Source organism: Nycticebus coucang, chromosome 17 (assembly GCF_027406575.1).
Source record: "Nycticebus coucang isolate mNycCou1 chromosome 17, mNycCou1.pri, whole genome shotgun sequence".
In the NCBI taxonomy this organism is placed as follows: domain Eukaryota; kingdom Metazoa; phylum Chordata; class Mammalia; order Primates; family Lorisidae; genus Nycticebus; species Nycticebus coucang.
This window is the reverse complement of record NC_069796.1, coordinates 9,391,867-9,680,224: the sequence shown is the minus strand read 5'-3', so window position 1 is coordinate 9,680,224 and position 288,358 is coordinate 9,391,867. Positions and strand designations below refer to the sequence as shown.

The window sequence follows — 288,358 nt, the reverse complement described above, 5'->3', positions numbered from 1 at the left end:
TGATTGAATTCCATTTTTGGCTGCTAAATTTCACTGTAAATTCAATGCCTGCTTTCCCCTTCAGTAAATAAAGCTAAAGATATTAAGCAACAGTTTTGAACATGAAAATGACTACAGAGCACATCCCAAGTTTCACAGCTTTCTTTAAGATGAACGTGGTGTAATGATTGTTTCAGTTCCTTGAGAACCATCTTGTCCCCAACTACACTGACTAGAAATAAGCTTCAATCAACCCCTCATCCCCCCTCTGTGGGGACAGAGCTGGAGAGGAGAATCTATATCTATATGTGTGTGTGAATTGAGCCTGGCGTTTGGTGGAATACAGTCTTGGGAGGCACAGGTTGGAAACATCATGACTTTTGTGGAAATGGAAGATGCTGTCAAGGAAACGCAATACAGGCCTCCCTCCCATGCTGACGGTATCGTATTAACACTAGGAGATGACAAGTGAGGTACATTTCCTGGGAATCCTTTTCTCTCTGAACACTTCCTAGGGTTTTCTTTACATCTGCTCAAAGATTTTCTTTTCTTTTCTTTTAGAGGTTACAAAAGGATTTTATTTCACTTTTTTTTTTTGAGACAAAGTCTCACTATGTCACCCTCAGTAGAGTGCTGTAGCATCACAGCTCACAGCAACCTCAAACTCTTGGGCTCAAATAATCCTCTTGCCTCAGCCTCCCTAGTAGCTGGGCCTACAGGTATCCGCCACAACACCCAGCTATTTTTTTGTTGTAGTTGTCATTATGTTTGGTAGGCCGGGGCCTGGTTTGAACCCACCAGCCCCCGTATATGTGGCTGGCACCCTTGTCCCTGAGCTACAGGTGCCGAGCTGATTTTATTTCACTTACTATTTTTCTGTGTGTGTCACCCACGTAGAGCACTGTAGTGTCATAGTTCACAACAACCTCCAGCTCTTGGGCTCAAGCAATCCTCTTGCCTCAGGCTCCTGAGTAGCTGGGACTACAGGTGCCCTCTACCATGCCTGGCTAATTTTTCTATTTTTAGTAGAGACAAGGTCTCACTCTTGCTCAGCCTGGTCTTGAACTCCTGAGTGCAAGCAATCCACCCATCTCGGTCTCTCAGAGTGCTAGGATTATAGACGTGAACCACCATGCCCAGCCTGGATTTTATTTTTAAAGACCTCAGTTCCAATGCGAGAAGTCCAGTGATGTTTTCTTTCACACACTTTTCTTTAAAGCAAAGAGCAATTGGAGGCCATTCTGTGCATCTTCCAGCCACTTTAGGTGGTATGACAGGTGTCACAAAGCCTTCAGAAGAACTTTTAACAAGAGATCACACGTTACTTCCCTGAAATTGTGAGGTGAGGGGCTGGATTCCCATGTAATTGTGTTTTTCTCGTCCTCACAGTTCTCACAGTTCACCCTGATTTCTTCATCACGGCCAAGTTTCAACACTGAAGCTTCTTTTCCAATAAGGCTGAATGCTTGGGGCAGTGCTTTCACCATTCTGCTGCAGACAGTGTGAAGGTATTGGTCAGTATTTGAGATAAGCTTTTCTTAGAGTGTTTCCATTAAGATGCTTCAAGGTCATTACGTCAAGGAATGAGACACATCCATCTTGCTCTGGTTTAATTGCAGAGAGGAAGGTTGGTTTATATGCTATAAAGCTGCTTTCAGGGATCTTAGAGCTTCATATCTATAGTTACAGGGTTTCATTTTGTTGAAACCTTCAATTTCTCTTAACACAGCTGAAATTATAATGCATTTTCACTTTATGAGGCTCCTGAAATCGTGACTATCACTGCCTGGCTTACCACACTGACAATGCACATACAATATGAAGTGGTAGGAGCCAGCCCAGCCAGCTTCGCAGGGGCTCTTCACAGGATTTGCACACACACTGCCTGGTGAGTTCCCACCTGGTCCTCAACCATGTTCCTTTTCCCCTCAACAGTAGCTCCCTGGAGGCTGGGGGCCATGGCTCACACCTATAATCCCAGCATTCTTGGAGGCAGAGGCAGGTGGATTGCCCTGAGCTCATGGGTTCGAGACCAGGCTGAGCAAAAGCAAGACCCTGTCTCTAAAAATAGCCAAGCATTGTGGTGGGTGACTATAGTCTCAGCTTCTTGAGAGGCTGAGGTAAGAGAATCGCTTGAGCCCAAGAGTTTGAGGTTGCTGTGAGCTGTAACACCATGGCACTCTACCAAGGGCAACAAAGTGAGACTCTGTCTCAGAACAAAAACAAAAAAAACGATAGCTCTCTGGAGCCCACCCTCACCCCCTTACCATATCAGTCTTAAGTACTTGACCAAGGGCCACGTCACCTCCATTTTTTTTCTTTTGTTTTCCCTTACTCTCCTTGTCCAGACCAGCTTAGCATCGGCCACATGTTAACAGATAAACCCAGAAGTCTGCGTTCTCACCTCCCAGCGCTTTCATCTGGCATTTCTGCCTCTAGTTCTCCCCAAGCTCCTGTGGGCTTCTGGAGAGAGTCTGAGCAGGGGCAGCTCCCATTGCTTTGCTGGAAAGGACCTTGGGCACCATCTTGTTCCTCGACTCCACTGACTGAAATGAGGATCATTCAATGAGGTCATTGGTTCACAGGATTCCCATATTTTTGTTTTTCCAGAAGGAATTTTTCCCTTCTAAACCAAGCAAAGAGCCAATAAGTATAGAGGCATAAAAACTGACAAATTTAAGACCATTGGCCTGGTCTGCTTCAGAATCAGTGTTTCCTATCAGACTGGTGCTAGAGTTCTTTGGATTATGAATTTCTTCAGATTATGAGAAGAGATAGACAGTTGATGTACTTCAAGGTCATTGGTTCCATCCATTTCCCAAGATTCCCTTAGACAGTCCATTCCTAGGGTGTACCAAGAACAGCTCTTTCCAAGTCTATCATTAACCATAAAATGGCAAAATTGATATACACTACAAATATATCAGATGTTATTTCAATCTAGGTTTTAAGAAAGGGGTCCTTCTCTTCCATTCCCCCAGACATGAACCTACTAGTCATCAGCACTAACTTACAAGGCCAGAAGCCCAGTTGATTGTACTTTGAAGTTTGCTCTATTCCACCATTTGCATTAACCCAAACCCTAACTTTGAGATTTTCCTTGGGGTCCAGTCTAGTTCTGGTTCTGTCTTCCCTCTCTATACTCCGGGTAATTAATTGTCATTATGGCAGAGGGTCCGAAGATGTCTATGTCAGTTCTTACTTCATTTCTATAAATAGCCAGGGACTCATCAATTCCATGCATATGTGTGTTCATGTATGTTTGATGCCCTACTGAGATTTTCCACATCTTAAAGGCAGAGGCTATGTCTGTTTAACTGCCTTGCCTAGAGCTATCTTACATGTATTTGGCTGCTGAGCAAACATTTAACAATTATGTAGAATGCAAGAATCGAGGGTTACTTTGGTCAAAACTTGCAGTTAATACTTCAGCATCATGAGTTATTCCCTCTTATGCTTCATAAATTGACTCTAGGAAGTTAAGACATTTAGGAATAATGTCATTTTGAAAAGGAAACATCAAAAGGGCTAACTAAATTAGAAATCAGAGTAAGCGAGAATCTATTCCTCTTATAAAATTCCATGATAGCTGTACCTTTTTGTCAATAAAACTGCAAGGAGCAGGTGTGTGTTGTCATTTTCTACCAAAACAATGAAGAACGTCTAGGAAGAGAGGTAATTTATTGTAGAGGACACATCAACCAGGAGGTGAGAGGAATGAACTATCTCAAATCCACCTCTCCAACCAACAAGGTCCAGGGTTTTTCTAGAGGTAAAAGGAATGTGAAAATACCTGAAGTGAGCAGGTGCCATTACACATTTGGTGTGGAGTGCAGGCACACAGGGCGTTGCATGATGAACAATGGAAGCTCAATCCCCGCCAGGGCAGGGACTTCAGTAGATGACTGGGCATTAGTGTGGTTATTCTTTCAGCCTTGTGCACAGGCTACTAGGCAAGTCTTCAGGCACAATCTGCGATGAGGTGTCTGTGACCTTCTTTCTCTGGACAAACAGGCAGTGTAAGGCTTTGTAGTTACCTCATGGCTACAAGGAGGTTCCACCATTTCTGGGAAAAAATACTCATAGGAATGCATCTGTGCAACAGATAGTTACAAAGTTCTGGTGAGCAGATCTCACTGGCCTGAGAACTTGGTAAAAAACCTACTTTTAAAAAAGCGTTTTTGCTTATAGTCAGTCACATTTTTATGCCAAAAATTAATTTCTATTTTAAAGTATAGATGAAGGTATAGACATAAATCCCTGAGGTCAGCGTTCATCACTATATATTCCTTATATTCACATAATATAGTGTCATGTCTTGCATATAAATGCTCAGTGAACTGGGTTCATGGGAGGGGCTGTGCAGCCACAATAGAAGGTTGCTGGGGCCCTGGCTTGGTGACGTACCATGTACGGGGCTGGCTGGACACTCTTTCTAGGTCAAGGCTCCTGTCCTACAGGCTCTTGTGTAGCTCCTCCTAGATGTCTCTGTGAAGTGTCAATTCCTACAGAGAAATCTCAGGAATGTTATTTTCAACATTTTTTAACCAAGAAAGTCATATGGTAGAACTCATATTTACTGTGAACTCTTGTTTCTCACTCTCTTCTTTTGCTCTTTCTCCCCATCCCATCTCTCCTTCCATCCCCGTCTTTTTCTCTTTCTGAAACCATTCTTCCCACGTAGATTCCATTTCTTTCTACAGAGGTGAGCATTGAAGAGATAAAACAGATCGATGCCTACATGAGGAAGGAGGGGGTGAGCAGCACGGGCCCGGTCCTGCTCGCCTATACTTTAATGCCCATTTCATGGTATATTTACTTAGGTGATTTCTTTTTTAAAAAGAGCACTTCATTTTCATAATAGGTTTTCCAGTTGTGTAATTAAATGCAGTATAATATGACAAAATAGTTATGGGATGGTCAATATATTCGTGAGTAATTGAAACAATCTTAAACTTAATTTCTTCTTTCCTTTCACAAACACTTATTAAATACCAACAATATGCCCGGCAACATGTGGGACACTGAGCATACAAAGCAGGAAAGAGATAATCCTTTTCCTTAATGAGCTCTGCCAAGGGGGAGAGAGAAGAAATTACAAAAAGCCCAGCACAGTATTAGTACTGCAGTCAAGTTTGCTAAGAACTGGATCTTGATCTGTAGGAAAGCAATGAATGAATCTTCTTTCCAACCCTACCCTCAACATTCAATGTCATTTCAAACCTATACATGTTAGTGAAACATCTATTTCTCATCAGCATCATCATCATTATTATTCTTAATTACAGAGTGGAAATAAGGATGTCATTGGGCAGTTTCTACTCTACTGTTGCAATCTTACCTAATTGTTTGGTTAGTTTGCTGGTCCCTAATCCTCATGCAACATCTGTTAAATATTCCATTTGATGAGAAATGCTCATTGAATTGATTGGTCATTAATTAGCTGGATCGCCCCTTCCCAAAAGTCAATTTGTCAAAAGTAGCAATAACAATAATAAAAGGACTTTAAGTAGAAGGGGGTGGTGCAGTGGTAGAATTCACACTTTCATTCTTTCCTCCTTCTAGGGAGAAAGAAACTGGTGTTTTAGGAATTAGTTTTTTTCCATCACAAGTCTGAGAAAAATTCTCATGTTTGCTGATAAAAGGCAGATTTTAAGGTGACTATGCTTTTTGTGTGTAGTTTGGAGTTTTCAGGTGTCACCAAGACAGAAGTTGGAGTATGACACTAGAGGAGAGGACAGGTGGCATTGTCCCTATACCTCATCTACTTGGAAGACGTGGCTTCCAAACAGCTCTCACGAGTCCAGCACAGAGATTCTACTCTCCAAAGAGAGCATGGAAATGAAATGATCCTGTTATGCCTAATTCACTGACCTTGAAAATCAAGTAGATGAATCAGGGCTACATACTTAATGATGAAAATAAGGCATATTCTCCTAGATATGGAAAAGCAGGGGTATTTGAAATCTAAGCAAGATATTTTGTAGGAAACCATTCTTCATTTTTACACCACTTATGACCTCATTTCCATACGAGAGAGTAACCTAAAATACATTTAGGTATCAAAAATATCTAGGCCCACAGTAAGAAAAGTGTAAAAAAACTATTTGCCATATCTATCATCTCTCTCTTAATATATATATATAAAGATTTGTTTCTAATTAATTTTAAAAAGTCAAAACACAATAGAAATTGAATCAGACATTAAAGGGCATACAAATTAATAGCTCTTTAAAAGTGAGCTATTAGATAAAATACTTAGCTATAAGATAAAATACTTATCTTTTTTATCTATTAGATTGGTAAAGATGCAAAAGTTATCGAGACTGTGGGGAAATATGCACTCCTACATCATTACTGATGAGAGTCTAAATTGATATAACCTCTGTACCATTCGATCCAGAAATTCACCTTCTAGAAATTTAACCTACAGAGATATACAAGGTTACTGCTGCAGGACTATTTGTAAGATCAAAAAGTACTGCTATATGCTGTATCCATAAAATACATGTAGAACAATATGAAACATTAAAAAATAGGGGACTGTTTAACCTGGTGGTTTTGGATAATCTTCAAGATATATTGTTCAGGAAGTAAAGTAGGATTCATATAAGGTGTTCTCCTTTGCCTAATTTTATTTTTTCATTGTTGGGGATTCATTAAGGGTACAAAGAACCAGGTTACATTGATTGCATTTGTTAGGTAAAGTCCCTCTTATAATTGTGTCCCACCCCTAAAAGGTGTGTCACACACCATGACCCCCTCTTCCCTTTCTTCATTTTTAATTTTTAAATGATATGAATGTATATCATTTATTTAAAAATAAATTAAAAATTAATGTTCCTGGTTATTGTTGCCAGTTGTTGAAAACCGTCATAGGAATATTTGTGCATGAAATCCCTTCCCAGGACAAAATGACCCCCTAGTGTTCCTGCCTCCTGGGTGCACATGCAGTACCAAGTCCTTCTGCATGTTCTGTGTGAATAATAATTATTGATCATTCCAAAAACGTGTGAAAAGATGATGATTGGAGCTTGGCTGCTCTAGGTAATGGAAACCCACTCTTCCTCCACTGCTCATCACTCAAGGACTGAACTACTGACTTCCTGAAAAGCTCCCCACACTCCTCAACTTTCCGCTTCTTGCCTAACTCCTGATCTTTCCCATCTTTCTGGTCTTAGCCTACACATGTATTCTTCCAGAGAGTATTCTCTTTCTGTTTGTTTGCTTGTTGGAGACATGGTTTCTCTCTGTCACCTGGGTGGAGTACAGTGGCATCATCATAGCTCACTGCAACCTCAACCTCCTGAGCTCAACTGGTCCTCCTGCCTCAGCCTCCTGAGTAGGTAGGACTACAGGTGCCACCACACCCAGATACTTTTTCTAGTTTTTGTAGAGACAGGGGTCTTTCTCAAGCCCAGGCTGGTCTTGAATTTCTGGCCTCAAGCAATCCTCCTGCCTCAGCCTCCCAAAGTGCAAGGATTACAGTTGTGAGCTGCTGTGCCCTGTTGGAGAGTATTCTCCAACCCCTTCCCCATAAAAGATGGGATTGGATTTCCGTCCCACTCCCAAGAATCCCTTATTACTGACAGAGTAACCCTTACCATTTCCCATTACAGTCACTTGTTATGCTATTGCTCTCTCACACACGACTCTAAGTTCCCTAAGGGGAAAGCACTGGTCTATACTCACTGCTGTACACGTAACATCTGTTACAGAACCTGCCTAGTAATTTTTACTAAATAAATATTTGTTAAATAAAATAATTTAGAATCATGTTGTCATCAAGAATTACTACTAAATCAGGACAAAAAAGTCATGCTGTCAAACATCTTACTTTTAAAAAAAATATTAATAGCCTTTGGATTTTTAGAGAAGTTTTAGGTTCATACAAAAATAGAAGAGGCTAAGAGATTTCCCATATACCCCCCATTCCCACACAAGCAGAGCCTCCCCCACTTTAACATTCACCACCAGAAGAGTATGTTTGTTACAAGTGATAAACCTACATGGACACATCATAATTGTCCAAAATCCATAGTCTACATTAAGGTTCACTCTTTGGCCTGTACACTCTATGGGTTTGGGAAAAAGCATAATGACATGGATGCATCATTACAGTCATGGCATATGCAGTAATTTCGTTGCCCTACAAGTTTTTTGTGCCACCAACTTATCACTCCTACCCTGCCAACCTCTGGGAACTACTGATGATTTTATGCTTTAAAAAGTTGTTGCCACTTGCCTCGATTTGTGCACTTGTATTTCTGTTTCTGGGAGGATGGACATTGACAATGACTTCTGCTTATACGCTTCCTCCTTCCCAGGATAACCTAGACAGGGGACCCCGAGTCCTCCGTCTCTGAGAATTAGAATATTGAGCTCACCATTTTTGCATCCCTCCTATTCAAACACATGGACTATTAATTTGAAGCATGATATTTTCAAAAGTTAAATAAATCTATGGGAGAGCACTTAAAATTAACGTTCAGAATTGTCAGAGGACCTATTTTCCTCCATCAAAATTTTATGCATCAACAGAGCAATTGCAAGGCATGACAGGGCATGGAGCCAGTTTCTAATCCTTTCAAACTTTAGTGCTAACAATAATACTTAAATTTTATGTTTACATACACATGCACTATGCCCAATTTGGCTGCTGTCCCCTGAAAAGCTGATGAATATACGCCTGATCAATGTCGCCAGGCCTGGTCAGAAGAGGGACCTGGGCAGATAGAAGCCTTAGCATCCAGAACAAAAATTAACACTCAGAAACCCTTTCTGACATATACTTTAATGATTAAACCAAATGTATAAGGGAGAAAAGAAGATTTTGTGGATGACTCTTTTTGCTAGATTGAGAACATCTTGCCTTCCTGAAGACAGAAATTAGCAAAAGCCTTAAGTTTTGTGTTTCCATTTGAGCATAAGGTTTATTGAACCCTCACTATCTTTGGAAGTTTTTTCTTTAAAAGAAAACTTTTCAAAATCACTTAAATTTCAAAATCCTTTCCTGGTCGAATCTTCTCTTTGCAATGGGAAGGCAATAGAAACGATTTAGGAAGACTTTAACCACATAATCAAAACTACCCCTCTCCCTTCTCAACCAACTTTTGGTATTGACTTTAGCTACTGCCAGAGGGTAGACAAGGGAAAAATGAGGGAAACGCCCAACCCCTCCAGACCTCAGCAGGGAGGACCGGTCCTTCTTTCATCACAACTCCCTGCAGGAGTTTATATATTCCCTGGGAGCTGAATAAGTGCTTTTAAACAGGCAGCATATGATGGTTGAAGCTTGGAATAGAGCACATTATGAGTTGAAAAGAATTCCCAGCTGCATTTCACTAGTCGCTAATCCCAGCTGCAGCAAAGCTCAGGGGACTTTATTTCCTAAACCCTATATGTATGTATACATAGTCACATTGATGCATATGAGTATACGACTTTGAAACAGCTGGGAAGCCTTGAGCCTGAGAGATGAATTAATTTCCTTTTTGAGACAGACCTGGATATCTATAGGTAGAAGTTAAGTACATTATACTTCTCCATTTATTAAATTGTAAAGATTCTCAGCATGATTTCAAATATTTGGGGCATTAAAACAATCACAAGCATGGGTCTCCATGCCAAATTAGATAGGGGCATGGAAGCAAAGAATAGTAATTTGAAGTAGATTGAGAGTTATCAGCACATTAGGAAAAAAAAAAAAGCCATGAGGTATAAAGTAGATTCAGGATTATGTAGAAAGGGACTTCTCTTTAGTCTGGGATATCATAGAGTAAGCCTAAATTTCCTCCCGATTCTAATAAATACATGCTGAGTTTCCCACTAAGATTACACTTAAGCAAGGAGAGACATCTATATTGAAATGGAAAGAAAATTTGGAAGCAAGGTGTAGAAAGAAGGCAATAGTCTCCTAAAGAAACAAGAAAATTTAAACTTTGGTTATCCAACATTTTTCATTGGATTAACCGTCCATAAAGCTTAGGAGCCTGATCCAAAGATAGTGTCACAGTGAAAGGGACACCATCTCCAACTTTCTTAGTACTTATCTGATAACCAATAAAGCCCATCATTGCCTGCTTTGATCACAAAGTATAACTGGTCAGAATGAAAGCGTCCGGCCCCACATCCTCCATCATCATTCACACACGGTTCCTTTTGTATCTTGACCTATATCCCCTCATCATTTGGCACTGACTATAACTCATGCAGGAGTTTTGACTGCCCGAGCTAATGGCCTCCAACTTCTGTACCAACCTTTGAATGCAATTTCCCCAGACCCTAGGCTTAATTTTTGCTCTTTCTGTTTACTAATTTACCTGAAGTCAGTTTAGGAGCTTTTGAAACATTGTCCTCCACGAGATCATTCACATCCTCCCTGAAAATCCCCATGCATAAAAAGACCCAATACTAAACAAGCGAATAGACTCCTCAATGAGTAACAGTAAAAAAATATGCAAGCTAAAATAACCAAATGTCTAAATATCCTCAAAAGCTCTGAACTGGATGAAGAAGAAAAGAGTCTGGGAAAGGCATTGCTGTGCCTTGAAAGACAGGGGTGATATTTCAGCCTTAATTGCCCACGAGTTTCTCTGTGTTCATCATGCTCATTCACAAGTCTAGGGCTATTCCGAGGTCATTATTCTGCAGATAGCCTTGTTTTCATTTTTTAAAATTCAAGAAAGAAATGACAAAACACCACAAATCCTCCCAAGCCTATCAGGCAAGCTGTCCTCTTCTCAAAGGAGGAAGGTGGGTGACTCTGTGTCAGCAGAAATACTCATTACACACGACTTCCCAGAGCTAGAAAACCAGTGTCCAGGTGGGACTCGCAGCTCCTTTGTTCTCGGTATTGACAGAGGGGTCAGATTTGTGGTTTGATCCCTGAGTTTGTTTAGGACCACGACTCCTCAGCACCAGCATTTTTATGAGGAAAGGAAAACACACAGCTGAGCAGTATTTAGAGCTTTGCTCAAGGTCAAAAGAGGCACCTCCGCACAACACGCGTCCAGTGAAAAGCCCACAGCAACATCAAAGCTATTTTTAAGGTGAATCAGGCAGCCCAGAGCCGCCCATTAGGCTCTGTTTGTAGAGAATTTAGAGAATTAAAATGGAATTGAAGATATGGCCCCTTCCTTTAAGGAATGTGAAGTCTAATGGAGGGAATAAAATACACAGCCTAGAAAATGGGACAGTTACAAATTTAAAAAGATAGAAACACTTACAGGAGAGCAGCAGAAGCATGCAGAGACATTTGCTGCTAATTGGACATGTACAGAGATGTATACTCCCGGCTAAAGCAGCCTGAAGAAAGTCTGTGAAGGTGTATCTTTCCTAGCGTGAAAATATGATTTTTAGAAAGATATTTCAGGCTCAGGTCAGACCCCCTGATGCCCTGATCCTCCCCTGTCTCTGCTGTGTGTTCTCCCTCCTCTGTCTGGTGTTGGGGGGAAGTACAAAGAATGTAATAGGAGAGCAGACACTTGGGACAGGGGCAGGAAGGGGTTAAAAGAATTTGAAGGAGAGGATCCTTGGGGAATCTGTCAGCAACCAACAGGGTAGACGGGTATAGCTCCCCAAAAGGCTGGAAGTGCGTCTCCACACTGGCAGAACAAGCTAGCCAGACTATAGACACCTCTAACACTTCGGATTGTAGCTAGTAGATTGTATTACTTGAATGTAGAAGAACTGATGAAATAATCTTAGGAATTCTTTGTGACATTTGCCTGGCAGAGGGAGGGGATACACTGCTCTGCCCACCCCCTGCCCTTGCTCTACAGACAAACTCAGAGTGGGAGATGGAGAAACATCCAAGTAAGCCAGGGAGCATCAGCCAATCCCCCGCTCAGGTAAAGACCATCTGGCTACCCCACCTGCTCCCCTCCTTGGTACGAGGCATGAGGACACATGGAAATGTGAGGTATGTAGCCGAGAGAGAGGTGACCTGGATATGTAAAGCTTGCCGAGTGCACAGTGTGTGACTCAGCAAATGTAACTTTGGTTACCTTTTCTAAGGTATTACCCATAGATCTTTCTGTACAGTGTGTGCAGTAGGCTGGCTTGCAGGGAACAAACACACAATTTTGCATTTGCATTAGAATTGTATCCTACACATGATGCTTCATCCAGGGCACAGCACCCCAGGTATAACTTGCAAAGTAGAAGAGACCCAGATTCCTCAGATGAGAAGCCTTCCCCTTCCTGAGTTTCAGTGGGAAATGACGTTCTTTGTTCTAAATTCTAAGTACAAAAATGGCATAAGGTATCCCACGCACCCATTCCTACAAGCTTGGATAAGTTCTGCCCAATAAAGCTTCACTGGTTTATGTCAGACCAGTTAAAAATTCTGATTATGGCATAAAAGTATACATTAAATGCTTGCTAAAAGTATAATCTAATTTATCTCCAAATAAATGCCCCAGAGAGACTTCAGGGACAGAGTTATTCTTCTCCCATTGCCTTTTTATACAAAATCAATTCTTCTAAACTACACAGATAGACAAAATTAATATCAAATGCAACCAGAAAAGGGCATGCTACAAGGAAAATAATTGTACCTCCTTGAAAAGATGCATCTTTCAATACTCCTTTTTAAAAGTCACTACTTAAAAAGTTATTTCTGTATTTTTTTCATGTTGTTTGCATTTGAGAAAGCAATTTTTAATTGGTAATATTTTCTTCACTAGGGACATCATGGACAAAAGAATTTGTGCTAATGATGAATGAGTGTTCTGCAAGTTGTGCTTTTGCAAAAATGAACATTACATGTGACACCAGGAATAATGGACGCAGTTCAGCAAGGGGAGAAATTCCAGAGATCTTTCACAAAAGGGCTGGAATTAGCACAGCTTCTGTCCTTACCACCAGGAGCCTTCAGCCCACTGTGCGGGTGGGATGGCCTTGAGCCTGGCGCAGGGACTGTGCCATTACGTGGAGAACTCATCTCCAGAGCAAATATCAGAAACAGTCCAGAATCCTCATAATTTCCCTCACAATTAAAATTTCTTGCCCACAGTTCATAAGTGGGTACATTAGAGGTTAATGCTATAGACAGCCAGGAGGAAAAGAACTATTAAAAACAGGACAATCGCAATTCACCGCAGGAACATTTGCCAACATAAACTTTTGGCCCAAGGTTCTAATGTTGAGCTGCGGATGACAGCCTTTAGTGTGACTATGACCATCTGCAATTAATTTAAAGGAAATGATTTCCTAATTAGGATTGCCACCCATCTAGAGCCTGTAGTTAAAATGTAGGGAAGGGAAAAAGAAAACATAATCACCTCTACACATTCATTTCGCCATCTTTTCTATTTTTAATGTTCAGCTGGATTAAAGTAGCTCTAAGAAAATGAGATGTACAGCCTTAAAATTTAAGTATGGCGTTAAATCTCTTTTTAAAATTAGATTATTGATTCTCTAAACATTGGTCGCTAATCAGCACTTGTCACTGGGATAGAATTTTATTACCTGATACTGACGCAGTATTAAAATTAGGAAGGACTAGACTTCATTCCAGGCTTTAAAAGGACCCAATATGGAGCAGTCACCCTTTGGGACTGCAGCTGTTCCTGTTTCCAGCAAGAGAGGTAAAGGGTATGGTGCAAAGAACAAAGGCTGAGATGTCAGAGGGTCGAGCGTTCAAATCCACCCCTGACTAGCTCTAAAACTAGGGCTAGTGTAGGCAGAAATCACTTAATCCTTCGAAGCTTTGGCTTCCACACTCACACGGAGGGATAATTACTATCACTGACATCTATCTTAAAAGGCCATCATGAGGATAAAATGTAGAGCATACGCGGATCTGACTGACAGAGAGGCAGATATTTGTGCCAGCACGTAATATGCACTCAAAAAGTTGTTTGTTCCTTTGTCACCAAAGAATAGTGAGGCAGTGAGGACTTTTCACTCCAGATATTAGCAAATACAGTTCAAAGCAGCTTGCACAGAAAGGAATCCATGAGCTCACAGTCCGGAAAATCTGGGGATGGTGTTGGCTTCAGGCGTGGCTTCATCCAGAGATTCAAATCATGTCCTTGGTTTCATTGTCTCCATCCCAGGCTGTTTTCCTCTGTGCTGGGCTCACCACAGGGTGGATTCCCTTGGGTGGCAAGGTTGCCACAGCAGTCCAGGCCTCACACTTGTGCACTGCTGTGGCCTGTGGAATTATGATGACAGTGGCAACAACAGCTAATCCGCAGCGGCCTGTGGGTGAAACGCCTTTCTAAGTGCATTGTATGTATGCTCCCCTGTGAAGACACTGAGACCTAGAGAGGTTAAGTCACATCTCCAAAGTCCTCCAGCTGGATGGCAAACACGTAGACTAGAGCCCAGTCTGGGGCTGAAACTGTGCTCACACTTTCCATGCTGAGTCCTCCTCTCAGAGCCCCAGCGGGAGCTGCAGGCGGCTCCTGGGCTGTTCTGGGGGAGTGTGTTCAGCCCACCCATGATGCATCACGGAGGGGGGTGTGCACTTGCCAAGAGTGACTGTTAAGAGGAATGGCCCCCAGGCAGCAAGCAGGGAACATCAGCTATAAACGGTACCTGGAGTCTCCAATAGACTTGCAATTTAGAAGGAGAGCAAAACAGGTATGGAAGGGCCACGATGCATGGGGTCACTATGAAAATCTCGAGACAGACTGTGGTATGGTCCATTATTTTATTTCCAAGAAACAGAGTCCACCGCACCCGTTAGGATTCACCTGTACAAGTTTCAACTCGCTCAGCTTATCAGTGTTGCTGGGAGGGCTTCATTGGTTTCCATCTGTGCAGATTTTATGTTTCCTGAATTTTGTGTATCTCAAAACTTTGATAATGACCCATGTTTATGGTGCTCTGCCACAGGCCGCATAGCACTACAGCAAATGTCTCACTTGCCGCCAGGAGGCTGCAGGTGGATTCTAGCAGGGAAAGCCCATTCCTCGCCTTCTCCTGCCTTCATCTATTTTCATCCATCCAATTGAGTCCCACTTCGTCCGTCTATTCATTGAACATACAACAGAACATCTGCCCCGGGCCATGCGCCCTTGGCACCGGGAGTCCTAGGCTGAACAACATGGGCTCCACCTCCGCTTTTGTGGAGCTCACAGGACAGTGGCAAAGCCCCTGGTACAATTACAGGGGCACCGGCGGCAATAATGGGGAGCTGTGTCTGGTATCGTGTGGGGTGATGTATAGACCCCTAACAGAGGGATCTAACCCAGGACTCAGAGTGATTTCCAGGAAGAAATGAAATTAGATTAGAACTCTAATTTGAGACTCAAAGGAAAGGAAAGCTAAACAAAGGTGGCTCCAAATAGCAACTTGGAAGCTCTGTCTTCTGAATACTCTGGCTCACTCTTTTCTGTGGACCCTGTAGCAATGGCCTCTCATGGTCCTCGCTATCTTCCAAGCCTCCATTAGAGCTCCTCTAAAGAAGAAAACACTTGTGATTAATTTAATTGATTTATGCATGCTTTGCGTGGGGTAGGGTTGTGTTTATTGACCCCAGACCCTAGGGTTCTATGAGGTACTCCAGATGAAGGGTGAGAATGAGGGTAGAGGTGGGAGAGCTAACGTTCAGGAAAGGCAAAGAAGTGGAACGGGGGAAATGCCTGTGTCTTCTTCACCTGATTCAACCAGACCCGCTCTGCTTCTGTGCTTTATATAGTGGAAAATATAGTTGTATGTTACTGGGGAGGAGCAAGGTCCCATAGCTTAAAAATAAAGATTGAATAGCTCTGTCGTAGAATATAGATGTATTAGACAGAGCTTCTTAAATTTATTGTTTCTGAATATTCATCCATACACACTGATCATGAGATTCTTTGCTGAGAGTGTGACCATCAGGGTGACACAGTTGCCATGAGAAAGTTCCGATTTGGCTTATGGATGTCAAATTCAAATGTGTTTTCCAGGAACACAGACCTCCTAAAAGTGGACATGGCGTGAGGAGCACCAGTGTGTGCTTTCCGACTTCAGTGAGGAAAGGGCAGACCTTCTGGGAGTCATCAGTGATGCTTTGACACAAGAGGTGGCCTGTGAACTGCACTTTGCTGGTTTTCAATTGTCACAGGTGGAGAAGGGGAGGGTTTCCACATAAAAGGAAGAAACTGAGAAAATGTGAGGGCAGAAATGCAAAGCCGTATTTGAAGAACAGCAAGCACAATGGTTTGGCTGGAACTGGGCGCTGGGGGAGGAGCTGCATGAGACTGCAGTGAAGCGCAGGCCAGGCAGGCCCGGCACACGGCACCTGGGACGAGGAGTGGCGACCCCTTCTCAGGGCACTGGCACCTGCTCTACACTCTCCTTGGAAAGCTCTGCCTGGGTCTCCGCGTGGTCTTCTCACCATTCAGGTCTCTGAAGTTGTTTCTTGTGTGAGTTCCACCTGGGCCAGTCGGCTGAACCTCGCCACCTCTTCTGAGCTCCTTACTCGCTCGCCCAACACTACGTGTCATTTCCTTCACGGCATGGAATCGTCTGTTCATTTGTTTACTTGTTCACTATCTTCTCCCAAGGAGGCAAATGCCATGACAATGGGAATCTTTTCTGTCTGGTTCCCTGCTGAATCCCCAGCACTGAGGGAACGCATGGCCTGTAGTAGGTGTTCAATTAATACTTGTTCAGTGAATGAGCGTATGTGTTGTTCTTTAGTCAACAAATGATGAAGAGACGTGAGGGTTTGAGTAAGGGAATGGCACAATTCCCACAATACTCAAGAAAGTTCATTTGACAGAGGATCTTAGGATAAAAGGATTAAAGGCGGGGAGATCAATTAGGAGGCTTTCTCCAGAGTCCAGAGGAAGGGTAATAAGAGCATGAGTTCAGGCGGTGGCAGCATGCAAAGAAATAGGGGACGGATGAGGGAACTGGGAGGGCCAGAGGCACATTCTAACCGGAAGGCTGATTAGATACTGAGGGGGAGAAACTGCTGAGATTTGAGAGAACAGTGGTGCTTGTCTAGAAAATAGACTTTCAAAAAAAGAACTAGTTCGGACAGAGTTCAACTTGAAGCATCCTGAGCCTTAAGTGACACAACATGTGGAAATGAAACAGGAACGCGAGTAGGCTGTGTGTGCCCTTGCCCAGAAAGACAGATTAGGCGAGGAAATAAATGTGGACTTGAGAGTTAGCAGCTCAGAGTGGTAGTTGACCTCTTGGTAGTGAACGAGGCGTTTGAGGAAAGGTGTAGAATGAAAAGAACAAAGGAACAGAAGGCCGAGAACGGAAGCACAAAGAACAGCTGTATTTCAAGGACGGGAGTAAGGAATGGGGCCAGAGAACTGTGATTGAAGGAGGGGCACGGTTCAGAAAGGACAAAGTGGGTCGGGAAGACGGAACCCTTCACGGCAGTTAGAGGATGCCCAGAGATGAAGAACCATGTGGGTTGAAGCCATGAGCCTCCCATTTCGGTCCCTGCCATGGGAAGGCATGTTCAGAGCACTCTGCAGTTGGTCCTCACCAAGACCTTTGGCACGTTGTCACCGTCCTGGTTCTGCACGCGCAGGTGGATCCCATACAGTTCCTCAGCACGCACACCTGCGCCAGGGCCCACAGTTTTAAAACCTAGTTGCTCCTCCCTGCTTTCCTGTATGGGATTTTTTTCTTAGTACCCAATACTGTCCATTTGAGATCTGTTTTGAATCTTGTAATTGCTAGACATTACTTAACACACGAAGAGCAGAACCAGGTAAATCACAATTTCCGCACTAACGACCCATAGTCATCATCATCTACACCTGATCTCACTGGCGCCGCTAAAGCTGCCGTAGGATGTAAGAGGGGAAAAAGGGTAATGAAAAAAGGTAACTTCTCCTTCCTTAGACGCAGTCAGGGACAGTTTCCAGGCTGCTCTGGAATGTGTCTCTGTATCTCTCGAGCCTGTTTTGGTTTGTTTTTTTACTTAGGTCTCACTGAATTTAAATCAAAGTGGAATTTCTGGTTCAGAAGAAAACTGGATAGCACAAAAATTATGCGGCGGCACAACTGAGGAACATCAGAGCTTTCGCCTCTGCTGCAGGATCCCTGGCTAGAGGCAAGTTACCTGGAAACAACTGCCCCCCTGCAGGGCGTTTAAGATTAGAGTGATCACACTTCTCCTTGGTCAGCCACTTATTAAAAAATTTCCTATTATATGAGGGTACACACAATAGGCCACGTCGCTTGCATTCGTGAGGCAAAGTCTGAGTGGCAGCTGTGCCCCTCACACGGATGTGTGCTGTACACGTCACACTGTCCCCACTGGGGAGGAACCCCCGGCCTCCCTCCCCACTCCATCTTAGGTTCGATTGAGTTTCTCCTTTATGTGAGCCCGTTGTTATTACTCTACAAGTTTCAGATTAGCATTGAGTACACCTAATGCCTGTCTTTCCATTCTGTGGCACTTTACTCAAATCTATCCAAGTTGCCACAAAGGATGAAAAATCTCCGTGTTTTCTGACATACACGTACCATAGTTTATTAGTCCGTTTATGTGTCAAAGGGCATTCTTTGAAGGGTATTGTACTTCTCTGCAAGTGTAAATATGCACATTTAGTGAGCACACCCGCTTGCACGGGAGGCATGAAGGGCATGGGAGGGGAGCACCAGCCGTAGGTGGCTCTGAGGCCTGGAAAAAGGCTTGATACAGCCGTGTTGACGGCATGAGATGAAGGGGGTGAGCGGAGACCTACAGCCTGTGCCCCTGAACCCGTGGGGTACTCTATAATACCAGTCCGTGCACAGCAAGAACCTGGGCCAATGGGCCATCAGGCAGGCAGGGTAGGGCCAGGGAAAAGCCAGAGAAGAATAGAGGCTCCTCATTTTAATCCTGACTTCTTTGGGCTCAAAATATCCTGGATCACTAGGGACAAAATGAATGAGAGTACAAGAGTTAGACAAAAACTGGGCCAAACTAGCAGTCTGGAGAATGGCCAGTGGGGCACAGGAAGGCTGAAGTCTAGAGGCTGTGAGGAAATCTAATCCAGCCTCCATTCTGACTGGTGCTCCTTCCAGTGAGCATCGCAGGGAGGGACGTGGGTTGTGTTCAGGAGACAGGAAGAAGGTGTTTGTTCCCCAGAGCACTGATCACCTGGGGATTTCCTGCCCTCTGAGAGTGAGATAAACTTTCTCACATCCTCGAGCACACAAGTAGGGGCTACTGAAGACGTAAACGGAGTCAGAACACATTTCCAGGTGTGTTAGGGTTCTCTCTGTCTCTAACTGGGCATCCTGGTCTGTAAGACACAGCTGACCTGGGTGCAATGCCCCATCTCTCATCAGCTGAGAAACTCAGTCACACAGAGCATATCATAACTTCTGGAGTGCTATTGAATGTTTGTGTGGTTAAGGAACCAGAGTCAGCCACAGTTATTCCTTTAGCACACACCTCCCAGGTTGCAGCTACTGCTCTCATGCTATGGGTGTAGCCGTGCACCAGACAGACACAACCACTGTCCTACTGGCACTTCCAATACAGGGGGTGAAATGGTGATAAACTCCAGGGGTCTGTGGCCACCTGCCACCCCTCCTCTCCCACCAGAGCTGCTCCGTCCTGCTCTGCAGCTTTCTGAATCCTGTGCTCTGACATGTGACCTTACAGCCCCACCATGTTGCTCTGTCTTTCCCAAACCTCGGAATTCTGGCCCACTAAAACACTTCCATCTTGTTACACAAGATTCTTCAACTCGGTAGAGCCATACTGACAAGAAATGGCAGGTCACTGGCCACCCAGCTGCCAGCAGGTATGTGGGACGGTGGAGTAAAGACAGACATTTGGCATCAGAGAGCTCTGAGGTCACATCTCTGCCTCTTTCTGACTGAACAACATTGAGTATGTTACTTAATCTTTCTAGACCTTGATTTTCTTCTCTGTAAACAACCTTCTCTTGGTGTGATGGTGAAGCTAAATATGATTACAAATCAAAGGCCTTAACACAGAACAGGTGCTCACATAGGATGACTTCATTTCCCCTGGGTTCTAGAAAGATCCTCAGGTAGAGTAGGAAGATGAAGTCATCAGAGCTCAGTACTGGAGGCCAGAGCTGTCCCGTGGCATAATGTGAGAGGAGGAAGGTCAGCCCAGGCTGCACTCGGGGGGCAACACCTGTATTCACATGTCTCCCGAGGTCCATAATGATCAGTAGGGTGGTCCCTTCCTGTATCATGAACTAGGCAGGGACCCACCTAACCCCCTGCACCTGCTGCGGCACGAGGGTGTGTCTCACCCTGCTCCAACAGGCGTCAGGTGGACAGGAGGCAGAAGCAAAGCTTAAAGGAACCCGTCCGTGGACCCGGGTGTGGGAAGCTGGCAAAGATGGAGAGGCAGGAAAGATGCTCTGCGTGCTGGGAGGAAAGTAGAGGCTGGAATGCCGCGGAGATGAGGGTCAAAGCCAAGAAATGTGTCCCAAAGTGGTAGGTGCCCTGGCCGCCAGGCTGGGAGAAGTCTAACATCTGTGGTGCCAGGAGCCAGTGACTGACTGCACGGTGAATGGCTCACCGTGGGGCAGGGGGCAATCTCAGAACGTCCAGCTTGTAAGGGCTCTGGAAGATCACCCTGCCTGGGAGCCCCAAACCTACCTCTGACCTAGCACTAATAAACAAGAAGCCCCAGGTTTGAGTCGGGCCAAATACTTACATGCTCCTCATGTGATTCTTGTGGCCAGACATCGGCTATCTCCAACAAGCTCCAAGGAGATAGCTGTGCTGCCAGGTCATGGACCACATTTGAGGAGCAGGGCCCCCAACTGACTCCCCAGCAGAGGCCTCCCATCTTCTCCACTGTCTCCTCTTCAAGAGGTCGTTGACCTCTGCTTGATTATCTCCTGTTAAAGGAACCTCATCACCTCTGACGGGGCCCATTCAAACTTTATCCCTCCTGGTACAACAGCTCATGTGTATGAGCATTACCTCAGTCCTATTATTAAATTCTGTAGCCTGCTCAGTCCTTTGGCAGCTGTCACAGAAAATTATTACTTATATTTTTCTGCCATTTATCACTTTAAAGGTTGGAACATTAACTATAGGTTTTCAGTGGAAAATCAAGATGAATAAAGGCAAAAATCCGTAAGAAGCATAATACCACCAACTCGAGATCCCTGCTGCTGAAATATGGGAGGGCTGCCTTCTAGCTCTTCTTTATTTTGATCTGAAATCTTGTTCCTATGTCTTTCCCTCTCAAAGTGGCACAGAACAAGACTCAGCTGGGCCCTTGGCTCCGACAGCTCAGGGCAGTGGCAGCAATCCTCCCCTGGCTAATGCTGGCCTGCTCATCTTCCCCACCAACTGTGCGGCTCAGCAGCAAATTTCGGACAGAAATGAGAGGAATGAAAACTCAGAGCCTCTGGGTGAAGATGACTCTGCTGACATCTGGGGGCTGTTTTCCTAGTCATCAGGATGGTTTTACAGTGAGCCATTCTTGTTCTTTCACTTGATACTGCTTGTCACTAATAAGCAAACATTTTAAAGACTCTGAAACCACAAAAGAGAATGTTTTTCACTGAGAAAAGTGGCTTGGCTCATGACCAATCATAGCTTCATCCTTTCTCTGTTTCTTTAGTATTAGGATCAGCTGAATGTGGACTCCAGTTGGAAGGCCTGCATTTGTACACCAGCCCCCTCATTTATTACTAACTCCAAACAACTGGACCAGTTATTTAACCTCTGGTATGCCTTAGTTCCTTATCTTTAAATGAGCATAATAATACAGGGTTCTTATGCCGGTTAAATTTGTTAATATATATCCATTTCTTAGAACAGTGTCTGACTCATGGGAAAAACTAAGCAGATAAGCAGATGACATCTGAAATATACACAGAGACTTACAACATCAAGCCGAAGGGGTGAGATATATTGGGATGAGGACATGAGCTTGGTGCTTATTTACATATTTTAACCTTGAGACATACCTGAATAAAAAAAAGCCACCAAAGTGCTCAAAGCCAGCAGAAGTCAGAACCAGGACTGTGGTCTGTGGCTCCGAGCCTCCGTGGAAGGGGCTGTCCTCTAAGTTATCGGCATGAGTTATCAGCACAGCAGTGGGAGCAGAGCAGGTCTCAGTCAATATGCAGCAGCAGGTACTATAGTTACCATCCGTCTCACACGGCTGCCTCTGCCTAGTAGGCCAGTTCAGAGATGGCCCAGGGTACAGAGTAGGAACCTGAAAAACCCACCACATTTTGAGTTAGGACTAGTTCTCTATGCCATTGAGAAATCCACGTCTCTCCCTTTGTACACTACTCAGACCTCTGGTGGGGCATCAGATGCTCTCAGTCTTGAGAGAGCTGTACTGAGTCCCTAGGAAGCCACTGGCTCCACTCTGGGCAATTAGTGCATTCTGACAATTATAGTAGTTCTCTAGAAAGCCACTCAATGGCACCCTGATGACAAGAGAAAGATAATGTTCAACCCTACACACCTAACTTCCTATTAGAAAATTACTTAGACACTGGGGACAATCTGGCTTATTAATAAATAACTTCATGTCTGTGTTCTAATCCAGACTGAGTAGATTTCCCCATACACTGATCCTTGGATGTATAACTCTTCCTCTTTTTTTCCCTCATTGTCCATCCCTTTATGTTTTAACAGAGTGATTGAGGTATAATCGAGACACAATAAACTACATGTATTTTAAGCATATAATCTATCAAATTTTGATACGCAGATACCTCTTGGTGTCATTGGGTACAGATTTTCGTATCTGTGCACATTCACTCCCCACAGCCAACCTGCATATAGGAAAATCTCCCCTCCATATATATAAGGGTTTCAAATTCTGCAAATATTGTCTTTTTGATCTGTATTTAGTTGGAAAAAAATCTGCATATAAGTGGGCCCTGGTAGTTCAAACTCATGTTCAAGGGTCAAGTGTGCTTTAAACCTTGTCTACATTACTTACAATATATAATACATAATATAATATGCAAATTGTGGTTTTATGTGTATTATTTTTTATTTATATCATTTTTGTTGTTATTTTTTTCTGAATATTTTCCATCTCTGGTTGGATGAATCCACAGTTGTGAACCTGTGGATACAACTGACCAGCTGTACATAAACATCTGTGAAGTCGATGCCAAAATCAAGCTGATGAGCCTCTCATGTCCGTCACAAGGTTTCCTTGTGACCCTTCCTGCATCTCATGGTCCCAGGCAGAATCCTGGGCTATCACTGATATGCTCTCTGTCACTATTGATTACTTTGCATTTTCCAGAACTTTCTACAACTGGAAACCTATCACAGGCACCCTTTTTCCCTTCATACACCAGCTGGGACTTGCAGTATGATACAGAGTAGGAACAGGAATGGCCAGAGCAGAGGCCCTGGCCTTGCTTCTGCTCTTGGGAGTGAAGAATTCAGTCTTTCACTCTTAGCTGTGTGTTTTTTCTGGAAAGTTCAAGGAGATTTCTTGTTACTTCCTGTTTGTTAAGAGTTTTTATTGGCAATAGTTGTTTGACTTTGTCAAATATTTTTTTCTGCAGCTACTGAGATGATGCAGAGTATGTTCATTAAAAAGGCACGTTATGTTGACTTTCAAATGCTTTACCAGGCTTGCATTCCTGGGATAAATTTCACTAGATCATGACATGTTATTCTTGTTATCTATTGCTGGATTGGATTTGCTAAACTTATGCTTAGAATTTCTGCATCGATACTTGTGTACTACTGAGGCAAGATTTTTGTGTGTTTTGCTCCGTTCCTCACGAATCCTGAGACTTTCGGTTGTGGCTGGTGGGAGCAGACACGATTCCCAGCCCTGTGTGTGCCGGGCACCGTTACGGCTCACTCTTCCTTAGAGGTTTCTTTCCTTTGTTTGTAGGGGGCGGTCTCCTGAGCTGCACAGGCTGCTCTGCACACACTGAAGCAGACGTCACAGATCTCTGGAGTTTTCACTCTGCAGCTATGTCCCCTCTGGTCTTTTGCCCTGTGCCCCCTAGCTACCTTTGCGTCCCTAGACCCCCAGCTTCATCTCTTCAACTCCAGAATACCAGTAGGATCAACTGGGTTCCCTCTCCCTGTCTCTAACCCAAGGCAGTAAGCTGGGGCAATTAAAGGGCTTGCTTTGTTTCCCCTCTCTCGAGGATTGCTGCCTTTCCTTGCCTTTTGTCCAGTGTCTTGCAAACCATCATTTCATATATTTTGTCTTGGTTTTGTTTTTATTTTATGTGAGAGGATAAATCTGATCCTTGCTATTACATATTGGATAAAAAGGGAAGCCTCTACCATTTCACTCCTTTTTAAAATTTCAGACTATTACACAGGTATGCATGTTTTCATTACATAATTTGCTTTTGCACATTTTAAATCAAAGTTATTAAGAGTGCCTGTGACCTATACCCTGATTATTTCTACTTGGTTAACAGGTTATCTGGCCTCTCCCCTTTAAGTATCATCTGTGGAGTGTTTGAGATGGTGTTTTGCATCCAGCTTTCGTGTGAATCTCTGGGAGTTATTTTTGAAATCAACAGTATCATCTGAAATGTGTTTTATTTCCCACTGGTCCTTGTTCCCTTCCTATACCACTGAGCTAACGCTTCTCTTCTAATGGCTTCCTCCCTAGCATTTGTTACAGACGTGTCAGCTGCACTAATTGTTCGTGGCACCAGAGCTTTTAAGTTGTTATTGATCTTTTTATCATTTAACTAACAAATACATTATGAAACGCATTTATTTGATTGTTTAATAGCTGATGTCCTTGTCTAGTAGACAAGGGCAGCTGGTGGAGTAAGAAACAAAAAAATTTTTTTTGAGACAGAGCCTCAAGCTGTTGCCCTGGGTAGAGTACCCTGGCATCACAGCTCACAGCAACCGTCAACTCCTGGGCTCAAGCAATTCTCCTGCCTCTGCCTCCCAAGTAGCTAGGATCACAGGCACCTGCCACAATGCCCAGCCATTTTTTTTTTTTTTTTTTTTGGTTGTAGCCATCATTGTTGTTTGGTGGGCCCGGGCTGGATTCAAACCTGCCAGCTCAGGTGTACGTGGCTGGTGCCTTAGCCGCTTGAGCCACAGGTGCCGAGCCAGAAACAAAAAATTTTTCATCATATGCAATAAAACAATAAACTGGATAAACACAGCCAAACTGATATTTATTGAAGACTTGTTATTGGCCAAGTACTGAGCTGAGGGTTACCCCCATATTATCTTAATTAATCTTTACCTTATAAAGTAGACATTTCTCCCCCTCCTATTGCTGTAGATAAATTAAATTTCATAAAAATTCAGTAATCACTATCGGTCATTTGGCTGCTAAGTGGAGGAGCCAAGATTTGAACTCGAGTTGTCTGATTCCTAAATTCCAAATTCTTTCTCCTCTAACCTATTGACTCAAGAAGAAATAAACCTTTTTTTGATCACTGGACTTTTCAACATGTACTCCCTAGCATGCCCAAGTGGAGAAAGGCATAGTAAAATCCTCTCAAAAGCAACAGAAATGTCAAAATCCTTTGAAGTAGACTTTTAATCCATGAATTTCTTTCTCCATTCTTCTCAGACTGAAATCCTAGTGGACAAATAAATGCCGTATGAATCTCTCTCTACCCACAGTTTTTCAGATCACGAGGAGAGTCAAACAAGCCCAGGATGAAGTCCTGGCGCTGCCATTTATAAGCAGCAAATAACAACTACAAATAATAAAGGCAGTGAGTGAGGTGGACTGGTTTCTGCTTAGAAAAGGGCCTATCTTGCTTATCTGAAGTTAAAGTCAGTTCCAAATAAATGCCGTGTGAATTCCATATCTAGGCATCAGAAATCAAAGTCATAAAGTATTAAAATAAAATATTCAGTAATTTTTTGTAATCCGGATTTGGAAGATGTCTAAGTAAATGAAATCCAGAAACCACACAGGAAAATATTTGGCAGATACAACAACAAAATTTTTAAATTTACGTCTGTACCAAACTTAGCATTGCAAAAACTCCCAAGGAAGCTCAAGCAATAGAATTGAGAGGAAATATCCGTGACACAGGTAGCAAAGAGTCAGATGTCTTAGTTGTACTATCCTCCTAATGAGTCTCGTAATTAACTTCACCAGAGGCACTTGGTGCAGGGAACTTTGTCTCCTAGGCCACCCTTCTTCTGGGTAAGATCTGGAGTCTCTCCACCCACAGTTGTTCAGATCATGAGGAGCGTTAAACAAGCCTCGGATGAAGTTCTGGTTCTGCCATTTGTGTGCTCTGTGATATTAGGCAAGTTCTCAAATCTCAGTTTAATGACCCTCGGGGAATAGGAACAGCACTCAGCTCCTAGCATGTTTTGTTTATTTGTTTTATTCTGTGAGATCACTTAGCATTGTCTCTGGTTTATTCTAAGTATTCAATAAACGAAGGCCATTGATTACTGTCACATCCTCATTGCAAAGGCAACATCTGGCATGTACATTCAGTAAGTATTTGTGGAATAAATAAATAACTTTTATGATTCAGTAAGAAAAAGACATAGAAAACGCATAGAAAAATAAGTAAAGGATAGGATAGGTAACTTACAGGAAAATGCAAATGTTTGCAAAGACAAGGGGAGAGGCTCACTTGTGTGCATAATAATAATAATAGAAATGCTAATTACAACAATAACAAATTTACTTCCTTTTATCCTTCCAGATTGGAGGAACAATTGATCAAGTCCCTTTAGTTCTGCCCTGTAAAGAAAGGGCAAGTTTGAGTTGTGAACGTGTGTAGGGTAATATGGGAATACAGGAAAGTGAGTAGTGAACTCAAGATGTGGACTCTGTTCTCACGTTTCAGGAAAAATTTTATTCATATCTTTTGTGGAAACTTAGCAAAAATATTATTCTTAGAACTGTCCTAATTTTGAACTTTGTTCTTTTTTTAGTAGCCAATGTATATTCTATCACTGGATTTATCTGACAAAAACAATGTGTTTATCAGTGGTACAGATCCAAAGCACTAAATAGGCTTTGATCTTTGCCTATTTAATAAAAGATCTTTGTTAAATAAAAAAAAGTATTGCGTCATCATGTCCTAGATACTATATCTCCATTTGTGCAACCTACTAGAATTTTTTTGGATGTCGTGAGTAGGACGGGCATGTAAAATGGCCATCAGAGAGACTGGAAGATTGGGAATTACCTATCCCAATCAAGGGTGAAAGCCCACGTCCAGCATGCCAGGTGACTGGAGTGTCAATTTGGAAGTTGATGACTGCCCCCAACACCAGCAGAGAAGCACACACTCCAACATCAGCCTCAGTCAACCCGCCCCAAACTGGTGCCAGGCAATTGAAAGAAAGAAGAGGGGGCAAGAGGGAGAACGTAATCCTGTTTCACTCGCCCAGAAAACTTTAACTGCATTGTATTCAGAGAATTTCTACCAACCCCAACTCTCACAGTAGTATTAACATGCAGTTGTTGTATGGTCACAAATAATGAAGTTTCAACATTGTGCTCAAAGCTGATTGTTGTCTTTTGAGCCAAAGTTTGAATAAAGCCAATAAAATCACAAATAAACTCACACTCTTCCTGGTATGTTTATTTCCAAAGGTAACAGAGCATAACAGGAATCTGTAATGGACTATCTAGGCCTGAAGCTCACCTACCCTCCCGCAAGATACTGGCTTTGAGAACTGCAGAGTGCAGATTAAACAGTCGTCTAACTTGCTACCTGTCTGCTGGCAGCAAACTGACCGTCAGATAAGTGACAGATGCCCAGCTCTGACATGAGACAGAGGCTCTCTGGGCCTCCTCTACACCTCACACTGGCCGTAAGGACCTTTGGCCATTGCAAAGACCTAGTTTGTTGCTAATTTGAATTATTTATGGTCAATCCTCCATTTCATTCTTCACTATCCCCAACATCAGCTTTCCTGAAGAGGATAAAACAGACCACATTCCTGTGTCCCTCTGTTATGTGGGCCACAGGCAGGGCTACTCCCTGGGGCTTCTTGTCCTTGACTTTAGGAACAAATCTGAAGAAAAGAAAGGAGTGGGGATGGGGTTGGAAAGGCCAGGGGACGAGCCAGGGAGTGCACATACACTATTGTACACAAAATCTTCTTCGGTGGTGATGTGCCTGCCTCAACTCTGACTCCTTTAGGCTGCATTCCTTCCCACGAAGCCGCTTCTCTGTCTTTTGTCTATTCCCAGTGAAGTCATTCCCCTGAAGCCCCATTCCCCTCACCGACCTCTTGGACATATCTGAATCCCCCAAGTAAATCTGGCCTAGACTTTCCCAACACTGGCATGTCAGACAAACAGTAAGCACCAGCTCCTGCACTTGAATTAGAACAGGAGGATAATTGAGGGAATACTGACTACTTGTGCTTTTTTGAAAAAACTTGAAAAATTAGTGTCCCTGCTGGCCACCTTGCCTACGTATTCTGGGTCTATATTTATGCCTGCTCCAGATAGAAGGTTTCATTTCTCTTTTATTTTCCCAGTTCCATTTCAAACAGAGTGCATCTTCTAAGAGTGCTCAGTAGACTGACCGCTGAAGTTTCCCAAATCTCTCAGCAGCGGCTCCAGTTCAGAGAGAAAGAGAAAGAGATAGCAGCCATCCTTTTGTCAGAAGGAGATGTAGAAGAGCGGGGAAAATGCTGTTTTCTTTTTTTTTTTTTCCAAAGTCTCAATGTTTATGTTTGATGTAACGGGTTATCTTGGATCTGTGTAGAAAATCTATATGTCAGGATACTGAACTTATATGTTCAATATAGTGCTCATACAGTTTTTTTTTTAATTTCTTGGTCTTGTTTACTTGGTTTTGTTGCTTGCTTTGTTTTGTTAGTTCCTAAGTCTTCGTATCACACTCTTTCATCACTGTCCAGTAGTTAGAATTGACAGCAGAGTTTTACATTGTGTTTTGGTGGGTGTGGGTTCAAAATCAGGTCATCTGGTATGAACTTGATTTGAAAAAACTTTTTCTTAGACTCCTAGAAGCCTAAGTTTAATAGATGTGACTCAGGCAAGCTTCCAGACCAATGCTTTCTTATGGGAGGAAGTATTCAAGTGCTAGCTCTATTTGGGGCGGAGGGGGTGAGCTGTATCTCAGAAATATCTAACATTATAGAACTTTCAAAAAAAAGTTTACTTTTTTGTCATTGAAGCTTTATGCTGTTTTCTAAACTTAAGCTTTTACTTATTTCTGTTGCATCACCAGATGATTTAAATTGGGGGAAGCATTTTAATACGGAGAAAACTTAAAACATCAGTATATTTGGCATTTAAAGTTATGCTGATTGGCTGGCATATTTTAAAACATATCAGATAAGGCAGACATCAGTGTTTGACAAATTTTTACACAAAACATGTTGTAAAGAAACAAGTGAAAGAAAAAAGTCAACAAAATTTTTAATACAATTTAAAAGACAAATGCACAGAATTGCAGTAGGTGTGTTAACTCCATGTAGAATTTAAAATGACTTTTGTGGTTTATAATCCTTTTAAGATTCAATCTGGAAAATTGCTTTGGAACAATGAAAACCTAAAATCAAATCATAAAACAGACTAACGGATAAAGACTGTAATACAAATGGGCATATTTTATCCTGCCTGTTCAAAGCGAGAGCATATTTCCATTCTTTTTATAAGCACCAAGGAGGGTCTACATTAACTTGCCTTATAATAGTCATTTCCTTTGCAAAATTTTAAGTTATTTATAAAACTAATTTGATTATGATTTTTTTTCTTTTCACTGTTACTTGCTAAATCTATTTTTGGATATGTACCACTAAAAGAGTCAAAATCACACAGGTATTGATGGACACAAAACCATGGTGTTCTAAAATAGCTGTTGCAAGGACCAGATTGTATGCAGAATTTTTAGGGCACAGGTTTTTTTATTTTTTCTGAGACAGAATCTTGCTCCATCAGTCAGCCTGGAGTGCAGAGACACAATCATAACCCACAGCAACCTCAAACTCCTGGGCGCAAGGGATCCTTCTGCCTCAGCCTCCTGCATAGAAGTACAGGTGTCTACCACACCTGCCCAATTTTTTTCTTTTCTTTTTTTTTTTTTTTTAGTTTTTATAGAGATGGGTCTCACTAGGGTGCCCAGGCTGGTCTCAAACTCCCTCCCACAGCGATACTCCCACCTCTACCTCCAAAGTGCTAGAATTACAGGTGTGAGACATCAAGTCCAGCCCTAGATTTCACTTTGAAATGATCACCTTTGTATTTGAATTCTGCTTATAATCCAGTGTCTGCCAGGCAGAGACTAGATGGAACAAGATCAAAACATGTATCTTCCTGGTATGCTTTATTCCTCCAGTTTCTGCACAACTTCAGAGCACATTGGCACTCCCTGCTGCAGTCTCCATGTGACTGGGTTTTAATGTATCGCAGCATGTCCCAAGGGCAGAGCAAATTATGCTACCTGAACCCTTTCTCTGTAAGCAGCAATACAACAGGGCAATGTAAAATAGAAGACAGATTTATTTAGACATAAACAATGTAAAAAAATATTATTCGATACAGGAAACATAAAATCCAATATCCCAATAAATCTAGCTGGCAAGCCTTACCTTATTGCTAAATGATTGCACAAAAGAAGAAACTTTCTTTAATGTTTCCAGGTTGACAAATGCAATCTGTCCTGTCTACAGCCTTCTAACTTTGTCAGGGCCTATAAAGTCCTTCTCTCTTGGGTGTCAATGTTTCGAGGAGGTTTACAGGATTTCAGTCTAGCCTGTTGCAGTTTACTGGGGCCCTGCCCTTGCTTTTCGTCCCCTGACATGAAATGTAAATCATAAAGTATATGAAATGTAATATCATAAAGTCCTCATATTTTGTCTTAAAATTATTAACCAGTTATAAATATGATCGAGTCCAGCGTATCTCAAACATTAATGTGCGTGCAAATCACCTGGGGATCTTGTAGAAGCAGATTCACATTATTTTGGGCGAGGCCTGAGGTTCTTCCTTTTGAAAAAGTTCCCAAGTGTAATCAGTGCTGTGTGGCTGTGGTCCACATTTTACATTGCAAGAATTTATATGACCTCATTTTCAAAAGAAAAATGTGACCCAAATAGTTTTAGAAACTTAAGTTTCCATGGATATTTAGGACCATTATATTGGAACATTTATTAAACTCTTTGTACATGTTGGGCCTGAGTCAAGGAACAGGCATATGCAGATGAGGGTCCCGTGATCCTGTCCTCACAGAGCTCGCTGGGTAGTGGGGAGTCAGGGTGGGGGAGGGGGTCCGGGTGGAGAAGAGGACCATCTACTTGTTGCTCACAGTTGGAGCCAGAATCTGAGCTTCCCTGATTTCCAGACCATGGTCCTGCCTGGCTTTCAGCCTCCTATCCTCTTTACAGCTGTCTCACTACCTTCTCCCACCCCTCCAGGCCTCTATTTTCAGCACCTTCTCCAAACTATATGGTAAACACCTCTATTTCAACGGCCCAGGGAAGAAATGACTGATCATTCCCTGTTAAGGGGCATGAATATTATCCTGGGAATCCCTGAAGGGTTTTAGCAGGAAAATGGCCTAGTAAGCTAGAGCTTCCTCTGTGTTGTTGACTAATTGCAGCAGCGGCACCCAGGGTGGTGTCTGGAAGTAAGAATTCAGGAAGTATTTATTGAACACATGAATGCATTTTGGACAGGCTCACTCTTCCAAATGAGGAATGGTTTGGTGAGAATAATTCTTCTCTATGAGGTTTAGGGAGAAGGAGTTGACCATCTTTTCTACACCTCTACCCCAAGCCATGAAGCTGGCATTTGTCAATTAATCTCGTGAGAAATCCTTCCAAAAATTAGAGAGAGTAGCAGCTGCAAACTGGTCCTGTCAGAGTGTAAGCCCAAGTTTTCTATTCCCCAGTACTCCTCCCACCCCGCTTTTCCTAGCCCACTACTACTTCAAAAGCATGTTACAAGTGTGATACGCATCCCAGTACTATGCACAACAAATGCATATTGGATACAAATATAAAAAGGTAAAATAGTAAGTGTGGCAAAATGATTAAGCACTCAGGGTTAGGAGTCAAATAGATCTGGTTTCAAATTCTGTTTCTGCCACTTATTAGTGAGCTTGGGCAAGTTATTAATCTCCCTGAGTCAGGTTCCTCTTTCGTAAGTGGCAGTAACAGCACCTACTTCATAGAACTGTTGTGAGAGAAAAAGGAATACACTGCCTGCGAAGAGTCTAGAAGAGTACTTAGCACGTGTCCGGGGTTCAATACGTAGAAATCTTATTACGTATTGCTATAGTTGTTAATAAATGTTCTTAAATTTTATTTGGATAGATATAGGCTAATAATAAAGGAAAATTTCCTCTTTACCATTGGAAGGTTGCAAATAAACTGAAGATTTTTCAGAATAGAATGTAGAACACTTTTTTCCTGATGAGTTAATTATAATCTTGCTTAAAGACCATGCCCTGAAAATGCTTTCTAGGCCCACAATCCTTTGTTTTCTCAGCTAAATAAAGAGGGCAATCAGAATACTGGCCTACTTCATAAATTTTGTAAAGAATGCCAAACTCAAATGTTGACAATAGTTTGGAAAATGCGACAACATATATATTTTAACTAATAATTATCTTTTCCTCTGAAGTCCAATCAAAAACTATGATGCCAGGAAAGCTATGTTAACCAGTGTGATGAAAATATTTCAAATTGTATATAAAACCAGTGCATGGTACCCCATGATTGCATTAATGTACATAGCTATGATTTAATTAAAAAAAAAACTATGCTGGTAAGCCACCAACTGAACAGTCTTTCTCTTCCAGCTGCTCGTCAATGGTGCAGTGAAAATGTCCCGAAATGTGTACAAATACATTTTGGGAGTTGCCATGGTGACCTATAGACCACTTTAGAATGCCTTAAGTCTGCAAGACTCAGTTCTATTACAGTCAAGATAATCAATCACAATATTAGACCAACTTGAAGTATAATTCAAATCAATGTCCATTTTTATTGAGTACATCATACCTTATATAGTAATTTTTCCTCGTAGCATGCCTTTCACCTTGTGTAAAAACACAAATAACCTGCTCAGACAACTACGACTACACTGTTGGTATCTAGTCATATCTCACAAATAAATATTTATCTTTTAAATATCTCTTTTCCAGGGAAGAATCAATATTGTTAAAATGTCTATACTACCCAAAACAGTATATAATTTCCATGCAATCCCTATTAAAGCTCCACTGTAATACTTTAAAGATCTGGAAAAAACAATACTTCGTTTTATATGGAATCAGAAAAAACCTCAAATAGCCAAGACATTACTCAGAAATAAAAACAAAGCAGGAGGAATCACACTACCAGACTTCAGACTATACTACAAATCAATAGTGATCAAAACAGCATGGTATTGTCACAAAAACAGAGAGGTAGATGTCTGGAATAGAATAGAGAATCAAGAGATGAATCCAGCTACTTACCATTATTTAATCTTTGACAAGCCAATTAAAAACATTCAGTGGGGAAAAGATTCCCTATTTAACAAATGGTGCTGGGTGAACTGGCTGGCAACCTATAGAAGACTGAAACTGGACCCACACCTTTCACCATTAACTAAGATAGACTCTCACTGGATCAAAGATTTAAACTTAAGACATGAAACTATAAAAATACTAGAGGAGAGTACAGGGAAAACCCTTGAAGAAATCTGGATGGGCAAGTATTTTATGAGGAGGACCCCCCCGGGCAATTGATGCAGCTTCAAAAATACACTACTGGGACTTGATCAAACTAAAAAGCTTCTGCACAGCCAAGAACACAGTAAGTAAAGCAAGCAAACAGCCCTCAGAATGGGAGAAGATATTTGCAGGTTATGTCTCCAACAAAGGTTCAATAACCAGAATCCACAGAGAACTCAAAAGCATTAGCAAGAATAGAACAAGGGATCCCATCACAGGCAGGGCAAGGGATTCGAAGAGAAACTTCTCTGAAGAAGACAGGCTTGCGGCCTTCAGACATATGAAAAAATGCTCATCATCTTTAATCATCAGAGAAATGCAAATCAAAACTACTTTGAGATACCATCTAACTCCAGTGAGACTAGCCTATATCACAAAATCCCAAGACCAGAGATGTTGGCGTGGATGTGGAGAAAAGGGAACACTTTTACACTGCTGATGGGAATGCAAATTAATACATTCCTTTTGGAAAGAGATATGGAGAACACTTAGAGATGTAAAAATAGATCTGCCATTCAATCCTGTAATTCCTCTACTGGGCATATACCCAGAAGACCAAAAATCACATCATAACAAAGATATTTGTACCAGAATGTTTATTGCAGCCCAATTCATAATTGCTAAGTCATGGAAGAAGCCCAGGTGCCCATCGATCCACGAATGGATTAATAAATTGTGGTATATGTACACCATGGAATATTATGCAGCCTTAAAGAAAGATGGAGACTTTACCTCTTTCATGTTTCCATGGATGGAGCTGGAACATATTCTTCTTAGTAAAGTATCTCAAGAATGGAAGAAAAAGTACCCAATGTACTCAGCCCTACTATGAGACTAATTTAGGGTTTTCACATGAAAGCTATAACCCAGTTACAACCTAAGAATTGGGGGAAGGGGGAAAGGGAGGGGAGGGAGGGGGGGAGGTGGGTAGAGGGAAGGGGATTGGTGGGATTACACCAGTGGTGCATCTTACAAGGGTATATGTGAAACTTGGTAAACGGTCTGTGAAGCTAGTGAATGATGCCCCATGATCATATCAATGTACATAGCTATGATTTAATAAAAAAAAAATAAAATCTACTGATTAAACTATTAAAAAAAAATAAAAAAATAAATATATCTTTTCCTTGGAAATATTTCCTTGAAGACACATGCCAGACTGAAATTTTGGAAAACTGTTATATTTCTCTCTGTATTTTTATACAAGACCAAATGAAAATACAGCTTACCATTACCACTTTGTGAGAAACCTTGGTTAATCATTTAATGAATGCTTTTGGGCTGGGTGTGGTAGCTCACGCCTGTAATCCCAGCACTCTGGGAGACTGAGGCAGGTGGGTTGCCTGAATTCATGAGTTTGAGATCAGCCTGAGCTAGAGCAAAACCCTGTCTCTAAAAAATAGTTGAGCATTGTGTTGGGTGCCTATAGTCCCAGCTGTGTGGGAGGCTGAGGCAAGAGGATTGCTTGAGCCCAAGAGTTTGAGGTTTCTGTGAGCTAAGACATCATGGCACTCTACTGAGGATGACCAACTAAGACTCTGTCTCAAAAAAAAAAAAGAAATCATTTAATGAGAGGTTCATATTTTCTTTGAACTCAATTTGTAGTTAACCTAATTGATCATTTCAATTCACAGATCTAGTTGTGTGTAGAAAAAACCAAGATAATAAAATATCTGACATATTAATGGTGTGTTTTCCTGCCTAAGAAGAAGGTATAACTAAGTAGTTCTGATTAACCACATGACAAAAACAAAGAGTATGGCTGCTGTCAATCTTAGTCCTCATACATAAGAGGAAAAATTAATTTAAAACCACTATTTAATTTCCAGGAAAAAATTTCCATTCTTCAGTAAATTATGCCATTAGAAGACATATCAGTTGTAAATGTCAGCCCACCTTGGACAAATACTAAAGCCTTCATGGGCAGCTTCAAGCATATTTACGTATATTTTATTTACTTGCGAACTTTAGACTCCTTTCTTCTCCCTTGGACAGGGAGATGGTGGTTCAGGATGATGATGACTGTTCAAGAATTTTTTTTCTCCTCCTCTAATTCTTAAAAAACAATCCAAGCCATGAATCACCAACCAGTATTCTCTGGTGAGTTTTTAAAAGCCCAAGTAAATAGCACATAAAGATGGCCAGATTTGGAAGAGAGTTCACCTCTTCTTATATCAAATATATTCAGCTTAGCATGACCTCTAATTTGATTCTTAGTTTAGTCAGGAAACAAAAATCTTGGACAAAGGCCAGACCAAATTATATGCTACAGCAAATAGACTAATAATTTGGCACCCCTCCAAGCCCATGTTTCTTAAATATGTTTTCAATATTTATTTAAAGGACAGGGAGGCCAATCCTACCACTCTGGGAGGCCGAGGCAGATGGATTGCTTAAGCTCAGGAGTTTGAGACCAGCCTGAGTAAGAGCAAGACCTTATCTCTACTAAAAATAGAAAAAATAGCCAGGCATCGTGGTGGGTGCCTGTAGTCCCAGATACTCTGGAGACTAAGGCAGAAGGATCACTTGAGCCCAAGAGTTTGAGGTTGCTGTGAACTATGATGCCATGGCTCTCTACCCAGGGTGACAGAGTGAGACTCTAGCTCAAAAAAAAATAAAATAATATAAAGATGGAGAAGGGAGGAAGGTGGAAAATTGGGTGGTCGGAGAGACTTAGTCCTTCCTCAGTCTCCCTAGGGAATTCCCCTCCAACCCAGATGCGCATACCCCACTCAGCAAAAGGAAACCCAGCCTTTGTGAAGCCAGCTTCTCACCATCTGCTACTTAGGCACATTCCATGATGCAGCCTCAATATTACAGCAGTGGAACGCCCCAGGAAACAAGGAGAAAACGATGCTATTGTTTTCCTTGGTGTCCCTTACCTCCTTTCCACAGGCTAGTTCTTCCCCTGACAATGAACAAAATCTTTACTTTTCTGATCACATGTGGATAATGTTTTAAAAGTGCTCCAGCAACATCTGGTTAAAACTCAGTTTCAGTAGTTTAAGCGTTCATTGCAATGTGATTGTCAAAAGTGCAAACTCCAATCTAACATAAATCTCCTCTCTTCTTTCATACTGAGCGACTTCCAGTTGAAAACGTACCATGGCAGAAAGGGTGCTTGATCATCTTCTTCGTTTTTCTCGGATTTGTATTCTTTTAGAGCTCTCCATTCTCATTAGACAGGCTGTGACTACTGCTCTGGAGGGGTGGTTAGACAGGAAAGGTGGGCTGCAGGCAAGGTTGTGATACGGCCTTAACACTCTCTGGGCTTGGGGAATGTTCAAGGTGACTGCTTCCCTTTTGGGGGCTTCTGAGGGTTTTTCTGATTTCCCAACTGGGAACCTAATGACTTGGGATGTTTCCCCAGAGGCCACATAGGCGAGTCTTCACCGAAAGCCCTCCGACTCCCCCCCAACAAGGGGGAGACTGCCGCCACAGCCCGTTTCTCATCTGCCCTTCCATCTGCTGAGGCAGCCCGGACTGTTTCTCACACGTCTCCCTCATTCCACTTGAACACAGGGCCTTCCACCACTTCTCCCCTCCCCGCCTCTCAGGCTGTGGTGTTCAAATCTGTAAAACTGCTCAGCTGCAATTTCGAATTGGCACTTCAACGGCAAAATGGTGCCAACACTCCTCTCGTATTCAGTGTCACCCCCAGCCTTGTCCTCTGGCCTCAGAGAGCTGGGGAAACTGACACCACAGCGAACTTGCTTTTTGCTGTGTGGCAGGAATCTGCTTGAAACTACTCTGTCTCCTTACCGTTGTCAGGTGCTTGTGGTCACGTTTCCAGCCAAATCTCAAAGCGTGCTCAGACAATAAGTGGTTTCCCAGTGGCCTTTGTCATCCCCCTTACTCACCGTGCTGCTATGTAGAGGTGGCCCATCACTGGACAGCAGCCAGCCAGCCAGTCTCTCCTCTATACTTGTCTGGGCACTGTGCCCTACAAACTTCACAGACAAAGGACAAACTCCATACCTGGTTTTCCTTATGCTCTTCTTTAAGGCACAGGGACACACTCTCTGCCACTCTAATGTGGCCATAGTACTCCAACAACTTTCTCTAAAAATCAACACTCCCCCTTGACATCTTCAACCCAACACTGCATGGGTGTTTGGATGTTTGCCTAGACCTGCAACCCTGGTGAACCTGATTTGCATGGTGGATTAGCACTTTATTTTAGGAATTTAAGTATAACTTGACAATTATACCTACTGTGTTGTTCTCAGCTTTGAAGACTCACTTACATGCAGATAGAGTTCTATGCAAACTCTTCAGCATATCCTCAACCCTGTATATCATCTAGCATGTTCAAATTATTCCTTCCAAAGAGCAATGTTCCTGAAAGAAATTCATTGGTTATAGACCGGGTTTATCTTTACCCATTTTGTTCCATTGTTGGAGATGCTTTATCATTCTTCATGGATTGCGACTCCAGGTTCACATCCTAACTGGCCACCCCTTACTCTAGCTCTGCTGCCAATCATGGAAAGGTTACCTTCCAGGAGCCGTGTTTTGTTTTAGGCCACCAAGCAGGCAGATTTAATTTAGAGGATTTTGAATGTCTAATGTTCTCAGTTGCCTATGAAGGCAAGAGTTAACTTCTGAGCACATTAATCTCAATCACAAGCTTGTTGAATTTATACCCTCTTGCTTGCCTTGATTAAATAACTGCAAAGGCTGGAAATTGCACTGAGCTTTTTAAAAGCTTGAAGCTCTGGGAGCTTTCAGACTCCTTTTTTGTCTCTAGCTGAATGTGGCTGACCTTGTGTGGAGGGAATCTGATAAACAGCCGCTTTCATCGCACCACCTCTAGTGCCCCCTTCCCTGTCTTCTCTCCCTTTGGGAGCACCTGCTGCTTCACGCCCTTCACCAAGACTTGCCCTGTCAGGGCCAAGCCCTGGCTCTGAGCCACACCCCCCACTTCCTTCTAGAACCCACCTGTTACCATTCTTGGTGTTCAGATAAGTGCCTGCTCTGAGCTCATATGGTGGGTTCTGGCTTTCCTTGCTTACTTGTCTCTCTTCTCCCACCCAACTCAAGATTTCTTGTTTCTCCATATATTCAGGGAAGGAGGAGGAAGACTGGAATAAATTAATAAATTGTTCATAAAAGAGTAATAGCCATAGTAGTAATAGTAATAGTAGTAATGTATCATTCACTCCCAGCATATCCGAGGAAGTTAGACTCTAATGGTATCACAACAACTGCTACGTTTGATACAACTGATGAACCTACATGGACACATCGTTATCACCTTAAGTCCATAGTTTATATTGGGATTGACTCCTGGTGTTGTACATGTGTGGATTTGGACAAGTGAATGATGACATGTCGACACCATTGCAGTATCATACGGAGTATTTTCACCACTCTGAAGATCCTCTCTGCTCCACCTCTTCACTCTTCCAATCCCACCAGGACCCCTGGCAACCATGCATGTCCATAATTTTGCCTTTTCTAGAATGCCGTATAGCTGGAATCATACAACATGTACCCTTTCAGATGGGCTTCTTCTACTCTGCAATATAAATGTAAGGTTCCTCCACTTCTTTTCATTGCTTGCTAGTCCATTGCTCTTTTGCACTGAATAACGTTGGATGCACCATAGTCTATCCATTCACCTCTGAAGGACATCTTAGTTGCCTCCACGTTCTGGAGATTATGACTAAAGCTACGATAAGCATCCATCTGCAGGTTTTTGTGCAAACAAAAGTTTTCAACTCTGTTGAGAAGATACCGAAGAGCATGATTGCTGGTTCATATGATAAATGTTTACTTTTATAAGAAACTGTCAAATATGTTGACAACTGGGGAGGCTATCCATGGGGGGGGGCAAAGAGTACATTAGAAATATTTGTTTTTTCTGCTAAATGTTGCTGAGAACCTAAAATTTCTCTAAATAAAATAAAGTCTGTAAAATTTACCTGTACCTTCTTAGATTTTCAGCTGGGCCTGAGGATGAAATCGACATGAACGTATCGTCAGAAGAAAAAAGCAAATAAATTTATTTAATACAAGTTCTTTGTGACACAGAAGCCCTCAGAAGGAAATGAAGATCCAAAGAAGTAGCAAAACCTAAATGCTTTTATATTAGGTTGAACAAAGAGAGACAACGTAGAAAAGTGACTAAACTATGAGTGGAGACTAAAGGAAGATAAAAATTATTTTAAGTCTGTTTGTACAGAATTCTCTCAGCCTAAACTTCCCATCCTGGATGATAAGGGCGTTACTTTCCTTCTAGTATAGGAAGGATGTCTACCACCTGGGGTTTTTATCTCCTGCTTGGGTCAGAGGGCCCTTCCAGCACCTACTGATCGTGTTGTTTTTAAGTACCTTAAACTTAAAATAATGCTACCCAAAGTGGCATATTTTGTGGTGACATGTATATATTCTAGTTTCACACAGATATGTGGTTGAGAAAGAAAGAAATATTTTAATACTTTTTACATAATTGTGGATACTCCTCTTAATACCACATCAAAAGTCAACAAGTAGTAGCTGCTTTGGCTTGGTGCCCATAGCACACCCATTACGGTGCCAGCCACATACACCAAGGTGGTAGGTTTGAACCTGGCCTGGGCTAGCAAAACAACAATGACAACTGTAACAAAAAATAGCTGGGCATTGTGGCAGGCACCTGTAATCCCAGCTACTTGGGAGGCTGAGGCAAGAGAATCTCCTGAACCCAAGAGTTTGAAGTTTCTGTGAATTGTGACACCACAGCACTCTCCCAAGGGCAACATAGTGAGACTCTGTCTCAACAACAACAACAACAAAAAAGTAGTAGCTTCTTAGAGGTGAGCAGCAATGTGGCATCTGAAACAATTGTATCAGAGGGTTCTTGGTCCTCTGTTATGTCATGATCGATTAGTCTGTCTTGCACTAGGATGAGATCTTTAACCCAGGCATGATTTCATGACAGCATGCCTTGATGGTTTGGATGCTGACACATTTCATTACACAATACAAAAACGTCACATTTTTAATATCGCCACCAATCTCATCAGAAAGGCCTTTAAGTACTGGGAAGCTGTCAAGCTCATGGTTTAAATACAAGTTTTCCAAAATGCTAATTCTTACTTAAAAGCTTAGATCTTGGGCAGCACCTGTGGCTCAGTGAGTAGGGCGCCAGCTCCATATGCCGAGGGTGGCGGGTTCAAACCCAGCCCCGGCCAAACTGCAACAACAACAAAAAAAAATAGCCGGGCATTGTGGCGGGCGCCTGTAGTCCCAGCTGCTCGGGAGGCTGAGGCAAGAGAATCGCATAAGCCCAAGAGTTAGAGGTTGCTGTGAGCCGTGTGACGCCACGGCACTCTACCCGAGGGCGGTACAGTGAGACTCTGTCTCTACAAAAATAAAATAAAAAAAAAAGCTTAGATCTTATCATTGGCACCATATTGTATAAGTGATTTTCCTTCAAGTGATAGGCTTATTTTGTTCATTTTAGAGATCACAAATGCTCAAGTCTGAATACTGATAGTTTGCCCATCAACTGTTATCTCAGGTAAAAATGGTGTCCCATAAAAACACTGACTATTCCAGCTCAGAGTCCAGCCACAGGACTACTTTTTCTCCGACACCTGTCATAGGCTGGTGTCCAGCAGGAGTGCTTTACCTATGCACTTCCCATTTTGTCACACATGGTATAAAAATTATTATACTCGGTGCCTGTGGCTCAAGGAGTAGGGCGCCGGTCCCATATGCCAGAGGTGGCGGGTTCAAACCCAGCCCCGGCCAAAAATCACAAAAAAAAAAAAAAAAAAAAAATTATTATACTCAAGGATTGAGTCAGTAAACTAATTTACACTACTTCATCCAGGACAGCAAGTGAAACTTAATTTACTTTATTTTTATAAGCAAGTACATGGTGGTGAAGAGCCTACTGCCTTAGACTGGGACAACTTGCACCATTGCTTTGATTCTTGCTCAATTGCCAGCCATTTTACCCACCACTATTTTTGCACATCAGTAGAAAATTGATCATAGTGAAAAGACATCCTATGTGTTCATGTTATTACAAAAATAATGTTGACTCCATAGAACCTGAAAGTTAATCTGGGACCTATAGGGATCTCTGGACTGTACTTGGAGAATCTGTGCTGGAAACAAATACACAAACAAAATGCAGCCACCACAAGTTATTTCAAAACAACTAAAATCCTTTGTTTCTTAAGTGCTGCAAAGAAGCATATGGATCACAATGTTTCTAGAAGTCATCCTCCCCTTCCATCCAAAGCTCTCAGAGTATATATAACTCAGTGATTTTTAATCCATGGGCTGTGAGAGGATCTTAGATGTGCCGTGAAAATTTTTAAAGATCATTAATTTTTGAGAGAAGTTCAAAGCACGGTAAATGTATTCTTTTCTTTTACTCTTTTTTTCAATCAACATAATTCAAGTGTGCCACCGAAGTTTAATTGTAGGTTCAAGTATGCTATGAAACAGAAAAGGTTAAAAAACACTGGTATAACTACTCTTTTGCCTATCTCTCAATCCCTCCCTAATCAGTGCACAGAACCATTAAATCCTTCTCTACCTATTATCTACTTAGTCTTATCTTAAAGACTTAAAATCACTGATTCAGAAACGAGAGGGGGAAAAAACAGAAGATCTTGAAGAACGCTACAACCCTCTACTTACTAGACAGGCAACAGGGAAAAGTTGAATGGTGCTAGCATTATTTTTTGTTGCCACATTTTAAATATTTCTCAGAAGCTGATGGTTGTATACTGTGCCAAATGTTGACTGCCCAGATGTTTGACATTCAAATGTATGTCAATTTGAATATCCATAAATCTTCTCTACACTACAGGGTCTGGAAGCCTGGGAAACACATTGCTTAAATTCCCTCACTGCCTTATTTAGAGTCTGCCCATGCAAAACATCTTGTATATATTTGGAAGGCAGAAGAGAAAACAGCCATTATTCTTCCCCAGAAGTGGCTGGTAGACGTCTGGTTGATAGCAAACACAAAGTTTACAGCTCCTCCTGGGTGAGCTTTGTGAATTATCTACTTTGGCTATTCAGGCAGCTGTATTCACCACTTACCACAGTTTCCTCAAAGCCAGCAACATGTTCCCGTGAACCTTAATTGCCCCCATCCTCCTAATAGTTTTGTAAGTTTGTAATTCCCTTTGTATTTAGTCACCTCTTCCTGCTCTAACCTAGAGAAGCAAGTGCTTTCTTGGGAAAACCCTGAGTAATAACAGAGTGTGCTTCTAGAAATGGTTCAAGGACACAGAAACTCAAAGACAGGAATCTGGGATTTAGTACCCAACCTTGTGAGGTTGGAAAGCAATTACTACCTGATTGCCAGTGAAAAATGGGGCACCAGTGGCAAAATAATTGCCGATGGCTTTCTGGAATGATACGTTTATTGAAGAAAAGCCTTTAAAAGACTACGAACTATTACAGTGAGATTTTAAGAAGAAATAAAGACGGTACTAAGTATAAAATGGGCTGGCTACATTTAAATAAAAGGTTAAGATTTCAAATTCTCAGCTTGAGGCACCATCAGAGAGAGAACCAGAGAGCTTCTAGGACTGCCCTAAAAATATCTGTTATAGCCATATGGCTAATGTATAAAAAAATTTTTTTTCATCCTGTAGGTTGGATAATTATAACTGAAATGAAATTCACAGACTTGCCAGGTCTCTTATGTAAAAGTTAGGGCATTGATTGGCAAAGAGCAAAATTTGAAATGAGGACATTTGGGTATAGTCCAAAGACTCTGAGAATCATGAACTTCCAATCCAACTGAGGTTTCTATCTCATCCCTAGGTTTCTATCTCACCCCAGCCCTGTTGCTTGAAGACCATAACCTTACACGGGGCTATAGCTGTGATCCACCCTCTGCACATCTTATTGCCCCAGACTTATAACTAGAGTGACAGACCGGGAGACACTGGGGGGATAGATGCAGACTCTGGCCAAGAAGGATAAACTTACACACTGAAGAAGTACAAGATTTATAGCACCAGAAACCTTGAAACAACTGTGGGGATGCAATCTAATGGTTTTAGACAAAAGAGGAAGAATCCTAATTTTAGATATGGCCAATTTTGTTAATGTGGGTGCAGTTACCATAGATTCTAGATTCAATATTTAGTTTGAGTAGCTGGGAATAACTCTATAAAGACTTTTCTCATGGGTTGACTAAACTAGGAACCAAAAGTGGCTTTCCTTAAATGAAATGTATATAGAAAAAAAGAAACACAAAGGATTAAGAAGATAAAATTGTTGGTGTGGATCCATCATTTGTGAGATGCTCATCCACCTTTTACTATGGCCCCAGTGGGAGCTCAGAAGACACTCCCATCTTGAAGGCATTGATAAATATTTTAGTGAAAGGAGTGCCAGTATCCCTGACGATCTCAGTGGTATCTGTCCTGTTGCAGATTAGGGATGACAATGTAACATAACTCCATTCAGATAGGCTATCAGGACAGAGGACAATTGACACCACTTAGCCACCAGAGATAAGATGGTCAAGATTCTATTACTGGATAACAGGACAGAGTCCTGAGCCAAATGGTTTTATGCTCAGAGATTTTTGGAAGTGACTTTTTTTTTTTTTTATCATAGTGCTCCTGGGATTGAAATGGATTGTTAGCCTAATAACATCTTAGTTCACTTGCAAATAAAAGAAAATTAAGTCTACTGAACAGATACCTGCTTTAAATCATCATCATGGAGAGTCATAGACTCCCATCAGTTTTCAGAAATGAGCCAGTTTGTAGGGTCTTTTAAAAAGAAGGGAGGCTGCGACCTCTTGAGGCTTAAGAACTCCATGATGTTACGACGAGAATATACTATACATTTTTTCTTAGATCTCCTGGAAGGAAGTGTACCTATTTGTTATGGTTATTATACTACAGAGAAAGGAAAATTTAGGTTTCTGGACACCATCTCTGAAATGACTAATCTTTAGAGAATCTCCAAATTTTAGGATCTACCATTTAGAGTGGAGACATAGGCAGTCAGGTAATAAATGGAGTTTGGGCCCAACCGCATCTCTTGGTGGGCTAAGTGCATCTGTAAATCTAGCTTCATGGTTGTTTCTCCTAGTTTCTGAAACACACACTCCCTTGAAGTGAGGAATACTGTGAGTAGGAATAGCCCAAGAGAAGCCCCTAGAACTGCCCCCCGTTTAATAAATTAATAGTTCTGTGACCCCACGGGGCTTTCAGAGATTACCACCATCACCAGTAATTTGAAAGTTACAGCAGTGGTGAGTTTTATCACTTTCTCATAAATCTCCCCTATTTGTCTATGCAGAAAAAAAAAGAATTTTAGAGAACAGTAAATTATTATAAATTTAATCAAGGTATGACATCAATTACAACTACTCACTCAAATGTGGTATCTTTTTGGCATAAATTAATGCATCCTCTGGCATCAGGTATACCACTATTGATTTGGCAAATCTTTCTTCTCTCTACCAATTCTTAAAGACCACCTGTTGCAAACAGAAACACTGCATTGGCTGGTGCAGTGGCCCATGCCTATAATTTTAGCACTCTGGGAGACCTAAGGTGGTGGATTGCCTGAGCTCAGAAGTTTGAGACCAGCCTGAACAAAGACCCCATCTCTAAAAAAATAGCCAGATGTTGTGGTGGGCACCTGTAGTTCCAGCTACTAGGGAAGGTGAGGCAAGAGGATCATTTGAGCCAGTGTTTGAGGTTGCTGTGAGCTATGATGCCACAGCGCTCTACTGAGGGTGACAAAGTAAGGCTCTGTCTCAATAAAAAAAAAATAAGAACACTGTATTAAGCCTCTGATATATCTAGATAAGAGAAATATAATCCATATCCCGCCTCTTTTTTGAGAAAAACCAGGTTCTTTTTCACAGATAATTCTCTTTCTTTTGAAGACTAACTTCTGGGGTCCTACTGCACCACAGAGAGACTGAATGTCTGAACACGGTACATCAAGCAGTCCTGCAGCTGAGCTGCCCTTCATGATCTGGGAGCTATCTGATGCCACAGAACTGAGCATGGGCATCAGCATTGCGTCAGGTGCAAGCACAGTTGCCTCTTGAAATATGTGGCTTGAGCTGCCTGGGTCCACTTACATGCAAGGTATTTTTTCCACTGTATTTCTCTTCCCTTCCCTTCCACCTCCTCCACTTCTCCTACCTCTGCCGCCCTGAGACAAGACCAGGTTGCTCCTCCTCTTCCTCGTCCTCAGGCTACTCAACATGAAGACGGCGAGGACGTAGATGCTTATGATGATTCACTTGCACTCAATGCACAAGAACACATTTTCTCTTCTATGGTTTCCTTAACAATATTTTCTTTTCTCTAGCTTACTTTATTGTAAGAATGCAGGATATAATATGTACAGCATATGAAATACGTAGTAATTGACTATTTATGTTATTGGTAAGGCCTCCAGTCAACAGTAGAGTATCAGTAGTTACGTTTTGGAGGAACCAAAACTCACACATGGATTTTTGACGGTGCAGGGGTTGGCCCCCCACCCCCACCCCCTCGTTGTTCAAGGGCCAACTTTAGTATAGACAAGATGGTGCCCACGCAGGACTTAAAGACAAAGGTAAGCTACATGAGCAGTCGGCCCAGATTCTGGGGCAGCCGCTCCTGCTGCTTTGTCACTTCTCCCCGTCCCACTCCTGCAGCCCGATGATTAGCTGGCTGAGAAAGAAACAACTTGGGCCTGATTTAGAAATAATTCTGCATGGTGCACCGGCACTACCCCACACAAAGTGGTTCTGCATTGCCGCCTTGTCATGGTCCTCAAGGCATAAGGAAAGGGGTCTATGATGGCTGTAGGAAGGAGCCAACAAAAGGATGGCAAGAAATACTTACATTAGTCTCTCTGAGGCCCACGTGCAACATTATGGTTAATATGTCAGAATGCAAGACTTCTCTGTCATCGTATCACCCACTCACCACGACTCCCTTCCATGGCACCTCACTCTGGCTACTATTTGTTCATTAATGTTCACCAAATGCCCTCCCCACCCACCTTCAAGACTTTTGTCAAGATGGTGCCTCTCTCTGAGTCACTTTCCCCCCCAGCCCACAATGCCATAGCCTGATTAAATCCTTTCTGGATTTCTCACTAATTCTCACTCTCTTCATTTTTCATATCTATACAATTTCTTCTGTCTCTTCCCCCATCTTGTGCTTATATCTCCCTGAAATTCACATGTTTATAGAGGTGAATCAGGTGACCTGGATGGGTGACCAGGGCCTAGTAGTTACACATTACATACATTGGATTATTTCTACTTCTTTAAAGAAATAGTCTCTCCTCCATTTTTCTTAAAACACATGGCCCTTTGAACTATTCATTTCCCACCTCTGATAAAGACCTGTGCACAAAAATACTAATTTTTCAGAACTCGTTGATAAATGGTCATCGGCACACAATCGACCTCGGTGTTGGGAAGAAAGAGGGACCAGTAAGGAAAGTGGCAAACTGAGGAATGAGGAGGTACACTCAGGGCCGTGTGAGTGTGCCAGGAATGTGGCATTAAAGGGGCTAGATCTGGAGTTTTTCTGTAGAAACTGGAAAGTCAAATTTTTATGTGAAATTTTGTAAGTTTAGTCTCAAATTTGCTAAAGCACTGTGCCAGGCAGAAACTGAAGCAAGCTACGGCTGAAGTGGGTGCCAGGCAACAATCAGCACCTCTGCCTGTGGACCCAGGGGTCCCTCGAGGATAAGAAGTGGGTCTTTCGCACCTGTGTGCAAGAGCTCAGGACAATGGAACGAGATACTTTCTCATTAAATATTGGTTACCTTTAGTCGAGTTTTTAAAAACTCTAATAAAATTATGTGTTGTCCAATTCTATAGCTAAAAATCCTTAACAAAATGATTTTTCTCACTCTCCTTTTGACTTCATCTTCTTACTCCTTCCACGTCCAGCCCGGGACCTAGCATGTCTCTCACACACAGGAGATGCCCCTACACACGTTGAGTTGTTGAAGGGAAACGCTTCAAGGGTTCATTTACACCTTAGTTTGATTTTGCTTATAAGATGAGGATCCAGACACGTCCTAAGGGCTGAGCGTGGGGAACATAGACAGATGATTTTGATAAGGAGAATTGGGTCAGAGATATTAAATGCTGCCCTCAGGAGGTAGGATGGGGTTAAGATTATCTGAGCAAGAATAGGCATATGTGAGAACCATGGGGCTTTGGGGGCCTTGGTGACATGATCAGCCCTGTTTACTTGACATCTGTGACCAGGGCTCACAATGAAGGGGAAGGTTCTGCTTCTGTAGCACCAAGCAGTTCTACGGCTGCCACGGCTGGGTGTGACTTATGGGGAAGGCTGCTGATTTCGGACAGCCACTTAGACACAACTGTAAATGGCCACTCTCAGCAGAACCATAACATATGAAAAAAATTGCAGAAAAGACTAAAGAAAATTGACTTGCTTTTTGAATTTTGCAAGTTTAAAAAATTGCCCAGAGTTATAAATGTTTGAAAAGGTTAATAACTAAAAAAAAGGGAGGTTTTAAAACACAATTAGTAAGCAGTGCACTTATAAGGAAAACCAAATAAGAGCTAAATATCTATTCATCTACACCAGTGCTATAAAATGTGACTTTGAAAGTAAAGCAAGAACTATTTTATAGAAAGTACAAAAAAAAAAGACTGATAACGTGCTGAGTCAATATTGAGTTGTACCCGATTTATTAAAAAGAAAAGATCAATTGCAAATATTTCTTGTCAAATTATCATTCCAGATATCAACCGATGCATTTGCCTTGTCTGATACATAATGAAAACATTTTTGGCAAATTTTTGCCATATGTTAAATGATGCATTTCAAATTCATAATAATGACAATATTTTATTATGCATATACAGAGCTCATATGAATTTGAAGAGCATTTAAAATATGGAAAATTTAGCAAGCAAAACTTTATTCCAAAACTAAAGTTCTTATTTAGCTCTCATTTCTCTGCAATAACCAGCCCGCCCCACAGCTCAACACACATTTCTAGTTTTATACCAGATAAGCAAGAAAATATTAAGTTGTATACAGAATTAGGCAATAGTTCTTAGTCACTTAAGAGCTCTGATGAAGCTAGACAAGGATATTAATGTTGTTTTCACACATACTAGCAAAATATCCACTCTGCCACTCATGGATTAAGGAGTAATTTTGACTTTTAAGTCTTATTATTTAAGAAATACTTTTCCTAAGGCTATAGCTGCCATAGATAGTGATTTTCCTGATGGATCTGGGCAAAGTAAATTGAAAACCTTCTGGAGAGGATTCACCATTCTAGACACTATTAAGAACTTAACATGATTCATGGGAGGAGGCCAAAATATCAACATTTCAAAAGTTTGAAAGAACTTGGTTCCAGTCCTCATGGATGACTTTGAGCAGCTCAAGTCTCAGAAGGAACAGCAGATGTGGGAGAAACGGAAAGACAACTAGAATTGGAAGCGGAGCCTGAAGGTGGGACTGAATTGCTGCAGTCTCATGATAGTACGGGAACAAACGAGGAGCTGCTTCTTATGGGTGAGCAAAGGCAGTGTTTTCTTGAGATGAAATCTACTCCTGGTGAAGATGCTGTGCACATTGTTGAAATACAGCAAAAGGTTTAGAATATTGCATGAATGTTATTGATAAAGCAGCAGCAGAGAAGAATGACTCCAGTTCTGAAAACATTCTACTTTGTGGCAAACCCCACTGTTACCCCAACCTTCAGCAATACCACCCTGATCAGTCAGCAGCCATCAACATCAAGACGAGACCTTCCAAGACCTTCTCCTGGCAACAGGATTCCAACTTGCTGAAGACTGAGATGATTGTTAGCATTTTTTAGCAATGACATATTTTTACTTAAGGTATGTTTATGGTTTCTTTTGACATAATACTTTTTCACACTGAATAGACTTGTTCTATATTGTAAACATAAATGTATATGCCTTGGGAAACCAAAAAAACTGTATGACTTGCTTTATTGTAACATTATTTTATTGTGGTGGTTTGGAACCACACCCACTCATCTGTGAGGTACGCCTGTATGTTCTCAATCAATTTTCACATTATCCTGGCCTTGAAGTAAGCTTGGCATATATTTCTAACTTAATATTACAGACGAGGAAGCTGTATATGACATATCCCACAATCGCTGTCTTAGGACCAGTCTCATCTCTCTCTAATCTATGCAACTGTGAGGTACTAGAAAGAGGCAGAGGCTAAATAAGGAAAGGTTCAGGCTGGGCCTGGTGGCTCACACTTGTAATCCAAGCACTTTGGGAGACTGAGGCAGGAGGATTATTGAGCCCAAGGGTTTAAGATAAGCCTAGGCAACATAATTCAACACCTTATCCAAAACAAATAAAAATAATGAGATGGCTCTGGTGGCACATACTTGTAGTCCTGGCCTTAGGAGGCTGAGGCAGGAGAATCATTTCCACTCAGGGGATCAAGGCTGCAGAGAGCTTTGAGTATACCATTGTATTCCACACTGTGCGACAGAGAAAGACCCTGTCCCTAAAAGTAAAAATTAAATTAAAAAGCTTAAAATAATTGTCATGGAGAAAGAGGAGAAAGTGCCATTTGGAGAAACATTAAGAATTTGGTTCGGGAGGGAACCATAATTCCAAAAGACAAAATCCTGGATGCCATACTCCCAAATAGTGAAAATAGAGCAATACCTGAAAATATTCTAGAAAAAATCTTTAAAAGATATTTATTTACATTTTTTTTGTGTGTGTGTGATTTTTTTTTTTGGCCGGGGCTGGGTTTGAACCCGCCACCTCCGGCATATGGGACCAGCGCCCTACTCCTTGAGCCACAGGCGCCGCCCTTTATTTACATTTTTTAAAGGGGATGTATTTAATAAACATATAGAGACGAGACAGAACACTTCATAGGCCACGTTATGTAATAACATAGGTGATAATGAATTCATATTTTTACAAGCACAAATACTCAGGCATACTAACAACAGTTACATGGGTACTATGTGTAAGAGTTATGAACTGTTTTCAAAAAGAAATAAATCAAAAAGGGAAATTTCTAAATGCATATCCCTGTGGTTGGTAATTGTGTGCATCCAGCTTTGTAACTGTGGTCATCTGTCAATCCTTTGCGAGATTGATCAAAACCCACGGTGGGTCACCCCACACAGGCTAATGCCCAAAGAGGGATTTTATTTTTAATAAACACAGATATACAAAAGGGACATGTCTTCATTAACTAAGTAAGTTTCCATGTTGTTACATACACGAATAATGCTTACACACAAAGTCAACGTTCCAATTATGTGCTTCTATGCAGGTAAATTTCTGATGTTCAAGGCAGCAGAAGAAAAATCTGTTCAGAGAGATTTTTCTCAGAGAGAAACTAGTTTGCCTTCCGTCTCTGTTCTCTCTGAGCCCTTCAATGATTCAATTTTTCCCACCGACATTAAGGGCCAATCTTCCCCATCTATTCTGTGCAGACTTACACAATAGTCTCCTCTGCAAACACCCTCACAGACATGCCCAAAATCATGCTATAGGAGGTTACTAAGTATTCTTAATCCAGTCAGGTTGACACCTACATTAAATCCACAAGTCTATCCTTTGTCAATGTAGCACTCATGGGCATCTCCTTCAACCACATGTAATTTCCAGAAAGGACAATTACTTACAAGGAAATAGTTGGGATAACATGGTGCAACTACCTAGTGATTGTGATTATGGGGGTTTTGGGAATTTTAGACTTTAGAGATTTTGATCTTTTTGGATTAAAATCCTAAATGTCGTAATCCTGAATGTCTTTTTGAATGTCAAAAAGACATTCAGGATTGTGACATTAGGGATTGCATCTTTGGGGATTATGATTAGAATCCATTTGGTTCTTCTCATGGTACCACCTAAGATGGCACCTCTCTACCCCTTGAATTTAGGTAAATCTACCTGAATGTATTTAGCCAATGAAAGGTGAAAAGGAGCCTTTCCCCTGCTTCAGCATTCTGGCCAGTGAGCTGAGATGGAGTCTCCGTCATTCTGAGTCCATCAATAGTCAAGATAGACAGACCTGCTGCCTGCCCACTCTGGATTTACAGAGGAAGCAAGAAATAAAGTTACTAAGTCAAGCCCTTGAGATTTGAGATTTGTTATTTTATGTTTTGTTTTATTTTGCTTCTTACTGAAGCATAACCAGTCCATCCTAATAGATAGAAATGATGGATTTATGCTGATTTGTTTGGTTGTGTGATTTATTTTCCTACAGCTGTGTTCATCAGCTCATGGACAGGCGCAGAAAGCAGATAGTGAATTCACCTGGGGCTGGGAGTTTATCAGGTGATTGCAAGCAAAGAGTTTTGACAAGAGTGATTGAACTACTAAATCTAAGCTTGCTTGGGAGGGAGGTAAAGTGGGGGAGAAACCAGTGAGTAAAGAGAAAGTGGCTAAGTCACGGAAGTGGCTATTTTGGTAAGGTGGATGATTATTTATAAAGTAAATAAATAGTAAAGCTTAGAAAATATGGAGTCATGATTGAACCACAGGGTGGTTTAATTCAAAATTTCTGAAGGTTCTGAGGTTCCAGGAAAGCTTCAGGTCATGACAAGGTACAAGATAAGAAAATGAAACTGAGTGTCTCAGCTGGAGAGAAGATGTTTGGACAAACGGAGGTCACGGGTCCCAGAAGTGGCATGCTGAGTGGGCCAGCCACGTGCACATTTGAATTCCTTAGAACAGTGGCAGGAATGGGGGGAGAGAGGAGGACAGTGAACTAATCCACAAGGCCATCAGTTAAGGAGAGGAGAAGAGCTCTAGACCAGTGGTCTCAACCTTCCTAATGCCGTGGCCCTTCGATACAGTTCCTGTGGGTCTCGACCACAGGTTGAGAACCGCTGCTCTAGATGAAGACTGTATCTGGTTGTTAGAGGCATCACAGAGCTCGGAGTTGTCCTTTACAAGAGCCCATAAGTGGGTGGCAGACTCCACCTTCCCATCCCCCAGCTTCACAGCATATGGGAGAGAAAAAGTTGCCTCCGTTCAAGAAGGCTGTTTAATAAGGTTACGGGCAAGTTTCTGTGGAGGTGAAAAGACTGAGATTGGAGGAATGTTGCTTGAAGAAGTTAAGGATGGAAGGTATGATTGGGGGCCATGGAAGAGGAGATTATAGGGCTGAAGGAAAGAGTTTGATGGATGGGGGGACTTTAGGCTAGGAATAAGAAGGGCAAGGCATTATTAGGATGAATGATAGGGAAGTGAAGTGTGACCAGAAAAATTGTCCTTGGATGGTGACCAAGAAAAATAGGCAACTGAGGCAGGAAGGGTCTCAGAGGTGGAGATTGGAGACAGGACAGCATGTTCTGTGTTCCTTGTGCTCCATTGCAGGCTGGCAGGACTAGTCGCTGTGCTCTGCAAGCTCACATTTCTTTTCTGCAAATGTGGATTGCATACAGGTTTGAAGTTTGTACCTGTCAAGGGATACTCCCTGGAAACTGATCTTCATTTCATTCAGTAAACTGTTGAGCTCATTTGTGCAATGGTTGCCAGAAGCCAGAGTCTCTAGAACAGTCAGGCAGCAAATAATTTGTCTAAACCTCTCATTTATTAGATGAGAAAACCCAGCCCTGAGAACAGATGAGACCGCATCTAGTTTATCACAGAGCTGAGTCTACAGCCCGGGGTCCACCTCCCTTGCATTCTCTCCAATAAATAGTCTCCTAGAAGGCCGATAACGCCTGGTCACTGTCACACAGTAATAGCTAATAGTCACAGCTAATGCTTATTGGGAATCTACCAACAGACAACCCTGAACACCACATCTAATTCTGCTAACACCCTATGGGATGCAGGCACTATCATCATCCTCATTCTATATATGTGGACACCCAGGATTAGGGATGTTAAGTAACCAAGATCACAAAGATTCAAAGTAGCAGATCTGGGATTTAAACGTGGATCCTTAATGCAATCAGATAGAAAAATAGTGAGCTTTTCCCCCTTGCTAAGTGTATTAATATAAGTCCATGTCCAGTGCATGCTCTGCTTTGACATCTGTCAAGATTGGATGTGTAAACACCTGTTTGGGGACTTGTTCTTCCCGATCATCCCTTGGCTATCAGTTTCTGGAGCTACCTACCTCTGGGGAACAAAAGGAGAATGGTAAGAATACAAATATGAAGCAGTACATCTCTAAAATTGGTTTTGATTCCTCAAATTACCAATATTACCTGCCCATGGCACCTGCTTCCTCTCTTTCATCGTAAGAAAGCAGCAGAGTGATGGCAAAGCTGCTTGCACTTGTGGGATTCTTAGGTGGTCACCCCCATCTGCGATGGTTTGGGAAAAGTGGCACCAAAGTCAGCTTTAGGATAACACTTGGAGATAGTGGAGTAGGTGGGCACACATCCAAAAGGTCACGTGTTTCCTAAAGTCTCTTCAGAAAGAGAGAACTTCTGACTAGCAGGAGAGAAGGGCTCTCACTGCAGACTTGGCCTGCATTCCGCAAACTTCAGTGAATTCCTTCTGTGTTCAGACATGTGCCAGGTGCCCTTTAGGAAATCCTATAGCACTGTGCAGACCAAATGGGTGGACACAAACTCACAACACCATGCGGTGATTTCCACACGGCAGCACTGTCCAGGAGCTAGGAAAACCCGGAGAAGGGGCTTGGGAAACCTCAGAGCTTCCCTGCAAAGGATACAGAACCATGACGCCAAGCAACTATTGTCCTTCAGAGAAACAGAATAGGTACCATTAGGCAATTTGTTTGTTTTTATTCTTTGGGATAGGCAAGGTCACGTTTTGATCATGAAATGATGTTTGCCTGCCGATCTGGGGCCCTGTGGAGATCACCAGAGGAAAATCAGCAAGGCAAGGTACTAAATCCACTCCCAGGCCCTGTCACAATTAATAAAATCACTCTCTTTTGTTCCCCTGCCACTCTGAAGCAGTGCAGGATTGCCTCTGAATTGTTTCACTGATGTGCTGTTTTGTTCCTCTGAGTGCTCCATACTTTAGATGCCAGTTTCCCTTTTTCTCTCAGAAAGAAGAGTCAGGGAAAAGAACAAGAGGAATGACCGAGCAACCCAAAACCCAGAATATCGAAGAGGTCGTGGTCCCACTGCACACTCTTTTAATTTCTCGGTGTTTTAGGCATTGTAAGTCCTTTTCAACACTCCATTCTACTGACGAATACTTAAAAGGGGGGAGTGGGAAAGACACACATTATTTCACCTGCTTGTAAAACATAATGATAAAGGTCGGAAACGGTGCCCAATCAGTCCACTCTTTATGTAGCATTTTCATTTGGAGGCCTGTTTTGGAATCGTCTTTCTGTGAGTAAAGGTAGCAGTTATGATCTTGTGGTGTTCACCACAGTGATACAGAAACTAGGCATCCTGCCAAGTAAGCTAACATTTGAACCTTCTTTTTTTCCTTTTCCTTATATGTATTACTAGTTCTAATCCAGAATGAGCTTAGTAGTGATTTGCTTCCAGGAAACTTTCAACTAGCACACTGGTAATTAACATTGGCCCAGCGTTGTCACAGTGCAAAATGGTCGCGGCAGACTGTTCCTTAGCTGATCCAGTCCCTTCTCTTCCTGTTCTCTGCCACTATAGAGGCTGAGAAGTCAAATCCTTTTCAACCACCCTGCCCGGGGTCTGGGGGTGGTCACGCCCTCCAGTCCTGCACTGTAGCATGCACAGGATGGTCTGCCGAGAGAGTTCTGAGAAGAGGGAACAGAAAAAGCCCGTGCACCCATGTCCTTTCTTCTGTCATGGGACTTGGGAATGACATCCAGACATTCAGCAGCTATGTTGTGACCATGAAGTGATTAGTGACTGGAATAAGTCACTATGATGTCAGGAAGCTCTACCCCTACCTCTGAGAAAAGGATGAACTCTTGTTTGTTTGAGGTATTGGGATTTTGATTTTCTGCTACTTGTAGCTGAAAGAATTCCTAACCAATGTTTTATAAATGATATCTTCTTTGATCCTCACCAGGAGCCTAGGTAATAGATTTTTAATCTTTCTATTTTACTGACAGAGAAAGGAAATGAAAGGGGTTTCAGTTAAAAGCACACACCTCGGAAAAGATGGGCTAGGGCTTCCGTCCTAGAAATCTCAAATTCTCTGTGCTTCTCCACCGTTCCCTTTCCCTAGAAACTTGAACTTACATTGGAAAGGAAGACAAACGGCCCATCAGTTAACACATGATCTAAGTGTCATTGCAGGCTCTCCGTCTTCTTCAATTACTAAAGTTTTGGCTGGTGTATCACGCCCGTGTTTCTTCTATTTGGATGCTGTGTTTACATACTATTTTTTCTGAAAAGTTAAAGAACTTGGGTTAAACTAGGAATATCAAAAATGTCTCTGAATATAGGAAACACCAATGAACCTTCCTCATAATCAGAAATACTGTCAGTTTTATGAAGATATTTTATTGATGGAGTCAAAATAAGTAGTTTATCTTTCTATAGTAGATGCTGTCAGTGGCCCATGCAAGGTCCTTCTCCCTTTCCCCTGCCAGCTAAGCAAGGTGTCTGTCTATCCTCCATCCATGTGACTGAGGAGAGGGATCCCTTCGCATCCCTGCCATGGCCTCAAAGCTGAGCACAATACCTCCATCCCCTCTGCCAATGACTGGCCTTAAGGACAGACATGTGACCTAGTCCTGCCTAATAAGACATCAGAAAAGGTCTCCTAGGGAAAATGATTTCCTCTTCCTCTGGATATTATCCAATCAGGCTGTAATTCCTATCCTGTGACCAGACAAAGCCAGCTCACTATGGCCAGCAGAGTGAAAAAGGGGAAAGAACCTGCCTCTTTAAGCCACTGGATCTAACTCTGAAGCATCCTTGACTCTGGACTTCTTGTTGTACCAAATACTACACTTTTTTGTTGTTGTTGTTCAAGCAAAACTGAGTCAGTTGAAGGCTTCCTATCTGACTATGTGGTGTCCTAGTCTCCAACTGGAGGTTTGGCCCAATTAGAACGCACAGCAGGCTGGCTGCTTTCTGGAACCACCCAGGTTCAGGCCGCAGGGGGAAGCTCCTTTCAGGCAAGACCAGAAGATTTCCCTGCATACTGGCTCTTCCAGGTGGTCTGAACATTCATTACTGCTCCGCGCAATAGTCACGGCATGACCCCTGGCTGCAGAAATCCAGCAAGGACAAATTGAAAAACTGAACCTAATTAATGTGAAGTAGAGTTTCTTAAAATAGAATAGTTACTGCTGTTAATGGAACTGAGTATGTTATGGAGCATGCCTCATGTTGTGCACCAGAATAATCTAAACGATTTGTCTTTTCAAGAATTAACACAGTATTTTGGTATTTTACCTTCTGGAAAACATAGTGTAGAATATGAGTCTTGTTTAGAGTGCAGGCTGCCAGGACTCGGATCCCATCTCCATCAGGAAGCAGATGGATGATAATATGCAATTTATAGTATGTCTTGGTGCCTCAGTTTCTCCATCTGTAAAATGAGCATAATAATAGCACTTCATAAGAGGGATAAAAATAACAGCCTCAGAGGGTTGTCATGAGGCTTTAATAATTTTTAGTATTCAGTAGTAGGAGCTGTGTAATTTTTAGCTATTATTATTACGCACAAGCAGGCTTGCAAGCCACCCGGCTCTTTCTCCACTATCACCTTGGAAGACAAGTAGTCTTATATAAATGCTACTTCAATTTGGGTTTTCTACACCTCTATCTGGAAAATTTTGACCATAATATGATTATCTTATAATTAACTACTTCATGACAGGAGAAAATAATGCCTTGAAAATGAATCATGCTAAATTATTTTTATAATTAATACTTGGTTATGTTATTATGTAGTAATAGGCTATTATTTTTAGTTATTATTACTAATAACATCAGTAAAAAATGCTTTAGCTCATAGAATCCCTAGTTTTGTGACCTGGTAAATAAATCCATTTTAAATGATTAAAAATAATCATAATTTTTAAGATTATGTAAGCGATAATTAATGTTAGTAAATGAAGATAGTAAATTCCTCACTTGAGCTCGTATTTCTCAGGGACTCACTATTCTTAGGCTAGCAAGCAGTCACCTGTGCACTGTAATTTAAAATTTTCCCTCCCAAGTGTAGCCATGAGTCTGACAAATGCTTTGTCAATGGGATGCCTTTCCTTAACAGTCTCACATTTTATTCTTCTTTGCATAGAATTTACTTTTACTTTTTTAAGAAAATTATCTCTAAATATACTGTAAGCAAAAGATCTGGAAGGAATATTATGGTACCTGGGTTTTGGTTCTTAGCAGAACTACAGAATTCTACAGCAGAATAAATACTCTTGTTTGCCACAGGCATCTTATCTGTCGGAAATAGCACTCACACGTTCAGATAAGGCCAGTGGATGTTTTGGTGTTGAAGCCATAATTACACTGTAAAGATTCATCTCTAACTCTCTCGCATACATTTTTTCTTTGATGTGGCTGCAGTGTATTTTTTCTATAAATTTCTAATTATAAATACACTTACAAGTACTGACATTTTTGTATAAAAATCCTTTATTTGTTCATTGAAAATTATACTTCTTAGTCTGTTAGACCAGGTGCTACACTAAGCACTAGGGACGTGAAAGTGACGTGAACGTAGACTCTTATTTCCTGTGAGTTTTGTAATTAATAATATTAGCAATGTTAATATGCATAATCACCCTTAAATACAATATTAGAGTACAAGAGGATGTCAGAGATAAATATTGCTTAAACATGCAAATACTTATTTAAAGAGCAAGCTTCTATAAGAAATGACTTTTCTAAATGTTCTGTTGTATTTAAATGTTCCTAAAGAAAAATCACCAGGGCCACTTTAAGAATGATCCTGCCCAAATCGAGAAGATCTAGGGTGGTTCCAACATTTTGCAAAAGGTGGAAATTCTATTCGTGATAAAATAGCAAGACTGAAAAGGTGGAACAGCACTAAAATCATGGAACAGGCACACGATAACTTGTTCATGTAGGGGACACGGGGCATAAACATTGGAAAGATAACAGTTTGACTTCTTTAATTGAAGGGAAAGAGAAAATAGCAACTATATGGCAGGGTAAAAGGCTGAGAGGGCCCAAGAGACCCTACGGATAACAAATAACGTGAGCTTATCACTGAGTGATTTAGAACATTAATTAGAAGTCATCATCCTGGCAGCAAGAAAAACTAGCTACAAGTACAGCCTTAATGCTGGAGTTCTGGAAAGAGGGTAGCCCCAGAGCATCTGATTCTAGAGGAAGAAAGAGAGAATTAGTTGACAGTGATGATGATGAATAGCTTAGCTCACAGGGCATCTGCTACGTGGCAGGCACTGTGCTCAGTGCTTACCCATCACTTCATTTACACACTCCTCTTATTAATCCTCACCCATCAGTATTGCTCATTCTTTACCATTGAGAAAACCAGGGAGCAGAGAGGGAGGGAGACTTATGCAAAGTCACTGTTGGATCTTCAAGTGCAGCTTAGAAACTCTGAGAGCCTGTCTGTCTTGGGACATCCCTCCAGCGTCTCGTTCAGAGATTCCCCGTCCTGTCTTCCTACCTCACTTATGGATCTGCAGCCTGCGAATACCCTCACAGGCGCAACCAGAGCTACTAAAGGGGCTTCAGCACATACACTAACCCTTTCTGGCTATAAAAGTGTATCTCTGCAGACAGATCTGGGCTTCTGCTAAAGCAATATTCATGCAAAATAATTGCATCTCTTGAAGACAGCCAATATTATTCAGGGACTGATCACCTCGTCTGTGGATTGAGAGTTGACAATGAAACCTTGTCAATATCATTACTTTGAATTAACAGAGAACCTTTCATCCAAAAGGGCTTTGTAGTTAAGAAGTGAGTGATTGCCCAAATTTTTAGCAAGTTTTATGGCAGAGATGAGAAAATCAAGTTATGGATTTTTCATATTGTATTTTACGTGTAATCTATTTACAATAATGTCTACTTTCCATCCTGTAACTATTCAATAAGGTTGAAAGTATTACAGTCATTATTTTATTTTATTATTATTTTTTTTTTTTGTAGAGACAGAGTCTCACTGTACTGCCCTCGGGTAGAGCGCCGTGGCATCACACAGCTCACAGCAACCTCTAACTCTTGGGCTTATGCGATTCTCTTGCCTCAGCCTCCCAAGCAGCTGGGACTACAGGCGCCTGCCACAACGCCCGGCTATACAGTCATTATTTTAGTTGAGAGTTCAGCAACATGGTTTTATACATCTTACGTTCCTATAAATTAACAAAAATGATAATAACTAATCTCTTTCACAGGCAGAGGAGAATATTGTTTCATTCTTTAGATGGGAAAGTAAACATGAGAGAGTTAAACCAGCTTATAGGAGTTGAGCCCAGTCCTTCCACCCAACTGCACATCATCAGGTCCCTGCTGCCTCCCTCTGCTCTCAGTTCCCAGGGTGAGACACGCTCCTTACATAGTGAGTTGGCTCCTCAAGTCAGAGATGACTAAACGCCTTACCTATTGATTGCCCAGCAATAGACAGGTGTTCAAAACTCTGCATTTGTTACCTATGTAAATCAATAGGAAAGCATTTTTACCTAAATTATTTCCATATTTCATATCACATGCACTTTCTTGTCATAAGTAGAGGCCTACTTGCATAGAAAGCGAGAGCCAAAGAGGTGAATTAAGTGTCTGGAGCCCTGTAAGTGATGTTGTTACAGAATGAGTCATCTGGGTCAAACTCTGCCTTTTTTGATGTAAAGTTCCAGTCTCCCTCCAGCCTGCTCTGCTCTTCAGGGCATGGGCTCTCCTGGCCATAGATTACTGGGAAATGGTTTCTATCCAGCATGCTTAGCAAAAAAACATTTAATGGGTGAGCAAGACATATACCGTATTAAAAAGACAGTATTCATTGTTTAAGGTCTCACATCTGGATCTCAACATCTCACTTTAAGTGGATGTCATTAATAAGGATTGTCAGTGATCAAGTTTCAGGCAAACAACTCCATTTTAAACATCACTCACACTCAAAAAGATTGACTTGGGGAAAAGAATTAGCTATAGATATTTTAAATAAATGTAGACAATTTTGCATATAAATAAATAGTGCCCTCATACATTTAAGTGTAAGACATTATTAGGCTTGGTATAAAAATTAAAAGAAAAATGGGGTAATAAGGCTTCCCAGTTTTTAAAAAATCTCCAGCTCTAGGAGACATATTAGTAACAATAGAAAATAATGTATCTTTCTCATAAAAAGGTAGCAAATCCTCATTTTAGTAGTAGAATATGTAGACATTGAGATAATCCAAATTAATTTTCTGAAAAAACAAAAAGACGTTCCTTTGGATGTATACTCAGTAGTGAGATTGATGGATAATACATTTATGGATAATAAAAAATGGCTCTTTTTAATTTTTTGAGGACCATTCATATTGTTTTTCATAATGGTTGTACTAATCTGTATCACCACCAACAGGGTACAAGGGTTCACTTTTCTCCACATCCTTGCCAACACCAGTTATCTTTCGCATTTTTGATAATAGCTATTCTAATAGGGTGATGTGCTATCTAATTAGGTATCTGTAATCCCATGTTCATTGCAACATTATTCACAATGACCAAAATGTGTAATCGACTTAAGTGTTCATCAACAGATGAATGGTTTTTTAAAATAAAATGTGGTGTGTGTGTGTATATATATATGTATACGGTGGAATACTATTCAGCCTGAAGAAAGAAGTGACATTTGCAGTGACATGGATGAACCTAGAGGTCTTTATGTTCTGTGAAATAAGCGAGGTGTAGAAAAACAAATACAGCACTGCATGATCTCACATGTGCAATCTGGAAAAGCTGAGCTCATAAAAGTAGAGAGTAGACTGTAATCACCGGGGCTGGACAGTGGTGGTGGCAGTGGGAATTGGAAAGATGTTGGTCAAAGGAAACAAAATTGCAGGTAAACAGGAGGAATGCATGCAAGAGTTCTATTCAACAACGTGGTGATTGTAGTTAAAAACAATATTTTATTTGGTTGAGAATTGCTAGAGGAGATTTTAAAAAGATCAGTATGTGAGGCAATGCTTATGTTAGTAAGCCTGCTTTAGTCATCCCGCGAGGTATTCATATTTCAAAACGTCGTGTATACCACAAACACAATTTAAAATAATAATAACGAAAAAGAGAATTTGGAGACATGCTAAAACCACACTTGAAATAACACCTCACTTACATAATGATGAAATATAATAAATCCCACGTTCTTCTCATGGTCTTTTTTTTTCTTTTATTGGTGAATTCCAATCTACAAATAGAATTAAAATGACAACAATCTCCCATGCTCATTCATTCCTTTTGTGCCAGTCACTTTCATTTTCCTCCTCCTGACATTTCCGTTATAAATGGTGTCCTGTTCAAATGGGATTTTACTTTTTTATCAAACGAAGGCAATTTTATTTTCTACCTCGGAGAGAATCCAATGCAAAATGGAGCGAGCATAATTACATACGTACCATTATAACTTCAATATCATAATATTTTGATTTTGCTTTACATCACACACTTCCCCAGCTGGTGGGCAGCTTCTGTTTTAGCTTCATGGATTAGATTAGTAACGGGGAGGGAGAGATCGTACACATCGTGAAGCTAATGAGACCAACATTCTGGAGGCATTTGAGGATGCAATAATACATCTGTTTGATAGTCTTTGACTTGCTTTGTTATTATCAGTCCTGCACTCCAGATGCAGCACCACTTATAATTATTTATAGCCTGCTGGGCTTTAGGCAGCAACAATAGCATCTAAGTGCAAAGTGGGTAGCCTGGAAAAAAGAAAAACTTGGGCAGGACCAGGAGGGAGGCTGATACCAAGAGCTGAGTCAAGATAGATGATGCAAATGTGGGACCAGAGAAGACAAGCCGGGGGAACAGGTGACATGAAACCCCCGAAGCAGCAGCACCTGGAGAGGCAGGTGTCTATCCTCAGGGACAGATAAGGTTTAAGAGGAGAGGCCATTTCCAATGTCAGCTATAGGAACAGGCTGATGTCATGGGAGCGAATTCTTCAATCCAGTGTTTCTAAAACCAAATGAGATATCACCTCACCCCAGTTAGAATGGCTATTACCAACAAAACAACAAAATAAACACTGGCCAAGATACAGAGAAAAGGGAATTCTTACATGTCGCCAGTGGGAATGTAAATCAGTACAGCCATTATGGAAAGCAGTGTGGAGGCTTCCCAAAAAACTAAAAATAGAACTACCATACCATCCAGCAATTTCACTACTGAAAGGAATTTATCTAAAGGAATGGGAATGAGTATGTCCGAGGGATTCCTGCACCCCTGTGTTTACTGCAGCGCGATATGGACTCACGAATGGATAAAAATATGTGGTATATACCTGTGCACAACAGAATATTATGCAACCACAAAAAGGAATGAAATCCTGTCATTCTTAACAGCGTGGATAAGCCTGGAGGTCTCTGTGTTAATTAAGCAAAAGAAGCCAGGCACAGAAAGATAAATACCACAGGCTCTCACTCCTATGCGGGAACTGAAAACCATTTCAGCCCATGGAGTAGAGAATGGAATTATGGGTGTTAAAGGCTGGGAAGGGCATGTGGGAGGGGAGAGGGGAAAGGGTGGTTAACAGATACAAAATTACAGCCTGATGGGAGGGCTGAGTTCTGCGTCCTGCAGCTCTTTAGAGTGAATACAGTTAACCATAATTTAGGGCAAAAAGCTAAAAAGGAGGTTTTCAAATGTTTCCTTACAACATAAGGAAACAATAAATGTTTGAGGCGGCGGATGTGATAATGACCCTGACTTTATCATTATACATTGTATGCATGTATCAAAATATCACTCTGTATCCTGTGAATATGCACAATATATTATGCATTAATTAAAAATAAAAGGAAAAAAACTTAAGTTCCATAAGAACCTCTTATAGATCTTTGAAAATGCGGATTCTGATTCCCAAGGCCCAGCAAAGGGCCTGTGACTCTCCATTTCTAACAAGCTTCTGCTGACAGCGATGCTGCTGCAGGGATGGAGACCAGCCTGAGGGAGGCAGAGACCCCGAGAGTGAGAGGTAGGGCAGTGGCGGAAGGACTGCCATTCCTGACAGAGGTAGAGTTTGCAGATTCGACATACTGAACTTTGCTGAGACAACTGCCTGCTATGGGTTGAATTGTATTCCCCCTGAAACATGTTAAAATGTTAAAATCTTAACCCCCTTGGAATGTGACTCTATTGAGGTCATCAAGTTAAAATGAGGTCGTGAAGGTGCGCTTCAATCCAATATGACTCTGTCCTTATGAAACAGGGACCTCTGGACATGCCTTCCACAGATATCTGGACAGGCATGCACAGAGGGGGACGACATGAAGACACAGGGAGAGGGCAGCCGGGGCACTGGAGCGACACAGCTGCAGGCCAGTGGACGCCAAGGAGTGCTGAAGAGCCTCAGAGCCAGGAGGGACAAGGATACTTCTCCCTGACAGCCATCCCCGCTGACCCCTGCCTTGTGGACTTCCAGCCTCCAGAACACTGAGACAAGAAATTTCTATTGTTTTAAGCCACCTCATTTTTTGCTACTTTGTTATGGGCACCCTAAGAAATTAATATGCTGCCGAATGAGAATACTGACTTGCCACTCTTCGAACAAATATTCAACAAAGAATATCAGGCCTAGAAAAATGTATATACTTTCCCCCAGGATGTAACTACTTAATAGATAGGAGGCCTGGAAACTGGGTCTCCTAGTTGCAGTCACAACATTCCACTTGAGGACCTTGCTTCTCAAGGACAAACATAAATGGACTCATCAATAAAACAACTTTCCAAACCAGTGTGCTGCAGAATCACTTAGGATTTTATTAACAGGTGCCCCAAAGGGTTCATCATTATAAAACGCTCCAAATTCACAATACCTGTTAACCTAATTAAAGATCTGGTTAAAACCTACCAAGAAAACCAAGCCATTGAAAAAAAAATACAAAACCTATTAAATGTGTTGAGCCAGGAGTTCCCTAATTTTCACAGCATTGAACACATTTTCCACCATACTCCTTTTAACATCCTACAAAATACCACTGTAGGAAATGCTAGATGAGAAGATAAAATTCACAGCAACTGAGAAAATGCATGCTAATAAAATGGCTACTTTACAATCTGATTGCATTTTAGTCTAAGTTCTCCAGAAGGCTATCTGGGTTATTTGTTGTTTCCTTAAGGCCAGAGAGATGATGCCCTCTGGGATGAACTTAAATGTCTATCATAAAAGGGAAGTAAGAGATCAGTCAAAGTGACATGGCCCAAATGGAATCAGGCAAAACTGATGGGGTTGGAAAAGAAGAAATAACAGGGAAATCTAATATTGAAGTCCTGTGTGTGGCTACAGTCTTTCTTCAGAAAAATCCCACTGAGCCCAAAGAAAGGGTTTTGACATTTACTGGGCTTTGTATCACTAGTGAGAAAAACTGCCACCGAAGTGTGATGGATGACACATGTCCAGTGTTCTATTCCATGTCTGGTGCACTTTGCAGGGTGCACCCCTGTGGACATGGGTGGATGGTACCACTCAGGGGGTGCTGTTCACATTGCGACTATTATCGATTTGTGTAGCAATTAGGACAATCTTGGCAGTAAGATTCTAGAAAAAACCTATAGTATATTACAACAACTTGCGAGCAGATAGAAGTAAAGTATCTGTGCGAGGGCTGTCCCCAGTGGTATTCCCTGAGTTAGCAGGAGCTTTGGAGTCCTTTGTCACTATCTAGAAAGTTCCAAGCCCCATTTTAACTGGGAAAATCGCCTGATACCACCATCCGACAAAAGAAGGCAATAAGAAAAATAATGCTGCCGTCTACCAACTTCCACTTTCTGCAGGGCCTCGTCCTTACTCTGAGGAGCTAAGAATCTAACCAGACATGAAGAATGCATTTCCCGTTATGGGACATTCATGAGTTCTTCAAAAATGTTTATTCCGGGTTCTATTAATAAGAGTTGCTGTGCTAGGAAAATAGAAGCAGTTCCTACATGGACTTGGGTTTTAAACTCCATTTCCTCATACTGAAATGTTAAAGATAAGAATTTAAAGCACGGTGGCCATAGGACTGATCACAAGAGAAACACTGAGATTAATCAGTGGACGCCAATCATCATTTACCTGTGGGAGACACAGCAGGAACAAAATCGGCACAGCCTTGCCTCTGTGGAACTTACCATCTAAAGGCAGGTTTTAAACAATTTGTCACACCAATAATGGTAGAAATATAATTATCTGCGGTGCATCTTACAAGGATACATGTGAAACTTAGTAAATGTAGAATAGAATTGCCTTAACACAATAACTAAGAAGATGCCAGGAAGGCTTTGTCAACCAGTGTGGTGAAAAGTGTCAAACGGTGTATAAAACCAGCGTATGGTGTCCCATGAGCGCATGAATGTACACAGCCATGATTTAATATTAATGAAAAAAAGAAGTATAATTACAAAAATCTTAAGAAATCAAATGGCACGATTCTCTAACAGCTAATGAGAGAAGGTTCCCATGAAGACAGGGGGGTCAGGGAAGCCTTTCCTAGAGGTGGCGTCTTTAAACCAAGATGTGCACAGGGAGCAGAAGGTAGGTGGCAGGTGTGAGGAATGAGGGTCACATGCTTCCGAGGCAGCAGGAGTAGATGATGAGGCAGGAAAGGGCCTGAGTGGGAAACAGGTTAGGCCTCGGGGGCCATGGCAGGTTCATTTCAGTGAAAGAAAAGGGGTTCCAGGAGGCAGGTGGATGCAATTATGCCGGTCCCTCCAGGTTCTGCTGAAGATGTGAACTTCCTTCATGAGACCAAAAGAAAGCCTTGGAAGCTTTTTAAGCAGAGAAGAAATATCAAATTTTTCAATGCCTGCACTGGCTGCCGTGTGAGGAAAGATTGGAAGAGGCCAGGAACAGAGCAGGGAGACAGAGCTGTTAATGGTTGTCAAGGTGGGAAGGGGCGGCTTAGCCTTGGGTGGTGTCAGTAGAGATGGAGAGAAATGGACAAGTTAGAGATGTCTGTGTAAGGGAGCATCTACAGGAAGTCTAATTAGATATAAAATGAGTTATTTGTGTTAATAAAGGGGCATGAGCAGAAACAGAGGATATTTCAAAAATGTGTGTGTATCCACCAGTGTCATAGTGGTGTTTTACGTGTCTGTGGTACATGGCAGTTTATTGAGAATTCTTGCAAAGACGAACGATATGGAGCACCTACGAGCCAGACACTGTTCTAGGCACTGAAAATACAGGTGCACATGATGTACTCCAAGTTCACATCCTCATGAAGCTTATTTCTGATGATGGAGACAGTTGGAGAAATAAGCCAAGAAGGGTTAGCGAATAAAGCGTGGGAGGAGGTTGGGGAGATTGGATAGGGCTCTTCTGGGTTCTGCACGGGTCGGGGAAGACCTCTCTGAGGAGGTACCATTTAGACAAAGATCTGCCAGAAGAAAAGCTACGAGATATGTGAAGATGTGAGAGAGAATGTGAGGAGGCGAGGTTGGAGAGTGAGGTGGGGCCAAATCCTGTTGTCAGGGAATTTATTTCCTAGCGTCCTCCCCGTGCAGCCTCCACAGTCTGGTACCCCCACCAAAGGTCTCAGGGTGGTCTAGTCCATACAGCAAATGCCCCCTTCTTCCAGGACTGGCGAGGGAGGCAGCCCACCTATGCCCTCCTGTTCCCCTACTACCCGACCCACACCTTTGTGATGAGTTCTTTGTAAATGCACCTCCCTTGAATTACTCTGATACCACCTGTTTCTTGTTGGAACACCAGCTGATGCAGTGTTCAATAAAGGTTTAATAATTATGTTATGGGTAATCCAGAAAGTGCATTTATAGGTGTTGATCCACAGTGAAATTTAATAGAAACATGCAAAAGCTACCCATTTTTCCTTGAGTGGTTTCATTTTTTAAGATTTAATTAAAAACAAAAACATTTAAGGTAACTCTAAATGTCATAATAAAAACTCTTCAAATTTAGCTTCAGTTCTGGGCTTGGAACATTGTATATTAAGTCTGTTTCATTTTTCCCTTAAAGTGTTAGGCTTTTCCTCAATTCTTATTCCATATGAAAGCAATTTCTCTGATAGAAACAGGCAATTCGCTGATGAAAAATTGTTCAACCTAACTGGTAATCAAAGAAATGCATATATCAAAATAATAAAATTGGCCCAAATTGGTTTTGCAATAATAAAATATTTGGGGATGGGATAAGAAAATAGGAAGTCTCATTCTATGCTTATGCCAGCATACTCTGACAAAACATTTTTAGAAGATAACTTTCCAGTCAAAAGCCTTCATTTAAACTGAACCAGCAATTTCACTCCTCAGAATTTAATCTTAGGAAACAGTCAAAAATGCACCCACAAATGAATGCTTGCTACAGCTATATCATCTCCTCCCCCAAAAGGGAACAACATAAATGTCCAATAATTAGAGAACAAATTGAGCGTATTATGGTACAAGCTGTAGGATAGAATCCTTTGCGTCTATTAACAGTGTTACTGTGGAGAAGTTTCAGCCCTGATGGTGCATTGAGATCAGCTGTGAAACGTAAAGTTAGCTGCAGATACCTGGATCTAAAGAGAGTCTTACCAGTAGGCCTGGAGCAAGGTCCAGGTTTCTGTATTTACAAAAATCCGCACAGGTGACTTTATGAAGAATTGAAAACTATTAACTACAGGACAATACACAACAGCATGAGAAAACGTTCCTGAATAATGGTAAGAGTGGAAAGCTGGTTATGATATAACGAAGTCTTCTTAGATATAGTCCCAGAAAATAAACCGTTAAGTATAGACTCACACTGCAAAGTTTTTATCTCTCTGATTGTAGCATCATGGATGATTTTTATTTTCTTTTTTTAAATCCTTCTCTGTACTTTAAAAATTTTCTATAATGAAATGTATTCTTTGTAATTAGAAAGAGGCGGGGTGTAGGGGCTCACACCTGTAATCCTAGTACTCTGGGAGGCTGAGGCACGAGGATCGCTTGAGCTCAGGAGTTTGAGAGCAAGTGAGACCCCGTCTCTACTAAAAATACAAAACTTAGCTGGGCATTGTGACGGGTGCCTATAGTACCAGCCATTCGGGAGGCAGGAGGGTTGCTTGAACCCTGGAGTTTGAGGTTGCTGTGACCTAGGCTGACGCCACAGTCCTCTAGTCTGGACAACAGTGTGAGACTCAGTCTAGAACAGCGTTTCTCAACCTTCCTAATGCCGTGACCCTTTAATATAGTTCCTTATGTCGTGGTAACCCCCAACCATAAAATTATTGTCGTTGCTACTTCATAACTATAATTTTGCTACTGTGTTGAATCGTAATGTAAATATCTGATATGCAGGTGTATTTAGGCGACCCCTGTGAAAAGGTTGTTCCACCCCCAAAGGGGTCGTGACCCACAGGTTGAGAACCGCTGGTCTAAAAGGAGAGGGAGAGAGAGTCAGCCCTTCTTAGTTCCTTTTGTATTCTCTGCTTCTTGAAGGCCTTCCTCTCACTAGCCTCGTTTCTCTCTCTAGGGTACATTCTATCTCTGTATCCAATTCTACTTACAGAATTTTAAGTAGTTAGAGACTATTCCTACTAATTGTAAAGACATTGAAAGCCTAATTCTAAAATCTGACATTGCATCTTTTTTGCTTTGAAACAAATCAAACCCTCTTATCTACATGGGATACTGTTTTTCTGCTGGTCTGTCTTCAGTAGCAGCACAATACGACTGAACGGGAAACACTTCAGCTTTCTTCTGTTTTTTAGAACATAGTGTTCACAAGGAAATAGTCACTTCCCTAAATACGCATTTCAGAGACTCAATAAAGAGCAAAGGAGATGCTCAGATTCAATGTTAAAAAGTACTGTACTATAATGTGATAATTAGCGTACAACCTGTCTTTCTTATGAGAAACAGAAGCTACAGTATGAGACTGTCTCTGTCTGGAGCATTTCTGTCTAAATGATGCTACCCGTCATTGTGGAGACCAGAGTATTTCCCATTTTTACTCAGCTGCTCCTTTAACTGGGAATTTCTCCTACTTAATTTTCTCCATTAATTTTATTAACAAATATTTATTGAAGTAATATACACATATAAGCACATGTAAAAATCATACATGTACAGTTTGGTTCATTCCTATGACATCAACACACATTTGTAATTGCTACACAAATCTAGAAGCACAACCTTCACAGCACAGCCCAAACCACCTTTGTTCTCTCTTTCACTGGCCGGGCCCCAATTCCAAAGGTACCCACTATTCACTTCAAAGACTATGGATCAGTTTTAACTGTCTTTAACTTTGTAAGTGGAACTATACAGTATTTATTGCGTCTGTCTTATCCCCATAGCATTATGCATCTGAGATTAATATACATTATTATGCATAACAATTGCTTATTCTTTTTAGTGCTGTATAGCATTTCATTATATAAATTTACTACCATGTATTTACCGACTTTACTCTTGGTAGACATTTGGATTTTCTCAAGGTTTGAGACATTATAAATAATGTTACTATTAATTTTTTATGTATTTCTCTTAGGCATATCCTTAGAAGTTGATTTCTGAATCAGAGGACACATAATTGTTTAACTTTAGTATATGCTGTGAAACAGTTTTCCAAAGTGGTTATACTAGAAAAATAAGAAAGTTTTAGATGCTCTATATCCTCCAACTCACCATATTGTCAGTCCCTTAAAAATGAGTGCATTGTGTGGGTATACAGTGGTGTGTCACTTTTGTTGAGTGCACTGTGTGGGTATACAGTGGTGTGTCACTTGTTGAGTGCACTGTGTGGGTATACAGTGGTGTGTCACTTTTGTTGAGTGCACTGTGTGGGTATACAGTGGTGTGTCACTTGTTGAGTGCACTGTGTGGGTATACAGTGGTGTGTCACTTTTGTTCAGTGCACTGTGTGGGTATACAGTGGTGTGTCACCTTTGTTGAGTGCACTGTGAGGGTATACAGTGGTGTGTCACTTTTGTTGAGTGCACTGTGAGGGTATACAGTGGTGTGTCACTTGTTGAGTGCACTGTGAGGGTACACAGTGGTGTGTCACTTTTGTTGAGTGCACTGTGAGGGTATACAGTGGTGTGTCACTTTTGTTGAGTGCACTGTGAGGGTATACAGTGGTGTGTCACTTTTGTTGAGTGCATTGTGTGGGTATACAGTGGTGTGTCACTTTTGTTGAATGTACTGTGAGGGAACACAGTGGTGTATCACTTTTGTTTAGTGCATTGTGAGGGTATACAGTGGTGTATCACTTTTGTTTTTTGCCCTGTGAGGATATACAGTGGTGTGTCACTTTTGTTGAGCGCACTTTGAGGGTATACAGTGGTGTCTCACTTTTGTTCAGTGCACTGTGTGGGTATACAGTGGTGTGTCACTTTTGTTGAGTGCACTTTGAGGGTATACAAGTGTATCATTTTTGTTTCTATTTGCAGTTTTCTTTTGAAGCCAGTTGCCTGCCTTCTTGCGCGTTATTATTCATTCAGATATCCTCTCTTATAAATTGCCAGTTTTAGGTTTTTCCCATTTTTTTTCTATTGATTTGTCTATATTTTTATTTTGATTTGCAGGACTTTTAAAAGCTTCTATAATATCATCTTGAAACTTTATTATCTTACCTTTTCCTTTTAAACCAAGAATCCATATTGAGTTTATTACTATAAGTTGTAAGGTTGACATAAAGGCTCATTTTTTTTTTCAGAGTTATCCATTGAATCACTACCATTTATCAAAAAGAATATTTCCAGGCAGCACCTGTGGCTCAGGGAGTAGGGTGCCACTCCCTACATACCAAAGGTAGTTCAAACCTGGCCCTGGCCAAAACTACAACAGCAACAACAAAAAGAATATTTCCCCTCTGTTCTGCACTGACAACGTCATGATAAATTAAATGCCCCTACATGTGGGGGGTTTCTGAACTTTATCTGTTGTATGTACCTACTTGTCCATCTTAGCACTGATACCATGCTGTCCTAATTACTGTCCTGATTGTCCTTGTCCTGTGTCAGCCTTCCTCAAGATAGTCTTGGCCACCTTAGGCCTTCTTTTATATTCCCACCTAGATTTCAAAATAGTCTTGTCAATGTTCACTGAAAAATATATAAAATCAGATTTGGGTTGAGACAGCATTGAATCCGTAGATAAGATGAAGAATATTTATACCTTTATGATATTATATCTTCTACTGCTTGTATACAACATATCCCTTTATTTACACCATATTGATCTTCTCTAAATAATGTTTTATAGTGTTTGTGTGTGTGTGTAAAGGTCTTGTATATTATTCATTAGATTTATTTTTAGGAATTTGAATTTTATGCTATGTGGGCTGGGTGCTTATAGGTCAGTGGTTAGGGCGCCAGCCACATGCTCTGGGACTGGTAGGTTTGAACCCTGCCCAGGCCTGTTAAACAAACAAACAACAACAGCAACAAAAAAATAGCTGAGCATTGTAGTGGGCACCTGTAGTCTCAACTACTTAGGAGGCTGAGGCAAGAGAATAGCTTGAGCCATGGGCGGCACCTGTGGCTCAGTCTGTAAGGCGCCGGCCCCATATACCGAGGGTGGCGGGTTCAAACCCGGCCCCAGCCGAACTGCAACCAAAAAATGGCTGGGCGTTGTGGTGGGCGCCTGTAGTCCCAGCTACTCGGGAGGCTGAGGCAAGAGACTCGCTTAAGCCCAGGAGTTGGAGGTTGCTGTGAGCTGTGTGAGGCCACGGCACTCTACCGAGGGCCATAAAGTGAGACTCTGTCTCTACAAAAAAAAAAAAAGAGAATAGCTTGAGCCCAAGAGTTTGAGGTTGCTGTGAGCTATCATGGCACAGCACTCTACCAAGGGTAACAAAGTGAGATTACCTCAGTTAAAAAAAAAAAATGAATTTTATGCTACTCTAAATGATATTAAAGTTTTTTTTTTTTTAATTTTTTCCTGCTTATCTATAGAAACAAATAGTTTGGATGCAAATTACCTACTATCAAGTAACTGCTATCTTCACTAATTAATTCTGCTGGATAAGTATATTAATCAGCTCCTGCTGAGAATTTATCTGTAGGTTTTGTTAGATTTTCATTGTATACCACCACGTTGGCTATGAATGACAATTCTTTTCTAATCATAACCTCTTTTGTTTATTTCTCTTGATTTGTTGCGCAAGCTAGAATCTCCATGACAAGGCAAATATGTCCTTGTTTTGTTCTCAACATTGGGGAATATTGTTACTATTTACTATTTACTTACTATTTACAACGGTACGTAAGCTTTTGGTAGATCAACTTTATCTGATTAAGGAAGTTTTCTTCCTATTCCCATTTTTTCTAAGTATTTTTTTTCTGCCACGAATGAGTATTAAATTTTATTGAATGCTTTAAATTCATTTATTGAAATATTTTATCATTTTTCTCCTTCATTCTGTTAATGTAGTGAGTTATACTAATTGATTCTTATATGTCTAAACCAAACTTCTTTTCTTAGTCATCTTGTATGGCTACTTTTATATATCACTAGATTTGGTTTATTAGCATTTTGTTCAGGATTTTTTTCCATCTATGTTCATTAATGAAATTGGCTGTAATTTTTCTTTTTTATAGTATTCTTATATAATTTTGCCTCAAAATTATGCTGGCCTCAAAAAACAACCTACCTGCCATTTTCTGCTCTCTGGTAGTAGTTGTGTAAGATTGACATTATTTCGTCTTTAAATGTTTAGAAGAATTCATTAGTGGAGCCATCTGGACCTGGACTTATCTTAGAAGATTAATTTTAAGTAAATATTTAATTTCTTAAATTAATGCGATGGGTAAGTTTATGCATCAACTTGATCAGGCCACAGGGTGCCCAGATGTTTGGTCAAACATTTTTCTTGATGTTTCTGAAAAGATATTTTTGGATATAATTAACATTTAAATCTATAGAATAAGAAAAACAGATTGCTCTCCCTAATGTGAGCAATTGGATGAGCCTTATCCAATTAATTAAAGACTTGAATAGAACAGAAAGTCTGGAGCCTTCTAATATTCAGGGATGAAGCTAACTGTAGCATCTGAGATGCACAATGATGAAATTACAACTAGATTGTGTCTGTATTTCTTTGGAAAACAAGCCTTGAATGCAAAGGCAGCACCAAACAAATTAGAATGAGGAGTCTCTACAAGTATATCCCTCCTTAGAAGTTTCTCTGTATTGTTATGCTGAGACTGCATCATTGTATTCAGCCAGTTGGAGCATGTACGTTTGATTTTGCTGCCTGCCTTTGGCCAATAGAATAATCTATTCTTCCAACACCTCACTCACGTGAAAGTTCAGGAATTTGCCAGAATCCTAATAGAAGTATCTCAAGAATGAAAAAACAAGTATCACATGTACTCACACATACCTGAAAGATAGGCAATTGGGTAATACATGCTTATACAGAGTGGCATGATGTACTTTGGAGACTTAGAAGCAGGAGGATGGGAGAGGGGCGAGGGATCAAAAATCACCTACAAAGTACACTGTATTCTATTGGGAAGTACATAAAAATCCCTGACTTCACCACTATGCAATTCATCTATGTATCAAAAACTATTTCTACATCCTAAGTCAAAAATAATGATTAAATTAAAAAAAAAAAAAAAAAGAACAGAAAATCTAACTCACCCTAAGAGAGAGTGAGTAAGAGTCCAGCTTGACTATCTTCATGCTAGGACATCAGCTTTTTCCCATCTTCAGACTTGACCTGCAACATTGGACCTTACCAGGTCTCAAGCCTGCCTACCTTCAAATTGGAACTACATCACTAACTATACATTATGTCCTGGGATTCCAACTTGCCCACTCATAGCGCAAGTATTGAGACTTGCCAGCCTCCATAATATATAAATATATTTGTCTTATTAGTTCTTTCTCAGGTGAACCTGGACCAATACAACTTGAGATAGAAATATTCAGATATTCTATTTCTTTTTTCATTATTTTTTGACAAGTTCAGTTTTTTATATCGACTTGCCCATTTTATTTGATTTTTTTAACTCATTGGCAAAAAGTTAATAATAGTCTCTTATAGGTTTGTATCAAATGAAGAATCTGTAGTGATTTCCCCATCTTACAAATGGTATTAGAAACCCGTCTCTGCCTCATCTCTATCATCTCATCACTCTTGCCATGGGATTATCCCACTTATTAACCTTTTTAAAGAGCCAAATTTCACATTTGTTATTTTAATTTTTGTGCTTTTGTTACCATTTTATTATCTTCTTTTTGCACTTTGTATATTATTTACTTCCTTCTATATTGTTTCTTTACAGTTTGAGGTAAATACTTAGATCACCAATTTTTCAGCCTTGCTTTCTTTGCATATGCACTACAAGCTATAATCATAGCTATATATAAACTATATTTCCCTTTAAACATAATTCTAGCTGTATGCCATGAGTTTTTATGTTTTATTTATTTTTTTCTTTTTTTTTATTAAATCATAGCTGTGTACATTGATATAATCGTGGAGCATCATTCACTAGCTTCACAGACCGTTTACCAAGTTTCACATTTACCCTTGTATTACGTTTTATTTTTATACTTTAGTTGAAGATATTTTCTAATTATTGTGATATACTCTTTGACTGGTGGATTATATATAAATATACTTTTAAATTTCTGGGAATTGGTGATTTTCTATTTTTTGGACAGATTTTTTTGCTTCATTTCGCTATGGTCAAGAAGATGTTATTTCAGTCTTTTGAAATTTGTAGAAAGTTTTATGGCCCAGTGTAGTTCAATTTGTAAATAATCCAAAAGCACTTGAAAATAATGTATATTCTGCAGTTTTGGTAGTTTTCCACATACATCTATAAATCCAATTTTGTAAACCACATTGTTCAAATTACCTATATTCTTGCTAACTTTTTTATGCTTCTTCAACCTGTAACTGAGACAGGTATGATAAAATCGCCCTCTGTGGTCATCACTTGTCTATTTCTCCTTTCACTACTGTTAATTTTTGCTTTATAAATTTTAAAGATATGACAATGGGCACATTATAAATTAATAGTTGTATATGGGATATTAAAATCTTCAGCTACAATTGAAGTGTTTATTTTGTCTTTCAGTTTTATTTTGAATGTATTTTTCACATGTTCTGGGCCTCTGTTGTTAGCCGTGCTACATTTATAATTGCTATATCTTCCTGAAATATTGCTCTTTTACCATTATAAAATGCCTTGTATGTCTTTTGTAACAGTTCTTGTCTTGCAGCCCATCTGTATGATGTTAATACAGTCACCTCAGCTTTCACATGGTTACTTTTTCATGGCTCTCTGCTGTTTGATGATGTTATTCCATGGTCTTTTGGTTTCCATTGTTTCTGTTGCAAAGTCAGATTAGGGTTTTTGTGGTCCCCTTGATAGTGTCATTTTTTTCTCTGGCTGATTCTAAAATTCCTTTTCTGTCTTTGGTTTTAAACAATATTGCAATGATGTGCCTAGGTGTGCTTTTCTTTGCATTTATCCTGTTTTTTGGTAGCACCTGCTGTATCTGTCACTTCACATCTTTCTTGAGTTTTAGAAAATTTATGGCCATTCTCTTTTCAATTATTGCTTTTGTTTTATTCTCTCTCTGCCAAACTCTTTTCTAGGGTGATTTTATTTACCATTTGACATTTCCAGTGAAAATAAAAATGTCATCATAATTTTTTAGTCCTTACAATAACTGTCTAACAATATCTCCTTATGGATTTTAATTTGCATTTCCCTAATGACTAATGATGTTGGGCATTGTTTTATATGCTTATTTGCCATTTGTATATCCTCTTTAGTAAAAGATCTTTTCATATCATTTTCCCATGTTCTATTAAATTAGGTTTTTGATTTTTTTCTATTGATCTTTGAGAGTTCTTTATGTATTGTACATACTAGTCCTCTATTACATAGTTTGCAAATATTTCCTCCCAATCTGTAGCTTGCTTTTTACATCCTCTCAAAAATGTCTTTCACAGAAGAAACATTTTTTACTTTAATGAAGTTCAATTTATCAATTTTCACTCCTATATATTATGCTTTTTTATTTATTTTATTTTTTATTAAGTCTTTTGTACATAGATCATAAATACATTTATGCCCATTTCAGCGTGTTGATTATTTGTACAAATTGGAGTGCTTACATCATACTAACCAGCATAGCTTTCATCTCATTTATCCAATTATAGCATTAGGACATTTGTGTTCTAGACATGATAGATCCAACTTGTACTTGCCATGTGCTCCATAGTTGTGGTCCCCCTACTATCCCTCCCACCCCTTCACCATCCCTCGCCCTCCCCTTCATCATAACTGAAGTTGTGTTTCATTTTTCATATGCAAGTATGAGTTATTATAAATATTCTTCTTAGTAAAGTATCTCAGGAATGGAAAAAAAAGTATCCAATGTACTCAGTACTACTGTGAAACCAATTTATATTATGCTTTTTGTTTCAAATCTATGAACTCTTTGCTTAGCCCTAGATCCTAAAGATTTTCTTCTCTACTTTTTCCTTAAAATTTTACAGTTTTACTATTTGCTATTTACATTTAGCCAGTTACCTATTTTGAGTTTATTTTTTGTATAAAGTGTGAGAATTAGAGCAAATTTTATTATTATTTTCTTCTTTTTTGCCTATGGATACCCAGTTGCTTGAGCACCATTCACTGAGAAGGCTAACCTTTCTCCACAAAATTGGTATGGCACTTCTGTCAAAAATTAGTTGGGCATAAAGTGATACATCACTTAATGATGAGGATATATTCTGAGAAATGTATCATTAGGCAATATTGTCATTGTGCCAACAACAGCTTGTGTGTACAGAAACCTAGAGCCTACTGCACACCTGGCCTAGAGCCTGTTGCTCCAGGCTACACCCCTGAACAGCATGTTACTGTACTGAATACAATAGACAATTATAACACACAAATAAATATTTGTGTATCTAAACATAGAAAAGGTACAATAAAAACATGGTATAAAAGACAAAAACTAATCCACCTGTAGAGGACTCTTAAAAAGCTTGCAGACGGGTGGCGCCCGTGGCTCAGTGAGTAGGGCGCCAGCCCCATATGCCGAGGGTGGCGGGTTCAAACCCAGCCCCGGCCAAACTGCAACCAAAAAATAGCCGGGCGTTGTGGCGGGCGCCTGTAGTCCCAGCTGCTCGGGAGGCTGAGGCAAGAGAATCGCGTAAGCCCAAGAGTTAAGAGGTTGCTGTGAGCCGTGTGATGCCATGGCACTCTACCCGAGGGCGGTACAGTGAGACTCTGTCTCTACAAAAAAAAAAAAAAAAAAAAAGCTTGCAGACCTGGAAGTTGCTCTGGGTGAGTCAGTGAAGAGGTGAGTGATTATGAAGGCCTAACAGGGGTGTCCAATCTTCTTACTGCTGCACATTGGAAAAATAGTTACTGTGGGCCACATATTAAATACATAAACACTAATGAAAGCCAATGAACAAAAATAAAGGTCCATGCATAAGTTTCACCATATCCAACAGCACAGATAAGCAACACAGTCTTCACATGATCTTCATGTGACCCAAAGGCCACAAGTTGGACAAACCTGGTAGACATTACTATATACTACTGTAGACTTTATAAATACTCTACACTTGGGCTGCACTAAACTTATTTTAAAATATTTTTCTTTCTTCAATAATGAATTAACCTTCATTTACTATATGTTTATTTTATAAACTTTTCATCTTTTAACTTTCATAATAACACAACTTAAAACACAAACACATTGTATAGCTGTACAAAATTATTTCTATATGTTCTTATTCTATACGCTTTTTCCTATTAACAACATTTTTAATTTTTGCATCTGGGTACAATGGCTCATGCCTATAATCCTTGCACTTTGGAAGTGCAACGTAGGAGGACTGCTTGAGTTGGAGATTAGGGTGAGCCACGTAGCAAAGCTCTATCTCTACAGAAAAATACAAAACAAGCTGGATGCGTTAAGGTGCACCTGCAGTTCCAGCTACGTGGGAGGCTAAGGCAGAAGGATCATTTGAGCCCAGGGGTTTGAGGTTGCAGTGAGCTCTGTTGATGCCACTGCACTCTAGTCTGGGCAACAGAGCAAGACACTGTCTTCCCAAAAAAGAAAACGGAAAAGCAAAAAATAAAAAATTTTGATTTTTTTACCTTTTTAAATAATTTTGTTAAAAGTGAAGACACAAACATTTACATTAGTCTCCCTGGGATCAGTATCAAGATGTCAATTGGTGATAGGAATTTTTCAGCTCCATTATGATCTTATGGGACCACCGTCATATGCGTGGTCTATTGTTAAGCAAAACATTCTTAGACAGAGTATGACTGTATTTGTGTGGGTCTCATTCTTCTTTACCTACTCTGGTTCATTGATCTCTCTCCCCCCACAAGTAACAGTCTTGATTACCATACCTGCATCATAAGTCTTGAAATTGGGTATACTCATTCCTCCCATTTTCTTCATTATTTTAAAAATATTTTGACTAGTTTCTTTGCCCTTCCGCATAATTTTAAAATACTTTCATTTATGTCTAAAAAAATCTTGCTGGGATTTTGATAGGAATTATGCTAAAATTATATCATTTTAGGGAACATTGACATTTCTACTATATTTTAATATAATAATTGACACATTTACTACATATTACTGTATTATTGGTATGTAACTCATTCTAATCAATAAGTGTACTATGTCTTTCCTTCTATTTAGAACTTTGATTTATTTAATAAATATTTTGTATTTGTCAACTTGCAAATATTATACATGTTTTGCTAGATTCACACCTATTTATTTCATTTTCTTTGAACAGTTTTAAACGGTATAGCATCTTTAATCTGGATGTCTACATGTTCATTGTTCACAAATATAATTTGTATTTGTGATTTCTGAAAATGTTTACCTTGTATCTTGCAAACTGGCTGAACTCACTTATTAGTTGTAGAATATGTTTTTTCAGATTCCTTGGGATATTCTACATAGACAATTGTGTCATCTGCAAACAGGGACAGTTTTATTTCTTCCTTTCCAGTCTGCATGCCTATTATTGCCTATTATTTCCTTTTCTTGCCATAGTACATCAAGTGCTAAGTTAAGTGAGAGTGGTAAGAGCGATACCCTTGCCTTCTTTCTGTACTTATGGGGAAAGCATTCACTTTTTCACTATAAAAATAATTTTAGGTGTAGGTTTTGGTAGATGCTTTTTATCAAGAGGAGGATATGGGTGCAGAGGTAATCAGCTGAGCTGGGGGCATTTCTGCCAGGGCCTGGATGCCCACAGGATCGTTCATCAAGTCTAGGGTGCAGTCACAGGCTGCCCAGCCAGCTCATGGGTAGGCCTGCTGGGGGCAACACACAGGTCCCAGATGTTACCTTTTAGCTGCTTTGCCCACCAGGAGCAGCCTGTATGACTGATTCTCAGAATTCATTACCACAGAGAGGGCCCCGAGACATTTAAGAGAGATCCTCTCTCATGACCCAAATACCTCCCACCAGGCCCCACCTCCAACATAGGGAATCAGATTTCCACATGCGATCTGGAGGGGCAAAGACATCCAAACCATATCACTGAGCATTGTGGTTGGTTAGCTGTCATCTGTATATTGTCTGTACATTGTCTGTGATGAAGTATACTTTCAAACCTTTACCCATTCTAAAAATTGAATTGTCTGATTTCTTATTATTGAATTTGGGGAGTTCTTTACCCATTCTGGATATAAGAGAAATGGGATATGCAAATATTTTCTTTCATACTGTAGCTGTCTTTTCATTCTCTTAACAATGTCTTTCTAAGAACAAAATAAGTCTAATTTTAAGAAAGTCCAATGTATCCATTTGTTCTTTGATGATTTATGTTTTTGGTATCCTGTTTATCTTTGCTTCATCCAAGCTGATAAAGACTTTTTCTGTTTTTTTTTTTTAACTTCTTTACTTTTAGTCCCCCCCCCCCCAGCTAATTTAAATACCAGACATTGTTTTTAAAAAATTATGGAGAAAATCTGAGCTTCTGGATGATGTCACCTTCCTCCTGGAGAGGTTATACTTCAGCTTCTGTCAGGCAATTAGGATAGAAGCAGATCACATTAATCTAATTGAGGACCAAGATGACTCAAATCTTGGTTTCAGTCTTTGCGAGTGCTGGTCTATTTCTTATTTTCCCTAAGGGTTAAGTCATCCTTGGGGGAGGGAGAGCATTGAAAGCCTGGAATTTTTAACCAGCTCTCTTCTTATTTGGGGGTCCTATACTTTAATTTTCATCTCAGCAGCCCCATGAATCTGCCAAAAGCTCTGCTTAGCTTCTCTTTATTTCAGCCATCACTTTTAAATAAGCCAATGGCTCAGAAGAAATGTTGAGCCAAACGTCAGGTTCTTCCTGAGCTTCCCTCTGGTCAGTTTCATGGTCCCCCAAGCACAGAAGGGAAGCTCTTGGGTGGCTTCGAATATCTTTTTAATCCACTTTCTATAATTTTATTCAATAGGGAGGTTGATCTGATACAAGCTAAGTGTGATATCACCAGAAGCAGAACTCCTGCCCACCCGTCAGTTTTTCACACTGACAATTTTAGGGTCCCAGAGGTTGATGTTTCCTTTAGAGCCATTAGCCTCCGTGGGGAGCTGAGACATTGTAAACCTACAGAGTCACATAGTTATGAGAAGTGACTTAATTTCCATGCAGAAGCTGTGGTGAAGAAGAGTATGTTTCTCTCTCCTCTTATGTTTCTGGGAGAATGTGTTTACCAGTTTAAGAAGAGAATCTGATTATTTAAACACCCGCACCAGTTTAATGTAAGGACTTTCTTCACCTTAGTAGCACCAAAAACTTAATAACTAGCTTCTCTTCCTTTAGTTATTGTATGTGTTTATTCTCCCACTCCCTGTCTTCTCTAAAAAAAAAAAACAAACTCAGTAAAAGGTTACTGCCAGCACACAGACCTGGCAGGTGATATCTGGCCTTCTGTCCAGCACTGAATACTGTTCTGCCTTTGGGTGATCTGGGATGAAGGAATTTGTCTTCCAAGTGTCAGACAAGAGAGATAAAGTTTCCACAGTCAACATTAAATCTTTGATAGCAGCTCAGAAATAATTGAAATAAGAATTACCAGCTATGAATGCACATGCACCAGCTTTCAAAATAGAAAGTAAAATCCTTCTAAGAATTCTCAACAGAGATGCCACAGAGCTCGTCAGGGCCATCCCATCTGCTGGACCAAGTCTGGAAGTAAAAGTAAAATGAGTGAAAATAAGTTTTGATAGAAGATGCAGAAACAGAGACAAAGGAAGTAGAAAAGGGGAAACTGTTAGCGGTAAAGAGACTATTTCGCTTTCAGAAGAAATGAAGGATTTAGCTTAAGAATGAGCAGCTTGCCTTGGCTCATGGCTAAAACAAGGATTCGTAAGGTGCGACCCCTCGGAGCCTTCTAAACTGGGTATCTTTACAAGACAAGTCCATTTGCTCCCCATACAGAATTCAAAATCTCTGGGATTAATTGATCAAAGAAGAGAGTTAGAATTCTAGCTTTGCTATTAATTCATGGAGTAACCTTGAGAAGGTGACTTCTTTAGGCTTCTACACAGTAACAGATTTTTAACAAATCATCTTTTAGGTTTCTTAAAGGTCTGTGTGAGTATATAACTCGACTTTAAATATTGATGTAAAGGAGTATTGTGGACCTATAATATAATTTCCTTGACGTTTTTGCATTTGACAAAATTTACTGTGGTGGGATTTAGGGGTTTTTATCACGGAAATATGCATTGTAGAATATATACTTTTCTCTTGCTCACCAGTCATTTAATAACTGTGCTCCCCAACCGCTGGGCTGAAGACTGGTCCCAGTCTGTGGCCTGTTAGGAGGTGGGCAGAGAGCTCCACCTCCCCCTCTGACACCTACTTCTTCCCACCCCAAACTGTCACTCCTCCCCACAACCCTTCTATGGAAAAATTGTCTTCCATGAAACTTAAGAACCCAGCAGCCCAGCAGGAGGTGAGCCGTGGCGATCCAGCAAAGCAGCTGCATCTGTAGCCACAGCCGCTCCCCATCCCTCACCCCTCACCTGTGCTGGAAAAATTGTCTTCCATGAAAATGGTCCCTGGTACCAATGGGGACTGCTAATACAAATATGCACGATTTGCAGAGGACCTGGATCTATCAGCCTCATAGTCCACGGCAGTCATTACCTCAGAGTCATACTGAGCTAAGTTTTGTGAGTAATTTTATCCCCTGTGGAGTCATTCTTGGATGAGTGGCATATTTACCTTCCTTAGGAAGAAAAGAGACTTTGTCACCAAATATCAAAGAAGCTAAAATGTCACATCAGCAGCTTCCAAAGACCCAGCGTTAACTCTGTGCTGTACTGATGTTAGCTTAATTCATTTTCTGTTATATTCTAGTTTTGAAACCAAAAGCTAGACAGTGGGGTAATGACAACAATCTGCAAAGCTGACCTAGAAACTTTTATTTTCTTTCAGAAGTGTGATGGTCTTTCTTGCTTGTGAAGTGCTACCCCCTCACTTAAAAGACAGATGACACTAGTGTACCCGCCTACAGTTATCTTAAATTCCACAACTACTGTTTAGTGACATGTAAAGGCTGCAGGGATCTTTGAGGACAACACAGACCAAGTCTATCATCACACAGATAAGGAGTCAAACACCCATGACAGGTAAGTCCCCTAATCGAGGAGACACAATCTTGTTACCATCAGAGTCCTGTCCTAGTTCCCTGTTGACTGATTGAACAAGTTTGTCAAAGTCCATTTGCATGTAAATCCTTGATCTGGTGTTTAGGAAAAGTTACAGAATTCAGAAAAAAAGTTATCCGAAAAGCTCCAGGATAACTAAGTCAGAGATCATCTTGTCCTGGTGCGTGACAAGGGCCCCTCAGGGCTTAGTCTGAGCTAAGACTTTCACTCCTGTATTCACAATCCCCTCATTTGAATAATCAGCTCTTGAGCTCAGACTGTGTATAAGATGCATGAACTTGTTTGTGGGAGCCATGTTGTTTCATGGACACCGCACTGGTGCTGGAAACTGCCCTCTTCCCTGAATTGGCAGTGGGCAAGGGGCCTGGGGCTCTCCATGACGGGTCTGAGGAAGCTTGGTTGATGAGTACAGTAAACGTATTTACGAGCTAAGCTGGCAAGTCATTCAGGCGCACACATTTGGAGATGGGCTAATTAGAGTGAGGAACCGGGAAGGGAAGGAGATGCTAAGGAATGTGTCCTGAGCTCATTCAATCCTCATAACAATCAGACAAAGTTTATCAAAAACTATTATCCCCTTCTAAGTGGAGGGCATGGAGGCTGAGACAGTTAACTGTTTGGTCCAAGAAGGTACAGCTTTTATGAACAGCAGAGGTCAGGTGAGACTTTGTCCTCCTCACTCACTGTACCAAACGTGGCACCAGACAACAGCTGAACTGACAGCTGAGTGGCAGGGGGACAAGCTTTAGACTGTAGGACAGTGGGCTCAGAGCATGTCATATGTGCTTTCTGGGGACAGGAAGATCCAGAAAAGGAAGCAAGCCCCAAGATGCAGAGACCACCGTGCGGCTCCTAGGCTAGGCCGAGAGCAGACAAGTCAAGAAGCCTCTGAATGGACACAGGGCCAAAGCCAGAGGCTGCAGCCAGGCTTCCCGCCAGGGGCAACAACTGCAGACGGGGCTTCTTGGAGGCAGCAGGCTGTTTTTTCTAAACGGGCAGCTGAGTTCCTCTTAGGCAAACCCAACATGGAGGGAAGCCCAGTAAACAGAAGAGAACTTGAAGGGCCCAGTGAAGTCATAGTTGGAAGCGCTGCCCAGACCCACAGCAGCTTCTGCCCCTGGGACTGTCTGTAAACAGAAGAGGCCAAGTGGGGATTTAGTGATCTTCTACTTCAGGGTTTGGACTCACACTGTGGGTTTGCTTTCACTTCTGCATTCCAAGTACTTGCCGTGTAACCTTGAGGCCGGGGATTGGGTTTCGTTCCTGCTTTCCTGCCCTTCCTTCAGTGCTTTTCTTATTATAAGAATTTAATAAATGTGGGGGGAATAAATATTCCTATATATATTGCATACATTTGGATTTTAAATTATAGAACCAGCGTGAAATCCAGCCAGAACTCCCTAACTTTATTCAGGCTGGTTCCTGCATTTCCGTTAACAGAGACCTGGAACTCAGAATTTGCATTTAATGTTTGTTCCGTGGATGAAACATGAGCCCCAGGTAGCTGCACTTACAGTGTTTGCTATTCCTGTGGAGAGAGATTTTCAGTTCCTTTCCCTGTTTGTGGCATTGTACAAAAGCACAACTTTCCAATAAATGGAATCCTTCTCTAGACTTCACCAGTCCAAACCAAATTTGAGATGTCTAAGGCTTACAGAAGCATTTATTTTTGTTATCTATTTAATAGCACAGAGGATTTGTTTCTTAAGAAAAGTTCGCATACATGTATCTATCATAAATTAAATCTAATTTGCAATAATGCATAGTACATATATATTGACCCAAGGCCAATTTAATGTATGATAAACTACTGCTTGTAAAATGGCTTCTCTTGAGCTACAACCTCCATTAAAGGCAAAATTCACTGGGGGCAACAGAAAGTGCGAAAGCTGTCTTCTCACAGCCCCTCTGAAACTTACCAAGAAAATCTGTCATCCGGTTGTGACACTTTCCATCTGAGTACAACTGGATTTTGCCTTACTTCTAAAATTGTTCTTGAAATTGAGCCTGGCTAACAATTATTTGCTGTTAATGCTAAAAAACATTGAATGCACATCTGAATACTCTATTTGGTAACCACCACCTTTTTCTAATTCCATTCTCAAACATCTCATTTTTAGACTTGTAGACAAGAGGTAGAAACAATAAATACCACAGAACAGGGGGTTTGGTTCCAAGAGGTTGTGGTGCTTTCTTTCTTCCCTTCTTTCTTCTGGGAAAAGCCTGCTGCCCTCTCTGGGGTGGGAAGATTGTCCTTATTTTCCATTCCATTGTCCTTACAGCACCTCTAGCTTTTCCTTAACTGTTTATTTCTTGGCAATCCTTTTCAAACATTACCTTTGTGACCTTCAAAATCAATAGTGTCTTATCCTGAGGGGATATCAGAAAATCAAAGCAGTCAGAAAGTATGGGACTGTCATTGTCTAAGAGAAATGCCTGACCCTAGTGGCACTATAGTCACACAAAATAGAATTAGCCTGTGTCACAGGCAAAGGGCTTTGGTCTAAAATAAGAGAGAGAGAATTCTATTGGTTATTAAGACATGGAACTTATAAAATTGCATTACCAATAAGTCCAGGGGTAGACTCGCTCTAGGTATCACAAGAACTATTGTGTTTGAATTTGCCAATCAGCCAGAAGCAGATCCAGGTCCACTCTGGTGCCAGTCACTTAAATCTCATGGACCAAGAATTGGGGAGGATTAGCTCCCAAAAGGAAAATCAAGGTACTATTTAAAAAATCAAATAAAATATAAATTGAAAAGGTAGGTAAAAACCAGTAACAGGCAAATTTGAAAGCCCAGTCTCCACCTCTTAGCTTAAGACATTGAGACAAACTTCCCTTGGGTGATAGAATTTTGAAGATATAGCAAACTATTTTTCTCTGTATAAATGAGACAGTACAGAGGAGGGAAGAAATAGCGTTTTTGAGCATTCCACTGCCAAACATGGTAGATGGGAAGTTGTTCACCTATACTGAACTGCTCTCGCTTTACCACAGTTTTCTTTGAAGTTATCCCATGACGCTGTCTTGTCACTCAGACTGACTTACTGCACTGACACTTAGAATTCCTTAACTGTGTCCAGGAACAAGCACCAGTCACTTGGGTTTTTAAAAATGAATATTTAATCAATTCCACAATGAATATGGAAAGGGAAACATAATTGTATTATTTTCATATTGTTTCTGCTGTTAAGTTACCAGAGATTGTACCCAGCTGGGAATTAAGTTGAGGCCATTGGATTTGATAACAAAGAAGTCCATTTTCTTTCAATGTCTTCACAAAACTCCAAGCAAATGCCTGTGTTCACGTATCTTAGCTGTTCCGGTTGTTAGTCTGACTCGATTGGTCACAAAATCCAAATGTTAACCTTGGAAAAAGACTTAGAACATTTACAGATGAGAGGCCAGAGGCCTTGAAATCTAGGGATAAAACTCAGGTCAATTTATATCAGGGGAAAGTTCAAGGTAAATGAACAAGTTTGAACATCAGCCTGAGTCTAGGACTAGGTCTAGACCAGTGGTAAAGAATGAGAGCCTCTTTATCTTATTTAGTATTTGGGTCCATTTTGTTTGGGAAAAGTGAGTTTCTCATCAAACTCTAGGCTTTTATGAACTCAGAACCTCACACTCGATTGAAGGTAAAATGAAGCACACACACCACCCCACCTGCTAGGCCCAGAAAGCGAAAGTACTGTGTCTGCGGATGGAAGCCAATGAGAACACCCACCCCATGGTCTAGAGTTCATGTTCAAGGCCCGGGCAGGGTGGGCTAGGTCATCCCTTCTCTGCATGGGAGTGGGGCTTGGTGCACGCTCTTCCTATTTGAATCCATTAAATTACCCACCCTGGCTAACCCTATGTGGAGGGACCATTCTTACAAACGCTTCAGTATCATTTGAATACAGTAGCAATTTCTTGTGGCATATGGACATTTAGTACCATACATGCCCAGAGTCACTCTTGAGCTAGGCCCAATTCTTACAAACTTATGTAACAGAACAATCATGCAGCTCTGCTTTTCTGCCTCTGTTGGATTTCATTTCCTGCCGTTATCCTTTACCCTGTCATGGGTCTTGAAGTAAGAATAGAAACAGGGACTCTTACAGAAAATAGCCTTCAAAGCCTCATTCCTACATTCTTACTGTTTTGACTGAAGACATTGTTGCTAATAAGATGAGGGCCTTCCCTTCTGCTCATTTTCTAGCAGAATTAGTTGCTGCTTTTATATCCTCTGCTGCTAATTTTGCTAGCAAACCTCTTGAGGATTCTAGCCTAATTTTCTGCTACTAGGAGCAGAACTGCTGTTCTAGTAGGTCACCTAACATTATTTAATTCCTTTAGGGGATCTTGAAGAATAAAACCTATAGGAATAATTTAGACACAAGCATCAAATACAAATTAGGGACCAATTTTTCAGACAGAGAAATTGATTGCTTTGAACCAGATAATCACCAATTCTCTTAATCCTGATGCTATTGTGGTGTTGTGTGTAGACAGATAGGTATAATATATTGTTAATAATATCCTATATGTTATGTTATAATATATCGCATTATGCTGTATTATACATTCAAATATAACTTAGCACTGTGCCTGACACATTGAAAATAAATTTCAAAAATGGTATATAAAACCAGCACATTATACCCCCCAAAAAAGAAAGAAAATAAATTTAAAAGTTTTCAAACGAAAGTGGAAATAATTCAAAGTTTGTATTTATGCATCTAAGTTTTTTTTTTTTTTTTTTTTTTTTTACATATTTGGAGCTTGAAATACGTGGTCCACGGACGGCTCAAGCGGCTTTCACTTTCTTCTCTCCTGTTGATCTCACTCCTCTCTTTCTCTTTTTTTTTTTTTTCATTATTTCTTATACTTTGGAAATCCTGTCATAAGAATACAAGAAAAGAGCCTGGGCACACTGCTGATCCTGTAATCCTAACACTTCGGGAGGCTGAGGTGGGCAGATCCCTTGAGTTTAAGAGTTCGAGACCAGCCTAGCAAGAATTCGAGACCAGCCTCCCATCTCTACTAAAAATAGAAAAACTAGCCAGGTGTTATGGCCAGTGCCTATAGTCCCAGCTACTAAGGAGGCTGAGGCAAGAGGATGGCTTAAGCCCAGGAGTTTGAGGCTACAGTGAGGTAGGTGGATGCCACAGCACTCTACCCAGGGCAAAAAAAGTCTGTCTCCAAAAAAAAAAAAAAAATACAAGAAGAAAGAGAGAGGATGCATTTCAAATTCTTCCATACCTGCACTATGGATGGAATGAGAGACTTCTTGGCAAGTATCTGTCTTGCTGGGAGTAATAATAACTGGGAATGGGCAGAGTTAAGGATGTCCTAAATCAATAGTGGGGTTCTCCACTGGAAATCCATTTTATCCCCACCCCAGGACAGTGTTGGGGAAAGAAAGGTACTGGGAATGGGGACTCAGGATGAGGCACCAACAACCATTCCAGTGAGGAGGAGAAGTTTAAATGTACCAGGGAATATCAGTCAAAAATGGGAAGAAACTAGCCCAGACTGGTGATGGGATGGGGGACTCCTGGGACTTCTATGCTAAATTTAGACAAACATCTTTATCTTTCCAAAGGAGAGGGGAAATGGCAAACACAGTGGATTTTGAAGGGTTTTGAAGACACCAATCAGTCTCTGGCCATATCCCTATACGAGATCATTAAGAAACATTTGGAATATTAACAAAACAATAGATTTTCTTCTTAAGACACACCTGCACACTATCCCACTGATAAAACATGGAGCCACAGCTAATTTATATTGAATGATGTGAGGATTGTGGCAGCAGGGCCATTAACAGGATAAAAGCTCAATAAGGTGATAGGGTAACTCACAAATCAGCACTAGCAGATGCCACAGAATGATTTGTAATTGACATAATGGGCTAGAATCGAAAGCATTGTACATTAACTAGCCTATGGACTTAATCATTTGGGAAGCATTGTTAATTGTGGAAAGCAGCAATTAATGTTGGCCAGTTCCAATGTTGTATCTAAATTTGTAATTGTTTAGAATTGATTGGAGATTATGTAGAAAGATACCAGATGCTTAAGTGGACACCGCAGCAAAGTAACAGTAATAATAACATAGCCTGGTATACTCAGTAGAAGGTAAAGAAGGGACAGAGGATGCAACAAGATACACTGGGGTCTTGAAGGATAATCTTGAAGCTTCTCTTGGAGAAAAAGATAAATCATTATTAAAGTTTGGTTTGTACTGATTACTATTATAAATATATTAAGCTATAGTTGATTTGGGGGTTTTTTTCTCTTTTTTCTTTTATTTTTTTTTATTTTTTCTTCATTTTTCTTTTTTTTTTATTGTTAAATCATAGCTGTGTACATTAATGCAATCATGGGGCACCATACACTGGTTTTATAGACCGTTTGACACATTTTCATCACACTGGTTAACATAGCCTTCCTGGCATTTTCTTAGTTATTGTGTTAAAACATTTATATTCTACATTTACTAAGTTTCACATGTACCCTTGTAAGATGCACTGCAGGTGTAGTCCCACAAGTCACTCTCCCTCCGCCCATCCTCCCCCCTCCCTCCCCTCTCTCTCCCCCTTCCCCCTATTCTTAGGTTATAACTGGGTTATAGCTTTCATGTGAAAGCCATAAATTAGTTTCATAGTAGGGCTGAGTACATTGGATACTTTTTCTTCCATTCTTGAGATACTTTACTAAGAAGAATATGTTCCATCTCCATCCATGTAAACCATCCATCTTTCTTTAAGGCTGCATAATATTCCATGGTGTACACATACCACAATTTATTAACCCATTCAAAGATGGATGGGCACTTGGGCTTTTTCCATGACTTAGCAATTATGAATTGGGCTGCAATAAACATTCTGGTACAAATATCTTTGTTATGATGTGATTTTTGGTCTTCTGGATATATACCTAGTGGAGGAATTATAGGATTGAATGGCACATCTATTTTGAGAACTCTAAGTGTTCTCCAAACATCTTTCCAAAAGGACTGTATTAATTTGCATTCCCACCAGCAATGTAGAAGTGTTCCCTTTTCTGCACATTGCAACATCTCTGGTCTTGGGATTTTGTGCTATAGTTGATTTTGAAACACTGTAAGTCCTAAGACCATGACCAAAACTTGTGGATTTTGGCCAGACAGTTACCAGAAAACATTTCGTTAAAATGTGCTGGTGTTCATACAGCAACTTCCAACCAGAACACCCATTCAGCTTTCTTTGGCCTTTTCATTCTATTCAAAAGAGGCTCTAAGTGCTGAGCTGCGACACTGATCTCCTGCCCTCAGCACTCCGATTCTCAGGGTTTTGGGTACAGGCTGGAGTCCAACCATTGGCTCTCACATCCTCAGGCCTCATACTGCACAGCTGGCTTTTCTGGGTCTCCAGCTTGCTGATGGTAGATTGTGGGATTTCTTGGCAGCTTCCATAATGGAATGAGCCAATTCTTTTTTTTTGAAACAGAGTCTCACTATATTGCCCTCAGAGGAGTGCTGTGATATTACAGCTCACAGCAACCTCAAACTCTTGGGCTTAAGCGATTCTCTTGCCTCAGCCTCCCAGTAGCTGGGACTACAGGCACCCACCACAACGCCCTGCTGTTTTTTGTTATTGTTGTGATTGTTGTTTTAGCAGGCCCGGGCCAGGTTCCAACCTACCAGCCCTGGTGCATGTAGCCACACCCTAATCACTAAGCTGTGCGTGCCAAGCCCACATGAGCCAATTCTATAAATAAATCTCATTTTGTGATATGTGTGAGTGTGTATCTTACTGTTTTGTTAGTTTCTCTGGAGGATCCTGACCAATAGACTGAATTTATCTGATTGTGGAACATAATCACAAACATGTTCATAAAAAATGGAACATCCCATTTTTTCACGTGATGCTTACTGCATCTAAAATTCTACAGTGGGCATTTGTTACATTTTCACTGAAAAGTATCTGAACCCCTGTGCCACTTGGGGGGACCCTCACCTTATGAGACAAATTGCAATGATCTCAAAATAAATTGGAAAACATCTGGAAGACAAAAGACATGGTGTTAGCTAATCTGACGGGCCTGCCCCAGACTTTGAATAAGAAGTTGGTGACATGAAGAATCAGAGATTGCCAAGGACTCGGTTCTGGCAGGGTCATGTGTAGAGACCACAGACTTGTTGCTCAGGTGGCTGTCATCCTGTTTCCCGTATCAGAGGAGCTGGTGTACCCTCTGCCACCTGTGCCCACTGTGGTGACAGGGGTGCAGCTCTAGATAGTTCTAAGGCTTAGCTTGGAACATTTTCTCCTGATTATGTGGTCTCCATATCTGGTTCTGAAGCTTTCACAGAGACTTTCTGATCTGAAAAATATGCTTTAATTAAATAATTTTCTGTTGAATCATCAGCCTGAGTTCGTTTCTTTGCTCGTGATCATAAACTTTGACAGAGACAAATGACTTTGGGAAACACAATTCTGTCTTATTTTTAAAAATAGTGACAGAAGAGAAGTTCTTACCACAGAGGAAGATTAAATAAAAAGAAATTGGCACTGTGGCTTAGGTTTTAGTATAGACAGTTATTATTATTCCAGTTTTACAGATAGAAAAAAAAAAAAAGACTCAGAGAGGCTTTGCCTGAGGTCAGAATTCAAATTCAGCTCTAATTCTTCCACCTATACCAGGGAAACAAAGCTAACCAACATCAGCAACGTGAAAGGTTTACGTGCAATAGAACTGCACCAGTGTAGGGATAGGAGAAAGTGCATGGGCTTCTCTCCCCTGGTCTTGGTATGGGACAAGACGAAATTGTCTAGGCTTTCTTCCCATGGGAAAGCGCTTTGTATTCCTAGATAGCCTGTGTACAGTGAAGTCATGCTTATGTAACTCTGTGTGGAACGTTGTCACTTTTGTTCCCCCAGGGTATAAAGGAGCACAGGACCTTTCCCTTGTGTGTATTATGGGTCACAGATTGCAACGTATGACTTAGCTCCCCGCCACCAAGAGTAGGGAAGACCTCCCATATAACTTAGTTCACTAGGAGCTGAATAAAGCATGTTACACACGCCGACCCTGCCTGAGTCTCTCCTCAGTCTGGCATTACAACCAGCATAATCAGGACACATGCTTACAGTGATAACATGTCCTTGTAGTGAAAGTAGCAAAATGCAAGTCGTATCATGTGCAAAGAGGAGGCTTTCCAACCGGTTTGGCAACTGCACGAGAAAGATGAGACACCAAGTAGGAGTTCCCAATCTCCCCCCGTCCTTCTCCTGTGATTACCTAACTGAAGGTAATTTCTTTCTTTAAATTTTATTTTTAATTGACAAATCATAATCGTATATATTATATATTTATGGGGTACGATGGTGATGATAATAAATAATAAAGCATTGTGTATATTTCAAAATTGCTAAAGAGTATACTTTACGTGTTCCCACCACCAAACAACTGAGGGTAATTAATAGCGGTCAGCTCTGAGAGGCAGAGGAGCCGGTGGAGGAGGTAATTAACCCCCGCGCAAAGTCCACCGGCCGGGAATTAGCTAGTTCGATTACAGAGCTGTGAAAAGTCCCCGCAGCACCTTGTGAGTGTCAAAGGGATCAGTCATAAACTCATAATGGCTAGATCAGAAATAAATAGTCATTTGGTACTTGAAAATTGATTTTGCTTAACTATTGTTCTAAAAAGAGTATTTGTTACTGTAAGTCTAAAAAATCTAGACAAAAGCTATGTGCTGTTTTATAAGTGAAGAAATGTGATTTGTATGACAAGTGCAAAAGAGAGGGATGAGAATTGTATCCCTGACGCCTCCTGTGTCCAACCCTGAAGACAACGTGGCTGTTGGCCTCATGCAAATCAGCAGGCAGGCCATGGGTTCAAAGACAGAGAGCTATGGTTAAGTACACTCCCGGAAGCCACCCCCTCCTTCTCATCCTCACCACTCCATTTTCATTTCTCTCTCTCTCTACTCTTTTCCCATACCATCCACCACAAGTAACTACTTACTTTAGGTCCGGATTATGTTTTCCTTTTTTTATTTGCACAAATTCGCAGATATAAGTATATTTTCTTACACAGTCTTGCGTTGGAAATATTTTGGGTTTGGATTCAGACCACCACAATAGAGCAAATACCACACCAGAAAGGAAGTTACACAAATTTATTGGTTTTCCAATGCATGTAATAGTTATATTTACATTAGATGAGGTCAGACAATTAAGTTAAAGAATTCATTCTAGAAAAAGTGCTACATACCTCATTGCTGAATATCACCATGGTCACCTTGGAAGTACTCTCCTTGGGAAACTACACACTGACACCAGGGCCTCGGCCACCCTTTATAGGGTGAGCTCGTGAACGTAATTGTCAGACTTCATATGATGACAGCTTGGATGGCCATTCCAGAAAAAGAGTTCCAAAATTGCTATGAAGGGTGGACTAGGTGCTGGTGTTGGTGCATAGCTTCCTGAAGGGAGTACTTAAAAGGTTACCTTAGTGATGTTCAGTAGTGAGATCTGTAGCACTGTTCTAGGGTGAGTCAGTGAACTTAATTGCCTGACCTTGTACTGTAGTGTATCAAGTGTGCAATCACATCATGCCTAAAACTACCTACATGACATAATTTAAAAATACTTTATTGCTAAACAATGCTAACAATCAGGAGTCTCCACGAGTCTTAATCATTTTGCTGGTGAAAGGTCTTACTTTACTGTCGGTGGCTGCTGACTGATCTGGGTGGTGGTTGCTGAAGGTTGAGGTGGCTAGGTGATTTCTTTTTTTTTCCTTTTTTTTTTTTTTGTTTTTGTTTTAGGGGTTACTATTTTATTTTTTTATTTTTTTTTTAATTGTTAAATCATAGCTGTGTACATTAATGCGATCGTGGGGCATCATACACTGGTTTTATAGACTGTTTGACACATTTTCATCACACTGGTTAACATAGCCTTCCTGGCATTTTCTTAGTTATTGTGTTAAAACATTTATATTCTACATTTACTAAGTTTCTCATGTACCCTTGTAAGATGCACTGCAGGTGTAGTCCCACCAATCACCCTCCCTCCACCCATCCTCCCCCCTGCCTCCCCTCCCTCTCCACCTTCCCCCTATTCTTAGGTTATAACTGGGTTATAGCTTTCATATGAAAGCCATAAATTAATTTCATAGTAGGGCTGAGTACATTGGATACTTTTTATTCCATTCTTGAGATACTTTACTAAGAAGAATATGTTCCAGCTCCATCCATGTAAACATGAAAGAGGTAAAGTCTCCATCTTTCTTTAAGGCTGCATAATATTCCATGGTGTACATATACCATAATTTATTAACCCATTCATGAACCGATGGGCACTTGGGCTTTTTCCATGACTTAGCAATTATGAATTGGGCTGCAATAAACATTCTGGTACAAATATCTCTGTAATGATGTGATTTTTGGTCTTCTGGGTATATACCTAGTGGAGGAATTATAGGATTGAATGGCACATCTATTTTGAGAACTCTAAGTGTTCTCCAAACATCTTTCCAAAAGGAATGTATTAATTTGCATTCCCACCAGCAGTGTAGAAGTGTTCCCTTTTCTCCAGATCCATGCCAACATCTCTGGTCTTGGGATTTTGTGATATGGGCTAATCTTACTAGAGTTAGATGATATCTCAAAGTAGTTTTGATTTGCATTTCTCTGATGATTAAAGATGATGAGCATTTTTTCATATATCTGTAGGCTGTGCGCCTGTCTTCTTCAGAGAAGTTTCTCTTCAAGTCCCTTGCCCAGCCTGCAATGGGTTCACATGTTCTTTTCTTACTTATACGTTTGAGTTCTCTGTGGATTCTGGTTATTAAACTTTTGTCGGAGATGTAACCTGCAAATATCTTCTCCCATTCTGAGGGCTGTCTGCTTGCTTTACTTACGGTGTTCTTGGCTGTGCAGAAGTTTTTTAGTTTGATCAGGTCCCAGTAGTGTATTTTTGAAGGTGCTTCAATTGCCCAGGGGGTCCTCCTCATAAAATACTCACCCAGACCGATTTCTTCAAGGGTTTTCCCTGCACTCTCTTCTAGTATTTTTATAGTTTCATGTCTTAAGTTTAAATCTTTAATCCAGTGAGAGTCTATCTTAGTTAATGGTGAAAGGTGTGGGTCCAGTTTCAGTCTTCTACAGGTTGCCAGCCAGTTCACCCAGCACCATTTGTTAAATAGGGAATCTTTTCCCCACTGAATGTTTTTAATTGGCTTGTCAAAGATTAAATAACGGTAAGTATCTGGATTCATCTCTTGGTTCTCTATTCTGTCCCAGACATCTACTTCTCTGTTTTTGTGCCAGTACCATGCTGTTTTGATCACTATCAATTTATAGTATAGTCTGAGGTCTGGTAGCATGATTCCTCCTGCTTTGTTTTTATTTCTGAGTAATGTCTTGGCTATTCGAAGTTTTTTCTGATTCCATATAAAATGAAGTATTATTTTTTCAAGATCTTTAAAGTATGACAGTGGAGCTTTCATAGGGATTGCATTAAAATTGTATATTGCTTTGGCTAGTTTGGACATTTTAACAATGTCGATTCTTCCCAGCCATGAGCATGGTGTGTTTTTCCACTTGTTAACATTTTCAGCTATTTCTTTTCTTAGAGTTTCATAATTCTCTTTATAGAAATCTTTCACATCCTTTGTTAGATAAACTCCCAAATATTTGATCTTCTTAGGCACTACTGTGAATGGAATAGAGTCCTTAACTGTTTTTTTCAGCTTGACTATTGTTGGTATATATAAAGGCTACCCATTTATGAATGTTGATTTTGTAACCTAAGACACTGCTGTATTCCTTGATCACTTCTAAGAGTTTTGTAGTAGAATCCCTGGTGTTTTCCAGATATACAATCGTATCATCTGCTAAGAGTGAAAGTTGGATCTCTTCTGACCCTATATGGGTACCCTTGATCACCTTTTCTTCCCTAATTGCGATGGCTAAAACTTCCATTACAATGTTAAAGAGCAGTGGAGACAATGAGCAGCCTTGTCTGGTTCCTGATCTGAGTGGAAATGATTTCAATTTAGCTCCATTCAATACGATGGCTATGAATCGTATTGGCTATGGGTTTGCTGTAGACGGCCTCTATCAGTTTGAGAAATGTCCCTTGTATACCAATTTTCTTAAGTGTTCTGATCATGAAGGGATGCTGAATATTATCAAAAGCTTTTTCTGCATCAATTGAGAGAATCATGTGCTCTTTGTTTTTTAATTTGTTTATGTGCTGAATTATACTTACAGATTTATGTATATTGAACCAGCCTTGGGACCCTGGGATAAAACCGACTTGGTCATGATGTATAATTTGTTTGATGTGTTGTGGATTCTGTTTGTTAGGATCTTGTCGAATATTTTTGCCTCCATATTTATTAGTGATATTGGTCTATAATTTTCTTTTCTTGTTGAGTCTTTTCCTGGTTTGGGGATCACAGTGATGTTTGCTTCATAGAACGTGTTGGGTAGTCTTCCTTCTTTTTCTACATTTTGGAACAGGTTGAGTAATATAGTACTAGTTCTTTTTTCAAGGTTTGGTAGAATTCTGACATGAAGCCATCTGGTCCCAGGCTTTTCTTTTTAGGGAGATTTTGTATGGTTGATGCTATTTCAGAACTTGATATTGGCCTGTTCAACATTTCCACTTGATTCTGGCTATGTCTTGGAACATGACATGCTTCCAAGTATTGGTCAATTTCCTTCAGATTTTCATATTTCTGAGAATAAAGTTTCTTGTAATATTCAATAAGCATTATTTTAATTTCTGAGGAGTCTTGTTATTTCATCTTTGTCGTTTCTGATTGATGAGATTAGAGATTTTACTCTTTTATTCCTGGTTAGGTTAGCCAGAGGTTTATCTATTTTATTGACCTTTTCAAAAAACCAACTTTTTGATTTATTGATCTGTTGTATAATTCTTTTGTTTTCAATTTCATTTAAATCTGCTCTAATTTTGTTTATTTCTTTTCTTCTACTGCGTTTGCAGTTGGAATGTTCTTCCTTTTCCAGTTGCTTGATATGTCCCATTAAGTTGTTAACTTCCTCTCTTTCCGTTCTCTTGAGGAAGGCTTGCAGTGCTATAAATTTCCCTCTTAGGACTGCCTTTGCGGTATCCAGAGGTTCTGATAATTTGTGTCTTCATTGTCGTTTTGTTCCAAACATTTGGCAATTTCCTTCTTAATCTCATCTCTGACCCAGCTATCATTCAACATAAGGTTATTTAACTTCCATGTTTTTGTGTGAGTATGCAGATTCCTGATGTTACTGAGTTCAACTTTTACTCCATGGTGGTCCAAGAAGATGCAAGGAATAATTTCTATTCCTTTAAATTTATTGAGGTTAGACTTGTGACCTAAGATGTGATCAATTTTGAAGTATGTTCCGTGGGCTGATGAGAAGTATGTGTATTCAGTTTTGTTGGGATGAAATGTTCTATAGATGTCTGCTAAATCCAAAAGTTGGATGGTTAGGTTTAAATCTAAAATTTCCTTGCTTAGCTTCTTGTTTTTTTTTTCCTTTTTTTTTTTTTTTTTTATTGTTGGGGATTCATTGAGGGTACAATAAGCCAGTTACACTGATTGCAATTGCTTAGCTTCTTATTGGAGGATCGATCCAACCCTGCCAAAGGAGAGTTGAAATCTCCAACTATTATGGAGCTGGAGGAAATCAAGTTGCTCATGTCTGTTACAGTTTCTCTTATAAATTGAGGTGCATTCTGGTTGGGTGCATAAATATAAATAATTGAAATCTCATCATATTGTGTATTACCCTTATGAAATATGAAGTGACCATTCTTATCCTTCCTTACTTTTGTTGGTGTAAAGCCTATTGTGTCTGCAAATAGAATAGCAACACCTGCTTTTTTTTATTACTATTTGCCTGAAATATGGACAACCATCCTTTCACCCTGAGTCTATATTTATCTTTTAAGTTAAGATGTGACTCTTGTATGCAGCAAATATCTGGCCTGAGTTTTTGTATCCAGTCAGCTAACCTGTGCCTCTAGAGGATAGTTTAAGCCATTCACATTAATGGAGAATATTGATAAGTCTGGTAAAATTTGGGGTATCAAGTTTTTCAAAATTCCAGTGGACATTTTTAATCCTTTCGCCACTGTGGAAGTTGCAGTTGGATCAAAGGTTTCTGAGTGAGTTTACTTTTGTGGTAGAGGATTGGGTTGGTCATTATGGAGGATAGGTCTGAGAATATCCTGAAGAGCTGGTTTGGTTATGGCAAATTTCTTCAACATATGAATGTCATTAAAGTATTTAATTTCTCCGTCATAAATGAAACTCAGTTTAGCTGGATACAGGATCCGGGGTTGAAAATGATTTTGCTTTAGGAGATTAAAAGTCGATGACCACCCTCTTCTGGCTTGAAAAGTTTCAGCAGAGAGATCTGCAGTCATTCTAATATTCTTCCCTTTGTAGGTAATGGCTTTCTTACGTCTGGCTGCTTTGAGAATTTTCTCCTTCATATTAACTTTAGTGAAGTTAATTATATGATATGCTTGGGAGATGTCTTATTGGGGTTGAGTCATGCTGGGGTTCTGAAACTGTCTGCTATCTGAATTTCAGAATCTCTAGGCATGTCTGGAAAATTCTCTTTCATAATTTCATGGAGAAGGGCCTCTGTGCCTAGCGAGGCCACTTCATCACTTTCAGGGATTCCAATGAGGCTGATATTAGCCTTCTTCGAATTATCCCAGAGTTCTCTGAGAGAATGATCCATTTTTGCTCTCCATTTCTTTTCCTCTTTGAGAGTTTGGGAGCGTTCAAAGGCTTTGTCTTCAAAGTCAGAAATCCATTCTTCTGCTTGCTCCACTCTGTTACTGAGGGATTCTACTATGTTTTTCAGATCTTTGAGTGCTGCAAATTCTTGCTTCAGTGCGTCAAAATCTTTGGTGGTTTTGTCTTTAAATTCGTTAAATTCTTGAGACAACTTTTGAATTTCTCCTCGAATTTCTAATTCCAACTTTTGAATTGCTGCTTGAATTTCTAATTCCAAATTTTCCTCCATTCTATTAATCTTGTTTGCAATCCAAATTCTGAATTCGATTTCTGACATCTCGGCTAGCTGCTTATGAATGGGATCTTCAGTTACATCTGCCATAACTTTCCTTGGGGGGGGGTGTTTGATCTATTCTGGTTATTCATGTTACCAGAGTTTTCCTGCTGATTCCGCCCCATGATTATTTTACACCATTTGATTTTTCCCCTGGAGCTTTGTCAAGAACCCGTACAGCACTATGGCCTGAGAAACTGGGGACCTGTTTGGTGTTGTGGGGTAAGTGGTTCTGTCTTGTTTTCAGCTGGTCTCTGTTCGACCCTAGTGAAACAGTTACTCTGGGTTGAAGTCTCAGCTGTAGAGAAATACCACAATTAAGTCACCCTGTCCCCCGACAGGCAACAATTGGAAAAGGAAAATCAAACCTTCCTACAACCACACACCCAGTGCACCACTTGAATAGTCCTCAGGCGATTGGCTCAGTTCAAAACGTCCAAATCAATTGTCTCAGTCAGCACCTGTCTCAGGTGGCAGAGTTTAAAAGGTCTCTGGCAACTGGATTGCACAGGTCTGATGACAACTCAGATATGGCTTGCTCCAGTGTTCCGTGGAGTCAGGAGGATCCACACAGTAAATAGATTAGTCTGGGAAGTTTGATGCCTCCTTCCCCACCTTGCACCTCTGTCACACCCAGTCACTGACAGCCCCGCAGGGCTGTGACCCAGTTGCCTCTAGTGAACAGATACTCCAGGTGTTTGCATCTGCCTGAATCACAAGGAAATCTATTTCTGCTCAGCCAGGCTGCTGCGCTCTGCCTCTATCCAGCAGGGGAAGATGAGGCCTGACAACCACGGGCGCTTGATGGAGGCTGGGGGGTGTTCACTCAGTTCCAGTCCCACCCCTGATTGATGTTACTGACAGAACAGAACAGAACAACTTTGCGGGAATTTGTTTCTGACCCTGCTAAATTCCCCTGCATAAGAGAAGCTATTTTGAGTTCCCTGAGCCTGCACCTCAGGCCCTGTCTTTGCTCTTGCAGGTTTGTATTTGGTTAGCTGTCAGTTCTACCCTCCTGCCTGCCTTTGTCTATAGGCTGATGATCCCCTGAGGGCCGTGTGCGTCTTAGGCTCAGTAAAGCCGTCCTCTGGGTCAGCCCCACCCTGGGAACTTCCCAGCTTTGCGCCTGTATTTCTAGTTCCTGTGTTCCACCCAGGCCAGTACCGCCTCAGGCAAACCCTTTACTCATGAGGCCTGCATTTCCGTCCCAGAGCTGTTCCATGGTGGTTGCCACATGAGAAGATGCCTGGCCTCCTCTGGTTGCTCAGGGAGACAGAGGGTGTAGGTTCGGAATATCCGGGAGTGAGCCCTATTGTTGCCAAAAACAGCTGCTGCTCTGCACCTGGGGCACCACCGCTCCGGTGTGGTTCCCTCTCAGCCAAAATGTAAAGCAGCTTTATTGACATATACTTCACATGCTCAGTTTACCCATGTGAACTGGACAGTTGAGTGGTTTTTAGTATATTCACAGAGTTGTGTGACTATCACAGCACTCAGTTTTACAGTATTTTCATCCATTAGCAGTGACTTAACCATCCTCCCATCTCCAGGTTCCCTAAGTGAGCACTAATCTATTTTCTGTCCCTCCACATTTGCCTCTTCTGGGTATTCCATATAAACAGTCATATAATATGAGGTCTTTGTGACCCACTTCATTCATTTAGGTCAATGTTTTTGCAGTTCATCCATGTTATAATGTATATCTGTACTTTATTTTCTTGTATTTTTTAATAATAATTCATTATATGGTTATACTGCATTTTATTTATCCATTTATCACTCGGCAGACACTTGAGTTCTCTCTACCTTTTGGCTGTTATAAATAGTGCTGCTATGAAAGTTTGTGTACCAGTGTTTGTGTGGACGAACTTTCTTTTCACCTCAGTGCCTACCTAGGAATGTAACTGCCAGACCATATGGTATTTCCACATTTGTATAGTTCACCTTTGGAATTATTTAATCTACTATTATTGGGAGAGACACCTCCTATTTGGAAATGGTGCTCTAGGTGAGAAAATCTGAGAGGGGGAAAGGAAAGGAGCAGGACCATGCCCACTTTACTGTTTCCTGTCTCCCAAGCAGACAACTCCTAAAAATATACAAGTCTTGTTCTTCATTCTTGCACCTTACTAAGGATTGGATCACCACTCAGATTATGTCCCAACAATTATCTGCAAAGTTCAAACTCCATATTACCATAATCTTGGTTAGCTTTCTTCTGAGTTCCACTCTTACAACAATGAGCATTTAACACTTAGATACCGAGGTACAGTGCCCAGGGCCCCTGAGAGTCACAGGTCCTAAAAATAAAACAGAGACTCCAAATTTTAGAAAAATTGGAAAATAAAAATTAATATTTAATTGCCTGTTTACAGAAAATATTCAATGTTAATAATTAATATGTGTGAAATTTTCATTACATTTGGACTGTGGTAATTTCTTTTTTTTTTTTTGGCCGGGGCTGGGTTTGAACCCGCCATCTCCGGCATATGGGACCGGCGCCCTACTCCTTGAGCCACAGGCGCCGCCCTGGACTGTGGTAATTTCTTAAAATAAGAGAACAGTGAGATTTGCCAAAACCTTTTCATTCCTCAAAAGATTTCACCGTGGCGTGTGATGCTGGATGATAGTGTTTAACCCACACTAAAACTTCTTTTAAAATTAGTGTCAGTCCTCCCAAATGCTGCTACTGCTTTATCAACGAAACTTATGAAATATTCTAAAGCCTTTCTTGTCATGTTATAATGTATATTATAACATGGATGAACATTGTAAACAATGTTCTTCACCAGGAGTAGATTCCATCTCAAGAAACCACTTTCTTTGTTCATTCGTAAGAAGCAGCTTCTCATTTTTTTTAGTTCTATCATGAGACTGCAGCAATTCAGTCCCACCTTCAGGCTGCACTTCCAAATCTACTTGTCTTCCCATTTCTCCCACCTCAGCAGTTCCTTCTTCCACTGAAGTCTTGAACCCCTCTAAGTTATCTGTGAGGGTTAAAGCCAACTTCTCCAAAGCGCCTTTAAATGTTGATATTTTGACCTCCTTTCATGAATCACAAACGTTCTTAATGTCTTCTAGAAAGTAAAATCTTTTCCAAAAGATTTTTGATTCATTCTGCCCAGATCCAGAAGAAGAATCACTATGGCCTTATAACATTTGTTTCTTCATTAATAAGATTTGAAATTTGACATTAGTCCTTGATTCATGGGCTGGAGAAAGGATGGTTAGTATGAAAACACTGTTCATCTCCTGGCACGTGCCCATCTGAGCTCTGTGGTACGGGGAGCATTGTCAATGAATAGTAACATTTTGAAAGGAATCTTTTTTTCTGAGAAACAGTAAACCGTGCTGTAAACAAAGGTGCTGCCATCCAGGTTTTGTTGGCTTATTTATAGAGTGTGCCTTATGGGCCCTAGGATTTTCTGAACGGAAAATGTGTATTGGCTTCTATTTAAAGTCACCAGCTGCAGTAGCCCCTACTGAAAGGGTCTGACTGTCCTTCAAAGTTTTGAAGCCAGGTACTGACTTCTCTCTAGCTATGAAAGTCCTTGATGGTGTTGCCTTCAATAGAAGGCTGTTTCATCACCCTGGAAAATCTGATGTTTAGTGTAGCCACCTTCATCAGTGATCTCAGCTAGTTCTTCTGAATCAGTTGCGGCCACTTCTGCATCAGCACTTTCTGTCAGACATGACTTCTTCCCTAAAACCTCCTCAGCCAACCTTTGCTAGCTTCAAACTTCTCTTCTGCACCTTCCTTACCTATCTCAGTTTTCACAGAATTGAAGAGTCAGGGCCTTGCCCTAGATTAGGCTTTGGCATAAGGGACAATGTGGCTCATTTAATCTATCCAAGTAGAAAAACTTTCTCCATATCAGTAATAAAGCTGTTTCAGATTCTTATCACTCATATGTTCTCTGAAGTAGACTTTTAATTTTCTCAAGAATTTTCCTTTACATTCACATTGTGGCTAATTGTTTGGCCTAAGAGGCTTAACTTTTGACCTATCCAGCTTTTGCTATGTCTTTCTCACTGAACTTACTTATGTCTAGATTTTGATTTAAAGTGAGAGACATACCCTTCTTCCTTTCTCCTGTATACTTAAGAGTTCATTGCCGGGTTATGTACTGGCCTGCTTTTGATACTGCTGTGTCTCAGGGAATGGGTAAACCTGAGAGGAAGGAGATGTGGAATAATCAAACATGTACATTTATTAAGTTCTTCATCTTACCTGTGCGTGATTCGTGGTGCCCCAAAACAATAGTAACATCAAAGATCACTGATCACAGAACACCACAGCAGATATAATAATAATGCAAATTTTGAAATCTTGTGGGAATTACCAGAATGAGACAGAAAGACACGAAGTGTGCACCTGCTCTTAGTAAATGGCATCAGCAGACCTGTTCTGTGCATGGTTGCAAACTTTCAATTTATAAAAATGAAGAAAAGTGTAATAAAATGAGGTATTCCTATATCCCGTTGGTTCTTCCATAAGGGGTAGCTCACTTCTTTTGCACTTTGCTTTTTCACTTAATTTTTCCTTATTAGTTCATAGAGATCTTTCTTGTTTTCATGGCTGCTTAGTTTTCCAACAGGTGGATTTAGTTTATTTATAGTTTCTTTAACCACTCTCTTTTGCTTGGAGATTTAGGCTGTTTCAAATATTTTGTATTTACAAACAACACTGTAATGAATACTTGTGTACATATGTAATTTTGCAAGTATGTCTTCACAGTAAGATCTGAACATATTGATAAATTGTGTCTGGTGGTGCCACCTGCAGTTCCAGCTATTCAGGAGGTAGAAGCAAAAGAATCACTGAACCCAGGAATTCAGTACAGTATGATCTGAATTTTTGTGATACCCCAGAATGTATATGTTGAGACTATAAGCCCTAAGGTGATGGTAGTAGGAGGTAGAGCCTTTTGGGAAGTAACTGTGCCACTAGGGTGGGGCCCTCATGAATAAAGTTAGTGCCCTTGTGAAATAGGTCAAGAGAACTTCCACCATGTGAGATCATAGTGTGATCTCATAGGTGCCATCATAAGCCAGAACTTGGGCCACATCAGACACTGAATCTGCCCACACCTTCATTCTGGACTTTACAGCCTTTAGAATTGTGAGAAATAAATCTCTGCTGTTTATGAGCTACTGAGTTTATGGTGCATTTTGTTATCACAGCCTGAAAGGATTAGGGAAGGGTGTGATGCTAGAAATGGGACTACTGGGTCAAAAGGCAATACTTGTGTAGTTTCATTAGGTTATTGCCAAATTCTCCTCCAGGAGGGCTACACTAATGTGCATGTCCACAAACGTGTGAGAATGATACACTCTTCCCAATGGGATGAGTCATACTTTCTCTTTCTGTCAATCTAATAGATGAGAAATAATATCACATTTTTGTTTCAATTTGCAATTCTCTAATTTTAGATGAGTTCAAAAATTTTCCATATGTTTGAGTGAATTTTCTATTCTAGTGCTTTTCCCACTTTTGTATTGGGTTGTTAATCCTTTGTCTCTCTTTTTTAAAGTTTGTTATATGCAGGGGTCTTAGCCTTGTTCCTGTGTTATATGACAAACATTTTCTCCCAGTTTATCTATTATCTTTAGATCTGCTTGTAATGTTTTTGCCATGCAATTTTTTATGGTCTGAATGTTTGTGATCCCCCCAAATTCATATGTTGAGACTCTAACCCTTAAGGTGATGGTGTTAGGAAGTAGAACCTTTGGCCATATTTAATGGCCAAATTTATAAATGCTTTCTTTCCTTTTCCTAGGAGAAGGGATCTTGCTGTGTTGCCCAGGCTGGAGTACAGAGGCTATTCACAGGTGCAGTCTTAGCATACTATACCCTCAAACTCCTGGGTTCAAGTGATTCTTTTGCTTCCACCTCCTGAGTGGCTAGAACTGCAGGTGGCACCACCATATCCAATTTATCAATTTTTTTTTATTAATTCTGGATTCTGAGTCATATATAGAAAGCCTTTCTCTATCCACGTCAAAGTTAGAGAAGAATTCACTCATGTTTTCTTTAGTTCTTCTTTGGTTTCATATTTTACATTTAGACTTAAAGCCCTGATCCATTTAGAGCTTACTCTTGTGGATGGTATGGATACATATTTAATTTTATCTTCTTCTAAATAGCTATCCAGTTGTCCCAGTACCATTTATTAAATGTTCATTTTTGCCATAGTTACTTGTGATGGTACCTCTACCATATATTAAATTTACGTATGTTTTTCTTGGCTTTCTATTCTATTCCACTTGTTTAACTATCTTCTATTCTATTCCACTTGTTTAACTATCTATCCATACACCAGTAACACACTATTTTAATTACAGAAGCTTTAGAGTATGAATTAATGCTTGGTAGGACTATTTTCCCCTCACAATGTTGTTTTTTTTTTCTTTATTGTTTCCCTGGCTATTCTTGCAAGTTTGCTTCTTCCTGTGAATTTAAGTACCAACTTATGGAACTCCATTTAAAAAGCTTGTTTGTATTTTTATTAGAATTATATTAAGTTTATAAATAACTTTAGAGAGAAGTGATATTTTTGTAATATTGAGTTATCCTATCCAAGAACAAAAGGTGCCTTCCTGTTTATTCAAGACCCCTTTGTGCATTTCAGAATCATTAAAATTTGTTCCTCACTTAGAACTTGCACATTTTGTTGTTGTTGTTGTTTATTCCTAGGACCTTAATCCTCTTTCCCATTCCTGTGAACATAGTTTCCACCACTGTGTCTTTCACCTGGTTACTGTGAGTGCATATGAAAGCTATTGACGTTTGTACGCCAGTTCATAACCTGCTGTGTCTCTCATTTGATCCCTGAAATGTTCTAAGGTTTTCCAGATATACTATTTTTATCATCTGCACATATGGGTAGATATTTTTGTGCCTCTACTTGATTTCTCTGGTATAATTGCTTTGGCTAATAGTTTAAATGGGACCGGAGATGGTGAGCATTCTTGCTTTGTTCCTGATATTAGTGGAATGGTCCCTAATCCTTTCCCCATTGCATAATAGCCTAGACTTAATACTAAGGGGTAGGGGTGTGTGTGTGTGTGTGTGTGTGTGTGTATGTGTGTGTGTGTATGTGTGTGTGTGTGTGCATATAAAGTTTATTGTGTTGAGAAAGTATTCCTTCCTTCCTATTTTTGAAGTATTTTTCATGTGCATGGGTTTTTCATTTTGTCATAGGCCTTTTCACCATCGATGGAGATAATCATGTGGGTTTTTTCCCTTTAGGGCTAGTAATAGAGTATATGGTATCAGTGGATTTCCTATTATATAACATACTTTCATTTCTAGAATAACTCCTGCTTGGTCATGGAGTATTTCTTAATTTGGTGTGGGATTCTGCTTGCTAATATTTATGCCTATTAAATTTTCATATGTATCTACTGCCCTTTGGATAATTTATAATTTATTCTTTACTTCTCTGATACTTTTGTCTTTTTCTTCTTCTTCTTTTCTAAGTTCAGAACCAACCAACTCTGTTTTTATTTCTTCCTTCACGAAGACTTCATAAAGGGTTTTATCTATTTTTTTCTTAGGTTTTGAATTTCTAATTCAAGGGTTTTGTCATATTTTCAAATGCTTAAATGAGTGAATATGATTCTGTTTATAGACTTACAGATTCTGCCTCATGGTTTTGCTCATGGAGTGTCGAGCTGTTAGTAAATATATGTAAAATTTTCTTTGCTGACTTTTGGCAATGGGTCTTATGAATTTGTTGATATTTCTTTCATTTTTATGGTATTATGGTGACTTAAAGATTTCTCATTTAATGACTTCATCTAGACTTCATATAGTCACTCATGCCTATAATCCCAACAGTTTGGGAAGGCTGAGGCAGGAGGATTACTTAGTCCAGGAGCTCAAGACCAGTCTGAGCAAAAGTGAGAATCCATCTCATAAAAAAAAGAAATAGGAAAATTAGCCATGTGTGGTGGTGCACACCTGTCCTCCTAGCTACAGGCAGTCTCTGGGTAACAAACGTGTATAAATTGGAACAGATACATTTGCCTATTTCCTATAATGGCTGGATGTTTGGACTGTCTGTAGCCAGGAAGTTCAGGCAGGAGGATCTCTTGAGCCCAGGAGTTGGAGGCTGCAGTGAGCTATGATGAGACCACTGTATGCTAGACAGTGTGATAGGGCAAGACCCTGTCTCAAAAAAATGGGGAAAAAAATGGCTTCATCTTCTAGCAATATGGCACTGTTCATATCCTTTAGGAGCCATCTGTTTATTTGTTATGGTGGTAAAAAGGAAGAGCTGTAAGTCCTCCATGATTGTGTTTCTCTTGAATCTTGTAGGACCCTAAAATTTACACCTTTTGTTTATTTTTCCCTTCACTACCAATTGTAAAGGGAGATTCCCCTTCCTTTGTGTCTTTTCTTCCTCTCTTTTAACAATGTGTTTTACAATGTCCTTTAAATAACACCTGACCCTTTTAATCATTCATGCTTTGAAGCCCTTTCCCAGCAGTCCATGCCATGCTCTGCTAGGATATGGTTACTCTGTTTTCATACATAGGGTGAACTTAGTATTTTTTTTCTTTTTTACAATTTTATTTTATTTTATTTTATTTTTAGAGACAGAGTTTCACTTTATTGCCCTCGGTAGAGTGCCGTGGCGTCACACAGCTCACAGCAACCTCCAACTCCTGGGCTTAGGCGATTCTCTTGCCTCAACCTCCCGAGTAGCTGGGACTACAGGCACCTGCCACAATGCCCAGCTATTTTTTTGTTGTTGTTGCAGTTCAGCGGGGCTGGGTTTGAACCCGCCATCCTCGGTATATGGGGCCGGCACCCTGCTCACTGAGCCACAGGTGCCGCCCTGAACTTAATATTTTTCATAGTAGTTTTCAATCAACCTAAACTCCCTTTTTGACTTTCCTGGAGTTTTTCTTAGTCTGCCTTTACTTGCTGAGGGGCCTTGTACCATATAGGGGTCAAGCCACAGGGTGAGAGATTGTCTGCGGCAATGTGGTGATTTTCTCTGTTTAGTCCCAGTCATTTTAATGTTTGGCATTCTGGGTCTTCAAGTTACACCAAAGGCGTGGTTTTATGTAGATTTTCATATCATGTCCTGTTGGTTTTACTCATTCAAATAGGAAATAGAGGGAGGCATTTAGCTAGACAGCACAGCTGTTTCTGTCCTCAGCTAGCCAGAAGTTCTCAGTTACACCTATTTTAAAGTTCTTGTCTGTGAACCTCAATTATGTGGATAATCTGTCTGTTTACACTTATGGGTTTTTTTCTTTTGATTATTGATCATATGACTGTTCCTCTTCCCATGTCTAGTAACTCTTGTTTGCAGGTAGGATATTGTACATGTATATTAAAGACCCACGGATGTTTTGGATTTTATTACATTCCATAAGTAAAGATTTCTCCTCTTGCTGTACACTGAGTTGTATCCTAACAAATTCATATCATGAAGCCCTAACCCCCAATGTGACTGTATTTGGAGATGAGTTTCTAAGAAAATAATCAAGGTTAAATGTGGTCATAGCATAGGACTTTAATCACATAGATTAATAGCCTAATAAGAATAAGCAGAGAGAAAAAGCTATCTCTATCGCTTTCTTCCAGTGGTTCTTTGCCTCTCCAGTACTAAAAGGACATAGGAAATACATTTCTGCCCTTCAGAAGTTTTCGCCTTACTTTTGGGCCTCATACATGTGCAATTCTGAGACTCAATAAATGTCAACTATATTCAGAGGGAGATTGGTCATGTGTTTAAGGCAGGCCTCTCCCCTAATATGTTTTTGCTTTCTAAGCTTTGTGAGATTGTGGGAGATTTCAGTACCATGGGGACAAGCAGGGCATGGTTTCGAGGCTCCCCAAGTTTTCAGTGCCCCCCAGGATTACTGAACTCTTCACTTCTTCCAGAAGGGTCCCTCTACCTGGGTCAGGTCCAATCCATCAGTGCACTCCAAGAACTGACAAAAACGCTGAGAGAAAAATAGCCATCGTCATCGGACCACCTGGAATTATTACCTCTCTCTGGAATTTTAGTTCATTTATTCTTCATTGCTTTCCCAGCTCTCAGATAATTTTGAAAATGACTTTTGCAACCTTTTCCATTTGTTCAAGTAAGAGTATTGGCCTATCACATCCTGTTCAGAAGCAGAAGTCTTTCTCTGTATAATTTTTAATCTTTGCAACTCTGGCCTTCTAAAAGTACCTAGCAGAACAAATACACACTTATGGAAATAAACGAATAAATGTAAATGATTAATTCCAATTTTGCCTACTTTGCAATCTTAACTGGGTCAAGCAAAAGTGCTATGGCCAAAATTTAGGAATTTGTGGCAAAGGGCAATTTTTGAAGTATGAAACCATCAGACTGACACTCTAAAGTTCACTCTATCTTTATTTTCATCAATTTTTTCTTTTCAAATTCTCCTCTACCATCCCAAGAAGGGAAATAGTGGGTGACATATTTGCTTATCATCTCACCATTTCTCTTCCCAACTAGACTCCATTGGGCAGGGACTTTGTCTTGCATACTATTTCATCCCCAGGGTCTAGTGCAGGGCCTCACCCATAATAGGTGCCCAAATCATTTAAACGAATGAATGAATATCGCTAAATCCTTCCACAGCCTGGCTTGTTAACAGATTAGCATGATTGAATGCATAAAATATAAGTAAAACAAGAGTTCAATAAAGATGTAAGCACATCAGATTGTATTAAAAAATCAACACATTGTACCCTACATATGCATAAATGTATTCATGATCTATGTGTATATGACTTAATTAAAAAAAACTTATTGACAATAACCCTGATATTAACAATAACTGATAACTGACTTTTAGAAACTTGAGAAGGATCACTTCAGCAATAACTTTGACCAACAAGAAATTTCAGGGATATATTCTATTCTACAATAAAATGCTTATCATTTACAAGGTTAGATTGTCCTAAAATCCCTTAAGTAAAATAAAATCCTGTCCATCAAAGTAAGAAGAACTTCACTGAGAATAAACTGCAAACAAAATTTCAAAATTAGATAACCTTGGAAATATTTTCGACTTCCAACTATATAACTATAGTTAACCATAGTTAACCATAATTATTGGCCACTTGGAACCTGGAAGAGGAATTTTATCAATAGCTTATTTCTATATATCAATGACAAAAAAAAAACATACAAATTAAGGGCAGAGGTTATTTTGAAGAAACTAAAGTTAATTTTGTATGTTATTTATCACTTGATTTTTCTCTCCTGGAGAATATTCTTTGACAAGATGTTTATGTAAAAGCAGCAGTTTTCTATAAAATTGCAAGACTATGTGAAATGATTGATTCTTATTGAAAATCTGGAGAGAAAACAAATCAATTTTAGGTGAAATAATAATAATGAGAAATATTACAATGTTGAGCATATACATTTTATTTATATGTTGTTAAAAATGTTCAACAGCAGGATAATTGGCCATAGGGGATGATTAATGTTAAATAATCAAAAAAGTCTATTCCCTTGCAATTTAAGTTTCCAAGCCAATCATAAATGAAGCGATCATGAGAGGACTACAAATTTGGAGTAAAGCATACCTAGAGCTTTGGAATTAAACAGTTCTGAATTGAGATCTTTGCCCTGCTGTTACTAGTAATGTAACTGACTTTGTTTTCATTCATAACATGAAAATTATTGAGGGAACCTGAAAGAGTCATCTGCAGTGTTGGGGGTTGAGGACCCCACTTCCCTGAATCCCACTCAACCTGGTTCAATTACTAGTCTGAGCTAGAAAGCTTGTGGTAATTGAAAGCAAAAATTAATGGAAATAGAAAATAAAGTGGGGGCAGCATGAATAGAGAGTAAAAGTGACCTGCACTTTTCAGTGCACCAAAAGTTTTGATGTAATAAAGAGAGATTTTATTTAGGAAGAACAAAGAGAAAGTTTAGAGCACTTCCAAAGAGTGTTGGAAATGGGTTCCTCTCCTCTCCTCTCAAGGAGCAGAGGTCAGAGAGACTGAGAGGCAAAGGCCACGCCACTCTCTGTTGGAAAGTGGGTATAAATCTTTCTTTTTTTTTTTTTGGCTGGGGCTGGGTTTGAACCCGCTGCCTCCGGCATATGGGACCGGCACCCTAACCCTTGAGCCACAGTTGCCACCTGGGTATAAATCTTTCATTGACCTCTCTGCTCCCCCCCACCCCCCAGGCAGTACTGCCCTTTTCTATTGGTCATTGATTATTGTCTCTTTCTATTGGTCATTTGTTACCTAGGTTACTTCATATCTGTATTCTTAAGGGCCCTCCAGACTCTCTGGTTCAGCAGACTGGGTTATCTTCCCACTCTGCCTTGAAGCCCCTTTCTTGGTGTCCTTCTCATGTCGTCTAGGATAATCATTAGCAGGAACAGTAGAATTGCAGAAATTGATCTAATAACAGAGAGGAATTGTGTAGAGCAGCCAGAGCACAGAGAGAGACAAAGACAAAACAAGGATAAAATGGAGACAGAATGATGGGGTCATTTTTTCTTTTCTTTTTTTACTATAAGAGAAATCTCAAGGGCAAAATGAGACTCTGGCTGGGTAGAAATAAAGATTGTGGTCAGAAGGCCATACACCAGGTTGCCCTGACATTAGGATCCTTGCTTTAACACAGTGATACTAAAAGAAAACAATCCCTTACAAACAAATTAGCTTTGCCTTAAGAATTATCTGGGAGGAAGTTTAAAAGGGGATTGATTCACAGCAAAAATTTGTGTCAAAGGGAGAATCTAATCTCCGCAGGCAAGGGTAACTGGTGCCTGAGGGCCAGGAGAGCACCTGGCCCTGAACACCCGTTGCTCCTGGGGCTGACTCCAGGGCCAGAGGAATGTCACAAATCAGGTGGCTGCCCATCTGCGTTTTGTCCCTCAGTCTGTTTAGACTCCTGCTAGAGGGAAACTCCCCTGAATTCTGGAGCCTTTGGCTGGGAAATGGCAAGTGCTCGCCCTTTTGACCAGGCCTGTGCACAGGGCTCCCTGGGCCTAACACCTGCCTTGAAGGACAAGCCCTGTGGGGCAGCAGGGAGCAGAACAGGCCCCCAGGGGTTATAGTGCCAACTTCACAGGATGTTGTGAGCACTGATTGAGGTGATTTATTATAAAAACACTTGGCACCTAGCGTGTGGTGAGAGTGACCTTCCTTGCCACTTCTCTTTCAGCATTTACCATGTATATACATTTTTTCCACCTTAAAGTATAAATGGTACTTCCATGTTTAATTTTAAATCTTAGCCTCCCCATCAAGGTCACATTACATAGACATGCTTATAGTTACCAAAACCAGGCAAACCTTTAGTTTCAAGTTTAAACTGAATTTTGCTTACCCAGAATTCAACCTATTAACTTGGGGGGGGGGTGTCTTGAATTTCCAAATGAAAGCCTTAAAAATACCATTAGGATTTTTAAAGTAGAAAATATGAGGCAGTCTAATAATTGATACTGTCACCATTCTCTGCCTCTAGAAGCTAACAGTGAGATTATGTCTTACTAAGCTATGTGTACCAAGTCTGTAGGTACTCAGAAATTCTATTGTCATTGTTGAATGAAGTTAAGAATTAATGAATAAAGAGAAGTAAAGCCAATTGAGAAACTATTCCTACCCTGGGGATTTCAGATGTAGGCCTCTGGAAACTTTACTTTTAGAAAACAGTTCTCCTTTTTCAGTTCTAAATATTAAACAAACCACAAAAAACTAAGCATTCATGGAATTGGACTGAAAACTAAAGTGTTTTTTTCAAAAGAAACTAGCAGGATTAAAGAGATAATGAGGACGAGAGTATCATGATGAAATCAGTGTACCATATTTATTGGATAATTTTAAATGCCTGTGATCTTTAAAATAAAAGATTGCATTTTATTATAGCAACTGAAAATGCCATTAACTTTGCAAGCATTTAACTGTTTCTGGTCTCAGGATTTCATAATAGATTTTATTTTTATTAACATATAAAAATTTAAATCATTCCAGGCTATGTTTTCCAAAAATATGTATTTCAGTTGCTCTCTAAATATCAAGAAAAAAGGCAAGGCTGAATCTTGTGGCTTGCATAGCTAGGGATTTATGGAGGTAAATGGTCACTGTTCCAAATTATCTATGATATTTCAAACAAAGAAATACAAAATCACTGGGAAGAAGGGTTGATTGCTGTTTTCTGCATTATTAAGAGATCTCTCAGTGACAACTTACAGAAACACGTTGAACTGGTTTAAAGAGAGGGAGAAGGGGAAGAGAGAGACAGAGAGAGAAAGGGGACAAGAAAGGGGATTTATTAAGTATCTGAATAATACAGAAATAGCTCTCACTATAGGCATGTTCAGGTCCAGGTTTTCAAATTATACTATTAGGAATTAGGGCTCAGTTTTCTTCCATTTCTTAACTCAGATTTTGTGTGTACTGATTAACTTCCAGACAGGTTCTTTCTATGCTGTGGTCCTTATAACCTCTAGACTTACATTCTCCCAGCTTCAAATCAAGCCAAAAGGGAAGGAAGGAAAGAGGGAGAGAGGGAGGGAGGGAAGGAGGGAGGGAGGGATGGAGGGAGGAAGTAAGTAAGTAAGTCAGGAAGTCCTTTTCCCTTGTGATCCCAACAAAAATCCCCAAATTGCGTCTCATTGTTCTAACCGGGCTAACATGCCCAATGACATCAAGGATGTGGAAGCCCTTTCTTGGCCAATTTTAGGTCATGGTGTAGATCACCTAGAGGTCAGAATGTACAGGAGAGGGGGTAAAGTCTCACCCAAACCCAGTGTATTTGTTTACAGTTACAATTAATCTCATGTGTGCTTCTTCCAGTCCAGATCTGGTCTCTCCACCATTCTTGTTTAAATTCGGCTTTGGGTAAATCAATCCCAAGCAGTCAGTGAGCTTGTATTGTTATGCCAGAGATATACACCCAGCGTTATCTCTTTTGTAGGCTTATCACAACTTGGTTTGCTGTGTATTAAAATTTGGCTCTGCAGGGAATGCTCTGATAATTTGGGTTGTTGCAGGAAAGGAAAATACATGGTGGAGATAGCATCATTGGGAAGATGTGTGTGAGTTTGCTTTGAGGGATGAGTCTTATTCCTCCATGTGTGGGGCTTAGTTGGATTTTAGAGTTTGCTCTTGCTGAAAAGCACAGCTATAGAAAACTCTGGGACATAGTATATGCTTGTCCTTCTGTTATTCATGGCTAACAGGAGTAAAGTTGTATTAGAATATTTAATGAGTTTGCCTATTATGAACATACTTCATGGCTCATGGCACAGATGTCAAAGGGCAGTAAGGTGGTTACATCAGCAATGTTGCCTGCAGGGGCTTCTCAAGGGAAGCCGTTAGTACCATGTGGCCTGGCAATGAGAAGGATGTGGATTTGGAACTATAAGACTGGATTTCTTTCTTGGTCCTAGCTCACTATTTGCAAGGCTCTAGACAATGTACTTAATCACAGTGTGAGTCTCCATTTCTTCACCTATAAAGTAAGGATAACATCTGTCCTACCCAACTTATAGGGTCAGTGTGAGTTTCAAATGAAATGAAGCTTATTCACCCCTATGTCTCTTCTGTAAATGAAATGCCTCACAGGCTGTGCGTTACTTCATCTTTTTGAGTTTCAGTATCTAACTCTATACCTGACAAAGTATGCTCAAAAAATATTTGTTGGTAAGGACTCTATTCCATTCACAGTAGTGCCTAAGAAGATGAAATATTTGGGAGTTTATCTAACAAAGGATGTGAAAGATCTCTATAAAGAGAACTATGAAACTCTAAGAAAAGAAATAGCTGAAAATGTTAACAAATGGAAAAACATACCATGCTCATGGCTGGGAAGAATCAACATTATTAAAATGTTCAGACTACCCAAAGCAATATACAATTTTAATGCAATCCCTATTAAAGCTCCACTGTCATACTTTAAAGATCTTGAAAAAATAATACTTCGTTTAATATGGAATCAGAAAAAACCTCGAATAGCCAAGACATTACTCAGAAATAAAAACAAAGCAGGAGGAATCACACTACCGGACCTCAGACTATACTGTAAATCGATAGTGATCAAAACAGCATGGTACTGGCACAAAAACAGAGAGGTAGATGTATGGAACAGAATAGAGAACCAAGAGATGAACCCAGCTACTTACCATTATTTGATCTTTGACAAGCCAATTAAAAACATTCAGTGGGGAAAATATTCCCTATTTAACAAATGGTGCTGGGTGAAATGGCTGGCAACCTGCAGAAGACTGAAACTGCACCCACACCTTTCACCATTAACTAAGACAGGCTCTCACTGGATTAAAGATTTAAAATTAAGACATGAAATTATAAAAATACTAGAAGAAGGTGCAGGGGAAACTCTTGAAGAAATCGGTCTGGGCGAATATTTTATGAAGAGGACCCACCAGGCAATTGAATTAGCTTCAAAAATACACTACTGGGACCTGATCAAACTAAAAAGCTTCTGCACAGCCAAGAACACAGTTAAGTAAAGCAAGCAGACAGCCCTCAGAATGGGAGAAGGTATCTGCAGGTTATGTCTCCGACAAAGGTTTAATAACCAGAATCCACAGAGAACTCAAATGTATAAGCAAGAAAAGAACAAGTGATCCCATCGCAGGCTGGGCAAGGGACTTGAAGAGAAACTTCTCTGAACAAGACAGGCAGGTGGCCTACAGACATATGAAAAAATGCTCATCATCCTTAATCATCAGAGAAATGCAAATCAAAACTACGTTGAGATATCATCTAACTCCAGTAAGATTAGCCCATATCACAAAATCCCAAGACCAGAGATGTTGGCGTGGATGTGGAGAAAAGGGAACACTTCTACACTGCTGGTGGGAATGCAAATTAATATATTCCTTTTGGAAAGATGTCTGGAGAACACTTAGAGATCTAAAAATAGACCTGCCATTCAACCCTATAATTCCTCTACTAGGTATATACCCGGAAGACCAAAAATCACATCACAACAAAGATATTTGTACCAGAATGTTTATTGCAGCCCAATTCATAATTGCTAAGTCATGGTAAAAGCCCAAGTGCCCATTGATCCACTAATGGATTAATAAATTGTGGTATATGTACACCGTTATGCAGCCTTAAAGAAAGATGGAGACTCTACCTCTTTCATGTTTACATGGATGGAGCTGGAACATATTCTTCTTAGCAAAGTATCTCATGGAAGAAACAGTATCCAATGTACTCAGCCCTACTATGAAACTAATTTATGGCTTTCATATGAAAGCTATAACCCAGTTATAACCTAAGAATATGAGGAAGGGGAGAGGGAGGGAAGGAAGGGGGGAGGATGGGCAGAGGAAGGGTGATTGGTGGGATTACACCTATGGTACATCTTATAAGGCTACATGTGAAACTTAGTAAATGTAGAATATAAATGTCTTAACACAATAACTAAGAAAATGCCAGGAAGGCTATGTTAACCAGTGTGATGAAAATATGTCAAATGGTATGTAAAACCAGTGTATGGTGCCCCCTGATCACATTAATGTACACAGCTATGATTTAATAAAAAAAAAAAAAAAGAAAAGAAAATGTTTGTTGGGTGAACATATAAATAAAAGAACGGGGCGGCGCCTGTGACTCAGGGAGTGGGGCACCGGCCCGATATACAGGAGGTAGTGGGTTCAAACCCGGCCCTGGCCAAAAACTGCAATAAATAAATAAATAAATAAAAAAGAACAAATGGGGCGGCGCCTGTGGCTCAGTCGGTAAGGCGCCGGCCCCATATACCGAGGGTGGCGGGTTCAAACCCAGCCCCGGCCAAACTGCAACCAAAAAATAGCTGGGCGTTGTGGCGGGCGCCTGTAGTTCCAGCTACTCGGGAGGCTGAGGCAAGAGAATCGCTTAAGCCCAGGAGTTGGAGGTTGCTGTGAGCTGTGTGAGGCCACGGCACTCTACCGAGGGCCATAAAGTGAGACTCTGTCTCTACAAAAAAAAAAAGAAAAAAGAACAAATGAATAAATGGATGAATGAATGACCGATAGCCACAGCATAGAGAGAAATAACAAATATTGTTTCACTCTGGGTCAGGGAAGTTCTGAACAATATTTTAACAATATTTCAGATCCCTGTATTTGAGTGCATATTTTTTCTTGGGCTTCTCTTATAGAAAGCAGGCTGAAGTTAAAGATTAGAAAAGACTCCTTTAGCAAAGAAACAGCTAAGAAAATTACTGCTCTCCAAACTCAAAAAGCAATACTAATTAGGAAAGGCATGGGCAAAAAGTAAAATGGAAAACTTTTACAAGAGTAGATTGTATTATAATTAACACTTTGTAATTCCTCTAAATTTTTTTGTTTAAAAATCTGTCTTGTTGCAGATGTTTTTGAATTATTTAAAGTATTTCTGAAGGAATCCTTTGAAATCCCTGGAGATGACTTTTTATCTTTTCATAAAGGTTCTTTCATCTCCCATCTAAATTCTCAGCATGAGTAGAATGTATGTGTAAATATACGTGATTTGTAGTCTTGGGAAATGGGAATGGATTTAGGTAAACCAGAGCCTACCCTGCTTATTTACATTCACATCAATAGGGCAGTTTTTACCATGGAAAAATATTTTATTCATATAATTGTGATTTTTAGAATTATGTACCCTAAATTGTTAACTTTATCACTGTTGTTTCATCTCTCCTAGAGACAGAAATAGCACTCTGATTACTATTTTTAATCATGGTAAACTTAGATTCCAATATCTATGCAAAATTGTGTATGTGTATTTGAAAGGGCGAGTAAGCACTGTAGGAAGAGGACTAAGGCAGAAGGATTTGAACACAGGTACTATACAAGTCTGACAATTAAATTTGTGAACTTGTCCCAGAGAAAGTGCTACACACCTCATTGCTGAGTGTCACTGTGGTCGCCTTTGAAGTACTCTGCCTAGTCCATCCTTCAAAGCAATTTTGGAACTCTTTTTCTGGAAAAAGATAACATCAGAGCTGTTATAATATTACCTTTGATATCCTGAATGTCATCAAAATGTCCTCCTTTCAATATTTCATTTATCTTCAAGTAAAGAAAAAACTCATTGGGGGCCAGATCAGGTGAGTAGGGAGGGTGTTCCAATACAGTTATTTGTTTACTGCCAAAACTCCCTCATAGACAGTGCCATGTGAGCTGGTGCACTGTTGTGATGCAAGAGCCATGAGTTGTTGCCAAGATTTTCTGTTAAGATTTTCCTGTTTCTCTATAGGTGTTTGCTTGGTATGCTGTACTTCTCATAGCTAATGATTTTGATACACAATTCAATGAATTTCTGCAATGTTTTCATCAGTTCTGCTTGGTATTGGCCACCCTTATCTCTCTTCATCAGTGATGTTTACTCTCAGAAAAATGTTTATCCATTTGTACGCTGCTGGTTTATTTGTGGAATTATCCCCATTAACTTTGACTAACAAGTCCCTGCTTTCACTTCCCCTGTGGCCAAGTTTAACAGGAAATTTATGAATATTTGTTCACTGCTCTAATTTAAGTTCTGATATTCTCATAATGGCACACAAAAACATGCAATAACAATAATGAACACTACTCAGCAAGGCACTGCCACACATTGACATGAACACAACTGTGAGACACTGATATACCAAGAATGAAACCTTACCAAGTTGTTTATACAGTGCTACCAAAGTAGGAGCATGGTGACAAGTTCACAAACTTAATTGTCAAACCTCTTATTCTTGGTCCTTCTGATTAAACACATTTGTATCCTATTATTCATGGCTATAACTATATAGAATGCATAATGGAAACATTCTCACATGTTTGTTCGGCTACAGGCACATAGGGAAACAAATTTCCAGAAAGAATCTCTGTAATTTGTGTCAGGAAAGAGAAATGGTGGAGCTGGGAAGAGATCTCTAACCATGATCGCATTTGGATTTTTCTCAGAATACCCTTTAAAAGGAGGATGTTTCTCAGTTCTGCACCAATGATTTAGAATCTAGAAGTGGAGGGGAGAATCTTGATTTCTCTCCTCCTGGAAATATTCTGTCTCACCTTCTCATTGAAGAGTATAGGGAAGAAACAAAAGTTACCATAATAACTTCTAGGCTGGTAGCAAAACCAATGTCTACTGCAGGGCCGGGGAAGCTGTAGCTCTTCACCCTTCCCATTCATGGGCATAATTTCTGGTCCTATGGGTTTGCTGGGGGAGTCAACCAGTAATGAATTCATTATAGAAATAAACTTAGCAATCTAAGAAAAACGGATAAAGAATACGGACTGAGAGTTCACATGCTCACACACACACACACACACACACACTCACATGCATTAACAGAAATTTTGTTGTGTTCATCCCTATGCCTTAGCATTGAGATCTATGCCAAATACAGAGTAGGCTCTCAATTAATGTTGAATAAATGAATGAATCTGTGAATAAAGTGATATATACTTACATAAATATACATATCATACATATACAGGGTGGCATGAACATATACACAAAGTTGGTGTGCAATTTAATTATGTCCCACTGTATATATATTATATATGTGTGTGTATTATATATATATGAACGTATATATGGCCACCCTGTATATATTATATATATATATGTATGTATATATATATATGAACATACGTGTGTGTGTGTATATATATATATATATATACACACACATCCACACAAACACACATACACGTATATATTTGAAAACACTTCTAGAAAGGGGTGGTTTACTTCCTATTACTGTTTCCTGTTGGGGATCTCCAGTAGCAGCCCCAGTTTGGCTGCAGCCTCCACCTTTTCTAGTATCCCCAGTCCATTCTCACCACGATGTCTAGGAGAGGTCAGCTTGAGACCCCAGGTAGCTGAGTAGGAGCCACACCACACTCCCTCACCAACTGAGTTACTACTCCTGAGCCTGGGGGGGACCTCAAGCCCAAGTCCCTGCTCAGATGTTCAGGTACCAGTTCATGGGTTTTCTCCCAGAAGCCTGAGCACTGGTCCTGAGCACTGGTCCTGTGGGGACCATCTCCTCCCAACTCATAGATAATGGTCATGAGCTCTAAATACTCTAGGCTTAAAGGTGGCAGTTCCTTCCTGCTGTCATCAGTCTCCCTCGGCATCCTCTTTTTGCTCCTTCAGCCTTTCAGCATCTGTACCCATATAACTGATTCCTCATAATTGCAACCAATATGGTTTCTGTTTTTCTTCCTAGAACATAACCGGAATCATCTTGCTTTGGGCTTTTTCTTTGGCAATATTTCCTTGGGCAATCTTTACCTAGTCCCATTTTTATGCTCAAGATGTATATCCAACGTTTTATTTGTGATTTACATCCTAAAATCTAACAGACATCTAAAATTCATCTTGTCAAAAAATGAGCTCGCAATGCACCCATCTATTTCTCCCCCTGAATTCCCCACCTTGGTAAACAGCACCACTCCAGTATTCATTCATTTCTTCAGTCCGGAATCCTAGCAGTCATCCTGGCTTCCTCTCCTTCCCTAGCCATTCACATCCAGCGTGTCCATGTGGCATGTGGTTACTTCTCTGAAACTGCGCCCCTCCCTGCCCCTGCCTGTCTCTTCTGTGGTTATCCTGGGCCAGATATCCTTCTCTATCACATCACCTGCTGTGATTGTCGTCTGAATGGTCTCCAACTTTCATTCTTGCTTTCCTAGAGTTGTGTGCTGCATCACAGCCATAATAATATTTTAAAAGTGTAAATCACAATGGAAATTAGAGCCAGAATTTTTACAATGGCTCTACAGGACCTGGTCTGTGCCAATACCTCCAACTTCATCCCCTCCTACCGTCTTCTCCTACTGACTGCACTCAGACCCAGGAGCCTCTGATCTTGATTATTTGTCTTTTTGTTTGTTGTCCAAATATATGGGGTAGGGACCTTCCTATTTACTACTATTTCCCCAGCATTTCCAGCACCTCAAATAGTCTCAATTCCCTAAAAGGCACTCAGTAAATATTGGTTGATTAAATTAGTGAATGAATTGTTTTAATGCCCTCTTTATTAGGTTTAAGATACCTCAGCATCCAAGCCCTAACAGTATATACATTTTTTACCCCTTTGGAATGGAAATTTACAGAATAATATTTGTCTCCTGTCTGCTCTCCTTTCCTTTCACACTTCCTAGGAAATTTCTCAAGGAAAAGGAGCTTAGAGAATCAAGATTTGATGACATGGCTGATATTTGCTTTAGATAAATGATGCATGAATTACTAAGGTCAAAAAATCTACAAGATTCTTACAATGAAGAGATTGATGGCCTTTAAAAATATGTAGAGCAAGATGAAACAAATGTTTTCAGTAGATGTTCAGGTGCTCTTTTCTAAAAATAACATATGTAACCACAAATCAATGTTTAAAGCCAGATGGTTAATGAAGGCCAGCCAGGAAACTCCTATAATTCACAGTAATGAGTATGGTAATGAGATCCCATTATAAACCAAACTGCAGCATGATGTACTTTATCTATTTCAAATAACAGAAATTTTGATTATTTCATATTTTTCAAAGCTCCAAAGCTTAATTTGCAGAGAAAAATTTTAGAAAGCCTGAGTGTTGAAGTTAATCACGCCCAGTTAATCATAAGGAAGGTGGCCTAAATTTGATTAACAAGACCTGTTTAAATGTCAGATGTCACCAGAAAGAAAATAATACACAAACCCAAATAAAGGTTAAAATCTTTTAAACATGAAAGAAGTCCCATTATTATGGTTGAAAAGAAATGTTTTCATTTCAACTCTTTGATGTCTTTGCTTTTCAAATAGGACCCTAGGAAAGGTTATGTTCTGTTGAACAGAATCCGTTAGGGACTTTGCCACTATAGAAAAATGCCAGGGATTGAATTTTATTTTTAGTATCAAAAGCAAATATTTATTTTTACACTTAAAGTTCATCTCATCTCAGAAAGGGTAGTCCAGAAAAGCACTCTCAGATGCCCAAATGGTCTGGGTAGGAACACTGCCCCAGGAGTGTGGTTTCATGCAGCCACTCTGCTCTCAGGACACAAGTCACACTGGGTCACTTTCTCAGAAAGGGCTTGGAACTGAGTAGTGAGAAACCAAGGGCTTCAATACCCATCATAGTTTCCACCTGATGTGAATCAGCTGCCCACACATCCTATGCCTGGAATAAAAGCTTTTACAATTGATGTGCAAGTTTGATGCTGCATATTTTTTAGTAACTATTATTTTTATTAAACTATGATTACTCCTAGGAATTCTGAAGCATACTTTCCCCCAAAGTGTGACAGCATAATAGATAGATAAGCTTGCACAAATTCTTATCTTTTATAAAATTTCTAAATAGAATTTGAGTTATATTTACTGAAGATTAGAAGTTTCTTTTCTAAAAAACAGAGGGTTTCTGGTCTGGAAGCAAAAAGAAAAAATTGAAGGCCTGGCTACCATACTGAAAACTAGAGGGCTAAGTGAATTTACTATTCCCACCCCAGTTTCCTATACAGTGGTAGCCAGTCTTTCACCATCCAGGGAAGAGATGGAAAGTTTCTGGAAAAAAATACTAACCCAAGAGGAAAGTTCTAAGGATGATAACATCAGAAGTTTCTCAAGTAAATAGCACATCCTGATAACCCCACATCAAAATCACAACCTATAAGGTCTATTCATTCAGAATGACTAAAGGAATTTAAATGTACCTAACACAAAGAAATGGTAAATGTTTGAGGCAATACATAGCCCAATTACTCTGGTTTGATCATAAACCATTATATGCTTGTATGAAAACATCACATGTACCCTATAAGTATGTGGAAACTGTTAGGCATCCATAACAGAAAAAAAATAAGAATTCTTAGAAAAATAAAAATGATCAGTGAGCTATCAAATACTACAAAATATGAAAGAACAGACAGTATATGTCAAATATAGATATGCATGTCTAATCATATATAAAATACAATAAAATATGAAACCAGAACAATAGTATAAACTATAAGAAGACAATTTGGGCAAAGAAGCAAATGAAAGCAATTTTAACTCCAGAGAAAAGGAGTTAAAGTTCAGGAAAGGAAGAGTTTCCACCATGCATAGAATTGACATGCTCATGGTAATGTACTGGCATGCAGCATTAATTTAACCAAAATTACAAGATAGCTCTTCTGGAAGGAAAGGGAATGAGAAGACAGAGCCTATGTGGAGAGGCTAAGAGTAGGGGAGAGGGAGCCACACATAATCTCACCTTCCACGGTCAGAAGACTGTCACCAGGGCCAGCAATTGGAAAATTAACAAGCAGCAATGAAGGAGGCTGGCTGGAGTTGTGAAGCTACAGGACAACGTAAGCCGGGAAGCAGACAATTGCTTCTGGGAGGGACAAAACGTAGAGGCAGGGTGAGGCAATGCTGCTTCTCATCAAACGCTACCTATTATATATTAACTATTGTCATGGAATTTTAAAAAGTCAACTTCATACTTTGGAATACCCTCAAAATTGACAAATTTCGACTTTTGGAAACAATTCCGTTTCTTACTAGACACCTTGTTTCTATCTCTAGATTATAAACTACTTGAGCTCAGAGACCCCATCCTAAATATTCATCTTTTATATTCTCCAAAATATCAAAAAAAAGTAATTTTATATGAGAACCTGGTGAATAAGGTCAACAGTCAAACTGTGTAATGCTGTTTGAACCAAGACGTAATGCTGATGGTGTGCATTGCCGACCAGCTTGGAAGCTCTGATATTTCTTTCCTCATAAGCAGAGAGACTGACTATCACAGGAGAGGAGTGGGAGATATGCTGGGTTCACGCGCTTCCTCAGACGTGTTTGCAGATTGGAGGGTTTTCTTCAGCTTGTTCAGAGGTGATATGCAGTAACAGAAATCCCAAAAGGACAGAACAGGCAGGTGGTGACAGACGTGCATTCTGGTGTTGCTCTATGTATGATGAGACAAAACTGGAGTGACTAAAATTCAGTGAAAAGCCTGAGGGAACAAGAAGCATTGCTTTTGGTTTTGTGTTTTTTAATTGTCCTTTAACTTACAAATAGAGCACAATTGGATTCCCAAAGCAGCCTGCAAGAGAAGCTTCTTTTATCTGCTGTCTAAGAGTGCTAGTCAGAGCTTCTTTTCAATATTAGAGTGAGTATTCATGGTGTCTGCGCCATGGCAGGACAAACAGAAGGCTGAGCTGTCCCCTCAGACACGCTGGCAACAGAGATTTGCATCTAATAATTCTGTTCAGCCCTGAAGTTCTGCCTTGCCTGGCTTCTCCAACTGAGTCCCTGCTAGAGATCCCCTGGGGTACCTCAGATGGAGGCGGCCAGCAACTTTCTACCGTCTGTCACTGACAACTTCTTCCCTTCAACTTGACCACTTCCCACATCAAGCCAGCTGAAGGTGCAGTTGGAAGAAACTAAACTCATGCCTTGGTGAAAAGGAGAGAGCAGCTGGTTTGGGATTTGTTTTTGTTTTTTTCCTTCTGCACAGGGAGAGCCAGGAGAGGCTGCACCTCTAGAGCTCAGGCTGCAAGGTGCAAATGTGGGAATAGTTGGGGTTGCAGGATGGGCCCTGTGCTTTATTTAAACATCTGTGGGTAGCACTGAGGTCTCTGTGTTAGTAAAATTTGGTCCTATGGTCAAAATTGTAGAGGGAACAAAGTTTGTTTTCAGTTTAAAAAAAAAAAGGGGCGGGGAGGATACTTCAGCATCTGTTCCAGGTCACATGCCAGCCTAGAGGTTTTCATGTTTCTCAGCTCAGTTAAATCTGACAACATTCCAGGGTTAAAGTTAACTATTCCTACTTTAACAGATGAAAAAAACTGAGCTAAAAGAGGGGAAGTAATGCATCCAAAGGTCTTACGAATTCTATTATCCCTTTGAATAGGCCTTCTCCCTTTTCTATTTGCTTCTTGGTGTTCCCTCTTTTCTTCGCTTTTCTATTCAAATTGACTTTCAGTCAGCGACCATGTTAGAAGGGGGTTAATAACATAAATCCCAGTGTACTCGTTTTTTAAAGTATTGGTTACATGTGAATACAAAGCAAACTTGGAATGAAATTCCAGCGGTAAAATTTTAGATGCCGGTTTAGTACAAGAGCTCATTCAAGTTTACAGTCTCAGAAGAGGAGGCCAAGATTTCCAGTGGGACACCTGCTGGTGTCAATTTTAGAGGATCCTGAAGACGGGGCCATATGTCTTCGTCCATCTCTGTTGTAGTGACTTGGACAGAACATGCTTAAAAAACATCTTTGATGAGAATGATGAAAACCTGTGACTGGATTTATGGGCAAAAAAAGTAAAGAAAAGATGGTAGGAGAATAAGAATTTCTTTGTATTAATATCAATGTAATTTGCATCTTTTTTTCCAGCCTCTCAAATAAATCACCATAAAAATAAAATCTCACTGTCATCCTTAATCCATTAACATGAACACTCACCATAATTGAGTGAGGAGAAATGAAACATTTTTCTTGTCACCAGATAAAGAAAATGTGTTATGCAATTCTCTTAAGTGTGCATTTTGGTAATGCTGAAAGAAATTGTGATTAGAAGGAAAAGAAAAATATTTTCCCCTGGTCTTACATAGAAAAATGTCATCTCAGACATCATATTATATATATATATATATATATATGCCTTAAAAGTGTATTGAACAGATAATTCAGCACCCAGAAAAAACTGAGATCTGAGCCCAGCAGGGAACACTTGGTTATCACCCTCAACAACCAAAACAAACATCCACTGAACATCTAGTATGTAGGAAACTCTGAGCTAGACAATGGAAAAACTAGAAGAAAAGCATCTTAAAATCTCTTTTGAAAGGCACATTATGCCTGTCCATCCACCTACACATTAAAAGAGAACAAAGCAAAATGGTTATTATTGTGTTGACTGTCTCCCATAAGTGACCTGATTTTCTCAGTGTCTCTATGATGTTACACAACCAGTCTTGCTTATGAAAGAATAACCTGTCGCATTCTTTTACCTTTTCACTTTCTTTTCTAGCACAACACTCCCCCACAAAGTTTTACAATGATCAGTAAATAACTTCTTTTTATTTTTTAAAAAAATTTATATTAAGATGTTAGGCTTAAATATTTTAAGATGAAGAGCTTAAAAATTAGGTTCTTAAATATGAAATTTCCAATTTTCTCAAGTACTAAGTTTGACAGTTGATATCTCTGACATTTCACTTTGACACTTCGTGTTTTATTTATTTTTTTAATTAATTTATTTTTTTTATTGTTAAATCATAGCTGTGTACATTAGTGCAATCAAGGGGTACAATGTGCTGGTTTTATATACAATCTGAAATATTCTCATCAAACTGTTCAACATATGATGTGAAGGTATATCCTCATATTTCAAACGTATGTTTTGGCTTGTGATTATCTTTCAAAAATTTTTTAGGGCAACTTTTAGGAAACCATGGATAAGGCAAAAATTAGTGTTATTTTTGAATATGAGTTCTGTTGTGGAACCAATGCAGTGCAGATAACTCAAAATATCAATGAAATGCTTGGGAGGGATGTGGCTAATGAATGGACAGTATGTTGATGATTTGAGAAGTTCAAGATTTTAATCTTGAAAATGAGACACATGGGTGACCTGAGACCAAAGTGGGTAATGATGAGCTGACAGCTACAGTGGAAGCCAATCCATCTCAACCTATATGCGAATTAGCAGCAAAGTGTGACATTACTATTCCAACAATATTGGACCATTTGAAACAAATCAGTGGGCAAAGAAGCTGGATAGGTGGGTTCTGCGTGAATTAAATGAGCATCGGAAGAGAAATTGTCTCTAAGCTTTGCCTTTCTTTACTGTCAGACATAAAGGTGAACGATTTCTACATCATATTGTTATGTGTGATGAAAAATGGATTCTTTTTGCCAATCGCAAGCATTTGTCACAATTGTTGGATAGAGATGAATTGCCAAAACACGATCCCAAACCAAACATTCATCAACAAAAGCTAGCAGTGTCTAGCCCAGCACTGGGATTATCCACTACAGTGTTGTGAAACCTGGTCAGTCGATTATAGCAAATGTCTGCTACAACCAGCTGGATGACACGATGAGGATGCTTGTGATGGACCAGCTGAGACTGGTCCACAGAGACAGGCCAATCTTCTTGCAAGACAATCGTGTCACAGAAACAACACTACTGAAACTACAGGGGCTGGAATTGGAAACGCTCTGTCATTCACCAGACCTGGCACCACCTGACTACAACTTCTTCTAGGCTTTGGATAATTTCTTGAAAGAAAAAGTATTCAATTCTCAACAAGCTTTGGAAAACGCCTTTTGAGGACAGGCACAGTGGTTCATGCCTATAATTCTAGCCCTCTGGGAGGCCAAAGCAGGTGGATTGCTTGAGCTCAGAGGTTCAAGACCAGCCTGAGCAAAAAGTGAGACACTGTCTCTACTAAAAATAGAAAAACTGAGGCAAGAGGATCTCTGGAGCCCAGGAGTTGGTGATTGCTGTGAGCTATGATGCCATGGAACTCCACCTAGGACAACAGTTTGAGGTTCTGTCTCAAAAAAAGAAAAAGAAAACAAAAGAAAAGAAAACACCTTTTGAGATGTTACTGCCACTTGCTCTCCAGGCTTCTTCACTGCTGGCATAAACAAGCTACAATTAAGATGGCAAAACTGTGATTAATGTACTTACTTACTTTGATTAATTGTACTGCTTCTTGTCTGAGATATAATAATTTTGATTTGAAATAGAACATTTCATATTTGATGACCTAACAATACAGAGCATTTTGATATACTCTTTATTCAATTTCTTATAATATTAACATTTTACATAAGCAAAGCACTTATCTTTTTAAACTAAGAAATTACCATTGGTAGGATACTATTAAACTACAGACTTTGTGTAACATTGACTTAATTTTTCTACTAATGTCCTTTCTTAGAAAACAGTCTGTGATCTCATTTAAGATTGCACATGGCATTTGGTTTGTCATTTATCCTCAGTCTGACCCTCAGTCCTTTGCTGTCACTACTTGGATACTTTGGAAGGGTACTGGTCATTATTTTGGAGGGTGTTCCTCAATTTGGGTTTACCTGGTATTTTCTAATGCTTGGACTAAAATATGCATTCGCAGCAGAATCCACAGAAGTGATCTGTCTACTATCACAGTACCGTATCAGAGGGCACATCATGTAGATATAACTTACCGGGATGTTAATCTTGGTAGAAGCTGTGCCTGCCAGATTTCTGTTCTGTAAATTTACCATTTTCCCTTTGTAATTAGTACTTACTGATAAAAAAGATATACTTTGAGATGATGCAGTTGTCCTACTTCCCTTTAAATTTTATCCATGATACATCTCACTTTTGAAGAAAAGACAAACATAATCCCCGGGTTGAAGCAACTGAGCACAACAGCAGGAAGCAGGAGGGCCTGGTAGCTGTTACGATGACCTGGAAGTGGAGAATCTTGGAATTGCTATACTCAGAGCACCTGAAACCAAAAGCATCCTCAAAAGGGAACAACTTTTCATCAGCATAATACCAAAGAAATCCCTCCTCCTTTCAATAATTTGAGGGAAGAGCTAACATAACTAGAAAAGAAGCAAAGCAAAACAGAAGGAATTCCAGACCATTCCCCAGTTCCCAGAATGAATACATTATCATTCATTTTTAATTCATTTTTATATCAGTGAGTTATATGGTTCACAGATGGTTTAAAAATTACACTTCCAGTGTTCCTCAGATCAAGTACATAAGGAACTATAGACGTTGGGGTTTTTGAGTCATTACATTTTGGCAGACTATTGAATGCCACTCGTTTGGTTTATTAATTTTCCCTCAACACTGAATTACAATATCACAAAAATCTATATTCAAAATCCACAACATAAACTATCAGAATTATTTCTATACCACCTGCCTTAGCCATAAGAGGCAAAATATTCATAAATCCAAGCTTTATAGAGTCTACTTAACCCTCTAAGAATTCCAACCTAACTGGAGCATACACAAAGGAATGTCACTATTAGGTAATTTGTCACTTAGGGAAAAAGCAATTTGAAGTTAGCTCATGTAAAATACCAAAATATCTTTATTATTAGTGAATCTGTTGTGTCTAGTTTTTCTCTGAGACAGTAATAGCGTTCATAGACAATCTTATAGTACATTTAGTACTTTCCATGTGCTAGTCACTAAGTCCTTTACACAGATTATTTCATTTACCCGCATGACCTGTATTGTAAGTGGTGTCAAGAATTGTGAAGAGTCTGAGATTTTACCCTACTTGCAAGCTCACAAGTTACCCTGCTACAGTTCTATGGCTACTTACGGATAACCTGAGACTCTTAGGTCAGAGACAAAGGGATTTATTATCCACAGAAATAGCAACAACCAGAGTATCGCCATTTCTATGCACCAGTTCCTCAAGCCCCATTTCCCACAGGCAGCAAGTCAGGTGAAACCTGTAAAAATAATGGATTGCTTTACATTATAGAAGCTATGAATTTAGGGAAACCAAATCTTTTTTTTTTTTTTTTTTGAGACAGAGTCTCAAGCTGTCACCCTGGGTACAGTGGTGCTGTGATATCATAGCTCACAGCAACCTCCAACTCTTGGGCTCAAGCAATCCTCTTTCCTCAGTTCTTCTATTTTTAGTAGAGACAGGGGTCTCACTTTTTGCTCAGACTGGTCTTGAACTCATGAGCTCAAGCAATCCACCAACCTTGGCCTCCCAGAGTGCTAGGATTACAGGCGTGAGCCACCATGCCCGGCCCCAAATCTTTTTAAATGCACAGTAAGCATGCTGTTATTTGCTCCCGAGGAAGAAAGACATTGTCACTATCTCCCAAGGCTATTTATTGCACAGGTATACATTTGGACAAATAGTCCAGAAGCAAGGCAGCTAGTGTGTGTGCTCACAAGACTTATAGAAATTGAGACACACTCCCTACATGATTAGGTACTATCATGAGATAATAGAGAATTACAGGCATTTATATAGACCATCCATGAAGGCGTAAGAGTACTTACTTTTTCATGGCAATGTTTTAGTGTTTGCAAGGGCCATTCATTACATGATACACGCTCCCCATGAAGTGTTGTGAATTGCACCAATGTGAACACACGAACTATGAGTGGGGTTGGGCATAAAGATTTACCCAAAATAAACTTTTCACCAGGTGTTTTGAAAAATATACTGTGCTTTTGTCGTCTCTGAAGATAACTTATAAAGGGTAAGTTTTAGCTTCCCTGTGTAATTTCATACCTACTCCGCTCAAGGAGGAAGTATGCTGCAGTGGAAAAACCTGAGTCTTGAATCTAACGGGATCAAATTGGAATTCCAGTCTATGCTTGCTAACCTCTCCAAGACTCAGCTTTCCCATTTGTGAAATGGGAATTCCTTGTAGGAATGGCAGCACATAGGTGCTCCACAGCAGAGTACAACAGTGATCAATTGTAGGATGGTTGTTATCAAAGGTCTTTTGATATCTGTTGCTTCAAAATTTGGAAATTTGAGAATAAAACCTGAAGGAGATTTTTTTCAGCCCTGTTCTTCCATGTAAATACTTTTTCAGGAATTAGGGATGTGTTATATTGAATCTAACTTTTGCACTCAAACATTAATTTTAAATGTGGGTAAAAGCTCTTCCAGCTGTCAAAGCATTAGCTTTTAGCAATGGAATGGTTGTTGTTCTTTTCAGAGGTCTCCTCATATTCTTTTTAATGAGTTGGAGCAGGAAAGCTTGTCCTTCTTCCTAACATGATGTAAATAAAATACAAATAAAGGGTGGTAACCAGAGTCCAGAGGAATTCAGTAATCTACATTTGCCATAACGTGTGTCCTACTGATCAATTCAAAGGGTCTTGTGACTTTACACAAGGAATTGTGCTATGTTACAGACAGCTCTTTTGATCTTTTACCCATTCACAAGGAGAGGTGTTGGAAGATGAATTGTTTTTTATATTCACTTGAAAGTTATGACACAGCCAAGAGGCGCAGGCAGGAGTGAGTGCCTGCACAGTGGGCAGACTGCTACAAAGGAAGAAACATGCTTGTCAAACACTTCTGTTTTTTCAGCTCTGGCAGATGGAGGAACATCACATTCTTTGGTGAGTTCTTCTACCCTGTAAAATTTAATGATTTGTCCTCCCTGCAGACTGCTGAACAAATTAATGTCCATGATAGTTTGATGCTGATTTGCTTTGGAAAGCCTCTCAACTTTAACTAATAGTTGCAATCCAAATTAACAATAACCAAGGAAGTATGGAAATTATGGGTGCATTCTGGTAATTCACTACAAACTAAGCTTGTTATCTGCATGAAATACAACTGTGGCTCCATGAATAATTCTCAAAAATGTTGAATTTAAAATGAGCACCGGGTAGGATAAACAGTAGTTGAATAATACTTAAATTCTACCATCTGCTATTCTAGTATTTTAATGTGAGCTGGGTTTCTTTTATTAGGTGTTTATTTGAGATTCTCTCTGTTTGCATTCTTTCCTTATGCAGAAGGAGCTCTATAAATTGGGACTGAGTAAGAGGTATGATTCAGGACAATTTTCTTTTATAGTAATTTTCTTACAGGGAAACATGAGTGTTAAAATATCAGCCAGTTTCCCAAAGGGGCAACTGAAGAATTCCTGAGGGAGTTGGTCTGACTTCAGAGCACTTATTTGTAGGGTTCCATAAGGTTGGTGCGTGTGGTGGGAGCGTGTCATTCAGGCAGTGGGGGTGGGCGGGAAGAGGTATGTAAAGATTAGTGACGGGAAACAAGCAAACATGATTAATAGTAGGGGACAGGGTAAGACACAAAAAATAATATGCTTTAATGGCCTTTAGAGAAAAATAAGGGACTAAAACATTTTTGAAAAAATGAAACAGGCATCATTAAAGGAAGATTTAATGGGCTCATTATACTTGAAAAAATATCAGTTATCTCTTCAAAAGTTTTATACCAAGTGATTCCAGTGACTTGAAGTGAAATTCAGATGAGAATCATCTTTTTTTATTCCCGACCTGAGAAATTCAATATGAGGTTGCATGGAAGACGCAGGAGATGATAATGATGACATTTACATAGCTCCTCTCTGTTTACCGGAATGCTCTCACCCGCATCATTCCCTCTGATAGACACAGCGATGTCTGTATAGGGGAAGTAGAGCTGATCTCATCGTTCCTACCTCACATAGCATGAGTAAGTTCAGCTGCCTAGTGACAGAACCTGGAGGTCAGTTTTATTTTTCAAAACAATCGACTTTGTTGTATTCCAAATTCCACTAGCCAATGTGGCAAGGATATTTTGGGTGCATTCCAAGCAAAACTGTAATCTGCATGAAGCATACCTTCCCTCTTGCTCCAAATTCAGTTCTTATTATTCAGTTGTATGATTAATATACAACACCTCCTGACAAAATCAGGCTCTGCAACCAACCAAAAAACACATGGAGTCATCCCTTAGCTCCTCTAGGCCTCAGCTGCCTGGATTGACATTGCCAGAAAACTTTAAATTTTACAAAGCACTGTTGTTTCCATCATCTCGTTTAATGATCATAGAAACTGTGTAAATATCCATTTTTTTAGTGGTGTAAATTTATTTATTTAGAGACAAGAGTCTCACTTTGTCACCCTTGCTAGAGTGCCATGTCATAGCTCACAGCAACCTCAAACTCTTGGGCTCAAGCGATCCTCTTGCCTCACCCTTCCCTATATCTGGACTACAACATCCAGATATTTTTAGAGACCAGGTCTCACTCTTGCTCAGGCTGGTCTGGAACTCCTTAGCTCAGGCAATCCATCTGCCTCAGACTCCCAGAGTGCTAGAATTACAGGTTTAAGCCACTGTGCCCAGACTTAGTAGTGTAAATTTAAATTCAGAGTTGATAAATGGCTAACCCAAGATCATGCTGATAATAAATACCCTGTTTCCTCGAAAATAAGACAGTGTCTTATATTAAGGTTTGCTCCCAAAGATGCACTAGGTCTTATTTTCAGGGGACGTCTTATCTTTCCTGTAAGTAGGTCTTATTTTCGGAGGATGTCTTATTTTCGGGAAAACAGGGTATTAGATCCAGATCTGTAGGCTACAGACTTACTGTGAATTCTGGGATTGAGTTAAGTGCTAAGATCTCTTCCAATTCCATCTCCCTGACTTCAAAGGCAGGGAGAATCTAATGTTATTGACATGTCAATAGTATTTTATTAGCAAACTGTATAATACTTGGAACAAAAAACAAAACCTTTTACGGACTAGTTAAGTACCTCCTGACACCTGCCTCCTACACAAAATTGTGCCAAGTATATTGCGAAGAACAAAAGATGAGCAGAAACTTATCATCATCCTTAAAGAGTTCATGCTCTAATCTGGGCATAATACATAAACAACCACTGACAGAAAAGGGCAACAGACAATGTGTTCTGGGAGTTAGAGAAGGTAGGTGACCTTAAGCTTAAATCAAAGAATGCATCTAAACCTTCAGGGATTGGAGCAAGGGAGCAGAAGAATGATAATCTAGAAAAATCTCAGGTTCCCTACTTTATTAGCATATCTCTTCTGTACCAAAGAGACATTAGATTATTTTCTGGTAAATGATATAATAACAACATTATTATTAACTATCAGTGTAGCCCTCCTACCAAAATTAAAAGTTATGTAACTCTCATTCAGTACCTGAATATGATTTTGAGAATCACAAATCTATAAAGCATGTAAATTGTAGGCACCAGCTTCACCCTTTGTCTTTAAGCAGTATTTTCTTCCACATTGTTATTGTTGCCTTTTCATCAAGACTTGCCAAAAAAGAATAACCAGTTCAAATTTTTTTCTCTTCATCTAACTTCCAAAAGTACTTGAGAACACTGGAACAAATAAAAGACAAAAGGGCAGAACAGAAAAACAATAGAAACAAAGGCCCAAGGCTGCTGAGTGTTAAGAACTGACAAAGTTTTCCACTACCCTAACAATTGTGTGGCCTTATCAGGTTGTATCCTGTGACATTATCTTTAAGCCAAAACAACCTGCTCATTTATACTTAACTTGTAACAATATAATCAGGGCAGACTTGCCCCATGAAACAAGTAAGATGGATGTCAGGGCAGGCCTTGGCCTATGCTGAAAACTAAGAACTGGATAGTAGATTGCTCTGGCAGCAGATTAAATAAGTAATACATGGGCATCGATTCCAAACACTCTTTCCATTTAAATTTCAGCAGAGCATCAAACATCAGGCAACTGTATGAAGTAAGTAGGCCCAAAGTAAGAAGGAAATTACATTAATGTAGCTTGCCATACAACTTCATTTCAAATAACATCTTTCACATGCACTGGTTTGCTTTACCAAATAAAATAATACAAGAAGGTGAACAGCATGGAGGCATAAATTACAGGAAGCAGCGGTGCAAGGACATTAAATGTAGAACAAATTAAAGCATTCCATCATGAAGCCAAAAGCAGTGGGAGAAAACATGAAGGGGTCCAGCAAAGTGTACAATTTTAGATGAGGTATAAGAGACTCAGATATTGATAAGAAAGCTGTATTTCTTCCCGCCTATGTTTTTAAAAATGAAATACCTACAATTCTCTTTTACTAGAACGTTGTACATCATGCATTCAATAAAGCTGAATTTTAGAATGCTTTCACCTAAATGTTGCAATCAACCAGAAAGGATGAGAGATCCTGTGTGAATGATCAAACATTCCCCCAAAATGAGCCTTAGAGACATTTATACCATTGTGGCTTAGAGCCACTTAGAGTATTGTAATCCAACCAATCAGATTAACTTTGTCCCTTACAAACAATGTGTCCCTGGACACTATATCACCTCTCTGTGGCCCAGTTTCTTCATCTCTGATATGAGAATTTCAATAATAACCTGTGTTACAGGGTTCTCACCAATTAAATAACAAAACTCATACAAATATTTAGCACAAGGTCAGTGGCACAGCGATTTAAAATGTTAGCTACTCTGACTAAATGTTATATATGAGGATGAGATGTGAATCCCCACAGGAAGTCCAGACCCACTGGGGAGGACCTCGGGTTGGTCTGAGCCTGCGGGACCAGGTGAAACAGTCTGGATTCACTGCAGAGCGCTCGCCTGCCAGGCTCCTGTGGGGACCCGAGCAAAGTCCAGGAGTTCCAGAGTATCAATCTCCGATGTCACCTGACTTTTAGTTTTCTAATCAAGAATCTAAAACAACGCAGAAGGGACACTTTTTGACTCTAGCAGGAAATGCAGAAGGGACACTTTTTGACTCTAGCAGGAAATCCGGACGGATCTTTTGATAAAAGAGGCTCATGAGGGGAAGCCAGGGCCTGTGCGCGGTTTGCGCTCTGCTGCGAGTTCCCCACTGTCCCCGATGACTTTGAGGAATATAGCCCCAGTGGAGAGCCACAATGTCCACCATTCCCCGTGGTACTTGCACGTTGCTGGGTGACCAACTTGCCCCAAACTCAGCACCGTAAGACAACAAACATTCAACATCTGAGGGCCGGGAATCCAGGAGGACTCGGCCTCCTAGTTCCAGCTCAGGGTTTTTCACGAGGTTTCTGCAGAGTCAGGCTGCTGGGCAGGAAGCAGGACCTGTCTCCAGGTTCCCTCCGGGGTCTTCAGCTGCCTTTCCCCAGCAACAGTGATCCAAGAAAGGGAGAGAGACCGAGACAGAAGCCACAGTGTCTTTCATGAAGTGACGAGCCATTGTTCAGACTGTGCCCACGCGGACCGGCCCTGCTCCTGCCCGAGGGCGCGCACCCCCGAGGCCCGGCCCGTCTGGGCGGCCACCGCGCCCCTTGATGGTCAACCGTTCTTCTGTCCAGGACGGACACTCCGGGTCTGTTGATGACTACGCTCCAGTTCGCCTGTTTTTCTCTTTCTTCCAGGCCAAACTATCATTAAACTACCATATAAAGCTGAAGTGTTCCTTACTCAAAGCACGCGCCAAAACATTTACCCCACTACATAGAACACGAGTACTTGAAGGCTTTTTATCTGTTGTTCTTCCAAGTAAACTGGAATGTGTTTATTGAAGAGCTCAGCTCCTGGAACTCTAGGATCACAGGTCTGTAAGTGACTCTGCAGCCTCCTGGTTTCTGATAAGTTAAAAATCAGTGTGATTCGCATCGATAGATGATGCCAAAGAAATGCCTGCCTTGAACTTTGCTTTCCTCTGGGTCTTTGCTCAAGTGTCTCTATTGTTCAGAATAGCTTCCTCCTCCTTTCCCCAGGGATGCGTTATCTTGCTTCACAGCCTAACTTGAGCGGCACCTCCTCCAGGGAGCCGCCCCTGATTTGTCATCCCTCCCTCCTCAGAGCTGCATTTACATTTCACCTGAAAGCACACGCCCAGCGCCACTTGCAGTTTTGTTATTTAATCGGTGAGCAAAATGATTCATCTCTCTTCCCCTTGTCCACCCTCTAGAACAGCGATTTTCAACCCATGTGCCGGGAGAGGACCATAGGTGTTCTGTGAAAAATTTTAAAGATTATTAATTAAATTATTTTTGAAAGAAGTTCACAGCACGGTAAATATATTCTTTTTTCATTCCTTTTTTGTTTGTTTGTTTTTTGATCAACGTAATTTAAGTTAACAAAAGTTTAACTACTCAAGTGTCCTGTGAGACAAAAAAAGGTTGAAAAATGCTGCTGTAGAGGGTAAGAAGTCACCAGCCCCTGCTCCTGTGACAGACCTGTGTCAAGACCTATTTCACCTAAGTAAAAGAGCAGCCCTGGACGCCACTCTGTTAGATGGTGGAGCTGGTGAAAAAACCCTTAGGTAAAGAAATTCCCAAAGCACTCATTAAAAAAAGAAAAACAAATTTTGGAACCATCATAGCAGAGTTCATCGCTGGGATCCTATGATAGTGCGTTTCCTTTCCTGGAACCAGTAAATGTTTACCTTCCCGACTGTCAGCGAGACAGCACGCTCTCTCAAAGCTGTTTGTTCTGTGACCTTATGGGCCCTACCCAAACTTGGCCTTGTATCAAGCACAGCTTAGTAGTTGCCTGGAGGCAATGGGGGCAGCACTGACCCCAGCTTCCTCAGCCCTACCCCGATTTCCTCAGCCTTTACTGGCTCAACAATGCTCAGGGGCTGAGATACTGAACCTGTCTTTTTCTGTGTATGGGTTATTCTTATCTCTTTTTATTTAAGAAAAAAATGTGGCAATTTTCGAGAACATTACCCAACTGCATAGGGCATAGTCTGAGTTCTGATGCAAAGTGTTCTATGTATTTAATAAGTAAGTTCAAGTTCCCTGACTTCTTTAGCTTGCCCTCATTAAACCATTACACACATGCCTGCACAGCCACGCCCATTTTTTCCTGCACACGTGTTTTTGGGCTGGTTGCTGATTTTCTTGGTTTCAAGGACAGGAACGCAAAAGCAAGTGGCACTCGGTGTGTGCTTTCTTCCCTATGTGTGTAAAGTCTTCACAGGGCTGCCTGCTAGTTTCTACTCTACCTTTGGCACTTATAAAATCATGAGCAACATTTCCTTGTTGCACAGCCTTAATGATTCAGTGTAGGGGGTTTTGATTTTCAACAGACCTGGGATGAGGTCTCAAGTCTGTCATTTAGTAGCTGCATTGCTTTAGACAGTTAATGACCCTCTCTGGGAATCACTTTATCTCTAAAATAGTGTTGACACTATCTGCCTCATGCTGTTGGGAGTAATAAATGAGGTAAGGATGCAAAGTTTTAATGATGGCATACACTAAATGTCCAATAAATTCTAGCTAAAAATAATAACCTCTATAAAATATAAATGTTTATGGTGGCATAGTATTCCATCAAGTGGAAAATAAAAATTATTTTTGAGATATAACCACCCCGATATATGATGAAATGCTTTTCATGCACCCACAGACTTCAAATTCCAAGTCTAGCCACTTGAGTCTGAAGCTCTTCCATGGTCCCTGAGTGCAGTGACCTCCCCGTCTAATGACAGTCCTTTCATATGGGAATGTATTTCAGGGTCTTCCCGCTGCCTCCTCCCTGGATATGCAGCTCTCTGGTAGAGCTAATGAAAATATTTGCCTGCTGGCATTGATGTTTATGTTAAGAATAATCTTGAGTGATTCCTGGGTTTTCTGTATTGATAGTCAATATTACAGGTAATGCAAAGAAGAATTTCAGGATGTTTACATATCAGGGAAATTAGTGGTTAAGGACCCAACAAATGAATGGAAGGCTTTGCAAAGATCAAACGTGTGTTAATGAGGACATTGTCAACTTCACAAGTTCTGTTTTGAATCCTCTGGTTATTTGTGAAACCAAGGAAACAGGAAAATTGAATTCTGCTGATCACTGCAGAGGGCGGGGAGGAGTTTGAGCTGAAAAATTATTCATTTTTTATTTTCTTTTTAATTACTAAAGCTCTGTAAATAACTAGCACCGATTTATATTAAATTTTATTATCAGTATCTATAAATTGGTTAGTCCTGGTGATAATTAAACAATAAACAAGGAAATTTTACTAGGATTGGGTTTCGTTTTATTGATTTGTTTTGTTTTGAGGAAGAAGGGCGTCTTATCATTGGAACGATATACTGGGGAGGCTTCTTAACTGGAATCTACAGAATCCACTGTTGCAAATTTGAGCAGAAATGGAATTGATGAAAGAATATTAGACAGCTCACGGAGTATCTGGTAGGACCCAATGATCAGAACGGCAAACCTGAGCTCCATGAGCAGTGGTCAGCCGCTCCTTCTCCCGCAGAAACACCACAGAGACTGGCACTGGCACTTCTGATGCCCAGAACTGAATTTCAGAAATGGAATCAGCACTACCACCCCAAGCCCCAGAAATGGAATCCCTCCACAATCTGGCGTGCCAAAAGACCAATTTCTGTAGGTGACCTGCCTCTTCACACAGTCCCTTCAAATCTGCCCTCCAAAGACAGTCTGATTAGAGGATGCTTATACCCTGAGGCAAGCGGATGCAAATTTGCTGTCTTCTGCTTTAGGAAGATGAGACGTGCAAGGTGGGGATTTACCTTGGTGTAGATGTCAAGCAGCTCAAGAGATGAATGGATGTTCTAGGGTCAATTATTTTGAGTGCTCTGTATACACTGATTGCGGATTTCTGGCTCTGAGGAGAAATTGCCTACCGTGAAGTACTTCTCAACTTGCTGCTGATAGACTCCACACTCCCCAGATCCCACAATTATCCAAACCCTTTGCTGCCATGAAGAAGACTTAGCACTCATGAAACACCTAGGTCTGCTTCTTTCACTCCTCCTCTCTCCACATACCCAGCTGGAGCATGGAGGTGTTTAGGTGATGAAAATGAAACTGACAAAAGAGCACAGCTGGGTATGTAGAGGTACCACTAAACATCATGTACTGTTATGGGAAGGACCAACCAATGACCTCACCTCTGGTATATGGTTAGATACAATTGAAACAACAGGAAAAGGAATGAATAAGTCAATTGTTTCTTAGAAATGTGATGGTGTAAGAGGAAAATAGGATGCATGGCTAAGATAATTATGAAATGTCCTGTAATGTAAGAAAATAATATATAATTCCACCACGATTAGACATGCAATCCTAAGGCAGAATGCTAATTACTCACTGTAATTGAAAATAGAATGATTAATCTAGTCAGTGTTTCCAAATAATAACTACAGACTAGTTGAATGGGAGGAAAATAAATCTATTCTTCACTGATATATTTAGAAACTTTCTCAACTGTTGACATTCATAGCTAAAAAGGATTCAATCTGTTTTGATAAATGTAATTGTAAGCCAAACAATTCAGATATGGACAGAATTAATAAAGATATGTCAAAGTAATCACAAACCAGGTTTGAATAACTGATTTAATTAATGATGAGTTTCTCACTGTAGTACACTGCAGAGTTTCTCTAGTATTACTTAATAAATGTTAAAATATCTTTTAAACTTAAAATGTGGTATGTTTATTATAGGAAATTTAGAAATACAGATAAGCAAAAACTGAAATAACTCACGTGTATTAGTAACAAAGCACCATAGACTGAGTGACTTAAACAGCAAATATTTATTTTCTCACTGTCTGGAGGCTGAGAGTCCGGACTAAGGCACCAGTCACTTCAGTCCTGGGGAGGGTTCTCTCCCTGGCTTGAAGAGGGTCACCTTCTTGCTATATTCTCCCCTGGTGGCTGGGGAAGGGTGTGAGGGGTTGTGAGGGAGAAAAAGGGGAGGGGAAAGGGGGGAAAAGTGAAAGGCAGGGCCGTGCCTGTGGCTCAAAGGAGTAGGGCGCCGGCCCCATATGCCAGAAGTGGTGGGTTCAAACCCAGCCTGGGCCAAAAACTGCAAAAAAAGTGAGAGGCAAGTGGGAGGCATGGGGGAGACAGGGGGAGAGAGGGGACGGGAAGGGAAGAGAGGGGAATTGAGGGGAATTGAGGAAGAGAGAGGGAGAGAGAAGAAAAGAAGCTGGCATGCGCACAGCAGGTGTATCCAGGTGCTCCTCAGATGTCTCTCATCAGCATTAATTCTATCATATGGGCCCCACCCTTACGACCTCCTTTAACCTTAATTACTTCCCCAAAGCCCCCTGTATTAGTGGTTAGGGTTTTTTTTTTTTTATTGTTGGGGATTCATTGAGGGTACAATAAGCCAGGATACACTGATTGCAATTGTTAGGTAAAGTCCCTCTTGCAATCATGTCTTGCCCCCATAAAGTGTGACACACACCAAGGCCCCACCCACCTCCCTCCTTCCCTCTTTCTGTTCCCCCCCCATAACCATAATTGTCATTAATTGTCCTCATATCAAAATTGAGTACATAGGATTCATGCTTCTCCATTCTTGTGATGCTTTACTAAGAATAATGTCTTACATGTCTATCCAGGTTAATACGAAGGATGTAAAGTCTCCATTTTTTTTAATGGCTGAATAGTATTCCATGGTGTACATATACCACAGCTTGTTAATCCATTCCTGTGTTGGCGGACATTTAGGCTGTTTCCACATTTTGGCGATTGTAAATTGAGCTGCAATAAACAGTCTAGTACAAGTGTCCTTATGATAAAAGGATTTCTTTCCTTCTGGGTAGATGCCCAGTAATGGGATTGCAGGATCAAATGGGAGGTCTAGCTTGAGTGATTTGAGGTTTCTCCATACTTCCTTCCAGAAAGGTTGTACTAGTTTGCAGTCCCACCAGCAGTGTAAAAGTGTTCCCTTCTCTCCACATCCACGCCAGCATCTGCAGTTTTGAGATTTTGTGATGTGGGCCATTCTCGCTGGGGTTAGATGATATCTCAAGGTTGTTTTGATTTGCATTTCTCTAATATATAGAGATGATGAACATTTTTTCATGTGTTTGTTAGCCATTCGTCTGTCGTCTTTAGAGAAAGTTCTATTCATGTCTCTTGCCCATTGATATAAGGGATTGTTGGCTTTTTTCATGTGGATTAATTTGAGTTCTCTATAGATCCTAGTTATCAAGCTTTTGTCTGATTGAAAATATGCAAATATCCTTTCCCATTGTGTAGGTTGTCTCTTTGCTTTGGTTATTGTCTCCTTAGCTGTACAGAAGCTTTTCAGTTTAATGAAGTCCCATTTGTTTATTTTTGTTGTTGTTGCAATTGCCATGGCAGTCTTCTTCATGAAGTCTTTCCCCAGGCCAATATCTTCCAGTGTTTTTGCTATGCTTTCTTGGAGGATTTTTATTGTTTCATGCCTTAAGTTTAAGTCCTTTATCCATCTTGAATCAATTTTTGTGAGTGGGGAAAGGTGTGGGTCCAGTTTCAGTCTTTTACATGTAGACATCCAGTTCTCCCAACTCCATTTATTGAATAGGAGTTTATTGAATAGTCTTTCCCCCAAGGTATGTTCTTGTTTGGTTTATGGAAGATTAGGTGGTTGTAAAATGTTGGTTTCATTTCTTGATTTTCAATTCGATTCCAAGTGTCTATGTCTCTGTTTTTGTGCCAGTACCATGCTGTCTTGAGCACTATGGCTTTGTAGTACAGACTAAAATCTGGTATGCTGATGCCCCCAGCTTTATTTTTGTTACAGAGAACTGCCTTAGCTATACGGGGTTTTTTCCGGTTCCATGCAAAACGCAGAATCATTTTTTCCAAATCTTGAAAGTACGATGTTGGTATTTTGATAGGAATGGCATTGAATAGGTAGATTGCTTTGAGAAGTATAGACATTTTAACAATGTTCATTCTTCCCATCCATGAGCATGGTATGTTCTTCCATTTGTTAATATCCTCTGCTATTTCCTTTCTGAGGATTTCATAGTTTTCTTTATAGAGGTCCTTCACCTCCTTCGTTAGGTATATTCCTAGGTATTTCATTTTCTTTGAGACTATGGTGAAGGGAGTTGTGTCCTTAATTAGCTTCTCATCTTGACTGTTATTGGTGTACACAAAGGCTACTGACTTGTGGACATTGATTTTTATATCCTGAAACATTACTGTATTTTTTGATGACTTCTAGGAGTCTTATGGTTGAGTCTTTGGGGTTCTCTAAGTATAAGATCATGTCGTCAGCAAAGAGGGAGAGTTTGACCTCCTCTGCTCCCATTTGGATTCCCTTTATTTCCTGGTCTTGCCTAATTGTATTGGCTAGAACTTCCAGCACTACGTTGAATAGTAAAGGTGACAGAGGCCAACCTTGTCTGGTTCCAGTTCTAAGAGGAAAAGCTTTCAGTTTTACTCCATTCAGTAAAATATTGGCTGTGGGTTTGTCATAGATAGCTTCAATCAGTTTTAGAAATGTGCCACCTATGCCTATACTCTTCAGTGTTCTAATTAGAAAAGAATGCTGGATTTTATCAAATGCTTTTTCTGCATCTATTGAGAGGATCATGTGATCTTTATTTTTGCCTCTGTTAATATGGTGGATAACGTTTATAGACTTGCGTATATTAAACCAGCCTTGCATCCCTGGGATGAAGCCTACTTGATCATGATGAATGACTTTTTTGATGATAAGCTGTAGTCTATTAGCTAGGATTTTGTTGAGAATTTTTGCGTCTATGTTCATGAGTGAGATTGGTCTGAAATTCTCTTTTTTGGTTGGGTCTTTTCCTGGTTTTGGTATCAGGGTGATGTTTGCTTCATAGAATGTGTTGGGGAAGATTCCTTCTTCCTCAATTTTTTGGAATAATTTCTGCAGTACAGGAATAAGTCTTCCTTGAAGGTTTGATAGAATTCTGGAGTGAAGCCATCTGGACCAGGGCATTTTTTGGTTGGAAGCTTTTTTATTGTTTCTTTGATCTCAGTGCTTGAAATTGGTCTGTTCAGGAGCTCTATTTCTTCCTGGCTGAGTCTAGGGAGAGCGTGCGATTCCAAATATTTATCCATTTCCTTCACATTGTCAAATTTCTGGGCATAGAGTTTCTGGTAGTATTCAGAGATGATCTCTTGTATCTCTGTGGGATCAGTTGTTATTTCCCCTTCATCATTTCTGATTGAGGTTACTAGAGATTGTACTTTTCTATTCCTCGTTAGTCTGGCCAATGGCTTATCTATTTTATTTATTTTTTCAAAAAACCAACTCCTTGTTTCATTAATTTTCTGAATGATTCTTTTGTTTTCAATTTCATTGATCTCTGATTTGATTTTGATATTTCTTTTCTTCTACTGAGTTTAGGCTTAGATTGTTCTTCTTTTTCCAATTCCATAAGATCTCTTGTGAGATTGTTGATGTGCTCTCTTTCTGTTTTTTGAATGTAGGCATCTAAAGTGATGAATTTTCCTCTCAAAACTGCTTTTGCAGTATCCCACAGGTTTTGGTAGCTTGTGTCTTCATTGTTGTTATGCTCAAGGAAGTTAATGATTTCCTGTTTTATTTCTTCCTTCACCCATCTGTTATTCAACAGAAGATTGTTTAGTTTCCATGCCTTTGTGTGGGGTCGAGCATTTTTGTTAGAGTTGAGTTCCACCTTTAGTGCCTTATGGTCTGAGAAGATACAAGGTAAAATTTCAATTCTTTTGATTCTGTTGATATTTGTTTTGTGTCCCAGGATATGATCAATTTTGGAGAATGTTCTATGGGGTGATGAGAAGAATGTATATTCTTTATCTTTGGGATGGAGTGTTCTATATGCATCTATCAAGCACAGTTGTTCTAGGGTCTCATTTAAGTCTCTTATATCCTTCTTTAATTTCTGTTTAGAGGATCTGTCCAGCTCTGTAAGAGGAGTGTTAAGGTCCCTTGTTATTATGGTATTATCAGATATCATATTGCTCAGACTGAGTAAGGTCTGTTTCAAGAATCTGGGAGCATTTAAATTGGGTGCATAGATATTTAGAATTGAAATGTCTTCTTGTTGTATTATTCCCTTGACCAATATAAAGTGACTATCTTTGTCTTTTTTGACTTTAGTTGCTTTAAATCCACATGTATTTGAAAATAAGATTGCAACTCCTCTTTTCTTCTGAATTCCATTTGCCTGAAAAATTGTCTTCCAACCCTTGACTCGGAGCTTTAATTTGTCTTTTGAAGCCAGGTGTGTTTCTTGCAGACAGCAAATGGATGGCTTATGTTTTTTAATCCAGTCAACCAATCTATGTCTCTTCAGTGGGGAATTCAAGCCATTAACATTTATTGAGATAATTGATAAGTGTGGTAGTATTCTATTCATCTTATTTTGTGAGAGTCCATTGCTTAGTTTTATCTTTTGCATCAGTGTGGAGGTTAGGTTCTGTCCTTTAATTTCTGAGTTCTTACTTTGCTGCTGATCCATTGTAGTGGTCAGTGTGCAGAACAGGTTGAAGTATTTCCTGTAGAGCTGGTCTTGTTGTGGTGAATTTCCTCAATGTTTGTATATCCATAAATGATTTGATTTCTCCATCAATTTTGAAGCTTAGCTTAGCAGGGTACAGAATTCTGGGCTGGAAATTGTTCTGTTTAAGTAGATTAAAGGTAGATGACCATTGTCTTCTTGCTTGGAAAGTTTCATTAGAGAAGTCTGCGGTCACTCTGATGGATTTGCCCCTGTAGGTCAACTGGTGCTTACTCCTGGCAGCTTGCAGAATCTTTTCTTTTGTCTTGACTTTGGACAGGTTCATCACAATGTGTTTGGAGAAGCTCGGTTAGAGTTGAGGCGACCTGGGGTCCGATAGCCCTCTGAAAGCAGTGTGTCAGAATCTTTGGTGATATTTGGGAAATTTTAATTTATAATATTCTCTAGTAAGGCTTCCATTCCTCTGGGGCATTCTTCTTCCCCTTCTGGAATTCCTATAACTCGTATGTTGGAACACTTCATAAAGTCCCATAATTCTGACAGTGAACATTCTGCTTTCTCTCTCTTCTTTTCTGCCTCTTTTACTGTCTGAGTTATCTCAAGAACTTTGTCTTCTACCTCTGAAATTCTTTCTTCTGCATGGTCTAACCTGTTGCTGATACTTTCCATTGCATCTTTAAGTTCCCTGATTGACTGTTTCATTTCCTTCAGCTCTGCTATATCCTTTTTATATTCTTCATATCGTTCATCTCTGATTTGATTCTGTTTTTGGATTTCCTTTTGGTTATTTTCCACTTTATTAGCAGTTTCCTTCATTGTTTCCAGCATTTCTTTCATTGTTTTCAACATGTGTATTCTAAATTCCCTTTCTGTCATTCCTAACATTTCTGTATAGGTGGAATCCTCTGCAGTAGCTACCTCATGGTCCCTTGGCGGGGTTGTTCTGGACTGGTTCTTCATGTTGCCTGGAGTTTTCTGCTGATTCTTCCTCATGAGTGATTTCTTTTATCTGTTTCCTTGCCCTAATTTTCCTTTCACTTCCTCTTGCTCTTTAAGTTCTCGTGCCTGTGGAAGTTGCAGGCAGGTTTAGACGGATTGAACACATGCGACCACTTGCCGGTTTTCCACTGTTTTAGTCCTCCTCTTGGGGTCCAGAGGTCTCTCGCTGACTCCCTGTATCCTCTCAGGGGTGATGATAGGCAGATCCCACCAGCCAGAGATGCCTGGAGTCCTATATCCCCAGACTCATGGTGCCCAGATGAAGCATGTTACTCGGCTGCCATCTTGCTCTGCCTGACATGAGATTTCTAATGGGAGTGGAGGGGCACAGCTCCAGAGGAACACGCCGGAGGAGCGTGGCTCCCCCCCGTGCGCGGCCGGAGCGGGGTGGCCTTCTCAGCACAGGCAGCTGGGCAGGCCCCTCGTGCGCTGCGTGGACTCCGGATCCCAGGGCCGGCCTAGTAGTCCAGTGGTTAGGGTTTTAACATATAAATTTGAGGAAGGCACAAACCTGTGTTGAATGTTTACATTCTGTATTTTGCTTAAGAACAAAAGTAAGTTTTGTAAAAAGGGAAAGTGTACTGAATTGTAACTTACTTTCTGCTTTTCTTTTTTTTTGCCGGTAACACCTTTTTAATAGGTCAAAGTAACCGTACAGTTCATTATAAAACTTTCTGCTTTTCCTTTAACACAATTTTGAGAATATATATGCACTTAATTGAATAATTATGTAAATGAATATGTAAGAAGTATTTCCAAAATCTTCAAAAACTCTTCTGTAATGTTGGGTTAATGACAGCATTGAATTATACTGTAAGTATATGCCATATCAGTTTCCCAATTAATCCATTGATGAGCACTTATATTTTTTCTAATTTTTAAGTATTTTAAATAGTGCTATGAAGAAGATTCTTGTAACCATTTCTTATATGACTCCCTATAATTATTCTGAGTGGTGTATTTCTGGGGCAAAGACTATACATATTTTAAGACTTTCCAGAACATTGTCAAATTTTCCTTAAGAAGGTTTTTTTCAAATGTTTTCCCAAGTAGCAAAATAAGTATGCTGTCTTCACTTTTAACTTATTGTCATTTTGAAATTTTCATCAGAGACTTTACACTGTTGTTTTAATTTAATTTTTAAATGTTCTATAAAATTTGTTTTATCAGCCTTTACTCGTAGAGGTTCTATATATCATTAAGAAGGTCCTCCCCACCCCCAAATTAAATAATTTTTCATATATATTTTACTCTTTCACTTTTAAAGTATAAGACTGTTTTATATTTACATTGACATGTTTAATCCATCTTGAGTATATTTTAAACTTATTACTTTTTCAAGTTATTAGCAAGTTGTCCCAGTGTTTTTTGACATGGAGTTGAATTATGCATAATATTTTGTTATTTCTAACACGCAAAAAGAACTCTGATTAGTAAAGTACAAAAATAGGCCTCATTTTAAAGGTTCTTAACTACAAAGTAGTCCTCGTGGTGCAGACTTTTAGGATCATGTTATTATAAGGGTCATATTTATTGACTCCAGCCAGCTGTTAATTTTATTATTTTTAATACCATGTAACCATGACCTATTATAATAACTCCCTGAATAACAACCTTGAAAATTATATTTCCACATACACAATTTGGCTCTAACATGGGAGTAGATCATGTTAACTTCATTTTAATCTTGAAATCAGCAACTTTTAAAACTACAGGCATAATTCATTTTGATGTATCAAATTAATTTTTGCTGTTTCTTGATATTTCCAACAAATGCTACCATGATTTTTTTATACACAAATGATTATTCAATAAAACCTGGAAATTCATTTTTCAATTCACTTAGAATTTCAAACTGCCACTAGATGGGGTCATTAAATCTTTACCAATCTGGGTTCACTTACAAAGTACTGACCTTAAAGTAAACACCTGTAACTTTTGAATTAGCACTTCTATTTAGTTAATTATTAACTCATCTCTAGACAACCATGACTTTTAATGAATTAAAGTCAATGTCAAATTTCTTTAGTAAAAATATGTGCTAGTAAATATTATAAATTGCTATTAATATCTTTCTTCTCAAAATGAGCATTGAAATTAGCATTATTGTATATACTCACAATAAGTAATTGGAAAACAAAATCTATGATGTAATCTCATTTTAATAGATAGAAAATGTATAATGTACCTAGGAATAGTTCTAATAAATGATATGCAAGGCCTTTATGCAGAAAATTATTGAACATTATTAAACAAATTTAAAAATCACTGAAATAATGAAGAAATATACAATGTTCATGGATGGAAAGGACACATATTCTCTCCCAATTAATCTGCAAAAATTGATTTTTTTATTGTAATTGTATCTAGTGTAAATGTGTACATTTAAAAAGCTGATATTAAATACATGTATAATAACACAAGACTTGAAATAGTCCGTTCAACTTGAAGAACAAAAATCTACCAGTAACTTGTTTATTTGACCAATGAAAAAGAATATAAATCCAAGAAAAAAAAGTCCATTGGGGCATCCCCCAATCAGAGAAAACACAAAAAGTTAGTTAACCATGGGGGGGGAAGTAAATCTAAACAAAACTAAATTTTTATCTCACATAAACCAAAAAATGAGGACAATTAAGAACATGGATATTTTAAACTACGGCATTAAAACTGTAAAAATAAAATGCAGAAGTCACTTGTATTTATCTCAGGATAGGGAAGAATTTATTAAATATGATAACAAAAGCACAAAACAAAGAAATGTGGCCTATTTTTTCATATTAAAATTTAAATTTTCTGCTTATCCAAAGATACTACAAATGTGGGAAAAGACAAACCATGGACTATAAAAAAATTCTTGGTAACTATAGGTCTCAAATTCCTGATGGTGGTTATTTCTGGCGAGGATGGGAATGAAGATACAGAACACTTTGTTCCATTGCTTTTGCAAAAAAAAATTTTAACAAATAGGCAAAATGTGCGATATGATGAAGTTTGAGTAGCAAGTACATGCATATTCATTATATATTTAAAATGTATTAAAAAAATTTTTTACTCTAACATTGAAGTTTTATTTTTATAGTAATAAAAAAGATACTCTGACATGGCAGTTCACCTATCCCTAACAGCCTCATAGTTTGTGTGTGTTTATAGACACTTTTACAATGTTATTTTTATGTTAATGGGAAACACTTGTAGGACATACCAAAGTGGATCTGTTCTTTTTCTTTTCAGGATACTTTTTAAAATGATTGCTTACACACTTTCTCACAGGAACTAAAATTTTCATTTTGTTTTTTCCATCTGAGCAACAATGATACCTTTGGAGACATACCGGCTATTAAAATCACATATCCAAAGTCCTGTAAAATCACTGGAAGTTTATAAAGTTATGTTTTCAGTTATTTGCTTGGTTATCAGAACCCCTCTGCTTGCAGCTACGCTGGACTATCTTAGCCATCGCACTCTAGGAACTAGGACCAAATGGCAAGAACTGCTTTTCTCAAGCTATTAACGTATTAGTCTTCACCAAACAAAATTAACTTGGAATGGATTGTCTTTTGCTTTTAACTCCCCATAAATGATACCCCTGTTACCTGAAGAAATGGGAGGAAAATTTTAGGGATTAATTTTTGTTCATGAGAAATAACCCTGACATTTTTATCCCTATATACTATTCTCACCCTAAGCCAACTGTCCTCTGTGCCATGGCTCCTCAAACCAAGGAATTCACATAGCTTTTGATCTAATTAAGGGAAAATGTTGAAGTACAAATGCCCGCTTTGCCTCCCATCTTAGAAATTTGTATGAAAATAAGGCAAATATAAAAATCACTAAGGGTTGTGCTTGTATAAAAGAGACATATTCTTTTCCTTTTAAGAATTGCTTTGAGGAAATATCCACTTGCTAGAGAAATAGATTGCTGTCAGGTCTTGAACTGTGGCTAAGATTTGGGAGAACATTTCAAAAATACACTACTGGGACCTGATCAAACTAAAAAGCTTCTGCGCAGCCAAGAACATAGTAAGAAAAGCAAGCAGACAGCCCTCGGAATGGGAGCAGATATTTGCAGGGTATGTCTCTGACAAAGGTTTAATAACCAGAATCCACAGAGAACTCAAATGTATAAGCAAGAAAAGAACAAGTGATCCCATCACAGGCTGGGCAAGGGACTTGAAGAGAAACTGCTCTGAAGAAGACAGGCGCATGGCCTACAGACACATGAAAAAATGCTCATCATCTTTAATCATCAGAGAAATGCAAATCAAAACTACATTGAGATATCATCTAACTCCAGTAAGAGTAGCCCATATCACAAAATCCCAAGACCAGAGATGTTGGTGTGGATGTGGAGAAAAGGGAACACTTCTATACTGCTGGTGGGAATGCAAATTAATACAGTCCTTTTGGAAAGATGTTTGGAGAACACTTAGAGATTTAAAAATAGATCTGCCATTCAATCCTATAATTCCTCTACTAGGTATATACCCAGAAGACCAAAATCACAACATAACAAAGATATTTGTACCAGAATGTTTATTGCAGCCCACTTCATAATTGCTAAGTCATGGAAAAAGCCCAAGTGCCCATCCATCTTCGAATGGATTAATAAATTGTGGTATATGTACACCACGGAATACTATGCAGCCTTAAAGAAAGATGGAGACTTTACCTCTTTCATGTTTACATGGATGGAAATGGAACATATTCTTCTTAGTAAAGTATCTCAAGAATGGAAGAAAAAGTATCCAATGTATTCAGCCCTACTATGAAACTAATTTACGGCTTTCACATGAAAGCTATAACCCAGTTATAACCTAAGAATAGGGGGAAGGGGGAGAGGAAGGGGAGGGAGGGGGAGGTGGGTGGAGGGAGGGTGATTGGTGGGATTACACCTGTGGTGCATCTTACAAGGGTATATGTGAAACTTAGTAAATGTAGAATGTAAATGTCTTAACACAATAACTAAGAAAATGCCAGGAAGGCTATGTTAACCAGTATGATAAAAATGTGTCAAACGGTCCATAAAACCAGTGTATGGTGCCCCATGATCGCATTAATGTGCACAGCTGTGATTTAATAAAACAAAAAGCAAAAAAAAAAGATTTGGGAGAACATGAGAGGGATCCTCTTGCAGTTCTGGTTTACTTGGTATGTTATAATTATAACTAAGTTATAATTAATGATGAATCAAATTTTCCATGTACACGCATTCTAAGAGTTTCCAGTGGAATTATTTATATATAATCTTTTCCCAGTTAATATGGAAAATTTGGAAAATATACTTTAATATTTTCATTTAGCATCGCTTTGTAACTACAACATATCAAATAAATGTTTTAAAGTTTTGAGATTTGAAAATTAAACAAAATGGAAATAAAATTTTTTTGCAGTTTTTGGCCAGGGCTGGGTTTGAACCCACCACCTCTGGCATATGGGGCTAGTGCCCTGCTCCTTTGAGCCACAGGCGCTGCCCTGGAAATAAAATTTTAAGGGAAGTCAGGAAGTGTGCTCCAACCATCTTTGACCACAATGGCAGGATATAAGGCAATCAGTATAAGAAATTATCTACTCAATTCAGGCTTGAAAAATACTTCCCAAAAATTATTTGTCTAAATAAAATTCTATCTTGTTTAAAAATATTTCATTAAAGAAATAAAAATAAAGATAAAAATATTTAATTGGTCATGATGCAAGACATCGTTTAATGAGAATTCACTGGAAGCCAAATTGTTCTTGCCCTCTGTCCCCTCCAATTCTCTGTCACAGGATTGAGGAAAACAATTACCCACCTATAGAGCCATAAACAGAGATAAGCCAAGCAATAATAGATTTAATTCCATCTGATGCTCTTCCCCCAAGTTACATTAGAGCCATTATTTGTCTTGTACCCTGATCTAGAGGATGGTTTCAGAGTGCATTTCAGTGTTCACTCAAATGCTGGCTCTTGCCATTTCCACTTCCTGGAACAGCACAAGCAGTTCTTGTTTGTGCCCACGAGGCATTCCTGGAAACCACACCAGCTAAGGATTTGTGGTAACATAGACCATGCCCCTGCCCCCACTCACCAGGACCAGTGTCACAACTGAGGGTCATCGTCCTAAATAAAGATTACAAAAACAAACTGTAGCTATTTCTAGCTAACTTGCCACAAAAACAAAGATTTAACAATGAGATATATCTGTAATAACTATAAATTGTAAAAGTCATAATCCACATCTTATAAAATGGGCACAACGCTTCCATCTACATTGATTATACAATGGGAAAATAGACCGTATGAAAGAAATCAAATTCAGCTTTCATACCTTGACCATAAATGAGTTTAACAAATGCCATGAGCTTAATTTTCTCTTCCTTTTTAAAGACTTGCAAAAGTCAGGGAAATTCGTTTTTGTTGGCCTAGATCTTTTTCAAAAGAAACCCAGGCAATCCCTAATTGTGTCTCCTCTTTCGTTTTTCCTTTATAAATTTCCATATGCAGTAAATCACAATCGCCCCACAGAGGGGAGTTTAGGGAATGATTTTTTGGGTGATAAAAGAAAAATGTGACGATCTGGGGGGGGACTCCTGACAAAGTATCTTATCCTTTTAATCTTTTCCAGTGACACATTTGATTCAAAGCTGTTTTTGTAGCCACATTTCATCAGACCAAAGCAATACTGCAAAGGTCTTAAATTATCTCCTTCCCTGATTCACTGGTTTTGCCGGTGAAGTTTTCTTTGCTCTGCATAGGAAGATGTGAGTGGATGAAAGAATGGGGATTGGATTTGAGAGACGTTGTGCTGGTGGATTCAGCAGGACTTGGATAAAGACAGAACATGGTAGATTAAAAATGTCTTCAAATTCTTTGCACTCCTTCTGTCAAGAGACTCCTTCTTGTCTTCAAGCTAAGCTGCCTTGGTGACTTGCTTGATCAATATAACAAAAATGACCTACTGAAACTTGAGTTTAAGTCATAAAAAGTCTTGCAGCTTCTTCCTGGGCTTCTTGAAACATTTCTCCTTTTTACTCAGCTCCTATGCCATGAAAAAGCCCAAGAAACCCTGTGGAAAGGTCGGTCCCTGTGGAGAGGAACACAAGTCCCCAGTGCAGTCCCAGCCAGCTGAGCCCTCAGCAGGCAGCCAGCGCTACCTTGCCAGATGCAACTGGACCATCTTGAGCCATATACCAGCTGACATCATTTAGAGAAGAGAAAAGCAGTCCCTGCTGGGCCCCTACCCAGATGGTAGTTTTTCAAGTGATTGATAAAAATTAATACATGATAGTTGTTTTAAACTACCAAGTTTTGGGATGGTTTGTTATACAGAAATAGATACCTGAAAACAGAAGAAGGGCAGAAAAGAGAAACACATTTCATGTTCAAGTCTGAGTAAACACGTGGGCACCACTTTTTTTAGGAAAGAAAAGGGGGAGAAAATAGAACATTTTATTGAAATAGTGTGGAAAAACCTGGGTGTTTAAAGGGTATTGCTGGAGAGCAGTGATAATTATAATTTGGGTTTAGTCTTATTTATTAGCCATGGTCTATTTCTATAAAAATTGGAAATGCAATTAAATTTAGAGTGAGCTATAAGTTTATTTGAGAATATATACAGCAGAAAGTGGAAGCTTTTAAGGCAAGAAACTATTAGATCCATTATTAAATAATTTGACTAGATAGTACAAAATTACCTTCAATAATGTACAAGGTTACCATCTACCTTCAATTCTTCACAGAAAGCAAATTATCTTAACGTACATGAAGCAACATTCCAAACCACCTTGACTTTCTCTTTTTTTCGTGAGAGCTTCAAGGAGGCTTAAGACTTTGTACATTGTACATGGTCTCTGTACATTGCAGAGTTCTTCTTATGAGAATGTATAGTCTCAAAAATGAATCTCAAGAGCAATTTCTTTATTTCCAAGAAGCAAATGGTATATAGCATTATAATCAAGTGATATCTCTTAAGAGATATTGGCTGGAATTATACCTTTATGTCCATATCATTTAAATGCTCTACTCAGTTATACAAATGTAGCACATGGGACTCGAAGGCACTTTTTTCCCTCCAAAAATAGGCAAAACTCCCAAGTAATTTGTAACTTTAATCCATAAATTCATAGAAATACTACTGCTGAATAACATGAGGATAGATAGTTGGGCAGAACTAAAATTTCACCCTTGCTTGCAGCTCATACTGCCAGACAGTTCCAATAAATGACTTGTATAAAGCCCTATTCAGTAGGGAGGGTTTGCTTTTGCACTCCATCCACTTTGTTAAGGGGAATGATGGCAACTATTTTTTTTTTAAGGGCTTTCAGTAAATAGACTCTGAAGTTCAAATTGGAATTATTTAACTTTTTTTCATGTGTCAAAAAGTTTTAAGGACATACCTTGTAGCATCTCCCCAGTGAATCAAAAGTGAATTTATTTTTATAGCACTTAACTTTTCATGGAAAGACTTTCACCTTTTTTACAGTAGGTCAAACAGGAAAAATATTGGAATCCTTTTCATCTGCTATCCTATCAACTGCAAAGATTTTTTGGTATGTACCGTGCCTGGTACACCTTACTGAAGAAAAGAGAATAAAAGAAGGTTAATACAGAAAGAAGGACGGTTAGGGCAGTGACTTTAGAAATCGACTGTTCTTATCACACTAAGAGTTAGCACTTTCTTGCTAAGTCTCAATGACTTAGGAGGGGTGCCCAACTTTTTTTTCTTTTCTGCAACACTTTAGAAGAGGACTTGTCTTGGGCCACATGGTAAATACACAAACACGAATGAAAGCTGACTCGCGAAAAAAAAAGAACAAGATTCAGGACATACTTTCTGTGATATCTGACACCACAGGTAAGCGAAAAAAGTACTCAAGAAATCAGCATGCAGCCCACGGGCCTCAAGTTGGACACCCCTGATTTACAATGTCTTCGGAAAATGCCATGAAAATATACGCGTGTACCTGTAGGGTATTAGGTCATAGATTAGGAAAATGTAATTCCAACAGGAGAAACCTGATTTGAAATATTAACCGTGTCTCTTCTCTCACGACTGCTGACACTGTCTGTGACTGCCTTGCAGGCTTCACGGGTATCACTTTTATTAGAGCCACCTGGAATAGTCACACCAAAAACATAGATCTTGCTAAGTCCTGCTGCTGAAAACATGACAGAAAAAGGAACACAGCTTACCATTCTGCTATGAAGACAAGCAGCACTTGGTGGAGTTTATCTGTAAGTTACAAAGTTTTTAAGTGTTTGATTATACAATATGCAGCTGTGTCTGTCCTCTGTACCAATCCCTGATATCAAGAGTGGTGACAATAAGGATTATGATCACTACTACTAGGCAAGAGACCCCAAGTACCAGATACTTTGCTAAGCTTTTCAGATGCAGTACTATCGTGCTTAATTTGTTACAGCAGCCCTGCACAGTATTATTGTTACGCCCGTTTTGCAGATAAGAAAGTAGAGGTTAAATAATTTTATAAGGAGTGGGTCCAGGAATTTCAACGCCAGACCATCAGTCTCCAAATTTTCTTCTCTTTCCATAACCCCTACACTATATTCAGAACCATTGTCTTCACTGAAAAGTTATTGATTGGGCATCACCACTGTGATGGTGACTTGAGTTCCCAAATTATAGGACATGAGTTCCCAAATGTATTTAGAGAGACCTACCATCAAAGTTTTCCTGTGGAAGTTGAACTTCTAGAACTCATTTCTAGTTTCTCTACCAAAGACAGTTTGATAATTTAAATAACTTCTGTAAGACTATTCAAGATACTCCAGTTTGAGGACTTTATTAGTGTACTATTAGACCTCAGAATCTTGGCTGATTCAAGAGGATGATGGCAACTATTTTTTTTTAAGGGTTGCATATCAAGTGGTGATCTTGACATTGAGAAAATAGAGATAATGACATGCAGATAGCCTTGATCTTGACAAGCCCACAGTGATGCCTCTACTTTAAAACCCAATCAAACAAAATGCAATGTTATGTTACTGGGGTGGGGAGAGTGTGTTAAATGACACACACGACACCAATCATCTGGAGGCTCCACATTGTCAGGTCTGAAAATTGTTGACTTGCTAAATGTTTATTAAGCACTAGATAATTTTAGAGCAGCCAAAAACGTTTATTTGTCCTGGGACAAATACTTGGGCTCCCTCTTTAAAAAAAAAAAAATGTCAAAATACCATTCTGTTGTGAATTCCCAGAAAGAAATTGAAGCTCATTGATGCCCTGTAAATTGCATCAAAGGATTGAAAAGGAGAGGAAGTGTAGGAGAAGCTTTGGACATGGTGGGTACTATTAGATACGGTTAATACATTTTAATGCTGCTTTCAGATACTCTTGATAGTGAATAACAAGGAGGAATTAAGACGTGGTGTGGTGCGGCATGCTTTGCCAGGAGCAGCAGTTTCATCCATGACCTAAGACATGGAGTTTCTTATCTAATATTTCTTTTTGAAACCTTTCTCTGCAGTACTGTCCCATAATTGTAAATACAGCATTTTATTTATTCCTCCTGTTCTGGGCTTCCATCCGTATGTTTCCTTCAAGTTAGGGAAATAGGCTACCTTATGGTAAAATATTACTGACAGCTCTGAAGTGAAGACAGTTCTAATGGGAAATACTGTGGCATTATCAGAGGAGCTGCCAGTGAGGCTGGTTCTGGTTAGCAGTTAGGAACCAGCAGATGTTAAATTGACATATGTTAGGAAATAGCTTTCAGAGACTTGTGTTTCAAAACATATAAAGGAAAACAGATGACACCACTTTTTTTTTTTTTTGGCTTAAATTGTATAACTAGAAAATCACACCAGATGTGTTAAGATGTTTCTCTTTGAAAATATATTCTGTTTCCTGAGAAAAAATGCTCAAAAGCGGAAATGAGAAATGGTCCCTTCACAGTACACTTTGGTCTTCTTTTCATAAATGTAAATTCTTTATTGTGATTAAAAATATTTGGAAAAAAGCAGTGGGGCAATATTTTTATAACAGATTTTATAAACTGATGAGTTAATTACTCAGTTCTCTGTTAGAATTGGTCAGTGAGAGATTTAAATAAAATCATGAAGGAAAACATATCATGGTAAATCCTGGACAATGTACAAAAATTGAGTCAGGTAACTTGAGAATTGAAATATTAGTCTTGTCTGGCAATTTTATTGTAAATGATTCACTCTCACATAGCCTCTTAGTCCATTTTGTATTGCTATAAAAAAAAAATCTGAGATTGGGTAGTTTAAAAAGAAAAGAAGTTTATTTAGCTCACAGTTCTGCAGGTTGTATGTGAAGCCCGGTGCCAGCATCTGCTTCTGGTGAGGGGCTCAGGCTGCTTCACTCAGGCAAAAGAAGGGGGCCTGGCGTGTGCAGAGAGCACGAGGTGAGAGAGGACGCGACAGAGAAAGAGAAGGGATAAGCACCAGGCCCTTTATAACAACCAACTCTAGAGGGAACTAACCAAGCGAGAACTCCCCTCTAAGGGGGGCACTAATCCATTCATAAGGATCTGCCCCCATGACCCAACACCTCCCACTAGGCCCCACCACCAAACATCACCACATGGGGGATTAAATTTCAACCTGAGATTTAGTGGGGACAAACACCCAAACCACAGCACATAGGTAACGTATTAACACAAGAAAATATTTGTAGGAAGTTGTTTTGTTGTTTTTGCCTGCTCAGAATTCATTCCTGTTCTCCAGGTGGCTGTACCTTTCACAGGTACACTTGAGGAACCTCCCCCTCCCCACACTTCAAGTAGGTGTTCTCTATGGCCAGGTCCGGCTCCATGGGAGAGCCTGTGGTGGGAGATTGGCCAGTCCACAAATTCTGATCTCATGAGCTATAATGATTAATTCAGTGTCCAGCAAAATGACCCAAATTAGGCCAATGAAACATATTATTGGAGCTTTTGGTAGAATCATTGGGAAAAATGAAGTTTTTCTTCCTGTTGGAATTAAATCATTTTGGATATAATTGTTTAGCTCCCAGGAGACATTTTGTCACCATAAGGGAGTAATATATTCAAGAATTAAGTCAATACAAAGGAACACAAGGGAGGGGAGGGAGAGAGAGAGAAAGGAGAAGGAAGAGGAGAGGAGACTGAACCCTGATTTTAGCCTGTAGATCAATTTCTATTCGTGAACTTCTAAATTAGTTGAGCATCAGTTCTCCTCTTTGTTTAAGCCCCGTTTGAGCTAAGTGTCATTCAGTTGCAATCAAGGGAGTGAGCTGAGAAATCACTACAGGCTGAGGGAATGAGGGAAGGTTCCATGGAAGATTTAGCCCTGGGCAGGATCTTGAAAAAAGCTAGATCGGAGTACACAAACATGGAGAGAGGGACACAGCTGATGATGTCTCTGCGTGATGCAAAGCCTTGGGCTCAGTTTGGAAAGGAAAGTGGCTACAGAGTCCCTGAGCCTCAGGATACATGAAGAACTGGAGACTGAGTCTCTGGTCTTAGCCACTGTACCTAGATTCAGTCAGCCTCATTGACCACCAGTCTGCCACAGAACGGGATGTGCTCCTAAGGATAATGGATGTACTTTCATGAGTGAAGACACATAACCTGGATCCTGCATGAACAAAGATTGTGTGTTCAGTGGTGATGGAGACATAAGCAGAGGGACCAACCTTGAAAGGTAGGAAGCCCAGTCACAGTCACAGTTTTAAAATCCTGGCTCAGACATCATCAGGGGAGCCTCCAGTCTTCCCTATTAGTCTTGGTTGCTCAAGGAGAATGGTAGAAGACTAGATTGGCTGAGAAAGGTCACCGCTGAGATGGTTTCTAACATTTTTGAGCACTGTAAGAAAGCCATTGTTATGTCAGAACACATATGACTATTTAAAAAATCAAAACAAAAGTTCATACGACAGTATTAACCCTTCTTTACCTCTACTACTTGTTATGTACATTGTATATTCCATTTCTTTCTTTCTTTGGGGATGCTGATTGGACCAGCATTCAAAAATTGATTCATGGTCCACTTTCAGAGCAGCAGTTTGAAAAACACTGCGGTGACTGTGCTGCTGGGAGGCACCAGCAGATGTCACTGTGGGTGACCACACCAGCCTGACAGCTGCAGCCCGTGACCATGGCAACGGTGACTCCCTGCCAAGAACCACAGCAAGGCTTTACTGTGTTTATTCTTATTTATTTTTTGTGTAGGCCAAGTACTCATAAGGTTCTGCATTTCAAGGGCACACAATGAAAACTCCTTTTCATTCCTGCCTCTCAGAACGCCAGTTACCTTCCTCACTAGTTTCTCGTGTTATCCTCCAAAGATACAGTATTCTCAATGTCCCTCTCTCACGTTCTCTCATCTTCTTTTACAAAAGGGTAGCATAATTCTAACAATGTTCTGTATCTTGTCTCTCCTTAGCATATTTTAGGGATTATCCCACCAGCACACAAAAAAGAATCTATCCCCGTTCTGTTTCTGTCCACATAATACCCCACCATCCCTGGTGTTATTATTTATTCAGATGGATATATGCTGACTACATGTTTGGGTTGTTTCTGATATTTTGCTCTTACTAACAATGTTGCCCTGAATTGCTCTGCTGACTTCTTTTTTTATACTTTTGAGCATATCGATCCTTAGGAATGGAATTCCTGAAACAAAGGGTATGCACATTTGTAATTTTGATCACAAATTGCAAAATTCCTTTCTAGAAACCATTGTTCTAGTTTGTAGTAGTTTTGCTCTTTCATATTCTTGAAAATACTTAAAGTATCCTAAACGTTGCCATTGAATAGGTAAAAATCATATCTCAGTATGGTTTTCATTTAATTTAACCTGATTTCTTTTGCTATAAATGAGACTGAATATTTGTTCCAAATACCTAAGAGCCAATGGTATATTTCTTGTCTATTCTCTTTTCATATCCTTTACATCCTCTTTAAAGAGGAACCATCAGCTGTTCAGTAAAGCAAGTACTAGCACTTAGCTGGCTTCTCTACGTATCAAGTAATTGTGTGTGTATGCATTATATACCCTTGCAGAGCCTTGTGTGAAGTAGAAAAGAATGTGTTCTAGGACTCATCAATCTGTGTGGAGCCAACCTAATTATTCCAACCTAATTATTTCGTTTTCACACCTGACACACTTTCAACACCCAGACAGCTTCCAGTACAAGGTCAATTGCTAGGGTATATAACATAATCTGTCACCTACATCTCTGTTAGAAACAGATACTACACTAGGCACTGGGGACGCCAAGAAGAATAAGACAGAGTTTTGAGTGAAAAAATTAACAAAATAAAGTAATAGAATTAAAGGGGTTTGTAGTGAAGGCTGTTCCTGATCAAAGTGGAGTGGTCAGTTCTGCTGAAGTTAGAACTTCACTAAGGGAGTCACGGTAGAAAGCCCAGCAGCCCCTTCCTCGAGTGGGAGCATTGGATATACACTCCTTTTCACTCCACCATCCCTGCTTATTAGAATTCCCAAAATATGGGCGGCACCTGTGGCTCAAGGAGTAGGGCGCCGGTCCCATATGCCGGAGGTGGCGGGTTCAAACCCAGCTCCGGCCAAAAAAAAAAAAAAAAACACACAAAAATAAAAAAGAATTCCCAAAATATAACTGAATTTTCTCGACAACTAAATCCTTTAACTTTATTCATTTCTTCATATTACTTGCCATGTTCACTTTATGTTGACCATATATCTTCCTATAAGCTATAGTATCCACCTGCAAGACAAGGATGAGGTTTTGCACATACCGTGTAGACACTGGATAAATATTCCCAAGTGAGTAAAAAGATGGGTGGAAAAGTCTTCTCTGGTGGCAGTTACTCTCCTTACCTGTCATTGCCAAAGCCATTCTTTACGGCCGGCTGATGTCAAAGCCTGGCCTAACTCTGCTCAGAAGCCTCTGATTGACCTGCCTCTCTACGGGTGTTAATTTATGTAAAAATTCCTGACTGTGAAACATTATCAGGACCCTATATTATCAAATGGTCACATCTGGGTCAGGTAGGTGGTTTGGTTTTTAGAGTATCTCAGAGGGGTAATGTATGACTTTGGAAAATACACAGGAAAATAATACAAATGTTTAGTAACTGCCAACTTAGCTATATAGAGATGCCTCCATCTCCCAGATATTCCCTAGGATGTTTATGAGAACACTAACATGTCTGCTACTGGTATTATCTTCTTAACTAACAATCCCACCTTACCTAGAGGTTAGAACTCTGTAGCCACAAGTGATTATGTTCAGGACCTTAATTATGCTTCACCGTATTTTCTCGTTATTTACCTTACCCCCTTCCTAAATTCTACACTGGTCCTTGCAATTGGGTCAATGCTTTTGAGGTTGGCTGTCCACATTTGCTCGGTGCCTGATTATTTAGATTTGCTAACTTTGGGCTCAGGACGGCTGTTTGTCACTGCTGTGTAGAGTCCCCTGATGTCTTCAGTCCCTCGGGAAATCCACACATTAGAGTACTATGCTGGACTTAACTTCTCGCATTGTCCTTTCCTGCTAGTATTTCTGATTTTTAGGATGATACTCAGGGCATTCATCCTGAAGTATTTCTCTTTTTGTGATAATTGACATGGTTTTTTGACTTAGAACTTTTTAAAGCAGTATTCAACTAAGAAGAAAGAAGGCCAAAATGTGAGTAAATGTATTTATTTTATTAAAACTTTACTTTTTGCATGTATGTATCTAAAGTTTACAGGACACAGACAGTTTTTAATAAATAACTAGTACATCTTCTGTAAGTACCTGATCTTTAAAGGAACCCTAACTTGGGCCCTCAGACAGACTTGTTCTTTAAGCCCTAAGGTTAAGGATACTTTCAAACTTCTCCCAGATCTCTCTTAACACGTTGCTCATCTTCACTCCAACGGCTCTTCTGGGCACTGTCATCCGTCACCCAGTTTGGACCCATGACTGGTATTGGCCACATTTTGTTTCATGCTTGTTCTCTCTCAGCTTCTCTGACCATCAGTTCAGCAGTTCATGTGGCTTATATCACAGGATACTGCAAATAGCTGTATCTATTATCCCATCTTTTGAGAATAGCTGACAGAAGAGAGCTGTGCTCTCTGAATTTTTGTTGTTGCAATTTGGCCAGGGCCAGGTTCGAACCCACCACCCTCGGTATATGGGGCCAGTGCCCTACCCGTGAGCCACCGGTGCCACCCTGCTTTCTGAATTCTTTTCCTTCTTCATTAAAAATTTTCCCTCATGCCCAAAGTTTATAATTATGACTTTGCAACTAAAGGCTGCAGGCAGATATCAAACACAATATTTGTTTTCAGCTCACTATTTCTGAATCAGTGGACACTAAGAGCTCAAGATGTGCTTTCCCCGATTTTCCCCATTCATTCTTAGCTTTTGCCACCAATGGTGTTAATAGCAATATGAGATAAATCTCTTATGTGGAATTTTCTTTTAAGCTTCATTTTCTCAATTATTCGTTTGGTTGTTAATTATTTTATCTAAAGTAAGACTCTGCATTTCTTTTAACAGTAGTGTTACTTTTCATGATTTTACTTGTCACTTGTTTGAGACTATAGTCAAGGAGTAAAGCTGGATTCATAAATATTGTAGCAGTGGTCAGACCTGCCAGGCCATATATAATCCGTACATTGAACCCAGTAGGTCATAGACCGCAAATGACAGCTATGTGGCCCCTTCAACATATGCTGTGTGCCAAGGAAAAGTCTTAGTATGTTAGATATATAGCCATTGATTTTCTTTTGTACTCAGGATGTCTTCACATTAATAAAGCAAGCCAACAGCAGATACTTCAACCTTCTCTGACTACACTTTAAAGTTTGGAAGGAAAACTTTTGTTTAAAAAAATAATCATTCTGGTGGAATTCAAAATAGCCTGAAACTATAAAATTTGTGGAAAGTTTTGGTTCTTATTTAAAATGCTTGCAGAAGAGACACAATTTTAAGTTATAAAAACCTCATTTATCTTTGTGACGTTTATAGAGTATTTTTATTAGACATAATTTTATTTTTGTTAATATAAATTCTCAACTCCATCAAATACTAATGCAGTAAAAGTTGTGAGACCATATTTATTATCTGAAACATACAAACCATTTTCCATGGGAATATTTTCAAAAAGCTAAACCACAAACTCAGCACCCATAGCACGGTAGTTACGGCGCCAGCCACATACACTGAGGCTGGCCGGTTCGAACCCAGCCAGGGCCAGCTAAACAACAATGACAACTGCAACAAAAAAATAGCCAGGTGTTGTGGTAGGCACCTGTAGCCCCAGCTACTTGGAGGCTGAGGCAAGAGAATTGCTTAAGCCCAAGAGTTGGAGGTTGCTGTGAGCTGTGACTCCGTGGCACTCTACCAAGGGCGACATAGTGAGACTCTGTCTCAAAAAAAAAGCTAAACTGCAATCACAATGAGAGACTTTCATTCTCTTGGCCATACTCTGAACTGATACATTCTTACATCTCTAGCCCATTCTTATTTGCAATATCCAATTATAATAAAACATGTCGCGATGTTAAATCTTTAAGGCAATGATAAACCAGAGATGTTCACAAATTCCTTGGCTGAATGGTCAGTTGTTTGAGGGTATTATGTGCTTTCTTGAAACATTTTCCATCAGGAACAAAAGGAATCAAAGATGAGTAATAGCTCTAATTTGGATATCCTTTTCCAAGGGCAATTGGTCAAGAAAAAATATTTTCAAAGGGTCTATGCTTAAAATTGTGGCAAAGGTAATACTTGGTGTTTCCCTAGTCCTGGTTCATTTTCTTTTTCCTGAACACAAAAAAAAAAATGGTTTGGTTGAAGGCCATGAAACTAATTCTGGCCCATGGTCTGTAAATGGAAAGGAAGGTGCCTTTGCCACAGTCATCCAGTCCGCGTGCTGAGACACCAGTATCTTCAGATGGAAGCTGCCTGGATCCCTGAGTCACACAGAGCAGAAGGATCCTTCTTGCATTGCAGTTTTTATAAACAGGAAATGAATTGTTGTCATGTTAAATCACAGAGACCTCAGGATTAGATTGTTGGTGCAGGATAGCCTCACCTGTCCTAAAACAATCCAGAAATTCAATACACGTAAGGAAAGAAATTATTTGATTAGAATTTTATCCTTAAAGAAAACCGAAATTGTGAAAGTCAGTTTATGTTCTCTTATTTAATAAAATACAGGTTATAATGCTATCATAATTATATTTTTGGTTTCAATGACACAGAAAAAATTATATTTATGCTTAAAATGAGAATGAATCAAATGTTGGGCTTTTAGCATTATTTTTTAAGTATCTGTATGCATCTCTTAGGCTTCACAAGGCCACGCTACAGATGGAGTTTGTCTCTTTCTCAATCTTTGCCCTTAGTAAACTGAAGTATAATTTATATGCACTTAGGATTTCTCTTAGTTAAAAGTATGAAACTTAACCATGGATATTCTGAGAAAGTCTTACATTTAAACAGGTTAAATCAGTTCAAGTTCTTAGAAAACCTATTTGGAAGCTTTAGAAAAATTAATATAGAAGAAAATAATTTGTATATGCTTTTTGAAAAATATAGGTGCAGTCCTATTATTTTTACTGAACTTCAGGGAGTTCACAAATAGCTTCTAACTCTGGATTTTTATTAAAAAGTAGAAATAATTGGAACCGATATCAGGCTGTTCAGGCAAAATCAGTGAAAAACAATCCCTTATTTAGCAAAAAAGAGTCCAGAAAGGAAGATCTGGCAGGTTTGATATCATTCCAACACGGCTGTGGACTAAATTTTTCCCACCAGGAGACTTTGATACAGAAAGAGATAGAGACTACAACAAATGACATAAAAATATTTTCATAGTTTAAAGACTTACTGTATATGATCGATACATTTTAAAACATATTTCAGAAGGCAGTACTAAGTCTCCACAATGATAGGATATGTCACATATAAATGAAGAAAGAAAAAATCTCTTGATTACCTAAAGAGAGCTTTTAGAAACTAAAACCCTCAACAAATATTCCTCGGAAGCCAAAGGAATGGTTTGGTTGTAAGTAATCAAAACGGTAGAATGATATTTGATCTTTTTTTAGGTATATTTAAATCTTGTATTTCTGGGGGGCTTTAGCTACGTTTAAAAAAAAAAGGAGAAAGAAGAGTCCAGAAGCTTTGTATCACTAGGCAAATGCTTTATAGGATTTCAGAATATTTTGATTGCTTGACTGAGAGCCAGAGATGATTAATTACTAAAAATACAAATAAAATGTTTCCCTATTTAAATGGATTGGAAAAGTTCCTCTGTTTTCCAATAGAGTATAATTAACAAATGCCATAATGATTTTTACCGAGGATTAATTGCATGAATTTCATGCAAATATTGATATAGGTCATTTGACCCATTAAACTCAATTTTAATTTTATTAAAAATTTTGGATATTTGTGTATCTTGCTAATTTGGCACGGACATTAACAGAGTTGGGAGTAGTCTAAATAATTTTAATTTCACTCATTGATGATGTATTACATTCACATAGTTCAAAACTTGGAAACTTTAGAAAGTATGCAAAATACAAAAGCCTCCCTTCCATACACGTTCCGCATCTGCCCAGGGCCCACTCCCATCTGCCGCTCCCCACTCCCCTCTGTAGGTAGCCCTGTTCTTAGATTCTTAGAATCAGTCCTGTGTTACTCTCTGCACATATGAGCAGATACCAACACAGACCCACAATGGTCTCATTTCTGTTTTCTTGTCCTCTCTGCCGTGGTGACTTGGGCCCATTGAGGCTTTTATATTTCACATATCTCTAAAGTTTCCAAGTTTTGAACTATGTGAATATAATACATAATCAATGGGAAATTAAAATTATTTAGACTACTCACAACTCTCTTGTTAATGTCTGTGCCAAATAAGTAAGATATACAAACATCCAAGATGTTTATATAAAATTAAAATTGAGTTTAATGGGTCAAATGATCTATATCAATATTTGCATGAAATTCATGCAATAAATCCTCGGAAACTCTCCCTCCTGGGCTCCTCTCCTGGTTTCTCCTTCCTTCCTGTGCTCCCCTTCCTTCTCCCTGGTGGGCATTCTTTCTTCTGTGTGTCCCCCACAAACCAATTCTTCTGTTTTCATGTGGCATGTTCTTCCCAAGGGATCTCATCTATTCTCCTCAGGTACAGATAAAGGTATTGGCATCAAAACAATCTGTGGCTAAGGAAGTTTCCTCAGAAGAGATGAATTTGCAGAATAAGGAGGAGATGGAAACGAGAGACAGTAAGAGGATTTCTAGATGCAGAGAACCGCCAGTCGGAAGTCACCATTAGGTAAAAGTGGCTCAGTGAGTAGGGCGCTGGCCCCACATACGGAAGGTGGCGGGTTCAAACCCAGCCCCAGCTGAACTGCAACCAAAAAGTAGCCGGGTATTGTGGCGGGCGCCTGTAGTCCCAACTGCTTGGGAGGCTGAGGCAGGAGAATCGCGAAAGCCCAAGAGCTGGAGGTTGCTGTGAGTCCTGTGACATCATGGCACTCTACGGAGGATGGTTAAGTGAGACTCTGTCTCTACAAAAAAAAAAAAAAAAAAAAAATTTAAAAAAAAAGAAAAGAAAAGCAGGACTTCACAAGCTGAATGACTGAGTCAACATTTGACCTCAAAATATGTGTTGCAAGTGTTAAGCGAAGGAAGGAATAATATTCAAGGATTTTTTTTTAACCAAAAAAGGTAATTATTTTACTAAATTAGCCACAGGTATTATGAAAGCTGAATGAAATGAAATTAAACCTAACAGAACTGAGTCTGTGAGCAAACTGAGATGTGAGTAAAAGTGAAAGTGATCACATGCTCTGCTAGGAAACCAGTTCCTCAATGATCATTGTCAACAAAGCATTCTGCGTAGGTCACTCTACATGTAGAAAGGTCACCCAGACAGCTACACGGGTTGACAATTTGTCACCCTGTCTCAAGATACTGTAAAATATTTCACAGCAGAACTTCAAAGTACACTCTGCCATGTGGGTGGAAGACCTTACTTTTGCTGTTTACTGCTTTTTAAGTCTATCAGCCATAAGAAGAGCGTGCCAACCCCCAGTTGCTTCCTAATGTAACACCAAAGACACATTAAATCATGTGAAAAGCATGGATTTTCTTTTTGAAAACAATTTAAAAAACAAACATTTTTCTTTTCTTAGACGTTATTCTGTCAGCTGAGAGAGGAGTCTCCCAAATTTACAAATTCATGTCGAAAGCCAAAATGAAAAGAAGCTACTCTTATATTTTAGCCAGAAAACATTCTTGCCCCTGTAATGACTATATTTTGACTATGTCTAGGTCCCAGGATTTTTACATTCTGCAGAATACTTTCTGTTGTTAAACCTTTATATTCTTCTACCGTGATGTTTCCATGTCTGTGAGATTCCTAAAGCTATGTCTACCATGGCCTGGAAAGACCCTAAGGAACTGGCTCCTCACACAGAACTTGAACTGCAAGCCACTGTCTTGTTCTTTCATTTCTCTGGCCCCATTTTCTCTTCTGTCCTAACATTACAGAACACAAAAGAGAATCATATAAAATAAAATTGCTTTTAAATAATAGAATGCTATCATACAGTTGTAGGGATTGTAAAGTTGGACTTACCTCTAAATTGGGGTGGTACCATACTCCTTTTAATTGCAATGAGATGGAAATGGCAGGTAGACCACTTCTTATTCCTTCTACTTCCTATGTGGCCTCATAATAAACAGCTAGACTGTTTAAGGTTTTTTGCATAAAGGAGGGAATCTTCATCTTTCCATCCTGAGCCCCAGAACTGAAGTCTCTTAGTTGGCAATTGGAAAGTAGATGACAAAAATTTTTTCCAAAGTTTTAAATCAAGTCTCTTTAGAGAATCCCCCTGTAAAGAAGAATCAGCCCATTTAATTTCTTCCCTAAGGCAAAATTATTACCTCAATTAGAAATACCATTATGCCCTGGGTGAGGGGCTCTTCTATAAATGGAACTTTTACCCTGAAGTAAGAACAATGTAACCTAGAAATTATACCCTCATATTATTTTGAAAAAATAAAATAAAATACTCATATTAAAAAAAAAGAAAAATGAAAAAAAAGAAACGCTATTATGGCTTAATCAAAGGAGATTTATCAATATTATTCTTATACTCTTGCTATAGACATGCAGCCCCCCTCTCAGAAAATGGGACAGTGACCCTGGCATACTTTCCTGAAGAACAATGATCAATGATCACAATCTGTGTTCCAATGGAAAAAAAAATTATTATGTAGAAATGCCAAAGATCTCAAACCCATCTGAGAATTTTCAGGAAAATCTTTTCCTAACAAGAAGTTGCAGGCAGAATGGAACCAAAAACCCATTCTTGGCAAGGGGAAACACCTCCAGAAAAAGGGAAAAAATAAAAAAGTAAGCTGTGAGTTGGAACAAAGGAAAGTCAGCTAGTTTACCTTTAAACCAGCCACTGCTAATTTCTTATCTGAGCAAGTTTCCTGCTATTCCTGGAACTCTGGCCTATTGGTGATACAGCTTACTAACACCCCTGTTGGGTCTGTGTATACTCTGAGCAATAATGACCACAGAAGATGCTGTGGCAAGGCCTGGAAAGATACATTAACTAGGCTGTTTCCTGCTCAGTAAACAGACAAAGCCAATACCCATTGTGGAGATTTGTATTTGTCTGGGGCAGAGATCAAGGGAACAGCTCCAGCCCTGGAATATGGGCAGGAGGGCTTATGTGCCTTATCACAGAGGAAGACCCTCTGTGGTGGTGATAAGAGGAAAATTCCTCTTTCCCACTGATTCTTCAGAGGAGATCAATGCAAGTGGCATTTTACTCCGCAGTGAACCAGCAGGGTTTAACACCTCCCTAGGAATCTGTGTGTGAGACCTCAGACAGGAGGATGTCACTACGTGACGCTCAGGTTCCAGATTTCTCAAGACTTCTCAGACCTTTAAAGTTAATGATTATAGAAACAATAGGAGCTGATATGCTCTCTCAGAGAAACTGCTGGCATCTTTGTTCCCTTCCTCAACTTACTCTTTGGGCTAATGTGCAAATAGCCTTCAATAAAAGCTGAGTGGAACTGACGCTCGGGGCCACTGGCAGAACCCCACAAGCAGGAGGTAATCCCCTGAGTTCCTACCTTTGAAAATTCTATTCTGTGTGTCTTGTCTCTTTCTTTCTCATGCCTTCTAACTTCATATTTCTTCAGTCGATCACCTGCAGAGCCACAGGTCTTAAAGGACCCTGTCCCTGGGGCAGGACTCCAGCATAAGTAATGTGGTACGATTGGAAAAGAACTGCCCCAAAGTGAGGGGAGCTGGGTTCCAGCCTGGTACCCCACTTTGTGCCGAGTAAACCTTAGAGAGCTATGTTACTTCCAGTGTCTGTTTCCTTACCAACAGTGCAGCCCCATTGGATCTCTGAGCTCCCTTACAAGTCCAACATGCTATGATGCTCTAATTCTAGCTGTCTTTTAAATATGAATCCTAATGTAACTTATTGGAGGGGAGAATAAAATGGAGTTTGAGTCTCTCACTCTTTTTCAGTGACTTTTAAAGAACTAAACTTTTTAATCAGAGAGGCAAAATCGTTAGTGGTGCTAATAAAGGCCCCATAATGACTTTCTTTTTTTCATGCAAATGTGGAAGTATGCTATCTGCATATAGGCTAATTTTGTCCACCACTGAACCAGAACGGATCCAATGAACTCTGCCTGAACATCTATCTCAGTGAGACTGCGAGAGGCCTTGATGAGAGTTACGATGCAAGGAGATGAAGTCTCTAGATTGAATAAATGAGCTGTTTGCATCTAAAAGCCACTGGGTCTATTCAAATGCCATGTTTTTGAAAGGGGCAAATACTTTTGCCTCATTTTAAAGCTATGCAGAGATTTGGGGGTTTCTATTCAGTAGGACAAAAGGCAAGAACCAACAGTTGCAAGTTCAGTTCAGGATTAAAATTCCTAGAGCAATGAATCAACAAGCTCAAGAATCAACAGATTAATAAAAACAGGCAAATACCTGATGGGAACACACGTATGGTGCATATTGCAAGGATACATGTCAAATCTATTAAGTGTAGAGTACAAGTGTCTTAACACAATAATTAAGTAAGAGAGGTGAGGCTATGTTAACCAGTTTGATATAAGCATTCTAAATGGTATATAAAATCAGCACATTGTACCCCATAAATGCATTAATGTATAAAAAAAAAAAAACAGGCAAATATGTAACTTCCCAGACATTGCTAACTATGTCTCTCAGTTTACTCATAATTAAAAAAAAAGATGCAGCATCAATCAAAAGTTGTGAACACATTATTTTAAAGTAGTGAGATAAAGTTTTAAGATTTTGAATTTAATAAAAAAAGTCTTGAGTTTCTTTATACAAGGTAACTTTAGTAAATTCAGATTAAAAGATAGAAATAATAAAAATAACTATATGTTTGCCAGTTTTACAACATTGTAGTCAGAGTTCTTAGTTGTAACTGTCCGCTCTGACTCTGATGATTAAACAGAAAAGGAGGAGTTCATTAAAAGACTACTTTTACAGGCTACAGAACTATCACCAAGGCTGGAGCACCTTGTGCACAGGGAAGCTTCCAAAATGAAGGGTCTAAAGAAACTCTGACCAATGCTACTGTCACTGCCACCCACACCGAGGGCTATATTTACACTGGTGCCAAGAGCTCAAACGCTGTCCGTGCCAAGGCCATTCCAGGCCCAGGAACTCACGATGTAATCACTGCCACCCCCGAAAGCCATGCATTCCATTTGCTGTCCTCACTAAGTAGTGTCCCCGGCTTCCTTTCTTAAGTTACTAACTTCCTACCAAAGCTTCCTGTGACTGGGTGACTGGCGAAGGCGTCCAGCTTGCATACCTGTCCCCACTGCTACAGGGGCAGCAGACTTTCTGAGTTCTGCCTCAGTGAGGCTGGCTCTGGGTGAAGTGGGGAGATTCTCTGAAAGTTAAGAATTGTGTTGAAATATGCTGGGCCGGAAAACATGATGAATGCCAGGAAGAGTGCTTTAGGGCAGAGAGAGAGTCTTTTAATGTGTTCTGCCAAAACTCTCAGATAGAACTTTCGTAATCCTGGCTGATGTCGTATACTGTGGCTTAACAGTCACTCTCCTGAACGGGGAACCACTGATTTGCCACACGCCCAGTTCTAGAGCTTGAATTTGCAGCTAGTGCCATTTGAATCATGTGAGCTGGTAATAAGTCTAGCGATCAAGAAAGAATGGACGCTGAGAGCAAAACCCCCAGCATCCACCACAGAACCAGCCCTGGCCTTTATAGAGCTCCACCGAATCCCCGAACAGCCTTCCTACCCATTCCTCCCTGATACCCACCCAACTACAAGTCCTGGCCAATTCAGGCAACAAACCCTTGGCCATGTTGTACACAAATCCACTCCCAGGATCCTGCTGAGCCAGGATCCTTTGCATTGTGAAAAATCATGCCTAATGCACCATGGTGTGGGGGACAAAATATATGGAACTAGAAAGAGAGAAGAATCCTTCAGAGGAACTGCTTTGGGGCAAAGAACTGAAGGGGAAAACAAAGGAGAAAAGTTTATTTCTTAAAGGCTGAGCTACTTTTGCTTTCCTTCCATTAGTAGGAAGGACTTTGGCTCTTTGCAAAAGAGTAAGAAACCAAATCAGACAGAATTTTGATGGCTCTGCTCAGAGCCATTTCTAGAAAGGATGTGATTCCACTTCACACTGCTTTTCATGTACAGATCATGTGATGTTCAATTTTATTTTTTCTTGTACTTTGAAATGTACAAGTCTTTAAGGTCACATTTTTATAAATAAACATTAAAAAAAAATTACACATTGTGCAACCCAGCTAAAAATATGAAAAAGAAAAAACACATTCAGCATTATTGACACATTAGAACAATTCTAACATATACTAACAATTTAAAACTGAAGAATAGGTTTCTCCCACTTAATTTCAAGAAGTGTTCACATATGTTATTGTGTGAACACTTAGTTTATTTTTCCTTTGAAAAATGTGCCATTTTGATTTTTCCTTTGACCCAAGAGTTATTTAATAAAGTATAATTATTAAAAATTTGGATATTTAAAATGTTATTATTAATTTATAGTTTTATTGCCTTATGGTTAGAAAAATGCAGTTCATATTATTTCTATTCTTTGGACTTTATTGATATGCGTGTGTGTGTGTGTGTGGCCTGAGTTATGATATGGTCAATTTTCATGAATGTTTCCTGTGCACCTGAAAATAAGATATAGTCCCCAGTATACACAGTTTGATATATCTATAAATACTGTCTTATTGGTTGTAATTATATATTCTTACTATATTTTATCCATTTCATTTATATCACGCTAAAGGATGTGTATTAAAGGTTTCTGTTTTTAGTATATCTCTACCTATTTCTTCGTGCATTTCCTACAGTTGGTATTTGTTTTAAATAAAATCAGGGCAAGACAAGCATTGAGGGATAAACCTCCATCACAAAAAGATCTTAGAAGATGTGAGAAGGGAGGTAGGGAGAGTCACCCCTTCTTTGTCTGGAAATGGAGAGGGGTAGAGAGAGCGAAGGCTGGGATAAATTTCTGTATGAAAGTTTTAGATCTTCTGTTGCTTCAATTAAGCAAGTCACCTCTTCCTCTGCACCCAGTGACTGCTCAAGAGTTACTGACTTAAATACAAAGCCAGTTGCCCTCTTATTCACACCTAGAGGATGACTTTCACTCCAGAGCCAGACTATTGGTCAACAGGAATTGATAACAAGATAGAAGGATGTCTTCCTTCCTGGAATCCTTCTAGCAGACAAGCTCTTTCATGGACCTATTAATAACATAATGTGAACTTTTTTAAAATGCCCTAAAATAAGAGCAATGTGAAAAAAGAAAGTTAACTTGGTAAATATTCGAAATGTAAAATTTCAGTGAATTGGTCATATTTCATAATTTTAAGGTTTGCTTCATTGAAAAACAATTGACATTTATCACTATCTCCTACATAAAAGGTTTGAGAAAAGAAAAATAATGGGCAAACATCAGCATCTGAACAGTTCCTAGCTGATAATAGAATTCCTTTGTTATTGTTACAGTTATGTTTGAGTTTTTCTCTAAAATATGGGCCATGTTCTTCCCAAAAAAGAATTTTAGAACATTAGTCACTTATTCTAAAAATGTATTTATCTTCATCTGACGCTGATCACTGCTACATAGTTATTAAGATTAAAATGCATCCATTATTAAAATGAATTAAGTCACAGAAATTACAATGAATGGTCCACAAGTATTATATGCCATGTAGGCTAAGAACAAATTTCTCTTGTGATTATTTTATGGATATATCTTTTATACTTAATTTAACTTGGCAACTCAATGTTTTTGCACCTATTGCATTTAATAATATAAAGAGAAAATTCTAAGGTTATCATCCATAAGTTTATTACAAGTTTTTCTCCACATGGCAACAAATTGAAAATGCTATGCTTGCCAGAAGCTAGATGACATGTATGTTGAGAATTATACACACAGGTGGCCCTCAAGAACCTAAAAAGGAAGGAAATAGATTGCTTTCTTAGACTTCGGCTGAAAAATGAGCACAATTACCAGATACTTGATTGGCAAATTCTCATACAAAAGAGAAAACTTCCTAGGCTTTCAAAACCATAATGTAAAGATGATATTTCCAGGGTGGCACCTAGTGGCTCAAAGGAGTAGTATGCCAGCCCCCCTATGCGGGAGGTGGTGGGCTCAAACCTGGCCCTGGCAAAAAACTGCAAAAAAAAAAAGATGATATTTCCAAAGTATCAGCCAAAGAAACCCAGAGAAAGCAAGTCGCAGAGTTCAGTTTAGTATCCTTCCCTACACACAAAGGAGAGACACAAGAGGTTAATGTTGACAGTAACATTATAACCGATTCTTGACAAGAAGAAATTTGGGGTATTATATTTATAGTACCTTGGTCCCTATGGCAGGAGACATGGACACATCAGTTTTGATGGTAAGAAACATTTATCTAATGCCTGTTAAGATTTCTAAATTTACCACATAACCTTCTAATCATGTGAGCCTTGATTACAGGTGAGAATAAGCTATTCACTGATGATGAGCCTTCTTCCTCCCATGATAGTTATTTTTCATTATAAGTTAATAAATTCACATTATAATGTTTCCTACAGTCTCCTGTGTAGTTTAGGTTTAATCAGAGTCGCAGGGCTCCTAGAAATTGACAACTATTAGTAGCCTTTCCCTAAGTCTGTTTGCAAATGCTGGTCTATTTGGAAATTTCTATACTAGGATTGGAAGTCTGTAAAAAAAGCTTGGATCCACCATTTACTACAGATAAAAGAACCATGAAATAGTTGATCTCACCAGCTGGATTTTACCATCCACCCCTAGGTAGAGAACCAATCATCTAACATCTACAAATGAGCATCTTCTCAGAGCCTGGGGCAGAGAGGAATTTGGCTGAAAAGAGCCAAATGTGAGATATTCTTCCCTGCACACTTTCAGTCTTATGACCAATTGTGTGAGAGAGAATCTCTTAATGGGTTTTCTTGAGAGTTAGAATAGAAATCTAACAATAGCTCAAATATGTCACTGTGGTGGCCCATATGATAGATACTGATCATACGGTGGGCTGCCTCCATGACGCCCACTGTAGTGACTAGTCACTGCTCTTCAATTGCCCAGCCTAGAAGGGGTCATGTTTCAACTTCGAGTCATCAATGATTTTCTCAAGTGTGGGTTTTTTCAGAAGCTACTAACTAACAAGAATTGGGTGCTTAACATGTGTCAGGTGGGGTTATGACCAGTTTAACCAGAACCACAGGAATGGAGTGGAGTGAAAGAGCATGTTATGAACAAAAGGGGGCGCTGTATCCAAAATAGAAAAAGGTTCTGGAAAAACAAAACAAATGTTTTACTTTGCATTTTCCTAGGCCTGAGTGAAATTGAGTATCTTTTCATATATTAAAGAGCCATTTTTAGACTTTCTTTGTGATTTTTCTGGTTTTGTCTTTTCTCCTTTTTTCTAATGATTTTATATGCTCTTTCCTCTATTTTTTTATTGTATTAAATTTTTAAAAATAGATGATACTTTGGAACAATTTTAAGTTCACAGAAAACTTGAGATGATAGTGTAAAGAGTTCTCATGTAGCTTACACAAAGTTTTCCTATTATTAACATTTTACATTTGTATGGTACTTAGGTTAGAACTGAGCCAGTATTGATGCATTATTATTAACTAAAGTCCACAGTTTATCCAGATTTTATTGGTTTTTACCTAATGTGTTTCTTCTGTTCTGGGATCATATCCAGGATATAATATAATATTTAGCTGAATATCTCCTTAGGCTCCTCTTGGCTGTGCATTTTCTCAGACTTTACTCCCAGAATGGATTAGCTTGACGGTTCTAAGGAGCACTGTCCAAGTATTTCATAGGATGCTAAACTACTGGGAATTTGTCTAATGTTTTTCTCGTGGTAAGTCTGGGGTGATTGGTTTGGGGAGGAAGACATCACAGGGAAGTTCCGTTTTTTATATAACACCAAGGGTACATTCTACTAATAAATGATTTATGAATATTGATATTCCTGGCTGAGGAAGTGTTTGTCAGATTTCTCTACTGTAAAATTGCTCTTTTTCCCCCTTTATTCATACTTTACTCTCTGGAAGGAGTTACTACGTACAGCCCCCGCTTTGGGGATGGGGAATTACGCTCCATCTTCTTGAGGGCTACATAAAGTATTTGGAATTTCTGTGCAAGAGATTCGTCTCTTCTTCACCCTTTATTACTTTACTCAATCACTTATTTATATCCTTCTGGACTCATGGATATTTATTTTATACACTGAGCTTTCATCCAATACCACTTTACTTGTTTTGTTGCTAAAATTGTTTTAGCTTTGGCCAGGAGGAACTCTTTCAGCTGGCTCCTGTGCTCCTTTGACAAATCCTCGTCAATGTGGGTCTTAGATTTTTCGCTTGTTTTGTGCATATGTGTTTTTAGCATTTCCATACTTTCTTGTACTACAAGATACTCCCCCCCGCTCATCTTATATATTGTCTGCCTGAGTCATAAAATCAGCCATCTTTCCAGAGCCCCAGCTTCTTTTGTTAGAGAAGGGCATTGGAAACCCTGATCCAGATGCTGAATACACTCTTTGATATTGGGGTATTTCTCCTTCTATTTTGCATCAAGAGTTCTTGATATATTTGGGATATAAGTAAGTCCTTTATCTTTGCTTATATGTTCTCTCACAGTTTGTCAGTTGTCTGATGAGGCTATTTATGATGTGTTTGACATGCAAACATTTTTACTGCATTTACTGACTCCTTTTTTCAACGCTTTTTTCAACGCTGATGCTAAAGAGTAACTTAACCATGTTGTCTCCAAGTTTTCATAATTTCATTTCCTACATTTAGGCCTATATAAATTTTTTAAATCAACTTTTCATTTCCCTCAAAAATAAAAAGCCAGTAAGAATTATGATTGGAATGACACTGAAGATACAGATCAGCTGGGGGGGACTGACATGTTAACAATACTGAATGTTCCAATTCATAAAAATAGTGAAAGCTCTTCATTTATTGAAGTGCTTTTAAGTTCCTTTTGAAATTTTCTGTAGTTTCTGATGTATAAGTCTTGTACAGCTTTCATTAACTTTATTCCATAATATTTTAAATTCCATTGCAAATGGGTTTTTTAATTTTTCATTTTCTAATTATTTATTGTTTATATATAAATCTAATTTATAAATATTGATTTTGTATCCTGCAAATATTAAATTCCGGTAATGGTTCAAGTACCTTATTTGTAATTCCCTTAGAGCTTCTTAATATATACAATCATGTCATCTCCAAAGAAGGACAAGTTTACTTCTTCCATTTTAATTTCAATAGTTTTACTTTATTTTTCTTTACATATTATATCAGCTAAGACCTCCAATTTTGCAAGGTTAATTAGTAGGAATGTACATAACTTAGTTTGTTCCTATCATAGATACAAAGAAGGGAACTGTTTGCCATTTATACTCATTTTATCTGTAGATTTTTTCATAAATGCCTTCAATCAGTTTGAGGAAAGTCCCTTCTATTCTCAGTTTGCTACAATTTTTAAATTATAAAATGGTATTGACTTTAAAATTATTTTTATTGTATTTTGCTTTTGTTTTTTTATTTTATTAATGCAGTGAATTACATTGACTGATTTGTAGGTGTTTAATCAAACTTACATTTCTAGGATAAACTCACTTGATCATAGTGTATTATTCTTTTTACATATTGTTGGATTTGACTTAATAATACTTTATTGAGGATGTTTATTTTCACAGAGTATTTTTCTCCATAGTTTTATTTTTTGGTTTTGGTATTAAGGTAATTCTGGTATCATAAAATGAGTTAAGAAGCATTCTTTCCTCTTTTGCTTTCAAAAAAAAAAATTGTGCTGAATTGGTATGAGTTCTCCCTTAAATATTGGAGAGAATTCAGTGAAGAATCCAGGCATGGAGTTTTCTTTCTGGTAAGATCTTAGATTATGAATTCAACTTATTTCATTGGTACAGAGCTGTTCAAGTTTTTAAGTTCTTCTTGGGACAGTTTTGCATTTTAAGTAATTTAAATTAATGACAGAGAAGTGTATCTTTTATCTAGGCTGTCAAATTTATTAAAATAGCATTCTTCATAACATCTTCTTAGTATACTAAATGTCTGAGGGATCTGTAATATACAGTGATAACTCTTATTCCTACCAGTTCTTTGTATCTTTCTTTTTATCTTGACAATTCTGGCGAGAGCACTATCAATTTCATTGACTTTTTAAAGTACTAGTTTTTGGTTTCATTGGTTTACTCATTTTTCTGTTTTCTATTTTTTTTTTTATTTCTGCTCCCTTTATTATTTCTTTTGTTCTACTTGCTTTTTGGCCATACACTAATTTCCCCTTTCATGTTTGTTTTATTTTCTGAAGGTGCAATTTTTGTTTTGTTTTCTGATAATTGACTTGAGACATGTCTTCTTTTCTAATTTAAACATTTAACGGTACACAGTTCCCTTTTAGCATAGCTTTGCCTGAATCCCACACCTTTTAATACATTTTATTTTTCTTAACTTAAGTTGAAAATATATCTGTAATTTTTTTGTACTTTAAAAGAATGGTGTTTAATTTTCAAGATTTGGCTTTTTCCTTGTCAACATATTTTTTTATTGAATGTAACTTAATTTCACTCTTAATTTCCAAAAACATATTCCTTAACTCTTCCTTGGCACGTAACATGGCATATTCATAGGCTCTGGGGGTTAGAATATGACAGCTTTGGGGAGTCATTATTCTGCTTACCACAGGGTCCCTCAGTATTCTTTGTTTACAAGCAATAGAAATTGTCTCTAACTTAAGAAGACAGAAAATGTATTAGATGGATAAAGGCTTGCCTTATAGAATTACAGAAAAGCTGAATAATTTGATGTTTGTAAGGGATGTGAACTCTGTGTATCTAGAAAGTAGGATGTAATTCACAATATATATATTTTTTAATTCTCAATATCTTTCAATAAACATTACTATCTTTTGAAACATTACTGTCTACACCTCCAACCATTTTTAGTTCTTATGCTCCTCAAGATTCAAAGTTGAGGGGGTGGAGCAAGATGGCAGCCGAGTAACAGCTTCCTTGCATCTGGGCACCGTGAGTCTGGGGATATAGGACTCCAGGCATCTCTGGCTGGTGGGATCTGCCTATCATCACCCCTGAGAGGATACAGGGAGTCAGCGAGAGACTTCTGGACCCCAAGAGGAGGACTAAAACAGTGGAAAACCGGCAAGTGGTCGCGTGTGTTCAATCCGCCTAAACCCGCCCGCAACTGTAAGTTCAGTAGCAGCGAGACTGCAAACCAGAAAGGCCTTACCTGTGAACTGTTTTGGTGTCTTTGGACTTGGCACTCAGCTGAACTGCCTTGGGGAGAGCCTGAGCGGGAGTGCGGAGAACTTTGGCCTTTGTCTAGGGCCCCAGTCTGAGCCGCTGAGCCAGACGGAGCTAATAGAGTTTGGCTCTGGGTCACAGGCAGACATTGTGAGCGATCTGCCCTGGCAAGCTCCGCCCTCAGGGTCGCAGAGCTGGAATTGGGTGGGAGCTGGTAACCCAGCGACCAAGTAGCCTAAGGGCGGGGTCTGAGCCGCCTTGCAGCCCTAACCCTCGGGGGCAGAGGGAGACCAGTTTTGACACACAGGGTAAGTGGATAGCCACTTCAGCAGTGATTCCAGCAACAAGCACTTCCCTGAGAAAGCTTCTGCTCAGTTAAGTGAACAAGTTCAAAGTGCCTTTTAAGTGGGCTGAAGAGAGATTTAGGGTGTCTACCTGCTGGGGTTCGAGAAACTAGCAGCCTCCAGTCGTATCAGAACTGTGATTAACATCTCATACCCCAGAAGACCACGTGTTGCCCAGACAATATTCAATTCCATATACATACTGCTTTGTTTTTGGTTGCGTGTGTGTTTTTTTTTTGTTTGTTTGTTTGGTTTTTTTTTTTTTGGTTTGGTTGTTTTTTTTGTTTATTTTGACGTTCTAGATTGTTGTTTTGTTTTTTAAGTTCAACCTTTTCCATACAGATCCTTTTTCTTTCTCAATTTTTCTAGTTTAATTATAATTTCCCATTGCTGCCTATTTCAATAATCAGAACTTCATTTTTGTTAGTGTTTCTACCACTATTATTTGGTTTTTCCAGCCAATTTTATCCCGTAAGGTTTTCTGTTTGCTTGTTTTGGTTTGATTTATAGCATTTTTGTCTTTCCTCTCTACTTGGTGGAGGTGGGGTACTGTGTCTGATCAGGTTAGCAAAGAGCTGCTGACCTCAAGGGAACCACCCCACTTGGCACCCCCAGAAGGTGTTTTTTTTTTTTTTTTAAGGTTGTATCAAAGTACCCTACTGTACACCTATATTGCTCTGTCTCCCTCTTTCTGTGCCTCTCTTCTTTTTGTCAATATTCCTTTCACCCAACCACTCTCCTTTCTCTATTTTTCTTTTTTTTTCATTTTTTTTTTTTTTCTTATCACTCGGTCCTCATTTCTTTCATCGCTTTTTTGCTCTTAAACCTTCTCACCCTTCTGGTCCTGTAACCCTTAGTCCACAGGCAGAAGAACTTAAAGAGCAAGAGGAATTGAAAGGAAAATTAGGGCAAGTAAACAGATAAAAGAAATCACCCATGAGGAAGAATCAGCAGAAAACTCCAGGCAACATGAAGAACCAGTCCAGAACTACCCCGCCAAGGGACCATGAGATAGCTACTGCAGAGGATTCCACCTATACAGAAATGTTAGGAATGACAGAAAGGGAATTTAGAATACACATGTTGAAAACAATGAAGGAAATGATGGAAACAATGAAGGAAACTGTTAATAAAGTGGAAAATAACCAAAAGGAAATTCAAAAACAGAATCAAATAAGAGATGAACGATATGAAGAATATAAAAAGGATATAGCAGAGCTGAAGGAAATGAAACAGTCAATCAGGGAACTTAAAGATGCAATGGAAAGTATCAGCAACAGGTTAGACCATGCAGAAGAAAGAATTTCAGAGGTAGAAGACAAAGTTTTTGAGATAACTCAGATAGTAAAAGAGGCAGAAAAGAAGAGAGAGAAAGCAGAACGTTCACTGTCAGAATTATGGGACTTTATGAAGCGTTCCAACATACGAGTTATAGGAATTCCAGAAGGGGAAGAAGAATGCCCCAGAGGAATGGAAGCCATACTAGAGAATATTATAAAAGAAAATTTCCCAAATATCACCAAAGATTCTGACACACTGCTTTCAGAGGGATATCGGACCCCAGGTCGCCTCAACTCTAACCGAGCTTCTCCAAGACACATTGTGATGAACCTGTCCAAAGTCAAGACCAAAGAAAAGATTCTGCAAGCTGCCAGGAGTAAGCGCCAGTTGACCTACAGGGGCAAATCCATCAGATTGACCGCAGACTTCTCTAATGAAACTTTCCAAGCAAGAAGACAATGGTCATCTACCTTTAATCTACTTAAACAGAACAATTTTCAGCCCAGAATTCTGTACCCTGCTAAGCTAAGCTTCAAAATTGACGGAGAAATCAAATCATTTACGGATATACAAACATTGAGGAAATTCGCCACAACAAGACCAGCTCTACAGGAAATACTTCAACCTGTTCTGCACACTGACCACCACAATGGACCAGCAGCAAAGTAAGAACTCAGAAATTAAAGGACAGAACCTAACCTCCACACTGATGCAAAAGATAAAACTAAGCAATGGACTCTCACAAAATAAGACGAATAGAATACTACCACACTTGTCAATTATCTCAATAAATGTTAATGGCTTGAATTCCCCACTGAAGAGACATAGATTGGTTGACTGGATTAAAAAACACAAGCCATCCATTTGCTGTCTGCAAGAAACACACCTGGCTTCAAAAGACAAATTAAAGCTCCGAGTCAAGGGTTGGAAGACAATTTTTCAGGCAAATGGAATTCAGAAGAAAAGAGGAGTTGCAATCTTATTTTCAGACACATGTGGATTTAAAGCAACTAAAGTCAAAAAAGACAAAGATGGTCACTTTATATTGGTCAAGGGAAAAATACAACAAGAAGACATTTCAATTCTAAATATTTATGCACCCAATTTAAATGCTCCCAGATTCTTGAAGCAGACCTTACTCAGTCTGAGCAATATGATATCTGATAATACCATCATAACAGGGGACTTTAACACTCCTCTTACAGAGCTGGAGAGATCCTCTAAACAGAAATTAAACATGGATATAAGAGACTTAAATGAGACTCTAGAACAACTGTGCTTGATAGACGCATATAGAACACTCCACCCCAAAGATAAAGAATATACATTCTTCTCTTCACCCCATGGAACATTCTCCAAAATTGATCATATCCTGGGACACAAAACAAATATCAACAGAATCAAAAGAATTGAAATTTTACCTTGTATCTTCTCAGACCATAAGGCACTAAAGGTGGAACTCAACTCTAACAAAAATGCTCGACCCCACCCAAAGGCATGGAAACTAAACAATCTTCTGTTGAATAACAGATGGGTGCAGGAAGAAATAAAACAGGAAATCATTAACTTCCTTGAGCATAACAACAATGAAGACACAAGCTACCAAAACCTGTGGGATACTGCAAAAGCAGTTTTGAGAGGAAAATTCATCGCTTTAGATGCCTACATTCGAAAAACTGAAAGAGAGCACATCAACAATCTCACAAGAGATCTTATGGAATTGGAAAAAGAAGAACAATCTAAGCCTAAACTCAGTAGAAGAAAAGAAATATCCAAAATCAAATCAGAGATCAATGAAATTGAAAACAAAAGAATCATTCAGAAAATTAATGAAACAAGGAGTTGGTTTTTTGAAAAAATAAATAAAATAGATAAACCATTGGCCAGACTAACGAGGAATAGAAAAGTAAAATCTCTAGTAACCTCAATCAGAAATGATAAAGGGGAAATAACAACTGATCCCACAGAGATACAAGAGATCATCTCTGAATACTACCAGAAACTCTATGCCCAGAAATTTGACAATGTGAAAGAAATGGATCAATATTTGGAATCACACCCTCTCCCTAGACTCAGCCAGGAAGAAATAGAGCTCCTGAACAGACCAATTTCAAGCACTGAGATCAAAGAAACAATAAAAAAGCTTCCAACCAAAAAATGCCCTGGTCCAGATGGCTTCACTCCAGAATTCTATCAAACCTTCAAGGAAGAGCTTATTCCTGTACTGCAGAAATTATTCCAGAAAATTGAGGAAGAAGGAATCTTCCCCAACACATTCTATGAAGCAAACATCACCCTGATACCAAAACCAGGAAAAGACCCAAACAAAAAGGAGAATTTCAGACCAATCTCACTCATGAACATAGACGCAAAAATTCTCAACAAAATCCTAGCCAATAGATTACAGCTTATCATCAAAAAAGTCATTCATCATGATCAAGTAGGCTTCATCCCAGGGATGCAAGGCTGGTTTAACATACGCAAGTCTATAAACGTTATCCACCATATTAACAGAGGCAAAAATAAAGATCACATGATCCTCTCAATAGATGCAGAAAAAGCATTTGATAAAATCCAGCATCCTTTTCTAATTAGAACTCTGAAGAGTATAGGCATAGGTGGCACATTTCTAAAACTGATTGAAGCTATCTATGACAAACCCACAGCCAATATTTTACTGAATGGAGTAAAACTGAAAGCTTTTCCTCTTAGAACTGGAACCAGACAAGGTTGTCCTCTGTCACCTTTACTATTCAACATAGTGCTGGAAGTTCTAGCCAATACAATTAGGCAAGACCAGGAAATAAAGGGAATCCAAATGGGAGCAGAGGAGGTCAAACTCTCCCTCTTTGCTGACGACATGATCTTATACTTAGAGAACCCCAAAGACTCAACCACAAGACTCCTAGAAGTCATCAAAAAATACAGTAATGTTTCAGGATATAAAATCAATGTCCACAAGTCAGTAGCCTTTGTGTACACCAATAACAGTCAAGATGAGAAGCTAATTAAGGACACAACTCCCTTCACCATAGTCTCAAAGAAAATCAAATACCTAGGAATATACCTAACGAAGGAGGTGAAGGACCTCTATAAAGAAAACCATGAAATCCTCAGAAAGGAAATAGCAGAGGATATTAACAAATGGAAGAACATACCATGCTCATGGATGGGAAGAATCAACATTGTTAAAATGTCCATACTTCCCAAAGCAATCTACCTATTCAATGCCATTCCTATCAAAATACCAACATCATACTTTCAAGATTTGGAAAAAATGATTCTGCGTTTTGTATGGAACTGGAAAAAACCCCGTATAGCTAAGGCAGTTCTCTGTAATAAAAATAAAGCTGGGGGCATCAGCATACCAGATTTTAGTCTGTACTACAAAGCCATAGTGCTCAAGATAGCATGGTACTGACACAAAAACAGAGACATAGACAATTGGAATCGAATGGAAAACCAAGAAATGAAACTAACATCTTACAACCACCTAATCTTTGATAAACCAAACAAGAACATACCTTGGGGGAAAGACTCCCTATTCAATAAATGGTGTTGGGAGAACTGGATGTCTACATGTAAAAGACTGAAACTGGACCCACACCTTTCCCCACTCACAAAAATTGATTCAAGATGGATAAAGGACTTAAATTTAAGGCATGAAACAATAAAAACCCTCCAAGAAAGCATAGGAAAAACACTGGAAGATATTGGCCTGGGGAAAGACTTCATGAAGAAGACTGCCATGGCAATTGCAACAACAACAAAAATAAACAAATGGGACTTCATTAAACTGAAAAGCTTCTGTACAGCTAAGGAGACAATAACCAAAGCAAAGAGACAACCTGCACAATGGGAAAGGATATTTGCATATTTTCAATCAGACAAAAGCTTGATAACTAGGATCTATAGAGAACTCAAATTAATCCACATGAAAAAAGCCAACAATCCCTTATATCAATGGGCAAGAGACATGAATAGAACTTTCTCTAAAGACGACAGACGAATGGCTAACAAACACATGAAAAAATGTTCATCATCTCTATATATTAGAGAAATGCAAATCAAAACAACCCTGAGATATCATCTAACCCCAGTGAGAATGGCCCACATCACAAAATCTCAAAACTTCAGATGCTGGCGTGGATGTGGAGAGAAGGGAACACTTTTACACTGCTGGTGGGAATGCAAACTAGTACAACCTTTCTGGAAGGAAGTATGGAGAATCCTCAAAGCACTCAAGCTAGACCTCCCATTTGATCCTGCAATCCCATTACTGGGCATCTACCCAGAAGGAAAGAAATCCTTTTATCATAAGGACACTTGTACTAGACTGTTTATTGCAGCTCAATTTACAGTCGCCAAAATGTGGAAACAGCCTAAATGCCCACCAACCCAGGAATGGATTAACAAGCTGTGGTATATGTATACCATGGAATACTATTCAGCCATTAAAAAAAATGGAGACTTTACATCCTTCATATTAACCTGGATGGACGTGGAAGATATTATTCTTAGTAAAGCATCACAAGAATGGAGAAGCATGAATCCTATGTACTCAATTTTGATATGAGGACAATTAATGACAATTATGGTTATGGGGGGGGGAACAGAAAGAGGGAAGGAGGGAGGTGGGTGGGGCCTTGGTGTGTGTCACACTTTATGGGGGCAAGACATGATTGCAAGAGGGACTTTACCTAACAATTGCAATCAGTGTAACCTGGCTTATTGTACCCTCAATGAATCCCCAACAATAAAAAAAAAAAAAAAAAAAAAAAAAATAAGTAAATAAATAAATAATTTAAAAAAAAAAAAAAAAAAAAGATTCAAAGTTGAGGGAGAAATAGAATCTGACTGGTTTACTTGAATAATGTATCCACTTTCATATACCAAATGGAATTATAGTTAGGTTTCAGAGTATAGTTAGTCCACTAATAGCTAAGAACAAATATTACCTAGTTATTTCCACTTTCTTGTATTAGAAGCTAAGTTCTGGTTAGTGACAAACTAGTCCACCTTCCTAGAAATAATAATTTCCTCAGCTCTTTACAGAAGGAAGCAAGATTCTGTGACTACATATTTAAAACCCCCTACACACAGACTCAGCATAACCTCACCTATAACAATCACAGAAACAATCATATACAAAAAAAAAAACTTTCCAGGGCGGCGCCTGTGGCTCAGTGGGTAGGCCGCCGGCCCCACATACTGAGGGTGGTGGGTTCGAACCCAGACCCAGCCAAACTGCAACAAAAAAATAACTGGTTGTTGTGGTGGGTGCTGTAGTCCCAGCTACTCGGGAGGCTGAGGCAAGAGGATTGCCAAAACCGAGAGTTGGAGGTTGCTGTGAGCTGTGACACCACAGGGAGGTTGCTGTGAGCTGTGACACCACAGCACTCTACCAAGGGTGACAAAGTGAGACTCTGTCTCAAAAAATAAAAACAAAACAAGAAACAACTTTCCTTATTCTACTCTTCATTTTTGTCTACAACAACCCATAATTTTCTCCCATTATTTCCCCTAAAGGAATTAGACATTCATACTAGCCACTAGAAATTAGACATTCATACTAGCCACTATACTCCACATAAAATTGCTAGGTGATTATCAAGGAAAGTAACAAAAAATCACATATGTGAAGAGTAATCTTTAGTCTTCCCAAAAAGAAATGACCAAAGCAAGTTATCAGAAGATCAAAAATATTTACAGCTTTTATACACAACAAAGATAAAAAGAATTCCTGGTCACACCCAGTGCTCAGGAATCCTGGAAGCAATGAGAAACTCAAGCTGTGCATTGGAATAGGAACGTAAAGTATTAACCAGCACCATCAGTGTACTGTCATCATTGCCTAGGAAGATTTTCCCTTGCTTCTGAAACATCATCCATTTTTATCCAGATTATAGCAGCTCCTCTTTCTGTCTTCCTTGTTTTGCTGGCCATTGGAAGGGATGAGTCATTTCACCATCTGGCTAAAGGAAAGGGAGATGTGTGGCTGAATAAAGCTGAATATTATCTGCATAATGACGGCCCTACAGTCCAAAATATCTTGCATTCTCAGTGTCCTTATCTATACTTAGTCTCACTCCAAAACAAAATTAGGGGGTATTCTACAAAAGCAATTTCTGGCTACTTATTCCCATCTCAAACTCAACATTTCCAAACTTTTGGCAATAGAAACTCCAGGCAACATTAACTTTTGAAAGGTTTGGTAATAGCTGACAAGGTTGGTTTAAATTAATTTAGCAAAATATAAGTGCTGTATTTTTTTTCTGAAGTGTCTGTCAAAATTTTGAATAACACCACTTCCCCAAAGCAAGGTCAACACTCAGAAAGGTGAAACTGGTCTTTGCTTGTAGGTAGAACTGGGGTTGCTTAAATGATGCGGGTTCTCAATTCACTGTATGTGTGTGCACGTGTGCATGTGTGTGCATGTAAGTTCTACTAAATGGGGCTGGGTGCCGTGGCTCACGCCTATCACCCTAACACACTGGGAGGCCCAGGTGGATAGATCGCTTTAACTCAGGGATTTAAGACCAGCCTGAGCAACCGTGAGACCTGGTCTCTAAAAATAGCCAGACATTGTGGCAGGTGCCTATAGTCGCAGCTACTCAGGAGGCTGAGGCAAGAGAATCCCTTGGGCCCAGGAGTTTGAGGTTGCTGTGAACTATGATGCCACAGCTCTCTGCTGAGGGTGACAAAGTGAGACTCTGTCTCAAAAAAAAAAAAAGAAAGAAAGAAATCAGATAAATAAATGAATAATAAATTCTACTAAACACCAGGATAAAGTGGTGAAGAAAACAGACATATATCTTACCTTTAGACTTTATAGATAATTGAGATAAAATATATCAGCCCTATGTAGAATAAATACATATTTCTATGAATGAGACTTGTATTTAAATGTTGTACTCTTGCTTAATATTAGAGTACTTTCTTTCATAAAAAATACTTGCGAGCATTAGCTATATTGTTGCCTTTTGTGTCATAGCTTTATGCTCTATTTTTAATGTTTGAAATATGGATAAGAATTTCAGTTGTTTGAAGAAACAAGGCTACTGATACAATAATAACCTGAATACTACATCCCAAGAGTGATACTGACAAGCACTGCTGAGGAAAGATGACAAAGGTTATGATGAGCCTGGTAATCAAGCTATGATATTTTGTGATATATCAAAATAAGAAATACATATTTGGTGTTCTTGTCACACTGATCCTAAAACTCTACTAATTTCTCAAGTGATAAGGGTCCCAGGAGCATTTTTCTGTAGTATTTGGTCTTTGACCCTGGTTCCTGACATGAAGTTCTTAAGTCCCTTAGAATTTCCTGGGTAATCGGAACATCTTTGTTCCAATGAAGCAGGTCTTACTGGGCTCCCGAATAGCTTAGGTTAAGGGATGGTTACCAGAAAGACTACGCCATACTTAGGAGCTGGTAACTTTCAGCCCCTTCCCATTCTCTGAGAAGGGGCAGGATATTGAATTAAGAATTGATTATGCCTATGTGTTGAAGCCTCCATAAACATTTCTCGAGTATAGGACTTGAAAGCTTTGTTTGCTGAATATGCCAAGGTTGGTGCAGCCCAATTCCACAGTGTGGAAGCTGCTGAACTCAGGAGACTTCTGCACATTGCCCTGTGTACCTCTTCATCGGACTATTCTTCATTATCAGATCTTTTATAATTAACTCATTATCATATCTTTTATAATTAACCATAAATTTGTTTCCCTGAGTTCTACAAGCCATTGTGGCAAATTATCAAACATGTGGAAAGGGTCATGCAAACCCCGATAAACAGCCAACTAGGCCACAAATTGGTGATCTGGGGACACACTACTTGCAATTGGCACCAGCAGTTGGGGGAAGTCTTGTGCAACTGAGCTCTTAACCTGTGGGATCTGACATTAACTCCAGATAAACAGTGTCAGTACTGAATTAAAATGTTGGATACCAACAGTGCTGGTGAATTGGTGGATGTGGGAAAACCCCAACACATTTGGTCACAGAGGTGCTGGCAGTGTTGAGCGTGGTAGAAGAAACAGTTCATTTTCCTTTTTAGTTTCCTATATGGTATACAGTAGTCCCCCCTTAACTGCAGTTTTACTTTCCATGGTTTTGGTTACCTGAAGTCAAAAATGGAAAATTCTAGAAGTGAAAATTCTTAAATTTTGAATTGCATGTTCCTAAGTTTTGAATTGCATCTGAGTAGCATGATCAAATCTTGTACCATCCCATTCATCCAACCTGGGACATGAATCACTCCTTGGGCCAGGTATCCACATTGTATACGCTACCCACTCTTTAGTATATGCAGACATGCCTCTGAGAATTCTAGACCACTGCAATAAACTGAATATTACAGTAAAACAAGTCATACAAGTCTTTGGCTTTCTTTGTGCATACAAAGGTTATGTTTATATTGTACTGCAGTCTATTAGGTATGCAATAGTATTATGTCTAAAAAAATCAACATATGTACCTTAATTAAACATATTAAAAATAATTTATTGCTGCTCAAAGGGATAGGGTGCCAGTCCCATATGCTAGAGGTGGTGGGTTCAAACCCAGCCTCGGCCAAAAACCACACACACTTACACACACACAAAATAATAATAATAATAATTTATTGCTAAAAAATAGTAATGTTCATGTAAGCCTTCAGCAAGTCATAATTTTTGGCTGGTGTAGGCTTTTACCTCAATATTGATAGCTAATGACTGATCAGGAGTGGTGGTTTTTAAAGATTTAAATGACTATGTTGATTTCTTAATACAGCAATGAAGTTTACCACATCAATTGACTCTTTCTTTCACAAAAAGATTTCTCTGTAGCATGAAATGCTGTTTGATAGCATTTGACCCAAACTACATCTTTTTCCAAAATTGGAGTCAAATCCTGTGATTACTGTATCAACTAAGCTTATTTAATATTCCAAATCTTTTGTCAATTCAACACTGTTCATAACATCTTTGCGAGGAGTAGGTTCTATCTCAAGAAACCACCTACTTTGCTTATACATAGAAAGCAATTCCTCATCTACTCAAATTTCATCATGAGGTTGCAGCAAGTCAGTCACATTTCCAGGCTTCATTTCTGATTCTAGTTCTCTTGCTGTTTCTACCACATTGGCAGTTACTTTCTTAACAAAGTCTTGGACCCTTTAAGTCATCCATGAGAACTGGAATCAACTTTTACCAACTCCTGTGATTATTGATATTTTAGCCTCCTCCCAAATCATAAATGTTCTTAATGGCATCTAGAAGGGTGACTCCTGGCCAAGCCTGGTGGCATGCACCTATAGTCTCAGCTACGTCAGAGGATGAACTGAGAGGACTGCTTAAGGCCTGGTGTTCAAGGCTGTAGAGCACTATGACTGCACCTGTGAGCAGCCACTGCACCCCTGTCTGGAAAACATAGGGAACCCTCATCTCTATAAATAAATAAGTAAATAGTGAATCGTTTTCAGAAGGCTTGCCCAAACCCAGTAGGGGGTCCATATGTCCATGGCAGCTATAGCATAATGAAATGTATTTCTTACATAGTGAGACCTGAAAATCAGAATTACTCTTTCATCCACGGGCTGAAGAATGGATATATCATGCAGACATGAAAACAACATTAATCTCCTTAACATCTCCATTGGAGCTCTTGGGTGATGAGGTGAATTGTCAATGAACAATAATATTTTAAAAGGAATCTTTTTTTCTGAGCAATTAGTCTCAACAGTAGGCTTAAAATATTCAGTAAACCATGGTGTAAACAGATGTGCTATCATCCAGACTTTGTTGTTCAGTTTCTAGAGTACAGGTGGAGTAGATTAAGCATGATTCTTAAGGGACCTGGGATTTCTGGAATGAAAAATGAGCATTGGTTTCAACTTCAAGTTACTAGCTGCATTAGAACCTGTGACACAAGTGCCAGCCTGTTTTGGGACGATTTGAAGCCTGGTAATAACACCTGCTCTCAAGCTTTTAAATTCCTAGATGTCATCGTCTTCCAGTAGGAGGCTGTTTCATCTCCAGTGACAATCTATTTAGTGTAGACACCGTCATCAGTGACCTTAGCCGGATCTTCTGGATAACCTGCAGCTTCTCCATCAGCACTTGCTGCTTCATCTGGTTCTTTTCTGTTAGGGAGGTGGCTCCTTTCTTACACCTCACGAGCCAACCTCTGCTAGCTTCCACCTTTCCTTCTGCAGCTTCCCCCCCAAGCCCCACCCCACCATAGAACTGAAGACGGGACCTTGCTCTGGATTAGGCTTTGATTTAAGGGAATGTTACAGATGCTTCTCCACATCACTAGTAGGACTGTTTTGCTTTTCCATCATTTGTGTGTTCCTTGTAGTGGCACTTTAATTTCCTTTAGGAACTTTTTCCATGTGTTCACTAGTTGATTAACTGTTTGGCCCAACAGGCCTAGCTTTTGGCCTGCCTCAACTTTCAACATGCTTTTATCACTAAGTTTGATCGTTTCTGGCTTTTGATTTAAAGTGGGAGACCTGTGACTGTTCCTTTCACTTGAACACTTAGAAGCCACTGTAAGGTTACTAACAGATCTAATTTCAATATTTTCATTTCTCAGGGAAACCTGAGGAAAGGGAGCGAGACAGGGAACAGCCGGTGGATAAAAACACACATTTATCAACTGAGTTCCCACCTTTTGTGGAAGTGGTCTGTGATGTCCCAAACAAGTACAAGAGAAACATCAAACATCATCAGCCACAGATCACGGTAACAAATATAATGATAATGAAAACTTTAAAATCCTGCAAGAATTGCCAGATTTGTGACACAGAGACTTGGTGTGTGAACATGCTATTGAAAGAATGGCACTTGCTGGAAGCAGGGTTGCCACAAAATTTCAATTTGTAAAACACACTTTATCTGTGGATTGCAGTAAAATGAAGCACAATAAAATGAGTTATGCCTGTATGGGGCTTGGTACTCCCCGCAGTTTTAGGCATCCATCAGGGTTCGTGTAATCCATCTCCTGCTGATAATGGGGGACCACTGCAGTTGAGTGAGTTGGTAATGTTCAGTAGGAAAAATAGGTGACCTAAGTGTACATAGAGTCTCAGAATTTTAGAGATGAAAGGGATCTTACAAAAATAACATAGTCCAGATAGTTCATCATACAAAAAAACATAGCAAATTCTTCTAGAGTGTGGAGTGAATTAGTGGTATAGTCAGATTACACCCGAAATATCAATTCAGTTTTCTTTTCTTAATATTACTTTGCATTTTCATGGCAGCTGACCTTTCATTTTGGAAATTCTGTCATCTTTATCACCATCATTTTCATCTTCACCCATCAGTGATGGTCACTAATTATGGGATGATCACTGTGTGCTGGTCATTGATCTAACCACTAATTATCTCATTCCTCTTCACAAGAACTCTTCAAAGTATTGTTATACAGGTGTAGAAAATAAGAATTAGTTCATCCAGTTAGGAAGAAAAAAATATGGACTCCAGACAAAACTTTTAACTACTATGCCCTCTATTCCATATGATTAGAGCCATCAGATCTAGGACTTAGAGAGGTAAATGTTATAAAGAAGCAAAATTTCTTATCTAAGAAGAAAATTTCTAACATTCCACTTTTAAGAATTCACAGTTGAGCTCCCCCACTACTAAATGGACCTTGGGAAAAGATGTCTGCTTTGAGAAAGAAGCTGGACCAATCAATATCAGCTCTTACTTTTAATTCTTCAAACCTTTTTATCTTTTCACAAATTAGTTGATATAGGATTAATGAATCTCATGGCCTATGTGTCCCAGCATTTTGCAGTTACTACAATTAGAATATATATTTTTAAAATAATAAACAATTACATTTTTAAAAGTGATGATGAATGTTTGAATGTTTGTTCTGCTGTTGGCTAGGTGCCCTGCCATGAACATTTGTGAACATTTGTCATTTCTTTTGGCTTCTCAGAATCTGAACTTCTTTCCTGGTTGAAGAATTCCCTGCCATTCAAGTCTTAGGGGGAGATAGAGTCTCCCATCACTGTAGAGTGGCAGCAAATGTCAGCTACCTGTTCTCCTCCCTCCATTGCACGTGACTTAGACTCTGGCAATCAGATAACCCTTCCAAGGACTTTAACTCAGTTGCTGGTGATATAAAGAAGCATAGTCAGGGAAGAATTTGTTTGGGCAATAGCAGCAGCCCAGAGGTTAAGAGGGGTGACAGAGACACCACCCTATGTAGGGGCAGACTGTGTGGTCAGTGCCCAGTGAACAACAGCAGTGTCCTCACCAACCTGGGTAGGTGGCACACCTCAGCTGTTATTCCAACTACCTAGCCTCTCTTTGTCCCTGTCAGTTACCCAAGTCTGCTTCTTTAATCTTGTGGAAGCCCCCATATATATTTTTTTGTTTTTGTTTGTTTCTAGAGCCCAGAAAGCTCAGACTATCTCATATTTTTTCCTAAGTTTCCTTTCTTCTTTAATCAGTTTGGGCTAATTACAACACTAACTAATAGTATTTCTAGCATAAGGAAATAGAATCCATCACTGTCTATAGTTTGACTATACACTCTCTTTCTCATTAGAAGTTAAACGAATTTTTGCTGTTTACACCATCCCCTGTGCGAGACAGTGCTGAAGACATCTCTGTGCATAAAATCCAGAGGATGTTCTCTAGGCTTAAATAATCTATTCGTCAAAGAGTTTGTTCAAGACAGAATGTTCTCTCCTCTTCCTCCTAAATCTATATAAAATAATGTTAAAGAAACTTAAAAGTACAAACCATAAATGGCAAAGAGGTTGGGAATGAGGACATCAACATAGAGAGATTTCAACACATTTTTAGGAAACAATTCAAATGGAGGGGCGTAACTGATGGAGCCAGGCAGGAAAAACTAAAAATCTGAGGATGCTTAGAAGGAGCTATGGCTGAGATTGGAAGCCAGCAAACTTAAAGAACCCTAGAGAACCTCAGGATTTCTGAATGCTAGATGTTAGTATGATGAAAGGCAGAAGTAAGATACTGAATTGTAAACAGAGATTAATTACTAAAAGCTCTGCTAAAACTGAACAATAGATACTGAGTCACATATGTAATTTTAAATTTTCTGGTAGCCCAGATTGAAAAAGTAGAAAACACATGTCAAATTAATTCTAATATATTTTATTTAACCTATGACCTTAACGTTTCAATATATAATCATTGTAATGAGATAGTGTATGTACTTCTTTTTAGAATATAAAAGTATAAGTTTATTTTATATTAGAGAAAAGGAAGAGAGTGGGGGAAGAGATGAGAAAAGAGAAAGAGACTACATATACTTTTTGGTACTAAATCTTCAAAATCTGATGTGTATTTTAAGTGTTGATGCATCTTCATCAAGACCAGCATGTTTCAGGTGCTCAGTACCCATATGTGGCTAGTGCTACTCCATGAGAAGACATACCTCTATATGAAATTCCATGTAGAAAAATTAAACAGCTATGTGTCTATTCTTCCAACCAAAAAAATTAAAGGCGTTTTATCCCTCTAAAGAAATCGAATGGCCTTCCAGCAAAATCCTGGCATTCTAGTATTTATGATTCTTCCACCAAAGAGTTCCCCTTAAAGTGAAGCCTAATAAGACCTATGCATATTCACAGAACTACAAATTAGTTAGTCACATCAGAACACAAACCAAGGAATATTATGTATTTGAGAGAAGCTTGCAATAAGAAAGAAGGATACTAAAATTGAAAAATGCTATAAATGATATTGAAGGAAACTGACATAGTTTAAGAAGCAGAAGAAAACTTTAGAAAAGAGAAAAACTCTAGTTAGAGTATCTAGAGAGTTTCAAGAAAAGATTGCATCCTTAAAATAAGAGCATTTAACTCTAGAAATGAATGAAAAGGAAAACATCTTAGTAATTAAAAATATGATGGTTGAACAAAATTTCAATAAATCTCCAAGGAAGTTGAATGAAAAGAAAATGAAAGAATAAGAGAAAAGAATTAGAAGATCTCTAGAGAACAATGAGAAGAGAATAGAGGAAATTATCAATGTAACAATATAACAATGTAACAATGTAACAATTTCCCTGGGTTCAAAGAATTAAGTCTTTGTACAGAAAGGATTTACCCAAAGCCTAGCACATGAATCAAAAAAGATCCACATTTAGAAGAAATTTTTGCCAAATTTTAGAATTACACAGATAGAGGAAATTTTCTAAAACCTTCCGGAGAGAGAAAACAACCGAACAAACAGGTCACCTACCGTGCCATTTAGAATCAGTTAATCCACTCCAGCATGTTTAAGCAGAAAAAAAAATGTATTCTTTGTCATAAAATGGCTCACATCACTGTTGGGATGACTGATGAAATAGGCTCTAATTTAAGCTTCCAAGAACTACCCCCAAAGTCACATTGCAAAACTGGGCCACCAAGAGGACTCCTTGTCACCAACCGGAAAACAGACCACCAATACCTGCTTAGTAATGCAGGAAAACACCACTCTATTTTCCTGCTCCAGTACCACACCATCTCCAGCATAAACCACACCAACACAATGATGTCCCAACTTTTAGACTGTCACAGAACTTAAGATCAGATGTGAGGATCTCTGCCAAGGCTGCTAGAAATAATTCTGATTCCTCCCAACTAGTTGTGCAAATAGCCAAAAATAGTAGAATGACTTAGAACATTCACTCTTACTTTCCAAATCTCATTTGGGTGTATCTGTTAATAAAAGGAAGAACCTTAATTATAACTGGAAGCCTAGCAGCAAAAGAATCTAAGAAGTGGAGTTCTTAGCTTTCTGGTGTCTCCAGTATAGAAAGGTGTGTTAGAGGGTTGTACCGGAGGCCCATCCACTTCATATACTATTGTGGTAATTTGGGAATCAAATACAGAGCTTGAGAAGTCTGTAACTCCAGGAGAAAAAGTTTGGAAACAAAATATTAGAGGTTACGGCTGCTGACTGTTTGGCAAAGTATAAGATGAAAGAGATAAGCTCAAATAAGAAAAGGCTACTTGACAACAGAAATGAAACAGAGAAATTCTAGAAACTTGGGGCTTCAGATGACTGGAAAAGCAGACTTCCACCATGAGACCCTAAACTGTGAGATAAAAGGCTTTTGATCAACAAAGACCAAGAATGACTAATCTTTGAGAAAAGAATTCATTTAAGAGCGTGACTTTCCCACCCAAGCCTGATGGCCTCAAGGAAGTCACTATTAAATTGAAAGGGAAGAGTGGAGGTTAAGATAAGAATAATTAAACCAGATTTGAGAATTAAATCTTGAGAAAGAGTTTTGAATATATCTAATGACTTATGAAACTGCCTGAGAGGAAAAATATCAGAAATTTATTAAGATTTGGAAAGAATTCTACTGTTTAAAGAAGTGTAAGTCTAGACTAAAAAAATGCATTTCCATATTAAAACTTTTAAAACAACTGTCTGCTGGACTTCTGGTTGCAACCATTACTGATTAACTTCTATCAGAGTAACCATCCCACTGTAATGACAAAAACTAGAAAATATATAAAACAAATGTGTGAAGGCGTAAAGAGTTAGCAATGAGCCTACGACCCTTGAGAAAAGGGAAACGCATGGGGTGAATATCAGATTCATACTGACTTTTCCCTTAAGAGCATTTACTAAGGTAAATGGTGCCAAAGAATTCAAGCAGAAAGCGGTGTACACCAAAGACCCTCAGTACACAGACAAGACAGAGGGAAAAGTACAAAGTTGCTCAAATGGCTGAACTCAAAAGAAAATATTCCCAAGAGGAAAGAACTACAAAGAAGGAAATTCAAAACCTTTACACATGCAAAGATTGAAAGTCCAAGAAATCCAGCAGAAAACAGCAACTGAGACTATCTAAAGAGGTGAGCAGAGATTGCAGCAGGCATGTGGCCTGGGAGATAGGGATAGGAATTTAAGTCCTGCCAAAAGAGAAGGATCTTGGTAATTATCTCAGGCTTCAGTTAAGACCCCAGAAGGACAACACATCAAGACCACATCACAGGAGTAAGGGCTATGTCGTAGGACTAAGGACAAAACTGAAATAGATTAGCTCCAACGTAGCCTAGAACTAAGCTTCCACAGGTCAAGGTGTGATTTGCTGGCAGATCATAATTATTGATGACACTGGGTGAGCCCTTGCATGCTAGGTCAATAAAAACCTCAGAATCCTCCCTACTTCCTCCATTCTATAGACTGGATATTGACACTCAGATTGATAATGGAAGCCATGTATGTGGTCTGACAATTAAGTTCACAAACTCGTCCTAGAAAAAGTGCTACATACCCCACTGCTGTATATGACTACTGTCACCCTCTAAGTACTCCCCTGATGATAGTGCCTAGTCCATCTTTCACAGCAATTTTGTAACTCTTTTTCTGGAATAGCCAACAGAGCTATTGTTGTATTACTCTTAACGTCCTAAATGTCATCAAAATGTCTTCCTTTCAATATTTCTTTATTTTGTAGTAAGGAAAAGTCATCAGGTGAGTAGGAAGGGTGTTCTAATATAGTTATTTGTTTACTGGCTAAAAAACCCATCATAGACAGTGCTGTGGGAGCTGGTGCATTGTTGTGATGCAAGAGCCATGAATTATTGCCCAAGATTTTCAGTTAAGATTACCCTGTTTCTCTATTTATGTTTGCTTGGTCTGCTATGCTTATTAAAGTAAGCTAACAATGATTTTGACACACAATTCAATGAATTTTTGCAATGTTTTTGTCCGTTCTGCTTGTTATTTGCTGCCCTGACCTCTCATTATCAGTGATACTTTCTCTCCTCTCAGAAAAACATTTAATCCATTTGTATTCTGCCATTTTCTTCATGGACTTATCTCCATAAACTTGGAGATGTTCCTGATTTCACTTCTACTCTGGCCAAGTTTAACAAGAAATTTACAAATGTTCATTCTTTGCTCTAATTCAAGTCTGATATTCTCTTAACACAAAAAACTCAACAACAATAATGAACACCCCTCAGCAAGACACTGCCACACATTGACATGAGCACTACTGTAAGATGCTATTATAGCCAGGTTAAGAAATCTTACCAAGCTGTTTGTGCAGTGCTGTCAATGTAAGCACATGGTGGCAAGTTTGCAAACTTTATTGTCAGACCTCATGTTGAAGATAGAGCTCAGGTTCCTGAATATGCAGCAGAGGGTCCACCATCCTGCTGAATGAGCTTTTAATGAACAATCTTGTGTTGTGCTTCCAAGACTTGAGAGTTTTGTTTATTACAGGTTTATAATTAATAAAACCTCTCTATAGTTATTTTTCCATTTCAATACCATGACATATGTATTATTATTATTATTATCATTATTTTTGAGACAGAGTCTCACTTTATTGCCCTAGGTAGAGTGCTGTGACGTCACAGCTCACAGCCACCTCCAACACCTGGGCTTAGGTGATTCTCTTGCCTCAGCCTCCCGAGTAGCTGGGACTAAGGCATCCGCCACAACACTTAGCTATTTTTTGTTGTTGTTGTTGTTGTTGCAGTTTGGCTGGGGCTGGGTTTGAACCTACCACCCTTGGTATATGGGGCCAACACTGTACCCACTGAGCCACAGGCACTGCCCGACATAGGTATTATTATCTCTATTTTCTAGCTCAGGAAACTAAGGCTTTAGAAAGGTAAATAATCAACTCAAAAGTCAAAGTCATTCAGTTCATAAATTAAAGGGCAAGAATTTGATTTTTCTATTCTTCTTGAGTCAGTTTCGATAGTTTGTGTCTTTCTAGAAGTTTGTCAATTCATCTAGGTTTTCTAGCATGTTAGCCATACAGACATTTTCAGTATTTCCTTATAACTTTATTTCCATAAAGTCAGTAGTAATGTGCTCCTTAAATTCCTGATTTTAGTAATTTGAGTTTCTTCTCTCTTTTTTTTTTCTTGTTCACTTTATAAAAGCTCGTCATTTCTTTCATCTTATTAAATAACCAACTTTTGGTGTACTTGAGAACCAGATATTTAAGACAAATAACTTTGGAAATCAGATTCTTTCTCCTTCTCAGGTTTGTTGTTGTTGTTGTTAGTTTGCTGCTACCATTATTACTGTTGTTTGTCACTTTTCTGAACTACTTATCTACCAGTGGATTCTTTGCCCCCTGTGGTCATAGCATTATTTGGTTAGCTTAGTGTTAACCAATGATTACACAGATCTCCTTAAATGCTTGGAACTAGTACCTCTCCCAGTGTTTGCTGAGGTTCTGTGTGTATGTACTGAGGAATGGCTTCAACATTAAACCAGGCACTTTGCAACTCTCACCCAGCCTGGCTTCCTGCTTATGCAAAGCCTCAAGGTCAGCCTGAGTGAATTCTTAGGGCCTTCTCAGGTCTTTACTGAGCTCATGCGCAGTCTGAGCTTGTGTGTGGGCTTCTAGAACCCTCAAAATATGTTGGAACTTTTCAAAATTCCATGGACATCTCATTCTCCAGCTTTTCCTTTTAAATTTTTTGGTTAGCCTAGGGGTGTCCAACTTTTTGGCTTCTCTAAGCCACATTGGAAGAAAAGTTGTCTTGGTCCATTCATTAAATACACGAACACTAACAAAAACTGAGGAGCAAAAAAGATGCATAATTTTTGTGATATTTACCGTCATAGATAAGCAGAAAAGCCCTCATGTAATTATCCTCATTATGCAGTAGCTCATTCAGAAACTCTTTTAAAGCCACCGCACAAGTCGCAAGTTTGCAATCACTAACTGCTACTAGACTTTGTTCCCTAAGAGTTAATCAGAAATCAGCCCTTTTGAAAGACTTGATCCACCACTGATTTCAACCAGTTACCTTATGCTGCAGCTGAACTCTTCCCCCTTTTTTGGTTTTGACACAACTAAGTAGCATTCCTTCCTGATAAGTGACCACTATGAGCTGGTTCTGGTCAGTCTACCGAGGCTGCACACAAGGTGCCCCTGGGTCCTCCATTTCACCTTTTGAGATATACTGCCTAACTGTACTGCATTTAAGTCTCCAGAAAGAACATGGGTTACGCGTAATGTGAGTGTTTACTTGCTACGCATGTGCATGCGCTTCCTTCATGAATATTTATAGATCTATAAATATTCATGATCTATAACCTGTTGAATGTGTATACTTTGCCAACCTGTTCAGTGTAAATTCCTGTATCACCCTTCTTGCTTTTAGTTTCTGCCAGTGGTTATGCTTCCCAGCCTACAGGATGGCCAGCCTGAACACTGCAACACTTTTTTAAGAAATAAAGCTCTCCTTTACAAATATAGATCTCGGAATTTTAAGTTGACAAAGTTGATCCTGACAATTTACATTTTAAAAAAGTTCCCAGGTAATACTGATGCTGTTGGTCTTAGGAACCACTGCATTGTATCAGGTGGTACCTTCAACCCATTGCCTTAGGGAGTGTGTCCCAACTCTGGAATCAACAATAATAATATATATATCAGCCAATAATATATGTTATTTATAGATAGACATATAATAGTAATACAATACATAAAGCTAATATGTATTTATCACTTCATTCTAGGAATAATATGCTTTATATTGATTAGTTTAATTAATCTATACAACACGTCATGAATAGGTATTATTACTTCCCCATATTTAATTGGAAATTGAGGCCAGAAAGGTAAGTTGATTGCCCAGAGGTATACAGCTATAAAGGCAGAAGCCCTATGAAAATATGTCTCTTTGATTCCAGAGTACAAGCTTTATAGCTCCACACCAGTGTTTCTCAAAAAGTAACACTCACCTCTTATAATGCCTCAGAGTATTGGTCTTTTAATTTTTTTTTTTTTTTTTTGTAGAGACAAAAGTCTCTCACTTTATTGCCCTCAGCACAGTGCTGTGCCCGACTATTTTTTTGTTGCAGTTTGGCTGGGGCTGGGTTTGAACCCACCACCCTTAGTATATGGGGCCAGCACCCTACCCACTGAGCCATAAGGCGCCACCTCCTCAGATTATTATCATTGAGACATGCATGCAGTATTAAAAACAATGACTCATATAGCGAGAAAGTGATTGCTATTTTGATTCTGTTCTTCTATCCTTTAATTATATCATGATAAAAATATCATCATTGAGTGCTGTGTCTTGAATACATGCCTAATTTTTGGTAACAGACAGTGGGCTTTAACACTCGGAGCCTTTAGTGGGCAATAGTTTTTATGCAGAATTTAAAGCATTGTTTTATGCTCACTTTTCTTACAGTCATTTTCAACATGGGATAGATTGATGATGACAGTTTTCCACTTACAGTACTTTTGTGAAGTCTCCTTCTGAAAGACATTGAAGAAAAAAACATTTCAGGAAAAAAAACTGTAAGTGATATACACCCATATGGTATGAAAAACATTGAAATTGGGGAAAACAAATCCCCAAATGTATCAAATTGGAAAATTAGGGAAATGTAATTAAAATCTGAATTCTTTTTCAAAGAGGCAGGAACTTGGATGGATGAAGTGTTGCAACTCCTCCAGCACACGTGCCAAGTAATATTAAATGGGGGAATGGTTTCTTGGTTAGACAGACACGTTCTACCGGGAATTAGATGTGGTTTCACCAAATGTCAGGCAAAATGTTTGGCAAATTCTCATGACTCACGTTTCAACAGTAAATGTGGGATAATTTTTTTTCCATCAGCAGCGGGGGCGGAGTGGGGAATAAGTCTCAGTTCACTAGCAGGAGATTTTGCAGTTGTCAGGGGACAGCATAAGGGCTCTTAATTTGTGGGGGAGGGGATGCAATAAATATATCCTGAGCACTGGGCAATGGGGAGAGGATAGGAGAGACTGTAATCAGAAAAGAGGACATGTGCGGAACGAAACAGACAATTTTGCATTACTGACATAATTAACTGTACTGTCACCCAGGTTTAAATTAAGCAAGGTGTCCGGGGACCACAGCTGTTGAATTTATTTTCGTTGCGTGTGATGGGAGCTGTTGCTTCCCAGCATGAGTGATCATCCTCCAGATGCAAACTGGAAGGCCCCGGTCAGCCCAAGGCTATCAAGAGGAAAGGCAGGGCTCCCGTATATTCCGTCCCGGCCTCAGAAATGAGGGGGCAAGGATCTGACAGCGGAGTGGGAGGGGTAGAAAGCTCGGTGTAGTGTGTAAAGTTCAGAGTGGGCAAACGTATCCTTCTTTCTGTTATTTTTCTTTCCACACCGATATCTAAACTGCAATTGATTGAAGTTTATGCCAAGAGACCATAACCTCATTAGTCAGACTTCCAGTTTAATAACGATCGATTTTAATGCCTCCATCTTGGTTGGTACTGTTGGAATTTCTGCAAAAGTCTAACTGCGTCAGTACTTCCCTCAGTTCTCCACACCCCTTTCCCTTTCCCTGAGAACCCGCCCTGTTTTCCCAGCCCAGATTCCTAAGGCCTGGCGATTTCAGCTCCTACAAGGCGCCCCGCCCCCTCCCCAAACGTCGCAGTGCCGCAAGTAAAGGAGGTAGTGCTGAAGGGGGGTGAAAGCTACGGAGTCGGGCTTCGTCCTTCCGCCCTTCGCCCAATGGCTGGAGTCCCTCTGCGGGCGCGGTGGTAGCGGGACGTAGATTCAGTGCAAGTATTTTTCCCTTTTTCTGCCACGTCCCAACCATTGACGCGAGCCCACTCCTCAGGTTCCGATTGGCTGCGTGCATTTCCCCCTTCCGCTGAGGCCCCTGATTCTATTGGTCGGCGCTACCTCGGGGGCGGGGCTGGTGTAAGCCGCTCCTTCGCCTCCACAGCGGCGCAAGGGGCGGGACACGCCGTCGCCACCGCCTCTGTTTCCGCCACCGCCGCCGGCGCTGCCGCCGCCGCCACCGCCGCCGCCGCCTGCCGCCTGCCGCTGCGCGTTCGGCGGGGGAGGAGTCGGAGGCGGAGAAGAAGGCGGTGGTGGCGGGTGGAGGTTCGAGCGCTGTTCTCGCTCCGGAGCCACTGCACATTTCGGTGAGAGCTGTTTTTTTTTTTTTTTGGCTTTTCTCCCCCCCCCCCCACTCTAGCTTGTTCTGGTGTCGGGAGTGTGGGGTCGGGATGAGGAATCGCTGCGTTCTCCCTGATTTTTCAGCCTCTGTCCTCAGGGGGAGCGGGGCCTGGCCCTGCCCGCCGCGCCGGCCATGGTGGGTGGGGTTGGCCGCCGTGAGAGGCCTGCCTTGCCTCCGGGTCCGGTCCAGCCGGACCTGCGGCCGCCCTCCCGTGCGGGCCGCGGCGCCCGTTGCCCCCCGGACGGATGGCGGGGATCGGGGCAGAGGCCTCCGCCGGCCGCCTTTCCTGCCGTCCTTGGGTATTGGGCCGACGACCCCGCGGCCTTTCTCCTCACACTGGCGACTGTACGTGAGCGTCCCCCTCCCCGACACCTCATCCCCCGCTGCCTCTGCCCATTTCCAGTCACCCGGCATCTGTCTGATCCATCTTACGCCACAGGCCTGCGGCCCTCCTCCCCCAGACACTTTCCGTTGCCGTCATTCTGCCCCGCGTATTTGCTTTTTTTCTCCAGTTGTCACCAAGGCCCTGGCACGCAGACACCTTGTACAAACCGTAGCAGTCGCTCTTCTCCCGGTATTAGCTCCATTCCATCGACGCTTCTCCCCGTCCCCGGTGTCAGGTCGGCGCACGCCTCTGGCCGATGCACCATTAATCTGGCCTCCCCGAGATACCGTTAACATTTTGCTTACATTCAGAATGGTGAGTTTAAAGCTGGTCAGACTTAGTTGAAGAAAAGAGGCGGTGATAAATAGTCTTTTTTGCAGAGAGGAAGAATAATCTGAAAGAGTTCCTTCTCCAGGCATTAAAACAAATTAACAGCCGCGTAGAAACTTTGAGTCTGGTGGTTCTGTGAAGTTTATACAGTTTTTTTTTTTTTTTTAAGGCTTCGTATATTCTGTTATTTTTATCATGAAAGATGTCACATTTCTTTAAAGTGGCAGTCCCCTTTGCTGAAGACTACATACAGGTCATTTGAAGAATATGTAAATCAACCTGATAGTAACAAAAATAAACGTTTGAGCTCTGGTTTTCCGTGTTGTAATTGTCTTCTCAGAGTCATTAATTTCATTTCCATATGAAATAACCGTTTAATTTTTTTTTAAATAATTACAGACATGCAAACTTGATGTGAACTTCTCCAGTTATAGATAAGGGACTACTAGTTAAAATGAGAATATTTCTTCTCATTCTCCAGTCCCACTTTAGGGTCTGGAGTTTAGACAATTTAGTGTCCATCTTTAAAGATGCTTTTGCACATGCATTTATAAACACACATACGTGCAAAGTTTTTTTGTTTTGTTTTGTTTTAAGGAGAGTATACTGTACCAAACACATTTGTATATCATTTGCTTGTCAATTATACGTCTTGGACATCTTTGCTAGTTTTATATAGGTCCCCCATTAGTTTGAATGGGCTGTAGTTAATTAACTATTCTCTGATTGAAAGATGTTTAATTACAGTTTCCTTTTGCTGTCACAAATAATACTTTACAATGAAGCCAACTTTCTCATCTACTGATTGGTATTTAGTTACACAATTCAACTCACCCTTGATTTTAAAAATTTAAGTTGTTTGGAAGTATGTAAGGTAAAAAGTGCAACTCCCATTTTGCCTACCTGCATCCCCAGAGTCTGTCAGCCACTGTTAACAATTGAGTAAACTTCCTCTATCTGTCATTATTTCTGGAGCATGGATTCCTAGAAAAGGAATTGCTCAGTTAAAGGGTATTCATTTTTAAATTTTGATAACTATTTCTCTTTCCTTATATTTTGAAAATATTCTTGACTATTTGTTAAGCATTTCTTCTTCAAGAATTTCAGATTCAGCTTGTGATTTATATAAAAAATATTTAAGCTATTTTGAATAAAGTTATATTCAAATTGTAGATTAATTTGGAGCAAATAGACCTTTATAGTATGAGTCTCTGCCCTTAGAAATGTGGTCTCTACATTTCATTCACATCTTGCTTTATATTCCTAGGAAAAGTTTTATAGTTTGTTTTTTCATATGTATGACATTTCTTCTCAGTATTCTTAACTACTTTATGGTTTGATTGCTGTGGTGGATGAAAACTTTCAATGACATTTTTCTCTTTTTCTTCTAGTTATATAGGAAAGCTTTTGAATTTTCTCTTTGGTGTATCAAATCATTTTATTGAATTAATGATTATCTGGAAATATTCAGTTTTGTGGTTTTCTTTTCAGTTTTTACAACTTAACATGTTTTTATCATTGCTTTTGTGATTATACATCCTACATCATGTTAAGTAACAGCACTGATAGCTTAAAATCTTGGTATATGATTTAAAGGGGAATCCTTCTAATGTTTTAGCTTTGATCATGATGCTTGCTGAAGCTTTTTGATAAATCGCCAATATTAAGTTAAAATATTTCCTTCTATTCTTGGTTTTTCAAGATGATTTTATTGTTATTTTCATTGTTGTTGATGTTTTTAAAAGCCATACATGGATATTGAGTTTTCTTACATTTTTTTAAACATATTTTGATGTGCTTACATATGGGCATCACCGATATTCCCTGGTGACTTTTTGATCTGACACACAAACAAATAAACACACTGCAATCTGAAGTTGTAAGTTTTATAAAATAGCAGCTTTAAATGTTGAACAAATTCAGTGTATCAAGTTTTTTTCTGTGATTTATGCTGCTGTGTTCTGAGAACTCTTTGTCCAATGCAGAGGTGTGCAGATTTCCTAAGAGAGCTTCTTCTAAAAAAAAATCAACTTCATTGAGGATAAGTTAGATACAATAAAATGTACTTATTTAAAATGTGCAGTTTATTTTGTTTTGACAGATGTTATACCCACGTCACCATCACCACAGTGAAGAGTGAACTACTTTTCATAGTCAAGATAGAGAATGTTTTCATCTCCCCTCCAAATCCCACACTTTTAGCCTATGTCCCAAGAAATTACTCCTCTTTTTCTCACTATAAATTGTTTTAATTTGTTCTAGATTTTCATCCAAGTGACATTTTGTATTATATACTCCTTTGCATCTGTCTTTTTCTGTCAGCATGATGTTTCTGAGGATCATCCGTGTTTTTGTGGATTTTGTTGTTCATTTTTTTTTTTTTTTTGCAGTTTTTGGCCAGGGCCATGTTTGAACCTACCACCTCCCGTGTATGGGGCTGGGCTGTCAGTGCCCTACTCCTTTGAGCCACAGGCGTGGCCCTATTTTGTTCTTTTTTTTTTTTTTTGTTGAGGATTCATTGAGGGTACAAGAAACCAGGTTACACTAATTGCATTTGTTAAGTAAAGTCCTTGTTGTTCTTTTTTATTGCTGAGTCATAGTTCCTGGTTTCGATCTACCACAATTTGTCAGTTCTCCTATTTATGGCTATTTGGATTGTTTCCAATTTGGGGCTGTTCTTGATAAAGCTGCTAAGAACATTCATTCAGAGTTTTTGTGTGAATATGTTTTTATTTCTCTTTGTAAATACCTAGAAAGGAATTTGTTGGGTTGTATGGTAAGTGAATGTTTAACCTTCTAAGAAGCTGCCAAACTGTTTTCCAAAAGTGTTTGTTCCATTTTACATATGCACCAGCAGTATATGATAGTTCCAGTTGCTCCACGTTCTTGCCAACACTTGGTTATTTCAGTCTTTTAAATTTTAGCCCTTTTAGTGGGTAAGTAAAATCACACTGTGATTTTAATTTGCGTTTACTGGCTAACTAATGATGTTGAGAATGCTTATGTGTATACTGCCTTTGTGAAGTATTCAGATCTTTCGCCCATTTTTTAAAACTTGGGCTGTCTTTTTGAGTTGTAAACCTTTTTTTGATATATTCTTCATGCAACTCATGTGACACACAGACAAACACTGCAGTTTGAAGTTGTAATTTTTATAAAAGGAGCTTTTAATTTTGAATAGATTCAGTGTATCAGGTTTTTTTCTGTGATTTATGCTTCTCTGTTCTCAGAACTCTTTGTCCTGTGCAAAGATGTGATTTCCTCTTTTATTTTCTTTTCCTTATATGTTTTATAGTTTTTGGTTTTATGTAAAGGCATATTATCCATCTTGAGTTAGTTTTTCTATATGGTGTGTGGTATGGATCAAGGGTCATTTTCTTTTGAAATGATTATGTTCTTCTAGCAGTATTTATGGGGATCATTATCTTACAGCTGAAAATCATTGAATTCTTGAAAATCAGTTGACCAACATATGTGAATCTGTGTCTGTACTATCCCCTTGATGTTTGTATGTATAATTTTTACAATACTACATTTTCATGGTTATTTTTACTATTTCATAAATCTTAAATCAGCACGTGTGAATTCTTGAACTTATTCTTTTTCAAAATCATTTTGGTACTATTACTTTAGCTTAAACCTTTTAGAGGCACCTTTTTAGTTTCTATAGAACTTCCTGAAGAAATTTTAATTTGTATTGTATTGAATGCATAGGTCAATTTGGGAAGAACTGACATCTTCATATTGAATCTTCCAATTTATGAACACAGGTTATCTCCATTTATTTAGATGATCTTTTATTTCTTTTTTGGAATTTTGTAATTTGAACCTACATATGTTCTTACTCATTTTGTTAGATTTATACCCAAATATTTCATAATTTTTGATACTATTATACATGATAATTTTCTTGAATTTCAGTTTTTGTATGTTCACTACTAGTATGTAGAAATCTAATTGGTTCTTGCATATTGATCTTGAATCCTGTAATCTCAATTCACTGAGTAGTAACTTTTTAAATATATTATTTTCCTTTGTGGACAATCATACCGTTTATGAATACAGAACAGTTGTTTTTTTTTACAATTTGTATATAACTTTCCCTCCCTCACCCCACCTTTCTTTTCCCCTCCTTGCACTCACTAAGACCTCTTTAGCATGATGTTTTATAGGAGTGATGAAAGCAAGTATCCTTGTCTTGTTCCTGATCTTAGGAAAGCTTTCAGTCTTTCATTATTAAGTATGATGGAGTGTTGCTATAGGCTGAACGTTTGCATCCCTCCTAAATTTAGATGTTGAAACCTAATCCTGATTGTTAGGGTATTTGGAGGTGAAATCTTTGGGAGGTGATCAGGTCATGAGCCCTTATGAAGGTCAACAGCCCTTTAGTGCTATTACAAAAGAAGTGCCAGGTATTTTTCTCCCCCCTCTGCCATGTGCAGATACAGTGAAAAGGCTGCAGTTTATGAACCAGAAATTGGATCTTCACCAGATACAGAATCTCCTGGCCCCTTGATTTTGGACTTTTCAATCTCCAGAGCCCTGAAAAATAAATTTCTGTTATTTATAAGCTCCCCAGTCTATGGTAGTTTGTTATAGCAGCTCCATAGTGGCCTTTTACCATGTTAAGGACATTCCCATTCTTATTCTTAGATTGCCCCTCCTTCAATATCGAGGATCAAATTTCAACATGCGATTTGGAGGGGATGAATACTATACTTTATCAGGAAGCAGTTCTTAATATTTTTAAAACAATTTGATTAGGATTAGTATTATTTGTTTTATAAATGTTTATGAAAGGATAAGTTAAATTATTTTAATAGATAGGGAATTATTGGGGTTATCTGTTTTCTGTTGAATGCTTTCAGTCTTTGTAGAGTCACCTTCACTCACTATATGACCTTTAGTAATTTTTGTCTGTTTTATCTGTTGTCCCAAAGTTTTTTCTTTTTTTTATTGTTGGGGATTCATTAAGGGTACAGTAAACCAGGTTACACTGATTGCATTTGTTAGGCAAAGTCCCTTTTGCAATCATGTCTTGCCCCCAAAAGGTGTGGCACACAAAATATGAAACACTTCACAAAGCGTTAGCGTGTCATCCATGTGCGGGGGCCATGCTAATCTTCTCTATATCGTTCCAATTTTAGTATATGTGCTGCCGAAGCAAACACCACAAAGTTGTTTTTTAGTCATCCTTTTAATGTCTGTAGCATCTGCAGTGATACCGTTTTTTATATCTTGATATTGGCAGTGTGTCCTCTATTTTTATTGGTTTGGTTTCAGGTTTATAAATTCCGTTAACCATTTTTTTTTTGTTTGTTTGTTTGTTTGTTTTGTAGAGACAGAGTCTCACTTTATGGCCCTTGGGTAGAGTGCTGTGGCATCACACAGCTCACAGCAACCTCTAACTCCTGGGCTTAAGCGATTCTCTTGCCTCAGCCTCCCGAGTAGCTGGGACTACAGGCGCCCGCCACAACGCCCAGCTATTTTTTGGTTGCAGTTCAGCCGGGACCGGGTTTGAACCCGCCACCCTCGGTATATGGGGCCGGCGCCTTACTGACTGAGCCACAGGCCCCGCCCCCGTTAACCATTTTGAACATTCAATTTTTTTTTTTTTTTTTTGTGGAGACAGAGTCTCACTTTACCGCCCTCGGTAGAGTGCCGTGGTGTCACACAGCTCACAGCAACCTGCAAAACCTCCAGCTCTTGGGCTTACGCGATTCTCTTGTCTCAGCCTCCGGAGCAGCTGGGACTACAGGCGCCCGCCACAACGCCCGGCTACTTTTTTGTTGCAGTTTGGCCGGGACTGGGTTTGAACCTGCCACCCTCGGTATATGGGGCTGGTGCCCTACTCACTGAGCCACAGGTGCCGCCCCTGAACATTCAATTTTTTATTTGATTACTTGACTTTTTTTTTAGTGTTTTCTATTTTATTGATTTCCTCTCTTTACTGTTTCTTTATGCTATGGGTTTAGATTCCTCTATGTTAATTTCTTAAGGATAAGCTTTTCCTCTCTTTACTGTTTCTTTATACTATGGGTTTAGATTCCTCTATGTTAATTTCTTAAGGTCTCATTGATTTGAGACCTTCTTTTCTGTCCAGGCACTGCTTTACTTGCTCATACAAATTGTATATGTTGAATATTTTCTAAGTTATTATGTGACTTCCAGTTTGACCCATTGGTTCTTTAGAAGTTTATTATTTTATTTCCAGATGGTTGGTGATTTTACGTATCTGTGTAGTTAATTTTTATGTTTACTTTTTTGTAACAAATAACATACTTTGTATGATTTCTTTTAAATTCTTTGTTGTTTGTTAATTTATGGCCCTGAATATGGTCAATTTTGGGAAATGTTCTGTGTACACTTGAAAATAATGGGTATTCTACTATTTTGTTGGAGTATTCTTTAAATGTCAGTTAGGTCAAGTTGGTTGAGAATGCTTTTAGGCTTTTATTTCTTTACTGAGTTTTTGGTCACATGTTCTATTGCTCATTGAGAAGAGAGCAGAAATCTCTACGTGTAATTGTGGATTTATATATTTCTCCTTTTTGTACTATCAATTTTTGCTTTGTATATTTTGAACCTGTTGCCAGGTGCATATATGTTTAGTATTGTTAGGTCTTTTTTTTTTTTTTTTTGGCTGGGGCTGGGTTTGAACCCGCCACCTCTGGCATATGGGGCTGGTGCCCTACTCCTTTGAGCCACATGCGCTGCTCTTTTGGGTCTTTTTCGATGCATTGACTGACCCTTTATCATTATAGAATGGTTCTCTTTATTTCTGATGGTAGTTCGCATTCTGAAGTCTATTTTATCTGATATTAATAGAGCTTCTGTAGCTTTTTTTTTTTTTTTTTTTCCAGGTTTTGACCAGGCCATATACCCCCAGTATAAGGGGCTGGCGCCCTACTCCTTTGAGCAACAGGCGCTGCCCTCTTCTGTAGCCTTTTTGATTAGTATTTGTGTGATATATCCTTTTCCATCCTTTTGCTTTTAACCTATGCCTTTTTATTTAATGTGGGTTTGCTCTAGAAAACACACTTATTTAATTCATTCTAAAAATGTATTTTAATTGAGGTGTTTAGACTGTGTTTAATGTAATTATTGATGTTGGAAATCTGCAATATTAGTAGTTATTTTCTCTTTAACTTACCTGTTCTTTGTTCCGCATCTTGGGGTCCCTTTTATCCTCTTTTTTGGCTCATTACTTATTTGGTCTCTCAAAAAGAGTAATATCGGTTTCTCTATGATTTGCAAAAGCCGAAACAGTATTATACCACTTTTTAAATATAGTATTAGAGGTCCCCAGTAGTATATTTCCATTTTCTCCCTACTATCTTTTGTGACATTATTGTCCTTTTCCATATCCTATGAACCTTGTGATGTGTAAAGTCCTTTGCAGCCTAGTAGAGTATTCACTAGTCTGTGTGGCTGTGTAAATGTGAAATTAATCAACATAAATTAAAATTATTTTCTTTTTTTTTGTACTAGTCACTTTTCCAGTGCATATTCTTTCTGTCTGAAGAACTTCCTTTCACATTTCTTGTAGTTCAGATCTACTGGTAACAACCTCCCTTAGATTGTCTCAGAAATACCTTAAGTTTTTCTTTTGAAAGATTTTGCTGGGTATAGAATTCTCTGTTCAGAGTGTTTCTTATGTCTAAGATGCTATTTAATGTCTTTGACTTGCACAATATCTGATGAGAAGTTTGCTATTAATTCTTATTTTGATCCTTGTTTTCTAACATCAGGCATCGAAGGTGTTTTGTTTATAACTGGGGATTTGGACCAGGTTGGGTGTTTGTACACTTTTGTGTGTTTTGTATTTATCTTGTTTTTGGTGGGGATCACTGAGCTTCTTAGATTTATGATTTGAAAAATTTCTCGGTATTTTCTGATGTTTCTTCTGCCCCATTTGCTCTCTCTTTTTGTGGAATTATAATTATAGACATAGTAGTTTATTTAACACAGTTCCACAACTCTGGGGGCTCTGGGCATTTTTGACGTGTTTATTTTCACTTTTTAGAAAATCACTTTGTAACTAGGTTTGGGTAATTTCTTTTGACCTATGTCAAAGTTCACTAGTAACTAGTCTAGTCTTTTGATATGCTCATGGAATATATTCTTCATATCTGTTCACGTGTTTACTTCATGAATTTCCATTTTTATCCCTTGAAATTCCTTGTATTCATGTATGTTTCTACCTTTTTGCTAGAGATTTTAACAGAGTGATTAGAGTTATTTTAACTTCCTTCTTTGATACTTCTAACACCTGGTTCTATTTATTGCTCTGTCTTCTGATGTTTGGGTTTTTTACCCTTAGTTTTTTTGTCTTGCAATTTTCATTGAATAGTGGGTGCTATATGAAGAACAGTAGAGATTGTGGTAAATAGTTTTTATATCTAGATGGGAGTCTGCTTATTTATTTGCTAGACTTACTAGTGTGATATGTTTGATTTAGCCTAATCAGTGATTGAACTGGGTTTGGGTTTTGTTACTGTGGTTACTTTCAAGGTGCCAGTTATCTTGTGTTCAGTGTGGCAGCTGAAGTCCCTGAGTTTTGAACATGTTCTTACTCATCAGCTTTCATCTTTTTCTGTGTCCCTATACCTCAGTGGAGTAGGATATTCCCACATGTTTTCATCGTCTGCATGAGTAGACTGTTGTTTTTTGGTGCTGACTAATCTGGGTTTGGAGACAGGGATTTCTGTCTTCCTCATCTGTGTTCCATGTTACACAAACCCTGTGTTTCTTGTTTCTTGGTTTGGGGGATGGACCAGTGATCCTCTTTCTTCGGTGGGTTTGTGCAGGAGAGATTTTCTCCTCCTTCCTCAGTGGTAGGAGATTTCTAATGGTATCAGTAAAGGAACTCGACCTACAAACTGTTTCCTAACTCTATTCCAGGAGTAAAGGTCTTTTTTCTTTTACCTACACCCTAGCCACAATGAAGGATAGCAATTGGGGTCCTCCCAGTGGTTTCAGGCTTTTTTTCTACAGGGGAGAACCCTTGAGGAAGAGTTTTACTCCTTTTCCTCATTGAATTTTTGCTTCATGTAGAGTTCCAAGTGAGTGGTCATTCCTAATCAATTACTTGGGCTGCCTTCTACTCCCCAGTCACCCTTCCTAGAACTTTGTCTTTGCTTCAATTGCTGTTAAGGTCTTTTCTGTTGGTAACCTTCACTCTTGGTGTTCTGCAGTTTGTACTGTAGTATGACTAAGGGAACCTTTTATCTTGTTGGAGACTCTTTGGACTTTGTGAATTTGGGAATTCATGTCTTCCATCAGTTGTGACATATTCTTGTTTATTTTGTCTTTGACTATTGATATTCATCTATTCTCCTTTCTCTTTTTGGGAATGCTGCTTGGAAATATGTTCTACCTTCTCATTGTGTTTTCCATGTCTCTTACCTTCTTTTTTGTATTTTCATTCCTTTGTTTCTTTTACATCCTGGCTATTTCCTTAACTTCAGTTTTCCATTATACTAGTTTTGTTTTCAGCTGGATCTGATCTGTTCTTTCACCCATGTATTGTTTTAATTATATATTTCATTTTTAGAAGTTTTATTCACTTTCAGATCTCCGCGGTTATTTTTAACGTCTTCTTTTTAGTTATACTTTTAATTTGCATTTTTTTTTTATATTAAAGAAAAATTCTGATATCTGGTAGTTTTAGTGTCTGAAATCACTAGGCATTTCATAGGCATTTTCTTGCTACTTTTAATTTTGCCAACTCTTACTAGCTTTATATCTCATGTATTTTTTTTTGGCTGGGGCTGGGTTTGAATCCACTGCCTCCAGTATATGGGGCTGACGCCTTACCCCTTTAAGCCACAGGCGCCGCCCTATTTTTTTTTTTAATTGTGAATTCATGTTTAAAATTTTATGTGTGGGAATTCTTACCTGATTTGAAAGTGATATGACTTTCACCAGCCAGGAATTAGATTTGCTTCTCTCTGGTACTTAGAATACTGTGCCCTAACAGTAAAAATATTCTCAGCTTATGGCTTAGGGGTTTATGCAGGTAGTATGAGGGAATCTAATGAGGTTGAGTTTGTGGCTTTGAATTATTAGGAAAGACATTCTTCTTCTTCCCTATTGTCCACCCTGTACCCTAGCCAGAGTTTAAAAAATTTTATTAGCTTGAACTTGGGAGGTTTTAAACAATATTTTGTTTGTCACACTGTTGGAAATACAAATTAAGAAGTTAAATTTTCATGAGATCCTGTTTTATATGTATCTTTTTATTTTCTAAAATATATCTCAGTTATTAAAAGGAGGATCATATATCTTATGTTGCCTAGGATAATTTTATGCTTTTTATTCTTTATCAATCTTGTTTTCTTGCATTCTTAAAAGTGTCTTACCTTAGTTTTCAGTGACCCTTAAAAACCTGAGCTAACAAAACCATAAAAATGTTTTTCTGCTAATTACAAAAGAAGCATGAATGTGTGGAAAAAAAATTGGGAAACACAAAAATGGAAGGCATAAAAATCACTCTTAGAACCTAACTGAAGTATAACCTAACTGAAATACAATTTTAATATTCGAATATATTTTATTCCAGTGAGTATTTAAAATGTATTATTATGCTATGCATTTGGAAGTCTGTATAAGGCATAAATATGTTACTTTAGTAAATTTAGCATAGTGAAGTCAACATGAACAGTAACCAAATTAAGAAACGGAATATTACTAGCACACCCCTTTGCTCTCTTTCAATATTTTGTCCTCCTTTCCAAAGTACATGATTACTCTCCCTTAATATCCAAACACATAGATTTTGCATGTTTTTGAAAAGTGGAACATACAGTGTGACCTTTTTAAAAAAAAAATTGGCTTTTTTACATTCATTTTTGTGAGGTCCATTCATGTTGGTAAGATTTATTCCTGTTGTGAGTAGCTGTAGTTCCTTTTTGTTGTATGGTTTCCTGGCTACAAATATATTTTGTTTATCCATTCTTCCACTGATACATCTTTAGGTCATTTACAGTTTAAGATTGTTATTGACAGCGCTTCTCTGCACATTTTTGTGTGATTTGGTATGCATTGCTAGAATGGACTATTTATCCATAATACGTGCATATATTTAACTTTAGTAGGTAGGTACTTCCAAAATTTTTCCAAGATGAATGTAGACATTTACATCCACTGTAGTGATGTAGCAGTGCTTCAGTTGCTTACCATCCACACCAACATTTGATATGGTTCATACTTTAATTGTGATCTCTGGTGTGTAGTGGTAACTTGGTTGTTTTAATTTTTTTTTTTTTCAGTTAATTTATGAAATAAATACCTTTATACGTATTTTTAGCCATTTGGATATCTTTTCCTGGGGTGTGCCTCCTCAGGCTGCATTTCTTTTGTATTATCTTACTCTTTTTGACTTTTAGGCGTTCTTTTTATATTTTGGATATGAGCTCTTTGTTACTCAAATCTAATGCAAAGTTTTCCTTTCATTTGTGGCTTTCCTTTTTGGTTTCTCAACAGGATATTTTTACAATAGAAATTTTTAATTCTATCATGCTGTAATTTATTGGCTCTTTACATTTTATTTATTTATTTATTTTTGGCCGGGGCTAGGTTTGAACCCGCCACCTCCGGCATATGGGACGGGCGCCCTACTCCTTGAGCCACAGGCGCCACCGGCTCTTTACATTTTAGAAAATTTTCCTTTTTGTCCTGTTCAAATCATTCTCTACTACAGTATCATAAAGATTTTTCCTTATCTTTTGGAGATTTTATTATCTTTAAATTTATAGTCCTTTTGGAATTAATTTTGCATTTTGTGGAAAACAGGCCAAATTTTGTTTTTGCATAGGTATCCAATTAGTCTAATGCATTTAGGAAAAATATATTTTTTCTCTAGAACTCTGTAGTGTCTTATTGTCATAAGTCAAATGTATATAATGTGGATCTGATTATTATTATTATTATGCTGCTTTTATCTGGTAATAGCTACCCGCACATGGTTCTTTAAAATACAAATTGTTAGGTTATTAAGAAATGTTCAATTTTTGTAAGTATTAAGTCTGAGAGTTGCTATCTCTGACATTTCAATTTGACATTTCTGGGTTTTATTGTAAAGGTAGGTACATAGTTTTCTACAGATAAGTCAAAAACTAGTGTTATTTTTGAATGTGAGTTCCATTGTGGAACCAGTACAGAACAGAGAGCTAAAAATATTTATGAGGTGTTTGGGAATGATGTGGCTAATAAATGTACAGTACATGAGTGGTTTGATAAGTTTCGTTCTAGAAATTTTAATCTTGAAAATAAGCTACACAGGTCATCTAAGACTAAGGTGGTATAATGATGAGCTGAAAGCTGTAGAGGAAGCAAATGCACTTCGAACTATATGTAAATTAGCAAGATTTAACGTTACTATTCCAACAATATTGGGCCATTTGAGACACATGAGTGAGGTAATGAAGCTGTGTATAGGTGTTCTACATTAATTAAATGAGTATCAGAAGAGGAATCATCCCAAAGCTTTACTTTCTTTGCTATCAGACATAAAGGTGAACCATTTCTATATCCTGTTTTTATGTGTGATGACAAGTGGATTCTTTCTGACAGTTGCAAACGTTTTTCACAATTGAAAGTCTAAAACCAAACATTCATCAAGAAAAGTTAGTAGTGTCCATAGTCCAGTGCCGGTATTATCCTCTATAGCATCATGAACCCTAGGCAATCGATTATAGCAAATGTCTACTGCAACTAATTAGATGACATGATGAGGATGCTTGTGTTAAAGCAGCTGAGACTGGTCGATAGAGATAGGCCAGTCCTCTTGCAAGACAATGCTATTGCACAGAGAATGCTGTTTATAGAAGCAGAACTTGGAAACTCCCTGTTATCCACTATATTCACTAGGCCTCTGACTACCACCTCTTTCATAATGCAACAACTATTAAAGGATGTTATTTAGGTTGAAAGAACATTAGACAGATAAAAGGTATGGAAGTGGAATAAGAAATAGACATCTTTGAAAAGCAGTGTTGGAGATTATTGGGTATTGAAAGCAGTCATGATAATCTTCAGTGGGGCTTATATGTAGAGTGTGCTATATGAAAATGACAACAAAGGGCATGAGGTAATAGAGATTTTTGCATTGTTTGTGGCCTGGTAAAAAACTGTAGACATTCCTAAATTTACAGTGGGACTTAGGATTTTTTGACTGTATGATAGGTTAATTAAAATATAACCCTATCATAAGGAGCATCTGGACTTACATTGGTTCAAATTTTGATTTTTTTGACTTTATAATGGGTTTATCAAGATATTAAATGCATTTTTGACTTAATAATATTTTCAACTTGTGATGAGTTTGTCAGGACATAATTTCATTGTAAGTTGAGGAGTATCTGTAGTTTGAAGTAAACATTAGGAGTATAGATCATACTTTGAAGTAAAGATAAGCTGAAATGGACTTACCCTAACATAGACCAAAACCAGATTTCTATTACATTAAGGTAATCTACTTACAATATAATTGTCTGCGACAAGAAAACTTAAAGTACCCGTTAGATAAACATCAGTTATTCAGAGCTTCTATTTTCTATTCTAGGAAATAGAATTCAGTGTATAGAAAGGATGCATCTTGTATTTTCTAAGAATAGCACTTAGAAAATGATGCTAAAGGGTGTATCAAAAAAAACTACTAGATGAAATAAAATGGAACAAAGGACAGATAAGGTGAATGAAAATAATAGCAATATGGTAGATTTAAACCGGTCATATTGATAATTATATTAAGTATAAATGGATTAAAATCTTTCTATAAAAAGACAAAGATTATCAGACTTTATATATGAACAAGCAAGACCTACCTATATTCTGTTTTAAGAAAGACACTTTAAGTGCAAAGACACATGTTAGATGAAAGTAAGTGTTTTGAAGAGTGGAATAGGCTCTAGTATCAGTGCCCAGCTTCCACAGGGGAGTACTTCGAAGGTGACTGTAGTGAGATTCATCCATGAAGTATGTAGCACTTTTTCTAGGATGAGTTCACAAACTTAATTGTACAATATTGTATTTGATAAATGAAAACCTGTAATGACGTGATCAAGAAAAAGTTGGGAGAAAACACAAATTACTAATATCAAGGATGAGAAAAGGAGGCATCATTACAGATCCGGCCTATACTAAATTGTTAGTAAGAGGAAATTATGAACAACTTGGTATTAATACACTGACAACTTGAATGAAATAGAAAGGTCATCGTCTCTGAAAAACACATCTTACTCAGCTGATGTGATGAAATACAAAATGTGAGTTGATCAGTATCGATTGAAGAAGTTGAGTTTATCAAAACCCTTTCCAAAGAGAAAACCCCAGACCAGATGGCTTTACTAGTAATTCTGTCACACATTTACATAAGGTGTATTGCAGATTCACACAGACTATTCCAGAGAAGAACAAAAAGAAATATTTCTCAGTACATTGTATAATTTTAGTGTAATCGTGATGGGGAACTTGATAAGAATGTGATAAGAGACAATTATACGCCAATATATCTCTATAGGAAAATAATCCAGTGGGATGTAAAAAGGATAAAGTAACCAATAGTTTATTTCAGGAATGCAGAGTTATTTTCGTGTTTTTAAATTGGTCAATGTAATCTATCACTATAAGAAAAATCTAGTAAATTCTAGGGCCATCTCTGTAGATGGAGAGAAATTGTTTGACAAAATTCAACTTGAGTTTTTTTTTTTGTTTTGTTTTGTTTTGTTTTTTTTTTTTGTAGAGACAGAGTCTCATTTTATGGCCCTCGGTAGAGTGCCGTGGCCTCACACAGCTCACAGCAACCTCCAACTCCTGGGCTTAAGCGATTCTCTTGCCTCAGCCTCCTGAGCAGCTGGGACTACAGGCGCCTGCCACAACGCCCGGCTATCAACTTGAGTTTTAAAAGCTTATCAAACTAGAAATAAAAGGAAACATTCTTTTGCTAAAGGCTATCAACAAAAAACCTATCGTTGACCCTATAGTCAGTGAAAAACTATTGGTTTATATAATTGCTCCTTCTATTTAACATTGCATTAGAGTTTTAACCAGTACCCTCAGTCAAATAAAATAAATATAAAAATTAGGAAAAAAGCAAAACATAAGTGCATTTACCAGCAAACTATTAAATGAATTTAGCAAGATAATTTCCATATAAGGCCCATGTACATAAATTTAAGAGTGGGTAATAAGGGTGTAGATCCAAGCTAGCAGTGCATATTTTCTTCAGGAAATTCAACTGATTTGTCTCTTCCTTTAACTATCATCCTCATTAAAATTTGTTAGATTTAAATCTTAAAAGTAAGTGTTTCTCTTCTAGTAGGTATTTAATGAGCATCCACTAGGTAATGGGTGGAATGTAGGTGCCAAGCAGCAGTTCTGACTTTACTAGCAAGCAAAAGACTAATGTTGGCAACCTCAAAAATGCGTCTTCTCCATGCTTATAATAAGTAGTCTTTCAAAGGGAGAAAATAACATTTTCATTGAGATAGTGTCAGAAAACCTTTGTTCTGGTGTCAATAATCTTAAGGTAGAGAGAGCGAGGCTGAGGGTGGTGGTGGAGGGGAGGAAGGCCTTGGCTGTTTAAAGTCTTACTTCTAAAGGTCACTATCATATGACGAAGGCTTTGCCGCAGTTCATCTTCCTCCCTGAGTACTTTCCATTTGCCTTCCTGGCATCATGGACCTAAATTGTATATAAGGGCATTTATTCCTGAGTATTGGAAAACCCATCTTCTAGCCCTTTTGCAATACTTACGGGGGCGGAGAAAAGATGGCTGACTGAAGCCAGCTTTCCACAGAAGCTCCCATCCAGAAGGAGAGTTAAAGAACAGAAATTTAGCAAGTAACCTGGTGGATTAGGGCTGCACCAAGAGAGAAGGTTGAAGAACGCACATGAACCCCCCTGAGGCTAGCTGCAACCCCAAGGATACAAACAAAAGGTACAAAATCTATCATCAAGCGGAAGGGAGCCCCCTCCCCCATGAGCTCAGGGTGCCCCACAAACAAACGAGCAGAGTTCAAAGGTCCTCCCACTACCTTCCATGGGAGATACCCTCTACAGACTGGACCTACCTCCCCTACTAGGGTGCTACGGTGTTCTCCTGCCAGACATAAAACTGTATATATTCTCTACCTGCAACTCTGAGCTCCCAGCAGTCCCCTCCACTCTCACTCTCAGGTCTGGAGGCCTATCCCCCAGGAGTCCAGCTTCTGGGGTGATTTCTCAAGGGGTGTGGACAGGGCCTAAACTGCAGATGGTCAGTGCTGACAAGGAACCACACCGGAGCAGCGGTGCCCTGAGGCGCACAACAGCAGCCGTCTTTTGGCAACAATAGTGCTCACTCCCGGATATTCCAAACCACACCCCTTGTCTCCCTGGGAAACCAGAGGAGTCCAGACATCTACTCAGGTGGCAACCACCAAGGAACAGATCTGGGACAGAAACACAGGCCCCATGAGTAAAAGGTTTGCCTGAGGTGGTACTGGCCTGGGTGGAGCGTGGGGACTAGAAACGCACGCACAGAGCCAGCAAGTTCCCAGGGCGGGGCTGACCCAGAGGACCGCTTTATTGCGCCGAAGACACACCCGACCCTCAGGGGATTGTCAGCCTATAGACAAAGGAAGACATGAGGCTAGAACTCACAGGTAACCTAATACAAACCTGCAGGAGCAAAGACAGGGCCTGAGATGCAGGCTCTGGGAACTCAAAACAGCTTCTCTTCTGCAGGGGAATTTAGCAGGGACAGAAATAAATTCCTGCAAAGTTGTTCTGTTCTGCTCTGTCAATAACAGCAATCAAAGATGGGGCTGGAACTGAGTGAACACCCCTAGGCCTCACCTCCTCCTGCTAGATAGAGGCAAAGTGCAGCGGCCTGGCTGAGCAGAAATACATTTCCTTGTGATTCAGGCAGGTGCAAACCACTGGAGTATCTGTTCACTACAGGCAACCACCGGGCTATCAGTAACTGGGTGTGACAGAGGTGCAAGGTGGGGAAGGAGGCATCAACCTTCCCAGACTGATCTATTTGCTGGGTGGGTCCTCCTGACTCCACAGAGCACCGGAGCAAGCCATATCTGAGTAGTCACCAGACCCCTGCGATCCAGTTACCAGAGACCTTTTAAACACTCCCACCTGAGACAGGTGCTGACTGAGACAATTGATTTGGAGCCAGTCGCCCAAGGACTATTCAGGTGGTGCTCTGGGTGTGTGGTTGTAGGAAGGTTTAATTTTCCTTTTCCAATTGTTGCCTGTGGGGGGTGGGGTGACTTAATTGCTGGTATTTCTCCACAGCTGAGACTTCAGCCCAGAGTAACTGTTTCACTAGGGTTGAACAAAAGCCAGATGAAAACAAGACAGAACCAATTAGCTCCACCACACCAAAGAGGTCCCCTGTTTCTCAGGCTGAAGCACTGTATGGGTCCTGGACAAAGCTCCAGGGGAAAAATCAAAATGTGTAAAACAATCATGGGTTGGAATCAGCGGAAAAACTGTGGTAACATGAATAACCAGAATAGATCAACCCACCCAAGGAAAGATATGGCAGATGTAACAGAAGATCCCATTCATAAACAGCTGGCCGAGATGTGAGAAATCGCATTCAGAATTTGAATTGCAAACAAGATTAATGGAATGGAGGAAATTTTGGAATTAGAAATCCGAGAAGCAATTCAAAAGTTGGAATTACAAATTCGAGGAGAAATTGGGCGGCGCCTGTGGCTCAGTCGGTAAGGCGCCGGCCCCATATACTGAGGGTGGCGGGTTCAAACCTGGCCCCGGCCAAACTGCAACCAAAAAATAGCCGGGCGTTGTGGCGGGCGCCTGTAATCCCAGCTACATGGGAGGCTGAGGCAGAAGAATCGCTTAAGCCCAGGAGTTGGAGGTTGCTGTGAGCTGTGTGAGGCCATGGCACTCTACTGAGGGCCATAGAGTGAGACTCTGTCTCTACAAAAAAAAAAAAAAAAGAAATTCGAGGAGAAATTAAAATGTTGTCTCAAGAATTTAACGAATTTAAAGACAAAACCACCTAAGATTTTGACACACTGAAGCAAGAATGTGCAGCCCTCAGAGATCTCAAGAATACAGTAGAATCCCTCAGTAACAGAGTGGAGCAAGCAGAAGAAAGGATTTTTGACTTTGAAGACAAAGCCATTGAACGCTCCCAAACTCTCAAAGTGGAAGAAAAATGGAGAGCAAAAACAGATCATTCTCTCAGAGACCTCTGCGATAATTCTAAGAAGGCTAATATCAGCCTCATTGAAATCTCTGAAAGTGATGAAGTGGCCTCACAAGGCACAGAGGCCCTTCTCCATGAAATTATGAAAGAGAATTTTCCAGACATGACAAGAGATTCTGAAATTCAGATACCAGATGGTTTCAGAACCCCAGCACGACTCAATCCGAATAAGACATCCCCAAGTAATATCATAATTAACTTTACTAAAGTTAGTATGAAAGAGAAAATTATTAAAGCAGCCAGGTGTAAGAAATTCATTACCTACAAAGGGAAGAATATTAGAATGACTACAGATCTCTCTGCTGAAACTCTTCAAACAAGAAGAGGGTGGTCATCCACTTTTAATCTCCTAAAGCAAAATAACTTTCAACCCCAGATCCTGTATCCAGCTAAACTGAGTTTCATTTATGATGGAGAAATTAAATACTTTAATGACATTCATATATTGAAGAATTTGCCATAACCAAACCAGCTCTTCAGGATATTCTCAGACCTATTCTCCATAATGACCAACCCAATCCTCTACCACAAAAGTAAACTCACTCAGAAACTTTTGATCAACTCCAACTTCCACAGTGGCGAAAGGATTAAAAATGTCCACTGGACGTTTGAAAAACTCGATACCCAAAATTTTACTAAACTTATCAATATTCTCCATTAATGTGAACAACTTAAACTGTCCTCTAAAGAGGCATAGGTTAGCTGACTGGATACAAAAACACAGGCCAGATATTTGCTGCATACAAGAATCACATCTTACGTTAAAAGGTAAATATAGACTCAGGGTGAAAGGATGGTCGTCCATATTTCAGGCAAATAGTAATCAGAAAAAAGCAGGTGTTGCAATTCTATTTGCAGATGCAATAGGCTTTAAAACAACAGAAGTAAGGAAGGACAGGAATGGTCACTTTATATTCGTTAAGGGTAATACTCAATATGATGAGATTTCAAGTACTTATATTTATGCACCCAACCAGAATGCACGTCAATTTATAAGAGAAACTCTAACAGACATGAGCAACTTGATTTCCTCCAGCTCCATAATAGTCGGAGATTTCAACTCTGCTTTGGTAGTGTTGGATAGATCCTCCAAAAGAAACTGAACAAGGAAATTTTAGATTTAAACCTAACCATCCAACATTTGGATTTAGCAGACATCTACAGAACATTTCATCCCAACAAAACTGAATACACATACTTCTCATCAGCCCATGGATCATACTCCAAAATCGATCACCTCTTACGTCACAAGTGTAACCTCAGTAAATTTAAAGGAATAGAAGTTATTCCTTGCATCTTCTCGGACCACCATGGAATAAAAGTTGAACTCAGTAACAACAGGAATCTGCATACTCATACAAAAACATGGAAGTTAAATAACCTTATGCTGAATGATAGGTGGGTCAAAAATGAGATTAAGAAAGACATTGGCAAATTTTTGGAACAAAATGACAATGAAGACACGAATTATCAGAACCTTTGTATGCCATAAAGGCAGTCCTAAGGGAAATTTATAGCACTGCAAGCCTTCCTCACAAGAACGGAAAGAGAGGAAGTTAACAACTTAATGGGAGATCTCAAACTACTGGAAAAGGAAGAACATTCCAACCCCAAACCCAGTAGAAGAAAAGAAATAACCAAAATTAGAGCAGAATTAAATGAAATTGAAAACAAAACAATTATACAACAGATCAATAAATCAAAAAGTTGGTTTTTTGAAAAGGTCAATAAAATAGATAAACCTCTGGCTAACCTATCTAGGAAAAAAAGAATAAGATCTCTAATGTCATGAATCAGAAACGACAAAGACCAGATAACAACAGACTCCTCAGAAGTTCAAAAAATCTTTAATGAATATTGCAAGAAACTTTATTCTCAGAAATATGAAAATCTGAAGGAAATTGACCAATACTTGGAAGCATGTCACCTTCCAAGACTTAGCCAGAATCAAGTGGAAATGTGGAACAGGCTAATATCAAGTTCTGACATAGCATGAACCACACAAAATCTCCCTAAAAAGAAAAGCCTGGGACCAGATGGCTTCACGTGAGAATTCTACCAAACCTTGAAAGTGGAACTAGTACCTATATTACTCAACCTGTTCCAAAATGTAGATGAAGAAGGAAGAGTACCCAACACGTTTTATGAAGCCAACATAACCATGATCCCAAAACCAGGAAAAGACCCAACAAGCAAAGAAAATTATAGACCAATATCACTAATGAATATAGATGCAAAAGTATTCAATAAGATCCTAACGTATAGAATCCAGCAACACATCAAACAAATTATACATCATGACCAAATCGGTATTATCCCAGGGTATCAAGGCTGGTTCAATACACGTAAATCTATAAATATAATTCAGCACATAAACAAATTAAAAACCAAAGACCGTATGATTTTCTCAATTGATGCAGAAAAAGCTTTTGACAATATACAGCATCCCTTCATGATCAGAACACTTAATAAAATTGGTATAGAAGGGACATTTCTCCAACTGATAGAGGCCATCTACAGCAAACCCACAGCCAATATCGAATTGAATGGAGTTAAATTGAAATCATTTCCACTCAGATCAGGATCCAGACAAGGCTGCCCATTATCTCCACTGCTCTTTAACATTGTAATGGAAGTTTTAGCCACCGCAATTAGGGAAGAAAAGGCTATCAAGGGTATCCATATAGGGTCAGAAGCAATCAAACTTTTCCTCTTTGCAGATGATAAGATTATATATCTGGAAAACACCAGGGATTCTACTACAAAACTTTTAGAAGTGATCAAGGAATACAGCAGTGTCTCAGGTTACAAAATCAACATTCATAAATCCGTAACCTTTATATATACCAACAATAGTCAAGCTGAAGAAACAGTTAAGGACTCTATTCCATTCCAGTAGTGCCAAAGAAGATGAAATATTTGGGAGTTTATCTAACAAAGGATGTGAAAGGTCTCTATACAGAGACTATGAAACTCTAAGAAAAGAAATAGCTGAAAATATTAACAAATGGAAAAATATACCATGCTCATGGCTGGGAAGGGTCCACATTATTAAAATGTCCATACTTCCCAAACAATATACAATTTCAATACAATTCCTATTAAAGCTCCACTGTCATACTTTTTAGATCTTGATAAAGTACTTTTTTTTTATATGGAATCAGAAAAAACTCAAATAGCCAAGACATTACTCAGAACTAAAAACAAAGCAGGAGGAATCACGCTATCAGACCTCAGACTATACTATAAATCGATAGTGATCAAAACAGCATGGTACTGGCACAAAAACAGAGAAGTAGACATCTGGAACAGAATAGAGAACCACGAGATGTATCCAGCTACTTACCGTTATTTGATCTTTGACAAGCCAATTAAAAACACCAGTGGGGAAAAGATTCCCTATTTAACAAATGGTGCTGGGTTAAGGGGCTGACCTTGAAGAAATTGGTCTGGGCGAGTATTTTATGAGGAGAACTCCCCGGGCAATTGAAGCAGCTTCAAAAATACACTACTGGGACCTGATCAAACTAAAAAGCTTCTGTACAGCCAAGAACAGAGTAAGTAAAGCAAGCAAACAGCCCTCAGAATGGGAGAAGATATTTGCAGGTTATGTCTCTGACAAAGGTTTAATAACCAGAATCCACAGAGAACTCAAATGTATAAGCCAGAAAAGAACAAGTGATACCATTGCAGGCTGGGCGAGGGATTTGAAGAGAAACTTCTCTGAAGAAGACATGTGCATGGCCTACAGACATATGAAAATATGCTCATCATCTTTAATCATCAGAGAAATGCAAATCAAAACTACTTTGAGATATCATCTAACTCCAGTGAGATTAGCCTGTATTACAAAATCCCAAAACCAGAGACGTTGGCGTGGATGTGGAGAAAGGGAACACTTCTACACTGCTGGTGGGAATGCAAATTAATACATTTGTTTTTGAAAGATGTTTGGAGAACACTTAGAGATCTGAAAATGTATCTGCCATTCAATCCTATAATTCCTGTACTAGGCATATACCCAGAAGACCAAAAATCACATCATAACAAAGATATTTGTACCAGAATGTTTATTGCAGCCCAATTCATAATTGCTAAGTCATGGAAAAAGCCCAAGTGCCCATCCATCCACGAGTGGATTAATAAATTGTGGTATATGTACACCATGGAATATTATGCAGCCTTAAAGAAAGATGGAGACTTTACCTCTTTCATGTTTACATGGATGGAGCTGGGACATATTCTTCTTAGTAAAGTATCTCAAGAATGGAAGAAAAAGTATCTAATGTACTGAGCCCTACTATGAAAGTAATTTATGGCTTTCACATGAAAGCTATAACCCAGTTATAACCTAAGCATATGGGGAAGGAGGGGAGGAGGGGGAGGGAGGGTGATTGGTGGGATTACACCTGCAGTGTATCTTACAAGGGTATATGTGAAACTTAGTAAACATAGAATGTAAATGTCTTAACACAATATCTAAGAAAATGCCAGGAAGGCTATGTTAACCAGTGTGATGAAAATGTGTCAAACGGTCTATAAAACCAGTGTATTGTGCCCCATGATAGCATTAATGTGCACAGGTATGATTTCATAAAAATAAATAAATAAAAGAAAACCTTTGTTCTAGTAATAGGTGGAAACATAAGAAAATCTAGTATCTAAAACACGTAATATGCATTATTTGTATTTTTCATCTGTTGCTGTATAAGACGATAACTTGTTATCCTGCAGTAAACCTAGAAGCTCAGACGTTTATTACCTCACAGTTTCTGTGAGATTAGAAATTCAGGAGTAGCATGCACCTGATTTTGACTCAGGGTCTCTCAATGGTTATGGTGATAGTGTAGACTGAGATCATAGTCACATGAAGGCTTGACTAGCTGGTTCATTCATACGACTGTTGCCAGAAAACCTTAGTTCCTTGTGGCATTGGCAAGAAATGTCAGTGTTTCACCATGTAGACCAGGGTGTCCCAACTTCTTTTTTTCTTTGCTGCAGGTTAGAATAACACTTGTCTTGGGCCACACATTAAATACACAAACACTAATGAAAGCTGATTAGCAAAACAAGTGTCTGTGCATTCTTTTTGTGATACCTAACACCACAGATAAAACAAAATGTCCTCACAAAATTAGCATGCAGCCCATAGGCCACATGTTGGATACCCCTGATAGACCTTTCTATGGGACTACTTGAGTGATCCCATGTTGGCTGCTTCTGGAGAGAATGAGCTGAGAGAGCAAGGAGGAAGCCATAATGTTTATGCCCTAATCTTGTATCTCACAGTGTCACATCTATCACATTGTCTTTATTAAAAATGTGTCATAAGAAAGGGCTGTAATAACTGAAAGCCATTTTTTTTTTTTTTTTTTGTAGAGACAGAGTCTCACTTTATGGCCCTCGGTAGAGTGCCGTGGCCTCACGCAGCTCACGGCAACCTCCAACTCCTGGGCTTAAGGCAATTCTCTTGCCTCAGCCTCCCGAGCAGCTGGGACTACAGGCACCCGCCACAACGCCCGGCTATTTTTTGGTTGCAGTTTGGCCGAGGCCGGGTTTGAACCCACCACCCTCGGTATATGGGGCCGGCGCCTTACGGACTGAGCCATAGGCGCTGCCCCACTGAAAGCCATTTATTAACTAGCCTAAATAGAAGTTGCAGTTTGAATCCAGGTATGCTCAATTACTTAACCCTATCTTTCTGTTGTCTTACATTTCCGTCAGAGAAAGGAACACAAAATTATCTCATTCATTCATTCATCTATTCAGTACTTGAGTGCATTCAGATAAAAATAAAACAAGACCTTTGTCTTCAAATTCATTAGTACTAATGAATGAGCTGATGTTGTCTCAGCTCATTCTCTGTAGAAGCAGGCCATCATGGGATCAGGAGCAGGGGTATAGCTCCTATCCATATATTTTCTTTTTTTAACTGATCTATTGCCAGTTCAGAGTTGCTGGCATTAATATCTTAGTTAAAATGATAAAGTGATGACTTCTAGGTTAGTAATTCAGCAATCTAGAATTAATATTTCATTGGTTCACTCCTTTCTTAGTTAGCAACACATAATTTTTTTACAGTGAGTGAGAAGTATGTCAGCACCCAAGATCATTTGAAATGAGTAATTGTCACAACTAGAGTGGAGTCTGTTATAAATTTTTAGGTTATTTATTAGGTGAATAGTATGAGGATCAAGTGACTAACCAGCAAAGGAAACATCTGCTTAGAGAATACTCAGAAACTAAATATTTTAAACTTTAAATATAAGTTTGGCACTGGTGAATTAATCATTTTAACCTTGACCCACAACTGTGAGCTCTAATCCTTATTCATCTTTTCCCTTCACTGCTTTTTTCTTTTTTATACTTAAGTGATAGAAATAAGATAACGCTGTCATAGACACTTGAATATAGTGGCATCAAATGAAATAGAAATAATTAGTATCTACAGAGACATTGTAATCTACATTTCATTTATTGAACAAGAACCACTATTGACAATAATAAGGAGATTAAGAAATTTAAAAGAATACTACAAGGCTGGATACAGTGGTTCACACCTATAATTCCAGCACTTTGGGTTGGCTGAGGTGGGTTGTTTGAGGCCAGAAGTTCAAGATCAGGCTCGGCAGCATCATGAGATAACACCCCCTAAGCCCCACTTCTACAAAACATTAAAAAATTAGCCAAGTATAGTAGCATGTACCTTTAGTCTTAGCTACTTGGAAGGTTCAGGTGGAAGGATTGCCTGAGCCCATGAGTTCAATGTTGCAGTGACCTGTGATTGTATCAACATGGACAGCATAGTGAGACCCTGTTTTTGGAAAAATCAAAAAAAGATTATAACAAAAGATAATGATGTAAAAGTGAAATGAAATCTCCTAGTCCATAAAGTGAAAATTATAAAGAAAAGTAGAGACAAATGACTAATTTATGTGGACCACATGTAGAGAATACAGGAAGGAAAGAAAGATATCCTTGAGACACTAACAGGAGTCTTTATGTTGTTAATAAAACAGCCTTTCCAGTGTTATGTAGGGAAAAAAAATTAAAATAGCTTATCCCTAAATAAGTCCTTGTAAAATTGCATAATGCCAGTTATTGAGATAAGATCCTAAATATTCCAGAGAAAAAAAATTGGTCTTCCTGCAAAAGAAAGAGAAATCAATTGGCAGGTCATTTTTTTTTTTTTTTTTTATAGTAACAAGGGATGTTAGAAAACAGTGCCTATCAGAGTTTAGAAAAAAATTACTTTGTCTTGAATTATACCAAAGCGTGAGCAAGGGAAAGAATATTTTCAGACAAATATGAACAAAATGTTTACTTCCTACATATACTTCTAGAAACAATTATTTGAGGATCTTCTAGGAAAGAAAAAGAATAAGGAAAATATGGAATCAAACCAGAGGACTTAACTGAGTACAATGAAAAGATACCAGAGAAGTAGCTGAATAATAGCCTAACAGGCACACTGAATTTAGATCAGGGTGTTGGAGGGCTCCAAAAAAATATCTTTAGGAAGAAGAGTGAAATCACATTAAGGAAAAGTTGAAGAAACAGTGATTTTCATGATTCCTGTAGTCTTTCTAAATCCTTCCCTCTCTTGATAGCATTCCAGGCAGGCTTTTGTACTTACTGTTGTACCAAAGGTCTCCTTGTCTAGATCTCCAGCTAAGTCTAGTGGTCAGTTACGGGTCCTCATCATACCTTTTGGCACAGTAGATCACTTCTTCATCTGACATCCATAACTTGACATTCATACTCTAGGATTTTTCTATTCTCATACTGGCTTTTCTATTGTTTTTTTTCTGGTACAGGTTCACCATCCCTAGTTGGAAAATTTGAAATGCTTAAAATCTATAATTTTTTGAGCACTGACATGACAACAGAAATGGAAAATTCCACTCATAAGTACTTTAACAAAAATATTGTTTCATGCACACACTTATTAAAAGTATTGCATAAAATTTCCTTCAGACTGTGTGTATAAGTTGTATATGAAACATTAATGAATTTTGTGTGTCTACTTGGATCTCATTTCTAAAATAATCTCATTATGTATGTATGCACATATTAAAAAATTTGAAATCTAAAACATATCCATGCATTTTGTTTAAGGAATAGTCAATCTGTATGTCTTTTCCTTTGATATCTTAATTCATAATATTAGATTGTCTCAGGTCTCAACATCTTTACTTCATGTACACTTAGTGATCTCATCCAAATTCATGTGTTTTTAAGTATTATCTATACACCAACAGCTCCCACATTATACCAAGAGCTCAGAATTCTTTAGTTAATTGTAAACTCCTGTTTAGTATTTCTAATTGAACATATAATAGATAAGTCAAACATAATTCATCCAATACTGAACTCAACATGTTTTTTACAAATCTGTTTCTTCCACATAGTTTTCTCTATCAGTTAATGGTAACTCTGATTGCCCAGCCTATAAAACTTGCAGTTAACCTTGACTCCCTACCTTCTGTCATAACCTGTAGCAGTAAATTTTCTTGTGTCTAATTTCGCGGTATATCCAGAATCTGCCATTTCACACCATCTTTATTTTTACCCTGGTTTAAAACAGAGTGATCTCTTAACTGGTATTTTACGCCTTTGTAACAGGTATCTCTGCTTTTGACCTTATATCCCTTCAGGCCCTGCAGCACAGTAGCCAGTCTTTGCTCAGAACTGTTCAGTGGTTTTCCTTTTCAGAATAAAACCCACATTTCTTGCTTATAAAAGGCCTCTATGATTGATTTTGCTTTTCTCTATCCGCTTTTCTTAATATATTTTCTGACTTTGTTACTTTCTTGCTCATGTCATCCTAGATACTTACTATTAACTTGATTGCTTTTGAAAGTTTTCAAGTCAGGATTTTCTGTTTATTATGCCTGAAATGCTCTTCTCCTAGATTTTCATGTTTTCCTCTCTCACTTCAGCTGTTTGCTCAAATAATGCCTTCCCTAACCCTCTATTTTAAATTGTAATTGTATATCCCAGCAGCTTGCTTTATTTTATTCCATAGACGGTGTTATCTTATGTATATTTATGTATTTATTTATTTTGTTTAATGTTCATACTTCTTACTGTAATTCAAGGAGGGCAGAAATATTTACCCATTTGAATGTTGTATTCTCTGTGAAAATGATACTTGCAGCATGGTAGAATAAGGCCTTATTCCAAAGAAAAGACTGGGTAAAAGAAATACTCATTACATGAACTTAAATCCATCGTCATCCTTTAAGATTGCCATGGACTGTAGTGTGATCTCTGAAAATTGAAGTTATTTGAGATTATTTTTCTTTTGAAAACTATGTTAATTCGAACCTATATTTTTGCCAATGTGTTAAGATTATTTTTTCAATATTCATTTTCTTTTTGGTTGTTCCTAACCGTCTTACTTGATTCAGATATAGGTAGTTTAGAAGATCAAAATCTGTTATTGAATTTATAATTTAAATGAGCGAATGTGGGTGTGTACTCTTACGTATGTTAATATATATATATATATCCATAGACAGATAATGTATATAGTTAAACTCAATTGCAGAGCTATCACTTAGTTAAGTTTTGCATTAGCGATAGGCAATTAGTGTTTAAATAAATAAGGTGTTTAAATTAAATAATTAAGCGCTTACAATGCTTTAAGAGAAAAACATAGGGTGCAGTTTCTCAAAAGTAAATCAATGGATTAATTTCAAAACATAAGAAGGCTCTTTTTGTTTTTGTTACATGGTAAATTGTACTTTTCCCTAGTTTAGAATAAGTTCTTAGTTGGGATTAAATTATCTGATAGGCTATTGTTAACAATAAGTACATCATTATTTACAGAAATTGGTTACTAATGGCCATGAAATGTTTTTAAAATGAAGTTTGTATTCTTAGGAATAACTTCTTTTAACAATTCCAAGTCTAAAGGAACTATAGTGCTTGATCTCTTGCCGATACTAGAAGCAAGAACAGCACAGCGTAGTAGACTCCTAAGCACTTTGGTTACATATCCCAGTCTCAGGTCTCCCAATATATTTGCTTACTTATTTACAAATTATATTTTGTGTTGTCATTGGCAGTCTTAAGGACATCATATACTTAGGACAAAGTTTATCAAGAGCAGATGTAAATCTGTATCCGCCTTGATAGTTCTGAGGTTTTTGATGGATTTGTCAGGTCAGGTTGTATTTTTCTAGGTTAAGGCTAACAAAGAGCTTCACTGGGAGAAGTATCAGTTTTGATATTTTTGTTTCTTTGTAGGAATCTTCTGCAGCTTATCCATTACGTGAATAAGAATTAAATTACGCTCAAAATTCTATCAAAGTGGGCACACGGAAACTATCATAGATGTCACAGTACACTGAAAAAGAGCCAGCAGGTTAGTGTAATACCTGATACTGTGTGTTATAAATACATGCTTGTTGCTCTTTCATGCTTGGAAGTGATTTTATTTCTTATTGTAATGTAATAAAAAAATATGGAACATTGTTTTATTATCTATATCATATGCTGTGAAAAAATACTTTTTTAGTTTCTGCAAAGCATATGTATAATTGACTAAGCATACTTACACTGAATATTTGTGTGTGTGTATGTGCAAATGGTGCCAAAAAAAATACATATTTTAAGAAGGGAAAAAATTTGTATTAAGATTATAATACTTAGTATATACTGAGAATGTTTGTTATATCTTGTATCTCTTGTAATTACAGAAGTTAAATGTCAAATAGGACTTGAATATTATAATTTTAATATTTTCTTTCTTAAAATGTACATACATTTTTGGCACCAGCTGTATATATGTAAAAGATAATACTGTTTACCACTATATATCTCTTGTCATCAAAACTTAATATTCAAGTTGTTTAAATGTTGATGGCTTTTCCTACCGTAATATTTATTGTTGTTAATAACATTTATTGTTGTTGTTGAAAGGTAGGGTAGTATGTGTTCGATTTGGCCCATCGATGTTTTCTTTTGGAGAATTTTAATCTGAACATAAGTTTTGGGACATTTTTGTGTTATGGCTGATTCTCTATGGTACAGATACCGTTTAATTAAGTTACTCATCACTTTTGATATAAATATATTCTAAAAGCAATTGAACATACCAAATCATGTGCTAGTAATTGACTCATCAAGTATGTTTTGAGCACTTATAAGTAAGGTATGTTACTTAGGTAATTTGCCAGTTCATCTTCTAATCCATACAGAGCTTTGGCAGTATCATAATTTGGCATATGAAAAATCTTTTCTGTTAAGTTTCATTATAAAAATTGCAATACCTTAAAAGAACCAAACTTTAAAAGATATTTTTGGGGAGGGAAAGAGGTCCTTAACTCTCATTACATAGACATTCATATTTTATTGTGTGAAGAAGAACATTTCCTACACAGTTGATATTCAGTAGCATATGCTTTATCAAGTAATAACTATGTATGTTGAAGTAGTTTCCCCCAAACTGCTCACCAGAATAAAGCTAACTGCTGTCCGTCTTTTATTTATTTATTTATTTTCCTTTTTTTTTTTTTCTCCTAGCAATGGATCAAGAATCCAGCAAGGCTGCTTGGCCCAAGCCAGCAGGAGGATATCAGACAATTACAGGCAGGAGATATGGAAGAAGACATGCATATGTCAGTTTTAAACCGTGTATGACTAGGCACGAAAGAAGCCTGGGTCGGGCTGGTGATGACTATGAAGTATTGGAACTAGATGATGTTCCAAAGGAAAATTCCTCAGGTATGAAACATGTAGTTACTTAAGGGTTATTAATAGTTATATAGGAGTTTGGTCTTGTCATATTTAAAATTTTGAGTGGATTTGTGCATATCTATGAGTGTAATACAGTACATTTCTTATCAAGATACTGTGACTGTGTTAAAAAAAATAAAAAGGAAAGGAATTGTGTTTTGAAATTCCTAATGACTTTAGTGTGTGGATCATTATGAAAGTTTTGAGATACACAAGAATCAAGAAACATAAAATTCATGTAGCTGGAAGCAACACAGGTAAGTTGAGCCAAGATGAAACTTGCCCGGACGAATCAGGAAGGATGCTGTCGACTGTGTTTCTTAGAAGTGAAATGATGCACCAGCCTGTCTCAAAACTTTCGAACTGACCTATGGATTAATAGTATATACACTTAGATTTAGAAGAGAAGAGAATAAAACCAGTCTTAAAATATACACTATTAGAGCAGTAATTACGTTGTTACATCCTTTCCCCACAGGAAATCATCTCTCAATTGAAAAAGCCTTTTTTGAATATAAACTCTCAGTACAGATCCTTTTACCCTCTGTAAAACATTTAAATGGGTTTCTTATAATTTTATCTGTAAGTAATTTAGCTTGGCTAGGTTATTTTTTCATCATTTTATGATGAAAAATCCAAATGTCAAGTAAGGCTTGCTTATTTAGTTAAAGTTTATTAATTATGTATTCAGTGGTTTGAAAAAGTATTTTGCAGATAACCATATACTATACTTATACTTTGTAGACTGGATTTGTCTTTCCTGAGCAATCTCAATTACCAGTTAAGATCATCCTGTTAAAGAAGCATTTTTATGATATGACAAAGCTGAGTTTCAGTTATTTTATAATTTATGAAGTTTTATTCCTACAAATCTCTGATATCTTTATTTTTTCTAATGAGCAGTGACGAAACATAGTCATGCTTAAAGCAATTTGTAGAACAAATAAGATTTTACTGACATATCAGAATTCTCGCAGGTTCCCCCTTTCTGTCGTAAGTACTTTTGAAGGTTGGTTTTTTTACCCGCACGTAATAAAGAAGACACATTTGGAGATCATTCGGAAAGCAGATTGGTTGCCCTCTGATTCCATTTATGCTTCCCCTTTTATAGCCTCCCATTATCCTCTGAAAAACTGTCTGCAAAAAGATGGTGAGAGAGAAGATACTGAGTGGCCACACATTGGCATAAAAACTCATAGGGTAACCAACCAGCCTGCATTTCCATTTAGATTAGGGAGCATGGAAGCACTTGCCAAATAAATTCATTCATATTTTTAAGTAGTGAATAATTGGTATGATTTCTTCTTAAATCATAGTTATTAAGTAAAATTTTATCTAAACTAATGCCTCCAAAAAAAAATACTAAAATAAATAATCCCTCCAAATAAGTTTTTTTTTGTTCTTTATAAAGGTTCCAGTCCATTGGATCAAGTTTATTCTTCTTTACCCAACGAACCTGTATGTGAAAAAGATGAAACAGAAGTTCCCACTTGTGGTACAGCATTGAATCAAACCATTGAAAGCAGTCCATCCTTTGCTACAGTACACCATAGTGAGGAGGGCAGGGAGATCTTAGGAAGCAGTACGGATCCTCGTAATCACTCTGAGGGAGAGTATATTCCAGCAGTTTGTAATGCTTCAAGCATCCAAAATGGAATTACATTGGTTCATAGTGACTCTTACGATTCAGATGGCAAACATGGAGAAGATAATGATCATCTTCAGCTTTCTACAGAAGGTGATAGATATCAGGAATCATTAGGCAATATAGTATTTGAGTTGGCAAATGGAAAAGCAGAGGCATACGCTGGTCTTTCACCACCAGTTCCATCTTTTAAATGTGAAATAAAAGATGAATTTGAAGAGTTAGATTCAGTATCTTTAGTGAAAAGCTCTACTGATGGTACTGAGTTTGTCCATCAGAACAGCCAGGAATTGCAGAGCTCCTTTTCCCAAGATGAAGTTGTTAGAAAGAAACAACAAAATACTAGCCAGGAAAGACAGACAGAAAATTCAACTGAAGATGCAGCCTGTGTTCCAGGGCATATTTGTAGTGAACAAAATGCCATTGGTAGGGACAAAAGCCATGGAAGTTCTCCTGAACAGGTAGTGAGACCAAAAGTTAGAAAACTAATAAGTTTAAGCCAGGTAGATCAAGAAACAGGTTTTAATAGGCATGAGGCTAAACAAAGAAGTATTCAGAGATGGAGGGAGGCTTTGGAAGTTGAGGAAGGTGGCTCAGATGACCTGTTAATAAAATGTGAAGAGTATGATGGAGAGCATGACTGTATGTTCTTGCCTACACCTTACTCAAGAGTTACACAAAGGGAAACAGAAAATAACCAAGTAACATCAGAAAGTGGAGCCACAGCAGGAAGACAAGAAATTGTGGATAACACCTTTTGGAATGGCTATGGAGATTATTACCAGCTCTATGACAAAGATGAAGATAGGTAAGGTCTTATCCAGATTTTGTCAGATTGTGTAGAGAACAAAGTGGTTTATTTTTAATACTATGATGATTGATGGATGGGCTATATGATATGATCAGGGAATTAGATATTTTGACTTACCAAATAACCATACATGAAAACTAGAGTTTTTCATAGACACTTTTATTGAGACATTTTAGTAGTAAGCAATGGTATATTCAGATAACGATTATTAGTTATTATAATAAAGTAGAGATGCTAGATATTGTAATTCAAGGTATTTTAATTAATGCAATGCAAGGTAAGCATTTATTATATTAAAAAAGTTTTGTTAAGCCAGTCTGGGTTTAAAAAATGATTAAAATCACAAAAATTATTGATTGATAATATTGCATTAATTTTGGCAATAGTAATTAATTCATTTGTTTTCTTCTTTATTTTTCCTACTGTTCTTTATATCACTAAGTTTATTTTTATTTAGTATTTAATTCTAATTAACAACTCTGTGTGGTAGGTACTGTTATTTCCCCCATTTATAGGCAAGGAAACTGAGCCTTAAGTTAACTAACTTAATTAACTGAGCCTTAACTAACTTACTAAAGTCACAAAGCAACTAAATGGTAGACCTGGAATTTGAGTACCTACTTATTACTTAACTTCAGAGGCTCTGTTTTTTACCACTAGTTTTCAAGAGAGCATACAATTTTTCTTACAAGTAGGCATTCTGATTCCTCTTACAAAGATAGATTCTATTTTTCTAAACCATTAGACAACAAAAGAAAAAAGAAATGGATAATTTTTTTATGTAACAGCTGAATTTCCATTGCCATAGAGGTCCCATTAAGCTTGTTGCAACTCTGATAGAACTCAGCTGTAGCACAATTACAAAATTTTCTTAAGTAGTACAAAAAATTCTTTTCTTTTCTAACTAGAAAGTACTATAAAGGAAGAAATGTATCATTTTGCTTTTTTTTATTTTTTTTATTAAATCATAGCTGTGTACATTGTTATATTCATGGGGCATCATTCACTAGCTTCACAGACTGTTTACCAAGTTTCACATATACCCTTGTAAGATGCACCGCATCTTACAAGGGAAATGTATCATTTTGAATAAGAGTGCATTTTATGTCTTTTATTTCATAAAATGAAATAAAATTTGATTTTCTTTGGACATTTAATTAAGCAATTATACATAATAGCATTTTTAACTTACTGTAGAAAATAGCTAAAATATAATTTACTGCTATTTTGAAGTTTATAAACTTTAAGTGTTAACAGGTAATTTTTATCTGACCTATTGTGTATTATTTTTAAGCTAAGTGTAAAATTTTTTTTGTTTTTTTGTAGTTCAAGTCCATAGTCTTTTGTCCAAAATCCACAAAATGCCAAAAATAGAAATTGGCCACAAAGCCTGACCTGACTGATGTTTAACTTCCTTGATAGCAGATCTGGACCTAACTAAAATGAGGCTGTTTTTTTCCACTATTCACATGTTTTGCTGCACATTGGGGATTATTAAGCACTATTTCTAAATCTGGGGAAAATAATACCTAAATTTCAAAACATATTCAGTCTTAAGATTTTTGGATTGGATTGTGAACCTCTATATATCATACCTTTAGGTTACTATTTTAAAACAAACAAAAAAGAAAATTTACAGTTTCTGAGAATTGATCTTTTTCTAAGTATAAGATAGTTGAATTTTTTTTTCCCTAGTTACATTTTTGCTTCTTTAAAGAATATCATTTAACTTCCTGGTGCATTTGCTGTTTTGGACACAATAAATATAAAAACCTCTTTGCTTGCTTATTATAGTCAGGTCTAATGTTATATAATGAAGTTGAAATCTTTATAATACAAAAGAAAGAGTAGTTTTCTTAACTTCTGGCTTTTAAATTGATTTTGTGTGTGTGTATGTGAGAGAGAGAGAATGGTAGAAGTGTTTTCTTTGCTTAGGAGGACTCTGGACTTTCAATGGTTATAAGGTGTTTTCTCAGTATATTTTTGTAAGTTTTGTCTTTGCAGTTTTTGGCCGAGGCTGGGTTTGAACCCGCCACCTCCGGCATATGGGGCCAGCACCCTACCCCTTTGAGCCACAGGCGCCACCCTGTGAATTTTTTCTTAAATGATATATCAATATTCTGAACAATGATAGACTTTTTTTTTTATTCACTAAAGAAATCATTTTTACATAGGTGGAAACACACTAATAGAAGCTAACCTTTCAACTTAATAGTAATGTGTATTGACTTCCAGAGCCTGTAGTTGAAGTATGCCAAAATGGTGGATCTACTTTAGAGCATCCTTTAAATATGACATTGAATGCTAAAATCACTTAGGGATTTGTTTGTTTGTTTGTTTGTTTTTAATAATCACAGAGTAAGTTATAAAGTATTATGGTTACCTACTTACATTTGCTTCTATATAATATAAGCCTTAAGATAAATTTTAGGGAGGCAGCGCCTGTGGCTGAAAGGAGTAGGGTGCCGGCCCCACATGCCAGAGGTGGCAGGTTCAAACCCAGCCCAGGCCAAAAACTGCAAAAAAAAAGATACATTTTAGGACCTCATTTCAATAGTCTGTATAATTATAATGAGCAAGTAATCCTGTTTCTGTGTCACTGTTCTCTGTTCCTCTACCCTAGTTACCTGCAAAGTATTTTAGTTGCCAGGGTTTTTCTTATGGTTGCCTTTTCTTATGGTTCCAGCTAAAGGTTGCCTTTCTTAGGGTTCTAGCTAAAGGTTGAAATTTAATATCTATATATTCCTATTTAGCTTCATTTGCCCCTTGTTCATATGCCTGATGTTTTGGTATCATCCCCCTTAGTTCTTGATATTAGGAGACTGGAGAAATGGTAACTCTACCAAGGAAAGTATAAAAAGCTTCTGCTCAATTTTAGTCTGTAAGAATTTTTCAAGTTGTTTGCTTTGCTTTGTAAAACTTGAAGGTGATATATTAAATTTTTTGTCATGTTTGTATTATAATAGCCACAAATAAAACTTTTATTAAGAGTATAAATGAAATTCATTGTGAACACTTTTAGACATGACAATTTTGGCTACTTATTGAAAACTATGGATGTATTTTTTTTTTTTTTAGTGGAAAAGTAGTTTAATGAATTCATGATCACCTTCTTTCCTGAAAAATTCTAAATGATCACTTAATCACATCTGAAACATTAAACTCTATGGGATAAACATTGCAGCTGGGAGCCTTGCTCTGAGCTGTTTTACAGGAACTTAGCAGCACCATCTTATTAAATTAGAACTGCAAGGGGAATTTTAATAGGCAGCATATAATTACCAGATTTGGAATTAGACAAAAAAGCTAAGGTTAGTATCCTGCTCTTTTGAAATATACCCCAAGAACTTTAGTAGCGGTTTGAGGACAAAATCTTAAGTTTAAAAAACCTTTCAGCCATATTTGCACATTTTAACCTTGGGCCTAACTGTTTTGAAGAGAGGCATGCCATCTACTGACCATTTGTTATAGAACTTGAGTTTTCTTGTAGAGTTTTTGTGTCCTTAGGACTTAACTTTGCTGAAAGGGTAAATGAACCCCTTATTTAAGGTAAAACATCAGGACAGTTTTGTTTTTGGTTGATGTTGTTAGAATAAAATGAATATTAGCTACTTACTTGATTTCAGTGTGATATATTAAAAATGGATTTATTAAAATCCTTTTAAGTCCCAGACTTTGTTCTGCTGCTCTGTAAATGCAAGTAATGATGGTCCCTGTTATCTCAGTTTTCACCAGCCTTATGAGGAAGACAAGATGTACATAATCATTATGGTGAGAGTAAATAAAGCTACTTTCCTCTTACATTGAGGTTGTCTGTACCACCCCACTGAATAGAACATTTATGTGTAGCCAAAGCAAAGATCTCAAAGCTTACTTTTTTCACTTACTTTTCTCCTTTGATCATTATTTGAAGATCATAGAAGTTTAGAGGGAGCAAATTAAGGATAAATAGTTTTGTTCTTTATTTATGCTAGGAAGTTTACATGATTACAATTTCCTGATACTAAGGAAAAAGATTAAAAATTGGTAAAAGGGACATTTGAGAAACCACAGCCATTTGGGCCTTATTAACTAAATTAAGCAGCCTTATATATTTGAACATATTCCATTTGTATCACTGTTTGATGTTAATAGTGGAGAAATGTCCCAGACTACTTAGATTATGTCAGATAACAAAATTATCTAAAATTTCACTTTTTCCTGTGTTCCCATATTTGAGGTTCTTAATTGATGTAATAAATACCAGAAAAGACAAACCAACTAGTTTCTCAGGGAGTTAGAGAATGAGAGATTGCTTGTGGTTAGTATCTTTTTTTCTACGTAGGATACGTACATGAATTATTTTTTCTGTAACACATGTAGTTTCATTCTGTATATGAAAAAAGGTTTATTGGTTCACAGTTCAATGTGTAAAGAGTACAACATTTGAGTATGTTGTCTTGCCTTTCAGTGTAACTACTAACAGGAGACAAAATCAGTGAAGGAGATTGAAGTGGTACATAATTTAGTTTTCACTTTGGGAACTTTAAAATGTTTAATTTACCTTCATTTAAAATCAAGAACGAATGGATCTTTGCCGCTCCAGGATCATATCATTTGTGTCCTGTTTCATGGCTTACTCTCCTTAAAAAGTTTTTTAAATATGTTCTTTTTGTTTTAGTTCCATGTACTCATGTGACTCTGGATAACTTTGTTCTTTGCTTCTTGTAGATATTGAAGTAATTAAATACAAACTTTTTTGTTTTTGTCTTCTCCATATTAGAATGTCAGCAACTATTCCTGTTTTCAGTTTCTTCTTCAGCAAAGGAGATGGCTTTTTTCATTCTGTGCCTGTAATCATTTCTGATACGACTTTTGGTTGAGTTTACTCCTAGGTTGCTTTTCTCTCCACTCAACCTTGCATTTTTCTAAATCTTGAAACTTGCTTGATCTTGTTCCATCTGGTTACTTGCCTGTTGTGTTCTCTCTTCCACTACTGAGTTTTATCTTTATTCTTTTTGTAGAGACAGAGTGTCACTCTGTCACCCAAACTAAAGTGCAGTGGAATGATTATAACTCACTGCAACCCCAACTCCTGGGCTCAAGTAGTACTCCTGCCTAGCCTCCTAAGCAGCTAGGACTGACGCCAGCATGTGCCACCATGCCCAGCTAATTTCTTAAGAGTTTTTGCAGAGATGGAGTTTATCTACATTGCCCAGGGTGTTCTTCAACTCTCAGCCTCAAGGGATTCTCCTGCCTTGGCCTCTGAAATTACAATTATAGGTGTGAGCCGTTCATTCCACCCAGCCCATTGCTGAATTTTTAGGGAAAATATTCTATACCCACTGTTACTATTCTGTCATTATGCCCTCTTCTTAACTGCCTTGAAATCCATTTCCTAGTATTATTTCTGTATTCTTTAATGTCCACACTAACCTCCTATTCCTCCTCCATTTATCTTTCCTTATTATCTGTTTTCCTTACCTTTTCTGTTACCCATCAGGCTGTTTACTTACCCCTCCCATTTCTCTTCCATCGCCCTGTGTTGATTTTTTCTTTGCTGCCTCTTCTTTGGACCCAAGAGGTAGGTAAACTTAAAGGATAGCCACATAGAAAATATTCTAGGCTTTATAGGCTAAAAGGCAAACTTGAAGATTTTATGTTGGAACCATTTAAAATATAACCCATTTAAAAATGTAAAAAGAAAAGTTCTTACTTTTCCAGATGATTACAAAACCTGCAGGAGGCCTCATTTGGTTAATGGACCAAGGTGTAATATGCTGGCCTCTGGTATGAAGAAACTAAAGTTGGTTGAATGATCAGGAGACTGATATTTTCATTAAATAAAGACAAACCAGAGATGTAGAGGTTTTCTAAGCAGACAACTCATATTATGACAGTAATTAATACCTTTATTAAATCTCACCATTTTCCAATAATTGTGCTAAACATTTTATCTGCAGTTTTCATTTAAACATCAGTGTAGACCTGAAAAGTAAGTATCAATATCCACATTTTACAAATGAGTAAAAGTGAGCTTAGAGAAGTTAATTATTCAAAGTTGCATTACTAGTAAGTTATTGAGCCGGAATCCTAAACCACATCTGACTTCAGAGTTTGCTTTTGCCAATGTGGCACTTCACCACTGCCCAGGGTGGTGGCAGTTGTGGGTGGAACTTTCACCTGATATTAAATATTGCACTTTGTGTCTTCAGTAAGGAAATTGCCTGATAGCTTTGTTTTGTTTTGTTTTTTTTAATCATGGAAAATCTTAGTCATAATTGCATAATCTCCTCTGACTAGTCCTCCAAGCCAGTTTAGACTTTTTAGAGCTACAAATTAATAGATATTAAGTTTGAAATTAGTAAATGATGTTCATAATGAAATATTAATGTGAAATTCATATATTTTAATACTTATGTCACAAATAAGTATTAATTTCTGGAATGTACTTGAAAGTTTTAATTGTTGGCCCTTTTCAAATAATGCCGCTAAGATGTCTATGTTTAAAATTGTATGATTGCGCGCTTCAGTACCTTGCAGGAGCTTATGAGCACTTCACTATTCAGGCTCCATGAAAACTTTGTTGGGAAATTTTTAAACTGATTTTGTGCTTATGATAAATAAATGCAGTGTTGAAAAGCAGCTGTGCTATAGTGAATTAAACTGAGTAAACAAGAGATTTAGTTCTTAAAATAATTGAAAAACAAAAGAAGCAATTTTATACAAGAAGATCTTGAAAGAAATGGGATCCTGAAAGGAGGAAAACAGGTGAAGTGATTACATTCTTGATGGTGATAGGAAAAGTTGTGACAAAAAGTTCACACGTTAAGGCATTTGGAGAAGGGAAGAGTTGGATATGAGAAAGTACTGGGATCACATTGTGGTAAGGCATGAATGCCCTTCAAAGAGGTTTAACCTTTATTTTGTAGGCCAGTATTTCCAAAGGGAATGAAATATCTTTAGCAGTACATGGACAAGTGATTTTAATTTTAATCATATTTATTTTAATTAGAATTAAGAAAATATAGCTATTACATCAAAACTAGGACTTAATGGCTATTGCTTATCCTAACTAAATACATTTACTTTTTTTTTTTTTACATTTACATTTTTTGACATTTTTGGTAACAATGTATTTGAGTAAAAAAAAGTTTTCTTTAAAAAGAAAGATTTGTTGACAATTATTGATGGCTTATCATTTACCAGGCACTATTAAAATGTTTTAACTCATTTACCCCTCACATGAACTCAGTGAGCTATTAGATATTGTGGTTATATTCAACTGACATAGGAGGCTATAAAGGCACAGAAAATTTCCACAGCTAATAACCAAGTGGTAGATTGAAATCTAGGCAAGCTGACTTCAACCTGTGTTCTCACCTTAGGACACAGTGTTAACATCAATGGTAGCAAAAATTGTGAGGATGGTAGGGAAATGACTTGAGTTTGTGAAATACTGCTTTAGGAAGAAAGAGCTATTGAAGGCTTTTGCAGTGATAATATAAATGTCCCACTTGTACATGAGAACATGTGGCATTTATTTTTCTATTTCTGAGTTACTTAGGATAGTGGCTTCCAGTTCTATCCAAGATGCTTCAAAGACATTTCAGTCTTTATTATGGTTGAGCAGTACTCCATGGTGTGTGTGTGTGTGTGTGTGTATATCTGTATATCACTTTTTTTTACTCCACTTATCAGTTGATGGACATTTAGGTTCTTTTAATATCTTTGCAATTGTGAAATAAACACACAAGTGCAGGTATATTTTTGACATAATGATTTCTTTTCCTCTGAGGAAATACCCAGGAGTGGGATTGCAGGATCAAATGGTAGATGTATTTTAAGTTATTTGACAAGTTGCCATACTGATCTCCATAGAGGTCATACTAATTTATATTCCTACCAGCAGTGTGTAAACATTCCCTTTTCACTACAGCCACACCAACATCTATTGTTTTTTTTTGTTTGTTTTTTTTAACTTTTTAGTAATGGGCATTCTAATTTGAGGAAAGTGATATCTCATTATGGTTTTAATTTGCTTTTCTGATCAGTGCTGTTGAGCATTTTTTTTTCCTTTTATTAAGTCATATACAAATAGAACATGAATACGTTTATGCATTTTGGGGTACAATGTGTTGATTTTTTATACAATTTGGAGTGCTTACATCAAACTAATTAAATAGCTTTCACTTAATTTATTTAATTATTATGTTAATACATTTGTGTTCTATACTTGATAGATTTGACTTGTACCCATGCAATATGCTCCATAGGTGTGGTCCCACCATTTACACTCCCTCTATCAAACCTCCCCCCTCACTTCCCCTCCCCCTCTATTTCTCTCCTTCATCCTGGGCTATAGTTATGATCTTTCATAAAAAAGTGTGAGTAGTTATAAATTGGTTTCATTAAAGTACTGAGTACATTGGATACTTTTTCTTCCATTCTTGAGATACTTTACTAAGAAGAATATGTTCCAGCTCTATCCATGTAAATGTTGAGCATATATATATTATTTATATATATATATAAATACCTAATATATATATATACCTAATATATATATATATATATATATTAGGTATTTATATGTCTTCTTTTGAAAAATGCCTTATTCATGTCATTTGCTCACTTTTTAATGGGTTTGTTTTCCTTTGCTGATTTGAGTTCCTTGTAGATTCTGGGTATTAGTCCTTTGTCAGATAGATAGTTTATGAATATTTTCTCCTATTCTGTAGGTTGTCTGTTTTCAATTTTGATTATTTTTTATTGCTGTTCAGAAGCTTTTAAATTTAATTAGGTCTCATTTGCATTTGGGTTCTTAAGTCATAAATTCTTTGCCTAGGCTAGTGTCTAGAAGAGTTTCAACTAGGTTTTCTTTTAGAATTTATGGTTTCAAGTCTTACATTTAAGCTTTTAATCCACCTTGAATTAATTTTTGTACATGATGACAGATAGGGATCCAGTTTCATTCCTCTGCATGTGGCTGTTTGGTTTTCCCAGTGCCACGTGCTGAATAGTGTGTGCTTTCCCCAGTGTATGTTTTTGTCTACTTTTTTGAAGTTCCATTGGTTGTGGTTATCTGGTTTTATTTCCGGATTTTCTAATCTGTTCCAATTAGCTACCTTAATACACAACCATGATGTTTTGATTACTACAGCCATATAGTAGAATTTGAAATCAGGTAATGTCTGTAATTTTGCCCCTTTTTGCTTAGGATTGCTTTGGCTAGTTAGGCTCATTTTTGGTACTATATGAATTTGGGGATTCTTTTTGTTAACTCTGTGGAAAATGACATTGATATTTTGATAGGCACTGCATCAAATCTGTAGATTGCTTTGGGCAGAATGGTCATTTTAATAATATTGACTCTTCTAATCCATGAGCATAGGATGTTTTTCCATTTGTGTCATCTAGGATTTACTTCATCAGTTATTCGTATTAATACTTCTCCTTATAAAAATCTTTTTGCCTCTTTGGTTAAATATATTCCTAGGTGTTTTTTGTTTTGGGGTTTATTTGGGGGAGGGGTGGTGGTGGTTATTATTTTTTATTAATTTATTTTTATTGTTAAATCATAGCTGTGTACATTAGTGCAATCAAGGGGTACAATGTGCTGGTTTCATATACAATCTGAAATATTCTCATCAACGTAGCCTTCATGGCATTTTCTTAGTTACTGTTTGTAGGCATTTGTATTCGGCATTTAGTAAATTTCGCCTGTACCCATTCTAAGATACACCATAGGTGTGGCCCCACCCATTCCCCTCCCTTCACCATAACCTCCCCCCTCCCTTCCCCTTCTTTGGCCCTTTCCCCATAGTCTTGTGCTATAGTTGGGTTATAGCCTTCATGTGAAAGCTATAATTTAGCTTCATTGTAGAGCTGAGTACATTGGATACCTTTTCTTCCATTCCTGAGATACTTTAATAAGAATATGTTCCAGCTCCATCCATGTAAACATGAAAGAGGTAAAGTCTCCATCTTTCTTTAAGGCTGCATAATATTCCATGGCATACATGTACCACAATTTGCTAGTCCATTCATGGGTCGATGGGCACTTGGGCTTCTTCCATGACTCAGCAATTATGAATTGGGCTGCAATAAACATTCTGGTACAGATATCCTTGTTATACTGTGATTTTTGGTCTTCTGGGTTTAAACCTAGTAAAGGAATTATAGGATCGAATGGCAGGTCTATTTTTAGGTCTGTAAGTATTCTCCAAACATCCTTTCAGAAGGAACGTATTAGTGTGCATTCCCACCAGCAGTGTAGAAGTGTGCCCTTTTCTCCACATCCACGCCAACATCTCTGGTTTTGGGATTTTGTTATGTGGGCTACTCTTAGTGGGGTTAGGTAATATCTCAAAGTAGTTTTGATTTGCATTTCTCTGATGAATAAGGATGATGAGCTTTTATTCATGTGTTTGTAGATCGTGTGTCTGTCTTCTTTAGAGAAGTTTCTCTTCAAGTCCCTTTCCCACCCTGAGATGGGGTCACGTGTTCTTTTCTTGCTAATATGTTTGAGTTCTCTGTGGAATCTGGTTATTAGACTCTTATCGGAGGTATAACCTGCAAATATTTTCTCCCATTCTGAGGGCTATCTGCTTGCTTTACTTACTATGTTCTTGGCTGTGCAGAAACTTTTTAGTTTGATCACGTCCCAGTAGTGTATTTTTCATATTGCTTCAATTGCCTGGGGAGTCCTCCTCATAAAATATTCACCCAGGCCGATTCCTTCAAGAGTTTTCCCTGCACTTTCTTCAAGTATTTTTATAGTTTCATGTCTTAAGTTTAAATCTTTTATCCAGTGAGAGTCTATCTTAGTTAATGGTGAAAGGTGTGGGTCCAGTTTCAATCTTCTACAGGTTGTCAGCCAGTTCACCCAGCACCATTTGTTAAATAGGGACTCTTTTCCCCCACTGGATGTTTTTAATTGGCTTGTCAAAGATCAAATGATGGTAAGTAGCTGGATTCATCTTGTGGTTCTCTATTCTGTTCCAGACATCTACTTCTCTGTTTTTGTGCCAGTACCATGCTGTTTTGGTCATTATCGATTTATAGTCTCAGGTCTGGTAGCGTGATTCCTCCAGCTTTGTTTTTATTGCTGAGTAATGTTTTGGCTATTCCAAGTTTTTTCTGATTCCATATAAAACAAAGTATTATTTTTTCAAGATCTTTAAAATATGACAATGGAGCTTTAATAGGAAGTGCATTAAAGTTACATATTGCTTTGGGTAGTATGGACATTTTAACAATGTTGATTCTTCCCAGCCATGAGCATGGTATGTTTTTCCATTTGTTAACATCTTCAGCTATTTCTTTTCTTAAAGTTTCATAGATCTCTTTGTAGAGATCTTTCACGTCCTTTGTTAGGTATACTCCCAAATATTTCATCTTCTTTGACACTACTGTGAAAGGAATAGAGTCCTTGACTGTTTTTTCAGCTTGGTATTGTTGGTATATATAAAGGCTACAGATTTATGGGTATTGATTTTGTAGCCTGAGACATTGCTGTATTCCTCGATCACTTCTAAAAGTTTTGCAATAGAATCCTTAGTGTTTTCCAGATATATGATCATATCATCTGCGAAGAGTGAAAATTTGATCTCTTCTGACCCTATGTGGATACCCTTGATCGCCTTTTCTTCCCTAATTGCAATGGCTAAAACATCCATTACAATGTTAAAGAGCAGTGGAGACAATGGGCAACCTTGCCTGATTCCTGATCTAAGTGGAAATGATTTCAATTTAACTCCATTCAATATGATATTGGCTGTGGGTTTGCTGTAGATGGCCTCTATTAGTTTAAGAAATGTCCCTTCTATACCAATTTTCTTAAGTGTTCTAATCATGAAGGGATGCTGAATATTATCAAAAGCTTTTTCTGCATCAATTGAAAGAATCATATGGTCCTTATTTTTTAGTTTGTTTATGTGCTAAATTACATTTATAGATTTACATATATTGAACCAGCCTTGAGACCCTTTGATAAATCCCAGTTGGTCATGGTGTATAATTTTTTTGAAGTGTTGTTGGATTCTGTTTTTTAGGATCTTATTGAGTATTTTAGCATCAATGTTCATTAGTGTTATTGGTCTATAATTTTCTTTTCTTGTTTGGTCTTTCCCTGGTTTGGGGATCAAGGTGATGTTTGCTTCGTAGAATGTGTTGGGTAATATTCCTTCTTTTTCTATATTTTCTAAGAGGTTTAGTAGTATAGGTACTAGTTCTTCTTTAAAGGCTTGGTAGAATTCTGACGTAAAGCCATCTGGTCCTGGGCTTTTCTTTTTAGGGAGATTTTGTATAATTGATGCTATTACAGAACTTGATATAGGCCTGTTCAACATTTCCACTTCGTTCTGGCTAAGTCTTGGTAGATGGTGTGCTTCCAGGTATGGTCTATTTCTTTCAGATTCTCATATTTCTGAGAGTATAGTTTCTTGTTGTATTCGTTAAGGATTTTTTGAATTTCTGAGAGGTCTGTTGTTAATTCATCGTTACCATTTCTGATTGATTAGAGATTTTATTCTTTTTTCCTTGGTTAGGTCGGCCAAAAGTTTATCTATTTTATTGATCTTTTCAAAAAACCATCTTTTGGATTTATTGATCTGTTTTGTAATTCTTTTGTTTTCAATTTCATTTAGTTCTGCTCTGATTTTGGTTATTTTTTTCTGCTGGGTTTGGGGTTGGAGTGTTCTTCCTTCTCCAGTTGCTTGAGATGTCACATTAAGTTATTAACTTCCTCTCTTTCTGTTTTCTTGAGGAAGGCTCGCAGTGCTATAAATTTCCCTCTTAAGGACTGCGTTTGCAGTATCCCAGAGGTTCTGGTAATTTGTGTCTTGATTGTTATTTTGTTCCAAAAATTTGGTGATTTCCTTCTTAATCTCATCTATAACCCATCTATCCTTCAGCATAAGGTTGTTTAGCTTCCGTGTTTTTGTATGGGTATGCAGGTTCCTGTTGTTATTGAGTTCAACTTTTATTCCATGATGGTCTGAGAAGATGCTAGGAATAATTTTTTAAATTTGCTGAGGTTAGATTTGTGGCCTAGGATGTGGTCGATTTTGGAGTATGTTCTGTGGGCTGATGAGAAGAATGTCTATTCAGTTTTGTTGGGATGAAATGTTCTGTAGATGTCTATTAAGTCCAGATGTTGAATGGTTGAGTTTAAATCTAAAATTTCGTTGCTTAGCTTCTTTTTGAAGGATCTATCCAGCACTGCTAAAGGGGTGTTAAAATCTCCAATTACTATGGAACTGGAGGAAATCGAGTTGCTCATGTCTGTTAGAGTTTCTCTTATAAGTTGAGATGTGTTGTGGTTGGGTGCATAAATATTAATAATTGAGATCTCATCATATTGAGTATTACCTTTAACAAACATGAAGTGTCCATCCTTATCCTTAATTATTTTGGTTGGTTTAAAGCCTATTGCGTCTGCAAACATGATTGCAATGCCTGCTTTTTTCTGCTTTCCATTTGCCTGGAGTATAGATGACCATCCCTTCACCTTGAGTCTATATTTGTCTTTTAATGTAAGATGCGATTCTTGGATGCAGCAGATATCTGGCTTGGGTTTTTGTATCCAGTAAGCCAACCTGTGCCTCTATTTAGAGGACAGTTTAAACCATTCACCTTAATTGAGAATATTGATAAACCTTTCGAGGGTCCAGTGGACATTTTTAATCCTTTTCGACTGTGGAAGTTGGAATTTGATCAAAATTTTCTGGGTGGGTTTACTTTTGTGGTGGAGGATTACACTGGTCTTTATGGAGGATAGGTCTGAGAATATCCTGGAGAGCTGGTTTAGTTATGGCAAATTTCTTCAACATGTGAATGTCATTGAAGTATTTAATTTCTCCGTCATAAATGAAACTCGGTTTAGCTGGGTACAGGATCCTGGATTGAAAGTTACTTTGTTTTAGGAGATTAAAAGTCGATGACCATCCTCTTCTAGCTTGAAAGGTTTCAGCAGAGAGATCTGTAGTTATTCTAATATTCTTCCCCTTGTAGGTAATGGTTTTCTTTCATCTGGCAGCTTTCAGAATTTTTTCTTTCATATTAACTTTAGTGAAATTGATTATGATGTGTCTGGGGGATGCCTTATTTGGGTTGAGTCATACTGAAGTTCTGAAACTGTCTGCTATCTGAATTTCAGAATCTCTTGGCATGTCTGGAAAGTTCTCCTTCATAATCTCAGGGAGAAGAGACTCTGTGCCTTATCAAGCCACTTCGTGGCTTTTGGGGATCCCTATAAGACGAATATTGGTTTTCTTCTAATTATCGCAGAGCTCTCTGAGAGAGTTATCTGTTTTTGCCCTCCATTTCTCTTCCTCTGTGAGAGTTTGGAAGTGTTCGAAAACTTTGTCTTCAATGTCAGAAATCCTTTCTTCTGCTTACTCCATTCTGTTACTGAGGGATTCTACTGTGTTTCTCAGATCTTTGAGGGCTGCAACTTCTTGTCTCAATGTGTCAAAATCTTTGGTCATTAGGTCTTTGAAGTTGTTGAATTCTTGAGATATCTTTTGGGTTACTGCTTGGAATTCTAATTCGATTTTATTTGCTATCTAGATTCTGAATTCGATTTCTGACATCTCAGCTATTTGTTTCTGCATGGGATCTTGTGCTGTGTCTCCCCCATTGATCCTTGGGGCAGTTGATCTACTCTGTTTATTCATATTGCCAGAGTTTTTCTGTTGATTTCGCCTCATGATTGTTTTTCACCGTTGCCTCTGGCTGTCCTTAGAGTTGGGGAGGTGTCTCTCCAAGATTAGACCCCAGTGGGATCATTCTATTGTTGCTGGATCTTTGTAGGGAGTGAACCTGTGTAGTTCCTCTGGGGGTGACCCAGCTAGGAAGTTCTGGTTGTGGAAGCAGCTCCAGAGTGTGACACACCTGGATCCAGCAACAGGGCAGGAGGTGGTGCGCACTGTTCTGGGAGTGCCTGGTACTCAGTGACTTTGGCTCAGAGTGCCCAAGGCTCCAGCAGTCTCTGGCCAGGAGAAGGGCTCTGCACAGAGGCAGGGATGGCTCCAGAGGGCATGCGACTACCAGTATCCCTGGCCAGACGAGTGGGCCAGTGTGGAGGCAGGGAGGATACAGGAGGGAGAATGCGGTGTTGCGCGGCTTCCGCAGTTCCTAGTCAGGGCATTCGGGGGTCCCGGCGCAGCTCTTATGGAGGTCCGGGCGGTGCCAAGCCCAGGAGTTTGAGGTTGCTGTGAGCTGTGACGCCACGGCACTCTACTCAGGGCAACAGCCCAAGGCTCCACTATGCCAAAACCAGTCTCACTCAGGGTTAAGGCTGTAAGGCAGCTCAGTCCCCACCTTTAGGCTTCTCAATCACTAGGTTACTAGCTCCTGCTGGATCCTTGCTCTGGGACCCTGAGGGCAGAGCTTGAGGGGCAGTTCTCTTGCACTGGCTCCCTGCAGCCCACAGCCAAATACTATTAGCTCCGTCTGTCCAGCTCAGTGGCTCAGTCTGGGGTCCTAGACAACACCCAAAGTTCTCTGCACTCCCGCTCAAGCTCTCCCCAAGGCAGTTCAACTGAGTGCCAAGTCCAAAAACACCAAAACAGTTTACAGGTAAGGCCTTTCTGGTTTGCAGTCTCACTGCTGCTTGTACTTATGGTCGCCGGCAGGATTAGTCGATCGAACACACACAACCACTTGCCAGTTTTCCACTGTTTTTGTCCTCCTCTTGGGGTCCAGAAGTCCCTTGCTGACTCCCTGTATCCTCAAAGGGATGATTGTAGGCAGATCCCACCAGCCAGAGATGCCTGGAGTCTTATCTCCCCAGACTCACTGTGCCCAGTTGCAGGGAAGCTGTTACTCGGCCACCATCTTGCTCTACCCCCTACAGGAATCTGTTTTTTTTTTTTTTTTTTTTTTTTGGTAGCTATTGTAAATGGGATTGAATTCCTGATTTGGTTCTCAGTTTGGTGTATGGAAGTCCTACAGATTTATAAATGTACATCGATTTCATAACCTGAGACTTTGGTAAATTCATTTATCAGATCTAGGAGTCTTGGAGCAGTCTTTATGGTTTTCAGGTATAAAATGATATTAACAAAAAGATAATTTTACTTTCTTTTTACCAATTTGGATGTTCTTTATTTCTTTCTCTTGCCTTATTACTCTGGCCAGAACATCTGGTACTACGTAGAGAAGAAGTATAAGTGGCAGCTCTCTCTTTCTGGCTCTACGGCAGATTCTTTAAACTTATCCCCATTCAGTGTGATGTTGACTGTGGGGTTGTCGTATATGGGTTTTATTCTTTTGAGATAGGTTCCTTGTATGCCAAAAGTTTTTTATCCCCTGCTGGAATTTCTGCATCTATTGGGATGATCTGTTTTTCTTTTTGTTTTTAATTACTTGTGGTGAATCATGTTTATTTATTTGTATATGTTGAACCCACTTAATCATACTGAGTTATCCTTTGATGTGCTCTTGGATTCAGTTTGCTAGTGTTTTGTTAAGGATATTTGCATCTATGTTCATCATACTGTTCTGTAGTTTTCTTTTTTGTTGTATCCTGACTTTGTAATCAAGGTGATACTGGCTTTGTAGAATGAGTTAGGGAGAAGTTCCTCCTTTTCAATATTTTGGAACAGTTTAAGTGTGATTGGTACCAATTCTTTTTTGTATGTGTACATTTGTTAGAATTCATCTGTAAATTTATCTCCTGGGCATTTTTTTAATTGGGAAATTTTTTATTATGGACAAAATGCATGTTTTAAAGTAAGTTGAGGGAGTGGGATTAAATTTAGGAATACCAATAGTAGATTGCATAGGTCTAGGTTTAGAAATAAGCATTTGAGCCAGAGTTTTTAAAGAGAAATGGAGAAAAAGGTACTAGAATCTAAGAGCCACTGTGTAGAGAAAGAATGGAAAGTAAGAGGTCTTGAACGTGGAGAGTTTTTGAGAAAGCACTCAAAAAATAAATACTGTCTAGAATAAGAGCATAATAATACCAGGAGCAGAAATAAAATTGAGAAAGGGACTTACTTAACCTGGCAGATGAATTTTATAGTAAAAATACAACTTCTGAAAAGGATGATGAAAAATCTAAAAATGCTCACTTGATAATTAGATAAACTAGTATGGTGATCAGGACTGTGGATATACATTTGAAAGTTGTTTCCTTAGAGCTGAGGATTATAAATGACGAGTAATAATAATATAATATAGAATATATTATATATTATATTATTATAGGATCTGCAAATTATATATTATATTATTGCAGGCTTTAGGTCTGCAAACTTTTTCTTAAAGAGCCAAATAGTACATATGTTAGACTTTGCTGACCAAGAGGCAAAATCAAAGATGAACATGTAAAAGCTGTTTTTAATTCACAAACCATAAAAAGACAGGTTGCAGGGCCAGTTTTAGCTCAGAGCCTTTGGTTTGCCAGTCCTTGACATAGGCTTCTTCAAATTCCTGACTATTAATTGTAGATATCCTTGTTGTACTGAAATTTAGTGATATACCATTGGTTATTTCAGTAATCTGGAAAAATGAAGAAGTTTCATGTATCTTTCTGGAAAGGAGTATACTGTAAGTTAAGTGTTGAAAAAAATGAGGTCATCTTGTATATAAGTATATAAAATAACTTCCAATTTATGTAGCAATCTTACCCTGATTGTTGAAGACATACCAAAATAGGAATTGGTAATTTGGCTTTGAATTTGAGACACTTCATAGTCAAGGAAATTTAGCTCTGTAAGCTCCTTTAAAACTATTTCCTGTGTTAGATTTTGGCACATATACGTCTTGCAATTGTTTATTTGATTTTAGATTATTCTTTGGGGAATAGAAAATGTTACAGAATACAAACAACATTGGTTCATGTACAAACACCTTTTAGTTGCTGTGTCTGAGGTGTAATACATTCCTTCTCCAGAGTGTCTGCTTTTCTGCCCATTGTTTATTGAGAATTGGCAGTTGATTTTATTCTTTTTGTTTCTATTAAACCTCTCAGTGCTCCGTTTAGTGCTGCTGTTTGTTCATAGCATTTTTTTTTTTTTTTTTTTTGCAGTTTTTGGCTAGTGCCGGGTTTGAACCCGCCACCTCCGGCATATGGGGCCAAGTGCCCTACTCCTTTGAGCCACAGGCACTGCCCCCATTCATAGCATCTTGATCTTTTAGTTCTTCTTCCTATATAAAATGAGGAACTCACTAAGTAGATATTAATGACATATCATTAAGAAAATGTAATTTCCTACCAATTATTACTTCCTTTCAAAACTGTAAACTAAAATTTGTTATTTTTGGTTTCCAGAAAGTCAGGTGAACAAGGGAAATCTGTAAGGAGATTCTAACCAGAATGGATGATGTGATTGGAAGGGGCATTTAAAACTTATTGATAAGTAATATTTTTGCCTGTGGTGGTATGGCTGGTTCTTTAAAAACTAAGAGTAGTTAAATGTAACTAGCTTAGCCAAAGTTAAATATCAATACCAAATCAAAAGTAATTTTCTGTAGTTCTATATTAATTTTGTGCATTGGACCTTTTGTTTTCTTACGTTAACTATTTTCTTGAACTTATGTTCATAGTCCCACCTAAGGACTTCAGCAGAGATTTGTTAGTGCTGCTTTTTATGAATTTGAATATACCTTTTAAAAGTTTTTTTTTTTTGATATGTGAAAAAGGAAGGGAAAAAGTTAAACTTTTACTCCATGGTACTAGTGGAAATTTATTCATAAAAGATATGTTGATACATAATTAGAAAGTTGTTTTAGTCAGGTTGGGTGAGCATTAAATCTGTTGTTCCAAATCATGTTTAAGATTACTAAATTATGTTTAAAATTTTATTTAGAAATATGTCTAAAATATAGTAAACCTATACCTATGTACTATGGAATTATGTACATTAGTGAAAGGAAAAATAAAGTGATACATTCCATAACTTGCCATATGCCATATACATTTGATGAAAGAGGTAAATTCTGCTTCATCTGTTAATTTCTCCATTTATTTTTAAAGTATTTAGAAAATTGAAATAACACCCACTAAAGTATGTGTGGCATCAGCAATCCACTTTGTGCCATGATGCCTGATTAACACTAGATGATAAAAATAACTAAACATGTAATGATGGTTTATTTTATTGCTGTTCTGATTTGCAGTTCAGAATGTAGTGATGGAGAATGGTCTGCTTCTTTGCCTCATCGATTTTCTGGTACAGAAAAAGATCAGTCCTCAAGTGATGAAAGCTGGGAGACTCTGCCAGGAAAAGATGAGAATGAACCTGAGCTACAGAGTGATAGCAGTGGCCCTGAAGAAGAAAACCAAGAATTATCTCTTCAGGAAGGGTATGTTTAACCGTGAGATTTATTTTATATTTATGTGTATTATAGAATAATAGAATATATCACGTTCAAATGTTGGATATACTATTAATTGTATTCATAAGCCTTATGTAAGACTAGTATGACCTGTTGATTTTTTCATTATGCTTTTGGTATTTTAAAAAGAGCAATTAAATTGAAAAGATTGGTATTTTCAGTTTATTTTATTGAAATACAATGTATGTTTCCACTTTGCTTTATAAAGAAGACTTGGGCCATGTTAGAGGTCATTTTGGTTGAGTTAGGAATGAATGAATTAGAGCTGCTATTCCAATGGGGGGAGTGGCATGGGGGAATGTGTGGCCTCAAGGGAAAAATCAATGATGCATTCACAGAAATGGAGGCAATTAGTTGCAAAAGTTAAAGTTTTTATATTCTTGTCTAATAGCCTTGAGTGATGTTTCCAGAACATACGTGATGGATGGTGAACATTTTCGTCTTTTCCTAACTTTAAATGGGAATGCTCTAGTATAGGAATTGTCAAACTTACACTATCAGGGGCCAGATAAATATTTCAGCTTTGTGTGCCAGCCTGTGATACAGCTACTCAGCTTTACTATTTTAGTATAAAAGTAGCCATAGACAACAATGTTATTGAATGAGTACGGGTGTCTTCCAACATTTATTTTTATAGGCAGGCTGAAAATACCCCATAGTTTACTTACTTTGTTCTAGTATTTTCACAGTAAAACTGAATTTTCTTAAAGTTAGTTTTCTTAAATGGAAATGCTGTAATGATTTTTCACTTTTGAACTGAAGATTTTGAGGAATTACTAGATTTGCTAATATTTGTCTTTCCTTGCTACTTGAAATAAACCCTACATAATTAAAGTCATGATTTATTGCTGTTTTAATAAGCTGCATTGTATTCATATTTTACATTGGATCTTTATATTGAGATCCCTAATGCAAATTTTCTTTAGGTTTTTCTTTCAATACAAGTTTGGTATTTGCTTTGCTAAAAGTGTATGTGTGCTTTTTTTTCCTTGTCCTTTGCTAAGTTGTTCCTTTAAAAGATGTTAGTATTGGCTTGTGAAACTACCTAGGCTTGTTTTATTGTAGAAGAGTATCTTTTAATTCGATAATTTAATTTTTTCCCATGATAATTGGTTGGTTCTAATTTTTAGTCTCTCGTAGGATCTATTTTGGTAAATTATGGAATTTTAAAGAGCACAAACTCTGTCAGCCTAGACTAATATTAAAACTGTACTTCTCAACATACACATTTTTAGCTTGAGATTAATGGGTTTTGACAGTGGTAGGTTGAATTGGCATTTTTCATCTTTATAATTTTATGTTTGATTACTTTCAATCACTGTTACTTAGCTTACTAAGTATATTAAATGATTCATGTGTTATTTGTGATAGTAACTACTCAGCAAATTTTTATTGAGCATTTATTATGTGTAAGTCATTGCAATGTATCTTATACCAGTGAACAAGGTAAATAAGATTCCCTTGTGCAGCTTATATTACAGTAGGAAAGGCAGACAATAACCAAGATATAAACACAATAAATTACACGCTATGATGATTACTGTGAAGGGGATGAAACAGTAATGTGATTGAAAGTAACTGGTAGGGACCCACCTATGTTAATTAGAGTGATGAGGGTGGATGTCTCTTTGGAACTGAGTAATCTTTAGCTGAGTTCTAAAAGATGAGAATTAATGGTTTCAAAAGAGCTTTGTAGGCAAAAGGAAAGACAAGAACAGAGGGATTTTGATGGTTGATTATTTAAGAGGCCCAATTTTGCAAAATTAGTCTTTTATCTTGCTATAATACCAAAATATCATTTTGCTCTCATATTTTTCCTTCTTAGAGTTGCTCTTAGAGCTAGCAACCTTGTTTGGGTGACTCTCTGATAACATATTTGTTTTTTCAAACTTAGATTTTATTTTCTAACTAACTCTATTTAATAAGGCACTTGTTCTGTTTATCAAGATATATTCACAAATCTCCTTCCAGTTACTGTATTTTACATCAGAATGATGCAGAAGGATATATTTCATTCAGAATGATGGAGCACACTGAATGTTAAGTGCATAATTATGACAACCTACTTTGATCTAACAGAAAAAACTTATCTGGGATGGAGTAGAAAGAAGAATAAAAATGACCATAAATTTTTTAAAGTTCTGAACTGTACAGATAATACCAATAGAGGGAGAAAGAAACCTTCATTTTGGTTGAAATTAAGATAATCTTTAAGGTTTTTAACATTTGCTACGTGTCTGCCAAACATCTGTTAGCTTTGCCTTTATTTAGGCTAAACATACAGCTGTATGACTCCTTAATAATTGTTCACATGGAGAAGGATTGAGGAGAGAAAGCATGTATTACTTAGGAATTTATAGGCCAGGTTGAAGAATGTGGATTTTATTTTAACTTTAATGACTCAAGAACAGCATTTAAAAATTCAAATTGTCTAGTTGGATTTTTCTTTTGTAAAAAGAAGAAACATGAAATCTGACAGGTTCACAAACTGATTCTAGAAAAAGTGCTACATACCTCACTTCTGAGTACCACTACAGTCACCTTTGAAGCACTCCCCTTGGGAAGCTATGCACTGACACCAGCACCTAGTCCATCCTTTAAAGCAATTCTGGATCTCTTTGTCCAGAAGGGCCATCAAAGCTGTTGTCATATTACCCTTGATGTCCTGAATGTCATCAAAATGTTAGTAAATATTTCCTTTATCTTTGGGTAAAGAAAAAAAGGCAATGGGGGCTAGATCAGGTGGGTAGTGAGGTTGTTTTGGCCAGATCAGGTGAGCAGGGAGGGTGTTTCAATACAGTTATCTGTTTATTGGCTAAAAACCCCCTCACCAGTGCCATGTGGCCTGGTATATTGTCCCGATGCAAGAGCTATAAGTTGTTGGCTAAGATTTTTAGTTAAGATTTTCCTGACTGTTTTTCTGTCATTGTTTGGTTTGCTATACTTCTCATAGTTAGCCAACAATGATTTTGATGTATAATTCGACGAATTTTTGCAATGTTATCATTAGTTCTGCTCAGTACTGGCCCCCTTGACCTCTCACCTCTCTGTGACACTTTTTTTCCCCTCAGAAAAATGTTTAATCCATTTGTATGCTGCAGTTTTCTTCATGGAATTATGCTCATAAACTTGGACCTGATTTCACTTCCGTTCAGGCCATGTTGAACAAGAAGTTTAATGTTTGTTCATTGCTCTAGTTCAAGCGCCTACATTCTTACAATGGCACACAAAAACAGTCAACAACAATGAGGCACTGCCGCACATCAGCGTGAAGACAGCTGAGAGACACTGATAAACCCAGGTTATAAGCCCTTACCGAGTTGTTTGTTCTATGCTGCCAACAGAAGCACTGGGTGGCAAGTTTGCAAACTTAATTATCAGGCCTTCATATAAAATCATAGATAATTCATAATTAAATATGTTCCTATGTAATTAAGAAGTATCTCTATTTATATATAACCCTAAAACAAATTTCAAATAAAACAGTTTTTAGAATCATGAAAGTACCAACAGCTTAGAACTTAAAGAGTATAGAGTCTAGTTGCACTGTATAGAATTTTTTAAAGGACAATGTTATGTGTTTTAAAATAATATTTTTTCTTTCTTCAAAATGTTTATATTAGGGAACAGGCATCCTTAGAAGAGGGAGAAATTCCTTGGTTACAGTACAATGAAGTCAATGAAAGCAGCAGTGACGAGGGAAATGAGCCTGCCAATGAATTTGCACAGCCAGAAGCTTTCATGTTGGATGGTAACAACAATCTGGAGGATGACTCCAGTGTGAGTGAAGACTTAGATGTGGACTGGAGGTATGCATTCTGATGCTGTTATTAGCAAGCTCAGTTGCTCATTGAGTAGAATTCATTCCTGATTGTAAATTATGAAAATTAAATCTCTGTTAACAAAGAAATACTCTCATTTTTCCATCGGTTGGTGTTCTCCTTCAAAGCTCATTTCAGATTTCACTTCTACGTGGACTCCTACTTCCTCCAAATGGCAACCACTTCTTTCTTTAATCCTTAGCTCTTGAAGCTTACTTTATATCCTAATTGTTCATATACTTTTTTTGGTTTGAGGTTTCTGACTTACTTGATTTGTTCTGTATGCCTTGTAGCACTTAGCATAATCCTTTAAAACTGTATAGGTGCTTAATGAATACTATTTAAAGAATTTAAAAACCTATAGTTAAATCAGAAGAATCAAAAGAGTAGTTTTCTTTCATTGTTCTACCTTTTCCTTCTCTGTATGTAAAATATGGAAGATAGAATTGTACTTTTTCCCCAGAGATGTTGATAATATTTACTTTATGCAGACAAAGAATTGTGAGTTTCAGGTAAAAGTAGCATATAGTGAAGTGGATTACAGAATTATTTCTTCTTATGTTATAATCAATGCTCAAAATTTAGCTGTTTTAGTTTATAAAATCTTTTAGGCGTGCAGTAACACATTGGAAAAGCTAATTATTGAGATGTAGAAAGGATGTTTGATCCTTTTTGTTACTTTTTCTGGGAGGGAAAAGTGGCTTGGTGTGCTTACCCTCATTTTCTTCTCTGCACAAATACATATATGATACAGACAGGGTCTCGCTGTGTCACCCGGGCTGGAGTTCAGTGGCCTTGTCATAGCTGACTATAACCTTGAGGTCCTGGTTATCCTTCTGTCACAACCTCCCAAGTATCTAGGACTATAGGCACACATCATAACACTTGGTTAATTTTTAAAAAATTTTTTGTGGTTGCCACAAAAAATTCCGGTCTAGAATTTCTGGCCTTAAACACTCCTCCTACCTTGGCCTTCCAAAGTGCTGGGTATAGACGTGAGCCACCATGTACAACCTGCACAAGTATATTTTTAAGAATTTATCTTATTTTTCCATTTTAGAAAATTTAGAAAAATAAGATAAAAACTCATCAATATGCCCTGGTATCTCTTGTAGGTTTTTAGATCTTATATTTTTAAGGCCTCATTCATGTGGTTTTTTGTTTGTTTGTTTTTGGTAGAGACAGTTTTCACTCTGGCTCACTGCTGCTCATGCTGGTCTCGAACCTCCGAGCTCAGGAGATCCACCAGCCTTGGCCTCCCACAGCACTGGGACTACAGGCGTGAGTGATCACGCCTGGCCATAAGGCCTCCTTCATGTTTTCAGTTTCTCTTTCTGTGTGTGCCAGTTTCTTCTTTGTACTTTTCTGGATTGTTTCAGATGAAAATTCAGTGTCTTCTTGAGACCCTCCATACCCTTTCCTGTTCTTTTGTTCTGGGGTGGTGGTGGGGAGTAGAATTGTGCGGGATGGAGCAGACTTTTATCACATTTGTGGAATTTCATCATAACCACACAATTTGTAATTTCACCTTAAACATTCCTGTTCTCTAAAACCTGTTTTCTGGGTTCCTCCACATAATGGAAAATAATCTGTGACTTCATCTAGTCCCAGTCTTGCTGATCTTGATGGTTCCTTCTTTTCTGCCCTGTCTTTTATTTTCTATTATCTTCTTACTGAAGCTCCTTGTTAATCCTGCAGTTTGCCTCTATTACACAAAGTGATTTCTCGAAGTGTTCAAAAAAGGAAAGAATCATGTTTAGCGTCATCTGCGTGATTAGGAAGAAATAATGGTTGCATATAAGAGATTTTGTTATGTTGTACATTTTTAAAACTTGGTAAAATTATTTTTACAGCCTTAGTATAAAGATATTTTATCTTATAGGTGCACTAAGATTTAATGGATTATTTACCCATTGAAATAGTGCAATGAACTATCTTCTTCACCTCCATAAGCTTCTTTTGTACTTCTGGTTATTCCTTTAGGACAGATTAAAAGAGGTGACATTACCGAGATGGGGTATTTTTTAAGATCTTGATACATATTTCTAAATAATTTTCAAACAAGGTTGTTCCACATAAATATTTGAAAGAATAATGGAAATCTTTATAGAATATAATTGTAATTTAAATTGAAAAACTTCTGTTTTAAGTTCTAATTCACTGATGATATTTTGGATATAACCATTTTGTTAAGATTTTGGAGACCTCACTGGTGGTCCCCAAATTTGTGGAACTTCAAAGTAGTCTTTTTTGTTTTTTTGTTTTTTTAACATGGAAAGCATTTTATTTTAGCACTGATGTTTGAGTTTTCCTCTTTTGAATCTAGATTTGTCAATACCTCCTATTTGCTTTCCTGGTACTATGTTAATTTATGTGGCAGTGGCTAAAAGTTGATAAGGTGAAAATGTGGTTTTATTTTCATATTAAAATAGCATGTTTAAAAGGAAAAACCATGGCAAACAGCAGCAATTCTTGTCTCTAAAGTCAAACATTGGCAAACAACTAAGTTTGTTTTGCAACTACTTATAAAAAAAATAAAGCCTTTCAGTTTTGTATTTTAATCTAAAGAATGATGAAAAAAGTCCTCTATCAAGTTTGTTAGTTTGCTTTGACTGATGTTGTAGCAGTTATAAAATATCCAGAGTATGTCTTACAGAGTATGGGGTGGCAGGTGACAGAGAAATCGTGATTCTTGTGTTTAGAAAAATGCATTTATCTTTGATAACTCCTTAAGCTGTCTTTCTGTAAGAAATTAGGGTTATAATTATTATCCTAATGTGGTTGTGACGTATTAATTCTGTGTGGGTATAACTATGGCTTCATAATAGTGTCAAAAATGGTACAAAGAATCCCCCATATCCTTCACTAAGATTCCTTTAATGTTAACATTTTGAAACCGTATTTGTGTTACCAGTCTCTCTTTTCTTTCTTTTTCTATATTTATGGCAATGTTTTTTTCTGGCTCATGAGTAATTTGAAGGCATGATGTGTCTCTTTACCTGTAAATATTCTGGAATTAATTTCCTCAAACCAAGGACATTTTTTTGGATAACAGTAAATTTGTTCAAGTCAGGAAGTTAATAGTAAACTTGTCAAAGGAAATTAATATATTTTAATTATCTACTCTAACAACCTTATTCAAACATCCATACTTGTTCCACCAATGCCTTTAGATAAAATTTTTCTGGTCTAACCTAGGATCATTTGGTGCATTTAGTTAACATATTTCTTTCGTCTCTTTAATCTTGACATTTCTTCTGTCTTTCCTTATTTTTCATAACTTCAATATTTTTGAAAAACACAGGCTATTTTATAAAATGTCCCTTATATTATATTTGCCTGGTGCTATAAATATATTTTGAATTATAAAGTTTTAGCAGAAACACCTTAGAAGTGATGTTTTGTCCTTCTCAAGACACAACAGAAAATATATGATAATCAGATTATCCTGTTACTGGTAATAATAATTCTGATCATTTCATCGTGGTGTTATCTTTCAGATATCTTCACTGTGTAGTTGCCATTTTTTCCTTAATACAAGTGACCCTTAAAGAATGTGCTTTGCTGGGATGCTGGCCTCATGAAGTAGAAAATTTGCATACAGCCAGAAGTTATATGCTCCATAAAATACTACCGAAAGTATTCTTTTAACCAGATGCTTTACTGATACCATGAGCACTCAACACATTTTTTTGTGTTGTTAAAATAAAGCAAGATATTTTAAAGCAAAGAAAATCTTACTAAGAAAATCATATGGAAAGGAAAATATATTTACTATTCATTAAGTGGATCACCTTAAAAGTCTTTATCCTCATCTTCTTCATGTTGCATAGGCTGAGAAGGAGGAAGAATGGAAGGGTTGGTCTTGCATTCTCCAGGGTGGCAGAGTTGGAAGAAAATCCAAGGATAAGTGGACCTGCTCATTTCAAACCCATGTTGTTTGCGGGTCAGCTGTAAACAGTAGGCATCCAGTGGGCAAATTCTTTGAGACTGTAAATAACCAATTCCTTCTCAAAGTATCATACTTTTATCCACAGTTTTAGCATCCATTAGTGATTCTTGTCTGAAACAGTTATTAACATGGTAATTGCCAAATACATGATACTAGAATTTTTTAATATTAGCTGACTATTCTGCAGTGGCCAAATTACAACCAGATATAATGGGTTGAATGTCTAGGTTTGTTTTGCCTGGGAGAGAAAAGGATTATTGGGAGAAAATTGTGTTCAATTATTTGAAGGGGTGTTTTGCTTAGAGAAATTGGGCATAGTTTGTGTTGCTGTAGCTGGTAACACTATACCAACAGCATAAAAGTTACAAATAGGAATTCTTACTTCATGCAAGTTCTGGTAGAGCTGCTTTACACTGGCACATCCCACCTTAGAAAGCAATATACTTTCTGCATGAAGGGAATGTTCTTCTGTTTCTTAAATGTCTACCGTGGTGCCATCTCCGTGTCTGGCACTTTTGTGTATCTACTCACTTTATTTGTTTTATGAAGAAATAGAATCTCAACTAAATAATTTTTTCAAATTATGATTCAGTTGATGACTCTTTTTGCGCTGTATCTCACTGCTGGATGAAAAAGTTTAGTTTCACAAAGGTAGATTTAGTAATTCTTAGTATTAATTCTAATTCTAAAATCTGTGGTTGTATGAGAATGTCTGTTCATTTGTACCATGCAATGTTTGCTGATCTGCAAATACTACTAAGCTGTAATATATTCTTCATAAGAAACTTTTCTGAATCTCTTGGCAATAGAGTTGTAATTTTAGTGATGGCACATAAGTTGACATCAAAATTATTTCTGAGCTACCTTGTGTAACTATGCATGTTAAATTCTGATAGGATATGGAAGTCACGAAGAGTTTGTCTTTAGACAAATAAGCCTTGTTCTGTAGATCTTGGATTTATGAGGCGGTGGCAGTAAGTACTCTATGCAAAGTACCCCACAGACAACTAGAAATACAGGTCAAGAGCTCCAGGGGGAGTTTGAGATTTATGAATTATCTGCAAAGAGGATAATTGAAGAAATGGGCTTAAATATAATTTCCAAGGGATCAAGATTACCGAAATAGGACCGAGGACACACTTTCTTAGCGTTTCCACATTTTGACTTACTTAGTATTAATAAGATTAGAAGAAAAGGACGAATCTGTATGTTTGAGGAGGGGGAAAGAGATTAGGAACAAAGTGAAACACATTTGTCTTCGAGAAGCTTATAATTCTTTAGAGAGAAAATAATAAAAATGAGTACTTAGGAGCTAGATATTTTTCAAGCTATATAATAAAGGAAGTGGCCTAATTCTTAGAAGAGGAGGAGAGAGATTAGTGAAAAAGGCTTGAGAAAATAAAATATTCTTAAACCCAAAGTAATCAAGGAAGCAATACAAGGTGAGAGAAGAAAAAGAGGCTTTGACTAGTGATAGAATTAAAATTTTTGTCATATTCTCACCTGTGTTCACACTGGAAACTAAAACAGAAGGGGAACTAGGTACACGTAATTTATGGAAAGAATTGGGTGGAGAAGAATACTATAGGTTGAGTATCCCTTATCCAAAGTGTTTGGCACTGGGTGTTTGGGATTTGGAATTTTTCTGGATTTTGGAATATTTGTATTATACATCTAGTTGATGATTCCAAATCTGAAATCTAAAACGCCCCAATGAGCATTTCCTTTGAATGTCATGTTGGCATGGAAAGCATTTCAGATTTTGGAGTATTGTTGATTTTGGAGTTTTGAATTTGGGTTATTCAAATTGTACATTTAAGCAGTTTCTACACTTGGAACTAGAAACACGAAAGCGAATTTTTCAACAAACTTTGGGCAGTGAGTGAGGGTCCGGTTTCGGGTCAGGTGACCTATCGGATAGGGAGCAACATCTTTGTCACATATGCTTAGTATTTTTCTGTTGTGTTCCTCCTGGATTTTGAAATATTTGCATTATACTTGCAGTTGATGTGAAAATATTTCAAGGTTTATATGTATGTATTTATTGGTTTATTTATTTTCAGCCTATTCGATGGCTTTGCGGATGGGCTAGGAGTTGCCGAAGCTATTTCTTATGTGGATCCTCAGTTCCTCACCTACATGGCATTAGAAGAACGCTTAGCCCAGGCTATGGAGGTATGTTAGTAACTGTGATTTTTGAACTATAATTTTAAGCAGGGATCCGTTTTCTCAGCGGTTTACTGACACTCACTGAGTAGTGATTGTCACCAGTATGTGTATGTAAATTACACTTGATGTCCTCCTACTTTGCCTCAGAATTTTTTCTAAGTTTTTACTGCAGAGTGAATAATGTTTTGCTTACATTTACAAAATACACTTTCTTCCTCTATTGAAATACATAGGTATAAGATTCTGAATAGTTTATGCATACACACACATACAGGTTATTTGTGAAATGAAATTGAAGCTCTCTAAGAATAGAATAAAATCTCTAGATAGAGGAATAAATTCTGTGGTTGTATGAGAATGTCTGTTCACCTCCTTTCTTCTGCTCTCATAGCCCCCACATGCTATCCTTCTGCCCAATGTTGTCAGGAACTTTGCTCACTCATCCTCATACCTATATACCACTGTAACAAGTGTGGTGCATTTTGCTTCCTAAGTTTCTCTTCATTATTTTACTGAAACAGAAAAACTTGTTCTTTTACACATTTGCCTAAGGTTAAAAGCCCAAGTATTGTCAAGTTTGAGAACTACCACTACACCAGTGGATTTCATTATAAGATGTGTTTATTTAAATTACTATTTCAAAGTGATTTCTAAAGTAGAGGAACAGTAATAACTAATGAATAAAAATTAATAAGAGACAACTTTCAGGATCATTATAATACTTTATATTTTCTGAGATTAGAATGTCTGGTTTGGATTGACAAATTACATAGTAGATAGAAGACCTGTCCATCTGTGTACAGACACACACACACACATGCACATACATGTGCACATACGTGCACACAAACAATATTCATTCTACTTTGGCATCACTTTTTTTACATGTATAATTTTCACAGAGATTGCTTTCAATTATTCTTTATGTTTTTCTCCAAGTGACCATAGCAGAAATACTATGGCATTTCTGAGAAAAGGTCAGAAAGAGCGTCTTGAGACTTTTGCCAGATTATTTAACTTACCTTGCCAAAATAAAGATATAGCATGATAATTTGGATCAGAAACATATAAAGGATTACTAATTTCTATCAAGCTTCATATCTTTTGAGTGATCACAGTGGAATATTTCAGTTCAGGGTCTGGTTTCACAGTGCTTATATAGTCTACAGTTCTTACACTAGTGGTTTATGATTTCCTACATTATGAAGAAGTGTTGAGCAGAAAATCTGTTTTATTATTTCTTACTCATACGGAATGTGACATTTGATCCGCATCTGTTTTGTTGTTTGGTTTTTTTTTTTGAGACAGAGTCTCACTATGACGTCTTAAAAAGATCCAGAGATTGGTCATGGGAGGTCATGCTAGGTAAAGGCACTAGCAGAGTGAACAAAGACAAGAGCCTCGCAAGGAAGCTCTGTATCTAGGGGACTCACGGTCCTGTGCGCTGCTGCCTTTTGCTGAACTGCCCCTGTTGAAGTTATTCTTTCCCTTCTGCCACTGTTTAATGCCTTTACACAGCTGCCTTCACAGTTTTAACAGCTTCCTCACATTTTAGTGCTCTACTTTATTTTATTTGAATTTGATTAAGACGTTTTATAGAGAATTGACATGTTCCCATCTTTCCAGGAATCTCTTTTTCTGTGTTTAATGTGCATTTATTTAATTATTTATAAACACAGCAACTGAAATAAATTATAATTTATGATTTTCCTTTTTGGATTTGACACTAACATCCTTTAAATGAAACAAAAACAATAAAACAAAATGCTTTGGTTTGTTGGTTTCTCAAGCAGCCCTGTCACTTCTTAGAAGTAGTTTCTGTTATTTTTCTAGTACTAGGCTAATGTTTTTTTTTTCAGGTAATGGCTTTTGGTGAATATATTGGCAATATACGTTTGTCTCATATTTATGTCTTAAATATGAGTGAGGACAAGGCACGTTATTGAACATCTTTAACTTTTGAAATAATGGTATTAAAGCTTTCTGATTTGCAAAACAAATTTTAAACAAATATGTATCCCTTTGCACATTTATGTTGACATCTGAATTTCTTTAGCATAAATCTAGGTACTATCGTTTGCCTTATGTTTCTTTACAAGCAGAATGTTTAACATTTTTATGTAAAAAATTAGTTTAAATTAAGTTACAGTTCATAGTAATAAATTGATCAAAGGTAAACTATTACAAATTTTGATTAAGTATTTAAACATAAAATTTTGCTAGAAATACATCTCTTAATGAGAAGCTTTTTTACCTTCCCAATTACTTTGAATTTTATTTATTCCTAGAGTGAGATACACTTCAGCAGAAATTTTATTTCTGTTTTTCATTTTATGAATGTAAGCTTGAAAAACTTTGTTCACATAAGTAAATTGGTAGGGTAAAAGGAGTTTATCATAGCATTATCACACAGTTCTTCTGAGATGTTTTCAAAAATCACATTAACTTGTTTAGACTCTCCTTTAATTTTGTTGAAATCAAAGAATTCGAAGCCACCTAAAAGGATTTGTTATTAAGTCATTAGAGTTCACTTCAACCTCAGTACTTTAGATTGCCTTTCTAAACAGGTAAGAAATATATTTTATTTACAAAATGGGAGAAACATAGAGTATAAACAAAACATGGGAACAGAGAACCAGCATAATACTTTGACTGCAAGTGCATTCTTATGCAGATCAGTTTGAGGAAAGATTACTTGAGAAATTGAACTGAAATTGATTCCCTTGAGGTTGTCCATGCCCATAGACTTCTGGGAAAGGCTTCACATGCTCACAAGAGCACCTCATTTACACTGAGAGGTGGGCACGAGGAAAGCAATACCATGGAAACTAACAGCGTGGGCATGGGCTTTTGTGTTAGATGGGCCGTGTGTGACCTTGGATAATTTAACTTGTCTAAGCTTCAGGTTGCTCATTTACAAAATGGAAATAATAAAATCTCCTCACGGGTTATTGTGAGATTGTGTAAAAACCTTAGCAAAATATCTGGTGTGGAGTTCTCAGTAAGTGGTATATTCATAGGTATATTCAAATCAGGATTCAATTGTGATTATTCAAAATTGATTCATTCATTATAAATATAAATCTTAATTTTTTAAAAACTAAATTGTATTTTATTCATTAGAAATTAAATTTTGTGCTGACAAAGGATTATGCTACTTAAACCCTGGATCCATTTCAGATTGGATTATTTAGGCTATTTAGTTGTCTTTCTGACACTAACTTTCTGCACTAACTTTTGAAAATGCAGTAGAACCTTCATAGCTGACCACCTCCGTAAGTTGACCTAATTTTCATAGACTGGATATGCATCACTTGTGTTTATCAGTGTGGTAGGCGAACTTCCGTATGCTGATCACTTCTGTATTTTGACCAGTTTATTACAGCGCCTTGGGTGGTCAACTTACAGAGGTTCTACTGTATATTGTATTGCTTAGCGATAGGGACAGATTTTTGTATTTTTATAGATTTTCCTAGAACTGGCTATAAAATGGTTGCTTCCACTCTCCTTTCTTATAAGTGATCCCAGATCATCTTAAGTACATGTCAGTATCAAGGGAATAAATTATTTTTACACATATGAAATTCCAGGGTTTATTAGCTCTGCAGATAATCATCAGAGATAATGAACTTATTCAGACAAATACGTTTCAAAGCATAGTTAGCCTGGAATAACCTCCCCAAAGGAAAGTTACTATAGATATAATAACCCTTTTTCCTTTATGTATAGCATAGATGAGTTCTCACTAGCAGTTTCTATCTTGAGTAGTACATAGGGGAGATTCATGATTGTAATTATTTGAGAAGGAAAGGGATAGATAGCAGTATCTTGCCTTCCATTTCCTATCTTCTGATGAGAAAATTTAATATAAGATGTTATTAACTACAACAGGGACGTAGAGTAACAAGAGACTGGTTAGTATGAAATAAAGACAATTTTTAAAGAACGTAGGAAAAATACACAGAAGGAATAGCCACCGCATGCCAGGCTGAGCTAGAATGACCAAGGAAGAGTCCCCAGTCCACCCCAGGGTTGAGATCCAGACCTTGATGGAAATGGCACAGTCAGAGGTACAAGAGAAATTTGATGAGTCTGAGAATTCAATTCTCATTTTAATTTAGCAGTCTACACAATTAGATTTCGTGTTTGATTTTTAGAAATAGGAGCTTCTTTTAGGGCTGTCATGGATTCTCTCTGCTTCTTATACTCAACTGTTGTGAGATGTAACAGACCTGAGTTTGTAATTTTCTCTGTAAGTGCACAAGGGCACTCAAAATAATCCACGTCACATCACGCTTTTTATAGTCAAATCATTACAGCTGTAAGGCCAAGTGTTGCAGCTATCTGGATTCCCAAGACACATGTTTCAGTTGCTTCTGTATCACAGTCATCCACCATGATAGCTTAATTAATTGTGGTACCACTGTATTAATGTGGATTAATAGCATCCCATTCTCCTTGGCAGGGAGCTCAGCACTGAGCTTAAGCCCAGAGGCCCAACCAAACCAAGCCCAAATCTATTCTTGAAATTGTGTATCCTAGGAGTATGCCTAATAATCAGTTTATTATCTGGGCTCAGTCACAAGAGGAAAAGAAATATAATAATTTGAATCGGGAAAGTTTAATATAAATACTAACTACAACGGGATTAGAATACCAAGGGATTGCACTGTAAGAAGTAAAGTGAACTCTAAACAACACAATATTGATTAGCAAGTTTAAGGAACAGCTTTAGAGCTGAAAGATAGCACCCCACACCCCCTCTTCACCCCCAGGCTAAGATCCAGACCTTGTTGGGGAGGACACATCCATGGCTCATAGAGGGGTATTTATGGTATTATGCTGACAGAACTTGCTAGAAATTTGCCCTCTGGAATGTGACAAAAGTATGCTTTCTGGGGCACTAAAGGAACTGTTTTCAGAGGGGTGACTTTAGCTACAAAACCACCCATGGCCAGTGCCAGGAGAAGTTGCTGGCCAGCTCGCCCTGCAGTTGCCAGATACTAGAGAAGCTGCCTGTGCTTCAGGAGCCAGGGCCTGGAGGAATCTGGTATTGAGGAAGCACCTTTGCACAGGGTAGCCTTGTATGTGGCAGGGGCAAGCCAAGGGAACCTCAAAGCAACATCCTTTCCTCCTGCAGTGTATGTCCAGCACCTTCTACTGACACTGACAAAGGGAAACTATTTTAAGGGGCCTAGATTTTCACAAAGCAGAAGTGAAAGGTGAGTTTGGAATGGAAAGGCATTAATTCATTTACTAGTACATTCTTTCAGTGCCTCTGCAACTCCAGAGTCAAATTTGATGTTCAGTACTATTAACTATATTAACTTATGAGGAACCTTTTTGCTTTTTCCTTTTTTTAGTCCTGATTTTGCTTTGGGCTTGGTCCAAAGCCAAGTAGTAATTCTCTATTGTAAATCATCTCAAATTCTTTTTGGAAATATCTGTGCTAGAACCTTAAACGTACACACATATATATAAAATACTATGTTTGCCATCCAAAAGAGCACAGTGTTAGCTGAATTATTTCTCTACGTGGAAAGCCAGCCTGTTCATTTGTTTGTTATTATGATGATAAACATAACATAAAATTTATTATTTTAACCATTTTCAAGTGTGCGATTCAGTGTTACAGAGTACATTCACATTGTTGGAAACAATAACTCCCCATTTTCTTCTCTCTCCAGCCCCATGCAGCTGCCACTCTACTTTCTGTCTTTGTGAATTTGACTATTTAGGTATCTCATATAAGTGGTGTGCTGTATTTCTCCTTCTGTGATTGGCTTATCTCACTTAACATGTCTTCTTTATTAATTATCGTTATTTTAAAACATTCCAGGGGAACAAATGTTTTTGGTTATAAGGATCACTTTTGTTATGCTTGAGTCATGGTTATAAGTGTTCCCATTACCCATATACTGTTCATTGTACCCCTTAGGTAGATTTTCTCCCATTCCCCTCCTGTGCCCTCCCTGCGTTTGATTTGCTCTGGTTTTTCTTCCCTCTGTACAAATGTGTGCTCCTCGGTTAGTTCCAGCTTAATAGCGAGTACGTGCAGTATTTGATTTTCCATTCTTTAGATATTTCCACTTAGGGTAATGGTCTCTAGTTCCATCCAAATTGTTGAAAAAAGCCTTAATTCATTTTTCAAGGCTGAGTAGTACTCCACAGTGTAAATGTACCACATTTTGTTAATCCATTTATGATTTGATGGGCACTGGGTTGATTCCATATCTCTGCAAATATAAATTGTGCTGTAATAAAAAATAAGGGTACAGGTGTCTTTTTGATAAAATGGTTTCTTTTCCTTTGGGTAAATACCCATTAGTGGGATAGCTGAATCAAATAGTAGGGCTACTTTTAGTTCTTTAAGGACTCTCCATATTGTTTTCCATAGAGGTTGTACTGCTTTGCACCCTTCAACATTGTATGAGCATTCCTTTCTCTCTGCATGTCTGCCAGCATTTATTGTTTTTAGACATTTTATAATAATAAAATCCATTCTAACTGGGGTAAGATGGTATCTCATTATGATCTTAATTTACATTTCCCTGATGATTTGTGGTGTTGAGCATTTTTTGTGTTTATTGGCTATTTGTCCATTTTTTAAATAGTCTTTTGTCTACTTTTTAATGGTTTTTTCTTCTTGCTGATTTGCTTAAGTTATTTGTGGATTCTTGTTTTCATACCCTTATCAGATATGTACCTTGTGAATATTTTCTCCAATTCTGTAGGTTGTCTTTTAGCTCTGATGATTATTTCCTCAGCTGTGCATAAGCTTTTTAATTTAATCAAGTCCCATTTATTTGTTTTTGTTGCTGGGATTGCCTTTGGCATCTTGTTCATACATGACTATTTAAAAAAAAATTCCAACTTTTTCTTCTAGAATTCATACGGTTTTATTCCTTAAATGTAAGTCTCCCATCCATCTTGAATTAATTTTTGTGAGTGGTAAGAGATAGGGATCCTGTTACATTCTTCTGCTGTGGCTATCCAATTCTCCTAGCATCATTTATTGGATAGGGCTTCTTTTCCAGTGTATATGGTTGTCTTCTTTGTCAAAGATCAGTTACTATTATGTGGATGGTTTTATATCTAGGTTCCTTGTTCTGTTCCATTTGTCTCTGTCCCTGTTTTTGTGCCCACACAATGCTGTTTTAGTTACTATAGGTTTATAGTGTAGTTTGAAATCTGGTAATGTTATGTCTTCTGATTTGTTCTTTTATCTTAAGTGCTTTGGCTATTTTTGGCTCTTTTCTGGGTCTAAACAAAGCATAGAATTATTTTTTCTGAATCTATGAAATACGACATTGGTATTTTGGTGGGGATTGTACTGAATCTGTAAATCACTTAGGGTAGTATAGACATTTTAACAATGTTGATTCTGCCAGGGCACGGGTATGAAATGTTTTTCTGTTTACCTCCTTTATTAGTTTCCTTCCTCCTTCCTCAGTGTTTCATAGTTTTCCCTATAGAGGTCTTTCCTTAGTTAAATATATTCCTAGATATTTTGTTTACCTTGTGGCTGTTATAAATGGTATTGATTCTTTGAATTAACCTCAGCTTGATTGTTACTTGTCGCGAACCAGTGTGGCAAAGGGGAGTGAGCCGGAGTGGAATTGGTGGGGAATGAGGAAAATACAGTACAAGAGAAGACACAGAAACAAAGGATGGGACCAGGAGGACTGACTGAGCTGATGGCTTCAGCCAGCACCAAAACACAAAATGAGCTATAAAATTTATACTATAGAATTATTTTATAGTATCTGTATAGGGTTGTTCAGGGGGAGGTAGCATAGACAATATGGGGAAATACCATAAACAAAGACATAGTTTTGGTCTGATAGTACAACAGGAAAATGTAAATAACTTTAACAAAGACAAACCATCTTGTTAATGGTTTCTACTCAACTTCGTTAACATATGACAAGAAGCAAGAATCCCAGCTTAGTTAAAGCAAAGGAAGGACTATGTGACTTACAGGTTACTACTTAACTTTGTTAGCATATGACAAGGAGAAAGGAGGGAGAGATCTCAAGGATCTCTGCATAGTTAACTAGACAAAGGAAAAGCTACATGACTTCTGGCAGAGGGAGCATGAAGAAAAGGAAAATGGCGGTTTCTGGAACGGAGGAGAAGTAGTTGGGGGTTCATTCTCTGAATGTTCCCCAGGCTGTGAGGGCTCTGCTGTCTCACAGCCCTTTCTTTACAGTTACTGGTATATAGGAATGCTATTGATTTGTGTACATTGATTTTGTCAGAGACTTTGCTGAATTTATCAGTTCCAGGAGTCTTTTGGTGCAGTCTTTGGGGTTTTCTTGCTATAAGCCCATATCATCAGCAACAAGTGATAGTTTGACCTTCTCTTTCCCAACATGAACACCCTTTATTTCTTTCTCTTCCCTGATTTCTCTGGCTAGGACTTCTAGCACTATGCTGAATAGAATGATAAAAGTGAGCACCTTTGTCTTATTACAGTTCTTAGTGGGAATGCTTTTAACTTTTCCCCATTTGGTATGATTTTGGCTGTGTGTTTGTTATATACAGCTTTTATAGCTTTGAGATATGTTCCTTCTATGCCTAGTTTGTTGAAGATTGTATTATGAAAGGGTGTCAAATGCTTTTTCTGCATGTTTTGAGGTAATTATACAGTTACTGTTTTTTGTTTCTGTTTACGTGGTGAATCACACTTGTTAGTATGGTATGTCAAACCAACTTTCTATCTCTAGGATGAAACCCACTAGTCTTGTTGATTTTTTTTTTTTTTAATGTACTGTTGAACTTGATTTGCTAGTATTTTATTGAGGATTTTTTGCATATATATTCCTGAGGTATATTGCTGTATAGTTCTTTTTTGTGTAGATACCTTTCCTGGTTTGGTATCAAGATGATACCAGTTTTATAAAAATGAGTTGAGAGGTTTCCTTCCTTCTCAATTTCTGCAGTAATGGGTATCAGCTCTTTGTAGGTCTGGTACAATTCAGCTGTGAGTCTGTCTGGTCCAGGGCTTTTTGTTGTTGTTATTTGAAGCCTTTTTATTCCTGCTTCAATCTTATGCTCATTATTGGTCTGTTGAAAAGTTCTCTTTCTTCCTGATTGAGTCTTGGGAAGTTGTATGCTTCTAGACATTGTTCATTTCCTCTACATTTTCAAGTTTATGTGCGTAGAGATTTTCATAGTATTCAGAGAAGATATTTTATATATCTGTGTTATCTGTTGTTATAGCTCCTTTTTCATTTATGATTGAGTGTCTTTGGGTCTTTTCTATTCTTGGTTAATCTAGCAAAAGGTCTATCAGCTTTTCAAAGAACCAACTTTTGGTTTCATTGATCCTTTGTTATTATATTTTATTTTCCATTTCATTTACTTTTGGTGTGGTGTTATTTTTTTTCTTCTTCAGACTTTTTGTTTGGTATGCTCTTCCCTTTCCCATTCCTTGAGACGTGTCATTAGATTGTTGATTTGTGATCTTTCTGTCTTTTTGATGTAGGCATCTAAGGCTATGAATTTTCCCCTTAGGACTGCTTTTGCTGAATCCCATAGATTTTGATAGCTTATATCTCTTTTGTCATTCAATTCAAGGAATCTTATGATTTCCATCTTGATTTCATTATTGATAAAGTAACCCATTCAGCAGCAGATTGTTCAGTTTCCATGACTTTGTGTAGAATTGAGTGGTTCTTTTGGTCTTGAGTTCTAGCTTTATTCCACTGTAGTCTTAAGAAGATACATAGTATGATTTCTTTATTTGTGAATTTGTTGAGACATGTTTTGTGGCCTAAGATATAATCAGTTGGAGAATGTTCCATGCGCTGATGAGAAGAATATATATTCATTAGTTTGGGGATAAAATGTTCTGTAAATGTCCCTTAGGCCCATTTATTCTAGAGCCCTGTTTAAGTCTAGTGTTTACTTTCTCTTTCTTTCTTCCTTTTTTTTGTAGAGACAGAGTCTTACTTTATCACCCTTGGTAGAGTGCCAGAGTGCCGTGGTGTCACACAACTCACAGCAACCTCCAACTCCCGGGTTTAGGTGATTCTCTTGCCTCGGCCTCCCGAGTAGCTGGGACTACAGGCCCCCACCACAACACCCGGCTATTTTTCTTTTTGCAGTTTGGCCGGGGCTGGGTTTGAACCCACCACCCTCAGTATATGGGACCAGCGCCCTACTCACTAAGCCACAGGTGCCACCCTAGTGTTTAATTTCTTCTTGGTTAACCTGTACAGTTCTGTCAGTGGGATGTTGAAGTCCCTGATGTGGCTTTTTATCTCTTTGTTTATCTAGTAGAGTTTGCTATGTGAATCTGGGTGCTCTTGGGTTAGATGCGTGTCTTCCTATTGAATTGCTCCCTTTACCATTATATAATGACCATCTTGGTCTTGCCTTACTATTGTTTATTTAGAATCAGTTTTATCTGATATACATGGAATATTTTTTTCATCCGTTCACTTTTAGTCTGTATGAGTCTTTGTGGGTTAGATGTGTTTCCTGGAGACTGCAGATACTTAGGTCATATTTTTTCGTCCATTTAGCCAACCTGTCTCTTCAGTGGGACATTGAGACCATTCATGTTGATTGATAGAATTAATATGTGAGATTCTGATTCTATTCATCCTATTGAGAAATACCTTATTGCTTTATCTTTTATGCTGTTGATTTATATGAGCTCTAAGCTTCTGTTTTGGGGTAGGTGTCTTTTATACTGATCGTGTATAATGAATTTTTGAGTATGTCCTGCAGAGCAAGTCTGATTTTGACCTATTCTCTCAGTATTTGCTTGTTTGGAAAAATCTTTATTTCTCCTTCATATATGAAACATAGTTTTGCAGAATACACAGTTCTAGGCTAGCAGTTCTTTTGTTTAAGAAGACTGAAGATGGGACCCCAGGCCCTTCTGGCTTACAAGATTTCTGTTGAAAAGTCTGCACTTAGCCTGACACGTTTTCCTTTGTAAGTTACTTGATATTTTTACCTCACAGTTCACAGAAGTTCTTCCTTTTTGTTCACTTTGGCCAGGATGATGACTATGTGTCTTGGTCATTGCCTATTTGCAATGAGTCTCCTAGGTGGTCATTGAGGTTCTCGTATCTGGATATCTAAATCTCTAGCAAGACCAGGGAAATTTTCCTCAGTCATTCCCTCAAATAGGTTTTCCAGCCCTTGTGTGTTTTCTTCTTTACCCTGAAGGATGCCTATTATTCTTGTATTAGGCCATTTTACATAATCCCATTTTTCTTGTAGGTTTGTTCATTCCTCTTAATTCAAAACAGTTGTCTTTAAGCTCTGATAGTCTTTCTTCTGTCTGGTCTAGTCTATTCTTAAAATTTTCCACTGTGTTTTATATTTCCTTAAATATGCTGATCTCTTCATTAAATTTTTCATTTTTCTGAATTTTTTGCTGTCTGTTTTTTCATTTTCTCTTGAATTTCATTTAGTTGCCTTACAATCCATTTTGGAAGTCTTTATCTTTCATTTCAGTGTTTTCATTTGGTTGGTGTTCTTTGCTGGAAAGCTGGTAGATAGTTCCTTGTGGATTTTTTATACTTTGGTAGTTCTTTTGCTGGGTGGTTGTTGTTGTTGTTGTTGTTGTTATCTGGGGCTGCTTTGACTTTTTATTTTTCAATTTTCTTTTGTATAAATGGACCTTTCCCCAGCCCCTCTTTTCAAAGGAGTAGCATATGTTGGGTGAAAACCTTTGGCTTTTTTTATGGGTGCTTGGATAGCCATCTAGGTTCTAAATAGATGTCTTGGTTGTAGATATCCTTAGTTTGATGGAATTTTCAGTTGTCATTTGTTTGTGGAAAGATCTCCTATCTTTCTTTGATGACAGAAGGAGGAGCTCTTTCAATTCTTCTCTTTCCCCAGCCCTGTGGTCTTCAACAATGTGAGATAGTAGGTGGTGCTTGTGGGTAAGAATCAACCACAACCCTGTATGACTGAGTCAGTAAATGCTGTAAAGGGCTGTGCAAAATTGGCCTCTCCGCCAGTAGGTGGCACTTGCCAGAAGGAACAAGGTTCATTTTGTTTCTGGGACCTATGACTGTCTCTAGCTCCTCATAATAAGCATTTGAATGCTCCAAGGGATAGATGAGGCCCTGGAACTTCTAGATGAGTCTCTATTCTCCACCATAACAGAGATCGGTAGGGGAGTTGGATGGGGTGGGGTTGGGTGAGATTGTCCTAGGTTTTACAAAACCTGGTAAGGTAGCTGTTTTGGTAGGGTTAAAAGTGCTCCTAGCTTCTGAGGAAACTGCAAAGGAGGGGCTGAAATGGCGTCATACAGCCAGAAGGCTTGCTTGTAAAGGCAGGGCATATGTGATTCATACTCTGGCTTCAAGAGTGAGTTTCACTTTTCTCCTCCTCCCCGCCATGGTCTCCCTCCACCATCTGCCAGCTGATGGAGCTCAAACTAGTTGTGCTCCCCCAGGATGGCACTGTAGGCTGGGAGCTTTCTTATCCAGGATTTCACCCTGGGCTGAGAGAATGGCCTTCCTCTGAGGGGAGGGCTTCTCCATGAGTGTGCTGTGTGGGGGACCCATGCTGCACTCTGGTTTCAATTATACCCATACAGGCTTTCTCACTTCCTAAGATTAATGTACAAATCTCCCATCTGTGCCCTTCATCAACGTGATCAAGTCCTAGGTATGAGATCTGGCCTATGGGCCTGATCCCAAGTTCCCGAAGACCAATCTCCGATTGTGCCAGGGAGAAGCATCTTGGTCCTGAGTTGCCTATGGGGTGCTAAAGCAGGTAGGATGTCCCTCTGCCTTGAGGTTCACTCTGTTCTTGTTCTGATAGAGTAACTGGGTAGGCAGCCCCAGGGAGGGCCAGTGAGCAGGAACGTTAAAGTTCAACCACCTATTATTCTTCCTCAGGTCTTTAAGAGGAAAGGTTTGAGCCCATCTCTCTGTGGAAGCCCCTATGTGCAACCCAGGGGTAGGCATAGGCAGCAGCTCCTGAGAGCCCTGGCTCAGTCATCTCTCTCAGCAGCTGAGAGTCTGGGAGGGGAGGAAAGGAGTCTGGATGGAGGAAAGATTGTACTTTGACCATCTCTGTCCTCTTCTCTGGAAGGCAACCCACCTGGAATGTCCAGGCTCTGGGGGTCATGCAGATTCCTCAGGACCCACCAGCCCCCTGTGCCTCTCACATTACAGGCGGGGGTTGAGTAATGTTTATGTGAGGATGAGTAAGATGAAACGGGGGCTGCAGCTCCCTGAGGACAAAGGCGCACAATGGTTGGAGAAGCAACACAGCCCCTGCCGTCTTGGCTCAGATCTGTGGTGACAAAACCATCCCAGTGGGGCTGACAGGCTGGTGCTTTGTCCAAGAAGCTTCTAATTTACTGCCAGTAACGGCTTTGGGGCTTCTGAGGGTAGAAAGGCTCTCTAGCAGTTCGGGAGCCTGCTGACTGCCAGAGATGTGAGGGAGGGAGAAACAAACCCCTCACCTGCCCTTTTCACTGGACTCCAAGCCTCTTGGGGTTGTTCTCTGCTGATATCTTGCTCTTTGTTCTACTTTGCAACTTCTTCCTTTGGAATCTCTTGTAGGTTCTGGCACTTTCTCTTGGAATTGCATCCGATCCATGATTGTTTTTCATCTAAAATTCTCTTTCTTTGTGAGACAATTTGTCAGGGGGGTGTCTCTGGTCAGCCATCTTTGAATTGGTCCTAATGTGATGTTTTCAGAATTCATCTCTGTTGTAGCATGTGTTAGAATTTCTTTTTTTTTTTTCAAGGCTGAAAAATATTCTACTCTGTATATATACACAGAGTAGAATATATACACATACCACATTCATTTATGCATCCATCAAGGAACACTTGGTTTGCTACTATTTTTTGACTTATTCTTGTGAATAATGCTGCACGGCATTATAATAATGTGGGTGCACAGACACCTGTTTGAGTCTGTGCTTTCAGTTCTTTGGAGTACATACTCTGAGGTGTAGAATGCTTTGATTACTATATAATTTTTTTTTTTTTTTATTGTTGGGGATTCATTGAGGGTACAATAAGCCAGGTTACACAGATTGCAATTGTTAGGTAAAGTCCCTCTTGCAATCATGTCTTGCCCCCATAAAGTATGACACACACCAAGGCCCCACCCCCCTCCCTCCTTCCCTCTTTCTGCTTCCCCCCCATAACCTTAATTGTCCTTAATTGTCCTCATATCAAAATTGAGTGCATAGGATTCATGCTTCTCCATTCTTGTGATGCTTTACTAAGAATAATGTCTTCCACGTCCATCCATGTTAATACGAAGGATGTAAAGTCTCCATTTTTTTTTTTAATGGCTGAATAGTATTCCATGGTATACATATACCACAGCTTGTTAATCCATTCGTGGGTTGGTGGGCATTTAGGCTGTTTCCACATTTTGGCGATTGTAAATTGAGCTGCAATAAACAGTCTAGTACAAGTGTCCTTATGATAAAAGGATTTTTTTCCTTCTGGGTAGATGCCCAGTAATGGGACGAATGGCTAACAAGCACATGAAAAAATGTTCATCATCTCTATATATTAGAGAAATGCAAATCAAAACAACCCTGAGATATCATCTAACCCCAGTGAGAATGGCCCACATCACAAAATCTCAAAACTGCAAATGCTGGCGTGGATGTGGAGAGAAGGGAACACTTTTACACTGCTGGTGGGACTGCAAACTAGTACAGTCTTTCTGGAAGGAAGTATGGAGAAACCTCAAAGCACTCAAGCTAGACCTCCCATTTTTTTTTATTTTTTTTTAAGAATTGTCATTATGTTTCCATAAGTTGTACCATTTTGCTTTCCCACTAGCAGGGGAATCCTGGTTTTTTTAGTTGTCAAATCTGCTTCTACTTTTTTCTCCTGAAGTAGATTAAAATTAAGGTCTTTCATAGCTCTGTCTTATGATTCTGCAATTAGGATATAATACTAACAAGTAATTATTAAATTGTATAATGCTAATTGTCTGAGTACAGTAGCAGTTCAGAAGGAAGAACTATTATAATCTGAGACCACTGACATAGGCTTCATGGAAGAAACAGAACTTACCCAGTCCCAGAGGAACTGATAAGACTTAAAGTATAAATAGAAAGCACCAGGCGAAGGAAGCAGTCTGTGCACCAAGAGTATAATTGTACAGGTGGCAGGCAAAAAGACAGAAGTCCCACCTGCCATGCTAATCTAACTGGAGTCAGAAAGGATGACGGTGACTTATACGAGATGGTCATATGATATGATGTTCTGTCTTCTTTAGAACAGTAATTTTATATGGATATTTGGACCCCTAAGTGAAGTTCACAGCCCAGAAAACCTAGTCATATTTGTGAACTTTAGTGTGACTGTGCTGAGTCTGTACCAGTAGTAGACAGTGCCATTCAGAAGCACACTATTTGCCTCCACACCTTCAACAGTGGGAGGTGTTATCTTAATCACTTCAGCTATGTATATATATATTTTTTTTTATTTTTATTTTTTTATTGTTGGGGATTCATTGAGGGTACAATAAGCCAGGTTACACTGATTGCATTTGTTAGGTAAAGTCCCTCTTGCAATCAGTTTTTGCCCCCAGAAGGTGTGGCACGCACCAAGGCCCTGCCCCCCCCTCCTTCCATCTCTCTGCTTTTCCTCCCCCCCATAACCTTAATTGTCATTAATTGTCCTCATATCAAAATTGAGTACATAGGATTCATGCTTCTCCATTCTTGTGATCTCTTCTTTGTCCTCTCTGAAATGTTTACTTTCTTTTGTACTATTGACCCTACACAGGAGCTCATAGTTGGAAGAGTTAACCCCTTCTCAGAAAATGCAAATAGTCACTTCAGCCATCTCTTATCTTTAATGACATGGTCCTCTCTGAAATGTTTACTTTCTTTTGTACTATTAACCCTACACAGGAGCTCATAGTTGGAAGATTTAACCCCGTCTCAGAAATACAAATATGATGGGCAAATAGATGATTATTGAGACACATCGAAATTTGTTTTTGTTTTGTGAAAAGTTGGGCTGTCTTTGTGTGTTTGATGTTTTAGTTTGAAGGTGATTGTGGTAGTTCCTTTGGGAAGGGGCAAAAGGAGCAAATGAAGCAAACCAAACAGGAAGAAATTACTGTTTCAAAGTATTTTCTAACAAAATACTGTTAACTTTTCTTTTCAGACTGCCCTGGCACATTTAGAGTCTCTAGCAGTAGATGTTGAGGTGGCCAATCCACCAGCCAGTAAGGAAAGCATCGATGGTCTTCCAGAGACCCTTGTTCTTGAAGATCACACTGGTAAGGCAAAATTGGTTTCAGATATTGAAAGATATGTTGTATATTTAAGTATATTATCATTGTACCTAGAAGATGAAATATTTGACTATTAGAGATTTTTAATACATTTTCTATAGAAAGCAGATGCTGATAAACTTTTGACTGGTAGACAAGTATTTTAATTTATTAAGTGATAGGCTGAGACAAATATTTCCTAGTCAGCTTTTCTACAAAAGCAATGTTTACTAAATTCTAAATTGTCATCTATTAGACAGAACCATATTTTCCAGTTAAGTGATCTAAGTTTCGGGTTTTTTGTCTTTCATAGGGATCCAGCATATGTTGATTTTCAATTTTTTTTAAAGTTGGACTTTATGTGATTGATAGATCTAAATTGTTGATTTCAGCTATTGGTCAGGAGCAGTGCTGTCCAATCTGTTGCAGCGAGTATATTAAAGATGATATAGCAACAGAGCTGCCCTGTCACCACTTCTTTCACAAACCTTGTGTCTCAATTTGGCTACAGAAGGTGAGTTATAGAATTATGTTCTTTAAAATTAATACTTTAATAGTTTGTCCTACAAATTAATGATAATAGTATCTTTTAAGCCTATTTATGTATGTACAGAACTTTTTAATACAGTGTTAGAAACTGGTTGCCTCTAGTGACTACAGATCAGGGACAATATGGAATTATTGTACGTTTTAAATTAACATTGGTAAACAACAGACACCAAATAACATATTTTTGATTACCTATATTGATTATATATCTGAAAAATGACTTTAAAATAAAACCAATTATAAGTGTAATCATAATCCTGTAAATTTGGTGTTTACAAAAATATTTTAAGCAAAGAAGCTTTTGACATTAAAGTATTATAACAGTGTATAAGTATTCAACTAATACGTGTTGATGTCTCTGAAAACGCGTATGAGTGATATTTAATACCTACTAAGTACCTCTTATTCTCATTTGTATATATTATCTTTAGATACTTACCCAATAAATTTAAGTATATTTGAATTAAATAAAAGAGTCGTACTTAAATCTTCTCTGTGAGTTCTTTTTGTACGAATAAAATGTTTATGTCCAGCTCAGTAGGAATTCCCAAACCCCTGTCCCGACTGCGTATTCCTGGATATAGCAGTCTCTCTTCTCTGTAACCGCTCCCTTTCTTTGCTCTTCCACTCCTACTCCCATTTCATCCTTCTCTAAACTTTTTAAAAATCTCTGAAATTCAGTATAGAAATGTTCACTGTTTCTTTATGAAATCAAATACATAATTTAGTTGTTGATGTTAGCTTCTATTTTATGTCTGTATTCATATTTAGTTGGTGCTGCGGTTTTATGTTCAACTTTTACAAAACATTACTTGGATATTTTTCTTTTTTTTCTTTTTTTTTTTTTTGTAGAGACAGAGTCTCACTTTATGGCCCTCGGTAGAGTGCCGTGGCCTCACACAGCTCACAGCAACCTCCAACTCCTGGGCTTAAGCGATTCTCCTGCCTCAGCCTCCCGAGTAGCTGGGACCACAGGCGCCCGCCACAACGCCCAGCCATTTTTTGGTTGCAGTTTGGCCAGGGCTGGGTTTGAACCCGCCACCCTCGGTATATGGGGCCGGCGCCCTACCGACTGAGCCACAGGCGCCGCCCTACTTGGATATTTTTCCATTTGCTACAATCCTTTGTCTCTTTACTTCTCCTTAGCTCCCCTTTCTTCCTCACTATTCCACTCCTCCAAACTCCCATCACTGGTATTTCCATCTAGGAGTATGTACAGCCACACTTCTTCTCAGTTGCTGAAACCATTATTCTAACTATGTGGTATCAAGAGGTGTTTTTTTTTGTTTGTTTTTCCCCAGTTTTTGGGCGGGGCTGGGTTTGAACCCGCTACCTCTGGCATATGGAGCTGGCGTCTTACTCCTTTGAGCCATAGGCGCCTCCCTCAAGAGGTTTTTTAATTATTATTTTTCATAGGATTGTGCTGTATTTTTTAATACCTATCCTTGGGCAATTTGAACTTTAAATTACTTTATTTATTCATTTCTCTCCACAAAAAGAATTCATTTTAGGATTACAATTGTGATTACATTAGATTTATTGGTTATTTTTAGAGGATTGCTCTAAGACACCCTCAGAGTTAGATTGGCAGAACACATAGAAATGTTTCTCCATAAACACTCATTGGAGTCAAGACCGGAAGCTGTGTGATTGGTTACTGTGGATTTTTTTGTCATTTGTTGAAGGATACTGATGACGGTTTGTGTATCCCATAAGTGAGATAACCCATAGCACCTGGCAGGTAGGGAGTGTCTTGTGACTGTTAAAAATTATATCAGATAAAGCTGTTACAAGAAATTAGAGATGTTTTTCCTTTATTAACAAAGTCACAAACACAAATCGATGATACAAGTTACAAAGACCAGCCAGTAGTTTTGAATAAACAAAATGTGCCGACATAATTGAGATTTGATAGGTATTACCTACGTGTTTCAAGTCTCATGAAACTTCCTGGCATTCTGGATTGAGGTGTAGTTCTGGATTCTAAATTATTTTTAAAATACTATCTTTTCTCTCTCCCCTTCCTTATAATTTGGGAAACAGTTTTCTTGGTAATTTTTCTTAAATGTTCATTTGGCATCATGTTGGTACAGCCTAGATGGCTGTATCACACAATATACCCACGTCTAGGGTTTTTATAAAGGTTGAAGTAAATAGTTCATAATGAATTTAGTAATCACATAGTGTAGGAAAAGTAGCAGTTAAGTTATTAATAATTAAAGATAGAATTCAGTAGCAAAGAACTTTCACTGCCTGCTGGTGGTGGTTGTGCAAGTGCCGATAAAATTAGAATGCAGAAAATGTGTGCATGTACCTGTCTGTGAGGTCCGTTTCTCATTTCGCTTCCATTCCTACACATCAGCCCTGCAACCCTTGTTACCTTAAATACTATTGTATGTACCTACTTTATTTCCTTACCTCCATTAGAGGTGTTTGCTAAAATGTAGTTCTAATCATGTTATCTGCATTCTCATAATGGAGAGACACTGAGCCTTCCAGTCACCTGTGGAATAGTGTGAAGTTTCTGTCTTGGCTTTTAAGGCCTTCTGTGATCTAGACCCTGGTCTGTCTCTCTAGATTCACTTTTCTGTACATTTGCTTGTGAAGCCTGGCATGATCTTCCCTTACACCCTCTGTAAGATTAGACAATCTAGGTAAGCCCAGCTTAAACTCCACTTTTTCTGTCCTTAATAAACCCTTTCTTTGTCAGAGATTTCAGAAGTGCTGTTCGTGTCCCTGCTGTGTGTCAGGCAGGGATGATGATAGTTGATTCCTGTGTACTTTGTATTTAGACCTCACAGTAACTCTAGGATGTGCTGGTATCCTTATTCCTGCTTTCCAGTGTTACTTGTCTAGCATGATACAGCTTGTATGTGTTTGACCAAGACCACACTCATCTATTTGACTCCAAAACACTGTGAGGGCCCAATCTGTGTGGTGAGTACACAGTGAATATTTGCGAATTGAATTCTTTAATTACAAACATTATCTAAGCATTATAGTATTGAATTATACTTGACTTTTCTGTAATCGACGGTAATCAGTTTCTCTCCTGTTAAGTAACAGCTTAGTGTGAGGCCTTCCCTGGTTTCCTCTGAGGAGAAAGTTCCCAAGATACAGTTCTTTCTGTATCAAAGAACAGAACAGGTCTCTTTCTGTTGGTCAAAGAGACCAATAGCATGGTCTCTTTGGGGAAAAGCCCAGATTTGAAAAGGGATGATCTCTATAATCCTCCATTGGCCGTAAGGTGTTGCACTCCTAGTATAACTGCTTCCTTCTTCCCGCATCTACAGTTGATTGTTTCAGCGTTGAGAAGGCACCTATCTCATCTTTTTGGAAATTCATGGCTTATAAAGGTCTGAGGCTCTTTTGCTTTGACATGTGCTAGACTACACTGAGGTTTTAGTGTGATATGAGAAGTGCTGGGGGGAATGATTTGGTATGAATTAAGTAGGTCTCTGGTTTTTCTTATGTGCACAATAGATTAAATAATGATTCAATTCAGATCATTGCTAGCTAAACTCTGACTTCCAAGTATGTGTGCATGGTGATTCTCTGCTCACCTTCTATCACAGCATCGTGTGTGCAGGCTTTTAATTAAAACTTACTAAATGAAGGAGAAATGACCTTAAAGGTGCAAACATAGTTAAGAGGCGTTGTTTACTCTCTCTGATTAGTCTAATGGAGGCGCAGAGGAAGTAGCATTAAAATTTAGTCTGTCTATATTGTGTTGCTTTGAAGTTTATTTAGTTTTTAAGAACTTGATTTGTTATTAGGATAATGATACTGTTTTTTCTTTATTAAGTTACTTAGTAAAAAAAAAAAAAAGTGTGACTGTTGTTCCTGGTGGTTCTCAACTTGTTTATTTCCTCCAGTCGGGAACGTGCCCTGTGTGCCGCCGTCACTTCCCCCCTGCAGTTATCGAAGCATCTGCAGCTGCCTCCTCCGAGCCTGATCCTGATGCTCCTCCTTCTAGTGACAGCACCGCAGAAGCACCCTGAACCTTACCAGCTGAGATGCAATCGTCTATTGAAGTAAATCTGCAAATTCCTTCTAAATATGATGTGCAAATAATTATATATAAATATATTAAAAATGCTATATATAGTATATGCCATAGTTTAGAAAGAGAATATTCACCTTTCTAAACTAAATTTAGGTTTGCAGGAAGTGCTAAATGTTTGCAAGCTGAATGTTGAAGCACTGCATCCATTTTGTTTAGTTGAATTAATTGTAAAGTCAAGCCTCTGACTTAACTCTCTCCAGAAGAAATAATCATCTGTGTGGCAGACATTTGGCTTTGTCTACAATGCTGTCACTAAGCGGTGATAATTAAGCTTTCCTATCTGCAGCAAATGTGAAGACTCTGATCACAACAGAAGTATTTGGTTTCACTGGAAATAAAACAAATTCTAAAGCATGCTTTTTCACTGGTCCCTTTGCTTTTGCTACATCAAACCTCTTGGTTCATAACTCTGAGACATTTTTCAGATGTCTTTTCCATCTTTGTTTAAAATTAGGACTCCAGAATGCCAAACAAAGGCTAAAATTTTGGCAAGAATGTCACAAAATTTTAAAATCTTAGATCTAAATCCCCTGAAATGGTTAGGTAGTAAAGTAAATTATTTAATAAAACAGTGGATGTGCTTAACATGAAGTTAGTAAAGCATGTGAAGAATCTAGTGTGCTCAGTACAGCGAGATGAATTAGATGGCCTCATGAAACCCTTTTTAACTTCTCATCCAACCTGTTTCTCCTTGGTTAAAATTGTACTTAAAGGTCCAGAATACTCAAGGCACATCTGTTTAATAAGTATTGAATATAGTTAGTTTAAGGTAGTTTTAGTTCTGTGATGTTTTGGAAAGGCTGGTAACTTTCAGAGGGTCATCTTTGTGACTATATAACCCCAAACCAAGATACACGGCTTCTCCTTTAGGGGATCACACATAGAGGCGAGTGTGTGCCAACACGAACCTGTTAGTTCACTTCAAATGTGACTTGACATCAACACCAAACAGTGCTAGCTATTGGAATATCACATCTGAGCAAATGAAATAGTAAAGCACATGGTGAGTATACGTCCATCCCGTTGGTCCATTGATAATTTAGTTTGGACACATGCAAGGAATATTTATATATGGCTTCCCAGCTGCAGGATTACATCTTACTTCTCTGAGTATTTATGTTTCATCTCTTTTCTCCATTCTTAAAAATAAATGAGTTTTCACTATTGGCACATTTGAGGCTTAAATATAAGAAACATTAACACTTGCATTCTAATTTTTGCATATATTGTAAATGTGTCTGGTATTTACGGCAAAATACTGTGTACCCTTTTATGGGTAAAACAAAATGAATATTGCATGCATGTAATGTGGTGAATTTGTAATTTATGGATTCTTTGGGGCTTCTGTGACTTTGGAAATGCTTACATTCAGGCCTTCATGTTGCATTAGCTGGCATGTTTTCCTTCTGATGTATAGAGTCACTGTTGTATAAACTAATCTCTGCTTGTCTTCTACTCTGTGATCTTTCCCATATTTCGTTGATGATCAGTTGGTGTCAAAGAGTCTAATCAGATTAAAATTAATTCTCATGTGGATACTGTGGAAACTCGTGGCTAGTGTAATTTTTTTTGTTCGTTTCTTTTTAAGTAGTAGTGATCAGTTGTGACGCTTACTGGTTAAACGTACATTGTTAAAGATTTCTCTATAATAAGCCACACATTATATTTAGGTAGTATTAAAGGACCTTGGTTTTCTTCTCCTAGATAGCAGCTGTCCCAATGAAAATATTTCTTCTTTGCCTGTTAAGATTTAGCTATTATCTGCCAGTCGTTAAGACGTTTTGGTTCCAAACTCAACCAGCAGTGTTGAAAGCTGAAGTGAAGATTGCTGTTGTACTTTTTGCTTTCCATCTGTTACTGTCCTTCATTCTTGGCACTTGACTATCTATAAACAGCTGCTATGAAGGAGAAAAGTTGAGGAAGGGTTGGTTTAAATTAAAAAAGGGAAATTGAGGTTTTAAGATGTTTGTGGTAACAAGCTGGTATAAGCTAAGGCTAAGAAGTTCAGACACCAAAATACTATTTGATCGTATCTTGGATCCTTTTGAAAAAGTTAAGAATATATGAAGGTAAATTAGAAATAGTATTAATATTAATAAAATATTGTTTATCTTATTTCTCTATTTTATGTTGTGACTTGACCTAATAATTTTATTTTTTTAAACATTTTCTTATTTCTTGTAATATGAATGCTAATATTTAAAGTTAGATCCATGTGGTTTTCTTTTGTGTTCCTTGTTTATCTCTAAGCTAACTCTTAAGATTATTTGTGATATGAATTTTTATTTAAGCTGTTAAATATATATGAACTGTTCAATGGAATGCAAGTTTTTCAAAATCCCAGGTCTAAATGTAATGGTTGGTTTATTGTTCTACAACCCCGGCCCATCATTTTCCGTGTAAATCATAAACAATAAACAGGATATACTCAGTGGTCATTTCTAATATTTAATTGTGCAATCATATCACTTCTGTAATGTAACCTCTAATGTAAGGAATTAGAGTTAATGGCAAAGAACAGCTGTATTAAGTGCACAGTAGGCTCCTGAGTGCAAGGTTTTATTTACAGTCCTTGACCTGTGATCTGTGAGGGCCCCACAAAGTCACACAGGAATTGATGGACTTCCTGCTGCTGGAGGGGCTCTGAGTCCCTGTCTTCTTCTACCTAAAATTCTTAGCAGTCTTGTGGGCTTCACCAGAGCCTGGTTTCCACACCAACTGTGGACTGTAGAAACCCTCAAAGTTCCACAAGGAGGCTGTCTCACTGCGGTGGCTTTCTCCA

At 38.6% G+C, this 288,358-nt stretch overlaps 1 protein-coding gene, 1 long non-coding RNA gene and 1 other non-coding gene across 5 annotated transcripts; 1 reads left to right on the top strand and 2 right to left on the bottom strand.

Moving 5' to 3' along the window:
- Nucleotides 1–162,864: 162,864 nt before the first annotated feature.
- LOC128569285 (uncharacterized) lies at nt 162,865–170,825 on the bottom strand. Its single transcript, XR_008375297.1, has 3 exons — nt 170,705–170,825; nt 167,449–167,704; nt 162,865–166,375 (listed from the first exon to the last, which is right to left on the bottom strand). It is a non-coding gene; the product is annotated as an uncharacterized LOC128569285 (long non-coding RNA).
- Nucleotides 170,826–199,207: 28,382 nt separating this feature from the next.
- On the top strand, nt 199,208–288,010 carry PJA2 (praja ring finger ubiquitin ligase 2). 3 transcript variants are annotated; one of them, XM_053566312.1, is made up of 11 exons: nt 199,208–199,342; nt 200,531–200,640; nt 231,499–231,616; nt 232,777–232,977; nt 234,401–235,442; nt 254,556–254,741; nt 258,398–258,583; nt 264,611–264,722; nt 280,853–280,967; nt 281,354–281,475; nt 285,386–288,010. In XM_053566312.1, exons 3-11 carry the CDS (start codon nt 231,586–231,588, stop codon nt 285,509–285,511), a joined length of 2,121 nt encoding a protein of 706 aa, XP_053422287.1. In that variant the 5' UTR covers nt 199,208–199,342; nt 200,531–200,640; nt 231,499–231,585; the 3' UTR covers nt 285,512–288,010. The 3 variants fall into 3 exon arrangements, with proteins under 3 accessions (XP_053422287.1, XP_053422286.1, XP_053422288.1); XM_053566311.1 differs by lacking the exons at nt 199,208–199,342; nt 200,531–200,640 and adding an exon at nt 202,066–202,256; XM_053566313.1 differs by lacking the exons at nt 199,208–199,342; nt 200,531–200,640 and adding an exon at nt 226,846–226,917.
- LOC128569369 (U6 spliceosomal RNA) lies at nt 208,068–208,177 on the bottom strand. The gene has a single exon (XR_008375332.1). It is a non-coding gene; the product is annotated as a U6 spliceosomal RNA (small nuclear RNA).
- Nucleotides 288,011–288,358: the final 348 nt, after the last annotated feature.

Coding starts and splice junctions, on each gene's coding strand:
- PJA2 (XM_053566312.1), top strand. CDS start 231,586: ATGTCACAGTACACTGAAAAAGAGCCAGCAG. Junction 235,443..254,555: donor TATGACAAAGATGAAGATAG/GTAAGGTCTTAT, acceptor TCTGATTTGCAG/TTCAGAATGTAGTGATGGAG. Junction 254,742..258,397: donor GAATTATCTCTTCAGGAAGG/GTATGTTTAACC, acceptor TGTTTATATTAG/GGAACAGGCATCCTTAGAAG.